Here is a 214,719-nt window from a genome sequence, read left to right as displayed (position 1 = left end):
CTGTGTGAACTATTGAATTATAATTCAATTCAAAATCTTTTTAGTTTGAATTTTTCTCAGCTGAAGAGGTTTAGAATGACAAAAGCTAATTTTTGATGAAACGAGTTGCATATTAACAGGATAACATCATGACCAGTCAGGGTCAGCCTCCCATGCAACAATAAAAAGATTTCATGTACATTTGATTGCTTCTCAAATAGCATATATGTATAAGTAATACCATATGCAAGCAGCACACCGGTTTGACAGACAACAGTTAAATGATCCATGAGACATTAGAATGAAAAGGTGGATACAATTAACAATGAACTGTGTGGTGATGATCACTTTTAACCATGATGCAAAAATCAGATAGACAAAAAGTCTGTCCTGGTGTTAATAAATATCTTATCCTTAGTAACACTTAAAGTAGCTGGTTGTGTGTGGATTTAGCTGATTATTGCAAACTGAATTTTTGATCCATTCAAAAAATATGCTGGACTATTTTTGATGTACTGACTTGGCCTAAGCACACTTTACAGAAACCCCTATAATACCGTATGTACATAAAAATATGTGAACAAAAATATCTAAATTAAAGACAACAAATATGATTAGCAAATCTTATTCAATGTCAATAGAGAACTGGTTTTCACACCTTTTGCTCTAGTTTAGTATTTTATCGTTTCATGGGGCTTAAGAGTTTGCCCTAATTAGCCGGATTTAATGGAGTTGCGTATCTTTCCATTTCGATCAAGTGATGAGTCAATGATTCTGCAGTTGTGCTCACAGATTCAAAATAGCAAAAGTGGATGCAATAATAGAAGCTTGAAGGCAGAAATGCTAACCTCAAACTAGTTGACTGTTTGGGATGTTCATTCCTTTTCCTGATGAGAGTCAGATGACTCTTGAAATGCAAAATCAGCACCAATACAAGTGCAAGAGAAGAGCTGCGTCTTCCTGTTTTTTCTGTCTCCTCCTGAAACATTTACACCCAAGCGCCTCCAGATGGCAGTGTTGAGTTACTTATAGTCCGTCCTCTTGGCCGACTGAATATTGTTTTTGCTGTGTTCATTGGCTACAGCTTGATATTTCCCTTGGAGCAATGACTGCATCCCCACTTCTTTTTTCGAAACTTCCTTACCGTCATTATCAGGAAATTTACGGCTCACTCTGGACCAGATCCGCATCTATGAGGAGCTTCAGCCGAACCCACCCAGCTCACTACTCAGACTGGTTTATGGGTTGTTTGTTTACACATTTGTTTGGCTGGCTCTTTTTTTTTGGTTGCTTAGTTTGCAGGCTTACTGCTACTCTTGCATAACGCAGTGGAACAAGCCATTTGGTGGACACATTTATTTAAGGGCCTCAAGTATCCTGAATACACATACTCTACTTTTACCATGGGTGGGCCCTGAGAAATCCCTAACAGACCCTAATTTTGTCCCTGTAAACATCTATTGCACTATATAAGAACATTGCTGTTATGAAACTTTTTTTGGGTGGAACCTTTAAGTGAGATGAAAGGATAAAATGATAATTGAAACCAGTATTGCTGAATGATGTAAAACACTTAATAGTCATCACTGGAATAGATATAATATCTATAAACCATTCTGCTCCCACTGTTCCTCCTGTCTCTACTCCTTAATACTGCTAGTATTAATCATCAGCATCCTTACCATCACCCACAAGCTGTTTTTGGAATAGCTGACTAGCTGACTGGTCTGCTTGTCTCTGTGGAATAAGGCCCACCGTACCATTATGTTATCTAATGGAGGATAACCTCACCTCCATCTGGCTGGCCTGAGCCACAGTCTGTTCTGCTCAGCAAGCTGGCCCTGCTGACTGACTGAGTAGCAGCTAATGATGAGATCGTCTCCTTCTCTGCTAGAAAGAAATTAACATGGAGCGAGACAAGCTGTAGGGATGGAGGCGACGAGAAGGGGAGGAGGGAAAACAGGCAGGAGCTGTACTGAAGACTAAAAAAAGAGAAAGTACAACCTAAATTCTTAGTTATAAAACAGCATAACATGAGATTTGCACAATAGCTGCATCAGAAAATGTATTCTATAATGAATCATGAGGTAGTACACCTTCACAGCACGAGATATTATCATACCCAATAAATTTGATGTACATGTAATTAGTTATCTTATACTGTGATGGTTATGCATTTACAACTGGAAGCTCTATAATTCATTTTTTGATGTCTTTTTAATGTGAGCTCATACAGTAGTTATGCGCTTATCGTATATCATAAAGTGACTTCAGTCTCTTGTTAAAGTAAAAGTGTTAAAGTGTTTTAAAATGTATTTAATGCATACATATATCATAGTGGTAAGGGCTTGAAAAGGTTAAAGCTGCGCTTATCAGTATTTGTTGTATGAAAACAAATAAAATTACCATGTTTAATGTGAAAGATGTCAATAGTATTAACAAACCCACAGAGAATTATCACCCAACTTTCATGTACGCTATACAACACAGTAAAGATTTGACGTTTCAACTTTTCATTTTTAAGGGAAAAAAACAGCCACAAAGGAAATGATGTGTTTTGTCTTTACTGCCGGCAACAGCAGCACTTTGTTTAGAAGAAACAGAAGAAACAGTTGGTTAGCATAATTAGCGAAAGTCTCTATCCATCACTCAACAATTAAAAACAAAGAAAGACACAGCAGCTTTGCTAAATTATTTCTGAGAATTAAAGAACTGACTGTGTAGCAAGTATAATATTTGTAACTTTGGTAACTCCTAGTGGTAATATAAAGAGATACAAAGTCAAAAGACATTTTCATTGAGATAGTCTAATATTGACACACTTGTGAAATTGGAATAGTTTTAAAGATGCTATGCTAACATAGAAATACTGCACAAAGGGGCTTTAGCATTAAAAACATAATCTTAACAGGAGTAAAGCATACAATCACTTTAAATGAAATTCTTTGGTCCACTTCATGGTCTGACATCATGTACTCTCTACTGTGATGTGTCTTAATTCTTTTGTAAAAAGTGAGAAGGTGTTTCTGTTTTTAACTGGCGGACAGCAGCAGATAGGATAATACATGTGACCTGTGTACGCAATGCGCTCCAAAAAGCCTCACAGCAATGAGGCTGATTAGGATGTTATCTTCACTGAGGGAGCAGACGAGCGACAGGTGGAAATGTAACGATTGGTATTCAGCAACGCAGCGTCGCCTTTTAATGCATCTGCAAAGCCAACAGCACATGAATATTCACTGAGCAACTGTTAGCACAGTGTGATTTGCCCCTGCACTTCATTAGGCTAATTGTCCCCTCTCATTGCGCTGCGGACTCTTCTAACAGTTGATTCAGAACTCAATGAACAGTACAAGTATTACATGTTATGTCTGTGCTTCTGTGTACATACAGTATGTTTGTGTGTTTCTGGGAGCGATGCACACGGGAGATAATAATGCTCAGCTTGACAGATCGTTTAAAAGATGTGGATTTTATTGCAGCGTGCAAAAACAAATACCCACGTAAACTAAACATGTTAGAAGACAAATACACACACGGACACAAAAATGCACATATATGACACATAAGCCCTCCGTGCTTTTTCACATGCATACACAGACAAGTGTACACAAGCATGTGCAGAGACACACGAGAGGGATCTTTAATAAGCGCGGGAATGATGGTAATGTGCAGTTGCCTGAGCTGCATATAGTCTGTCATCATGTTACTCCAACTACAGCTGAACTTTACACTATAGTCACATAACAAGAACAAAAACCTATAAACCTATGTGAAATGTGAAAAGAAGAAATGTTGTCAAGATTATATTTCTGTAGTGACAGCAAAGACATGGTGCAGATGTCTTTCAGATGAAGTCATCACAGTTTAGAACAAATCAGACTGGCTGTGGATGTTGCCTGGAGGCCCTTTTCACAGCAGACAGTGTGACGTGTCACAGCAGGAAAAAGTGAGGTGTACTTCAACTAATAAAATTTATTGATGGCTGTTTTTTTGTGTTCCAGGGCCCTGGCATAATGTAGGCTGACTCAGTGGCATGGCTTACTGGGACATTTAAAAGGATCATCTTCAACGTTATTACTTTGACATGTCTTTTTCCTGCTAAGACAAGGCAAAATGTCTGTTGTTAAGAAAGGCAGACAAGGTTTCACAGAAGCGCAACACTTTAATGATCATTCTGTCAGCATCATGGTGAAGGAAGAGTCAGAAATAGTTCAGTTAAACGTTTGACCAATCAAGGCACAACACCAATAAGACAAAAAATTAAACTTTTATTTGACAACTATATAAGAAGGAATTGTTGTAGGTAGCACAAACATAGAAAAATATTTCTGATAGCATCATTATTATTGATCATTTGCCACTTTATCTAAACAGGGTGAATTTGTGCAGCAATTTTCTCTAAATTAATTCTCAAGAGAAAATCTGAATTATAAGCCTTTTTGCAACTAGGCAAACAAATTAATGGAAAACATCATTGCACAGGTTTGAAGCCATGGATCAATTCACCTGGACAGATTTCCAGGTGCTCATTCACGCTGTCTGAGAGAGCAATATAAATGTATGAGAATTCACTCCTGAGACACCGTCCCGCTTCCTGAAAGAAATAGTACTTTATCTTTCAATTCCTTGCGCTGCTAATTCAGTCTTGTAGAGGAGATACTTCACTCCTTCAGTCGATTCCCTAATCAACATCTCTGCTGCCTACTCGTGTTTCTTCACAAAATGTGTGTTTGCATCTCTGTGCTTGAGTGTGTGTGCAAGTGGTCTCCTCCCCACCAAAAAAGCTTTTCAGTTTCAAAGGAAAGGAAATAATTACGACGGGATCATGAACAGATTGTGAATGGATCATGATAAGATTGCTCCTTAGAAATAAAACCCGAACAGAGGAATAAAGAAAAGATAAACTAGAGCACCTGATGCTGAGTAAGCCAAGCAGCGTCGGGTGGATGACAAAGGAATAATTGCAGCACAGTATTACATAATAATTTGTATAATATTGTTGCATTATTACGTAATGTTTTTACCCATAACAATGTAGCTTTGACATACATAATGCTAAGAATTCAGCATGAATAACACTAATTCCCCCGTCATTACAGACCTTTTGTCAGTATTCTCTATTTAACCTCTCATTAATCTGCCTGAATGCCTCATAAAGTGATTTCACTGTTCACTTTGGCCAGTGAAATTGTGTGCAGCTTCAGATTAGAGCAGCTACAAAGACTGGAAACCCATCTGGTCTTGCTGGGGGTGTTCTTATTCAATATGCATGACATAAGCACAATAATTCAGAACATTAGCTTCCCATAGCAAGTAGCAACTAATATCATTCCATATTTGTGCTTTCACCAGTAGAAACGTGACTCATCATTTATTTCCCCGTTCTTGTGGTTTTCCCCTAACTTTTTTTATGGTACCTACACCAATGTGAGCCGGAATTGGACTAAAGAACTTAATTCTGCTGTGATTAAATATTATGATTTTTTTATTCCCTTTTAATGGTAGTTATGACAATTACTGCTGCACATAAAAATGCACCTGACTCTATACATTTTGTGGATAATAGACCATTAAAATAACCCTAGCATTGCTCATCCATATTTGAAGCTATAAATGTTGGCATTATTGATGCCAGTTTTTGTCTTACAGTACTTGACATAATAAAATATAAATTTACTTAATCATCTTGCCTATTTATTAATTAATGAATGCTACTGCACCCTATTTATAGACAGGGTTGTGTTTCTCTATAAATTATGTAACAACTCCATACCATTACAGCTGAACGATCAAAATCTATGATATCTGCACAAAGAGAAGAATGAACAGGCTAAATATGTTTCCCTGCTGAACTGACTCACCACTGGTGTATAATCACTGGTCCGCTAGGAAGTCTTAGAAGCACTCCTTAAATACTATGAGGTATTTTGAACATGCAATGCATTATAATATAGTGTTCATGATCTTATAGAATAATGCATGTGGCCTACAATGGCATTTCATGTTTCTCTGCAGTAGCTTTTTTATTCTCTGAATGAATGACTTTTATTAACATTTTACTTTAACCTCCTAAGACCCGAGCTCTATCTTAATTTCTCTTTGCTATTTGGGCTTATTGGGACCTGATAAGTATAAAAATTAAGCATCATCTGTTGACATGATGTGGTTCTGCATATGGGGACAATTTTGAATTTCCATATAAGCAGAATTAAGTATTATGGTATAACCCAAAATGTGATGTCCACGCATGTGGATGCCAGGTCTTAGGAGGTTAATTCTTAAATAAAGTTTTCTATCACAGCATGCCCATCATATAGCAGGCAGATTTATTCTATACTGCTCAGTGGGGTAAGGATAACATCATGATTATTTCAGGAGTCACCAGCTCAGTAGTTAAAAGTAACACATGCAATGGCAGCAGCAGTGGTTCACTCCCTCTTCCCTTCAAGAACTAGAAGTAATTGGCAGCATGTCGGAGAGCTGCAGAGGGATCTATGGACCTTATTGCAACTGAAAGGGAGGAGCTCAAGCAGAAGAAAAAATCCTGACAGGGCCTTGTGGCTTTAATTATTCATAAAGTGGCCAATGACAAACATGATGCTGGATTTGGACATGCTGGACCAGGACACTGAGTGAGAAGAAGACAAGCCACACACACAGAAAAGACAGAAGGCAGAAATAGTGAGATTAACGGACAGATGATCAAGTTGATGATCTGCCAAAATCTGATGTTACTGCCAAAAAAATAGGCAAGAAAAAAATGTTAAGATGTGAATAATGTAAAAACTACTGTACGTCACTGCAAGGTCCAGCTTTCGTTAAATAGACATCCCATCACTGCTGTATTTTGTCATCAAGTGCAGCTAGAACAAAAAAAAAAAGAAACATATGTACGTATTCATTCAGGGCATCAACAGGGAGAAGATATTGGGTCTCTTTAGGGGAGGTGGTACAATCTCATCTGCTGCAACTCCATTTTGTCATTTAGCCTGATAATGTACACTACTATTTATAAAGCCTTATCTTATTAGTCATTGCACTGGTGTCCTAAGTCTATAGTCTGGTGAGTCTTATTGGCATATTATGCAAGTGGGACCCCTTTGCCTGCCATTAACTTGTGTCTCATATCCAGATTGCTGTAGATATAATCAGTGCCCTAATTCAGAAGTTGCATGACATGATCATCGCATGTGTCTTGGATATATATGCATATCTTGGTAATATATCCTACTTCAAATTTATTTTTGTATGCATTTCATTATATACAACATACATTTCCAGTTGAAACACAAATATAATATTGCATATATGCTAGAATAAAACCAACTGATAATATATCTGTTGGCCTACAGGTTAAATTGGATAATAAGAAAGAATACCAAAGGCAAGTGCATAATGTACGGGCCAGACTGCACGATGCAGTTACATCAAATGTCCCCTTGAAGTACAGTGTGTCAAATCAGCATAAATTGAGTATAACTGAATTTCCTTTATCTTGTGGTAAATCAACATCTCCCTTGCAATAATGGTATATACCTATCATGACAGAACAAAGAGGGAGGAAAGTGAAAGCATGAGAATAGTATTTAACTTATTTACATTGTTGTATTGGCTCAGGCCTGAAAAAAATGCAGGCCTTCAGTGCTTTGTTGTCATACAATTTTTTGACATTCAAAATTGAATAAAAGCAGATGAATGTCATATAAGAGCTATATTATATCTATAGGTAACGCCGTCAGTTGCTAAACTTTCTTCCCGGTCAAACCAACCAAATCAACGAACACTAGCCAATCAGAGGCAGAGTAGGGCAGGTCGCGTAATGCAGGTGACGAAAAAAAATCAAGCGTTGCATGAGTGTTTAGGGTGCATACCTCGACTCACCTGGAGGTGGGGTACGCAATAAGGAGTAAGGGTACTCATGTGGACAAAAATCAGAAGTGCCGGTACCGTTGAGTACCACACAGGTTGCATATCCCCATCAGAATCTAACAAACCACTGTTTCCAGGAAATCTCATTATGAAATTTTAATAGCTAACAATCATTTGTTTCCAGTATGGAATGGGGCATTAGGCATTCAAATATGACACCCAATCAAAGTGTGAGGCAGCTCTGTGGCTGAGCACATACTGCACAATGAATGGAGAGTTTCCAGACTGTAGGGGAAGCGGCTCACTGTGCCAGGCAGTTCTCATTCGCCAGACTACAGGGAACCTCGTTTCAGATGAAGAGTTTGTGAACGGACTCACTTTATTTAATCAGTTTTCTGATAGGTTGACTTGCACAATTCTTAGCAACCTGTATGTATAGTTGTAGAAGAAATTGAAATTGAAGAATTGAAAAATTTATAATGCGCAGTATATAATATATACACACACAGATTTACTCTCCATTATGTGGAAGTGTTTTTGTTTAGATATAGACTCGTGAACGCTCAACGCTTCGCTCAATGACACAAACAAAAAAGCTCTGTCATTAAGTAAATTGCACTGCTTTCGCCCCACAGTGAGTTATTCTTCTCCCTGCATTCCACTCAACCTGTGAGAGACTGTGCAAGGTCACTAATTAATGGGGGGAGACAGCGCTGAATAAATCCTTCATATTTAGCAAATAATATAATGTACTAAAATACAAACTAATTATGCTTTTTGTGCAGCAGGTTACATGCTTGTCAGGGTCTTGGCAAGTAATGTACTAATAGTATTTTTTTGTGATATGGATATAACCAACACATTTAATGTTTCACCAGCACCTTTCACTAATATGACAGGTTCCTAATCCGTCAAATGGTATAACCGTGAATTTTTTAGGAAATAGCAGTCAAATGCTTTTATAGACAACGCTGTCAAACACTTATCTATTACCAGAAAGTCAAACACATATACTTAAAGTATCCAACCCATAGTTCTGCTACCTCACGTACAGGTACTGCTGCTGCAGCCCAATGTCAAGTGAGTTGAAATAAAAAATGGATTGACGTAAGGTCACAGCCTTCAAAACTTACAAATGTGATTCAACGTTTTTCTACTTCCATCTCCAAGAGGAAATTGGTCTGTCTAGCAATCCACAGCTATAGATTTTAACACGCCTTGAAAATGTTTCCTCCTCGAGACATACTATATAAAGCATGTACATATTATCATGGGGCTATTTTAGTGTTTGTATACATTTTCCAAATTGTAAACCAGCACTATGTACACACTAGTAGGAACAACCATATATAGGGCAATATCTAGGTTATAGGCAGCAGTGAGACAAACTAATCACACAAGGTAATGAGTTGGTACCCTAAAGTTTGATTGCACAAAGTTGAACATTAGCTTCAGAAAACATCTTGATCTTGATGAAAAAGGCATAATAAATGAGGTTACAAGCATGAGATGAAATCTGCAACAGTTTGGTGCTGAAGTTGTTGTCATCATAATGCGTAAATGCAATTACGGCAATCATCAGACTGTCTCACTTCCTCATCATTATCCCTGTCTCTCTCATCGCTCTCTCCTCACAGTACTGTACAGGCAGTGCCTCCCTCTGTCTTCAGCCATGCATGCATGATGCACAGCTTAATAGCTAATTAGATCATTGTGCTCTGCTTGTTAGGGCACTAATCACGCAGAGCAGAGAACTACTGCCTCTCTAAGAGCAAAGAAGGCTACTGTATGTGTGATGGACAGTAGGCCACATGATGTTCTGTCAAGATTACAACTGACTAGTTCAGGGAAACAAGCTCACTACACTTCTGCACTCACACATGCCGCACTCTACTTGTTTTACCCTATATCCAACGCACCTTTTACTATAAGGCGGGCTATTTAAGACGTTAAGGCCCCGCCAAGTCGTTTGCTCTGCCGTGCTGTGCTGCTGCAATGCTAGTTAGCAAATAACTTTCTGTTGCTGCTACAAAATACTTGTTGCATTTCATAAGCAAGCTCGCCTGCCAACAGTCTGATGACGTCGCCTCAGGAAGGCTTTGTGGGGAAAAGTCTTGCTTGTGCACTGCAACTCTGTTGGTCATATCAGCTGTCTGCCTCAGATGCCTCTTCAAACAACGTGAAGCAGAGTTTTCCTGTTCGGCTGTGGGCAGTTTGGGACCGCAATGACAAAGGGCTTATTCTTCACTGAGCTGCTTGGGACCACTGCTCCACTTCAGTGTTGGTGTTTGTCCTGTTATGCATATTGTCAATCAATGGCTTAGCTCTGTGTAGTTTATGTTTGTGTTGGTGTGCTTGGCAATAGTTACAGGGAGTGAGCTACCGTTGCTGCTGGCTGTATTATTGAACCATTTGGATAGTCTTGGTGTCTGCTGGCTGCTACTTTTTCCATTGGTGTTAATTTAATGTATTCATTTCTTTCAGTGGCTGAACTCATTTTTCTCTTGGGTGTTGTGGTGAAATACAAATACTAATGTTCGAGTATTATATGTGGTGGTGGTGGTTTCTATTGACTCATCAGGTCTCTATTAGAGGGTAATTTAAGGACTCTACTGAGATTGAGAATCACATAGGCAACCTTGATGTCCTCTTTTAAGACTCATTTTTATAAATTATTAGTTTTTGATTCGTTTTTATTCTTTATTTTTATTCTATTTTTCAATTGCACTGTACTTACCCTATTTCTATGTCTGTAAAACACTTTGTAAACTTGATTTTTGTATTTGCTGTACAAATAAAGGATATTATTATAATGCTGTGTATTGTCTTACACACAGTCCATTCATACAATGTAATTATTCTGCTGTAATTTTGCCTTCATGGGTAATTAAGATGGCTTTTGTCACACACAGGAGAGATAATCACATTCACTCTCTGTGACAAAACAGTTCATGAGAAGAGATTGTCTGCTACAAGACAGACATGATCTTGTGACATAAATATGAGAGAGTCAATATGTCATTGCCTGTCTACTGTATAGCAGATAGCTCCCTCAATTAACTGGCTGTATATTCCCTATCATTGTTGGAGGTGCTTTGTTGGGGACTGGCCTCACAGCCGCTGTTGTTCAGCCCACACATAATACATTTCACAGCCAGAGTTGATTTGTTTTTCGAGACACAAGTTTATTATTGACATTTGCAAATCTCTCTTGTGTGAATGTTTGCAGGGAGTGACAAGGTCAGAGCCCAGACGCCAAATATCAACTCCATACACGTTATAGTCTGTATTCACATAATACTTTCAAAACCTTCTCTCTGTCAATATTTGGAATAAGCACTACAATATCTTCTGTGTCCACTTAACACTCAGATTAGAAGCACTCATCCTTCTATCTTGGGGCAAATTGTGCAACGCATCTTTCATAATAGCTGTGTCCAACCTGGAGTAGGCATGGGAACATTCTCTCTGGCTGCATCCTAATGACAGATTAAAACACCATGGGTCTAACTGGTGCTAATTGACTATCTAATTACTCCTCCTAGATAAACAAGCTTCTCATTAGTGCAACAATTAGCCAGGTAATGAAACCCTTGTTTTTGGATGACTTCTCAATATCATAAATGATAAAAGGGAAGGGACAGATCAAGATAAAATACTTAGGAAACAGGGACATCTCTGAACAAAGGGCACATGAGGAAAATGTCTTGACTCTGTAAGGGACTTTTGTTTTTAAGAAGAGATTTGTTCGCTTGCATCTAGTCCATCTTCAGGAAGATTTCAAATAAACAGACTTTTCCTACTTGATTTTGCTGGATTGTCAATATTAGGTCTGAGATTTGACATAGTCTGTCCCCACAGACCCACTCTGACACAAATATAGCAAAGTCCACAGTCATATCAGCAAACCTTTGTTTGTTTGTTTGTTTGTTTGTTTTTTGGTGCAAATTTGACCTGACTGCTGGTGATGTGTGCTTAGGCAGGTAGCATGCTATGACTGACTTTCCCTCGTTAGATAAATCCATGTGTTCTTAACACGTGGTATGATTAGTTATCTTGACAGCATACTTTGCTGATGCCGACTTAAATAGATAATGTCATTGCATTAACTGCTCATTATTAATGTTATTTTGTCATTAAGAGTGGCATACATTGCAATACGTCCATGGATATGTAGCAACATTTTGGTCAATTAATAAGTAGAAAAGTAATTTCAGCTTTTTGCTGCAATTTAAAACAAAAACAGTCAAAAGTATACAGTACGGGGAATTGGCTGTTTTAATGTAGTGTGACATTTTTGTGTGAATGCCTTTATTTCTCTGTGTTTTTAACAGAGTTTGATTTCAGTTTGTTCCAGCCCAGACGCCCCTCCTCATTGTTCTTCCACTTTGGAAGACGTTGAGTCCTGTCTCTTCTGTCTTTACACTCACACCTCATTCACTAGTGTGTTAGGAAATGGTGACTCACTATGGAGAGGACACCACAGAGAAATATGTGACAAATCTCTAAGAAACAAGTACAGTCTAGACTGACCTGAACCTATTTCCATCCACTCAGTTTTATAACTGTTGTTTACTGTTTTCATGTCCAAAAAAGTAACATTTTCAAAAAACAATGTAAAATACCTTTTTTCTGAATGCCCAGTTGATAATTAAGATATACTGTAGTATACTGTATTTTGAGTCCATAAAAGGTATGATTACATACCAAATGTTTGATGTTTAAGAAAAATAAGACTTACTCAAAGATAAACTCAAATGTTTATTTTTCATCTATAACCTGAACCTGACGAAAATACCAAAATATCCTCCAGTTTTAAATCATCCATTACTTAGTAGGTTTAGTGTTGGGCCTGATTGCACGGATTTTATATTAGACTTGTGAGTTGGTTTTAGAAAGATTGTCCTTTGGCCTCCTGGACAGTCATTTATTAAACAAGTAGTTTCACAGCAAATTAGTATTCACAGGTGAATGTAGCTTTATGACAGAACCAAAGTGCCTTTTATTTTGAATTTTTGAACTTGAAATTCAATGTTGGCTCTATGGGGGTAAAACAACAACGTAGATTGTGAAAGCACTGTTTGTCATCAGTAGAGAATATAAACACTGGCTCAAAGCTGCAAGGATTTAGCATTTATCCCTCACAATGTGTTTCTCAGAGCTGTGACAGATTTGCCACTGCAGATTTACCCAACACAATCATCTTCATACATGGAGGATATGTTTTTCTGCTCTTCTGGAAATTATGTTTTGTGGTTTTATCAACGTGCCCGATTGTCCAGAGAGCAGCCAGCAATTATTATATCGCTGAATACATTTATTAAATATGCATTCAATCCAATGAAAGGTCGGTACCCCCTTAAGCTAAAGGGTGCAGCAAGTATGAAACACATGCAATATATAAAGCATATGATTGTTTGGTCCCTAGGGATGTGAAAGTGTGCACAGCCTGAACGTTAGCGGCAGCATGATTGTATATAAAGTCAAAGTTGAAAGTGTTTCAACTTGAACAAAACTTTTGTGTTTAACTCAAGGCTTTATTAGTAAAATGCATTCATGTCTGGAGACAAGAAAAAAAAGAGAGGGTCTGAAGGAAAATAATAGACAGACCTCAAGTTTCTGATACGTTTTGAGAGGCTGAGCCATCAACAAGCACAACACACATACTTACATACATTGCTAGCTAGCTCACAGTTAACATCTGTGCAGTTAGTATATTGGCTGTTTGTGGTGAATAAACAAAACAAATGCAATCCAGTGGCCAAATTTGCACAACTAAGATGAACTGACATTTTAAGGACCATGAAACAAGGTCAGGCTGAAAGAGCAGTATGTGGTTATTTCATTAAATCCACAGCATCAGATGAAAAGAATATGTGAATGTGTTGGAACTGGTGGAGTTGAGTAAGAGAAGCAGCTTGATCGATGATGGAAATTGTGGTGTGAAGTTTGGGTTGGGGTGGGTTGGTCGCTGTGTGACTCACCCCATCACATCACCATCATCCCAGAATGTTTTCCCATTTGGGTGCGTGCATGTGTGGGTCTGCCTATTTCTGTGACCACCGCCACCAGCCCCTCCCTCCAGCGTGAATCTCACTCACTCTTTGATGACTAATACATGAAATCTGCACATTTATAATGCAACAGATAGCATGAACAGAGAGGGGAGAAATAGTGTGACATACATAGAACAATACAAATAAATGTAAAGAAATAGAACAAGTAGAGATGTTATTGTCTCATTACATGATTCAAGGTGTTTTCATAATGCTTTTAGAAAGGTTTCCCTCACAACCCCAAAAACTGATAATTAAAAATGTGATTATGATTGATGATGCATTATTTGAGTTCATGAAGGTGCATAAGGATCAATACAAATATTTTTGAAACCCACTCCAATATAAATGTAATTACAGAAATGTAACAAGAGTGGATATTTAATGCACAAAAAGTACTGACGTATCCATCTGTTTCTCAAGGTTTTTGTTCCAGCGTTTGAACGCACTGCTGTGATGAAGGCTGACTAATACACAAATCACAGTCCATTTCAACCTTTTCCCTGAAGCAGTATACTGCATGTGAACTAACACCCACCTCATTTCTTTCAATGGATCCATCAGTTGCACTGAACTCTTTTAACTGCCTCTCATCCTCCTAGCATTAGATGTAGGCAGTGATGTAATGGAGCATACAACATTGCTGAACAGCTGAACAAGCTCTAAACACAACATTGACATATTACCACCTAATAAAGTTGATATAGCAAACATGTTAGCAAACATTTTTACTATTTACACATCCAACAGACAGATGGAGCAACATTAGCAATCATTTGAAGTCGTGTCTCTGGCCACCTGATGAATGGAAGCCCAATATTAATTTTTCTTTTAGCTTTGTTTTGGATTCCACCAAATTCTGAGGGAAATATCTGGCTTTTCAGCTGCTAAATGCTGAACCAAAACAATAAAGTTGCGGGCCATAAAACTAAAACAACAAGCTAAAAGATGCTAAAATGCTCAATAGAGCTGCAGGAAACTGCAGAGGCGGGTCTTAATTCTCTTTGGGCTCATCACTATGAGTGACCCCTTTCATTTCAGCAGTCATTTGATCTATTGTTAATATAAAAAAAAGAGAATTGTAGCTTTAAAGATATTCAATTTATAATTATATAAAACAGAGAAAAGCAGAAAATCTTCACATTTAAAAAGTTGTAACCAGCAAATGTCTGGCATTTCTAATTGACAAATGACTAATTGATTATCAAAATTGTTGTTGAATGTTTTTCTGTATTATGACTTATCAAATCATTGACTAATTATTGCAGTAACATTATTTTAGTGCATCTTACTGTACATCAGTCTGATACCACTTACCATAAGTTAAATGATGAATTTGTCTTATAGAAAATGGTGTCCAAACTGAGTGCAAGTGGGTTTACCTTCAAGTTCATCCATGTTTGACGCTGAGCAGTCCACTCAAACCTCCTCCAGGTATGAGTGTTAAAAATACAATCCTCTCTCTTTCAGTGTTCGCTAACAGCGAATTTTTTCACTTTTTTTGTGTTCCTGTGAAGCCGTAGGCCACAATTGGCATCCAAGGCATTACGATTCAGAGAGCGGAGACAAGCACCTCTGGCAAAATGCAGTCAGCTCAGATACTTTGGTTGGAAATAGCTGTGATGTTCTTTTGCCATTTTTGTTGTGAAATCTGTTAAACCTGAGGTTGGTGCTTCTAAAACATCTGCCGGCCTTTCAGATAACACCCTGTTACTTCCAAACCCATCTAACTAGAAACATTTGAGTACACAATGATGACAGTTTATTTTTATTGCCGGGATGCTGCTGTAGTTTCATGATTTGAATTTGTAAGCACTGCGAAAACATCAGGACGGTTAAAGCCTGGCCTCTCTGTGCATGTGTGTGCAGCACTTTGGGTATGTGAGCAAGTGTGTGCTCATGTCTGTGTGTGTGTGTGTGTGTGTGTGTGTGTGTGTGTGTGTGTGTTCCTTTGTGTGAACACAACTTTACTCTAAGCCGTGTCCTCAGCGCTTAGTGTATACCAACCACTTAGCACATGATAGGACGACCCAGAAAGGTCACAACACGGCATGTATCCATGGTGACAGCTTTGCCAGTAGAAAAATGAGCTGGGATCAGAGCTGCAAACTGATCAAAATCAGCACACAAAATGGGCAACCAAATTAACACACAAAACACATGCACACACTCTGTCAGGAGGGAAAGATGTTGGAAACGAAGGAGAAGAAGGAGGAGAATGAGAAGGAGATGGAGGAAGTAAGAATGAAGGAAAGGTGGTTTAAACTGAACCTGCTGAGATCCCATATTCATTCTCCACTTTTATCCTCACTGAGCTGCACAGAGCAGAAGGACCAGCAGACATGCTTGCTTCATAAGCACATGGTTTTTTATAGACTTTGGTAATTGAAAAGACTTGTCACTTGTTCCCCAAAATGCTCTTATTCAAAAATGATTTCACTGTTCCTCTTTGTGATCTCAGCAACTTGGCGAGTTTAGCCACCAGACTGGATAAATACAGTAGAGAGAGACAAAGATAGAGACTCATTTTTCAAGCTTGCTTTTACAATGACCCTACATTATGTTGTCATGGTTACAATTAACTGTTTGGCTTTTAAGGTCCCAATCCTTCAAAAGCTAGTCCCACTAAAGGAAAAAAAAAAGGTGTGGATCTGTTGTTCATGTTTAGATTTATTTTAAATCCTGGCCATGTACCCTAATTAACACTGTATAGATTGTATAACGATGTCTTCACTTCCCTTTTTTTGTATTTTTTTGTATTTCTCTGCTGATATTTGTTAGCAGTTGAACCGTAGCTCACCATCTACCAACACTTTAACACAAAGCCCTGCTCTCCTCACTGAATCTGGATCACAATCAATCTGCTCATATTCCCTGGAGGAGATTGCCTCTGTGTATGCCGTTTTGGCAAAAAAAAACTGACAGTGTGTTGCATCAATATACAAGCTCACGCATGAAATATTTAATCTCACGCCAACAAAATCATCCTACCACAAGGGCAAAACATTGTGGATTACTGCAAGTGAAGTGAATAGTGCTCAAACCAACACACATTAATCAGCAAGAGTTGCTATGCACTTGATTTATCAGTCAGTAACAGGAGGTCACAAAAGATGTTTTTATCAAAACAATTTATTTTGAACACAAGCTTTTTTCCTCGCCATCAAACCACAACATATGTAAAATGGTTCATCTGCACCCAAAGGGTATGCTTTCTAACAAGTGTGTCCCTTGCTCATAATTTTTTGATGTAGGTGTTTTGAAAGGATCGTCTTTTTTTAGATGCAGTGGCTGTGAAACCTCCATAATCCATTTACATCGAACTGAGGATCTGTTACCTGATCCTGTTTCACTCTCTCTCTTTTGCATAAAAGAACAAGAGAGTGGGATCTCTCTCTCTCTCTGTCTGTCTCTCTGATCGCCAGGTGAATGAGTCACCCTGTTAAATAGAACATCTGTGTGCCACATATCAGCTGTGCAAACAACAGCTGGCTAAACCCTAAAAACAAAATAAGCAAATAACCAAATTAAGGGTTGCACAAATGAGACGGGATCATCAAAGTGATAAAGAGAGATTGTTACCTCCTTAACTTATATTCACATATTTTTACTGACGAAAGCTGCTCTCTTAATAGAAAACCTAACCTCCGTTAAATGTACATGTCCCCTTTCTGTGCTCTTCTGACAGAAAACGAATCATTCATTATTAATATATTTTGTGTTATACAATGTCAGCCTATTTACTAACAAACCAGAGCATCTGATGAGTTAATAAATTGTCCTTATGTAATGACAATACCGCAAATTAACTTGTTCCACTGTTCATTGTTCACTGTGCATTACATCAGACTGAACTCTTCTGAGATGTGAAACAAAGCTTTGTCCTGAACGTAGTGTATTGTCATTAAAAAGTAAGCCCCATTACTTCAGCTGGAAGAACTCAGTATGCATGAAACCAAAACAAAGCTAAAGGTAAAATGAATATTGCGTTCCATTCATCTGGTGGAATTCACCCGATGAGACACGACTTGAAATGACTGCTAATGATGCTCTGTGTCTGTTGGATGTGTCAGTAGGCGCATGTTTGCTAACATGTTCACTTTATCAACTTTATAAGGTGGTAATATGTCAATAGTGTGCATGCTTTTCAAAACAAGTTGGTAAAACCAAGAAAATGTAAATGTATTTGTGTTCCATTTACTGTATGAATAGCTTGCTACTGTACTACTTATATTGTATGTTGTCCAATAAACTTCACTAAAGTTTATTTGTGAGTGAAAGTATATGTATTTGGCTCCGTAATTGTTTATGATCTAATGATATGACAGATCAAGATGGATTGATGGATCTGATATTGGAACCCAAAAACGTTCACATTGTAACATACTCCTACAGTGTTACACAACTATAGCCACAGCTATAGAAGTACTTCCTCCCAGGCTTTGCCTAATGTTTTTTTCCCCAGTAACACCTGTACATTATGTTAATAATCCCTCAATCATAATAAAAGCACTCCATGTTTCACGTTGTAATTTCATGTCATCATTTTAAAATAAATGATGCCATAACTGATTGAATTGCAGTATCAACACTGTTACCTATTTTCCCATTTGTCCTGCCTCCTCCCTAGAGATAATATTACTGTACTTTAGAAAACTACTTACAGCGTAATTTATCCTTCTTACACACAAGGTTGTTAACCCCTTATTCCCTAATCTCTTCTTCCTCGTACTTTCACATTTGTCCTGGCATAGGTACCTAAGTCTTTTATTAATACCCTGTTATATGAAATAATTATACTGTAATTTGTGGGTTGTAATCTAAAAATTACAATTTTCTTGGAATCATTTGTTTGGACAACATAATTAGTAAAATGATAACATGACACGAAAGCCAATGAAACAATAACATTGAATAATCACCCAGCTCAATCTCCTAAATCGCACATTTTGAGAGCTAAAACGTATCTTTTCATAGTGAGGAGGGCACCCAGCATGTTTTGACCATGTGCACAGTCATTTTCAAAATGACTATTGACACATAAAACACATAATGTGTTTTGGGTTAGTGAGCTGGATAGTGTGCCAAAACCCAACAGTTAGTTTTGTTTGTCGTGTTTTAGTGATGCAGGCGCTGTGAAGCCTGATGAGCCTGCAACTGGTATAAAAGACAAAACTGCACTACATTATAAATGGCGGGAAACATACAGATCATTCAGTTTAGCTAGAATTAGTGAATCGGTTGACACCGACTTCACAACGTTTTTTTGAAGTGATGTTTTCTTTTTCTTTGATTTTTGTAGTATGTCTCCACCTAACCTTGATGGTAGCACCTGCTGTGGTTGCTGTGAGATTTGTGACACAACTGCAGAGTCTCTTTAGATTTCCATCTCTCTAGATGACTCAAGGGATTTTTGGCCAGCTAATTTTGTGCCAGCCAAAACATGAACGGAAAAACTAATATAAAAGTACTACTAAGGGAGCAGTTCACATGTTAAGAAGGGTTTCTTCTCAGAAAGGCTGCTCTAAATAGATTATCAGGTCAAGAAAACAACCACAGTACAAAAGTGTAAAGTTACAGACGCTTGACAATAAGGCAGACTTTCAAAGAGGGTTAGGGTGACAGCAGGTTTCATAGCTTCATTCATTGCTGATCACGTGGCGCTTTGAGCTACAACCTAGAAGATCAGATAACCTGTATGAACATTTACACCCCAGTATTCCCACTATACCCAGGCCATTTAAAGTCAGCATACCCATCATCAAGGGCTTTTAAGACCTAATTTATGCTTAAAATGTTATCACTTGTAGCTGTAACAAATTGTCAAAAACACCCGACTGTGTGGAGAACCAGAGGACTGCAAACATGTCTTTAAAACTAGGACCACATCTATTTATTTTATATCATTTCTATTGACCCCTGAATGTAGGTCATATACTTATAATAGCATGCCTGTGGTAATATTAAAATGTCTAAAACCACATTGCCGCAGATTCTCAGAAACATCCTCAGATTAACTTCATGCTCCCTGACCTTTTCAAATGTGTATTTGTATGGCTCTATTAGACAGTTCATAGTGAAAGGAAAAGAAAGAACAAAGAAGACGTAAGGATGTGAAGGAAATGTAACAACGGCTCCTGGATTATTAAAGTGATTACATTATTAAGGGCTGTTAAGGGTCGGCTTGCCCTGATTGTGTTGGAGCAAGTACAGGCAAGTTTTTGAGAGTCTACTAGAGAGATTACAGTGTTAAAGGGGAACTCCACCAAATGTACACATCAAAGTCTGTTTATAGGTCTAGGGAAGTACTACAGCATATGTGAAAACAGAGGGAGCTGTGTAAAGTTTGAAAAAGAAAAACATCTGGGGGTGTGGAGTTAGAAAGAAGTGAGTTTACCAGACCTCTGTAGGCTGCCACTCATGTTTGCCTGTAGCTAGCAGCTTGAGGCTACATTAGCCGCTACTAGCATAACAAATCTCCGACTGAACTGTCGGAGGTCTGGTTGCATTATGGGTAATGTAGGTGCCAAGGAAGACAAGGAGGAAGAATGTATGGGATAAAAAAAGTCGATATCTCTGGTTCTGCTGAATCGATTTGGATCCTTTTTGTTTTAAACTGTCCACCGACAGTGTTTAGCATTATTTTAATGACTGTACTGTACATCAGTAGGCTAAGCTTAATGGTCAGTGTTTCTATATTTTTTTCACTAAGCACATGCAGTAAGTAAAACGTTGACTGATAGAATAATGCCCAAAATCTACCAAAATATCGAAATAACAACACTAGCACTGCAGACCTCTGTGCAGCTATATAGAGTAATATTCTGTGGCAGGTTTTCTTTTCACTTTTCTTGTTTTACAAATTCGTGAGTAACAGGCATAATTTAAGAGTAATTAAATGTAATCAATACATATACATTAATAGAGCCCAAATGCAGGGGAGGATTTAGTCATTTTGGGGCCTAAGGCAAACACAGGCATGGGGCCCTCCACATCCCTTATTCTCCACCTTTTTCAATCCTTATTTATCCAAGAAAGACCTACTTGTAACTTCTTCTCTCCACCAGTCTTCACACAGCAATGATGTCCAGACATCTGGAATTGCATCTGTTAAAAAAAAAAACACAACAAAGCATATTCAGTTTAACAAATACACCCACTGTAAAATCTTGTTTTCATGAACAACTGTACTTTATTACTAAGTACTTTGTACTTTATTGTCCATTCTCATGGACTTGGTTTTCCAGCAGGTTCTCTGATAGAATCTCCTCACTGGACCTGCTTTCTGTTGCCACAATTGTAGAAGTTGTTTGTGTGTCTTCTATCTTGTGTTACTAAAGTGAGAAGACAACCCACAAGACAATAAGAGGTCAATTATGAAGACACGAAAATAATAAACATGATATATTTTCAAAAATGTTAACTTTTTCTCTTTGTCTCTCTTCTTCTCCATTAAAATTATTTTTTAATTTTACTTTGCTTGAGTTTGTCTTGCTTTCTCTCCCTAATCAACTCAGTTTTAGTGAACGAGGAATCTTGTGGTGTTGCTGTATTGTTGCATTAAGCATTCTGATGCCATTTTAGTGTATGGATTTTTAGAAAGACATAATTAATTAGCAAAATGTTAAAACAAAAAAAAACATTCCTAACCGTAAGTTTGTAGGGCATTTTATGGAGATCTTGGTAGCTTGGGGCCTAAGACAATTGCCAGCCTTTGCCTAATCGTAAGTCCACTGCACTGAAGATAGTGACTCTAAATCTGACTTTACCACAACAAGATCCTTTGGGGAAACTACGGCAACAGTCCCTCACTCAACACGACTGTTTTGAATGTGCAGCAGTGGCAGTTGACTGTTTTTCCCCTCCAGATGTTTATAATAGTACATTAAGCATACCAGACTCATTCTTCACATATTTCATGTGTTTACCTGCTCGCACATTTACTATTCTGTCTCATCCCCCAGTGGGTGTTTTCTGCGTAAGCCTTGAGTCACATTTATGTGTGTGTGTGTGTGTGTGTGTCTGTCATCAAGATTGATGTTGATGACTGAGTTTGCAAATGATTGGGTAGATGCAGGCGAGAACTGCTGCTAAGTGCTGGACTAAAGGTGCGGAGGGGTTTCAAGCTACCAGAATTTACTGTTCAGAACGTGAAGAACACACACATACTAACTTCACATGCGATCACATGCAGCATTCCAATTCAAATATCAGATATCCAGAAATCCAAATTGAATTTTCTGGTTTAGGAACAGAATAAGAAGAACAGTCTGTTCTGATCTTGCATTTAATATAACCCATAAAAAGCTGGCTTCTTGTGCTGTGTTGAGGAAACACTCTTTACTTGAGTTCTTACTGGGAATGCCAGCGACAATAGGCTTCCCTTCTCTGGCACTAGCTGTTCACTGGCATCACGCAGACGTGACACGCAGGGCACACTGAGACTTCTGCTCATGTCGCTGCCGCTCTGTCCCTCTTTCAAACTTAAATCAGTCTCTTTCTCGTTTTGGCTGTACAGTATATCTGATTAGAAGTTATACTAGCAGTGAGCTCAGTGGTTTGCACATGGGGAATGTAAACAGCACCTCAGCTAACCTCATTCCCTGGTTGCAGTGAACTCGCCGAATGTCCTGATAAAACACTCGAAGAGCAAGTTTACAGCTCTTTTCTGATCTTTGTGATAAAAGGAGATCTATTATACGTAGCAGCCTACACATTTAATTAACTCAACAGCACAAACACAGTGCCCTCACATATCTGAGACTCAGTAAATAATTTTAGATATTATTGCATCTTTTTAATGCCACTTAGACATAGAACATACAAATGCTGTTGATTTGTACACTCTTAAGAGTCAAATTACCATTCGTGATTTAACAATTTGCAACTCTGTAATTTGTCAGCAAAATGTATTTTTACCTCACTCAACTCCCACAAATCCTCTTTGCATATGCAGAAAGAACTATGTGTCTCGAATACGCTGTGGGTCTCTGCAATAACACAACTTTGGCTCTCACACAGTGAGTGCAAAATTGGTGAGTTAGAACATCTTATGAAGATGATTCCCCTCGCTAAGAATCATGAAAAGCAGATGACAATTTTTTTCAACATTCGAGGTGCGTTTTGGAGCAGCAGAACGCAAAATGCTGGCAAATCAGGCCCACTCTGCAGCCACTTTGTTGTCAGATAATTGGTGCTTGTAAGGCTGATCTCTTCTAAAACCCTCTTTTGCTGATAATAGATCATATTGCCTTGTCAACTATTGAATTCAAAGGTCACTGTGGTCAGTTGACTTGAAGGTTAGCTTCATGCCTTGCTCTCTCTATACAAAGCAGATACTGAAACTGAAGACCTAAATCTTTTACACATGACTAGAACACCTGTATCACAGACATGGTGGCGGTTTGCCACTCTCTCTAAACTCAGGAGACAGCAAGCGTTATCCAGTATTTTTTAGAACAATAGAAACAGAAAATGATGAGGAGCACATATGTAACGTGAAGTGGGCTTATGTACAATAGCAGCATATGATTATAATAATAGTTTTTAATGCTAAATCTGACAGTTTCTCCACCAGTCCATTAGAGTACAGTACATTAACACTTACCACTTAATAATAGTACAGAATCTGCTGCAGTTATTGTGAAATTTGAGAGCTTGTGTGCCTTTAACCACAGTTCATACTAGTTTTTCACATACTGGAGAGGTTGTTGTCATTTCAGTAGTGGTTGCAGAGCTGTAAATTGACATGAAACATAATTGAGTATAGTCCTATATACTATATACCCCTGTGTAATGCTATCTATACAGCTGTGTGCTTTTGGCTCAAACACACACTATGTATAATTGTAATACATTTTTAACAATAACCCGGACATCTTTACACAAAACTTTGGTACCAAGGTGCAGGCAACATAATCTCTAAAAGTGCAATAAAAAAAATACACAAAATTAAACACGTGACATAAAAAAGTCTGAATTCATATAGTTAATGTGAAGTAAAGTTTGAGATGTTTCCAGTCAAATTTAAAAACCTTTTATGGTTTGATTCCTCACACATACACTAGACTTTTAAACACACATTCTTCAGATGTTGCCGAAAAGCTGTTAAATGTTCCATGAGGGGGTCTTGCTCCAACATTATTCTCCCTCTCAGTATCAGGCCAAAAACCTTTTTCAAAATCTTACTTAAGTAAAAGTACATAAGTGTCAATAGAGTGTTACATTTGTCATATACAGTGGGGTCCAAAAGTCTGAGACCACTAGTCAAGATACATCTATTTTGTTGAATGCAAGCTTAATGGAAGTGAGGCACAAGTGCCTCAAAATTATACTTAAGTACAGTACTTAATAAATGTACATACTTACATTCCACCACTGCTTGGAGTAACGTCACCTGACTTGAAGTAGATTTCCTGTGATTGTCCAAAGCATTTAAAACTCTTTGCAACAGTTTAATCCAGATAAAATGGACACTTCCTGTAGGCGTGGAGATGTGGATGCAAGCAATTAAGCATTTACATAAGCCCAAGTACACTTCTTTTGTATGGCAAGACAGAAAGATGGACAGGTGCCAAATGCCATCCAGGAATGGTAAGTTATCATCCAGACTTCCTGTCTGACAGAGGTGGCGTAGCTGTGTTTGACTATATAGGAACTACATGTACAGTCTGTGCTCTGGTGCTGAATACACAAGCAAAGCACAGACATGAGTCCTCCGTGATTTACACATGTAAATCACTCTCCTCAATGTCAAAGTCCTAGAGTAAATGTTTTGGAAGAACATGTGTGTGTGCTTTTTTAAGTGCTGTATGTGTCAAAGCTTTCAATTTCTCTATTCACATTTCAGTTTATTCCTAAATCTGACATGTGGCTGACAAAATCCATCATCCAGTATAAATAAACAGCTCAGTACATGGATCAGTTCTCATAAGGCCTTGATTTAGGTCAGATGAGTTCCAGACATTTTATATCCAGGCGGAACTCTCTTTGTATGATCCCCGGCTGCTTCTGCTTCTGGCTTGTTTGGGCCATTTGCACACACACAAACGCACGCTCACACAGACTCACACGTCACACAGAGCAATAACTTTGTTTGTTTGTAGTCTGTCAAAAAATCCTTTCCTTGTTGTGTCATTTTCATCCTTCCTCCTTTGGATGTTTCCTACTTATTGTCTAACTCACCGTTCCATTTGTTCCAGGACGAAATACCAAAGGTTGTGAATGGCCTGTTCACCTTTAAAAAGAAATCCTTCCTTCCTTTCTGTACTTCCTTCTTAAAAGAAATTCTTCCTTCCTCCTCAACATCTGACATAACTCAGTTGTGTTAGGTAAGTCCTGCTGTGTGAATGTCAACAATCCTTCTGGGGGAGTGTGTGAATGTTCTAAAGTAATACAGAGAAGAAGGAAGACAAAAATGCATATTATTACTAATTTAGTTGCAATTTAGTTCCCTAATTTAGTGCTATCTGAGTTGATACAACTCTAGGAGCAGGTTCAATTATACCAATGTCTTTTGTCAAGTCAATCAATTGATTTAGGTGTGATCTAGTTGCTTTTTTGACCTGACACAAAGAAAAAAAAACACAAAGCTTCATTTCTAACGCTGCTTTAACCTTTGCCAACCACAATTAACAATTAGTCAGAAACAGAAATATTTCAGCCATGCGGTACACTCTAATCCTAACCCTAACCCTAACCCAGCGCTAATTAAGTGACTGATAACCAGTTAAGAACATTTTCAACAAACAGGCAAATTAAAAACAAATGCTAAGAAAATCTACTACTTTATGTAATGATAGAGGGCAACCAAATTAACAACAGTGTTTATTTTTATGCACAAAGAAAAAAAGGGTTTTGAGGGAGAAACAGACAATAGCCAAGCAGACAATAATATTCACATTAATAACTATAATTATAACATCAGCAGTGGCAAAAATAATATTTTACTAGTATATAAAAATATAATAGGACCTATTTATTTGTTCTAGAGTGGCAATTTATGTAAGAAAAATGGACAAAAGCTTGAGCCTCAATACTCTGCACGCCCCTGCTGCACAATTACAAATCAGGGCTTGAACAAAAAGGCCTGTGGACTCACCAGTAGCTTGTTCATTGGACAGAGTTTGGCAAGCGGTCAGCCTGCAAGGTTAGAGATGTTGGCAGCGGGAAGACCACGAACACAATGGACTTGTCTGCACTCTTTTACTCATTACTTCATTGACATTAACACCAGTTGATTCAAAAAGTTTGGAAATGAGCCCCTTTATATTGAGGACAGGATGCCCCGGTTTGAAAACAGTCACTTCTGAAAAACTCGACAACATTGTGCCCCTCCAGAGATAATGTCACACACCTTGATGTTTAGTGTAACGTTTTCACTTCACATTAAATAGTTCATGATCAAAAAATGTCAACAGTTACAGTGAGAATTATTCTGAGTAAATGGGATATTGTTTTCTTAACACATTGCAGTTTAGTTTTTCAAAAGGACATTTGTTTTTAATACTGTGAGCACTGCAAACAAAATTCCTTTCACCTCCATTGTATTTGGGTGGTGGCAGAAATCTGACAGATATCTCAAAACCTCAGCAGATAAAAACCAAAGGGTTGCAACATCCACATGACTAGATACCACTGGGTTAATGAGAAACAGCTCTGCTTGGGATTTGAATGAACTGACCTTTTAACCATGCCTTTTACCTGTAATTTAGTCAGATATTTATGAAAGCAAATGGGCAGCCAACACTGTGTGAGTGTGTGTGTGTGTGTGTGTGTGTGTGTGTGTGTGTGTGTGTGTGTGTGTGTGTACAACATGTACCTCCGCCTGAGTCCAGTGATTCTTGAGGCAAAAGTTAAATCCAGTGGATTCTTTTTCAAAGGTCAAGAACATTTGAAACCCAAACTGCCTCTATTAGTCACCAGCACATATGAGTGTACATGAATCAATGAATATTCACATGGAGCTGTCTCTACAGCAGCACATTCATTGAAACTAGTGTATCCTACTATGCATACAGAGCAAGGTGTATTACACAACCGCAGTAACATACTTACACCATGAATTCCCAGTTGCGCATACATGCACATGCAGCTCCACATGTCCAGTGTTTTTATTATTTATTGGCAAATAGGATCACCCATTGTTACCCAGCATTAAAAACTCACAGTGTTCCCTATGATGTTTTGAGAACAGTGTGGTTTTCTCAGGCCCTGGGGAGCTCCTGCCTCTCTCCAGCCACGCTAGCTCTTAATGAGACATCCGCATGCACAGGACACACTCTGCTCCTTCTAATCGAATGACTTGCATGGAGGGCCACACCTGCCCCCACCCCCTCCCCCTTAACCCCCCCCCCCCCCCCCCCGCCCCTTTCCCTTTTCCTTCTTTCTTCTTCTGGCTGTTGGTTCATGTCTGCCCATCCTTGTTTCTTCCCTTGTAGATGGAACAGCCTGGACTGTCCACTTCCTCCCCACTCCTCTTCTTTAGCCTGAGCTGACTCTGCTGAGCACATAACTCACATTAGTCCTTGTTCTGGTCCACTGAAGTGACATGAGGAAAATGAATTTCTAACTTAAAACCTTGTCTGGTGAAGGTGACTAACTGAATTGTATGATAGTCTTATAGTCACTGAAAGGTCACTCATCAGTCCGTGTAGTACTCAAAGGCCCTTTAAATTCATTAAAAGGATTGGGACTTTTTTAACTATCCTAAAATAAGTGAGCAAGCAAAGTCTATTCATATAAAATATAAAAATGTTGTGCCCGTCATGGCTTCCTGTATTTCTAGTACTGTAATTTGTCTTTGTATTCTATAGTCCTGAAACAATTAGCTGATTTAAATCAGTTGATCAGCAGAAACCTAATTCACAACAATTTTGAAAAAGTCTGCTGCTTGTCTGTGTTTTATGCCATTGTAAATGTGTTATCTTTGGCTTTCAGATTGACAGAGAGGCAGAAATCATATCTCTCTATGGCTTCTCTATGTAGGGGGTTTACCATGTAAACTACTGGAAGTCAAGTTTGGGGCAAGAGTGCTACTGGCTTTCAACCTGCCCTTTGACCCCTCACTTTCTGCTCTAGCTAAAAGCTAGAGCTACCCAATTACAAGTCTGCTGCTTTGTTAAGAGCAGGAAAAAGAGCTGGCTTGAGACATGATTAATGTCCTTGATCTGAAAGTGCTGAAGGCAGTTTTGTTTGGAGGTCGTCCTTGCCTCTAACGTTTGCATAAAGGGACATCGTTTAACAGTGTTTTGCTGCTGACTTTCTTCAACAGCTCCCGCTATGCTTCTTGTCTCTCAATCTCAGTGTGATTCTCAGTTGCTGGAGGTGAATCAGCAGTCATTTATGTCTTATATTTGGCCTAGCAAGAAGGGATGACACTGAAGTTATAACACAAGGTGTCAAAAACAAACCGGTTTCATATTTCTTGCTTGCAATAAATACCATACCTTGTGTGTCTAAGCATCTGCTTTGGTATGAATAAATTTAATAGTGATATATTTTATTTTATCTCTGAGAAGGAGCTTTACATTTTTAAGAGATTTCATAGTTGGAAAGGTCACAATGGCGTACGAAACCTGGGATCCTTATTGCCTGCTTGTGAGTTCATGCTCCTCCTCTTTGCTCAGAACCTTATTTGACCCTTTAAAAGGACCCCCAAATGGGACTTGAACTTTTGGAAAGTCAAAGCTATAAAGGGGTTTGTACTTCCCATCCTTAGTTTGGTGGTTGAAGAGGCTGTAGCAGAACACAAGTTACCACCTATAACTGGCTCCTCAATCCCACCATGCTTGGAGAGAAGCGGTGGCCGACGAAGACACGTTTTGACAGATTCCCCAGCAGAGAGAGTTTCAGTGTGGAAAGGGGCGTTCACCGGCAAGTGTCAAACTAACAGCTGCGTCAAGCTGCCGCTGAGAGACAGACACTGGCAGGAAGCTGAGCTATTCTGCTTAAAAATAAAAGCAAATGCTCGCTGTGAAAATAAACCTTTATAAAAAAAGTTAATTTATACCGTTTTGATTTAGTAAAACGTGCCATTACTGTACATTTATCTGCTTAAAAAGAGCCCCAAATGTTCAATTTGACATATAGGCTAATCGCGTACAAATCAATAGCCTATTACAGTCGCAGCAACACAGCTTTTATTCCGAAAGGACGAGGCGGAAGCGCTCCTCTCGTCCCGTTTACCTTGACACGGTTTCACTAACTGTAGCCATGCCCTGCCTGAGTTTGCAGTAGAGTGCGCCAGGGCAACACGGCTGTATTATATAACTTTAATGCACTCGCTGGTGTAATGGCGCAACAGCGGACTATTGCGCCGCAGATCTGTCTATTCGTTGCGGATGTATCCTGAAATCGCGAGAGACTGACCGATCGATCACTTTTTTTTTTTCCTCCCACCGGCGACATGCGTTAAAAGTTATCGACAGATCGGCGAAACGGCGCACACACACGCGCGCACACACACACACACACACACACACGGTGAATCTCGCCCGCTCCAGCCAGCTAGGTCAGCGACGTTGTTGACTTTAGTTATAAAATAGTTGATATTTCGGACGATGTTTTCCTGCCGTGTGGGGAGAGAGGCGGCAACACATCCAGCTGACATTTCACCACGCAACATTACTGCTCAAGGACTGGGTTTTATTTGAGGGATTGACTTGGACATTGCGTTATTCCTCTAATTCCCCCCCCCCCCCCAACTTGGACAGACGGGAGATGACCTATAGAGCGCATCCTTCTTTCACTACAGGTACGGTCCACTTTTAGACGCAGGCCACTTGTCTTCCCATTACAATGGAAATACTGAGAGAGGTGAAAACTGGCTGATCCCCCCGAGGTAGGCCGACGGTGAGCGTCCGCGGTGCTGCGTTGAAGGCACACTGACAGCCCTGCACCGTGTGACACACTGACAATGTGACCACCAGCGCTCTGGGGAACTGTCTTATTTTTTTTTTTATGTAAGAGAGAGAAAATGTTGCACAAACTTAGAGGTAACGGCTGCTTATCAGCCTCTCCGGGTGTAGGCGTGTGATCAGTGCAATTTCCCATCGCAGCCAACAGGTTGCACTAATGCTGTAATGATGTGTTGTGCTGTTCGGTAGGAAAAGTACAGTATGGCAAGTCAGGAAACCCCAAACTTTTTCAACTTTTAACACACCAAGGTGCGTCATTGTCTTCTCCCAAAAAAAAATTCCTAAATTCAACAACCTCAATCGGAGAAGATTGTGTCCCATTTAATCTGAATGCAATATTGACTGCACTATAGAGCCGTCTATACTGTACTGTGGGCGGGGGAAAGCGGTGAAACCCATGACCAAAACAAAAACCTTTCTAATTCTCCACCAGGGAGTGCAAGGGAAATAAAAAAATACATTCCTCGCTTTGTAGAGAAACCCTTAGAGCCCCACAAGTCCCGTGAACCTCACGTTTAGCAGCACAGTGCAGCAGTAGATGTGCAAAGGAAGTGCTGTAAACCGCTGCCCATATAGCACCATATATGTTATATAGCCTATATGCTGTATGGAGTCTTCTCAAGGAAGAATGTCACGACCACTGCCTGAGGCAAAAAAACAAAACAAAACAGATAAAATAGAGCCGATCCACGACTTGCATTGAGCAGAAAATTACAGGGAAATTATCCAGTCGTCATTAACGGCTCTCAATGCGTTATTTTGATGTAACACTTTGTTTTTTATGTGGCATTTACTGCATACAGTATAAATAGCAGACAGAATGCGCTGAGCGACGTAGGCCTATTTGTGCGTGTGTATTTGTAATATGTGTTCAGCGCGCTCTGACTTTGAAACAGACAAATTGGCGCAAGTGACAGCTTGTAGTTCCTCGCTGCCCCTACAGATAAGGCAGCTGTCATTGTTAATGATCATTGATCAACAGATGAACAAATGAGTGAGCTGCAGAACGCTTTCATGCACGAAGCTTTCCTTTGCAGAGGTTACTGCCACATGATTTAGTTTTATTTTACTTGCATTCATTTCATTATATTTTATTTATATGTTTTGTAAATGGAGTTCTGACTGAATTTGTTTGCTCTCTCTTGCAAATGGAGATTATAGACAGTTCTTGGTGACTGTTGCAAGTGCCCAGAGGCCCATCGTGGGTTAATCTCTTTGGACAGATGTGTGTGGTTGCACACATACTTGGCTGTATGTGGGACTGTCAGTGGCCTGTAACACAAGTTATGCCTGGGCATGTCTTGCACTCCTTGATGCTTGAGTTGAGAGGAGGGCACAGTTCAAAGAAATAACATGAACATTATAGGCATTTATGTTGTGTAATGGCTTTGGTCTCCTTTGCCATTTGTGCCTCTGCCATATCGTTCCAGCGTGGGTGTGAGAGGAGGCGATGGCCTGTTTGATATGGCTGCTGTCATTTCTTGAAAAATAAAACTAAATTAAGAGAATAGCGTAGGCAGAGGCATAATAGTGAGCCTTGCACCGACGGGGCATTTAAACTGCGCCATACCATTTTTTAATGCAGATGTTTCGAGACACTTATCACTGTGAAAGATCAATATTTCAATAAGCTTTCTAATTTTCTCTTCTCTTTTAGCTACTACTCATCTTGTCCAGCATCAACTCTATTTTTATAGCCTAACCTTGTCTTTTCTCTCTCTCACTCTGTGTGTGTTGTGCACTCTTTGACTCCCCCTCACTGTCCTATCAGGATAAAGAAATGGATCAGGGTGGACTGAAGCGCAACGGTAATCGAGACGACAGCCTGACATTTGGGGAGACAGGAGCCAGAGCAGGCAGAGATACAGGTGACACAGCTGGTTCACTGCTCCAGTCTGCAATGCACCTGCCTGGCCCCGGGTCTCTGCCCCAGCCCACAGTGGCCCCAAACGGGCGGGGTGGAACCAAAGACCAGGGGGAGCTTGGAGGCCTCTTTGAGTCCCCTCAGCATCCTGTCCTGTGTGAGGGTTCAGACGTGGAGGAGGATAAAATCAGCAGAATGCAGAAAAAACAACAACAACAACACCAGGATAATGGCATATTCAACATGGAGGACAGCTTGTTGAAACAGAGTATTTCTGGTGTCGACCGGACGTCCACCTCTGTCATCAGCACCTCGGTCTCCTCCGTCCTGGGCAACCTCCCTCTGCCCGACCTTTTTGCCCAGCACATCAAGCAGGAGGGGAATTTTTCTCTGGATAAAGACTTGAGAACTTACAGCGCACACGCAAGCGTTGGTCCGTGTGATTTGGATGGCAGCAGCAGTCGCCTAATCGAGGATACCGAGATTTGGCAAGACCTGGACCTTCCTAGCTCTCTGCCAGATATCAGTGATTTTGAGTTGGATTCAGAAGTGGCACACTTGGATAACATTCTCCACGACAGCAGGGGTGATGGTGGTGGTCCTGTCAGCGGCTTGTTAAAGGAAACAAAGTCTCTTGTGGGTAACGGAGTAAGCTGTACCAGCGTGAATGGTACGAACCAGCAGCAGCACCCCGTACACCATCACCAGCAGCAGCCCCACCACCTTCTACAGCACCAGCAACATCAGCTTCACCGTCAACAGGAGCCTGCGTCACTTCTTTCCAGTGTTATGATCAAGGAAGAGAAAGATCCTGACGACTCTTTCATCCACATCCGTACTCCCGGTGTGGTCAAACAGGAGAAGCAGGACAGCGCTGATTTCTGCCAGTCGCAGTGTCTCCAGAGCAGCATGAGCTCTCTCCATGGAGGAAGCCCCATGTCCTCGCCTATGGGCGTCGGCGCAGGACCTGGCTACCACTACAGAGCCAACCCGTCCTCCACAGTGGGCCTACAAGACCAGAAGCCTTTTGGCATGTACTCAAACCTGCCTCTGGTGGGGGAGAGCTGGGCCGGGGGGAGCAGGTATGGAGAGTCGCCTGGGATACAGAGGGGCGACGATGGGCTCCCCTCCGCCGCTGCCTTGGCAACCTTTTCTGTCAACTTCTCCAGGTAGGTCTAATTGAATTACTTAAACCCTGTTGCCTTCATATTTGTGTGCTCGGAGGGTATTTGCTGTGCTTTTAAGATATAAAATATGTTAACATTTCAGTGCAAGAAAAAGAAGAGTTGACTTTGATTCATACTGTGCTGCAGTCTTTGATACATTTCTCAGAGTACAAACTGTCATCTAGACTGTCTGTCAGATATTCAGAACAGAAGCTATATGACCCGAAAGGCCGAACATGCTGGATGCGACTTTAAATGCCACTTTGTGGTGCAACTTGTTTGTTGATCCCAAGCACATTTTAGCAGGAAATAAGTTCCGTGAACAGGCATAGTGTAGCCTCGCTATTTTATGAAATTCACCAATTGGCTTTTTTGAAGAGGTGACGAATGACACTTACTGTTATATGTGACAGTGAAATATGGGAATCATAAACTAGACCTGACAGTCTAGAGAAAGTACAGATTATTAAAAAAAAAACAACCACCATTTAGTCTTTCTCTTTTGCACTGTGGCTCCTGCCACCACAACAGATATCTGTGCTGGTTTCTGTTGATGCTCCTGAAATCAAATCATGATCAGGACACTTCAGAGTGTACATTTGGGAAATGAAAGCAGTTGGTGCCTTTCACAGCATTTAAGCCCGCGTCTTCCATTGTGATTCTAGCACAACAGAAACATCAGTTCAATAAGTCAAAAAAAAACAACCCAGAGTGCTCAGGTGTTGTGTGTTTGTTTGTGGCATTTTTTTTTGTGAGGGAAGTGCTAGCACCCCTGGGGTGGAGGGCATCTGGCGCTTATCACCCTCACTAGGCAGACACAGGAGGGCACACATTCCTGCAATTCATCCACGTCGCATCACATTTTCAGGAATGCCCCGACAAATGAAATTATTTACAGGATTATTGTCCGAGGAGGCAGATATCAGAAAAGTTGACTAATTAATTGAAGAGTTGCCAGGTTACAAGGAGGCAGGAGGGAAAAGAAATACTGTTGAATAAGGAAGTGAAGATATTTAATTGCACTGAGATGGTGATAATCACCCTTGAAAGATAGTTAGAGGCAGAAAAAAAAAAATTCTAGTCTTGTGTTATTTCAATACCACAGCTTTGGTGTTTCCATAACCTAGAGCAGACCTTTTTTAGATTTTAGAATCAGATATTGAATATCGATATTTGTTGGGCAAAATTGTGAAATTGTTCTCACACACAGTTACTCATTATTGTCTATGCCCTGCCTTCTGGTATTTTTCTAAAATTGCGCTGTAACTTGGCGCTTGTTATAAAGATATCCCAGAGTTACGTAAATGTGTCATCCCACAGGAAGTGATTAATTGAGAAAACAAGGCATGTGCATTGCTGAGGATGCAGTATGGTCATGTTTAACGTGAGAAAGCCGCATACGTGGAGCACAGTGAGAATGCCTGGTGGACATGCCTCGATTCAGCTTGGAAATACTATCTGGTGGCTGAGTAGGCCATGAGTAGATTGTTGAAAGAGAGATGTATTTGTTGCTTTCTTTGTGAACATGGCTTGAATGGGCAGATCACAAGATGGAGTTTGATTAATGCGGGGTAATAATGTGAGCCGGTACTGTCCTTCTGAAAGAGCCATTGAGGTGTTGCTTTGTAAACAAGTCGAAGATGAACATGGGTGTCAGCCACTGTTATCGCCCTGCTGTCACACTGATATGCTCCTGGGTTGTTGTTCTGTTAACCAATTTAAACTGTGGAAAAATGTTTGTCTTTAACACTTTTCTTTACATACTGTATAATAGACTATAATAGACAAACACTGATGACACAGCTACACTGAAGCCTAATTAGCTGCTATTGTAATCACTTCATGACATTTTCTTTTTTTTCTGTGATCAGGCTTATGTGGCAACACGTGTTTTATCACTTTTTAATTAAATCAAACAGCAAACAGTGATGTTCTTAAAAGCTACATGTGGTAATGCCAAGAATCTGTGCCACAGTGCTGTTGTACCCGAGCTACTTCCTGATGTGCTGATGCACGTTGCACCCACATGGTGTTTGTTTTCGTACTGTCTTCCTCTGATGCAGCGCGCTAACGTCTGCAAGGTCTGAGCAGCCAAAAACCCTCACAGTACAAACAACTTAATGTACAAACAAATGACAAAAACAAACCGACTTGCCACTGGGCCAACAAACAAACATACTTGAACTTGACGCAATCATCAGAATTAACATTACCATGCAGCTCAGTTTGATTAGCATCAAGTTGATTCATTTAAATGCAATTTTGCATAAGGAAGGAGATTGATTTCAAAATTAAATCTGATTATTATGATAATAATAATGGTGCAACTAATGTTAGTGCTATCATTTTCATTGTCCATGAATTATTTGATCTGTAAAATTTCAGAAAATAGCGAAACTAATTGCAGATTCATTTTCTCTCAGTTGAATAACTTATTGAAAGACTTAATTGTTTCAGCTCTGCATGAAACTAAATGTGCGTGTATATGTTGCACATGCAGACTGTGAGGTTTACTGTTATCATAGACATTATGTTCTTGTGTCAAGGTGCATAGGTACATTGGACATTATTGTAGTGCATATAATTACATAAGGGAAATCTACAGGAGGTGTACACAATATAACATTATAAGTCATAATGCAGTTCAATACAACATTATAACAACTATAACATCAGAACAGAAGAAAATAGCAATGTAAAGACTCAAGCACCTCTCTGACACAGGACCAGATGCTATACTGTACATTATAAAGGTAATATTTTGTTGCAGCGCTGTTGCATTAGATTGCATTATATTATGTATACGTATGATGCCGGGAATAAAAATAGAAAAATGACTGGCTCCCTGGTTACCACATGAGTTAGCGTAGCAACCGACTCCATGCACGGTACTGTACATCACAGAGCCCACCTAGCTGTTCTATGGGAATTTGCAGCATAGTTGGAACTCAATTTGGCTCAGTCGCATTGCTTGGCTTAAGCCTTCAGTTATGTAACTGATAATCAAATAGACAAATGTTTTTGCTTCATGCCCTGGGTGAAATGAGGCACTTGAAACATTCTTTAAAATTCTTGAAACAGCATGAAACTCCTCTCATAAAGAAGATACTTTTTAATGCCGCATCACTTATTTTTTACATGCAGTAGATAACATTTAACTTCACAGTACATTGCTTTCAAAGAGTCATACACAATAAACAATGACAATAAAAAGGGGTTACAAAGTTGATGTAAACTCTTCTTTGTTGCTGTGCTGCATGCGTTAGTGCCAGAGCAGAGCTGCGGATGGCAAGATAGACTGTGTGTGTGTGTGTGTGTGTGTGTGTGTGTGTGCACACACAAGGATGCTGGAAGGCCACGTGTACAGATCTGCTCTGGTGTGCTGCTGCCTCTCTCTCCTTTAGACTGTCACTCAGTCGCTGTTTTCTTCTCACCTCCTCACCTCTGACGGGCCCCTCCATATTTCACAGAGGCATGCAAAAGCTGTACACACATACTCTTATGTTAGAAGTGTGCTGCAGATCCACACACGTACGCACCTTGATGTTTGGGGTGTGTTAAAATTAGTGTTGAATGCCAAATGAATCATTTTTGCTAATAAAATAGTTGAACGTTGTGTTCTTCTAGACTGGGGTTTGCTGAAACTTCATGGTAAAGTTGTGGTGGTTCAATGGACTTCATGCTCCTTTTCGAAACATGTCTCAGCATATGTCAACTTGGCAGTTATTTATATTGCCTTCAGGCCTGTCTGTTGTGCGATGTCCTTTGGGTGCAATGGACACCTTTCATTCAAAGCCTTGCACGTTTATTGAAGCATCTTAGCACACATATTCATGTGGCATTTTATTTCAAAGTGCAATGTTTACCATATGGGAAAATGACATCAGCTCAGCCCGGATTTCTTTATATGGTCATGAAGTCCAGGGACACACAAATCCACCCGCTCAGTCTGTTATTATTATTTGACGGCTCTGCTCAGGACTACTCTTCAAGTAGGTTGTTCAGTATGTCTCACAGAAAGTGCTTTTTCGGTTGTGAAGGAAAGTTTGTTAGTTTCTTGATGGATACATGAATTTACTTGTTGCTAAATTAACTGTAGCTGCCATTAGCTGAGCAGCTAGCAGTCCTATTAGCTAGGTAACACTAAACATCTGACTCTCGGAGCCCAGGCCTGAAAACCGCCTCCGGGCGGTCTTTTTTCTAAAGCTGATTCCAAACTAATTTTCATTAAAAACTAACATAATTAGTTATTGAAGGTTTTCTTTTATGTTTGTGAAGATAGATTGCATGAGATTGCACTTAACATCAATTTGATTATGTACATGTGATTTTGCATGCATGTATTATATTAATATACGGTATATCAATTAAAAAATGCCTTTCCATATTTTGTAATTCACTCTATTGATTTTAGTGTTGAAATATACTTCTTCACCAAACACTGTCACTTCATCCACGTCAGTCCGTCTTTTCGAGTCAAATATTTTACATAAAGTTTCACAACATGAGATAAATAACACTGCTTTTAATCTTTTTAACATGCCATGCATATACATTATAAAAGCCACATACAGGGAATTTCAAGTCTACTGTAAGTGTTCTCAATTGTCATTACACAACAGGTAGTCAGGTGAAAGGCAGATAGAACAAACTAAAGCCAAACTAGGTCAGACTCATGTCTGTTGACTCAGTTTCCTGGATTTATAATCTCTAAGATTATGCCAACCTCAATCCACATGTTTGTTTGAGTTCCTGTTGCTTAATAGGCTTACTGATAACCTTTGCTGTATGCAAGGCAACATTTCACCACCCTTGGCCTTTCACAGCATCTTACTGCCTAATTAGCCTACCACTTTCTATTTTTTCCCCGTCCTTCATCAGTTGCAAACACTCAATTAGCATTTTGTTCTCAGAATTGGCCAGACAGGTCTTACATATTCATGTGGGACAGAAACGTCCAGGCTATTTGTTGTTGAATGTGTTTAAATGCTCTGTGATGCCTTGTATTACCCTGTGTGGTGTGACACAATAATGCTAATACTGTATATCCTGCAGTGAAGAAATCTTACTCTAAAAAGCTCTGAATTTTTACAAGCTGGAATCTTTCGATGGCCTCTAAAGGCTTGTGTGAAGTCAGATTTTTCAAAGACAGTGTCTCTTACTTGGTTGTCATTGTTGAACTGAAAGATCAAGCCGATTCGATATTGGTACTCTTCCTCAAAGAGGCTTCATACATGAACCCACAGCGGACGTGTCAGCTCTGATCATCAGCGGAGATGTTGTTTCCCAACAAGATGCTCTTTCATTCACCCTATCTTGCAACTGTTCTTCCCTCTGTTTGCCCCCCTCTTTGGAGCCTACTGTACTGAGTCTTTGATGTAGGCTTCGGTTGGGGTCACTGTAGTGTAGTGAGCCAAAGGAGGTCTAGGCCTCTTAGCAGCCAAGCTGTTTCTTTTTTAAGGCTGTTTAGGTGGCTCCTGGTATGTTTACGCTGGTGTTAGGTGTCGTGAAGATATCCAAGCCTATGTAACAGGCCACATGACGGCTTTAACCTCTCAAAGCTAGTCTTTTCTCTAGTAAAACAGACACTTACTGTCCAGTATTATGCCTACAATAGCCCCAGAATAATCACTATTCTATTCTAAAAGCAGAGCTTTTCAGAAAGGTGTTGAACCAACTCTGTTGAATTCTGAAGCTGTGGTTTGTGGTGTTATTAAGAAATTGTCCTGTTACTTAATGTGTCTTTTCTCCATGATGTGTTTCTGTTAATCTACCAACAGCCTCACACCAGGTTGAATATACATTATTATGTCCATTCTGTGTAGGACATTAGTCATGTCTATCTATTAGTCATGGTGAATTGTCATAAATGTTGAATGTGAGAGTTCATTCCTAACCTTTTTTTCTTCTTAACTCAAGGTCCACTTACTAGCTTTTTACTGGAGCTTTCAACAAATTCCCATGGTCTTCCAAAGCAGATGTAGTTTTCTCAGTTGTCAACTATGACCAAAGCATAAAAGTTTGGTCATGTGATAACAGTTGGTCATATAACAGTATAATTCCCCTCTGTAAAGCAGCCAGAGTTGCCACTTAAGGATTGGACACTTTTGCTTAAATTTATTTAAATTCTGTATTGTTTCCACAGACACATTTGCTGTATATATTGTACACACCCACATACTCTGTGCTCTGAACAGACAAATGCCTCATTGCACATCATGTGATGACTGTGTTTGGTTGGTGAAGCTAGCTGGGAGGCGTTTCTTGGTATAAACAACCAATACTCTATACTAGATTATGAGATCTTACTGACTCCAGCAGGATTCTTTCTAAACCCATCCTTGTCTAATGAATTATGTGATGGCCATCGGCACTATGCTATCAAGTTCATGTGCGTGCATATCTGGGCTTATGTCATATGTTTGATGGCTTGCTTACCAGTGTAACCTAGCTTAGCTTACAACAATTGGACCAGAAATTGACCGCATGAAGGTGATTATGGGGACAGCTTGCAATGGCAGCAGCCATATTTTTTCTCGCCGATGCTTTCTCAGCTACGCTCACATGAAGAATTCTGCGAACTGCGGTCGGATATGTCAGGAGGGAGCATAAATATAGCCCCAACTGAACCGACTCACTGTACTTCATAAACAGAGGATTGTGCTTGTTATGTTTGGCAACAACTAAATCAGGAAACAGAAAGTGCAGAGTCTAGTGGCTGTAATGGCTCAGACTGCTGCCCCTTTAGCCATCTTCAACCACAGTGCCATTCTGGATAAAAAAAAAAGAAAAAATATATATCTACATATAATTTGCATAAACTACATACAATACAACACATCAGGGTTTTCCCCAGGAAATTGGTTAGTGGAGGTGGTAAGCTATATCTCCAACCACAAAAAAACCCCAAAAGGCTTTATTCTCCACCTTTGTCTCCTGCATGCACAAAATGTACCCTGCACATACTTTCGGGTGATAAATTAAAGGAAAAACCAACAGAGTATCTAGGCAGCTTCCATGCTGGTAATAGTGATGATGATGATGATGATGGTGGAGAGGGCTGTTGTCTCACCAAGTCTCCCATAGGTGTTCATCTGGGTTGAGATCTGGTGACTACAAACACAATAGCATATGATTCACATCATTTTCATACTCATAAAACTATTCAGTGACATACAGTGACCTACATCATTGAGCTTAATCTACAGTAGTAAATATTAAATACTCTAAATATTATGGATCTAATCAGGTTAGAGTAGATCGTGATGCATCTCTAAGGATCACTTTACTCACTACATCATGACATAAACAACTGCCTCACTCACTCATCAAACATGTGGCCTGGCGATGTGATACAGAAACAAGAAGAAAAACATCTATGTTTTTTTTGTCTTTATAACGTTGGTGCAGAGAGAAATAGAGGCCTCCTCCAGGAACACAAAAACACAAACTCTGGTTCTCTGCAAGTTCTCTGATGTGTCACGACTTGTTTTCAGATCGATGAATCAAGTTGGTGGAATTTCCTGCCTTAGCTGCTTTCCAGCGATAGCCTGTCACTGTTAAAACCCTTCAGTGTTTTTCTGTACTCTGTCTGTTTTTCTGTGTCTGCATGCTTGCTAAACTGTAAGATATTTTGTTGCGCTGTTGGTGTCGTGCAGCCTGTCTGCCTAAATGTGGGTCGTCATCGCTTCTTCTTCTTCTCTCATCTAACACAGATGCGATCATCTTTAATCCCTCCTCTCCGAGTCAGCAAGGAGGGGAATGCCCTTAATCTGTAAGAGGAATACGCACGTCTTTATGTCCACACGTCTTTCTGGATGTTGCTGATTGGACTAAAGGAAAAGTAGTCTGGGTGCGCCTGGGTTTGATTGCCAAGGTTCAGAGATCACTGTTGATCTGTTTATCTTCCCCACAAATAGGAGCAGGATCACTTTAAAGGGAGTTTGGACTCTCACATGGTCAGCATGTCATTTTTGTCAGCTATTTACTAATTTACTAATATAATAATATTAATCCTGCTCAAATTATCAGTCTGTATTTGCATAATAAAAATCCATTGGAAATTACAAACTTTATTTTTGTGATGTTTTAGGATGTCTGATAATGGTATCAATCTCTAAATTTCTACATAAAATCTAAAGTGAATACTAGTCTGTACAAATAGGGCTGTAACATGAAGTGATTCCTTTACGGGGTTACTTTTTTCCCTCCACCTGATCACAGTCAGCAGGGTGGCAGAGTAACCACGGAGACTGTCAGCAGGAGGCCACAGGTTCAGACCCCTCTGGCAGCAAGCATCCAACCTGTTGAAGTGTGAGCAATTTGATGAATCCCTCCAGTCCCCGGACCGCTGTCATTTTGATTTGCTGGGGGTCATTTAGTTACAGCCAATGCACAATATCGCTGACGTGCCAGCTTTTGAAGCCTGGGGATCATATATTTGAGTTGTTTCTGTTTGGAATTGCAGATTAGCCTGCCATATTTAATATATAACATAATACTTCCTCAATGCCACTTTTTTCAAAGACGGGTTGAAAAAGGTGGAGTTATTAGAAGTTTTATGTCTCTACAGAGTGAAAAAACTGAAAGTGATCTTTGGTGCTTCAAAGGGGGAAGAGTTGATGACACTTTGGAACCATGTTAAGTTTGATGTTTTTAGACTTCTATTACTTACAGTATTTATGGCTCTAAAACACCCGATGGAGCCCTGAAGCACACATTTCGTATGTGGCAAAGCCCCAACAAGTTGTTACTTAATGATTACTAGGAGCTATTTATTTATGATGTGTTTATTCAATATTTTACATTGAGCTGCTTTTAAGATCTTGGTCAGCTGGTGTAAAATGACACTTGTCCTTGAAGACTCAGACAGCAAAGGTTGTCTTTTTCAGTTGTGAATGCTAATGATGTGAAAGTAGGTGGATTGTTATGCTGCCAAATTAAGCTGAATAAAATATTGCTTGGGGAAATGTACTAGTGTAATGTGTTTCATTTGTATAATGTTACACAGAAATGTGTTTTTTAATGCAACAAGCCTACTTATGAACCTTTTTTTTTTGCCTGAGCATGTGTAGATATGCACCTACATACACACACAGAAAAAAATCCCCTCAGTATGTATTTGCAGCCTTCATAGCTGCATGTGTACACCGGGCTATATCATAGGTTGTCACCAGACAACGCAGAGGACCTTGTGCCATAGGCCCGTCAATGATTTACTTGAGCAAGGTTACTGTACATGTGGAGGCAAACATTCACCCCCCGATGCTGTCGCTCAGTTTTACACCTTACATAATCTTAAAATCTTTGCCAGTTGTTTCTAGGGAAAACTTGATAATGGCCTTGGTCAAAACACCATTCATGAGAATCAGTACAGATCCAACCGTTATAGTCCTTGGTGACCCACTTCTTGTTGTATTTGCTGAGCTACTGCTGCGCACTTAAATCGAGCTCCATCCAGAAATTGAAATACACTGCTATTAAAAGCTGACGGCCGGGTCTGTTCAGCCTTTCAGCTCAGTCGACCAGATAGTAAACTGCCTACACATTTTAGGAAACCAGCCATAGAAATAACGTCAAGTCATAAATGAAGTTTACATTCACGTTTTCCCCTATCTTACTAGGATATAGGCTGTATGTGTACTACACAAGTATTTGGGATAGGAACAATTATTTTCTTGGTTTTATATACATTATTAGATTCCTTGTGATGCGGACTCGTCCCACTGAATAACCTGGTCACCTGGTCATGGGTCATATCTCTTGCTTGCGTCCAGACGCCGTCTCACTCCCTCTTCCCCTCCTTGCAATTCTCTTGCATTAGTTAAGTGTTGTTGCCTGTGTAGTTGCTGTGGCTGCTTTGACATACAGTATGTTGGTGTTCCGGTCTGCTGTATTGTAAAACAATCTAAAACAGTTGTTAATAACTATTAGATATACATTATCCCTGCCATTCAAAATGAAAGAAAAACCATGAATGTCACCCAGCATTTAGTATGATGTCATTACGTCATGACGTCAACTCTGACTGACTTCCAGCGTCCCTGAATATTCATATTTTTGCCCAGTGTTTAGCTCAACAATACTTGAAAATTCTAATCATGCTTCTGGTGTTAGGACAGCTTGAATTCGTCATCCCTAAGGACCAACAAAATGGCCCATGCCACTGCTGTACACTTAGTGAGCAGTTTGTAAAAAAAAAACACTGGTTGTGGCGGACATCTAAGCTGCATTTTGGTTTTCCAAAGTCAATACTGGGAAGCACTTGAGATGTTGTGGTTTGCAGTGAAAGCACTTTTCAACTTCCCCAGCTGTTAATGTATCGTGTGACGCCCCTCCCACTGTCTTGGAGGCTGTCCTGGCCAACCTCAGCATTCAATTGGCTGATGTGGGAGGGTCATCAGATGCTCTAGTTCACCTGGGCCCTCCAGGCTTGCCTACTCTGTTGCTCCCCTCCTACAGCTGACATCCACTCTGCATCACCTTCAACACCTCCACAGCACACATGCCAAACATCCATGCATTGCGGATCCTGCTGATTTACACACCTCGTTGTTCATTTTGTGTTAACTTTAGTTTTAATAAATATTTGTTTCAAGTAAATTGATTGGACTCCCTTCTTGTCACATTCCCTGAGCCAATTTGTGACACATGCTACTCCCGTGACATCCAGTACATTACAATGTCCACTTGATGCTGCAGCTATATATCGTAAATAGCAACAAAAGAAACAACATAAAATAGAAAAAACATACTACAAAATCTTAAGATCACAAAATGAATAAGTCATATAACTTAAGCAGAACTAGGCTGATTCCATTCCAATTTGAGTAAATCGGATTGCTGCCCTTCAAAGACGATGAAGCACAGAATCAAACAACAGATTTTCCTCTGTAAAAGCAGGAATTTTAAGAGAACACATGCGTGCAGTGTTCTCTTAAGCATTCTGTTACCGCAGAATTTGCGATGGGAGAAATGCTTCATTTGTCTGGATGGGTGGTGTCATGCTGGTCCAGCATGCATCTGTATCAACACTGCCCTAAGGTAGAACTGGCGTAGACTGTGTTTATCATCCTGACTAAGCAAGCAGCTGGTTGACAGGCTGGTTGGTGACTGTGTTTATCACTGACTGGTGTCTGTGCAGGACGCATGGGATCAGCTGCAGGGAGGATACGGTGGTAGATCACTGTCTTGACCCTTTCCTCTTTCTCTGTTTATTTTTCTCTTGTTCTCTCTTCTCTTACCACCAAAGTTTGGATCGGCTCAGTTTCAGCTGAATCACATAAAAAAAAGAAACATCACATCTCATGATAGCAATAGTAGAGCTCTTATTCTGGGAAATATCATATATTGATATAATAACTTCCTTGAAGAGGTGAATAGAGTGAAGAAGTCTCAGCATCGAAGAAGTCCCAGCATCGACTGAAGTGAAACTAAATTGACCCTATTCATTTGCCGGGGAATATTGACCCACCTCTCAGCCACCATGCTGTCATTCTTTAAAATAGAAGCCCCTCTGTGTCTGGAGCTTGTCTATTTTCAGCACAGCTAGTCCTAAGGCCAACCTACTATTTTTAAAGGCGTTTTAGCTTGTGATGATAACGCGTTGCTGTGAGTTACAGTGTGCCAATTTTTGTCTTGCCAAAGCAATGTTGGAAATAGACCTGTATGGTGGAAGAAGCAATGTGTCAGCCAGCATATATTTATTGCTTATTTATTGACATAAGTTTGCCATAGTTCAAATTTGGGGATAATGATAGTGGCTTTTAAAGCTTGTTCCTATTTTAAGTTGTTGTTAGGGTTAGGGTTGCCCCTGATACTGCTGAGGTCAGAGCTGTTTTGTTGCCGCCGTTAATTAATGAACAACAATAGGGAGATAAACCATCATTATGAAGCTTTGAAATGCTTCTGTTTTATTGTAATTTTGCTCCAGATGGGCTTCATTTAAATCACTCAGGACAAAGTGGAAATGTCCATGTCGGGCGCCACAGACCTGTGCTGTCTTGAGCATTGTTGACATTGCAAAGTTTACATTTTAAAAGTCATGAATTAGTCACTAGTCATTAATAGTAATGCTCAAAACAATTTGATGGATTAGATAAATTGATCCACAGTAAATTGATATATTACAATTTAACAACGTATTCATTTTAACAAATTATTAAAGCAAAGTACAAGGTGATAATTTGAGCAATTTAGTAAATATAATGTTATTTTACATTATTTTAATTTGAATTACTTAAGTTGAGATCTAGGAATGGAAATGTCTGCCTGTCTGACGGTCAGTTGTTTGGTCTTTTGGCCCCCCACTTTGGTCCACGCTTAAATATGTAAGCACTTGGATTGATTGATTGATTATGCCTGGTCTCCAGATGATGAATCCTGACTTTGGTGAGCCCCAGACTTTTCATGTAGCGCCACCAACACGTCATAGTTTTCACTTAATAAAATATCAGCATCTGCTGGATGGATTTGCTTTTAAATCTTGTACAGACATTCATGTTTCCCAGACGATTAATCTTGGTGATGGTTGACATTTGTGGTTTTGAGTGAAATATCTTGACAACTACCAGATAGATTAGTATTAAATTTGGTACAAACATTCATTTCACCGTCTGAATGCATTATAATAACCAATAGTTTGGTTAATGACCAAGTACCTGCAACACTAACTGACTTTCTGAACAGCCTCAGCTGTGCTTAGTGCTAATTAGCAAATGTTAGCATGCTTACTCGCTAAACTAAGATGGTCAACATGGTATGGTAAGTACAGCCTCACTGACCCTGAGGCTCAGAGGCTGTAGACTCTTAGTCTTGTTGAAAGCTGGAGTGCCGGACTTTTACATATAAATGAACGTCCATTACATTCCCGCGCTGGTGTGCCAGTAGTAAAGCATTTTTCGTCAGCCAGCAATGACTGGTTTGCCAGAGAGGGGGAGACAAAAGTTCTCCACTTCAGCTGTAATGGTTGTCAGACAAAATGCACAATTTTAAGATATGGCTCTATCAATGTGTGGTGTGCTTTTGTCATTATTTTTGACATTTTACAAGCCGAACATTTAATCTATTAATTGAAAAAGAATTACTGTTTAATTAATGATGATTGTTTGATCCAGCCCTCGTTCATAGACTGCAGCTCTAAATGTCATTCAGCTCCAAGTTGTAGGCAAATTATTTTGAGTTACATACCTGCCACATCCTCCGCTACTATCCTCGACTGAATAACATTTATTTAGTTTTGTGCCTGTTAGAAACAGCGTGATTAACAGAAATGTGTAGGGCTGTGAAACCAACACCCACCCACACACCGTACCCTTCCTTTTCCTCCACAATCTCTCTCTTCGTTCTTTGATGTCTCCTGCTTAGACTGTCTTCCTTTCTGAATGTCTCTTCTGCCTCTTCAAGCATCTCTCTGCTTCATTGCCCTCATTCTCTCCGTCTCTCGCTGCTCAGCCCAGACTGTGCACTATAAATCCTCCACTGCTCGCAGTCAACAGTAGAGAATAGTAACCATGTCCTTGTTCATATCGGTCTACTCGTCTTCAGTAATGTAGTCTTAAATTGAAAGGTGGGCAAAAAGTTGCAGGAGGCAGTGAGAGCAGTAGGGACTATTTATTCACCGCTCATACTTTGTCTGTCAAACATGCTGAACAGGTTCCCTGATTGCCAGCAATAAATCAGCCACTTGACATGTACTGCTACAGTAAGGTATGAACAATTTACCCTCCCTGCCCTCTTTGTTTTCTTCCATTAATTTCTTGTGATAAGAAGAAGACAGCAGCCCTAACCCTAACCCATGTGAGAGAAAGTTGTACTGTAGAGGACTTTTAAGTAGGACACAACTAAAAATGGGATTTTTGGGTCAGATACCGACAGTGAATTGGGCTGCAAAATAGCCTAATTTCTTTGTCGATACGTTTTCAATTATTTTGGATATAATACGAACATGTTACATTTCCTGCTATTTATTGGTACAGTTGTGCTCGGACAAACAAACTGTAATGGTGAAGTAGAGGCTGCTGTGTGAATGGTTTCAATGAAAGTAAATATATCCCAAGCTGCTTTGAAGTGGTGCTATAGGCCACTGCAATAGGAAGAACCATGCATCACCGCGGTCATCACTCTCTCTCGCTAGATCTGTCACCAGTTCTAAACTTAGACTCCACCTTATAGTGGAGAATAGTGGCCTTGGTTTCTCAGGCACAGTGATTCAAATTATTCAATTACAGCACAGCAGCAGTGCATCAACTCTCTCTCTTTCTTTTTCTCTTTCTGTCATCCTATATCTTTCTTTTCTTTGCTCTCTTGCTCTCTGTCCTTTGAGAAGGGTGTCCTGGTTTGGACTGCAGCCCAGCACTGCCTTGTATTGTGAAACCCTGGCACATTTCAGGCATTCACCAGCTAGACTGGCACTGGTTAGATAGCCCATAGCTGGTGACGCAAAAGGACCTCATTCTCCCCAAGCTACATTCGGAATAATCTAGAATGATGGTTATTCCCTTAATAATTTAGAGTCAAAGCTACGTGTTTTGTTGGATGTAATGTTATTTGACTGGCTGTTAGTTGGTTCGCATTACTTCCACTCAGGATCTTGATCAAATGTCTCACTTTTTCATCCTCGTCCTGCAACTGAGCAGAAACTTGATGTAGAACCAGGTTATTTTATTATTATTATTTTATACACTTGTATGTCATGGCAGTCTTGAGTTTCCAATAATTACTACAATCTTATTTTTCTGTGCTGGAATGATTGGAGCACATACTTCTTTATCACAAAAAATATTCATGAACTTTGGTTCTTTTTATGTCTTCTGAAAATGTGACTGCAAATCTGCTGGGTCAAATATATACATACAGCAATTCTAATATTTGATTAAATGTCACTTGGCCATTTTCACCTCAATTAGACACTTTTGGTGCTTCTGGTTGAATCTTTGACTACTCCTTTTTGACAGAATGGGTGCAGGTCAACTAAATTCGTTGTTTCTTCAGCACAGTCCACATGTTGTTGGTGGGGTTTAAGTCAGGACTTTGGGAAGGCCATTCTGAAACCTTAATTCTCACCTGATTTAGCCATTACTGCTTTTGATGTACGTTTGGGGTCATTGTCCTGTTGGAATACCGAACTGCGTCCAAGACCCAACCTTCTGGCTGATGATTTTAGGTTTTCCTGATGAATTCATTATTCCATTTACTTTCTGTAAAGCACCATTTCCACTGGCAGCAAAACAGGCCCCGAGCATAATACTACCACTGCCATGCTTGACGGCAGGTATGGTGTTGTTGGGGTTAAAGGCATCACCTTTTCTCCTCCGTACATATTTCTGGCCAAATAGTATACATTTTTGCTTTCATCTGACCACAGAACTTTCCTCCAGAAGGTCTTATCTTTGTCCATGTGATCAGCAGCAATCCTCAGTCGAGCCTTAAGGCGCCGCTTCAGGAGCTTTCCTTCTTGCTCCACAGCCTCTCATCCCATGGCGATGTAAAACACGGTGACTTTGCTGACTTGTTCAAGTCAATGATCTGCTTTTTCAGATACAACTTTCCCATCTTTCACAAGAAGTTAAGAGGCCATGTCACAAAGCAAATGTGATTGACACTACTTTCGAAATTCGTATATTTTTGACCCAGCAGGTCTTGTCATATTTCCTATGAGACCTATAATGAATTCATAAAAGAACCAAAATGCATGAATGTTTTTTTTGTGACAAAAAAGTATGTGCTCCAATCACAGAAAAATAAGAGTTGAACAAATCATTGTAACTCAAGACAGCCATGACATACATGTTCTTCATAGGTGTATGTAAACTTTTCACCACAACTTGAACAGTTTCAGTAGCTTCCTGAACTTACAGGAACTTCGGTCTGATCTCCCCTCATCTTACTGTCGTCATTATCCATGTGGACAGTTGTAACAGAAAGCAACACTTGGGGCAAATACGTTTGGAAATGGAGTGCACATTTCTACATAAAAATCTGTATTTATTCATCTGTCATGACTGAGACACATTTACAGAAAGCTCTTGTCACAATTGGCTCTTTGATTCAGGCCTTACTTACTGATTGGTGGGATGTGTTTGCTAAGAATTTGGTCCCGGGCAATTTACAGCTCCTCCATATCTTGTTTTTCTTGTCCTTTTGCTCAGGCTTGGAAGCTAGCCAGCAGTGTTATGTAACAACTTCCACAGCTGTATTCAAGCAGACTGTAGCAGCAAATGGTTGGAGGTCTGGCGTCTGGCCTGTCAAGAATACCTTGAATATACAACACAAGGCCGTGATTTAGCTGCTTGGAGTCATGGGTGGCCCCCTTAAGCCCAAAAGGTTACACAGATCACAAATAAACATGTCGTTGGATTATTCTTTTAAGCATCCATCATTTTCTGTGAATCATTCCAAATGTACATTGACTATGAGGCTTGTAATGAGTTATGGGCCGTAAACACAGTAACTGCTGTATGCATGTCAGTGATTGGCAGTTAAGAGTTTGCCTCTTAATGAGTACTTAGCTTGTTTAATAGAGAAGTTATTTGCAGAGGTTTCTCCAAGAGCAGGGTGCCAGCTAAATAACTGCTCACCTCTGTCTGAATGTAAAGTCACATTTTATAGGACAACAGGGGAGTGTAGATAAGGCTAGGTTATTTGATGAATTAAGTTGATTAATCTGATAAAAGTTTAATTAAACAATTCTGACAAGTTCGCTCTTTCTGAAGAAATATCCATAATAAAAATATATTGTTTTCCTATTAGATATAATTGTATGTAGCTAATTATTTGTGTTAATTTTTGTCTAATTAAATTTATTATTATATTTTATATTATAATTTCTATTCAACTATTCATTGAAAGTTAAGGAAACTACTATCTAAGTGATCCATTTCTCATTCAAAGCATGCAGTTTCCATTTACTCTCTCATGGGTTAAGTACAGTCAGCTGCCTAAAGCCCTTCTATGGTCAATAAAACAACGTTAGGCTACTTTGCTGTTCATCACATGCAAACTGAAGCTTTAAAGCCTAGTATATAATACCATAGTATGTATCATCACATTAGAAATAAACAGTTTAGCTGTGCATGTTTTTATCTGTATATGTCACTTTATCACGGTTTATGAAAACTAATCAATAACACACAAGAAAGTACATGAAAGTACAGAAAGTGTTGTCCCATTGTATAGATCATGTGATCTGAGCTTTATTTGAGAGGTGGATCATGGGACTTGTGCAGGAAATCGCAGCTCTTGAGATTGATGATCACACATTTTCACAGTGATGCTGATATCAAGTATGTGCTGCTAAATGCAGACTAGAAATAATTTGTTGAAAACAACAGTGATGGTTTCTGCTTGCAGTGAGGCAGCGGCTTTATTTCACAGTCTTTTAAAGGGCAGCAGGAGGAAGTAGCATCAGGTCTGCCATCAACCTTGTCTGTTCAGCCTCTATAAAAACGAGGACAGAATATTAAGATGTAACAGGGATCTGCTGGTTTAAATGATTTAGATCTATTTCTAATCTACCACAGAATAAGTCTTCTTTCCACTTGTCTATATACAGTATAATCATATATAATCGTGAGTGTGTGTGTGTGTGTGTGTGTGTGTATATATATATATATATATGTATATATATATATATATATATATATATATACCCAGCCAGTGGTCAGAATTAACTGACTAACTTTTCTGGCTCCAACGAAGACAAATTCTTGCTTGTTCCTTCTGTGACCATCGTCAGTCTGGGAGAGGAGGAGGAGGAGGAGGAGGAGGAGGAGCTCTACTGTAAATGGGCCATAATCCAGCTGAGCCAAAGTCTCTCTCTATATCTGTCTCTTCTTTCTCACTCTTTGCCCAGTTTATTCTTTCTGTTTTTGTCTCACTCTCCTGCCCTCTTTAACTCGTCTTTTCGGTTTGTTTGCAGCTAGCGCCATTTTCTCTTAAACTACAGTATCCTCTTTTATCAGACCTGGTTTTCTTTGTACCCCCAGTAGCTGAAAGTTGGCCAAAACTGCCTTTGCAAGGCTCAGCCTTGTTTGTGTACTGTGCTTTCATGTTGTTTGAGAGCCCGCTCTAACTTTGTTATTGTTCTAGAGCTGTGGACCACGGCCGCTCACGCTGAAATTCCTGACAACCTCCTATTTGCCACAGTTAGGTCACCGCTTTCTTCTCACATGTTGAAAACACAGAGGAAAGATGGTGTACTTTCTTACATGATCAATCCCAAACAGTTAAAAACAAAAACAATTTAAAAAACAAATTTAAAAGAAGAGCCAAGAAAGAGCACTATTGAACTTGCAGCAAATAATGTGGGAGGCAGTGAGTGTTTTGGAAGAGGACTGCAGACCTACACAAAAATCAATTGTATTCTCTGGGGCTGCAACAAACAATTATTATTATATAAAATATATATAAAAATAGTGAAAAATATCACAAATTTACTGAGCCCACGGTTGACGTCTTCAAATTGCTTTTTTGGTCCGATGAACAGTCCATGACACAAAGATATTCAATTTTCAATGATATGAAACAAAAAAGCAGCAAATCTTCACAATTAGGAAGTTGTTTCATAAAGTCTGTACAATCTTTAAATACTCACTGTATACTCTAAATCTTTACACGGAGTATACAGTGATGTCGATTAGTTTTCTCTGTTTCTTGCTGAAACTCTGCCACAGTGGGGCCTAAATGCCACAAACATGCATATACAGTACATCATGTTAACTCTCTACATCCTGACTTGATCATACCTTGTCTGTGTTGACTTGATTATAAAAAAGATATAAAAGTAATAAATGTTTGTTGCCTTTCATAAGATAACATAAGATAATCCTTTATTAATCCCTCAGCGGGGAAATTTGCATTGTTCCAGCAGCATACAGGACAGTGCAATAGAGACATAAGGAGAAGATCAAGATATAATAAGTAAAAACAATAAAGACTGTTTTAAACAAATTACAAATTTACAGATTTACAAATTTACAAGTTCACTAAAGAAAGAAAGAAAGGTAAAGGGATTGTACTGTATTGCACATAGAGAGGTGTGGGTATTGCACCATTGTTACATTCAGAGTATGTGGATTGTCCATTTCGGTGTGTGTGGTCTACTGGGAGCAGTGCTGATTGTAAAGCCTGGCAGCAGCTGGGAGGAAAGACCTGCGGTATCTCTCCTTCGCGGGTGACGCAGCCTGTCACTGAAGGAGCTGCCCAGTGCTGCTAGAGTGTCCTGCATGGGGTGGGACATGTTCTCCCGCAGGGATGATAGCTTAGCCATCATCCACCTTTCTCCCACCACCTCCACTGAGTCTAGGGGCCATCCCACAACAGAACTGGCCTTCTTAATCAGTCTGTCCATAAAAGATGGCTGATGCCACCACAGAGTCAAAAGGGTCTTCAGGAGTGCCCCCTGCACTCCAAAAGACCTGAGTCTCCTGAGCAGATAGAGTCTGTTCAGTCAGTTGTGTTGTCAGTCCAGTCCAGTTTATTGTTCAGGTGAACACCCAGGTACTTGTAAGATTTCACCATCTCAATGTCCATTCCCTGGATGTTCACTGGTGTGGGAGGGGTGTGTTTGCACCAGCGGAAGTCCTCCACCATCTCTTTGGTTTTCCCTGCATACATAAGATGCTGCTCAAAGTGCTTTACTGCACCAAGAAAACGCCCATTGATCAGACCTCCTCAGCTGTTATAAGTTTGGACTTTGCTGTTTTGTGTCTTACATGATTAATGTTTTGCGCTGGTTCGTCTGCTGCGTGTTCACCTTTGTCTTTGCACATTAAATGAGTTTAACTCCTTCTGTGACAGTCAAAAGCCTTGTTTCAGAAGCCTTGTTCCAATGTCTGCTGTTCCCTTTCCTCCACATTTCCCTCCTCACTGGCATATCAGCCTTTCTATCCATTAATTACAGCTGACACTCTCTCCCTTTTTCCTCAATCTGCTCTCCGCTATGCTCTCTCCTCCCTTTCTCTTGTCATCTGTGCTCTCTCACCGCTGTTTTGTCACTCTTTCTTCTAAATGGTGCTTGTCAGAATACATTAGCCTCTGCAGTCAGCTCTATTCTGCGTCATTTTAGCCAATAATATGTCATTACTAAGTAAAAAGTTTGTTAAACTTTTTGGAAAATCAAAAACAAGTGGTCAATGAAAGCCATTTATTTTGAAGGGGTTTAGGTTTTTATAGTAGTGGATGTTAAAGTTGAATGGATATTTCTCCTTTATTTGATAAGAATAAAGTTGGATTTATCAAGTCCCAGGTACATAAATAAATACACTTTTACATACAGTAGTGATATTCTACACAGTCTAATCCCTCAATATTTGTAGTCAACAGTCTCGTATCACGTCAGAGTGTCTTTGAGCAAGGCACTAAAAATATCTTGAAACCTAACCTGAGTGACACGGTCAACAGCCGGTGGTCAGGAGTCAGAAATCCTTAGGAAGGCTTGTTTTGCTTACAGGCTGCTGGATGTCTGCAGGCTGATGCTGGTGAAAAACATAACACTTCGAGTGAGACAACTTCACTGCACTTAGTCACGCTGTTCTCTCAGTGCTGTTGCTATGGAGCTGAACTCCAGGGTCAAGTTTTTCACTACTATTCTAAAATCTAATGCATTTTGAACTGAAGTGAGTATTGAACCGCCCAAAAATGGAAGATTTATTAAAGAATTTTTCTTAACTATGAGGCAAAATTTGGGGCTACTGGTGCACGGTGGCAACCGAAATCAGTCAACCAACTACATTATGAATGTGAACCTGTTAAGGCCCAACTTTTTACCTTTATATGTCCTTCAGTGCTTGGGTGGCTTGATCATATCCAGACTGCTGTAGGCTAACAGGTGTTTGTACACAAAATGCACAAAATGTTGAACAATAGTGTAACAAAGTGGAAGGAGCCGAAATATTTACTGATATCCTCAATGTTCCTCAACACAGAAACACAGGAGTCTCCTGGATAACGATGTACCCATACTATAACTTTTTTCCATCAGTATCCATGGTTGATGGCTCTAATAATTGGCTAATAATTCTAAACATTTGTAGAATTGACATTGTTTTGTTCATTCAGTATAGTTATTATAGTAAATTGACCTTTGAATTGACATTATGTTTGTCACACATTGTGTTAATTTAACCTGGCAGGATCCAGAACACACTAGAGGAAGGTGCATCCGGTCTGTATTACATCAATACAATTGAAGTGCAGTATGATGTTTGTATATCATGAAACTGTTTCACTAACTTGGAATTTAGAATTTGGAAAGCTACCAAGTTTACAGGGCATGCAGGCTCTGTGCGTGCGTTAAACAAATCAACCTGGCCTTCCAAAGGTGATAACCTTTGATTTCCTTTTTGAGTAAAAACATGACTTGTCTTCCAAGTCATATAAGAAGAGAGGTCTCTTATCTGTAGCCAGTCAGATGTTAGGAGAAGGATGTGGTGGCTGCATTTGTGGAAACATCTGAATACCACAAGAAATAACAGACAATAATTTGACATTGATAAAGATGATATCTGATGACCTTTACACGTGGGGTGAAACAGTCAAGTGGCAGTAAGCAGTACAATAAATTCCTTTTCATCTGCAAATTTCATTACCAGAAATAAAAGAACAGAATATTATATCGTTACAACATTATTCTATTAAAAGGTCAAATATAATAGTTTTCTTTTATAATTATGTAATTTATGTTGTAAAGCACTTGCAGCATGAACTGCGTTGACTCTTCCCTAAACAGGAAAACTGGTGGCCGTGTAAAGATGGCCGATGATTGATAGACATGGTGTCATATTTGGCCACATACCATTACTTCTTTTACTGTACTTTACAATCCCTGTGCCAAATTGTTGTCAGTTTTGAGCTCTATACAGCTGTGGTGGATGTTTCTCTGTTTTCAGTGCACTGTAAGGATCTTGTCTGGTCCCTTTTTAAGGCTTCAGCATGTGGTTTACGCTAGTCATTTACTGCTGTGTGGCTGTTTTAATGGTACAGTACAGTATTATCCCAGAAAACACTGCAAAAGCAATCTGACACAACACCCACGGGGGCTCATTCAGGTCGTAGAAGTAGAACGTAGAAGAAGGATCTTAACTTTCATCCCACCTGTTGTCCATTAAAGTCAAATGGGAAAAAAAATGAATTAAAAAATGATAACCTAGGGCTTGTCAGTGCTCCAAATATTTCTCACATAGGATGTGGTAGTGGAGTGGGAGGTCCGTCCTTATTTAGAGATCTTTGCTTGGCTGTTGACATAGTGTTGACTGTGCACTGAAATGAAAAGAGCACAGGACGGTTAAGGTCAGACGAACAGTGAGCACCTGGGGAGATCAGCATGGAGAGTTATGAGGAGTAAGTGTGTGTGTGCATGTGTTTGTGGGAATGTATTTAGAGTGAATTAGTACACACAGCCTCTCTCTCTCTCGAGCTCACCTCTGATACACTGCTTTGTGGAGCTTTCTTGTGGTTGCTCCATTAACGTTGACCCATGGTGAAAAATGCTACTTTTACCACTAATGGTTTTGTTTACCTCCATTAAATCAACACTGCGGATACCATTTTCACTGCTGCTGGTCCGGACATTTGTCGAGATTCTCATATCAAATCAACACTGTTTTGATTCTGTTCCAACAAACATGCACGATTGTCAGCGCTGTTGACAGAGGCAGAGGTAATTTCCCCCCTGACATGCTGTGAGCTTGTTGTTGGTGCTGTATCTGTGGTTGTTTGGATTACAATAATAGGAGCAACACCTCTCCAGAGCTCTTATCAAGCTCTTTATCCCTCCCTGCTCTTTTTTTATATCAGTCGATGACTTCACCTGAGGGAAAGCTAACATCTGGAGGATCCCTCCCTCGGGCAGAGCCAGACATCAGTGCTGAGGCTCATATTCCACTAGCCTTCTCAAAAGAAACTGAAATGTTCCTGCCTTCAATGGTACGATCTCTGTTGAGATCTGCACTTTGATTAACGTCATTCCCACTCCTTTTTCTTCATCTCCTCTTCCTGTCACGTTTTCCTCACTTCCTGTCTTTGAATAAGGCTTGACTTAGCGGGAGCTGTTTATGAAATCTTGATTTGCAAAATCTTTGCAAAAAAAAAAATTGTGCCATCTAATCCTCCACCCAAATTTATTTATTCAATCTTATCTTAGTAGGTGTGCTTTCTTTTCACTCTCTCTACTCCTTCCTCTCATCTCCCCTCCGCTTTTCAACTCATAAAAAGCATAAATTCCCTTTTTCTTTCTTTCCTCTTCTTTCGTTAAAGTGCTCGGATCACACCACACCTCTTTTCCCTGGTATGATTTCACCTGAAGGAGGGCTGGATAAGAGGCTTCATGAGGAGATATTTAGCGTACTTCTCTGCGTTAATGATTCTCTGATGCCTCTTTCACCGTATGTGTGTGTGTGTGTGTGTGTGTGTGTGTGTGTGTGTGTGTGTGTGTGTGTGTGTGTGCATGCGTGGGTGTTTGATAGAGGGAGAGAGGCCAACCTTATGTGCATTAAAACCAGGATAGCCAAATAAAAGAAGTGTTGTGCCCTTATGGACTCAGGGTGAAAGTTTGCTTTGCCTCTTTGATACTGCAGGAGAGTAAAGTTGTAGTAGCAGGGGCTGCAGGCAGCTGGGATCAAACTCAAAACCCATAAAAATGTAATCATTTTGAAAAATATGATGAGATAATCTTTTTTATTAGGGTATTGGATTTGTGTGTGCGTATACTTTTTCTTAGTTTTTTTTTCTTTTCTACATGTTTGTATGTCATGCCTTAGAGCAGTACGAGACTATTGCCTTTCACTGAATTTAGTTCACTTTGGCCTCGCTTCATCTTCACAGCCGTTAAAAACAAACATTGCCTCAGTTTTGTAATAACTGATAAATATTTAACTGAGCTTGGTTGTAATGTACCAGACTGCACTGTTTAGGCCTTTCTGTCCAGAACAGGTCGTATTTTAAGAGATGAGAAGAGAACTTTTTTTGGGCCTGACTTTATCTGTTTTTCTGCCACATTTCTCTGTTTCATTAATGGTTATTTGTGTCTCCAGATTGGCTGCACTGTGCAGCTCTGTTTTGTTTTGTTCCTGTTATGGTTCGACTGCTTAGCCTACATCACTATCAGCTATAAATAAGTCTGTTACAGATGAGACAACAGAAAATTCATCATTAGTCATGAAGACGCAGAGTTGCCTGAAGGAAGGGGAATTTCGTCAATGATTGTGTCAGTGTCACTGTTTTTATGATTAAAATTAAATTAAAACTGTATGCCTTTAATCTCTGTATCATCAAAAGACAATCATGATTTTTTTCAGATGACTGCTAACATATCCATATAACATAACCAAGTCTCCCCAGAATTTCTGTGTATGATAAAAAAAAAAAAGGTTTATTACCGATAAAGGTAAAGTGATGACAATTTATTTTGACAATCGATGTCTTATCATTAACATCCATCCAACATTTTCAACTATGCTGTGAGGGTATAATTGCATGTACATAATGATGGTTGTGGACTTTGAGGCGTTGACACCATCTGTCTGGTTGAACAAGTTAACAAAACAAATTACGCTAGAAAGGTTACGGACGACAAAACTAGTCACTTCCTCTTTAGTCACACTTCATTGGAAACACTGTGTCAGCAGGCAGCTCCATAGATAATTAGTGTTCCTGCAGTACTACAGTGCAGATTTAAAAAGTTAACACCCTGCAGCAGTGCAGAAGTTGTTTTTCTTTGGAAAGCCAAAATGCTGCCATAGTTAGGATTTTAAGGTTAATTGGTGCTCCTCTCTTTTGTCTGCCATGTTTTCTCACAAATAGCAGTGCCTGTATCATAAGAATCATAACTAATATCCAGAAGAAATAACTGGAGAGTTAATGTTTTGCATTTCTGGAAAATGTCAGTCTCCTGAGCCTGAGCTACAGTAGAGTTTCATAGTGCACCATCGTTGGATAAAGAGTAATTTTATTATTGTGCAGTTTTATCATGAAGCAAAATGTTTCAAAAGCAGTGCTTCATGTACAGTTTGTAATCTGGTATGACCTACATTTGCAACAGCACAGCTGCTTGCATTAGCTAATAAGCCAGCTATGTACTGTATACTGTATGTGAATATAATGTTTATAAATACAGTAAGCCAGCCAGAGAGTTGGCTGCAAACACAGAATTGCATTTTCATGCAAACATCTGATAACCAATTAAGAAGGAAATACAGTTGGAAGGAAATCATTTTCCAATCTACAGTTGCACATCAATCACTCTGCACCTTCAACAACATTTCCCTGCCGACTTTGGAGAGAAGCTCTGCCATTGATTAAGGGATTGAGTGCTGGCTTGTGTATCACAACAGTACAGGGATTCAGAAATGTTTATAATTTGGATATGGTCCGACGTATTACACGTGCACTGATGCACCTGCGATTGAATAAAGAAAGTTCTTATGAATTAAAATCTGTTTCTTGATTACCCAACTCAGTTTGCATGCAGCTTGCATCTTCAACTTCATTAATCTTTTTGCAGACAGAGATGGTGGGCGTATGTAAATTTAACCCTCCATTAGTCAGCTGAAGCCGTCACTGCTCTCCTCTGTTAATGTTGCGGCTGCTGCTGCCGCTGTGGACATTTTCTCTGCATTCTTGCCTGCTAGCTCTGCTTTCCTGCCTTCCTGTATGCATGACCTGTTTTCCACCATCACTCAGCCTGTTGGCAGCGGAGTCCACAGACCACATTACTGACTACAGTGAGGTTGGGCTCAGCGGACTCATCTCTGACAGCTTTCAGGTCTGCCGATTGCCTCACTGTAAAATTGCTCAGTCAGTGTTTTAATGAAAATGATCGTAAAAATAATCACCAAACGGCTGAGGGCTGTAGGCCTGTCCACACACTGACCCCAATGGAAATCCCTGGGATGTAACAGCATTAACGTACATAATCTCAGCAGAGAACAGTACAGGGGAAAAAGATCAATTTTAAAGCTACCACACTTTGGTTGAGGTCAGTGCCAATTCTAGTCATTGGTTGCTAGCGGGCAGCGATATAATCCCAATTCAATGATGGGAGTCAATGGCGTCCGCTCACTCGATGCTAGCAGCCAGTAATGGTAGCTAGGTGTCATCTTTTTCTTATTTTCATAAGCTGTGTCAGCTCAGACCTCGGGGTGACACAGGGTACACATATCGACTTTCAGCTTCTACTGTATTTTGTGCATAGCAGGCTGACATTCAACACTTGGCCCAGCCCCAGCCCTCATTCTCTGTTGTGTTGTATGTTTAAACCTTCAATGTGTTTCAGTGCAGTAGATGTAGACCAAACATTGGAACGGGTAGTGGAATTTTCTCACCACAGCACACCACTCCTTTCCACTCCCTTTTCCTTTATTTAGCCTCGTTGGCAGATATCCAAGTACTTTTAAATTGCTATCTTTTTCACTGATGCACTTCCGTATTTGTTTGTGGGGGTGCGCATTTGAAATTTCCAATGTTTTTTTCCAGTGCATCACATCCTTGCATTTAGCACAATATAAATTCTGAAATAAAATGTGTTTGGGCTTTTTGCTTCAACATTATTATTATTTCTGCTTTTGGAAAGAGACTTTGAGTATTATCCCAAACTGTCCGACTTGAATTTTAACTGGAGGTGGAAATATTTCCTCTCCAACAGTAGGATGTTGACATCATTATGATTTAGATGTTTATGGCCTTGATAAATATTTATAGCTGTGGTAAGCTTTCTGTTATGTAAATGCTGTTGGCTTACGTACTGCATGTCACAGCTGCTTGTTCACAGCAACAAAAAAGAAAGTGACAATATAAGCCTATAGTTATGTTGGCACAGTTGCCCTTTTGAATACCATTATGACAGCTTCACGGTGTTGATTGTCACATCAGTGATGTCTGTAAATAAATTGTAAGTTGTTGAGAGACGAAAGTGGTCTTTTCTGTCAACTTGCTGTGAGCGAGAAAGAGGGAGGAAGAGACAGAGAAAGAGTGGGTGAACGGGGGAGGAAAGACTTTCTTGTGGGTCATTTGTGGCGGGGGAGGAGGGGGGGCATTAAGGTGCTAAATGAAAGCTAATTACATAAGGGCACCAGGGGAAAATGGGTGCCCTCAGGCCCTGGCCATCTATCTGATTTAAGATACACAATGTGTCAGCAGCAAATCGAATCTGCAGGGAGCAATTGAAGGTTCCTTGCAAACACACACAAACACACACTTTTTTACAGCAGTGTTAGAATCATCCTCCCAGGTGGTGGATAAGGGTCCCCACCCACACTGGGTCAGTAGAGTCCGTCCTCATTCTATTAATCAAACATTGTTCAAAGATGGGCTGCAAATAATGCTGAACATTTGTTTTGACCTCAATGCTGCACCAGACAGGTGAGGTTTATGGCCTTGGTGCGAACCAGAGACCTTTCATTAATTGAAAGTACAAGTTAAATTATTGCTAAAATGATTAGTCAGTTAATTGATTAGACCACTGTAGTTCTGTCCCATAGTCCCTAATAATCAAGTCAAAATGATGGTTTATTAATTTAAGAAATAAAAATGTTCAATTTTAGCTGCTGTTCTCTAGTTCTTATCATTATAAGACTGAATTTAGCTTTTAGTGAGACTAAGTGATGGGTATTCACCACTATTTGATGAAATAATTACTTGATTAATAAAAGATAATTAATATCTTAATAATTTCAAAATAGTGGCAGGTAGCAGTCTAAAAAATGGCCTTTTGGCCAATTACCAATTGTGGTAATTTCTTGTTATGTCAGTCCACCAACGTAAAATCCAGTTTAATATCTAAAAAAACAAGCAAATATTCTCAGAAAATTTGATTAAACTAATGGTTTCAGCTCCAGTTGCAGTCTACGTTTTGTAGCATTTATTTTCTTTAAATTCTGTTCAGTGTGAAAATCAACCTGCTCACAACTATGCTCTTTTCAGTGTAGCTTTTATTGCATCAAAAAAGCACCTTGCCATATCTAGAACAACAATTTTGTGATATTTTGGTGAAAGAAAGCTTGAAATAGCTACAGGACCTGTATACACTTAAAAAGTCCTTGCTGTAATTTTGACAGAGCAGATCATCTATCTTTTGCTAAACTTCATGATGAACATGCTGTTAAGGTGTCATAGAACAGATCTCATATTGAGTTAAACAGGGATAAACTTGAGAGATTGTGCCATTGCCCTTCATTCTGCTCCCTGTGGTCTTCACCATGTGGCCCAATTTCCTGTAAAGCTCCACATTCCAATACAGCATAGCTACGCTCCGGGGATTTAACATGTGACTTCATCTAGCCTAAACCGTACCCTTCTCAGAGAGGAACAGTAGAAGTTGTGTCTCCCGCTCAGCTGCTTTCCACTGCTCTCTTCTGTTCTGGACATTATCTTGTACTTTAAAGTTATAGAAAAAGGCCTGACTGTCTGTTGATTGTCCCTTTACTGTGATTTCTCTTTCTGCTCTGCCTACACACACTCTTGTCTTGGGATCTCTATAAATAACTGAAGCCGCGTAAAGAGACAAGCCTCTCGCTGGACTGGGCCGGATGATGCTGTATGTCTGAAATCAATATCATGGTAATGCCTTTTCTATCATAAACGTAAGCAAATAATAACATTAAATAATCACATTGACGTCCATCATATTAAATGGCAAGATAACGTAAGGCGTGATGTCAAACAATCCTCAAATATTCCTTATCATGTTTCATGACCTTGTTTTATCAGTTTTTAAATACAATACACTTGTTATCATCCGTTTGGCAACATAATCATGTATCACGATATCCTCAATATCCCCTGATCAACACAACATCATTCCACAGAGAGAACATTTTGAATTATTGTGGGGGCCCTGAGGCCACTCACAGCTTTGAAGCTTCATTTTGTCTTGTTCTCGTCTGCTTCCAGAAAATAGGCACATATTGGATCCCTGGAGCAGTTGGTATATTTCAATATTGTTTATTTATAAATTGAGTCGCCCTTCTACTCAGCATGACAGCAAATTTAGCCGGCGATCACACTGAAAAGCATCACTACTCGGCCGTGCATTTTTGACTTGATTTGTAATGACTTTGACTGTGTTTGTCATTTGTATGTTGTAGCAGTCCACTGTGAGCACACAGTGCATCTACACATTATTCAAAAGAGGAAAATTGTGTTGAGGCCTGATGAAAAGAAGTTAGAAGAGCAGACGACGGTAACTGATTTATCTCAGAATCTGAATGAAAAATTCCCCAGTTCAGTGGAAATTACTGTCACCGTGGCTGCTTTGCTAATGATTCTTTATGAGCTGTATTTTTATAAGACAGAGAGAGAGAGAGAGAGAGAGAGTAGTGAATGTGAAAAACACAACAAAAGGAAGTCAGAGTGCTTGACTAAATTATGAACTTGTTTTTCCCTATTTGAGCTTTCACTTCTCCAACGCTCTGACTCACCTCACTCACTCTGGCCTTCGCTTATCACACAACTCACTGCTCAAAAAGGTTGCTTTTCATGTCTTTTCACGCCGATACTTTGGATTGTGAGACTCAATTTACATCTGATTTCTAAATTAATGTAAGAGACTATTCTTCTAGAGAGAGAATATTGCAGGTAGTTTGTAATTGGCTTTCAAATATATAAATACCCATATGAGTGTATTATGAGCCGGTGCTCCTATTTGCAAGACAGCATTGTTTGTCAGCTGTTTTCAAATCTGCCACCGCTATGGTTACATGTGTTTAGGTACAAAAACTACGTGGTAAAGGTGAAGGAGAGATTACAGTTAAAAGAAACCAATGTTGGCTCTTGATAGGAGATGGATGTAATTTGTTGACTCATCCATCCACCGCGACCTCCTCAACAGTTTTTGCAGCTCTATAACAACGTAACACCGCCTTTGCTTCCGAAAGGCAATATTCATACGATCCTAGTCGGGTAAATGTAAATGTAGAATTTGGACAAACTGCATATGCTGTAATTTTTACTTAATTTTTACTTACTTTTTTACTTGTGAGTCTCGCCTCAACGTCTACTTCACAACAACTTACAAACAACTGAAACTGCTCAAGTTACGCGGGGGGGAGAATAGGCTGATCCTATGAAATGATTATTGAAGTGACAGTACTGTGTAGGAGATGTAGACACTCAGATGTGGAGGGGGGGTGGGGGGGGGTGAGTGGAGTTTAGCGGGAGAAAAAGAGAGGAAAAAAGAGGGAGCCATCACACAATCACATGATGATTTCTGAAACAAGGGTAGCTTTATAACTGTGCCTCTCTCTAGCAACCAAAGGCTGCACTCAGTATTTCAAAGACCAAATAAACACACACGCATATGCACACATGCAGGCTTCCTATTAGTGACACACACAGAAAACACACACATACGCTGTGTACGCTTGTCTCCGGGTAGGTGAGTTGGATAATCCCATGACTCGCCTGACCTCCTCCATACTTCTGCCAGTAGTGGCACTCGATTGGCTGAGAGGCTGAGCGCGGGGGGTGGGGTTGGAGGGGGTGGGTGGGAGGCGTCTGCCCCAGCAGCAGTAATAACGAATATTATATAACCTTGGCAGATGAGGCGGTGTGAGGGGAAAAGGAAGGAGGAAGAGGAGGAATGAGCAACGAGAGAGGACGAGAGAGAGAGAGAGAGAGAGAGAGAGAGAGAGAGAGGCGGATGTGATGGAGAGAGAGGAAGTGAGAGTAGGGAAAGGCAGGAAGGGAAAAGTACAGTAAAACAGTGAAATTACACAATAGAGATTAAGTCAAGAGAACACGTTTTATTTTTTTTGTTTTTTACATAATGGGTTGATGATGCATGCAATAGGGCTGCACAGTATTACCAAATAATTAGATTACTTTTATTTTGTCACATTTTTATAAAAAAAGAAATAAGTGCTGACGTTTTTTGCCATATGTGAATCCAGACCTACAGCACGCCCACATTGTTTACACAGTGTTTGTATAACATCAGAACATCACACCATATAAAGCATGTGTCTTTATTTTTATAATCTAAATTTCCATTGTGTTACATGTGCAACAGGAACCTCTTGGATTTTTGAATTCGGCTTTTAAATCTAAGAGATGGTCTGTTGCACATGCCAGTTAGCACAGAATATAAGGATTATTATTAATAATAATAATAATAATAATAATAATACAATATTGTCCTTTACCACAATGACTAATGTCTACTTAATGTCCTGGGACCACACAAGTTCATTTGCATAGAAAAAGACTATCAGAATTTTTTACATACACCTGAAACTGTATCATAACTGCCTCAATGTTTAGTCAATTGATCATTTTTTCAATCAGCCGAAAACTAATCAGCAACTATTTTGAGAATTGATATTGATCGTTTAAGGTTTTTCAAGCTAAAATACCAAATATGAGCTTGTTCTTGTTTTTCTGTTTTCTATCATTGTAAACTGAATATCTGTGGGTCTTGGACAAAACAATATATTTGAAGACATCGCCATGGACTCTGGGATCCTGTGATGGGCAATATAATTGTTAGTTGCAGCCCTACATTTTAGCCCTTCTGCTTTTAGAGGTGATGCCATCAAGATATGTGGCTACTGATGATGATAACGTGTCACAATACCAGCAATTCTGCAATGCATAACGTATTGCAGAACATTCAATAATGATATAGAAAGGCACCTGTGTAAGTGAAGACTGAATATTACCACTGAAATGAACAGTAGTAACTTGTAACCTGTTGAATCAAATAAGCACACAGTCGGATAAATATCATCCCAATCTACAAACTGAGTGTGTGTAAGATGAGCTGGCAGACCTGGTGAACACAAGTAATATCAGGTTTTGCCTTTTGAATGTAGATTACTCCCCATTCTCTATGGGTCTCCAATAATGGTTGGCCTTTCAGAGAACCCACTCACTATCTGAGAGTAGGCAGAGCATGGAGGATGTTCATTGTGTGTCGAGGTTGCCATAAAAAAAGATGGAAACAAATATTTTGCAGAAACTTGAACTTGAATGCACAGCTGTTCAGCTAAGATGAATGTGCTTGGGTTATAAAATGAAATAAAAATGTGTCATTTTTACCCACTCAGGCTTTCTCAGTGCTTTCTGAAATGTAAAAGAACTGCAAATTATAACCAGAAACAATAGATTGCCATCCAAACAACAGCTGTGTTTGCTATCAAAAGTGTTGCGAAACTAAATTAGGAAAGGCAATGTATTTTAATATTATCCAATGGTTTTAGACATAGTTCCCATAGAAATGTAGAAGTTTATTTTATCAAAGGGATCAGCTACGAGACTGTAGTATATGGGCCAAAGCAAGTTAGAAACCACACTAATGCATACATTAATTTCCCCCATAATGTCTCTCATAATGTGTTTGACCAAGTCAACCAGTTTCCATGTTTGTGTCACGCCTCTTTGAGCACTGTGAATGTTCTCATAGTCTACATTTCTCTGCTGACAGAAACCACTTCGCTCTCCCACCACTCATCTTGTACTATCTGCTCCCACACATTAGCCTAAAAAAGCTTTGATCTGAATGGAAAAAACTGTCCTCTCATCGGTTCCCACTGCAGTCACTGGTATACGATTCCCCAGTGACACAGCAGGTCAGCCCAGTTCAGTTTTCCCTCCAGAGTTGCTAGAGGCTTTTTTATTTGTTGTGGACTGTCATTAGTGCTGATCGGCCATTTCCATGGCCTCATCATGTAATGTTATGTCATTAAGAATATGTATAACACATTTGTCATGGATCAATTGTATTCTGATGTCAATTAAATTAACAGTTGGCATGTTTATTTGATTAATTAAAAATCAACATCCTGGTTATTGGGTTATCTTTATCAACAATGGAATAAAATGCACAATGGAGGCTCTGTTAAATTCCAAACTGAGTCATTGGGGAAAGAAGTCAAAATTGATTTCCAGGTGTACATTGTGCTCTCTCTATAAATATACTGTTTGTGTAGAGATAGAGAGGATTGTGCATTCTTAGCAAAACGCTGCAGACACATTCTGTCACTTGCAGCAGGGTTTCATTTAATTTATTGTTTTTCTTTTTGAGTCTTGTTGCCAAGGCCCTCCAATATTTCTGCACAGCCTCTCAGTATTGACACATATTGTTAGCATGTGTTCACACACAGAAAGAGATGTTTGTAGGTAGAAGTAAAGTTGTGAGGGAAGCGATTGGCAGCATGCCTCAGATTGTAAACACTGTCCAGCCTGCTCACACTTTTTGCCTTTTTAAGACCCAGTGCTTCACTGGTACAACCAATTCTATGCAACACGCATAAATGTGTGCACAGGCGATAAGAGCAGTGTGGGTTGAGAAAGAACAGCAAAGGGCAGTGAACTGCTTTTTTGTGTTTATTCGTATCTTCTGTCCCTCCTGAAAGTGATTGTGTGTGCAGGTGTGTTTGTTGGATTAATATGCTTCCATTTTCTGCATATGTGTACCAGACTTGGAGATGTGTTTGTGTGTTAATCACTATGTGCTTGTGATGTGCTCTTGTTTAGCAGCACACACAAGTCATTTTTGCTGTGTGTGTGTGTGTGTGTGTGAGTGCACATCTTTATTGCGCTCTGGTCCTGTATGGAGGCGTTCCTAATGAGGCTTGAGTCTGCGTTGCATGGCTCAGAGCCACACTTGTTGGCTCAGCCAGGGGAGGAGCATGTGAGTTGGGAGGAGCAGGAGTAGGGGGGTTATAAATGTTTAATTCAAACACCACCCTGTGGCCATTTTACATTCCCACCATTTTAAGTCATGTTTGAATAGAATAGAACAGTTGTGTAACATGTAATGTTTTTTTTAGCTCTCTAATGCACTTTAAAATACTAAAAATGGAATAAAAAAAAAAGAAGAAAAGATAATTACAAAGACAAAACATTTAACATAAAATATTGTAGATCAAGTCTTGCAGGGCAGTTGTAACTAATAAACCCTTTAATGATCTGATGAATCTCAAATTGTTGAAGCAAACAGGGTGTAAGTGCCTACACTTGCTTCCCTCGGTTGGTTGGTGTCATGTGATCTCCCGCTTCACTGGCAGTCTGTCTTTTTTCCGGTGGCTGAGCAATCCACAAGAGAGCCATCAGAGGTCAAGCACTGCCTGATAATTAGTGTTCACAGCATCTTCCCTTGAATCCAGCCATAGCTGCTTTAAGTTGACAAGTAATGAGAGAGCCAGAAAGATGAGCACATAGCAGCACATCATGCTCCTCATAACGGAGGTTCAAAGAGGGCGGTTTCTATAAATACCCTACTACTGCAAGACTGATGATCCAAACTTAAGACTGGTACATATTAGAAAGCGTCTGCCAAAATTTTCAGAATGTCAGTGTTGCAGATAAAGTCTAACTGTAGTGTGCAAAGGTGGGCTTGGGTGAGTTTCAGAGTCACGCAATGTAATTACTTTGGGAAGTCCTGCAAATATTACAGGAAACCTTCTTAAGAACACAATCGATCTTACATCACATAGTCTTTGATGTATCATACAGTTTGCAGGATGTACAGGATCAATTGCACAACAAGGTGAAAATGACTGTTGGATACATATTTTGGTTTGTATGTAGGATTTTGGTGTCAAATGTAGGTCAGGGTTTTGTTTAGGTCGATTACGGTACCTCTGTCGGAGAGTAAAAGACAGTTATAAGTTGTGGGTTTGATAAGTTTCAGAATGAGCCATACATAGTCATTTAGGTGTTAGTCATGCAACCTTCTAGGTCTGTGGTTGAGTTATGTATTTTATGTTGTTATGTTAAACCTTTTGTCTCTGTGTATCTTTGCATCTTTTTAATTGTCATTATAGCATTTTTCCCCCTCAAAATTGTTAAACAATAAATCATAAAACAGAGGATTTGATTTTTGACTGCAAAAGGGACGATATCTCTAGTTTCAGTTAGACAAAAATGTACATCTTGTAGAGGCACTGTCATCACTGTGAGGGTCACGCTCCCTCTTACAGACTCTGGGAAAAAGCTCCCCGCTCTCCCTTCCCCCTCTGTTTATGCCATCTGCAAAACAGTGTGATTGTATACTTTTCAGATGACTGCCAAGAGCAGAGCTGGCATCGCTTTCTGAATCTCGCTACTATTTGAAACTGTCAGCATGCGTTGGGAATGATCTTGGCTTGTTCAGTGTTAAGCTATGGCTAAACTTCTTAGCTGGACGTCTTCCAAGAGCCTCCACCTCTACTCCCACTTGGTCGCCGTCCAGTTTGCATAAGCAAGTGTCGTCTTTCCAATGACCATGAGGCACCGGCCGCTGCGAATTTAGGTCATAGGCTTGTTTGGGGAGACGGGTGGGGGCGGCTCCTGCTCTCTGAGACGGACACTAACAAGTTTCATTTATGTACTCTCTCCACTCTCTCCTCCTGTGACGAGAAACAACACTTGGAGCATTAGTTGAATAATGATACAGCACAAGAATCAGGGCTAAGATATCTATAGGCCAGAATGTAAAGTCATTATCAAGCTTAGCGAGCCAGCTCTGTTACATAATGCCCATATACATTCCAACTAGTGTGCTGCCAAAACAAACAAGGGAGAGAAGATTTAAGCTCTTCTAATGCTGTCAAATTCCTGTTGTGGATTACACAGGAGTGTCAGTCTAACGGTAGTCTAGAGTCTGTTTGGCCCCTTAGACCTGACATACTCTCAGTGTACATGCTGGCGCTTTGCCTGTAATACATCTGACAAATTGGTGTTATTGAGCTTCACACCTCTGTTCAGGTGCCTCGGTTGCTTTAAGCCTAATTATAGACAGTTGGGGATAACGACAACTCTGTGTGTGCATGTGAGTTTTCTTAATGTGCATTGTAACAAAATTGGAGGCTCTGAGTAAGATTTAGAGCTTAGTTACTGCACAGAAGAGCTGTCGCCGGTGATAGGCTTCATTGGGTTTGGCTTATTTGCGTACACATTAAGCATTAATGAGGAAACGATCAGAGGGCTCATCAAAATTAACAAACCATCAACTATATCAAGTCAGAGAGCTTCATCTGAGGGCAACCTCCCAGTCAGTTGCATCATTGTGCTGTATTACAGAAAAGACTGACTGCTGTGTTGTTCCAGTAGTTTTCCTCTTTTCCTTTGTTTGAAGTTTTTGGAACCAGTGATTTTTCTTTTTGCAGGAACCTACAGTATTTAATTTAATTCTTTAAGCAATGCCATTATTGTTTTGAACATTCAAGGCCTTGTCCACGTCTCATTTTTAGCCATTACCATGGGAAAAGACTCGATCAGAGAAACAATAGCACAATTGAAATGTTTACCTGCTTTCACTTCAGATATTTTCCTTGGCCAACCGGATTTGGCCACAGGGTTTTCATGTCTCCTAGCAACAGTACAACCTACCATTGAGGCTGTCCATACCCATAAACCAGCCCTCCGCAGCCTGCCTTGAATTTATCACAAACATCTTTATATTTTACATGCAGCTCACTTGTCTTTACATGTCTCTCTCTGTCACCCAGAACAGGAGAAACCAGCAGCTCTGTGGTGCCGGGCCAAAGCAAGCCCAGTGGGCAGACCCATAAGATCTGTTTGGTGTGTTCAGACGAGGCCTCGGGATGCCACTACGGGGTTGTAACCTGCGGCAGCTGCAAGGTGTTCTTCAAAAGGGCTGTCGAAGGTTGGTCTCACACACCTACCTACCTGCATCCACTCATTCAGTCACGCAGACATGACACACTACATGTAAACACCAAAACCTCATTTTTATATTTTAAGGACAAGGATGAAAATTAAAATAAAATATAAATAAAAAATAAACGTGTTTTCATTTAAAGCTTTTTCGTTTTGAACCGATGAATTGTGGCCACATTTACACCAGGTTATAATCAGATTTGCATATTCATGTCCGTGTATTCTGTATTATGCAGCCACAACCTTGTACATATGCACCTAATAGCAATGGTTAGCGTCCATTAACTTTGTACATTTTGTCCTTTCTCATTCATTTGAGTTACATAAGATCAACTCTTGAAGCTGTTGCATGGCAGTGAAACATCTCTGCCATTTCTCTTTTCTTGGGCAGCAGAAGATTAAATCATTTCATAATCAAAATCAAAGGTCAGAGTGGAATAGTGGGATTCTTCTCGAGCTTTCATAGACACACGTCATGTACTTTACTTTGCATTTTTGTGGATTAGAGTCTTAGTCCTGACCTTGCATGTCAACGCCTCCTCTTCTCTTACATTTCCTGTTTGTCCTGTATCATGGCAGAGATGACTTGCAAGTGATCTAAAGATATTGCAGAGGAAAAAAGCCTTCTCCAAAATTAATACTAATATTACTGCCACGATGTCCGTCCGATGAACATAGTACTGCCTTATAGAGGACTAGTATTATAATGAGCTTGTAAGACAGTCATTCTGCTGCTTTGCTTCATGAACATTTGATATCTTCTCATACAGTTCTTGTCTCAGACAAAGAGTTTGTGCACTAATTGCCTAGACAAAAGATGGGAGGGGCAGGAATACACTTGACAAGCAGAAAGTAATTTGTGTTAAAGGCTTTGCCACCTCCCTCTGCCTCTCTCTGTTTCTGTTTCATTTCCTGTCTGTCAAAAGCTGTCTCTACAGTATGTTACTGTTAATGGATTATTGCATTCATTCAACAACGGACAGGTAATGCCTAGGTATATAAAGCACTCTGTGTTTATTATTAACCCAACACTGGTACTAAATGCACAGAAATGACCCACACTAATCTCTCATGCTCAAGTCCCAGTTAGCAAGACCGGCAGCCTTGTCCTTTTCCTTCTGTCTGCTCCTACGTTCACTATCACTATCTGTCAGTTTCCTCTGTATCTGTAACTAACGTTGCTTGTGAAATAATGCAGTTAGGGACCAAACTTGCTGTATGGGAATCGTTAATCTGAATGTAAGGCGATGCAGCGAACTGTTCATGCAACATGTGCTGGTGGTTGATAATGGAAACTTTGCAGACATTTTTAGTCTCCTGCATACAATCTAACATTTATTTTGAGGATGCTATTCCTTCAGAAAATATGTGTAAAAACAGTAAGACAGATAAAATTAATCAATCTGCCACAGTTGATTTGTTGAGTTGTATGACTGTTGACTGTTACCTAGCTTATCAGCTTTTTATTATGTGGTGCTGGTGTAAATGCCAAGCACTGAAAACTGAAGTGTGAGTTTGATTTTGAAAAGAGCTGCCTACAGTAGTAAGTTATATCTGTTATTTTTTTGTTTTTCTCCCCCCTCTCCATTCTCCGGTCGTTGTCTCTATGGTGAAGGATGGAGAGCACGACAAAACACAGATGGTAAATAAATCCACTTTTAATAATAACAACAATAATTATAATTATGATGATAATGATGATGATGGTAATACTATCACCTCTGATTTGCCCATGTCCCTGTATTCCTCCAGCACTGAAATATGACCAATCTGCCTAGTCACATGCATGGCCTCCTCCTGCCAACTATCTGTTAATGCATGCAAATGCTCTGATTTGGTAATTCAGCGTAAATTGCCTGTGAGTGATTTTGTGCTCTTCAATTTCTGCTGCTTGGAATGCTCCACCTCCTCATCCTCACAGGTGGTAGATCCAATAATTGCAATCACACCCTGTTCACTTATTATGTTCATTCTTTTGCACTTGACCCACATTAATTAGCGGAGATCTGGTGTCAAAAATCACCCCTTGTGCTGTTCATGTGTTTTATTCACTCTGTATGTTTCACATTACTACTGATAACTGTATTTAGGCCATCCTGCCGGACTGATTGCCAACTGACATCAATATATTTTGACTCCAAATGCCAATTGCAGTCTACAGTAACATGAAATCGTTGTCCTGTGAAAACACTGTATCTCCAAAACATCAAATTTTTATGAGCTAAGAACAGAAGCCCTGCTTTCAGCTTTGTGGCTATGCATTATTCAGATAATCCAATCGGTTTTTAAATGGTTTATTTATCTTATAAAGTAGGAGGATTTTATTACTTAATCCTTAACCCTTTCTGAAAAATCACTACATTTTGGTTCAGAAGGTTTTCACTGGACTGCGACAATAAGCAAGTTTATTGTTTACGCAATATGAGAGGCCCACATTATACATTAGGGGGAAAAAACTAAACTCAGAATAAGTTCATGACTTTAGTTGCTGATGAACTTCAGGAAATGGAGTAACTAGAACAAAACAAAAGTAACACAAAAGGATGAGGCGCTATTGATGTGGAATAATTCACTTGTCAGAAATGAGGAATTTCTCATTCATTTGGCACTAAAAGCCTTCAACACATCTTGAATAAATAAGGGAGCACACTGGAGTATAAGACCATCAATATGGTTGGTTGGTTTAGCCAGTAGGTAAATATAATATTGTCAATATAATCACTTCCTCCATCTTTGCACAATTGACGTTTTTTAACTGCACACTAACAGGTAACTTTTACAGGCACTATTTGTTTTGTTTATTTCTAAGGTTTTTTCCAAAGGAACAGTATTTACTTAAATCAGCTGTTAATTTTAATTTGTGGACTAATTAACATATCTGTCCACAGTGTTTTCCATAGCTCACTGTGCCACAATCCTCCCCAAATCTTCATCATCTTCTGCAGTGCAGTGATTTTCCTCCATGTCATCATGTGATCTAACATTATTTTTGGCTTGGGTGTATCAAAGACAGTAGCACGAATTGGTTCCTCTTCTAGACTTTAGTAAGGAGTTGAAACTGTGGTTTTATGGTCGCTTTAGGCCAAAATAAATTTCTAAAATTGCAAAGCAGTTACAGCAGTTATTTCTTGTGATTGCTGAATGGCAGAAAAAAATGTAGATGGGGAAAAGTGCTTTTTTCTTTCATCCTAGAATTATCCAGGAACACATAAACAGACTGGGCAGTGTGAGTTTATGAGTTTATAATCACTTATAAATAAAAAATGTGATTTTCAAGTTATCATTGTAATTTCATTGTTTTGGTTAACTAGTAATCAAAAATAACAATTGCTGGTTATACCGTCACACATACAAGGTGTTGCTGCCTTTTTGATTTGCAGACGGTCGGATTAAGTAATGAGTAATTGTTGCTGAATTGAAAGGAACTGGCCAGGTTCAATCTCTGGAGTTCCTTGCTGTGAGTTGACAGTGCTAACCACTGGCCAACTGAGCGAACACTCATTAGTTGCAGCCCGACATCCTAGTGTTAGCGTCAAACCCAGCCAGAGGCTTCACCAACCACTGCTGACGGGTGCTGCCAGGCCCTTGTTAGCAGATCAGGGCAGGATAAGGGAGAGAGGATATCAGTGGGATTCAGCTGGCACTTTTGACACCACAGATGGCTGTTTACACCATTGTTTGCAATGACTTCCTGTGATATCAGCAATGGCTGCAACTGGCAGCCCCCAGGCTGCTATCTTGTCATCACACCAGCAACGCTGCAGATTCATTTCCAGTCTATGAAGAATGCAATTATTTGTAAGTTTGAATTGGTGATTTTGACAGATATCTAGAGAAACCTCTGCCTCTGCTACTAATATATATTTATATAAACATAAGTATTATACATAGGAATTGGGCATTATGTAACTAACAACACAGCTTTGTTACAGTTACATTAGTCCATACTATGAACTTTAGTCTAACTTACTTTACACTGCTTGATCGCAGAAGTTATTTAGCTTCAGCCACTATTAACGTAGAGCGCTGCTGTTCTGCAACATCATTAAACTCAGCTAATCAGTTTTCAGCAGTATTCACTCGCTTGTGAGCATACAGGAGGTGGGCAAGATAATGTAAAGCACTGCATGATAGAGGAAATTGAAAATGAAGTGACTTAATAATATTGTACAGGTAGTAAATGTGTTACGGTTCCTACAGTCCTTCCTATCAATAGCAGACACGAAAGATTTAGTCAGCTAAAAGTAATGTTACATCCACAGCCCGTGCTAATGTTGTGTTAGCTTCCCTTCTTATAGATCTCTGTGATTTCATTTTCAGTGTCTGTTTGTGGTTTGACCCAGCTGTTGCAGTTTCTTGCTTCATTTTCAGTGGAATTGTAGATGAATGTGTTAGCTGACATTACTGGCATTAACAGCAGGTCAAGCCAGTTCAAGTATGTATCCAGCTTTTTTTTTTGTTGTTTTTTCTTTAACCAGTCAGTATAAGAAAGATGCATTAGACAGTGTTGATATAAACTGTAATACCTTTTGTGTTAGTTTCAGTTTTCAAAGATTGCTTTGAAATGAAGCTCTTGTCTCATTTTCATCATGGAAAAGATGCTGGTCAGCAAATGAACACTAATGTCTGCCAACTGTTAGTAATGGTGGTCAATCTAGACTGCATGACTGGGCAACGTGTGATTTGTTGGTTCGATTATAGCCCAGCTTGGCCATAAAATAGCTGAGGATCACAAGATCCTTTTTTTTTTTTTTTTTGGAACTGGTAGACACATAGCTGAACACAGCGTTCAAAATTGGTTTGACATCATTACAAGGAGGTTTAAGGCTTTTCTGAATACAAAGGCAGTTCTTGTTTTTTTTATTAGGAGTATCATTTTAATATATAGCACAGAATACTTTGTCCATGCATGGAAAACTAATGACACACTGTACAGTATTATTTTGATGTTCTATTATATGCTGCCGGCAGTGTTATTGAATGCCCTTTAGTTCAAAAAGCTGCATCAAACACATGATATTTCAAAGATCAGTAACAATGTTTATGGTCCCAAAGGGCATTTTGTCAAGGCACTGTTGATTTTGAATGAGGTATATCATCCAGTGTGATGATCGCTGCATCCATTTAGAATAAAGTTTCAAGCATATGAACACTGCACATTACAGGGTTTCCATGCAGTTATTTATTGTATCTGCCACTCCTCGCAGTGTAATAGCTGTGCAGATCTGCTCTATAATGAGTAATGCCATTATTACCAGAAGTGACTAATGAACAGGCCTTCCACCTTACCTCTCAAAGTCTACAGTAATTGGTGATGGGGGGGGGGTGTTACCCTTTAATTTAGTCATCCAGTCATCCAGTATGTGCTCTGTAATAAGACGTGCCTTTGAACGCAATATTTGTCAATGGAAGAATGCTATACCGAGGGGAGTGATGCAATCTGGCTGCGTTATTCCATCGCAGAGCTTGAGCTGAAAAAGTTGAAAATAGCATTACATAAACATTTTAGATGTAGCACAGATCATCTATCAATTGGGTAACTAGAGAGTGACTAGAAGTGATGAAAAAGTATTTTCAGCGCATCCTGCGTTTCTCTGTCAGACCAGGATCTAAGCTTTTTAGGAATCCAATAGTTATAAATATTAAGTTAATACAGGCCATGACAAGAATATAAAGCTATCTGTAAGACCTGTGGATGGTTTCACGTAAGAGGCAGCTTTGATTGAGTTTGCTGCCTCCACTGAATGATTTTTTTCCAATCCTGCCGACTTCCTGTTAGCAGTGACCAGTAACTGAAGGATGTGGCAAAACCAACAAGAATCGTTTTCACTGGCAGATAGCGTTCACTGACGAGTCTTTCCAAATCACTGCCTAAGGTCTGTTTTCCACAGTGTTATATGATCTCAGCAGCAGATGTGAAGCACTTTGTTGGGTTAGTGACTCATCTAGCACATCAGAGGGGATTCTAGTTAATCATGACAGTTGGATTTCATAGAAAGACTGTCATAGTGAAGCTTAAAAAGATGACCATGGTATGCTTGACATAGTGTTAAGGAACATCCCCTCATTAATTTTGTCTATTATATTGATTATGTCTCAGCCTGAACTCATGAATGTGTTGATGGTGGAAAGATAGGATTCATGTGACACTCCTCAGGCTCTGCCACACAAGTACAGTATGTGCTAAAAGCAAGACACTGTTGCACTGTGGCCCAGGCTACTTCTATTGAAGTGACATGGAAACGTCACGTAAAACAGATCTTCCAGGCTTGAGATGGAGACAGCACCACAGTTGCCCAGAAATGGCACATTGAACAATACGCAGAATTTATTGCCAGGCTTCTGAAAATGACATTGGTGGCTGGAACGGCCTTGAAGATCATAAAGGAACTACTCATAGTTTTGAACCGTTATCACAGTTGCGCATTAGTCTAGATTACTCATTTTTTTTGTTTACTTTAGCGTTGTTACTCACCAGCACACCAACTACACAACTAAATACACTCTTTACTCCTGTTTGAGTAAAGTTTGCTAAAAACTACAGTGCTTAACTGTTCAAGGAAATTACAGTGCTTTTTTAAAGAATGAAATCACATATTTGTGACCCATTTTTGTACGTGTTCAGTAGGAACCGTAGGAACCGATGCACTTGGTGCTGTGAATCGTAGACACGATGGGGGGGACGTCGGAAAGTATTGAGAGAGCATTGTTGGTTTTGGTCTTTTCATCAGATTTGTTTCCAACAACAGAAATGGAGATTATCGCCAGCTTTATCCTTTAACATCCCAAACTATTAAATGATAGTCTAGTCTGTCATAGTCTGTTTCCCATGAATAGTGTTGTTTGTACATCACTGACAAACATTTCTCCTAAAAGTGTTTGATGGAGCCGACACATAATTTCTTCCCTCTGGTCAAATATCTATTACATCTGGTTTATTTTCCTGCATCCTAATTATGTACGGCATTTGTACTCGGGTAGCAGAAGAGTTATTGTGAGAAAGGGAAAGGTTTCATCGTCTGCAAACAAATGTGGACCAATAGACTCTTGTACAAAGGCCTCTCTATGAATGTGGACCCATGTGGACTGTGTCTAATTGTTGGGCTGAAAAAGCTCCGTATCAATCATGGCCATGTGTTCCAATGGGAGGCTTGAGGAAGTGAAGTTGTCAACACCAGAGGGATGCCATAGGCTTGTCAAGCTTACTGTAGAATCAGCAGGTGGTTAGTGTTGTCATAATACATACTGCTCAGGTTAATCCTTCTCAAACCGTATTAGCTAGCTAATATGTTTCCCTTTTCCCCCTCTTCTTCTTCTTCTTCTTCTTCATCTTCCTCTCCTCTGTACAGGCCAGCACAACTACCTGTGTGCAGGGAGAAATGACTGCATCATCGATAAGATCCGGAGGAAGAACTGCCCAGCCTGCCGCTTCAGGAAATGTCTTCAAGCTGGAATGAACTTGGAAGGTAAACAGTTGCATCTTTAAATCAAACAAGGACTCATTAAAACTGACTTTAAAGTCCCAGTGAAACAGCAGTTTCAGCAGCCAACAGTGGCCTTAGCTTTCGAGATGAGAGGTATATAATATGTGGGCGGGGTACAGTTACGACAGGGATTTGATCAAATCCTGCAGATTTGATTGGATTGCTCCAAAAAAAGCGTGGCTTAGCAAACGCAGAGCAATGTGGAGCTGTAGAGGACTGTTAGCTCCACCCACATCTTCATCACCCATGTTGTTAGATCAGTACGTGGAGGATGAGGGAGGGTTGAAAAATGAGACGAATCAAAGTTATTTAAATTCACACCTCCTACTATGATACTAACCTACAAGCTGCAGCTTTGTATGATTCACTCAAGCCCACAGAAAATAAGCTGGGCTGTGAAGATTTTTATGGACTAGTGGCCGCTCGAGGTATTGCACCTTCCTCATTCATCACATGATGCACACTGGGCCAAAAAAGCATTTTACCCGCTCTCCATTATTGGAAAAGGAGCAGCTGTATAATGTTGAATACATTTTTTTGAGTGTCACAAACCCACCGTAATGATTTTATATTATCAGAATTTAGAGTTGTATGATTAAATTATTCTATCCCATTCATTTGTGGCTGCAGATCACATTTGATTGGATACATTTATGTATACACCCCCAAGTGCAGTCTTCAAAAGCATGTTGACATTTTACAATTTTAGCTTCCTTTTTCGTTGGCATACACCAAGAGAAAATAAAACAATTAACAGGATTAGATCTCTTTTTTTTTTTACTGTGTCTTTAAATAGTGGCTTGTTGAACTTTCCCTGTCATGTGTCATGTCACTGGCGCTGTGACACTGCCACCCACTCTTTCCACTATGACTATTTAAACCACCATCACCCAAGTTCATGGAAAGTGGGCAAGTTAAAATCTCCTGTCACCGCAGCTCTTGCTCAAATGACTGTCTGAGAAAATTCTCATAAGAAATACAATAACTGGGATAATGAAACTCTGCGATGTTTAAAACCATGCTGGTAGCTTATTACTTGTAAAGTGTAGTGAATTATACTTAATTATAAAATGTGTACCAAGTATATTTCCCTAACTACAATGCTGATTACTTTATTTTTATTATTTGTTATTGTAGCTCTCCAACTGTTATGAAACTATCAGTCTATGACGGGGATTAATCAAGGCCATAGCTCTCTTTCAGAAGACACAATAGCACTTGCCAGTATATCATATCATATTTATTTCACTTTCATAATATTCACTTTATCCTCCCTGTCTGTTCCAAGAATTCTTTAGCGCGTTGAGATTTGTTTAATCATAAATCAAATATGCTCTGTGATTTTAATTTCTTTATTTGCTTTTTCGCTGAAAGTTGTTTTTTATTTTTATTTATTCACTATTCCAACAGCAAGATGGAGTAGTAGGTCAGTATGGAAACATGACAAAATGTGTCATCTCAACATGAAATAAATGAACCAGTCGACCAACTGACGAATAGATTTATACATAGAAAGAAAAACAAACTTACATGCAAACATTAAATACAGACTAATTACCATTCCTTTGAACATACAGCCTCAAATTAACATTGATGATTACAGCAGTCCTGTGTGACATATTTTCACACTACGCACATCACTGAAACATACTGCCTCTTATATCTTCCTTTTTTACTTACTGTATTGTCATTTTGTTTTGTCTTATCTAAAACGGTCTCTGCCTTTCGTCTTTTAAGCTTTTAACTTTCTTCTGTTCCTATCTCTTACCTCTCTTGAAAGGATTGTTGTTAGGGTGTTATTACACTGAAATCTATGATTGTCACTTTTGGTTAAAAGACAATGCTTTGTTTTTCAATATAGTGACAGAGGTGAAAACAGATGACCTGCAGACTTTGAAATTCCTTTTTGATCTTGTGGATTTGATGGTTCAGAGGTCTGTCTCTCACCATAAGACCTTACAAGATATTGAAAGTGACCAAATTACCTATAGTCTAGTACAGTGCCAAAACTCAGCAAGGTGCCACAGCTCTGTGGAAAATGTGTCTTCTTGAGGAAAGCCTTGAATGTGAGTACAGATAATCCACAAAGATGCAGCCACGTTTTTGAAATGAGCAATTTCCTTGGGAGGACCTTTTGATATCACTGAAAAGTCTGGGATTTTATGTACAAGTCCTCCTGAACATTTTGTTCCAAACAAGCATTGGAAAGGCTGCAGTTTGGATCGGCTGGTCTTAGTCACTCTTCTGTGAACATGTGCGTGTTTGTGCCATTGTCTATGAATGCGCTGCTCTGTCCACGTGTGCTGCTATGCAGGCCAGGCAGAGTGAGAGGGTGCCCCACCCCCTCACACACATTGATCAATGCATAATCCACTGTCGAGTCCCAAGTCCACAACCTTGGATCACCTGGTGATCTTTCACCTGTGTCTGCTTCAAGGGATACATGTTAAGGACACAGAGCAAGAGTTCGCTGTGTTGAGGTTTAGGAAGATGGACATGGGGAAGCAACAGGTGAAGCACAACAACTGCTAAAGTGCTTCTTTGGGGCATGATAATAGCTGTCAGTGGTTTGTACAAATCAGTGCTGAGTGAGATTACATGTACACTGTCCAGTGTTTGTCAGACAGTGGTGAAAGTAGTTTCAGATAGACAGAAAGACGGAGAGAGGGATTTGATGAACGGCAGCGCATCAGCAAACAGACTCCCACCAGAAAGGCTCTTAGTTGCCATAGAAACGCCAGGAGAGGAAATTAAAAAAGGTAGAGAGTAGGAAAAAACATGTTTTTTCATGGTAACCTCTCAACCCCTGACATGTTTTGCACATTTAGTGGGAGAAAATGTCAAAAATGATGCCCAGATAATCTACATTTTGTGTGAAAAAAACACAGCAATTTGCCATTGCAAATTTAAATGTAACAAACATGTTCCTCTGAAAAACAGGTTTTTGCCTCAGTAAAGTGAAGGTTTATCACTGAGCACAAACCAGCATGTTGCAGTCTCCTGACCTTTCTCTGGTTTATTAGAGCTCAACGGGTTCAAAGTGATTGCACAACACGTAACAGCCAGTTCATTTTATTGTTGTTTTTGACGTCTCTCATCTTGTTTAATTTTAGTTAATTCATTCAACTGTTTATTAATTAACCCAACTGAATCACTGGTTTGCCGCCTCTTCATCCAGGTACAAATGTAAGTTGCAGTAGGGGCTAACAGGGACAGGGCCTTATCCAAGCACTGAGGTGAAGAGACCAGGTGAGGGTAGGCTGAAGTGAGGTGGTCGTGTTGAGATCAGGGAATGTTTCTTCCCCCCTTTAATATTGGGATTTATTTGTGGATGCATCTTAAGATGCCTTTGCTTCTAGAATAGTTTCATTCTGTAAGAAAATATTAAAACCAAGTAACCAAGTTGACTTAAGGTCCCTGTGGTAAATGGAAATGGGCATGAAAATAATATTTGTGGTGCTGTATAGGGGGCCTGAAATCCCAAAGAACCGCAGCACCACTCCTGTTATAATGCAACACATTACAAATACATAAATGTAATTATTAAATGTGATAAAATCCAAAGTTGTTTGCAATGACTAACAGTTGTGGTGAGGTGTAACATGGGGTGGATAGTTCACCACTCGTCATGTCAAAATGAGTCTGCTGACCAAAATGAAAATCAGAAAAGGGAAAATGTGTTAATTGTGTGCACCAGCCTTGGTTGGCACATTGGCTGAGGTTTGCTTATATTTATTTATTTATTTCATGTGGAAGGCTATTGAGCTATTTATTTCTTATTTAGTGATGTTTAGAGCTGAAAGGATTGGTCTATTAATCAATACGTTGATCGACAGAAAATGAATAGCAACTGCAACAATTCTCTGTTTTATAAAACAGAGAATTAAATATCTTTGGGTTTTAGACTGTTGGTCTGACAAAACCGGACATTTGAAGACATCACATTCTGGGGAACTGTGATGGACTTTCTTAAACTACATTTTATAAACCAAAAAAAACAAAGAAAAGACATGTCAGATTAATTAATAATGAAAATAATAATTTGTTGCAGTCCTAGTGATGTTAGTTTTGGTTGGGTCTCACATTCTGGCAGCAAACATGTGACTCCCCATCAAATTCATCAAAGTATCATCTGTTGATCTCCAACAAACAGCTTTGATCTTTAACCTATTCTACTGTCTTGACTCTGTTGTTTCTCAAATCATACATACGAGATGTTGAGAACAGGAACCTCTGCTTAATGCCTAAAAAGTAAAATATCGACTGCTCACTGGTTCCCTGTTTCATTTCTCCTTCCCTCCCTTTCTATTCCACTGCCCCTCCCGTCCCCCAGCGAGGAAAAACAAGAAGCTGATCAAGATGAAAGTGCAGCGGCCCCCCGGATCATCAGAGCCTATCAGCAACATGCCTGTTCCAGTCATCCCCAGGTGCATGCCCCAACTCGTGCCCACCATGCTGTCTGTGCTCAAGGCCATCGAGCCAGAGATCATCTACTCAGGCTATGACAGCACGCTGCCTGACACCTCCTCGCGACTCATGACCACTCTCAACAGGCTTGGGGGACAGCAGGTCATCTCTGCAGTCAAGTGGGCCAAGTCGCTGCCAGGTAACAAAAAGCTTCTTACCATGTGTTGCGTTAGGTTTGGTTTAGATGCGTACCACTGCTCAAGCAAAGTGTGTCACTGGCAGTATTTCCAGCTTGTAATTGAGACTAATGTGTGGTGAAGTGGGCCAAGTCACTGATGGAAAATGAAGTCACTTGTTACTTTTAATACATGGAGCTGGTCAGCTTTTAGATGGAAAATGAAAATGAAGGTTTCCTCGGCTGTGCACCGCAACATTTGTATTTTGACTAGATTTAGTACTCAATGACTAAGCTTTCACTTTTGCCCTCCAGTAAACCGAGCATCTGTTTGTCAGCATTGTCAGCATTCCCCAGTAAAACTAAAGAACAAAAGTAGCCGCCAGTTAACTTGTGAAATAATGCAAAACATGTGAGGTTTCTGTTGAAGAAACAGAACTTACCATAATTCAAAATGTCTCAGTGGATAGAACAGGTGTTGTGACATTACTCTAGTCAGATTAATAACTTTGACAGGGCTCTTCAGATTGGTCGATCAGGTGGAAGCTGGCAGCGTAACAGCAAAGACGAGTGAGGGTCGAGTGAGTGAGAAAGAAGCAGAGGGAACTGTAAACAAAAAGACTTTTTGTTTTGCTTCAGTGAGTTTTTTTTTCTCAAATTCCTATTTTGTTTGGGATTTAAGGATTTTTTTTGATCATATTGAAACAAATCGGATTTAATAGAATCATACAGTGAATCATACAGTCAACGAGAAGCAAAGAAGGAGCCGTTGTGTCGCGGAGGTTCATAATTTAGCTGATTTAATCATGGTTAGGCTGGTAGCCGGTTATTTATCTTAATTGGTGCAGTGGTGGCCGTGGTGGTAGTCTCTGGGTCTCTTATTTAAAACTGTACTATAAGTATGTACTTTTTCCCTCCCAAATGATTCCTCTTGGCAGTGGAGCCAAAGAACAACAGATGTTCAGCAACCATGTAATAAAAAGTGTGACCTCTGTAATGGCTGAACCCGTAATTACAGACAGAAGAGAGTAATGGCGGCTTGTGAAAGAACAATTCTCTTTAGAGACCCAGCCTCTCCAAAGCAGTTTGATTTTGATCAGGTCATGAACAAGGTTAATATCTTTGTGAACTTGCATAAAGTACCACCCTCATTTTCTCTGTAAAGTGGACATTTCCCCTTTTCATCTCAAAGCAATTCAATTGTCAGTGTCATCTTGACTTATTTGAGTGCAGTACCTATATATAGTTTTGCAAAAAAAAGAAAAAATCCTTGTTTCAGTTCCCAGATTATTTCTGATTATGTAACAGTGTGTGTGCATTAAAGATGTGATGTTTTAGGTGAAGGTGTCAAAAGAGGAGAAAGTTGACCTCAGCATAGAGTATAGCTGCAGTTTTAGGCCACTGCTATGGCATGACTCCAAAACAAAATGCTTTGGAATTCAATTCATAAAAGGGATATACTTATATTTTACTGTTGTCCTAAATAACTTGAATTCATGTTATAAACATCAAGAGAAAAGTTAATTGCTGGGTTTGAATGCTGCTCAGTTTCATTTCCACAAAAACAAAAATGGAAACACAAAGAGTTTGGAATTGCTAGTTTCTAATCATGAGAAAGGAGCCACATGACTTGATAATCGCTCCAAGTATTTGCTTGGAGATTTTCTCTCCTCACTCTAATTGTTGCTGTTGGTCCCACCAAAGATTTAAGATCAGATTTCCCAGAGAAAACCTCTCAGCAAAACTGTAACGCAGAAGCTTTTCTTAATATGTGAATTCTGTGTGTGTGACAGTATGATGAAGGACAAATCTGGCTACAATCTTGATGTGTGTGCATTGTCCAGAGCTGGCTGCCTGCCAAGGTGATAGTGAGGAAAAGCTCCTAGGGGTGGGGGACAGGGGGGCTTTTACATAACAAAGCTGTGGTTTTAAACAAATGTAATGTGAAAGGACTTTTCATGTGTCCACTTTTATAGTTTTGACAGCGTGGAAATGACTGAACTGCAATTTGAGTCCAATTTGAACATTGACTTAACTAGACCGTCCTATTTTGCTTTGTGTAAGCTGCCGTTGTAATTGTGTTTTAATTAAAATATTGAGCAATTGGTTTTCATTGTTTCTGTATCTCTTTGATATTAAGATATTATGCTGTGCTTTTTAATAATACAGACAGAACAGTAATATAGTATCACATAGGGAGCAACATACAGCATCACATTAATACAGTAAATCATTATTTTCTAATCTGCAAAAACCATCAATCTTGCACTGTTCTGAAAAATATGCAGACATCATATAATTATTACTACTTTGTTGACCAACAATGTTAAAGAACATTTAAATGCTTAAATGAAATGGTGCCATATCATTCATTTTTGTGTCTGCGTGTGTGTCTTTCTAACTCACTTTATCTGACTTTCCTAGGCTTCCGCAACCTGCACCTGGATGACCAGATGACATTGCTGCAGTGCTCCTGGCTCTTCCTCATGTCCTTCAGTCTTGGTTGGAGGTCTTATGAGCAGTGCAACGGTAGCATGCTCTGCTTCGCTCCTGATCTTGTCATCAACAAGTGCGTACCACAGCCAGCTGTTTAATAATAATGCAGTCCTTTCACCTGCACAACACTTTGTCGGCCAATATTGTTTTTTGCATTTGCTCTTTTTCAGGGTGTCAGTCTCACTTGGCTTACTTATCACTTGGCTTACACACTCACACATCTATCTACAGTTTACTGGAACTGTAGCATTTTTAGCATGTTAAGATGCTAAATCAGGTGAAAAGGAGCAGCCAGTGACACCGCGTTTATCAGAGGAAGCACATGGCTGTCTGCACCCTCCACAATGAAATTTCAGATGTAGCCCCCTTCAAGCTACACACAGAAAATGTATAAGCAGATATTCAATATATTTTAATTAGAATAGAATATAAACAATAGTGATATAGGTGGAGTTGAGGAGTCTCACAGCCTGAGGTAAGAAGCTGCTCTGTAGTCTGGTGGTATGGCAGCAGATACTTCTGTACTGCTTGCCAGACTTTTTTGATATTATCAATTTAACACCCCAACTCTAAAGATAGCAACTATACACAGTCAAGGAATCCCCAACGCTAAGGAAACTGCTGGTTTGTGTTTCAGGAGCAAACTTAAACAACATGTTTTAATAATTATAAGCGTATTAGTAGTGATGTATTGAGATGAATATGTATAGGAAAGAACCCCTCATGCTTTGTAATATGCACAATCAGGAAAGCACATTCCCCCCACAGAATCAATTATATACTGAACCGTACAGTAAATAACCTTCTGTGCTACCTCGGCTCAGGTGCGACTGCAGCATGTTAATTACAAAGCCACATTATTTAAAGAATCACTGGCTGAAGAAATTGATTGTGCTTAGAAGTCTCTGTGCTTACCACAGTCTTTGTAGTCTCTGGAGGAGACAGGATAAGGCAGAGGCTCTTCATCTCCCCATAGCTTGTCTGTTCCTATAGCATTGTTTCTAGCTTTTAAATACTCAAGGAGTTCAAACATTGTCCCATTTCATCCATTATCTATGATATTAACCCGTCCAACCTCCTCAGCCTCTGTTCCGCTGGCTATTTCTGAAAAGCTAGCATGTTGTAGTTTTCCGTCTATATTTTAAGATTAATCTGCTGGATCGTTATATTTGATCACCAAATCATTTTAACCAAGCATAGAATATTATTTCGGTAGCATTCAACAACTGCAGCTTCCATGTAGGGGTGGGTACTATTTCAAAATTTTCCATACCAATATGACAGTTTCTGAGTTTCTGACTCTCAGTACCAATTGTATATTCACCTCACTTTCTGGAACGTTTTCTACAACAGCCTGAATAAAACATAGTATAAAATTAGCCATATTTGATTAAAGAACAAGTACACAAGACTAGGAGTCTGGCCAAGCACATTTCAAATATCCACTGACCCTGATGTGACCATTTGGAACTTCCTTGAAGTGAAGTGTTATTATTAAGTGTTTTTCACTCTGTAGTAAACGGCAAGAGTGCAACAAACACTGAGCTCTTGCCACAGACAAACAGCTCATCCTCTTCAGTGGAAATGCGTAGACAGAGCTGTGACGAGTCGCTCCCAATGGACACGTAAACTTAGAGAGGGGTAAAAATAGATGTGAAAGGTGAAGAAGTCAATGCCAGTGGCACTGCAGTTGGTCAGGATGAATAGAAAGCTCTAAACCCTAGGCTACATACTGTATCAGGAGAATGTGCTATATTGATTTTAGTGGTAGAAAGTAATGTGGGCTGTGTGTTCGTCGAAGTGAGGTGGGAAAATCCATCAGGACTGATTTCACAGTCCGGTTTTCTCCTGCACGGTTGTAGTGGTTACCTGCTGTTTATTGAGAACTGAATAACAGGGTGAGTGAAAGAGCTTCGAGTCTAATCTGTATATCTCTTGTCTCCACCTGTTCTATCTCCAACCTCTTTCCCCTCATCTCTACTTTCTCCCTCCCCGTCAGTGAGCGTATGAAGCTGCCCTTCATGACCGACCAGTGCGAGCAGATGCTGAAGATCTGTAATGAGTTTGTCAGACTGCAGGTGTCCTATGACGAGTACCTGTGCATGAAGGTCCTGTTACTGCTCAGTACAGGTAATGAAACACGTCTCTCTTTGGGGAAAAAAATCACAGCTTTGTTTTTTTGAAATTCAGGAACTGCAATTATTCTGGAATTAAAACAGATCTCAGAATCACTTTTCCATTGCATCTACTATGTTCCACTGCCGCAGCCTTTTCATTGCAACGTGAGGAAGGCTCAGTTTGTCACAGTAGAGTAGTATGTTGAGTGGAATGGGGACAAACTGCATCGTAAATACAAATTGCTACTCGCAGTTCAGCAGTATTGATGAGAATGGATGAGTGAATAACGTCTGGCTCAGTGTGCCATCTGCAGACATTTCCGTATTTCATAATGGCTACTGCAGGCAGAAAGGTTAGCTGTACGTGGATGAATTAATGAACGAATGAATGAGTATGTGACTGAGCCGCTTCTCTGGATCCTTGAGCATCTGAAAACCAGGGAATATTTGGAGTCAAAGTCCGTTTTTTCTTCAAAACCATTTTACTATGTGACACGACAGTAACTACATTTCTTGTTGTACCACTTTACTGCTAATGAGGTTCAAACATACACTCAATGTATCATCATTAGAAATGTTTCTGTACTTTGGTTGAGTAAACGACAAAGCAATCAATAGCTTGTTTCCTCTTGAATAATCAGGATTGTGATCTACGGTGCACAAGGTCACACTTTTGAACTTGTGTCATGTGGCTGTTTTAGCTTTGTGAGTCATGCAGTAAAACAATACAAACTTGAAGCAGTTCCAAGTACAGCCTTTTAAAAAAAAGAAAAAAGTGCAGCAAACAATAAACATGCCGTGAGTGCAGAAATACAGCAGATTAAGAGCAAGTCTGGTCTGGTTACAGCACCTTAATGACGTGTTAGAAGTGCACTGATTTTCACAAACTACAGTACAAACCTTTGGCCTGCGGATCTTCATCTGACAGCTCACTGTGGCTGTTTCTGCTCGTCTCATTCCTCCCAACATTTAAAAACGATCTGCTGACGAAAAGCACAGTGAATGAGCGTTGGCTTGTTTTGTAGACACATTTCTAGTCATCGGAGTCAGTCAGTGCTCACCTCAGTGGGGCTTTCCCTTTGTTTACATTGAAATGATGGAACGCGCCTTTAAACGTTTCAAACACTTGTCTTGCATTAAGTCATTGTTTGGTTTGATGGTCTCTTTTTATCCCCATATTTAAGTTGCCAAAGTGAAGAGTTCTTTTAAGGCTCTCCTTGTTGCACTACAATTCAACACACAAGGATCACATTTCCTTTCATAAGAGGCTGAGACATCAATACTAAAATAAAACTCCATATAAACAGATTGCAGCTCAAATTCTCACTCTTCTCTCTGTTACTGTCAAATTATGTAACAAGACCAAGACCAGTTTTCTGGCAGTCATTTAAAGGCACTTCGTGAAAAGGTGGACAACAGCACTTCATTACATCACAGATTGATGATCTGTTCGACTGCAAGAATGTCAAAAGGTGAAATTTTCCTTCAGGGGCCTTTCGTAACAACATTATCACTCTAGTTTTCTAAGCTTCCTGAAAACTGTTTTCCTGTGAAAGTACAGTCGGTTTGTCCTCTGTAGTCACTGTCTCAGTGTCCAACAGGTACTTAATCTCTGTAGACAGCTCAATTTTTTTCTCCCCATTTATAGGAACAGTTGCTGCTTTGACTTGTAACCACAGACTTGCTTCCAAAGTTTGTTTGAAAATTATTAAACGCACAGAGACGTCAACCAAGAGTTAAAAGAATACAACTCTGTTTCTCATCTCAGAGGATAAAAGACGCCTTGCTATGTACTCATCATGATCGCAGATTGCCTAAATAAGAGCACATAATGAAAAACCTCATTACAACAAAACCATTTCCCCAGTTTTGATCAGTTTTGCTGAGTTTTGGATTCAGCAGAGATTTCTTCTCATTCTAAATGTATTCTGAATGCATTTTGATTTGCTGGCAGTGATTTGCTTGAGTTATTTTAAAATGAACAAATTAGTGAAGGTCATTAGAGGATGGACTCTAACAACAAAAATGTATGTAATCTATGTAATTGTCACCATTAAAATCTCCAGATAAATACTACACAGCATGAAAAAAAATATTATTAAATCAACCTTTTTCCCAATTATGTAAATGTCCCTTTGCTGAGGAGGAGAGCTTTCTTCCTTCCACCTCACTCTCGGTGAATGGCAGGAGAAAGGATGCACTTTAGAGGCGTATTGCTCGTTATGCAGAGGAAATGACATTTCCATACTGAGCCCTGGTTGCATTTTCGTACCTGAGAGCTATTTCCATCTGTTCCCCTCAGGGATGGAAATACTATCAGGTCAGGACAACTGCTGTGAGCTGTTTTAATCATTCCTCATGCACACTAGTGAAAATTAAAGTCGCCTATGGGACAGTTTGATTTATTGTGTTACGCAGTTCAAAAGGCTTCACTTTTAGCAGAGTTAACCTCTTCACCACCACATTTTTAATAATTGTAAAAAAACAACACACAAATGGGTCATAGTAGCTTTTCTCTTTTCTATAACAACAAAGCTCTGTAAAATGAAAATAACACATTCAGTTATTTATTACTAAATAATCCACAGTAGAGAGCAGGAAAAGCCATCTGCTTTTACTCTTTTAAAAACTGTCTCTCAGCCAAACCTGAACATGCATAATGCAGAGGCCAGATAGCACTAGCTCTGCGGTATCTCCCATTTATCTGATTATGTAAATCGGACACTATTTCACCCCGACCCTGCCCTCTGTGGCTTTGCATAATCTGGAGGCCAGTTACTGTGGCTTTTCCTGGGCCCAATGCCAGCCAACAGACTGACAGGGAGTCTGTGATGAGATGAGATGTTTCTTTCATCAATTTGTGTTGTTTTTTTTGTTTTAGCTTTTTAGCAGTGACCAGCACAGTCAAAATCCTCAGTGTGTGTTCTTTAAATAATAATTTACAGTGTAAATGCAGAGTTTATGATATTTATGAGGTATGTGTCCAAACGTTTACTGCCCTTTAGATTCTCACCCAGACCACATCAGTTAGGGAACACACTGCACAGTAGCTATTGATGTTACCTTTAGTTTTGCATATTTTCCACGGCCTAGAGCAATCTGGTTGGGAGGTGCGTGCATGCATCTGTGTGTGTTTAGCCAGCGTCTCCTAAGGGTCCTTGTTGGGGTCCAACACAGCAAGTTTTAATGAAGTTTTAATGCCCTGTGCTGTTTTTCACAGCAGAGAACAGGATAAAGAACAGACTAAGACATAAAGCAACATTGCTGATTGACTTTCAGTTTCAGGCAGATGTTTAAATGTGCATAATCGGCTGTTCACATCAACAGCTGTCCAGAAGAGCAGATATTTATATAAATCTGTCTACATCAAAGTTGGGTTCTTGGTCTAATGTGGATTTATTTGGAGTTCTTAACATGAAATCCTTTGGTTATCAACTGCCAGCCTAATATAACAACAATGTCCTGTTAGGATTTTAAATTAGTTCATTTGATGTTACCACTGAGGTTGTGAGTGGCACCAGCTACAAATGAACTCTGTGTCACTCATTAACAATGGTTTTGTTTTGTTTTCATTTTTGTATTTTATTTTACGAGTCACAGTCCTGCCATTGCCGGCTAACTTGCGCACTACTGATGTGTCTGTCGATGTCTGTTATGTTTGTGTGTGTGTGTGTGTAGTCCCAAAAGATGGCCTGAAGAGCCAGGCGGTGTTTGACGAGATCAGGATGACATACATCAAGGAGCTGGGAAAAGCCATCGTCAAGAGAGAGGAGAACACTAGTCAGAACTGGCAGCGCTTCTACCAGCTAACTAAGCTACTTGACTCCATGCAGGAGGTTAGAAAAACACAGACACACACTGACATGTACTGCATGCTTAATGTTTTTCCTCATCTTTGTTCCATATAGGATATGCTACATAGAGGGCAAACATGTCTGTAGCATTTTACAAGTGCACTATGGTTTCCTTTTTTTCATACCAGCCAGGCTTTTTCTTTCATATCTTGCGGTTCAAGTGCATCAGTAACTTGGGGTTCTGCTGAGTTCCCTGCACCATGCTGATGAGTGTAAAACCCAGAGGAATACTCACAGATCCCACTGAGTGCATTATGTTTCTGGTACAGGCACTCTCTGTAGCTCGCTCTCTGTAAAGCCTCTTTCTTGCAGAAGACCTACTGTATATAGACCCGAGGATAATTTAAAGATAATCCTACAAATTGAAAAAAAAAAATGTATTAGACTCTCACTAATCTGTCTGTGTCTCTGCCCCCTGGATGTCTCCTCCAGATGGTTGAGGGTCTTCTCCAGATCTGTTTCTACACCTTTGTGAATAAAACCCTCAGTGTGGAATTCCCGGAGATGCTGGCGGAGATCATCACCAACCAGATACCAAAATTCAAAGACGGGAGCGTCAAGCCTCTGCTGTTTCATCAGAAATGACTGCCTTAAACTGTGAAGCGATGCCTTAAATCCTGCCCTGCCCGTGTACCTCTCTGGGGCCCCAAGCTTTCCCCCCGAAGCCCTAAGCCTTTGCTTGTCCTGCCTCCCCTATCACTCTGATTCGAACTCCTCGGTTTTACCCCGGCCCCCTCTAGGAGTTCTGCCACGCCCCTCCAGGCCTCAGCCATTCAGCCTAATCTCGGAGCACAATGCCTGTGGTCTCACGCCTCCTAATTTGGTCCCAGGTTTGGCCGAACTACGGTAGGACACCCTGCTGCCGACCTGTAAGCCCGTCCTCTTGGCTAACCAAGAAGAATTTGTCCTCTAGGGGAAATATGTTGGCTCTGAATGTCTTGTGGGTAGGATGCATTTTGGGCAATCAATTAATTTTTTTCCAGCCCCCTGATCCCCTCCTCCGTCCATGGCCCCGTCCTCAGGTCTTTAACGCTATTTCTTTTAGTGGCCGCCTGCCTACTCTCTCCTGCCTCAAGTGTTTCATTGCTGTTTTCACTGACAGGCCAACACCTAGAAACACCTTTTTTTCTGTCGTCCAACTCTCTGGATTAGCAGACTTTTGAAGCTCGAGCCCACCGTTCCTCTGCTCACCTGCCCAGCTTGTCTCCGTTCGCCCTTCCCGGCTCCACTGCGCAGAGAATGTAGTGACTGTTCGCTTGTTGTGGTTTCCAGAGGACTGTCGGCGATGAAGGGGATAAACGAAAAGACCGAAAAATTTGAAACATACTCTGACATGAGAGAATTGTGTTTTTTCTTCTGGACCCGAGGACATTGAGGGTGAACTATTTTCAGCTGTGAATCAGTTATCTTTTCTGAAAATGACATGAATCAGATTTATATACCTGACCAATGGAAGAAAAGACAAAAAAAAAACAGCTAGAGGTATATTCTTCATTTATTTTATGCAGACAAGCATTTCTGACCACGCTTACACACACAAACATACAAAGTACACGCCGACACACATTCACTCAGCAAAATGTTTACACAGGATGTATCTGAGAAGGGAAAAACAGTGCCTTTTAGCTTTTAAAGCTCTTCATAGCCATCCTCTTTAAACTGTTGTTTTTCTTTTTTTGCAAAAGTATCTAACCTTAACATCCTTCCACATATTTTTTCTGTTTTAGTTTTTTCCACGCTGGCAATTCCTTTTTTATTTTCTTTCCAAGCTGCCATTTTGCTGTTTTTAATGTGAGCAGCTCTCTCTGTTCTGATCCCCAGACGTGCATGAAGGGAAGACTGCCAGTGGTACAGATTAGAAATGTGTAGAGCAGTGTGAAACAGTAAGATCTTCATCTTTAGGTCTTAAGCAAATTGAGAATCACATGAAAAAAAAAAAGACAAGATCAAAAAATGTTAAAGTCCCAAAACACATTTCATCTATTTGTCTTTTTGATGAATATACTGCTTCTCCCAATCAGTATCACACTGTGTTGAAAAGTTACAGTACACAGATTATATCAACAAATATAATGGTGAATACAAATCCACACACTTTCTCTCTAACAAGCTTGAGGAGCTTTGTGCTAAATGGACACCACTGGAATTTTAATAAGGCATATCTATTTTTTTTTGCATCAAATATTTAGTGGTATTTAAATATTAGGGTTTAGATCTTGGAATAATCAATGAGTTGTTTATTGGAATAAAATTTTCTTACAAACCTTTTATTCAGATAAAATTAGGGTTTTAGAACTAAATTGCCTTTGAAAAAAAAGCATCTAAGGTGTATATGTGTTAGTAAACAGCCATAATGATTCAAGCAAACCTGGCTTGAAGTAAAAAAAATGTAATTTCATTGCCAGCTACATTCATGCTGAGGTTCTACTTTAGTAAATGGTTTCATACAACTTTTATTTTAAAATGTGGTTTCATGGAGCTCCACTTACCTGGCTAGACTGCCTGTTCCCACCTCAGAAATCACAGCAAGGTCAAAAAGGAGTGGAAATAGTTCCTGGTGTGTGTTGTAACCTAACAGGAGTACTAGACTGGTTGGATTTTCTAAGATAAGCTACCATGAACACAGTAAGCGCTAGACAAACCTTCAAATACTCATCAAAATACTCTGAATCAGACTTGTCCAGACATAATTAACGTCATCATCAGTACCCTTGATAGATAAACAGAAAGCAGATTGTGACAAAAGTGTTGGCTCAAAACACCATTTTAGATGAAATGTACCCTTCAATCAGCTTCATCTCAGAAACCTAGGAACTGGGGTTATTATTAAGGTAAGTCTATATATATATATATATATATATATATATATATACATACTGTATATATTTGTTTTGTATATGAGATGTGAAAATAGAGACGCCCATAAATGATGGAACCTCTGTTCTCAGCACAGGATAACACCTCTAAAGTTGAAATATTTTTGGAAGAAGATGCAGTTTGGTCCAAATAATTTGCGAATCAAAAGCTCAGGCTATGAGTGACTATATCACTTGGATGTGTTCCACTAGTGCCAAATGTAATAACAGGTTTTTTTTTCCCTGTATATGTCTTTTCCTGGAGATGTGAACGAGTGATTATTCAGTTGGCATTATGTGGTTTTTGTAACTTTGCTTGAGGGTGCTAATTTATGAGAAAGAAAATCATAGTTTTGTGTCACACCTACACCAGCTGAAAAGTAGTGATTGTTATCAGCCGAGTAAGGGTATGATAGACTTCTCTTTCTTGGAGATGCACAAAATATTGTATTTTTGAAATTGCAAAGGAAGCAGTGGGGGTCAGCGTTTGGTACATTTGTAATGTGAAACATATTTGTACCAGCTTATGTGACGGCCAAAGCAAAACACATTAACAGCGCAGTTGTACATTGGCTTCTGCTGGAAACACAGTGCCCCCCCCCTCCCCCTCATAGAAGGCACAGCTCTATTTTCCTTAGCGTTTCTGCCTAAAACGTCGACCGTACGGATTTTCAGCGGTTTACCCTGAATGGTACTCGCTCCCCTCCGCAGCGCATAACTCTGAATGGCAGTTAGCAGACCAGGTAGCAGGTTGCCATAGAGACCGGCCATTTTGTGTGTTACTTATAGCTAACAGCACAGCAGGCACTGGACGCATACGAGCCACTCTTCAATAAGAAGCATTGTGCTTTTAATAAGCCATTCTGCCAAAGGATGGTCACTCACAACAGGGTTGTTTCATGTACAGTGCAGGCTTTCAGCTTCGCCCGCTAACTCGTCAGTCTCGTGGCCTTGTGCTGTAAAGATCATGGGCTTGATGCCGCTCCTTGTTGATTACTCTGGGGAGGATTTGACTAAACTGTCTATTTGTTTGACTTTTGCATACAGTATTACATTCGTTTCCAGGTGGTGGTGCTTCAGAAAACCAGCTTTAACGCGTAGATGTAACCATAATCCTGCTCATTTCTAAATGGCCATAGGTGTGTATATAGCAGCGCCGACATATCCAGTGCAATGTAAACAGTCTCTATTATTACAAAATATTTTTACATGGACATAACCTCTATACTCCTATACATTTTACCTTTCAACTACATGTTCGACTAAAGGCCTTGCGAAAGGGAGACAGACAGCCATAGAAATAAGATTTCAAATCAGGAAATAGATAATACCCTTAACAAATATCAATGCTTTTGGAGATTGATCTATTGTAAAGAAAAGAAAAAAAAAACCCAATATTTTCTGCGATTTTGAATACATCCGCTTGATCCTCTTTGATATGAATAATTTTACCCAATCCTTTTTGTACATTTGAACGAGTAAAGAAAGTAAATATTTTTCCGTTTATTGGTTTGTGTTTGATAAAGGTTAGACGTGTTGAATACATTAGGAAGTGTTAAACATGTTTGTCTTGTGAAGTAAATGTAAATTCTACGAGTCAATGGGAAAGTCAACATGAATGCTCACTGTGTTTTAAAGTTATAAGGAAACGATGGGGAGGGAGGGAGGGAAGAGGAGACGGACTGGAGGAGGTTTTTTGCGTTATATAAGAGTGACCAAAGCAGAGGAGAAAAAAAAAACAGAAGTATTCAAGCAGTTACATTTTAAGTAGCACTTATTATCCAACTTCTAGTACTTCTTATTTTATTTGAAAGGTATCTTTTGTAAAGGTCCAGGCTTTGGACCCCATGTATATTGCTTTGAGGATTTACTGGTCACTTTAAAATAGAAAACGAAACAAAAAAAAAAAAGTTGAATCTCCGCGTGAAAGTAAATCTACCAGAGCCTGACGGAATTGCACTACCCTCATACTGGTTGATAAAGTCTATTTTGTATAAAATACATGCAAATATTATCTGTAAAGATAAAGGGCAGATCATGTTTCACTGGTACATATGGCTATGGCTTTCATTGAAGTCTGTTTTGTTTGCATTTCAGTTATGTAAATGTAATCCAATGTAAAAACAAACAAAAAATATAAAATGTTTGTTTAAAAAAAACAGTTTGTTTTACTTCTGTATTACACCTCTTCTGTAGTCAGTGTCGATATTTTCACCTATTTGATTAAATGTTGAATTAAGTTATCTGTGTTGTTCTTTGACATTGGATTTGGCATCGTGTTGATAACAACTTGGATGATGTTTTTGTCATCACTGGTTGAAAGTGGAAATTCGGAAAAGAACTGATTTTAGTTCAAACATCTTACACAATAAAGTTCCTGTTTTTCAACGCTCAGCTCCAGTGGTTTTATTTTTTCAGGCTAACTGTTTCCCCCTGCTTCCAAACTTTATGCTAAGCTAACCGCCTCCTGACTCAACGCACAGAGTCTGGTATCGACCTCCTCATCTAAAGTGAATAAGTGTATTTTGCAAAATGTCTGGACTATTCCTTTAAAAGCAGACACAGATTTACTATATACGTATATAAGTTTACGTTAGCAGATTATGGCACAGTTCTACTTACAGTGGAACCACAACTGTAATGAATACTAACGTGATCCAAACAAGCGCCGGCCCATTCCAAAGATGGCGCAGCAAATTTGATTCGCGCAAAATAGCTTGTGCCGGAAGCTTGGTGATGTAGTGATTATTTGCAGGTCGTGGGACAGAGCTCATATGATAGCTGAACCACACTGCACAAATTAACTTTGTAACCGCGGGCAAATCCATTTATTGATGCGATTACATTGATACGACTTGATTTTGGTCCAAAATGTCACTGTTGTAGATGCCGGTTTGAATTGAACACTGCAGTCACAAAACAAAGGAAGCACTGCTGCATGTGTGAATACAGCCACAGTATAAATATTCAGGCATTAACTCCGACAGAAGAATCAAAGACCCCAGCTGCAGCTGCTGAACATTTATCTTTAATTCTGCACAATCTTTTCACCAACACATCTGAAAGAATATTTAAGGCTGTAGATAGACTTAAATGATACAAAAAATCTGGGCAACAAAAATGGAATTAAGGAATTAAGTTAGTATGCTAAAAATACAAAATATAAAATTTCATACTTAAAAAAATTATACCTTATCAAATGCTGTGTATTTATTTACAAAGTCGATAAAACACTTCAAAACGAATACAATTCAGGATTGCGCCTTTAAGAAACTCTCATAAATAAGAAGTTCATATATGAACAAAGTAGTCTCATTTCACATTTAAGTTGTTTTTTTTAATTCTCCCATTTGATTTTCCTGTTATAAATGCTAAAAATGTTCTTTCAATGTTCTCCTGAAAGAAAAACTAAAGTTCAACAAAAAACTTTTTTTCCCCAGAAAACTTTATACAGATGTTCACCAAGTGGTTTGAGGAAAACGTTCAGCTTTGACTCATGAAATGAGAACATTCATCGGAGCCCCAGAGCAGACCAGCTTTCATAGACGTATCAACAATTAACAATTCTGAAAAATGAATGATTTCTCTTTTCTCCAAATGTCTGAGCTTCTCTGAAAACCATCTGTATTTCATTTAATTTGCTCATGAATGACAGGCTGTGAGCTCCGGATCCAAATGTAAATGTCCGTCCTCTTCAGATAATTACTTTGGTAGGTCATGACATACATGACGCAGGCGACTATGTCATATTTTCACTTTGAAATTACTTCAGCTCCATGCTGTCGAAGATTAAAGCATCAGTAAAGCAAATGATTGAATCTGAGTGATGGTTTAAACTAGGAGAAAAAGATCCAGGTTTAAAATAATGATCCATCATCTATATTTCTGTAGTAAAAACATTGATGGTTTGGAACACTGGTGCTCTGTGATGTGAAAAATACAACAACCTGGTTGATGATTATTCCCTACCATTATTTCCAAATAACAAAATATACCAAGGAAGCAGAGCAAGGCCTCACAGCTGGGCTTGTTTTAGCCAGCAGGAATCGGTTGTCACTCCTACGCTGCACTGTAAACCGCTGATCTGCTTTGGAGCTTGTTTGAAATTTTTCACATTTTTTGCGAGGGCTCTGCAGGGAGAGGCATTATAAATAAGGATAAACCCAACGCTGACCTTTCGGCGAACTGTTTTGAAGGCGACCTCATCCTGTGCTGATCTGCCCCGGGGCTGCTGCTGTTGATCTGGAGCTCGGAAACATTAGCCAGGTTGAGTCTTGTCCTGGGGAATTACCGGATCGCCACAGCGAGTGCTTACAAACACATTTACAGCTGTACAACAAAACCCAATCATTTAAATCCGCTTAAAAAGCTCCAGTCCCCCAATGGGATTAGCAATAATTCAAACAGCGCACAGTGAGGAGGTGAACTAGCAAGTCCAAAGTTAAAGGCCACTTGCTTTGTATTATGTTCCCTGTCATCATCTCCATCATTTCCGCAGGAAGATTTTTCTGTTTCTGGCTGATAAAAAAGAGGAGACGCTGAAGCAGTGGCAGTGCAGTTCAAATTCATAAAGCAAGGGCTGAAAAATCACAAACCTCACAGCTCAGAAATATCAACTAATTTTTACAAGTGATTCTCTCTTCTACCCCCCCACCCCCAAACCACTTCTGTCTCTCACACACACATTCCAGGTTCATTACCACATCATCTTCACCAAGACTTGGGAAGTCATCGACACTAATCCAATAACAGCCGGAAACCACAGTGGGACTCTTTTTCTTTTTTTTTTTCCAGTGCAATTCATGGGTCTCTCCACAGTCTGCTTCGGTCCTGCATCATATCCATTTGCTATGGTTCCTCTGGTCCAGTTTCATTTCCCAGTCTAGAGCGGCCTAATCAACAATAGTCCAGTCCAGTATAGTATACGATCTAAGAGAGTCTGTTCAGTATTGTGCAGTCAAATCTAGCCTAGTCCTCTTTTTCTTGGCCCTGGACTATAAAAACTCCACATAGTTTTCTGGGATCAGTCCTGTTCGGCCATCCAGAGTCCCTTCCAGCCAACCGGGCTCCCTGGAGCCATGAACTGGAGAGAGAGAGAGAGAGAGAGAGTGAAACATTGATTTTGTTTAAATATCTCAAGATAGAGGGGTACAATACCCATAAATATGTGTCACTTAAACATGTGGACTGAACACGTGCAGAGTGAGAGAGAGCGTGGAGGAATGGGGGTTAAGACACAGATGCAAATAACTGAGAACAGGGCAGTTAATAATTTCACATGTTTCTCATTTTCTAAATGTTCCATATCTAAATATTTTGAGCGGATATCTCTGGCACACAAATAGGGAGCATGAAATATGCGCCTGGGTGAGAAATGTCAACTCCAGACAGCAGTGTTTCCTACATTATCAGCTATTTTCATCAAATGCAGTTGAAGGTGAGAACTAGCTAACTACTGAAATTATATTTTGGTAAAAGGTGTAAAACCAAACAACTAACAGCTTATGGTTATATATTGTTGGAACCAGCTGTGGTTTGCTATTGAGGAGTCTACTGAATTAATTCCATCATGCTAAAATTGTTATGCAATCGCATTCACTTCATCTGTCCTTGTCCCTTTAACTCTTTATATACAGTTGTGTTGTTACATTGGATGTTCTTTCAGCAAAGCTGTTCAGCTTTGACTGTTTGTCAGAAAAGTGAATATGCAGCCTAACATTAATGCAGGGCCAAATAAACAGTGAAAGTTGTCAGGCAATGGACAGTTTAATCTAAGTGAGCTGCTCGGGTTTAATGCACTTTTGTTTTGATTTTGGAAGGAGATATGCGGACATACTTCCTATTATAAGTTAAACAATGTAATATTATCTTTGACATTCCTTAAACCAGTATTAATTGATTTTATTGGCCACTTGGGGGAAGAGGAAGAAGATGTAAACACAACATTGAAACACTGATATATTATGGACTTACAAAGTTGACATGGCCAACATATTAACAAGCAATTTCCTATTCACACATCCTGCACACGTAGAGCAAGATTAGCATTTATTTGGAGTCGAGTTTCTGGCCACTTGTAAGTCCAATATTCACTCTTCTTTTAGCTGTTTTGGTCTCCACCAACTCCTGAGAGAATATCTGGCTCTTTAGCTGCTGAATGCTCTGCTATGTTCACCAGCTAGTTGCTAACTTTGTCTGTCAGCTGTTTGGTGCTGAGAAGGAACCAAAACAGTACAGTTGTGGGCCATAAAACCAAACTAATGAGCTGAAAGACGCTATAAACTGCAGAACAACCTCTTTCATATTACCACAGTCATTTGACCCATTGTTAATATATAAAAAAGTAGTGATTAGTGCAGCTTTAATGTTAAAATGTTAACAATTAATGTGAAGCAGGCTCACTAATTACTAATTTGAGAGCATAAATTATTTATTTTAGAGGAAGAATCAAGTAATTTGTGCACAGGAATTATTAATCATTATTGATAACAAGTTGGCTGCAGTGAAAACAATTTCTATTTCTGTGCATTGTTTCATGCTCATAATATTGGAACATATTACCCTGCTTGTGCCCCCCAAAAAATTAAACTAAATCCAATTATTTCTCTGTTGTTGTATACGGCTGCCATATTCCTCAATTTTCTGTTGAGCGACTGTGAGGCAGGAAGATGGGATGTAAACATGTGGTAGATGCAAACTGTAAATATAAGCAAGTTGACGATGAAGTTTAGCTTATAAAAGGAAATCCAACTGAGAAGCTGATTTAGATTTGAGGGTGTACATGTCCCAACAGCTCTCTTGACTAATGCTGCAGAGCTTGACATGTATGAACTTTCAACAATACTTCAACTTGGAGGAAGCAATGTAATTGAATTAATTGCGTGTTGCTGTGGCGTGCAGTATATTATAATGTTCTGGTTAAAGACTCAACAAGAGAACCTCCGGCAAGATATGGCTAAAATACAGGAAATTAAAAGGAACATTGCTGCAGAAGTAAATTGTGTGTTCACCACATTTTGTCCTCACAGGGAATCTAACTCTAAAATGCTGCAGACCATGTTACCACAGAGTTACATCAAAGACAGAAACCAAATGTGAACTGAACACGACAGTGCACAAGGTTTCCGTCTGTCTTTGATCTTCATGGATCTGATTTCAACAAACGTAAAAAAAAACCCCTCTTCTTCTGAATTCAGTTTGTGCAACAAGTATGAATTAAAACTGTGGCAATATTCTGTATAACAGCTAAGATTAACTGTAACAGTATTTTAATGACTGCTAAACTGGCCTTTTGAAGCTGCGTTATGAGCTCTGTGGGGACAGCTGGGATGCTCCGTCCTTGGCTAGCCATGAGCAGACTGGGGTGTTGAGATACCACTGTAGGGATTACATGTCCCCAAGGTCACATTTTGACCCAAAGGGCTCCGGTGACACTGCTCTGCCTTACATAACCTGCAATAGTCTTAACGCAGCTAACTCTATTTAGGGTCTGGGGGGGTCAGAGAAACCATGTGTCAACTGACATGACCAAAAGAGTGAATCCCTATCAATCTTGAGTGTGTGTGTCCCTGCATGGATTTACAGCGTGCCATGATAATGATTCAGTTCATATATATATATGTATATTTGCATAAGTAGTTTTATTATCCTTATCCTTATTTGTGCAAATCTGGTCTTCATTAGGAAAGTTGAGCCAAATAAAACTGTGGGGATATAAATGTGATTTACAGTTTCGGGAGCGGAGGCTGAAATTAGGCTGGCGGGGACTTGGACACTGTCTGTATCGAGATTCCAATGCAGAGGGGAGGCGGAAAGGCAGTTGAAAAACAATAATACGATTTTCAATACTTTCCTGTGTCATCCTTTGTGTCCATGTGTTGGGTTACTTTTATATTTATACTTGTTTTTTCCCAAAACAAAGCAAATGACTCCTCAGATCTGAAAGATATTAAGTGCTTGGCTGCGTGCAAAAGCAATGCATTGCACTTGACTGCATCTGTTGCAGTCTAGTCAGTCTCTAATATTCCCTGGATAAGTGTGCAATAAGAGCTTATTTTAAAGCCAGGTGCTGGATAAAAACACGCTTAACAAAAGGAATAATATATCACACCCTATGGATTTAGACTCCCAGTAATTTACTGCAATGTGCCAGCAGAAAAGCTTCTTCAACTCAAGTGCACCTTCCTCTTTTCTCCAACATGACCACCACACTTTACTAAAGGGAAAAGTCTGGGAAGAAATGATAGGGAACCATTTAATTTTATTATAAAAAATATGATGGTAGTCAAAATATATGGTAGTCAAGGGAAAATGGTGTAAAAAGCCTTCCGCTTATACATTTTTGGGCAGAATCCCTTGACTACTTGGATGAATTTAAACATATTTTCAACCCCTACGATGAATCCAACACCAAGGCTAAATGAAGCCCAGCAAACTCCCAAGGCTGACTTTTTCGTTTTGACAGTAATTGTTTGTTTCTATACAAACATCAACCCACATTCTTTCCTTTTTCCTTTCTGCTGGCAAGTCCAGTTCCTGACTCACCGTTCTCAAAGATGGTCCCAGCGATGAAGGACAGCTCGGAGTCATGCTCTGCCTTGCAGGCATACAGCGCTCGAGCCTTCCTGCCCGCAATGCTGGAGACATTAAGAGAGTCAGAGTGAGACAGGAGGTTCTAGGTTGATTCACAAAGCTTTCAGTTCGAAACAATGCTTCATTTAGACACCTTAAACTAGACCTGAAGTAATACCTTAAGTTACACAAACCACAAACAGGTCATTACTTTATACGAACTGTTTTATAAGTACCATGTGGCTGTATTCACAAATGAAAGGATGTCTTCCAGCACTAGTCAAACTTTAAGGAAGTGATCTTTGTGGACTGTTATGGATTTCCAGCCTTTTTATTGGGACACATAATGGCCATATATTTCAAATTTAAAAGTACCATTTTTCTTCTGTTACAAGCCATTTTTTTTTTATTCCTGCAGCTTATACAGGATCAGGGTCTGCCACAGAATCTGCTAGCTGCCATGGAGAGGGTAGCGGTTGAAGGAAAGGCTGGCGTTTTTAGGGGGTAGCTTCGGCAGCAGTACCAGGACACTTCAAGCTTGAAACGTGAAGCACTGTAAAGTAGTGACAGGCACTGTATGTCTGCCAATTAAATTAAGAATGACTGCTGCCTGACTTGTGTAAAAATAGTTGAGAGTACCTTGAGCCAAGATGCTAGATCCACTGAGGAGCAATTTAGCTTTTAAAATTCCCTACTTTTACTGGAAAGGTCTGAGGTCATGGTCAAGTGTCTTGCTCAAGGACACTGTAGTAGGGAAGACACTTGCAGCAATAAGCCTTTGGGTTAATGAGCTTTTTCTTGAATTACCTTCATAAATTCAAAGTAAACTGACAACGGTCGCGACATCTGGCTTGATGAGCTACTTAAGCAAATAATAGCATATTGGCATATTGCTAACAGCAATCAAATAATTTACTGAATAGTACTTGGTGAGTGCTTGAATCAAATTTCACCAAGTAGAACTTCTCATACGTAAGATATACAAATATATATATTTCTTTGGATTTCCTCTCTTTGTGCGTCACATGCACAGTCTTCTAATGATTCACTGTGATTAGCGACGAGGTGTGATTAAATCATTACACAAACAACGGGTACCAACCTGACAGGGGAGGAGTCGCTGGAGGCGGAGGAAGTTGGCTGTGGACTTGATGGGGCTGAGAACATCGGCCAGGAGGGAGAGCGTGGTGAGGTGGGGCTGGGAGACTTTGCACTGCTGGACACATACCCACAAAATGTGCAATTTATAGCATTGACAGTATTATATCGATTAATAGAAATTATAATTTACATATGTATACAGTTCTGGACATTATCAGCTGTGACCAGTGAAGCATTCTTAAATTACATGACGCATTTTTCTTACCTGGTTGGTATACTTCCACGACTCTTTGGGTTCAGCCTGGAAACACAAGATGAAATAAAAACCAAAATGAAGTCATCCATCATAATCAATGAGCCATAAGGTTAAGTACTAAAATGTTTCTGGACTTGTGAAAACAAAGGAAAGCTATTTTGACTAACCTGATATTAATTTAGACATTACAGTATCCCTCAAGAGAGTTTGTGTTACTGACGAGGTTTTCCCTTCTCTCTGTCCTCTCACATGAGGTCTACTTGCATTAGCTTTCCAACACACAAGGAATAAATGACAAGTCCGCAGAGTAGACCTCCCAGCTTGCTTGGCGTAAAAAAAATAAATTAAAAAAAAAGCTAAAACAAAACCCAAATCATTTAGCTGCAAGGGGAAACTAACTCCTTAATAGGTCTCAATGGGTGTCGCTTAATGTGATCCAGCCCTGACTAAAATAACAACCTTAGATGGAGGCTAATGGCCATGATGAAGATAATGGGACATTCTGGTGAGCCTCCAAAGTCAAAACAAATGTAGGATTTTAGCTGACTTCACTGTGGATACACTGGGCCCCAATGTGATTCTGGTACCTGGTCAATATATTTTTATTAATTGCTACATTTTACAGTCTGTAGACAGCGGGGACTGATATGTAACATCAAATCGTTACAGACAAAATGTATTTATTTAGATTTGGTTGTCGTGGGACTCTTTCCAAGCGTAGGGAAGAGTGTGTATCAGTAATCTAATCTAATTTCAAAATGGTCAGTTGACGTGATGCTGTATAATATAATTCATCCTTCTATCTAACCAAGCTGTGTGCCTTCATCAATCTGTTTGTCATTCCATCCATCTAATCTCAGGCTGCAAGATGCTGGTGAACTGACACTGCAGTCACACACACTCATCGACCAGGTTGATCATTAAAGTCTCAGTTTCTCTCTCAGAAATGACACGTAGGCTGCTATCCATCACAGGCTGCCCTGAAGGATGAATGATGGTCAAGAATGAGAGAAGGCGAGACTGAGAGGCATGTTGAAGATTGGAGTGAGAAAACAGCCAGGCGTAACGAAGGGAGAAAGCCAAGAAAATGTATTCATGGTCAATCAAATTACGTAAAAGCTTTGAGATCATTTTCCTTAACAAGTGTATTTTACATTATTTTTAGTGATGAACATATACGCATCCATCGCAGAAAAATCTGTCATAAACAAGGCCAGAAGAGACATGAGGAAACCGAACGCCCACCACTTTGCATTCACGCAGCAGCACTGATAAAACGCAGCCAGGCTGCTGTGCATCATGACTGATGACATGTGTGACTTGCCTGATACTAATAACCTCTAATTGGGTTCTATAAGAAATCTTGTCTGCAGACCTCCCTGTTCATATACCGAACAGCAATTTGTCTCCATTATCTAAAGGCTTCAAAACTGCTTCTTGAGCCTTTTTCTCCTGATTCGTTCACCAAGTAGATTTAAGATGTGAAATCAACAGGGTTCCTACCTTTGAACAGATTTAACTGATCTGATTTAAAACATACACTCAGAGACACTCGGACTGCCATTATAATCAATGACATTTTGTTGCAAGAATTTAGCTAAATGGTACTATTGAAGCTAATAGTGCTACCGTTCAGTTGTATTCACAGAAGAGTTCATTCACGTGAAGGTGTGGAACAAAAGCGCTGTCCAAGAGCAGAGTGCAGCTACGTGACCGGATAGACTTTGAAGATGGTCGATGACTTTGTTTGAAGTATACAGCAGCCATGAGAGTAGCAAGAAAGTACTGGAACTTTGACTGCTACTTCAAATTATGAAGTATCTGGAGCCACATTGGTGGAGTTTCAAACCTTTTCAATCTTTATGTTAAATTCTAGTGAGTTCCCAAAGATACCAAACATGTCAAATTGAGTTTTGAGTACATACTGTAATGATGGAGACTACATCTATATTTCTGTTTGATGTGATGGTGTTTTGGTTTGTATATTTCAGCATACAGTTTCAATGAAGTGTTTGACCAAACAGATACAGGATGTGATGATGTGATATTGTGATAATGTGGAATGTTTTTCTTTCTGAATTTCAAAAAACATATTGTAAAATTTGGGGAGACTGAAGAGTTAAGCCTTGGTCAACCAAGTTTAACACAACACTGATATATCATCATGTGCAAGCAAACAGTTGCTTTTTTATATATCTAGGAGACACAGGGCAACACAGGGCAATGCATTTATTTGAAGTCATGTTTCTCTCCTTTACGCTCTAGTTTCATCTCTACCAACTCCTGAGAAAAACGTCTGGCTCTCTAGCAGCTTAATGCTCCACTATGTTCCCCAGCCAGTCGCTAAATTTGTCTGTCTGCTGTTTGGTGCCGTACCAAAACAGTGAAAAACTGAGGTACTGTGCATACACATGATTAGGGCAGGATATTACTCTATTTTTCTGTGTCAGACAGTTCTTCCCTTTTCACTGTTGGTTATTCTACAGCACATAGGTGAATCAGGGCATAGTGCATTTTTCTCTTATCTACCACTCTGCACATAATATCAACTCATTCATAGCAGGGCCCTTTTTTATAGCTTTTTTGAGGATACGAAATGTGGTTTCCATAGTGACACTGCCATATCCTAAGGCGAGATTTGGGATAATCACGGCCTGTCCCTCTTTATGAACAAACTTATGATCCACTTCAATAACCAGCGTCAACACTGTCACTCATTCAATAACACAAAGAGGAGAAGTGATAAATGTATATTCTTTGCTGTAAGGAGTCCATCTGCTGAATGCACTCTAGCAGATAATAGTGGCTTTAGCTCTGCAGTGGAATCACACATTGCCAAGTGACAAATATAGACAGCGTGATGGATTTGAGGTGGAAAGTTCATTCTTGATCTTGAAAACAGCAGTTGTCAAAACAATTTCACCACACGGTCCACTCTGGCTGTTGCGGAGCTTTTCATCGTATCACACTGATGACGGATGTTTAAGTTGACAGCACTTTGTGAACTTCAACTTCATAAATCGACTTTGCAAAATGAATCTTTTGGTTGATTCCGAATAATTCTAATGTTTTGAACTGAGTGTTGAGCAGATGGAGCTCTGACTGACATCCAACATGGATTGGAAGCAGAACAGGAAGTGAGATCCTTTTAATTCAGTGATACACTGTGAAACTGACCTGTTTATTTTTTTGCCCTTGACAGATCGCAATCTTGGGACATGAGCTGCAATACAAATGACTAACAGGATGATACATACTGTTTGGTATAAATAAGACTGAATAAACAAGCTCAATCAAGCATGTTTAAGACATTTTACCAATGTAGCTTTAACATTGTAGATATTATCTGTCTTTCACCATACAGTACTGGATTAACTTTCTTTCTATATTTCATTTCAGTGGAGTTTTGACCACCAACTTAAAGAAAAAACAGCGAAATCTTGTGGTTATGTTCCTTATTTACATATTAAACTGTCAGTTTGAGTGATTGTCTAAACGATCCATATTCTCTCTCTATTTGTCACTCACTGCTTGTCAATGCGCTCTCTCTCATCTTCCTCTGTTTCAATTTCTTTCCGTCCTACCCAAGCTCCCTCCAACCCATTCTTCTTCTCTCCCTCCAACTACAAAGCTGTAGGAAGAGACGAGGAGAGATGATTTCCAGCTGACAATCAAGATATTGTGATTGAATTCATAAATCAATAGTGTTTTCTTTCCTCTGCTTTGGAAAGACTGAATTTTCCTCATTTTTTTTCTCAGTTAAGACTTCACATTTGCCAGCAAACAGCACAAGAAATGATACATATTACAGGTTACAAAGTGAGGCATCTTGTTTCAGGTGAATGTAGTCTCCCCATGGAACTCGCGCCACATGTGACTGATGCCCCCCCCCCCACCCTTGTTGTATCCTTTTACATCTGTGTGAAATGTTGTCATGATAACCACATCAATTTTTGGGTTTTGTGAGGTCACAGTGACCATGACCTTGACCTTTGTCCACCAAATCCTCATCAGGTCATCCTTGAGTCTAAGTGGACGTTTGAGCCAAATTTGAAGAAATTCCCTCAAGGCGTTCCTAAGAATGTAACGGACGAACAGACAACCTGGAAACATGATGCTATTGCTGGCGCGGAGGCATAAAAAGTATTAAAAGCTGCTGTACTGCAACGACAGCATGCAATTCTTGTGCTCAACTTGGCCAGTGTGACGGTTCTCCTGTTGATCACACCTCTTTCTGCAGTGATGGATGTCATGTCTTTTGAAAGGTGACAAATATAGTTCGGGTTTACAACCTTGGGAAGGTCCCTTGAGTAGGAATGTGTCGTCTACTGTCTAAAGGCCAAAATAAATCTGACCTGCAAATATCAAGTTTGGACTACAAAAAAACACAAGGGTGCAAAAAGCTCTTCAATAATGAGCATCATAAATTTGAGTTACTGTTGTCACAGAGGTGTCACTGGGCCCAGCAACATCTCTGTGTTTTCACAATGAGAGCAAGATGCTGTGAATTACAGTGCTACAGGCTTAGAAAAGTTAAGTTGGTAAATAAACTGTGCTGCTTCTTTCCTCAGTGGACAGTTCTATCTATATAAATGATGACGGCACTATCTCATCTTTTTACCGTGCAGCCGAACACTAAATTCTCACAATTATTTATCTCACTGGCAGAGAGAAGCTGGCCTTTTATTTACTTTCCCCTGCAAACCCAAACTGCCTCCATGTTTACCTGTTGTCTTGATAAATTCAATATAATGTCCATTTCAACACTATTTTCATCAGTACAGTCATGTCATACTCACCCTGCTGCTCTGAGTTTCTCGTTTCTAACAGAAATATTGTTTTCATTTACGAATTGATTCCAGTCCTTTCACTTTTACATTTTTCCCGTTAAGTTACTGTGAATGCAACTCAACACTTTAAGCAGACTTTTCACTTTAAAAGTCTTCCACTCTTCCCAATACTGGTAGGCTTTTAATGTGGAAAATCTCCAAAAAGCGTTGAGTTTCACTGACGGCAACTTAATGTTAACTGGGAAAAGGAAAGAAACATTTTAATTGACAGATGGATGAAACTGGTATTTCTGTTGAAAATAGAAACTCAGAGCTGCAAAGTGGTGAGTATAATATGACTCTGTTGTTGTCGTGAAAATGTGCATTGTGCTGAATTTACCATGTCAGAGCCCTTGTAGTAGGTTGCAGGTAATTTCACCCCCTCAATGTATTTTTTATTATGTTCACTGTTGATGTTGCGTTTTCATTATCATCATCCAAACAGATCAAGTTGTAACACACAGCCCCACTCATGACTGTGCAGCTTGAGGTGGTGGTCAGCGTTACAGGAACTCATAAATAAATAAATAACATCAGGGTTGCAGCTTTAAAACCCATTTCAAAACGTAAGTCGAATCCCTCTGGAGCGACTGCCTGCGCTCACTGAAGATCTGAAGATCTAAGAGCGTGAGAAAGAGACGTATTGTGTCTGTACTGTGCTAAAGGCAAAAATAAATAAATGAGTGAAGAAAATATCAGAAGGCAGCTCATCAGTAAAAGCAGCAGAAGCAGACACATGTAACCTGGTGACTGGCACTGCATGCGAGTGTGTAAATGGGTGTTATACTGGGAGGAAGAAATATTTCTATGACAGGTTTCTTAGAAAATGTCTTTATCACAATGGAAATTTTTCTTCTCACCCGTGTGTGGGTTTATGGGCTTTCTGGGGGGTGATTAAATTTTACAGTTCTCTTTCTCTCTTCATCTAATACTTGCTCTTCACCTCTCTTTTGCTTTTTTTGCTTTTTGCTTTTCTCTCAAATGCCAAACAGACAGAAGGAATACATAAAACTTCACTGACTTTCCCCGAGGGACACAAGGGAGACAGAAAGAGACGTTTTGCCATTTATACTTTCACTTTAGTACATCAGGTTAGGGGTCAGCATTACTATTAGGATTATTGGAAAGAGTAATAGGGATGCAATTTGTTTGTGAGAGAACGTGTGTGTGAAGAGACCTCCTGGCATTTTCCACCTGAAAACAAACCATAAACGGAAAAAGTCCTGAACAGTAGTCAAGGTGCCAAAACTGAAAATAACATCCGCCTCAGGGGAATGCGGGGCTTCTGAAGGCCCAGTTGTTAACTTCTGACCTTTGTACCTTTCTCTTGTCAGTGATAAGGGTGCAGGCTGGCTTTTCTAGGAAATTCATGATGTCTGGCTCAGGGAGATTGGGAAAACACGGTCTGGGCTGGGATCTGAGTCAATTACCCCAGACCCTGTTTGCTGGGAGGCATTTTATGCCGTAATGGGCTTTAAATAAATCAGATTTTGGGCATCCATTAGCTATTGGAGAAGGCTACTTGTTCAAAGGAGAAATATTGATCCTTAACTTTGCATATAAAACAGGTTTTATTGCTTGGATTTAAAGGGCGACTCCAGCAATTCAGTATTTGCACTTCCATTACAGTACATTAGGGGACTTTCAAGATACAGAACTAAAAGGGAAAGGTCAAAATCGAAGCAACGGAGGCCGAGATATCCTCACTTTTAGTATAAGTGAAGCTCCAAAAATACTGGATACTACACTACACACACTACTCCTTGTTAAGCCCTCCCTCCCTGGTAACACCCATGTCAACTTCCCACACACAGCTCAGACTGGACAAATTCTTCCTCCACAGTCTCGGATTACAAACTGTCAGTGGAGTGGCCCTTTAACTGGTCCAACTTTATCTGGAGAGACTAAAGCATTACTATAACAACGTAAGAAGTAGTTTCCATTGTATTCATGGTCAGGGTGACACTTAATGTGTGGATTAACTTGAAATAACATTCAAAATGACTATCCCCATCAAGTGTTACTTCAGCTAATTATAAACTTTCAAAGTCACTATCACAAAGTGTTGCTGCTTAAGCTGATGTGAGTTCCCACTGTATAATTTCATTATAGTTAATTTTACATTTTCTTCAACTCCATAAGAGCCTTAATGAGAACTGAAATCTTTGGCTCTTGACCTCAGTTAAACTTGTGCTCGAACTTCACTGCTGAACTGGAGAATTGTGTTTTTTGTCAAACAAAACCTTATCTGTTGTGGCAGAGTGTTTGCGTGTGCGAGCATGTCTTCAAAGCACTTGCAAAACATGAGGTGAAATGTGTTTCCAATAAATCTGTGACCTGCAGGTCTCGATCGCCTTCCTGACCTATGAGTAAATTTAATCAGATAAAGCTTCCAGAAGCCACAAATGTATTAACTTTTATCCCCCTTAACCCATCTTCTTCAGGCTACATTAGAGGGAGTAACAAGATGTGCAGCAATTCAAAGAGCCACATATTATCTAATTCAATAAATACTATCCTGCATTTTTAGTTACAGATTTCAATGACAACACAGCCATTGCTCACAAACAAACAAATCTGTTGGAATGATTCTCTTCTTATTTTCTATGTTTGTGCTCTAACAGAGGCAAACTATTATCTCAAGCTCTCAGGAAGATTGCCACTCTTGTCATGAACATTTTGCTGAGCATCCTGGCAACAAAATTTGTCCAAGGACATTATTTTAGTTTAATGCCATCATGCATTCTTCCTCCATAAATGTACTTAAGGTAAAGTGGCAGTTCTCAATTTATTGATTTACAACAAAGACCTATCATCTGCTACTTTGATGCAAATGTCAAACCTTCCCTCATTGTGTGCATTGTGTCATCATTACCTATAGTAACGAATGAGAAATGCATATTTATTTATATGAGAGTCTGGCTTATTACCATCAACCAACATTGGAACAACTATATTTAATTCCAGGGTGAGGGCAATTTGCCTGAGATGAGATTGATTTAATTTCTTTGGTTTCATCTCTCTTTCAGTTTTTGTGTCAAGACAAGCAAGACTTATCTTAACAACCAGGTATCAAATTGATTACTATGGACAACACACAATGTGTGGACTGTTTTAAAAAGAGACAAATCTCACCATATCTATCTTGGCCTTGGCAACTCCTTTGAGATTCACACTTCACTGACTACTCCAGCCAGAAAGCTTTGGAAATACGCTTTCTTTTCCCCTCGATGTGTAGTGTTTTCATTGTGGTTGGTTGTTGAGTAGCTGCAAAATCCACCCAGAAGCTCTTTAAATCTAATATAAAATCCTCTGCTGTGAGTCTGTTCACACTGAGCTGGTTCGGGTTTGACCAGACGCTACTCTTTTTTCACACGTGGAGATAAAATGTAGCCATTATCCAAGTGCAGAGGACAAGGCTTTCCATCTTCCATCCAAAATTGGCAAGGGCAGAGTTAATGAAGGGAAATATATTTCACCTTGATCACACATGCACACATACAATACATACAGAGAACACTTGACAGCAATGTGTTCCACACAAGAACATAATTTTTCACGCACCATTAGGTGCTCTATCATGACCAAAAGGTTGTTCACCTCAGTCATTAAATGCCTCTTTAATGCGACTCATAATAGGAAGACTATCTGTAGCATTTTTCATTTCATTTCCTTATTTCTAAGATGTCTGATACAGCAGCAACTGACTAGTTCTCCTCTCTACAGTTATTGTATGTGGTTGTACATCCTTCATATATATGACCACCTTGTCAGTCTCAAGCCTTCAGACACAAAATATATGATAACAGGATTTTTTGGTGTTTCCAAATCCCAGTATTTAAGGACTAAAGTCATAGTGTTCCAAAATATTCTTCATACAGTACTGTATAACTTGTTTTCTCTGTATATTTACTCGTGGCTGTTGTAATTAGGGCTGATCTACAGCGCAATGAAGCCAATGACAACTTTCCACAAGGAAACAATAACATACAGCAGAATCAAGAGTATGTATGAGTATTATTTAAACATATTCCATTATGTTTTTTTCAATGTAATGTTGAAGAGCACTAAGACAGATTTAGAATAAAGGTATGACGCTGGATTTCCACAGTTGCTACCACAGCAAAGACTTAGAATTGATTGCTACAAGTGCGGAGGATGTTCAAAACATGTTGCTTTGATTGATCACATCAGTCAGATTACGACCCGATGTCCTCACCAGCGACAGAGCATGAACAGATGTACAGGGCAATGTATGAAAAGAAGAAATAATAATTCACATCTAGGTGAGTAAATGAACACAAGGTGAATGTCACAAGGAGAAGGAGACAGAAGGAGAAAAGTAATTGGTGGCGACGTGCAATCGTCTCGGTGACAGGCTGTACTTGAAGGTCTGTCACTGTTGTGTCAGTAAATGAGATGATTGGTAGTGTGTATCTTCTCTTGGTGTAACAAGGTGTACGTCAACATGCAGAAACAACATGATGGAATAGACGATCCCATGATGGCGGGCAGATGAAGACACTGTTTGAGTTTGTGTGTTCGTGCTCAGCTCATGTCGTTGTGAATTCCATATGCCTGCGTGTGTGTTTACACCTGTTAATAACCTTAGGATGGGTGTGTCCAGTGTTTATATGAAGATATATGGTACTTCTCACAGGGAGAGTGGCTTGTTCAGACCTGTTAAAACATTTTTGTTTAAGTTGGTCTTTGGTTTCAGTTGTGCAGGTCAGACACTGACACAGCCTGAAAAGTGTAAGATAAATCCAAGATATACATGCCAGGTACTTTTTATAGTTAATTTGATTAGATTATGTAACTGCTACGTGATATATTTATGTGTGCATGCATGTGAGACAGATATTGTGTACTTGTTTTTACTTTAAATGTTCCTCATTCAGGGGAAGTAGACATAGTCTTCTGTTGTTGGTGCAGTGGAGTTCAGTTCCTTTCTGAAAATGTTTCCCAGATGCTTTTGGGATTAAACCGACAACCTGCCAGTCACAAGACTACTTCTCTAAGCTGTTAGCTGCCACATATGCACACGTGTGTGCTGACATGTGTATGTAATGTGCTCATGCATTCCTGAACCTGCAAATTTCTGTGTGCATTAAAAAAGTGGGCGTGTCGAATCCATGTGTTTGTGAGTACATTTGAAGTTTGCACACGTATGCATGTATGTGACTAACCCTCAGTCACAAACATCTGTTGAGCTGTAAAGATTTTTGCTTTTCTTGACATTTCTCTGAATATTGTTTCTGTTCTCATTTTCATCATTTACTGTTTATTGAAGATCAGGATAAACTCACAGTGAGCTGGGCCGGATCTGCCGGGTGTCCTGCTCTCCGTCGTTGCTGGTCAGGCTGTGTCTCGGGGTTCGACCTTGGCTGCTGCTGTTACTACTGCTGCTGCTGTTACAGTTGGCAGAGGAGGAAACCGGCGGCTGCAGCTCGGCAACTGTGGTGTTGACAACACTGTTTCTCTTTTCGCCTACAAGGGTAAAGAAATATTTACAAACTTTTTAGCCAGATAACCAACTCTAAGCAAAACTGACCACTGACAACATGTTCCTGTTGTTTATGCTTTTCAATGAAAAGTGGGTGTTATAGAGTTTTTTTTCTCTAAGCCTACTACGGCAACACATAGCAGGTGTGAGCCATTTAAAAAGAAAAAAATTTTACTGGGCAAATTAGGTGGTTCAGCTCACCTTTCTGGGAATGTGTTGGTGTGTGAAAGAGTGTGAGAGGCCTCTCGCTGCAGGACGGGGCTTTGCTCTCGGTGCTTCTCCTCCTGGACAGGTTGAGCTGCATGTTGGTTGGACCGCCTGCAGAACTTGGCACGTCACTAAATATCTGCACAGAAAAGACAGACAGTAAGTAAGACAGAAAGTGTGATTACACCCATAGAAACAATGTATGAATTTACAAAAAGAAAATGCCACTGAAAAGTTGTTCTTACTGCTGCTGTCAACCAGCAGCATTTATGGTCTCATATGTAACTGCAGGTCAATGTAGCACACCGGCATGGACAATCCACTCTCATGCAATATGTCTGATTATATAATAAATGGTGCAATATCTACATCTCTGCTTCTGAACTGCAACCTTTGCAGTTTAGACTCTGCTAAACACAGCTACAAAGCTACTTGCTGCTGTGTCTAAAACTTATCTTCACTGGTCTATCTTCAATAATTACATATGCAGAAACTTAACAACAGGGGAAATTGTGGGCTTCAGGCCATGATTTGTGGATCATTGTGACATAGCTGAAATGTATTTCTACTCCTTGAGGCACAATTAGGCAAGATGCAGAAAAGTCCATGTTGTGATAAAAATATACACACAAGTATTTTTCCCCTCACCAATTACATATTTCTATATTTTTCAAAGTTGATGTTTTTTCCACTCCTAATGCAGCTCTGCTTATTTCAGCCAAAGTCAAACGTCATCATCCACACATCCATTCATCTGTCATCGCCTGAATGAAGTCTTTTTCGAATCATTTCACTAGATTGTTATATTGTCAAGGACAGATTTCTGAAAAACTGACCTAATTATCCTTTTATTGGAGGAGAATGGGCAGATATGTGAAGTGCAGACTGTCATTATTCTGCAGCTGCACAGCAGAAGACACAAGGACTTTGATGAGATCTTTTTAGGGGTTTAGAGCCGCTCTATCACAGCATTTATACTCCATTTGTTTTGTTTTTGCACATTGTACTAGATACAGCTGTTGTCTGGAAAGTGTGGAAGATGGAAACATCTCTCTGTATGTGTGTGTGTGTGTGTGTGTGTGTGCGTCATTCTTTCAACACACGCACTTATCCTTAATTCATGCATGCACACAGGCGTGGCATATGTGTTATTTGTCTGTGTGTCTGGCTGAACACACTGTGCATGCACAATGCTAAGGGTCTCAAACAGTTATGCTGATTTGTCTGTTGCCATGGTGACATCGGTAAGCAGCTTGGCCTGCCAATAAGCTGCTTGGATCGTGGATCAAGGGGAAAGTGGCTTTGAAGTGTATTTAGAGTATATACAGTTATTGTGTGTGGCAGGTGTTCATTCATATATAAATGGTTAGGTGTGTTAATTGTTGTTTTAATGCACAATTACACAAAAGTTAATCCTCAAACTCTGACTGTTTGTTTTATTCATTTGTTTACATACACACTCAAACCCCCTCACCTTCTCGTGGTGCTCTATGAGGATCTCCACTACAATGTTCTGGAACTTGATGTCCATGATGGCTGCCACCGTCTCCTCCTGTGGGCGGAGCAGAGTTGGCCCGAAGACCACACCTAGATTGGCGATGGTCATCAGGTTGTGCTGGTGGTGATTGGCCACACTGTTGGGGGTGGGGGTGGGTGGGGGATAGACAGAGAGAGAGAGTGGCTCCACATTCAATCCAAATCAAAAACCTCCACCCTGACCATTTTTAAAGCTGCACGACTCAATATTTTCATATCAACAATGGATCAAATGACTATGTGTAATATGAAAAGAGTCACTTGTAGTGATGAACCAGACTCTGCAGTTGCCCTCAGCGCTACAAAGAATTTCAGCGTCTTTCAGCTCATTGTTTTGGTTTTTACGGCCCTCGACTGGTTCAGAGTCACCCCTCTCATGCACCCCGTTTCCAGCAGCAGCAGGCAGCTGTTTTTGGTGAAACAACTCACTGTACGCTACCGCCTGTCCAAAACCATGGCCACTAGCAGAACCAGATATTAAGAAGTTAGTGGAGACCAAACAGAGCTGAAAGGAGCGTGAATATTGGACTTAAATTAATAATGTCGCCTGAAATACAAATTAGTAAATAGACATCTGTTAACAAATTCAGCATAACAACTTAAAGATATGTGAATGTCGTGTTTACCGCATTACTGAGTTAATACTGCTTTAACTACAAACAGACTTCCATTCAAACAGGTTGCCATGGAAAACAGTAATAGAAAAATAATAATAGATATCTGTGAAACAAAAAATTGGAGACGGGAGTAAATTTTCCCAAAATATAAAAATAATAATACATTCTTCTCCAAATTTGCCCAGTGTCTGTCTTTCCCTTCAAGGAGGAAAAAGCTCTGTGGAATGAATTGGCAGGATAACAAGATTGTAAAGCAAGAAAGCTTGAGGGTTCTTTATTGATCTTGGAAATAGCGGTTACACCCTAACTGAGAGTAAGAAAGACACTGCCAACTCAACAGTTACCACCAGAGGAATCCCAGTAGGGACTCCCTTAAATGGCTGATCTGTCAGAACAGCTCAGCCCGGGTTTTCAACAAACAAAGAGTCAGCACACACCATACAACACCTTGAGATCTCTGCTGGTACACCCCAAAGAGTGCCAGTTTAGAAAGGTACACCAAGCTCAAATTAATGCAGTCTACTACTACAACAGTCCTGCAATAAATCCTACCTTCATGAAGGTTATAATGTTACGTGTTTCTATCATTTTGCCCACTGCATTTATATCAAGGAGGGAAGGCTAAATAACAGCAGCGCCTCATTATATTATAACCTACATGAAGGCTGGGTTTATTGCAGGACTGTTGTATTAGACTGCATTAGTTTTAGCCAAGTCTACCTGACACAGTGGCAGCTGAGTGCATTTTCTCTATTGATAGAAGAACCTTTTAGACCCTTTGGCAGTATTGTTTTTACAGTGCGCTGATGCCAATAAAGCATCTGATCTGAAGTGAAAGAGACAGAGAGCGGATCTGTGTTAACTGTGATCCAGCCATTCAGCCTATAAGGCAGGTGTAATCCACTAAGCCCAGGTAAAGATGTGCATGTGCTCAAAATACCTTAATTCCCGCCAGCCTACATGTTGTAGAAACATGGCTGATGTCCCATTTGTCACAAATGATATCATGCCGCTGCTGTTGAAGAAAAGCCTGATAAAGCCAGAGGGCTTAGATGCGGGTTTAGAGTGAAAACACAATGCCAGTCGGCTGCATTAGAGGAATAATTTCACATAAGCCAACAGTGTCATGCCCTGCTTTTTTTTGCTTATGGGCTGCAGCAGCTTGTGGTTATGTAATCCACAGACGGTCAACCTGTTTGATTCACAGATGCTCTTGTCTATACAGTCTATTGTTGCCTACGTACAGTATAAAAACATCCAAAATGTGGAGGCAAAGTTGGGATTTGAAGTCGAGTGGGAGAAAATAATGATGAGGCAATTGTCAGGGGACGGTCTTCATAAGAAAAAAAATTATCTTTGCAGGAGTCTTACAAGAGATTTGTTGAACTTAATCATTTAGAGAGCTCATCAGCATCTGCTGAAATGTCCTTGAGCAAAACATTGAGTTCCAATCAGCCCAAAGGGTGAGTAGCATCCTTTTATCTCCCAGCACTGATTTGGGGATTTGCAGGTCAAAAGACATCTAGGCTAAAACTGGGATACGTTTATTTGAATTTCGTTTTTGGTTTTTTTACAATTATGTTACACATAACATTGTTTTAACAGCTTCAGTGACTTTATTTCAGTGTGAAGTTAGGAGCTGCTTCAGATCATTCAGTCAGTCATTTAAATTATGTTAAAACAAAAGTTATAAGTAAATCAGATGTATGAAAAACTATTTTAGTCCAGTATGAACCTAAACATTGTGAAAACTTTTGACCTGCAAATCACCAAATTAGTCCTTACTGGGCTTAACTCCTTCACCTAATAGATTTGGCCTGCTGGATGGGTTTCTATTTTCAGTACACACTGCCTTAATGCATGTAGTCAAGAGATTACACAGAGCCCTAATCCTCCTTGAGGATGGACAACAACAACAATCAAGTGAAGGAGTATTACAGCAATGTGGATATAGACGAGAGAGTTCACTATTGGTGTTAACTGCTAAAATGAATATACTGCGCTGTTTCTCAGGTGCACAGCATCTGAATAATAAATGGCTGCAGTTGTCCTTGTGTGTGATATCTCCACCTACTTGGCCAGGTGTTTCATCAGCAGCTCCAGCATCTGTCGGTTCTTCTCAGGCAGCCGGTGCACCAGAGAATGGATCTCCGTCACCCTGGACTCTGGGTTGTCCAACTCTGGACAGAGACAGATGAGAAGACAGAGAGAGACTGTTGAAGAAATAAAGATTTCAGCTTGAAGTTCACAGTGACTTATTTATTGACACACACATATACGAAGCACAAACAAACACTGAACGGGTAAAATAAAGTGTCTACTCCTTGAATGCAACCAGTTTATTCTGGTTGTTACAAATATGATACATACTGCAAAAAGGGGTCATTACGCAAACATACATACGCAAGACCTTGGCGTGGAGACATACAGTATGTCATACGTAAAATTTACAAAGACTTCAAGTAAAATATCAGCTTAGGTCTGCTTTTTTCACAAGGTAAATATCACTCATGAAGAGGTCGCCTTAGCTACAGTATAGTATATATATTTATGTCATCACTCAAGGTGTGAAGGACAAGGCTTTTCTTATTGTCAACAAACCCAATGAAAAGCAATGAATTGATCGTAGTAGTAGTAGTAGTAGTAGTAGTAATAGTAGTAGCTTGTGTAGCTGAAGCCTGATCCTCAGTGCCATAGACCTCCAAACTATTAAAAACACAACAGTGAGCCACGGCGTTGCATGTTCCTTCAACAACATGAACAAGGACACTGTATTTTATTTAGAGTCAGCCCCACATACACCATCCTGCAGCCCTAAATAAATACTCACTAGAGCGCTAAATGTGTATTAATTTGTGACTGAAAATAGTCCCAATAGTATTAGTTACTCCTGTTTGTTTTTACAATGAAAGCATTTTTTTGTTTGGATTTGTTGGCAATAAGAAAAATATAGAATAATAATGCTCAAGGTTTCAATTAGACTTTATGTCCCCAAGACAGAGAGACACAGAGAGATGATGGAGTCAGAGACAAATGAAGAGATAGTTTTAGTCACTGAGTGCTAAACTCTGCTGCAAAGTGGGGAAGCTCTGAGTCCTGATGATTTACAGGTAGACAGGCAGGGAGGAAAGACAGGCAGGTAGAGAGACCCTGTTGTTGAAGAATGACTATAATAAGTCACGGCTTCAGAGCCAGTCGATAGAGAGATGACAGCAGACTCGCACTAGATCACCCCTCAGGCCCCAGCTGTCAGCACCAGGCAATACAATCGCAAATGGCAGAGCATCTCACACACACACACACACACACATTCTCTTACCAATTAATAGAGCTGACAAGCTAAAACATACATCCACCAAAACATTTAAATATACAGTGAATGCAGACCTAACATTTACAAGCACTTACACACACATACAGAGAGAACAGCAGCTGCAAATATACTAATTGGAAATCCAGTCAGTCACAAGAACAAACTTAAATATCTACAACATACAATGCATGTGCACGTCCACTACACCTGCACATACCTCCAAACAGAAGCATGCACATGAAAACAGTAACACCCATCGCTCCCTATTATGCATTCTCTGGTGGTCACCACTGCACACACATTATGCTGAAGAACACACTCTTCTCTTCCTTCAAACTTTCAGGAATACAAGTTTAAAACTATTGATAATGTGTTAATTCAACCCAAGAGTGAATTTAAAGCAGCATTCAACTGGCTTTTATCATTTACTTATTTTTGCAATCATACTAGGCTCTGGAATTAACTCCCACTAACGCCTACCAAATGCCAGGAGAGAGATAAACAGGTACATTTAATATGATTCACCCATGAGGTGCATTCTAGGTTACATAAATAAATACTCATTTTTGTACCAACTGGTCTCATTACCAAGGAAGCCAAAAATATGACGAAAGATTTGTTTTGGGTGCTTTGAGGAGTGTATTAACTGCAGGCAAGCAGTGTTGCAATTGTTACAATTTGGTGTGATGGACAAAGATCGATATGTAGATGCTAGGTCAAACACAAAACAAATCAAACAAATTAAACAAATTTAAAAAATAATAATAATAAATAAAATTAAACTGCACAGACATTCATTCTGTAACGGTATTCTTCGTTAAAGGAACATTTTAGGAAGTACGATTAACTAAGTAAGATTCTGCTTTTCCCTGACTCAGTTCAAAGTTAAAAAAAAATATGCCTACCAGCACCTGTAAAGGTCACTAATAAACAGTTAATATCTCATTAGTTTCATTTAGATGCGGTAAACATTTCTTCTGCCCTCACTGTGCTATGCAGCAAGCTAACTAAACACACTTCCAATAAAGGCTGTAACAGCAGATTGCCTTTGAGGTTTCAACTGAAAGCAATTGTGAAACTGTGAAAACAGAACTGGACAACAAATTCAATGATAGTGATTACAAATCAGAGAAGAGTTTAATCAAAGGTATTGTAAAAATTAGTTAGTTTAGTAACAAGGAAATTTGAGTCACAAAAGTGGAGAATAGCTGTCAAATTAGTTAGTGCTTCATGTCAGGAAGAAATAAAGCATCACCAGTGAAGGATCAATATTAAGGTATCATAAGAAGTGCAACACTAGAAATACAGACAGTTGTGTAAATGAAGGGAAAATAATTTCACCCAGTCACACATTTTGGCTCAATACTTTTTCACAATTTAGAATTCACAATAAAATAAATAAGACCATTAGTTGTATTTTTTAACTACACACATTCACAAACACATACTGTAAACACACACACACACACACACACACACATACAGCCACTGTGATGAGTCAAAAAACAAAATACACAATTAGACTGTAGTCAATAGCTATGGTGCTAAGTAATAAGTGATAACACCAAGTAGAAGTCGTTTATCATCCCAGCCTCCACCGCATCCATCACTTAACAGACAACGACCTTTTAAAGTCACATTTTCTCTCTCAAGGAATTTCAGCCCTTCAGACAAAAGGACAAATAAACTGTTCCCAGTATTCATGTTTTGCTTGTTAACATACCGTAGGGAAGCATGCATCTGAATACAGTTACACCTGCATACATACGTAGCCACACACACATTCAATATCCCATCAGAATTCATGCATATCCTCTGTCTTTGTCCTACGTTGTCTGTATCCACACACACACACACACACACACACACACACACACACACACAAATTTAGCTGTAACACACCATACAGGCTTGAGAGAATTTTCTGGCAGCCTCCAAATCACATAACAATTTAGCAATTAAAAAGAAACAGTCAAGTTTCGAACAGCAGAAGGTAATGTGACTCATCATGCTACTTCAGATAGCAAAACCTGCTTTTTTTTTCCTGCAACTGAATTATGCTGCCTGGATGTTAGTGTGAATGTACTTGGAACAGAGAATACCTTATGTTTAATGTGGGGAATAATAGCCAGCATGGTTCCACAGACACTGTATTTTAGATGTACATGAAAAAGCATGGTTGTCCTGTCATATTCACACTAGCATTTGAAATTTTAGCCTGTGCTATTTGAGAAAATCAGAACATAACCAGAATTCATATTTTCATATTTTTTGGTTATGATTATTGACTTTGGCCAACTCTCTTGTGGTTAACAGGCTTAATTGGGCTGCCAGCGTTGCCAGTTTTTTGTTTGTTTTTTTACTTGAAATCAGATATGAAAGTATAAATTCCTTCCTTACAGCTCCTGGCTCTGAAAAAGCTAAGAAAAACCCTGAAAACAAGTCTGGGTCTCACTTCATCAAAACTTCATCTGTCCATCTTCTTAAGCAAGAGGGGATTTAGAATATGTATGGAGTACATACTTTTACAATTAAAGCCAGAAAAGCAAACATATACACACCCACATACAGTAAGTGAAGCGTGCATTACTTCAAGAAGCTTGCCACATCTGCTGACCATCGGCTGATCCTTAACAAACTCCAGCACCACCACCTGTTCTACTTTCTACTATCTGGAGCGTGAACGTAAGGTCGAACACCTCTTCTTTCATGAATATAATTGAATGATGGCTCATAATTTGAAAAGCTGCATCTTTCTGAGTAGTTACAGAGATCTTCAGAAACTATTATACTGCAAATGCATCTTTAAAGCTGCACTCACTCATCAACGACAGGTCATGTAATGCTAAAGGGGTCGCTCGTAGTGATGAGCCCACAAACAATTATCACCAGGCTCTCCCCTCTAGCACTTTATACGCTGATAATATGTCAATGTTGTGTTTACGGCTTCCCCCAAGAGGCCAATTAAAATCAATCAACACTGCTTTAAGTCCACATGGAAAAGACATTCTCATACCTATCGACCAACAACCACCTGTCACTTGATGACGAATGTTCATAGAAGCATCATAGCGCAGGGAGAAAAAAAGATTTAGTTTCATTCTAAACTAGCAAGTAAAGGCTACTTCATAGTTCTGGACACAGTTCCCACCAATAAAAGAAACAATCGCTCTGAACAGCTGCAGGGAAACTGTTTTATGATAAGTGTATATTAAAACCAAGATACACTGCATTCGTTTCAATAACAGGCATCAAACTTCATGGATTAAGTATATGAGGGGGAGGTATCTGAAGTAGGAGTAAACAACAGGTGTTTGTCTTTGTCTCAGTAAATCTCCAGTTTTCAGTTTCCTGTTTTATGTAATCTGTCTCTTGTCAAGCTGAAAGACATGCGGGGAGCTGCCTGCTCATCACTGGCAGGAATGATCAGAATTATCATGCAGATAGAAGAGATTAGAAAACATAATGTTTGGCCACTGTTTTAGATGCAGGCTGATATCACATCACCTGGCTAGGAGCAACATTACACTGGATACATCTATTCATGCACACAAAAGTGTCTAAATTACTGGAAAGTGTTTCCCCATTGTTGGGAGTTATGCCAGCAGGTTTGATGTTAAGTGGGAAGATATGACTGCATTCTCCTTTTTGTCACCAAAGCCATGTCAGTCTGTACAGCAAAAGACGAGAATGCCCAGAGCAGGTTAAGCAGGATAATGTTGTGACACAGAAAGGGAATGTCAAGGGCATGAAAAGGGTGAGGAGTTCACACATCTGAAAGCTGTTGAACCGCTGCTTCCTTGCTTTAGAACAGAGCCAGCTGGGGTGGTTCAGGCTTCTGATTAAGATGACGTTGTTTAAGCAGATAATGTAAAAAAAGATTTTTTTTTTAAATGATTGATACTTCTTAAACAAGGAGAGTGACTGGTTTTGAGACATGATACTGTTTTTTCAAAAGAACCACTGTCAGCGTGGCTGCTTGAAAAGAAGGATAAGATCTTTTTAAAGTCTGTGAAATATGTGCCATGCAGGTTAGACTCTCAATGTCAAACCGTACATTAACTTTATATTGCAACCCATGGTCATCATCTTTCACCCCTGTATCATCTATCATCCTTTCATCTCTCTTTTATGTACTTGGTAATAAAGTGGAAACTACAGTGATGTTAAAAGTGACTGTTTGGTCCAGCTTTTCAGAACCTTAACAAAAAATCTTCACCTTGCAGTATGAAAAATGAAGCCCATTGAAAAGCTAATTGAAGGAATTCAGGCAATTTATACAAGTGAAAATGTCAGATAGGACATAGAGTAAGAAAATACTGCAAACAAAACCTAATGAATGGAGACAGGGTGATCACTGATAATGTGTGTTTTCTTGCTGGTACATGCCTAAGGCAGGTATCTGAAATCCAGGTGGGACTCCACCCTCCGTCCTCCTCGTCTTTCTCTCAAAGTCTCTGTTTCATGGTCTAAATCAGTTAGTGCTTGAAAAACTTTTTAGCCTAGGAGCCACATGTGAAGAATCTAATACACTGAAATGATTGGAGTGACTGTTGGAGAGTTTAGGTAATCTGTCTTCAAGACAGCTGAGGGTTTTTTGAAAATGAAATTAATCATACTGACCCAATAAACCGCACCCATCAGGTGCTGGTAAAAAAAAAAAAAAGAAAGAAAAAAGGAACATTTTGCAGCTGTTGTTTGATCCAACAAACCTCAAAACACTAAGCTCTCCGTTTAAACCAGATATTTAAAACCAGAGTAGTTCGGGATGGGAGAGAGTAAGGCGAGATGAAACTAGAGGAGGAGGAGGAGGAAGATGAGGTTCGCGGGCAGGGTGGTGGGAGGAGTTGGAGACACTACGTGAAAGAGAGGAGGAGAAAGAGGGAGTTCAAACGAGGACGCTGTCTTCAAAACACCCCGCTGCAAAATTATTACCTTGGAAAAAATGCAAAAAGCGCACTCACACAAGCAGACACACATTCATACACATATGCATCCACATACAAAGTCATGACATGAAAATGCAGACACCCACATAAACAGAAGGAAAGAACCGGGGCGAGATGAGAGATATAAATCTGTAAACTTATACAAATAGTTGGCAAGTACATGTTATATATTTTATGATTATTACAAAACCATGAATACATGCGCGATAGCAAAGGTGGTCCAAGTTGATATCAAACCAGCTACCTTGGCATTCTTAACTGCCACGCTCAACTCCTTTTCTCCTAATACACACTTTTCACATTTTCTTTCCAGTTGGCCTCACTATGGAGCCATTTCCTGGTAGCATTGCCAGAGACACACAGTCATTTCCTGAAGTTCCTTCCCCTGTCAGTTCAGCTTTCTAGAGGCTTAGCTACCGACAAACAAAGAAAACAGGTCACTGACACATCCTTTAACACAGCAGAGCAGACTGGACCGGACTAGACTAAACTGCACCTGGGCCTGCTAGACCAAGCCCAATCTTTAAAAAAGTCAGTAAAAGTAGCAACACGGACATGGTCCAGACCATACAAAGCCAGGCTAAACAGGCCTAAACTAGATCAAACAAGATAAAACCATGTTTGGTGTCCAAGGAGCCACATGAGAAGAATCTAATACACTGACATGATTGCAGTAACTGTTGAGTTTAGGCAGTCTGTCTTCAAGACAGCTGAGTGTTTTTGAAAATGAAATTATTTATCCTGACTCAATACACAGCGCCCATCAGGTGCTGGTAAAAAAAAAAATGGTGGAACACTTTGCAGCAAAACACTGAGCTTTTACTAAGTTGTCACTTTTAGATCAGCTCCCCAGGCCTTTCCTCTTCATGTGGAATTTGAATCTCATGTATCCTACATAAAAACTACACACAGCAGGTCAGTAACATACTGTGTGCCACACACAGCGTAAAGCGGCACAGTCGGTGGGCTCAGCTACCAGAGCAAATAGACAGACGCAAGCGTCCTGGTGTCACAGTGAGAGCGCTGCTATCTCAGCAGGTGTACCGTCTATTTGTAACTGCCAACTGGTTTAATAGCAAGTCATGACCTCATTCACATGATGATTCATATGATGTTCTCATTCTCCAAATTAAACTGAGGAGGAATACTTCAGAAACCTCTTCAAAAGGACATTCAAGGGGAGAGGAAAGTAGACAAAGAATCCCTGCTGTATTACACAAATTAAAAAATCTCTAAATAATCTTTAATTCATTCATAAACTGTACATATCAACATGACATGACTCAAGAGGATTTCAGCTTAAATCAATGACAAACCAAAGGTTACTTAACGATTCTCCTGCTTAGCAGTTTTCTGTTGTTGAATCTGTGCACTCCATGTAAACCTCATGGTATATTTAGTGCAGCATGTATTTTTTTAATCCAAGGTGGTTTTAGAATAGCTGTCCACATGTTTTTATATGTGTAACCTCAGTGCGAATCAAACAATCTCAAAATGCAGGAGAGTCTGTCTTACAATTTGTTCTGCCGACAGAACTCACACTTGAGAGGCAAATAAGACACATAAAAGAGAAACACTCACTGGCAGCTTTGATGAAGCTCCTTTGGTACTGGTATGTCATGAGAGGAGCAGGCAGCATTCTGAAAACACAAGAAACAGAGACGTCAGGTGCAGAATGTCAGCTTGGAAAATGGAAGAGTTCAGGTTTGGCTGCTTTGGAAAATACAATAAATGTGAATGTAATACGTTCTCCTTCTTATCTTTTTTCTCCACCATGACAGCTGGGCATCAGTTTAATCGGCACTGCCTGAGGAGTGTAATGGCTCCCGCTGGTTCTCAATGAGGCCTGATCTGAGGTCCTGTAAATGTGTGTATGTGGTCGTGTGTGTGAGTGCGGATTGTAGGTATTTCTGTGAAGCTGTCCATTTATGTGCCAACGGAGTGCATGTGTGTGCATGTGCATGAATGTGTCTATATGTGAACCTGTGTGTTGTGTACAGTGTAGATTCATTCAGGTGCAGTAGATTGAGCACAGCTTGGACACCACTACTCCTCTCTGTCCCTTCCACTTAGCCGCCTTTTCCCGGCCTCCCACAGTCCTGATCCTTCCAACTGTTGTGGTGCTCTTGAGGAAGTCATTTAACCATCAACGACTATATAGTGGCCAGCAGGTAAGACTAGGGTTGTACTGGGAACGTAAGGCATGATTGTCTGCAACTGTGTGAATATGAGATATGAGAACAACCCTTCTATGGGTAAATAAATGGTTATAAAATAAATAAAACAGGCTTAACAAGCAAATACAGCAAATACTGCATGAATAAATTAACAATTAACAAAGTTGGATCCAGGCCAGAGAGGCAGAGACCAAAGCCGCAATATGCATTTATTGAAGTACTACGTGTGAAAAGAGCAGAAAAGTGCTGTAATTTCAGAATGAGAGGAACAATTCAGAGTCGAGAGAAGAGCAATCAAACTACTCACCATGGGTCTTTGAAGCTAGAACACACTCTTAATTGTGGGATTTTGATAATAAAACTACAGAACTTTGTACAGCTGTTTCACATGATTTTGTGTTTTTATACCTTGTATGTGCGCTTATGCAAGTCTTTTCCCACAAACCTGAGATAGTGCTTGATAGCACTCGTGATAGTCTTAATCTCCCACTCTGGGTTTTCCAGCTCCACGTCAGCACATGTCTTAGGATCTGGAATGAAGATTACCAAAATAAAGGCCAATTAAATTTAAATTAAATTAAATTAAAAATATATTTCATTTTCAGTTTTGACTAAAATATATGTGTTTCTGTGTTTACCCATAGCAAGGCTCAGAAGCTTTTGAACTCTGGAGCTGACGCCAACGATTCTGTACAAGCCCTGCTCATCGATACCTGGAGAGGAGGGGAGAGGAGGGAGAGGAGAGGAGAGGTTACTGCCTGTTCTTACACCATGGAAAATGTGAACCAACAAAAACATAACATTTATCTCTGTGCTTACTCATCTGCTGAATATTTTGTACTTGCTGCAATAGACATTACCAAAGATAAAGGTAACGTCAGCATCAGCCATTCAAAGAGAAGTCAAATGTTAAGTCTTCCACTAAAATAAATCCTATCATTGATGGTGTGGGGACAACAGACAGACAGCTTCCTGGTACCCTTCAAGCTTTCGTAGGTTTTTTGAAAACCTGACGCCACTCAAAGACTGCCAGTCAATTAAACTGTCACAGAGAATATAGCCACTGAATCGGAAAAAGGTGTATGAACACTATCAATAAGCATGCCATGTACAGTTCAAGTAATTTACATCTGCCTTAACATGTGATTCATTTTTGTCTTTCATACATGTCATGTAAAGAATAATCCGGACAGCTCGGAAACACAAGGCTGTCTTTATATACCATCTACATGTAAATGTGTCAACCGAGCAATGAAAAGCCAAAGAGTGTGCCGTAATGGATGCTTTGGATGCAGCAGATGAAAGGAAAAGGTAGTGATGTTGCACATGTGGACCTTTACTCCTCCAGATGCATCAGAAGACAATATACTCTGAAGGGAGGGTTTAAATCCTGCTGATGATCTTTAACCCTGTCATTTCAAAACCCTCTCAACCCACAGCTTCTGTGCTACATGATGCTGAAGTTGGTGTATATAATTATATAATACGCACACACCTTACAAGTACATGTATTTATCCTTTAGTTTACCAGGAAGTAATAATAATAATTAATTAATAATACTACATTCTACCAGCAGCAGTTGGTTTCAGTTGGGCGATCTGTTGCTAATAGCAACCACTACTGGAACACATCTATAGCAGATAACTGACATTGTTACATCCACCATTTTGTCAGATCTGTGTCTCAGCAAATATTGACTGGCATCTTTTATCTAGTTACTCCTTAACTGCCATTGTTGGAGCATTATCTGTAAGTACTCTTTCTATGATATCAGTTTTGTGATTGTTGATTTGACTTTGATCAGCTTACTGGTAACTAAGCTAGCCCCCCATACAAGCTGTATAGAACTAGCTATGCTAATGCCACATTCCAAGTAGCTAACTGTTGAATTAAGCTCCTGTTGGGATAACTGTTGTGTGTTTTACTCTTTTTCACCTCTTCAAATAACTTGTTTTGTCCGACCAACAATCCAAAATTCAAGTAGTTGGTCTATTCATGAACATAAACATAAACATTATAAGAAAATAAAGTGAGATATCAATATGTAGCACTGTAGTGGGAACTGAATCTAACTGAAACGTACAGTGTATCATACTAAAGAAGCAGGAAAACAACAGCACAAAAAGAATAAAATAAGAATATGAGTAAACATTGTACCTCGAGTCTCCAGTGCATAGATTAATTTTTTCATCACGTTGAACCCAATCACATCCAGCTGGGCCACTGAGGGAGAGGGAGACAAAGAGAATAAGTGTGAGCCATCACAGTAAAGTTATTTTGGATTTACATTTGCTTTGATTTTTAAGCATCTATTTGAAAATGGAAAGAGTGTGCAAATGTTTTAGAAATAACACATATTATTGGGCCAAAACAAAACACAAATACATTTAATCTAACCCTATCCCTGCCAATACAGAAAGTCAGATGATAATGCTAAATGAATAAACTGCTAATTGAAACCAATTAAATGTACTTACTGCCTTCAGCCTGGTTGTCTTTGTTCAGATTGTATACCTGCAAAATAAAAAAACATACTAACTCCTTCAGCAAGACAGTTATTTAAAACTAAGAAGGCAGGAGATATTTGCACATTACATTTGTAGTCAACATTTTACAAAAAAAAAAAACACTCATCCATTACATGCTGTTGTGATGTTTTCTACATGTGCCTATTAAGCTTTGAATGCTTTTTAGCAAATGCTGCTTATTCTAATTATGACAAGTACATTGTCTGGGACACAGCAGGATATGGAAAAACATAAACAAGTGTCACTGTCACATTTATTGGTAGCTTTTTCAATCTGCATAACATCAGTTTCCATGGTAATGGTGAGAATATTTTGTTTAGGCTAGGGCTCTGTGTACACCTTTGAGCTTAATTTAAAAAACACACAAACAGCATATCCATAAGAGGTTAAAGTTATAATTTATACGTTTTTCACATCAAAATAACAATACACTGATTATAACATAGAAAATGCAGTAAAACTAAATCTGTCTGTGACTGTGTTTAGGCTCCATTTGTCTGGGCTTGTTCGGGATGAACTGGACTTGGTGTTGTTGCATCATGTAGCTGCGGTCAGTAGTGAGTTTGTATTAACTATCAAGGTGAAAGTACAGCAGCAGCCACAGAAGAGGGTCGTAACGACAACAACAAAGGCAGGGTGAGCTGAAGTGAAACTCGAACATGAACATTTCTTGTTTTCTTACGGATTGCCTGAGCTCAGCGACTGCTTGTCGAAGCTTGCGGTGGCTTTATGGATGCTCATTACCTTTGCACAGTTGAATGTAGACATGAGGATGAGGGAGGTGTTGGGACATGAACGTGACTAAATAAGACTGTTGAAAGCAGCACTAACACACTTCCAGCCTGAGGGCGAAAAAGCTGTATATTAAGAAGGCTTAAACCAAGTGGTGGGGAGTCTGGCTGTCAGTCAACTTTCCTATTAGGAACATATACACCAAACTTGTCTATGGGAAAATGGCGCTGTGCCAGTGGTTCCCTAACCTTTTTGGCTTGTGACCCTTTACATGAAGTAATACCTACTTGCAACCCCTTTGAACTGTTTATCTCTTCCAACATCAGATTGTTTCATTGTTTGAGAACTAAACTAAAGAACTAATCACCCAGCATTTCACTAGTAAAAGATCAGAGAAAAGTGTTGTGTTTCTCCTCCTTTCCTATCCCCTTAATCATCTTGTGTCCTCTCAGATTTATCTTGGGATGCCTTAGAGTGTACTGAGCCCCTAGTTGGGAACCGTCGCTCTGTGGGGCTTTATTGGCATGAAAGTTTCAAAAACAATGTTGTCAAAGCACCAAAACACAATGTTCCTTATTTCATTGAATGTTTTACATTGTGTGTGTGTGTGTGTGTCTCTCTCTCTCTCTCTCTCTCTCTCTCTCTCTCTCTCTCTCTCTGTGTCACATAAGAACCGGTAACCCTGGTAACCTACCGGTTCTCTTCCATCCATGGCCTCCATCCACAACCTGCGGTCTTCTTCTGACAGAGCCTGCATGGTGATCACTCCCGGCCTTCACACACACACACAAAAGGCATATTTGCTTATCAAATATCAGGATCAGTGGCAAACATGTCGGTTAAATACCAACGACAAACCTCACAAGTACTGGCCAAACACACATGAAGATAAACATGCACGCAGCAACGTGCGCCTTTAAAACAAACAACAGCTGTAATCATAACATCACACAAACAAAGGGCTTCTCGCTGACTGAAAATACTTTATCTAAAAGGCTTGTTATTTCTCCTCAGGTGAACATAGTTGTGTAAGACAGACCTCTGCATGCAAATCACACTCACACTCACACAAGAGCACAGCTTATTCATTTGTTGGTGCCAGAGGAATGACGACTGTATCACTTTCCAGTAAAAACAGATGATCAGCTTTTTTATTTTTTACCATAAAAGGATCAAAAAAGGACGAAGAATTTAGAAAATTCACCAACTAACGAGGATTGATTCGACAAGGCAACTAAGATATGTCACCCTGTTATAGGCAACCTTCAGTGTGCACACACACATATCACAGACACACACAGCATCATTAGTCATGTCCATCCCAGTCTTCTATAGCTTTCCAATCCGCCCTATACAGTTTGTCACCCTGTCCCTGGCAGTACACTCACCTTCAACTGTCACCACCGCAGCACTACAAACCCCTCCACACACACACATCTACACACTGTCCTTCAATCATAGCACACCACCCAGCATGCAATCACACTCTCTCTAACACACTCAGATGCATGTACAGCCACATACTGCACATGGGTGCACACACACACAAATATATGCAATGCAACACAAACGTTTACAAAACTGACTTAATCAAATGTATTTATGCCAGTCTGTGTATGTGCAACACAAAATGTATGTGTAAACCAACCATTATGGGAAATGTCTTTGCTTCAGCATTATCTTGTATCACTTTAGAGACAAACACACACACACACACACACATACACACACACACTGACAGATGCACACCACACACACAAGGAATATAAATAAAGGCACAATGAGGGAACAGGAAACAAGAGTATGTGATGATGACAAGGTGAGTTGATTTGATGGGGGAAGGTTGAAGTTGAGGAAGAGTAGGCAGGGAGGGGAGAGGGAGACAGAGGAGGAGGAGGAAGAAGAGGAGGAGTGTAGGAAGCATAGCACTGCAGGGGGCAGAGCCTATGAGAACAAATATGATGGCTCCATGACATCCCGTCTTCAGGTCCAAATCAAATGAGCACCCCCATGTGTCTGTTATCTGTAATTACACCACGTAAAAAAAAAAAAAAAACTCAGGCCAATCACTGAACTGATGGCTGATCAGAGTTATGCAGCTGTCATTTATTACATGACAGCTTGTTACATGGCTTGGCTTTCTACAACAAAGTCAGACACACAAAATATTTCATTACTTCCTGGCTTGTGTCTGAGTTTTTTTCCCACTACATTTGTTGTGTGTTGTGCTAGGGACAAAATCAAATTTAATGTACTGTATGTGTGAAACGAGTTGTGATTAGAGATTCTGATTAGAGATTCTGAGATGTGACAACAGATGGAAAAGTTGTAAATAAAAACATTGATTGGGGCTAATAAAGACACAGTTTGTACCCTGAATAAGAGATGAAGAAAGATTGTGTGGCAAGTCCATCATTGGAACAGGAGGCACAGGCAGACACACAGTCACTGACCTGTCCACAGCCTCCACATCAAAACAAAACCTCTTTTCTATCGAGTCGGTCTTCCTCCTGGTGCACGACTTGAGCATGAAGCTATCCTCATCTCCCTGACGAAGAGAGAGTACAAGACAAAAAAGAATAATAACATATCAGTGTAATTTTGATACGTGCACAACAGCTTGTAGGGCATCAAAATGGGATGTAAACCGTCACTTTAACGCTCTGCAAATAACAAGAAGAGAAGAATCCTGAACCAACAAACTGGATGTTTTCTTGGACAAGTCTGACAACACTGACAGATTAAGCAAAACAGTTTTTAGAGTTAAGTGCCTTTTTTGGTTTGGAAGCACATTGGGATGATTTTGGCCAAACACCTGCAGTGTGAGGTAGGCAACGACACAAATCTCTGAAGGAGCTGGCTAACAAGAAATGAACTTGAAATTGAAAAACATGTATAAATAGGAACAAAGAACTGTGGTGTTATAGTATCTAGACTGAGCCCCATCCCACACTGTCCATGATAGACTCATTTATTTAGCCTCAGGTACAACAACATCTGCTTAAATCTGTTCTTTATGTGAAAAAGTTTTTTTATTTTACATCATCAACAGAAAAAGTCCGAAGTTTTGCCTCAGTATCGAGATGAGGAGCGTTTTTGACGCATGGTACCATTTTACACCCGCATACAGTCATACAGGGAGAGAGAGAGAGAGATAACAATTTCTCCCACCAAAGCAGCCTCAGTAGATAAATATATATCATATATATAATGGTCATATATGGCTTAAGTGGCATATACTGTATAATGTAATGTTAGACTACATCTACATGGACAATTTGGGTAGTGCCACACATTGTCATATAAAACATATATATTAACATATATGAAACATTCATTTTGAGGTAATTATCTTACATTTCTGGCCCTCATAACACTTTGCTGAGGAAATACATGAATACCCAGTAAATATTTAACAACATCCAGAGAGAATTAAAAAGAGAAAGTCACCATATTTGAACTAATGTTGATTGTTATTCATCATGTGCATGTTAAAGACCCAGAAGACCAAAACATGTTGGCAACTGAACTTAACTTCCCTATTTAACTTTACACTTTAACATAAAAAAAACTCACACCATATTTGTGTGTCAACTTCTGGAACTGCTCAGCCTCACCGCCTTTCATAGGATGTGGCTTACTTTATTCATGTGGATTTATTATCAGTTTCATTTCGTTTTGTTTTTGTACAGATACTGTGTGATAAAGCACCATGTTTACATTCTCGCTTCATGGCTACTATAAAACACTAATGTGCCCTGGTCTGATGTCATCATCTTGACTCTATGATCCTCTATGATATGTTCTTACTGTGTTGGAGCTGAAAGGCTTTCCGTGATGTTCAGTGTTTCTACTTTTACTTCAGCTAACCACTCAAAATGCTCTGGGACAAACCTTCAGCAAAACAGGCCTGGGCTTGCATCAGCGTTGGGTTATTCGGTATGTAGGTGGAGAGAGTTATAAAAGACAGTCATGCTGCTTACTCACAACATCTTTGGCAACCCTGTTCTCTCTATCTACTGAGGCTGCTTTGGTGGGAGAAATTGTTATCTCTCTCTCTCTCTCTCTCTCTCTGTATGACTGTATGCGGGTGTAAAATGGTACCATGCGTCAAAAACACTCCTCGTCTCGATACTGACGAAAAAAATTTGACTTTTTCTGTTGACGATGTAAAATAGTTCTACAGTTTTCTGCTCTCAAAACTTCATTGCAGCTTCCCTGAAAATATCTCTTGCCATCATGTTGTGTATTGGGAATAATAAAAACCCCCAAACCCCCAAACACACAGTGAGAGCTGCTTGTGCTCAGCAGTGAAGAGAGTGTGTTAATGAGTGTTAGAGAGCAGCCCAGTTTGATGAACTGGGTGAGAACCAACTGAAAATCAGATAATATGATGACTAGGTGTGTGTGTTTGTGTCTGTATATGAGGGTGTGTGTGTGTTTAAGCGTGTGGAACATTTCTGTGCCCGGCGTTTGTTTCTACTGCTATAAAATATATCTTTTGTTTCTTACTAACATATAAATATAGGTAGCTAGACAGATGGACAGCAGGGATGTTTAGTGACATTTTAACCATATCTGTGTACTTAAATGACCAAAGCTACTCACCATTTTCCCTCCAGATTTAGGGTCAAACAGGACCATGGTGACCCTCTTGGGCTCACGATGGTACCTACAGTAGTACTTCACCCAGGTAGATACAAATGAGCCTGAGGGAGAGAGAGAAAGAAATGGAGACAGATGAAGATGAAGAGAGATAAGGTTGAAAATGAAAAGCACAGGAGAAGAGAGGAGGGAAGAGAAAATGGTGACGTCAAATGGTCAGAGAAAAACAGAGACAGAGGCAGGAGGGGGGCGACAGGGTTAAAGCAAAAAATAAAAAAAAAGGATCTTAGTCATGCCTGCTTTAGTGCTACATGTTACCATGGTAACCGCACGAGGTCAGAGCTGCTGTCACGTCTCCAACAGATGAGACTTGACTTCGTCAATCGTAGGTTCATTAAGGTTTGTTTGTTCTGCTGCTCTGACAGTGTGTGTGTGTGTGTATGTGTGTGTGTGTGTGTGTGTATGTATGTGTGTGTGTGTGTGTGTATGTGTGTGTGTGTGAGCCAAACAACATGCCCCTAACATGCACGTACTGTGCCCACGCCCACACACACACACACACACACACGCACACACACACATACATATTCATGTTTCTATGGTACTGCAACATTGTAAACTGTTGCTAAATGGCACCCTCATTGTGAAATTTAACATGTAAACACACACAGAAGTAGGCTGATACGTACGCTTCTCCTGTACAAACAAGTATCCCTCCATGGTGTGCTGGCTGACACTCTTGTGTTCATGTGGATTCTCTTTCATCTTCCTCATCAGACTCTCCACCTCCGACCGCGTGCTCTCAAAACGGTTCCTCGTCTGTCAACACAGAGGAGCACATGCTTTAGGCCTTTCAGTCTGATCCTGAGTAAGCTTAACTTCCGACAAAAGCATAACTTCTACGAACCTGTTTTTCAGCAGAATAACATATACATAAAAAAAAAACATTCATTACAGAAAAAAACACAAAAATGCTACGATATATATATATATATATATAATACAATCTCAGATGACTCTTTGAGTAACTGTTAGACCTTTGAATTCCTTTCATTTGGAGGATTATTTTCTCTTAGACATCTTCTACCTTCTAAAATGTTCCCTCTGTGCTAATGAGGCTGACCTGAATGACCCTGGATTTAGATGCCCTTTGAACTTTCAACACTATTGCTTCAACGTAGCATTTGGGTGAAGTAGCCTTTTCAGTTGAAGATTACAACTAAGAAAGTTGTAAGTAAGAAAAACAAACCAAATCTGGAGGAGACGGATGTACACTCTACAAAAACTGCCACTTGTGACGAATAAAAACAAGCATTGATGGAGAAACACAACACGTCATTGGCTACTGCATGTTTTCTATTTTGACTCTGTTCTTCTTAGTTTTTAATTACAGAATTTTTTTTCGAGTGCATAAATGTATACTTATGTGCAGTGCTCAGGGTTACGGTGTGACCTTTTGCTGTGTGTGTGTGTGTGTGTGTGTGTGTGTGACCTTACATTCTGTATGCTGATGGTGAGATCAGTCTTAAAGTGGTTAAAGTCCTTTGCCAGCTCGTAGCCGTGGTGATAGTAGGTGAACAGGCCTTGGAGAAACGCCAACAACTGAGGGAAACAAAAACAGCAAGAGGGTGAAGCAGATGAAGGAAGAAGAGGAAGGGTTAAAGATGAAGAAAAGGAGAAAGAGAGGAAAGGACAAGATGAGGAAGATGGGGAATAAATGCAGATGAAAGAGTTAGAGGACAAGTGGAAAGACGGAAATATATACAACAAGAATGTGGAGGAGGAGGGCAAGGTGGAGAAAAAACATGTGGGTTTAGTGAAGAAGGTGAAGATCGAGAGGAGGAGGTGGAAGAGGACCAGGAGGAAGAGAAGAAAAAGATATATTTTATTTAGCAGATTCATAGAGGAGGAAGTTGAGCAATTTCCAACTATGTACGCACCAAAAACACAAGACAAACTGCCATGCCACAAAGAGAAAATTAAATATTTTAAAAGATAAATGTCAGGTTTGTGTGGTATGTGTCTATTGCCTTTATTCCCTCAGCAACTACCACTGAGGTGCCCTCGAGAAAGGCACCAAAACCTCCAAACCACTGTTGTCCATTAACAACAGATTGCTGTGATTGTAGCAAGCAGCTGCTGGGTGTGGATATGTCAAAGTGAGTAAATGTAACACAGAAAACTGCTGGAAAAGAGCATGTATGCACAGAAACTCTGGGGAAAAGAAGAGTTTTAATATAACATAAAAGAAAAAAAACAAGTGTCATCTTACAGGCTCCACGAAGTCAAACATCTTCCTCTCTTGGACCTCCTGCACCTTGAAGACGTACTCCAGAGAAACCTCGTAGAAATGCTGCCGTACATTATCTACCTGGTTGTCCGCCTACAACGGGGAAAGAAATTAAAAATGACAAGACTGATATTCACTGGAAAGAATATGGGAAGTATCACCAATCAGGAGGGAGAAAGAAGAGAGATGAAAACTCAGACACGACATGTTACCTCATGTAGATGTGACTCTTTCTTCCTCGCTGAAAGGCTGAGGTGCTTCTCCAGCACTGCACAATACTTCTCTGTCTCTTTGTCATATTTTTTCTTGGCTTCCTGCATCAGATAAAACAAAAATAAAACAGAAAACTTTTATTTGGGTGACAGACGGGGCAATCAAGCTTCATGTCAGCTAACTCAACTCATGTGGAACTGAACTCTCATCATATTAACATGGTCTCTACAGGTAATCTAATCAGCGACTACCATCTGCAATCAACCATAGCCCTTGTGTAGTTGAAAAAAAAAGATTGAGCTGCTAGTTTGGAGAACACAGAGCAAGGCAAACCTAATTTAATGTTTAGCTTTCACAAAATATTTTCCATTTTTCTGGGAGTCCAGTAAGAAATTGTTCCTCCAGGGAGCACAGCTGCCTATTAAACAACAGACTGTTTCATCAGAGCTGAGATCACTGACATAAGAGACAGAGAGATAGATAATAATGATAAACCAGGGACACATAGAGCAGGGTGTGTGTTTCTTACGATTGTTGGACTGAAAAATACTGAGAAAAACTAGAGTCGAAGAAGATCAAGAGATCAAGAAAGAAAAACATACCAGCTTCTTTTTCTGACCATGCTCTAATGGCTGTACAGTCACATTAGGATCATTAAACTTTAATTCAATTCGAGCCAGCCGATGGGGGAGATATTGTAAAGAGAGACAGAGAGATTTCTTTATCTCAAACTCATGACATGACTGAGCTGGAGCTTCACAATGAAGCTCAAAAACACGGGACCTACTATCAGATTCAGAATATGTGCGTTTTACTATGAAAAACAATCAACTTTATTAGTTAATTGACAGAAATCGAACTTATGTCATTAAGCAATTAAGCATTTAAGTTAATTAAGTGATTCATCAAGTAAAAATGCCAAACATTCACTGGTTCCAGCTTTTCAAATGTGTTGTACATTTTTGACTATTTTCTGACACTTTACACTTTATTCAGTTCATTAGTTAATAGTTAATTAATAATAACAAAAATAATAGTTGTAATGCCAGTTAACGCAGTATCCACAATGTTGACAAACTTCCACAAACTTGAATTCCCGGAAGGATTGCAGATCACCAAAATGATCCATTCTACAATCTGTCCTGTGGGAACCAATGAGCTCCAAGCATGCACACCTGAAACCAGTGAGCCAAACTTCTGTTTACCCATTATATTTTATATTCATCTTAATTTTACTGATGCCAGACCACTGGCCTTTTCAAAGTAAGACATTTTGACATGTCACAGTAGGAAAAACACAGGTATAAATAATAAACTTAATGATGGCTGAATTCCATTAAGCTGCTTCAGTTTCAGAGTCCTGGTATTGTGCATGCTGGCTCACTGTCACACCGTCATGACTTACTGGGACACTTGAACAGAACGGAGCCATTGCTATGTTATTAGTAACAACTGTGCTTCTCCTACTATGACTAGTCACAATGTCTGCTGTGAAAAAGGCCAGTTGGGGGTAATGTAGTCAGTCACTGAGCAGCACTGTTTTTTATGGTCTTCCTGTCTGGTTATTTGTATTCATGTGAATTCATTTTTCCAACTCCTCTTGGAAAGACATTTGCAAAGGAAATAAAACTTCCAGATCCAGTGAAAGATGCGAACGAAATGATGCCCCGTCAGTCTGAACTCTGACAAGCCGATGATGTCAATCCCTGCTGCAGTCACATGACACAGGTGTTTCATTGCCAAGCCAGTTTCAACAGCGAGAAGAGTCCTCAGGGCCAGAGGAGGAATAGACAGCAGCTGCAGAACGCATCAGAGATGAAGAACATTCCCCTAAACAACAAGGCCTCTGTTTAAAGTCTGCCTCTTTGACTTTCTCACATTAACTGCTGCTGTAACGCTCTCCTGTGTGTCTCTCATTAAGGGGTTCATGACATAATTCCGATTAAATATACATTTGAAAAATCAACTGAAACAAGCTTGATTGTCTGACAAATTACACAGCCAGTATAAATGTAGTGTTTTCTATCACTCACTGTTTTTTTTACCAAATCTTTTGGTGAGGCATTTAAATTGGCTTAATTTAAGTTACTTCCATCCTCAGCCAGCAGGTGGCAATCTCCCCCCAGAATGATTGCTAATGATTTTCTTCTATTTCCAGAAGAGTAAAGTAAATGAAATGGTTTGATACAGGATCATGCCCTGCCACCAGATTGACTCATCACAGCTACACTCCACTTGCTCCGTCATGTCAACAATTACTAGGAGGTCCCACTGAAATATGAAGCCAACCAATGCATCATCACTCCCTGCATGTTTCTGCAAACAGCACATGGCATCAGACTTTTTGTAAACAGTCACTTTATTTGTGCTTTTTTTTAGTTCACCACCGTACCAAAGTTCACTAACAGTGTATCATGAAACAAACAGCAGCAGCATCTGCTGTGCCTTGCACGGGAGTTATTCAAACTTAAATTCACATAAGGACTGCGGATACATACATTTATCACCAAAATCACTCTGTTCTCTAACTCTGCTTAATCAGTTGGAAGCAAGAAATGACACATGAATTTTAATAATATAAATCATTAATTTTGCTCATACAAGTGTGTTTATTTAGGCACGATTGGACCCAGTTCATGACACTTAACAACATCTCTCCAAAATCATTGCAGCAGTCGATCTTTTCAGAGAGTTTGTGCTGAATGTGTTTATTCAGAAAGGTTTTTATTGTTGCTGCATGTATTAGTTTTTAGACAAACATGGGCCTCACATTAGCAGCTCTATGTCCTTTAGAGTGCCAGCCTCATGATAGTCTGAAAAGCAGTATTATTTAAGCTTGCAGTGCATGCTGATGAATTTAATTGCATTACTTGGTTTCTGCCACAACTTTATTTGCGTGATTTCCATAGTGAATAAGATTAGAACCTGGGCCTGAGTTTTCTTGAAACAAACATATTTCGACTGTTCTTCATCCACTCACTGTAATTTTCCTAAAACTCCTCTTTTGTCAGAGCACTGCCAGCTCTGGAGGCTTTAGAACAAGGTGAAGATGTTGAGGGTTCTTTTAGGGCTAAACTGGGATTAGTACATCGCTCACGGTGGCCTAACCGCACAGATTATGCGTTCACTTCTTAATCTGGTCACCGTGTCGCAATCAAACAATGACCTGCTGTAAAGGGTGGATTAACAGGGTATACACTGATGATAATAATACTGCATGTATCAGGGGACCCCCGTGGCTACTCATCTAGGTCCTATGGCTAATGACCGCACAGGGTAAGTGCAGCACGACCTGCTGTAAGAAGATTTTGACAGAACATTGACACATGGCATATTTATTACATGGGGCGAGGGATTACCCTAAAATGTAAAGTATAGTATTTATCTATTAATGTGGGTGTTGTAGAATTTCCTGTTAAAAGTCTACAGATCAAAAAATGGAGATTAAAAAATCTAATTAACACAATATGTATATAGTAAACCTTGAGTCTTCCTGTTTACCTACTTGCTTACTTTTTTATGTTAATTCTGTACATTAAGTTAGGGTACAAAAAGATTTATACAGACTGAAACACTAAAACAACACCAGCCATGCCATGAGGGAGGCCTGCTGTCCTGAGACCCCCCCAGTGGGAATCAGTGATTTATGGCAGGATTATGTATTCCTCTAATCTCCTATCCAGGTCATGTAGCAATGGTTCAGACCTTGATATGAATTCATGGACAAGAGGACACAGAGACATGCAGTAAATATTCTGTATATCTATTTATACTATAGCTTTTTATTACTGTCTTAGAAAGACTTTCCCAAATTCTCTCGGCGCAAAGTCAGTGTGTGGCAGCTGCCTGAGATGGTGAACTTCATATTAAAGACTGAGCTTTTTAAGGTGTCATTAACATTAACATTAACACACACAGGTCTGTGGTACAGGCAAAATGTCGTATAAATCTCCAAGATATACTGTATTTGTATCTGATGGTATTTGGCTTGTTCTATTATCTTATTCTCAAGTCTTTGAGAATTGAGGAATTGAAGAACTACTGTATATCATTATGAACTGTATGAGTGGTGTTGTGTCTAACAGTGCCCTTCTAACAGCTGCAGAAGCACTGAATTTGGATTTTATTGATTAACTGATTTATGTTTCACTGAGATATATCCATACTAGTGCACAGTGCATGTGCGTCACCAGCCATACACTAGTCGCCAGCTTACCTTGGCTGCACTGATCTGTTCTTTTCTGAACCGCTCCAGAGGCATAATCAGCACATCATTGGCATTCTCGATCTAGGGGCACACACACACAAACACATAACATCACAGACCAGCACGTATACATTACTGTATAACAGACATCTTATTCATATGATTTTCTGTTAAATTATAATGATCACTCATATAAGCAAACTGAAACCATCGTAGACCTCTGAATTTAGAGGTTCGACACAGTTCCCCGGGTTACAGGAGCACGCAAACTAAACCTAAAGCCTACATGACTATCATATGATGCCAGACATGACATCATTTTGTAGGAATGACAAAAGACTAAATAAAAAAATGACCTGTCCACTGAGACCATTTGACTAATTGACTTAGAGTGACCTATCACAGTGATAATAAGCTCTATGTGTAAAACACATCTTCCACTTCCCTCCCATCAACCACCCATAATATTCCTTACAATTTGTTAGGTCACTCACCATACGTGTCCTCTCATCCTCCAGGTTCTGTAGGACTGCAGCAAACTCCTGAAGAGACTTGGCTAAGTTGGTAGAGAGAGAGAGAGAGAGACATAAAAGACAGAGACAATTAGACAGAAAGACAGAGGGAGAGAGAGAAAGTGGGTATTTCCAATAGCGATGGTGAAACAAACAGAAACAGAGAGAAAGTGTTTGAAGAAAGTTGGCACGAGGTGGCGGGGATGAAGCTTTGTTTCTGCTCTTGGACGTCTCACAAATGTTTCTAAACTCATGACACAGCAGAGTAATTATCTGGAAATGAAACCGCAATTTATATGGTTTGTTTCTATGGTGCTTTCACAGTGAGCACAGCTCGGTGCTTGTTTCCCCGCTCGCTGGCAGGCGAGGCATGGCTACATTGTTTCGGGTCAGAGTTTCCACTTCAATTGCCTCCATCCCTGTCCAGCACACACACACACACACACACACACACACACACACACACTTAGTTGTGTGAGCATATATACATATCGAGCACGTGCAGCTTGAGCACTGGCATGTAAAAATCACACATGAATGCATATGGACAGCGGAGCCCACGTTTAGTCCTTAATCATCACATGATAACATACACACTTCCACTCACTCTGCTTTTTAACATCAGACTTTACAGGATTTGGTTCTCGGTAGTCAGATCCAACTATAAGGGAGCAGAACCTCAGGACTATGCAAGGAATGCATTGAAAAACAGCGCAGTCCTTTAATAAAGCTCATAAAAAGCAGTCAAACCTTGCAGTAAGCTCAATCACACTTTCTTAATCAATTACGTAGAATAATAAAAATGTGATACTGAGAGAATATTCTATTTTTACATTGCTGTGTAAGGAAACTTAATTAATAAAAGTAATTTCTTTAAATTATCCATCAGGAGTGGAATCATCACTGTATCAGAGAAAAGAAATGAGTTTTGACATGACTATGAATATCCTTAAAACAACAGTGCCGTGGTGCAGCCCAGTTGAGCAGCAAGCTGTTCAGGAAAGATAGCCAGGGTTAGTTAAACAACAGTAGTGGGTGGGTCGGGCCAGTGAGAAGTTGCAGCCTGCACAGACAGAGCCAGGCAGCAGGAGAGGGTGTGGTGACTGCTGCATGTTTCACAGCGAGCTGTTTGGACAGCGACAGAAAGAGCACTGCATGACCTGGATGAGTTCATGGAATTAAGAATTATATTTTCATGTACTGCACACCAATTAAACATGTAATATTACACAATATTCTCATGTAGGTTTGGGTCAGCATGAAGTTATTACATTGATTGGAGAGGGGAGAGTAGGTAACATCAGACAAGAGCAACATAAAAAAAAACAACAGGCTTAAGCAAGAGCTATGAAACAGGTCACACAAAGTAGGATACTTTATTGTGTTTTTATTATAGAGGATAAGGACATACATATGTAATTATGACTGTATATCTTATGCAAATGAAGCTGTTATTATGTTTGGAGAATGGGCAGAAATCTACACTGTAAACTGGACTGTAGATCGTATCTTATCTGCACCACAGATGCTCCTGATGCCACTGGAAAAACTACCTATTGATTATATGCACAATCAATGTTTTTGACACTGATTGTTATAATGACAAACGTTGGTGAAGAGTAAGGGTTAGCCTTGTGCACAATTTGACTGGCTTCTCTCACTGTATTTCATTTCCAGATAATGATATGTATATAATATTATCATAATCATATCATATCATATTATAGTATATTATATTATATTATGCTTTAAAGACTCCAACGTGGAAATTAAATAATATTAGTTAGTTTAAAGAAAGACGAATATAATGTGAGGTTTTCCTAATTTTTTTTACTGTTTTTAGGCACTAAAGGCAGAGATTTGCCTGGCAATTAAACAGACATGACTCTTCATATGATTTTTAGAATTTGCCAATGAATTCCACTTGATGGCATTCATCAAAGAATAAGCTTTGTACTAAAAAAATTAATGAACAGATTCAGGACAGAGGCATAATTTGAGACTGGTTGCTATGTCTTCCTATATAATAGCACTGAAAACCAAGCTGGCCTTTGAAGCAGTGCTGATATGACAGTCTTTTTTCTTTTGCCAGTACAGTGAATATATTGGATTTCATATCAGCAAAGCTCACCTATGCATATTTCATCATCCGTCTCTGCGTCACCAATACACTGGAATTTAAACTCGTTGAGAGAGTCAGCAAACTTCCTCTTGGCCGTTGACAGACCTGAGAGAATGGAGAGAAAAGAAAGAGAGGCCGTTAGGTTTACTAAAGGATGCTTTAGAGACAGCCTGCTTTCTTAGCAAAAGCCATATTTCATGTTTAGTGCGCCTTATTCTGTGGGAGTCCAAAATGATTCAACTACCAACTGTAAAGACTCATATAAAGCATCACATTCTGACTTTTAATGTTAGTTACATAAAAACGTGTAACACACCCATGTAAGAGAATATCACTCTTGGTCCAGATTACACTTCTTTTCATGCGGTTACTGAAAGTGAGAGTGAGTGGAAAGAGGCTAAATGCAGACAGGCGGATACTGTGAGTGGATCCCCAGTGGCGTTAGTGATGAAGGTTGACAGCTTCTACATTTGAGTGGAGGTTTGTGTGTGGTGCTGAAAAGTGCAAAAAGTTCCATTAAACTTAACTCACATTAGCCAAGCGAGGCAGTGAAAAGCCTCGGACAGATGGATGCCTTTCAAATAATACATGAGGCGCTAAGAGCTCCGGGGAGACAGACACTCACAGCCAGTTTGGCTTCCCCTCCATTTAAACTCGAGGCAGAGCCACCTTCACTACAATATTTCCTGTTGTCGGACTGGCAGAGGTCAGCCAGATATGCAGGATAACTCTCTTCGAAACTGCATATATTGAGGAGCAACACCAGGAGCATGTTACCCTGACACTGAGACAGAAAGAATCAAGGAGTTACAGGAAATTTCAAATCATGACCATCTCTATTGATGCTTTGGATAATTATTCCTTTACTTCCATGGGCAAAGAAGAAAGAAAGAAAATAAGAGTAACAGTATGATGTGGTTAACCCCAGCAGAGAGAGGACAAAAAGCGTTCACCAGCAAATATGTATTTCAGTGGCGTTTTGTATACTATTGATAGAACTTAAAATGAAATCCAGACAAGGATGCAGAGAAACAAAGAGGGGGGAGAAAAGAGAGGATAGATCAAGAGTCTCACGGAAAGACAGATGGGAGTCAGGGAAAGGACAGTGAGTGTAGAGAGAGAAGACAGACAGAGCGTAATTGGCCATGTTCATGTAAATACCACAGGTCCTCCATGCAGATATGTGTGTGTATGTGTGTGTGTGTGTGTGTGTGTGTGTGTGTGTGTGTGTGTGTGTGTGTGTGTGTGTGTGTGTGTGTGTGTGTGTGTGTGTGTGCGCGTTTGGAAAGATCTGCTGCAGCTTGCCAGTCGGGAGAAATAAAACACAGGCGTAGCAGCTCCTGCATGTGCTGCCAGAAACACACACATGCTGGCAAACACACACTCTCACACACACACACACACACACACACACACACACACACCACTGTCTCTCTTGGGACTGAGTCAGAAAAATGTCGCAGGATGTCAGTCAGCAGTGAGTCACAGTGGCTCCGTAGCGTCAAAAAAACTAAAGTATGACCAAACTGAGACCACACTCCAACCTTGAAGGATAAACTGCGGTTTTACAGTACCAGTGTCCAGTAAAGAATACTTTACTTCTTCCAGTAGTCCCCTAACACACAGTATTCTGTCACAATTCATTCAACAATAGTAGTCCTAGGTTGCAAACATTTTTTAGTGAAATACAAACAATCTGGAAAATAAAATTCCACTTGGATTTCCTTTGGATTGAACATTTATGCCTTCTAAGCTGTTCAGTTACAAATCATTGTAAGTAAATGTCATATAATTAATAATATAAATAATTTATTTGCAACAATCACCTGTTCATTTGTCAAACAAATACAATCAATGGTTTTTCAGTTTTGGCCTGTAGTGGACATGAATGTTGAAGAATTATAGAAATTAGCCAAATAGCAAATAGGCACAGTTGAGCAGAAAGGTTTGAGACAGCAGGCCGTTTCTGTTTTAAAAGCTATGGCCCTCTCTTTGAAGCTGCTGTGTGTGTGTGTGTGTGTGTGTGTGTGTGTGTGTGTGTGTGTGTGTGGGCCTCCACGGCTTTAAAAGCCAGAAATGTCAGCACCTGGCAAAGTCATCTGTGTAGAACCTAGTAGTGACTCAACAACCAAGTGAAAGCCCTGCAGACATATCAGAGAGTAGTTGCACTGTAACACTGTAACAATTCATTGTAACTGATTATTTTGTTATAGGAAAGAAATGTGAAGGAGAAGGTAGAGAATCATTATTTTGCATGTGTGCTGCAGCATTAGTGAGAATCCACCCATAATCCTTTGAGTGTTAAACACAAGCCTTTTACGTTGTTATATTATATATATAACAGCACTAACAGCATCAAAATTTTCTGATGTGATACCATTGAAGTGCCTGTTTTCTATCACACATTTTTCACTAACTAGTAGCAGGAGTGCATTATTTTCAGCACGGGTGGCCTCAGTGTGACTGATGTCATGCTCCGTGTCCACTGAGCTACACAATATCTCTATCTACACTGTCTTCCTCACTCTTGCCTCTCCGCTCTCTTATTTTTGGCCTGCACCTCCCTTCCCTCTCCTTTCGGCCACTGACAGCTCCTCTCAGCACCTTCTTGTGAGTGAAACGTACCCATCGTCGTTCATTTCTTCCCTCCGGCTGCTGCCACACTCTGCATGCTCTCCTTCATGAACATCAAAACCAACCACAGGCCAACGAGTAGGAAAACAGAAGGGCATTTAAAAATGTGTGTATTCTAATAGTTACTGTGCAACAGTAAAACAGTCATCCACTTATACTTAATTTTATCGTTTCATACGTTCTGTTCTGCCAACCGCAGTCCGTTTCAGTTGGTTTCAGCTGAACATTCCGTTGCTAGTAGCAACCCCAACTGGCTCAGTTCTGTAGAAGCTTAACTGACATCCACCATTTTTAAAGATCTGTGACCAAGCAAACACTCAAAGGCATCTTTTTCTACTCCTTAAATGTCTTAGTTGAAGCATCATCTGTAGCTATTATTTAATTACAGCTGTTTTATGATTGTTGATTAGTGGTTTAGTATAATATAGTTTTTCTATGATCTGCTTACTGCTAACCAAGCTAGCCACTATGCTAGCTGTCTGGAGCTAATGTTGCTAATACCACATTATAAGTGACAGTTGAATGAAGCTACTGTTGGGATACCTGTTGCGTATCTTATTCTTTTTACATTTACTTTACTGTGTTTTACATCCTATTAGACCACTGACTTCTGATTTTAAACTTTCCCCACTTCTGCAAATACGTTACTCAAGTTACTGATACACATATTTGGAAATCACTAGAATCACTTCTAGAAATCTTACATACACTTAGAGAGGAACATTTTACATCGTGTTTTTAAACTTTTACTTTAAGAATTCAGAGCAACAAACTGTCCTCATTAAGACCAGCACGCATGAACCCCCATAAAAAGGCAGACCTGGATATTGTCAGTTTATAGTTGAAGTTTATAGAGTCATAGCTGACCACTTTTTTTAACTCAATTAAAGAAAAATATTTAATTTAGCATGAAGCTCAAATTTATGTGGTCGTAAATTTAAATACACCTTAAGTAGAGCATTAAAACATTTTCAATAGATTTTGCCAGGTGAAGTGTCCCCTAACCTCTAATACTAAATGCTGGCGGAGGCATTATATTTTACATGGGCATTAAAAAGTACAGCGCTCACCGCAGCTTATTCATCAGTAAAATAAGCATCCGAAGGTTGACACTGATTCTGAAAGGAAAGTGTTTACCACCTTTAAGAGTGAACTTGTTACAGTAGATTTTTATTTAGGTGAAGAGTCGTAAAATAAGACTGTGTGATGTGGGAGAAGTTACAAGTGAGTTGCCTTCTGTACAGTGCAGACTATGATGACTTTAAACAAAACCCTGAAATAGTCTGGTGGACAGATGAGTTTAATTGTGATGTCTTAATGTAAACTAACATTGTCTCAAAAGCTTAACACAAAATAGTCTAGTCTTGTTCACAAGATGGACAATTTAGTCTTCAGTTTGACTTTGATTATTTGTAACCTAAGAAAAAAATCAAAAATACACCTTTTAATGAATATATTATTGCAGTGGACATTGAAGGCTGAAAATCTGATTATGTAAATTGTGCAAGTTGCTTTTTGTAGTATCATTTTAAAACGTATGCACTTCATTCTTGTGATGTTTATATAATATTACCCATAGTGCAGAATATGTTGCCTTATGATGCAACATATTCTGCACTATGGGTAATATTATATAAAAAGGCTGATTTGTCCTTCCTTCCCTTTGTTCACATCAATTATTCAGCAACAGTAACCATAATCTGTTGCAGTGTGTGCAGAAACTATTATGATTGTGTTATTGTTTGTTAGTTACTTGACAGTGTTGCTAACGAAATAATAAGACGTTTTCAAATTTTACAAGGTCTAAGTTGTATTTACATGACACAAGTACTTTTACTGTTTATCTCTATTAGTGTTGGCGCACTGAGTAAATACCATGATCACTGTGAAGTATGACTTTATCCTACTTTGGAAACAATGAGTTCAAAACTGTGATGAAAAACCTGCGAGCATGCATTTGTGTTTAGCTTACTTGCTCTTGGATGTCTCACTGTACATTTTGGCAAACGATGTGATGAGGTAACATTTTTTTTCTGGCTCATATGTGCAGATACATCATGCATGTCATATAGCTCCCCGTAGCCACTTTCTTGATATATGCTGGCAACAGCGGCACACTAGGACACACACAAACACAAATATATGTCGATACATCTGTGCACACACACACACACATCAGCCCAAAGCAAGGCTCTCAGCTCAAACCGTGTTTCTAAATCAAAAACACATTGTTGGCCTATATGATTCTGCAAGATCTTGCCAACACAAATGAATTACTACAAAACAAAGAAAGAATTACATGCCACAACAAGTACATTGCCCAGAGAAGCTTTTGTGTAACAGAAAGTCTTATTACAGATGTAGCGAGCACCGATGCCTTACCATTTATGGTAGCTGTTTCAATGTAGTGACTCACAAGTTCAAGCCCCAGGTTAAAAGATAGTCTGCCAACGTGTCGATAGAAGTAACATCAAAAGTATAACGAGGACTGGGTAGTCATAGCATCACATCATTTCCAAGGTGTGCACTTGATTGCCTCTAATTGCAGCAGCCATGTGTGTTGAAGTGGTAACGGGTCAGTGCGTCCAAAGTACTAAAAAGAAAAAGATCCCTTATACCTAATGATATTTATGGCTAGACACCAAGAGGGAAAAGTCAAACAAGCTTTAGAGTGAATTTTTGGTGAAGAGACCCATTAATACAGTACCAAACCATGGACTACCAATGTCTTCTGTACATTTTGGGGGCATTTTTAGCCTTTATTGCAGACAATAGTAGAGAGATGACAGGAAATGAGGGAGAGAGAGATGTAACATAGGTTTCTGATCTGACTCTAACCAGCTGACACAGCAGTTCATGGTTGGTGTCTTAACCCCTAGGCTATAGGGTCACCCTGACATTAGCTATTTTTGACTAACTCTGGCCCATTTAGACGTACAGTACATTAATTAGTGTGCACAGTCCGTGTAAATAATCCACCAAACAGAAGTGAATTACATTTTATGTTGCCCCTGCTGCTACAGAGGCATTCCATCATTGGTATTGCTGCGTAGGTCTGTTGTTAAAGTGATAAAAATCAACCACGGGATGAAAACATTTGAAATATTTTGAATATGCAATATCAGATTTGCAGCTGAAGGGGGGAAAAAGCCACATTGTTGGGAATTCCCAGATGCAAGATGCAAGGATGATGCTATCCTGTCACTGCTATTTAGTATTTGTGTGTGTGTGTGTGTGTGTGTGTGTGTGTGTGTATTTGTGTTTCTCCATGTCAGTGTCCAAGCAGGAAGGACAGCTAAGGACAGTGACAGCTAAAAATAAGTGGCCTTGTTGACACTCGCCTCTCTGTCCTCTACCCCTCTTCTCTCACACTTGAATGACAGAATTCCCCCCATTCTTCTCTCATTCACTTCCTCCTGAGCTCATGACAAAATCCAGTGGAGACACATACAAACAAACAGTATCAAGTAATTACAAAACATGTACTTGGGACTTGTTTATGAATAAATATCTTTATCCTTTATCTACCTACAGAGAGATGATAGGCACTTTGAACAAGATAATGCTCCCAGTCATAGAGCAAGAAGAGTCCAGAAGTGGTTTGAAGAAAATTCAATCAGGCAACACAATGACCACAATCCCCTGAACCCAGTGAACAGTGATGTCTGCATGGTCAGCTGTAACATAGAGATACTACAGGTGCTTTGTAACGACCATGACATCTGGCAATTTAGGGCAAAAGGGCCAAAGGTGGTCAGCATGAGGCAAAACAGCGGTTTCTACATCTGGTCAGTCCTTTCTGGAGTGTCACAGATATTTTCTTATATGTCAGTCACATGCTCCATCTGCAGTTTAATAATGACATGTGAGGGACAGTGGCTTGGATACTGCTGGAATGAGGCATTCTGCTCACAAAGGCACAGGGGAAAAAACACACACACACACAGCACTGTAAGCTACACAAAAGGAATCTGTAATTAACCACAACCATGCAGCAGCGCTGTACAACGGCTGCTATATGTATTAACTCACAAACACACACATACATAGTCGAAAGAATGGGCCTGTGTGATATCAACAGGATATCCAGCAGTAGCTTGAACTCTGCAGTAGCTTTGTTCCAAAAGCATGTGAATAGAAACCCTATTCATCAAGTGGGACAAACACAGACACACACCACACCACACCACACCACACACACATACACACCATTCATCTGTGGAGACAAAGACAGATTTCAGTCTCCTCATCTAATTCTTTACATGACCCAGCAGCCAAGCAAGGAGAGGAATCTGTGAATTCAATTATTCATTACAGTAAAAGACTCAAATCATTACATTGGTACAATTTATTTTGTAAAAAATGTTCTTTTCATAAAATCTTATCATTTAACAAGATGTTCTTTCCTAGACTGGCTATATCTAAGTAACAATGGACTGACACATTCAAGTGTCCAGGCAAGATAAAATAATCTAGTAATGAGTTTTACATGAGACACTTTTGTTTTGATTTTAAAGAAATGTATGGCACAGTGTAAATATTGCTTTGTGGTTGCCATTGTTCCCGAACTAACAGAAAAAAATGTGGCATTTTAATTTAATTTACTTCCACATGTGGCTTCAGACTAGTACAGTATTTCTCTGTTCTCATACTATATATAATATATTTGGGTCTTAGTGTAGTATGACTGATACTGGGTTTTTGAGGGCAGGATAATTAAGAACTTTAAAAATCTGGTAAAAATATTTTGACCAACTGTCTTTTTTAACCAAGAACAAATAATTTAGAGCCACTAAGCCAAGTGTCATCATTTTCATCCACAGATTCAATCTAATTGGCTTCTCCATGTTGACATCACGGTACTGCTGCCACATCCCATCACCTCTCTTAGTAAAAGCCTGTAAAACTGACCCCGATATGTGACAGCCAACAACCTCCCCCTTGGCCAAATACTCTTATTTTCTTGCACAGCAAGTTCCGTGTGTATATGTGTGTGTGTGTGTGTGTGTGAGCTAAACCCCTGTACATGGCCCGGGCTTTCCTGTTGGACAGAGAACACAAGGTCAGTTTGACATTTAGCCGGGAGGAAACACTACTTTCATGACAACAATAAGCCCCAGAAGCAGGGAAAGTGTGTGAGAGAGAAGGAGAAAAGGCGAGGAAGTGGAGATGGCTTCTTTCAGGCGTTGTCATGGTGAGTGCAGGTTGGGGGGGGAGGTCAGAGGTCACCCCTGGTCTGTCCGTTCTGCTCAGTCAGCTTTATGGGACGCAGACTGGGTTGGAGCACATTGACGTGTAACATATACCGTCTCATCGCTCTTCTTGTGCACACAGTGGAGCATATATATATATATATGGGTGATTAAGGTCAAATCTGGTCATGAATGTAGATCCTGTTACAGACCCACATTTCATGTCCATCATCGGCCTGTAATACGACCCACCAACTCAGCTGGAGAACAGTAGAAAAAAAGCTCACTGCTGTCCAGTAACATTAAGTCCTTACCATCTAATACCTTGTCAGTCGGTCCCTGTGGGCTGTGTAAAGTGGGTTAATGTTTAGAGGTTAAAGGTGGATTACTAATCGCAGTGGATTCAAATTCAGCCTCTCATTAGAATTATGCATGAATGGTGTTAATTTTATGGTTGACTTGGAAAATGGTATGCAAGTGTGTATTCCAACTGCGTACAAACAAGAAAGTCAATTTCAATCTTTTGTTTCGGCACAAGAGAAATCATATCCAAGACCGTTTCAACACTGTGTAAGTTTGAGTTGGATGCAACAGCGATAACGTCACTTCAGAGATCGAAGGAAAGAGTGAGAGATTGGCAGAGAAATGGGGAGAAAGAGAGGAAAAACAGCTCAGAGTTATATTTTATCTCATCACCATCCAAGGGCTAAGCTGGCTGCCTGTAAAGTAAATATGTCATCAGGACAAGCTGCTGCCAAGATGCTCGAGACAACCTCCAGACTGTGGCTAACTCTTCACACAAACATCTCTGTACATATGCAGGAGACACACGCACACATATGAATGTGAGCACACACACATACATAATCTACGTGTATTCTGTTGAGGGGTATCATATACCAACTTTTTTCAAGAACAATGTAGGACCATTGAACCTTTGCCACCTCAAATGGTACCGACATGTGAAATTTCCAGGTCTGGCCCATGGACTAAGATAGGCATTGCATGTAACAATGTTGTAAAATTAGCTAGCTAGTGTTACATTAGCTGTCTGTCACTCTGGGTGAGTATGTGGTCCATTATGTAGTTTAAGCTAACATTAGCCAACAACGCTATTAGGTTATCTAGATATCTATCTCCGTTTCGGCTTTTTCCCCACACAGCAGGTCACAGCCCATGCACAGAGCGATGCAATCCATCCAATAGTTGTTGAGACATTTCTCTCAAAATCAAAACCTCATGGTGGCTGATTGGTTTTCCTCTGGAGACCACGAATGTCTGTACAAAATTTCACGGCTATCCATTTATTTCTGAGATATTTCAGTCTGGACCAATGTGGTAGAACGACCAATCAATCGATCCATGGCTAAAAATGTCAGTTGCTACTGGATGCAGTCCGAAAGAGATGCACTAAATGGCAGAACTGCCTGAAACGTGATGAAGACATTTTCCCCAATAACACTGTTAGAAGTACTGCTGAAACAATTAGTCAAGTCAGTGATTATTCAATCGACCATAATCTGTTCCAATTCTGATAACGGATTAAATGTTATCCATTATTTATTAAGAGAAAAGCTGGTGGCCACCTGCACACTGTCAGCGCAAAATGTGTTAAAGAAGCACAGACCCTCCTGGGAAGTCAAGGCATTTGAGATCTATGGCCAAAACATAGTCATATAACTTACAGATATGCAATAGATTATATACACATGAATTTAAAAATATGGTGACCACGAGTTTGTGCTCCGGGGCAATCTAAAACGTTCTCTACCACATCAACTGTAGCGGTTTAAACAGACAAAATGTTAAAAAACACACACACACACATCTGTGTGCGCACACACACAGTTTCTACATACCTCTCAATCATACACTAATTGCCGCCACTTGTATAAATATTCCTGCTGGTGGTTAAACTACAGGCTGACACACAGACCTGACGTCCGATACTTCAGTCATACCCCACACCAACCCCCAAGGCCAGCCATTCACTGTCAATTTTATTTTTAACACACGTTTAACCACAGAAGGCAATGAAGAAGGAAATGAGGTAATATTAAAGCCACAATTTAGTACTTAGTACTTTGACACTGGTTCAAAATATTTGTCTACACATTAAACCAGTGAATGAAACTACACAGCTGCTAGTTTTCCAGTAATGTATATGTCATTTGTTTTACTAAACTGGATTAAACCAAAATGCCTGATTTAGGTTCTTCAGCTTAGAACTTTAATTTGTATAAGACTTAAAAGACTCCAAACCTTAAATGCCAGGAATGCCAAAACGTGTATATACAGTATGTCCAAGGCAGGGCCGTCAACATGAACAGATTACGAACATTTGCTTTTATATTTACTACGATAATGTTGTGAAAACCTTTGTGTGTTTGCCAGCAGCAGCTCTGTGGACCATAAACACCACTAAGCTGTGATGGAACTCCCTTGCATGTGGGAGTCATGACAGTAAACACACACACACACACACACACTCACAGGAGGAACTAACAGGGGCACTCACTGGCCCGCATTTGGAACCACTTATAAAAGCAAACATGGGCCAACACATGACACAGAACCGGGGTTGACAAAGCAGACCCAGCATACACACACACACACACACACACACACACACACACACACACGCACACTGGAAACACTCCCTTTGTCTATCTCAGCAGATGGCTTTCATCGCATCTGAATGTGTCAGTGCAGCGACTGAGGGGACAAGTGTTTGTGTATGTGTGTGAGAGAATGTGTGTGTGCGTGTGTGTGTGTGTTGTAAAAGTTCACTGTAATTAGCTGAGAACCTTTTCATTATCCAGGTCCAGCCTTTCATGGAGCTGAACAATCTAAAAACAACACACACACACACACAGTATGCACACACCCCACTTGCATCTTCATTCCTGTTTAATGAGTGTCAAACTGCCCATCCCAAGGATGAACCCCATGGAAGGAATTTAGAGAAGAAGCAAGAGAAAGAGAAAGAAAAAGGACAGAACGAACAAGATTAAATCATCTTTACAAAATCCTCCAAATCTCACACAGATTATAAAGTCAATGAAGCTCTGTGCTAGTTTATGATGGCTTTTCTTTGCCCTGTGATAGTACTTTGCTCATCAGAAACTGGCTGAATGGTGGTCAGAGGCCAACAAAGTGATTAACAATAGCTAAATAAAGCCCGGGAACAAAAAGAGTCAAACAATGACACACAAAGTCCCGACTAGAATGAACTGAGTTAGATGGTGGAGAGGGCGCAGGAAGAGTTGGGGGAAACAGGGGAGAAGCAAGAGGAAGAAAGTCATATCATTTTAGTGAGGAACGGAGGGAACTGAGCTGAGAAACAGCTGTAGGAGAAGGAGATGTGAAGTGTTTCTGGCTGGATTTAACACTTCAGAGAGGCAGAGGAATAAAAAGATACTTTGGGGGCGAGGGCATATTAAGGAAAGAGAAGCCTGGAGGGAAATAATTTACAAATCAGACACACATTTTTACCCTGTCTGATGTACCCTTACTGGCTTTTGAATACATTTTACCTTCAGATATTGATCATTGGTTGTACATTGCTACTGTGGGCTACTTTCAAGACATCCCCTCAAATGTTGCGATGAATAAAACAGTCATATCCTAAAAATGTTTGTTTGTGTCTTATGTTAAATATAGACTACTCTTTATAATTATTAATGATTATTTCCAGTATCAATTCATTTCTTGATTATTTTTTTAAGTTTCCAGAGACAATGTCTTCAAATTGGTTGTTTTGTCCAAAAAACAGTAAAAAATTAATATATATTACATTTTTACATAATTTACATTAATATACAAACTGAGAAAAAGCAGCAAACATTTTTGCTTGACAAATGACTTAAACGATTGATTGTTTATCAAAATTGTATCAAGCGTCTAAGCATTTTATTATTTAATTGTTTTAGCACTACTCCCAAATATTGATATCATATCTGCCTCAAAATCCAGTATTAGTGCTCTAACAAAACATACAAAATGTCAGGAGGTATAAATGTTAAAATATCTGGCCATTCACTTTATATCTTCGCCAAGATGAAGTATTGAACTTCCAGGCACGTTCCAGTGTCTGTGAGTTAAATTAGATTACTGACTGTGTAATCGGCTATAATAGTTGGAAATGATCTGCGTAGCTTTGAGAATGAAAGAGAAAAACACTGTACATCGTTGAGGCTTTCACGGTCTCCCTCCTCTTGTCCCAGGCCACATAGCTATCGTATCCTAGCAACAGGCACAAAGAAGCCCGGCCACCACAAGGACCAGGAAGTTCAGTTTCTCTGTCTCTCAAACAGTATTTCTTCTACTGTCTATCTTTCATCTTTAGTTATTTCTTTCTCAGTATTTTCCTCTCACTATTTGGTCTTTTTTTTTGCTGTCATTTCTGTTTAGTCCCCATAAGCTTCTCTTACTTTTATGCTCTGCCACCCCCCCCCCCACCCTTCTCCCTCCCTTACTCTCTGTAACCCTCTTTCAACCTCGCTCTCTCTCTCTCCCGCTCTCATTTTGGCACTGCCACGCCTGTTGCTGACACAGCGAATAGAGACAAACGGGGAGGTTTTCCTCTCTCTCTTTTTTTTTTTTTTTTAAAGAGCGTCTGTGGGGTGAAATCATCCTGCGGACCGCCGGCTGCCGCTAGAAAAATCCACAGCAGGAATGTGGGACAATCTGACTTTGGAATCCGAGCAGAGGACACGGGGCCAGAAATGCCCTGCTCTGGCTAAAACTGACCTCGTAATTTCAAGGAAAACACCAAGTTTTCAGCCAGTTTTATAACATTCCTGTGAAGTGAGGAGAACACAGACGCCACAAGTATCCGAGTGTCCCCAGTGCCATTTGCTCTAGAGATATATTTATGATGTTGAGACCAGCATTAGAAAAAAGAAAAGTGAAGATCAAATGAGCAGAGTAAATTCTGGAAGCTGAAATTCAAGAAAGTAGTTCCTTGTGGTTTGAAGCTTATTTTTGTATCATATAAAATTTTAAAATCTATTCTCATCATTAGTCACCAACAGTCCCTCAGTGTATTGAATGATAAAGTGCTCTTGTCACGACACAGATAAGCTGAAGCAATTAGTCTATTAATAGATTCTTCAATGACAGAAAATGAATCATGTATTTTGACAACTGCTGATGCCAAACATTAGTTTTAGCCTCTCATTTTAAGTGTTTGTCTTGTGATAATAAACTGAATATCTTTGGGTTTTGGACTGTTGGTTGGCCAAACCAAGCAAACTGGAGATGTCACGTTGGGCTTTAGGAAATTGTGATGGGAATTTTATAGACCAAATCACTATGGAATAATCATGAAAATGAACAGTAGATTAATCGCTAATGAGTATTTATAGCAGCCCTAAAGCTGACCAATGGTCCAATGCTCCCCTAAACAACTCATCTAAAAGCATTCCCTGATAGGACAACCATGACTTCACACTGAGCCCAGGCGTCCTCTTCAAAACAGGAAATGTAAGAGAAAATATGACCTTGTCTTTACACAGAGCTGGCAGCGAGTGTGGAGAACACAGGATGATAGAAACATATGAAGGCACACACATACATACACTTTCATTGACAAGGTGAGAGACACTGAAGGAAACAACAGCCAGAGGATGACAGAGTAGTTTTCCTTCTGTTGTGGCTTGTTGTAGTTGTTCTGAGCTGCCTGGGGAGACTCTGTTGTCCCACTTGAGGTCATCGCTGGTACAGGACAAACTAAATGCCAGTCCAACACAAACAGTGGAAAAAGAACACAGAGTCTTTATCATGATGTCAAGAGGTTGTGAATAAATCATATTAAAGCAACAACGCTGAGGCGACTTTGTTCACACATTTTTCCATCGGCTTCGCCCAAAAACACTTCATAACGCAGAGATCTCAAATAACGAACCAAAACAATTCAACTACTTGAGTCTGACTTGTAGTTTAGCTTCTCATGCAAACTGTTACTACACAAAAAGAAAAACATTATGAGACGAGAAAGCTATTTTCCCTTGAACTATGCAAGCAGCAGTCGACAGTATGAAGGACTGTTGGGCACATGATAGATCCAACCAGTACGGTGGGAGTGGTGATAGGAGAAAGAGAAAGGAGAGAGGGTGGAAACCACACTAACCAGATTAGTGTTAGTCTCCAAATAGCCTTCGTCCACTTCCTCCCCTACGCCTGACAAAAGCCTGACCTCTGTTCCAGAAAACAACACAAACATACAGCAAAACACTGCCTGCAACGTTCTCTGAGAGCTAAACTGTGACCTTGTGAACTCACTTATACTAAAGGCATCGTCTGGTTAATTTAAACTCCTGAAACTTACCCTGCCTCTCTGTTGTATACTGTTAACGAAGTCTAACCAAATTTTGAGTATATAGTTCACATCAGGAACAATTGCACAATAAATTGGACTTAAAAATGCCAGCATACAATCTAAAATTGTTTGATTTTCGAGTATGGTGTTGATAAAATATATAAATGAAGAAGCTACCCAAAGCTGAAAAAAGTGGATAGTGGCACCTGTAACAGCTCAGGAAAAAAATGAATAATTTGTATGTAATAATGTAATTTGTAATTAATTAATTAATTAAATGAATATCGCTGTAATGTTGCAAAGTCACAGTTTGATTTAATGCCATCTTTATGTTAGGGATAGGGCGTTTTTCTCATGAACATCTTAAAATGTCTGTATATTAACAATTTACCATCTCTTTCAGTTCAACAATGGGGTATGAGGGGATGTTCAATCTACGCTCGGATGGTGGACAACCACACAATCTGACCTTTGCGGCTTGTTCCTCCACTGTTCAATAAAAAGTACAGAACACATCTTAATAAAGGCTTCCAAATTTATATATTTGATTCAGAATTTACACGCCAGACATGAGTGGAATTTATTACGAGTATAATAGCTATTATGTCTGCCATGCCAGTCTTAAACACATTACATGGTTAATGGAGTAGGCTGTCCTTTAGATGCCAGCTCTACAGCGTGGCAACTTGCCTTCTGTGGATGCCAACCTCACTTTCATCTGAATCCTTGGATAAAATGCCAGTGAATTAGCTGCCAACATGCTGCCCGAGTGTGCCAGTGCTGACTGTATTGAAGATGTTTGTACAAATGCCAATAAGACAACACAGGACAGCAACTCCAAGCACGGATTCAGTGCGACATTAACCAGGAAATAAATCAGTAGTCTCTAACAGGATTGGCTGAAATCCTCCCTGACCTCATTCCTTCAACTCTTCAGAGACAGACGGAGGGAAGGATTAAGAGAGAAGCCAAAAAAAGAGTGAAAGTCATAAATGAAGGAAAAATGGGGAAAATGTGTGTGTATAATACTGATAATATTTGTATTTTGGTTATTACCAAGTTTGTCTAATCTAGTCACTGTGGCAGGTAAAACACTGGAAGTCCTGTCCTACTTTATTGTCTTTTTGGCAGTGAACTGAGGAATTTACAAGGTTTTACTATCTGCTTTTAACCTTATCTCACAGTCTTCATCAGCGGATGGAGTGACCGAAGTTTCGTACCTACAGTAGGTCATTGATGACAACTGAGCCACTTTCATTCACTGAAGAAGAAGCTAGAAAGTGAAGATCATATTTTAGAGCTGAAACAATTAGTCAATTAATCATCTACTTGGTCGACAGAAAATCAAACGGCAACTATTTTGATAATCAATTTATTGTTTCAGTCTTTTTTCAGGTCAAAATGTTTAACATTAACTGGTGTTAGCTGCTCAGATAAAAGGATTCCTTGCTGTTCTTTTGGTATATATGACAATTTTATGAATATTTGAGGTGTTTTAGAGTAATACAACATTTGAAGATGTCAGTTCTGGGAAATTATAATGGGCATTTTTCCCTATTTTCTTTTATAGACATTTTATAGATTTTATAGTGAAAGTTAAATTGGTTGCAGCCCAAAATATTTTGTCAAAATATTCATATTCATCATACACACAGTATGAACAAGTTTTCCCAGGCTTACAGTGGCCGCCCTCCCTAGTTTCTTTGTCGTAGCTCTGGGAAGTCTGAAACAGGAAGTGCCAAACAAGAACAGGAAGAGGAAGTAGGTTCTCCATCCAGAATGTTTTCCAGCCAGAAAAACTGAAACGCTGACATGGGAACATTTTGTTACATTATAGCACAGGAAATATATCTCATGTACTGTGGTGTCAAAACATTTATTTAGAATTGATCATATGGGATCATTAAACAGTCAATACTGAATGGACTGCGGCATTCTCAGCTCCACAACACTGACCGCTTTTCATTCCTACAGTAGTAGTGTTTCAGATATCACCAAAAGACAAAACTGATGGATGACTGCAGTCAGCTCTAACAAAATCAAAAGACAAATCCTCGATCTGCTGAAATATACCTTTAACTGTTTGCTTAAAACAAAAACAAAAGTCAGTGTGATCCCATTTTATTTTTCTGAGTCAGTGAACATATACACACCGTCTGAATGGCCACCACATGGTAACCAGTTATCTACTGAACAGAAAGAGAAGTCATTTCGTTGTGTATGCCATCTGACATTTGCCAGCTAGCCTAGCAACCCTGCCCTGCCCCCCCCCCACATCTCGCTGCCTTTTATGTGCTGTGGCAGCAGAGAATTCGCTGGAGGTATTCGGTGAAATCCAGCTTCAAACAGAATCCGGAAGGACTAAGAAAGTGCACTTTGATCTTTTTCTAGACGTGGAGTCTAGCCTACTCGCGTGCCTCTGAACATCTCTTTATAAACCTCTCTCACACTCCCTCCCTCTTTCTCCCTCTCCCTTGAGGCAGAGAAATATGCATTTAAATTAATATTCTTTGGGCTCCATGAATGAGCCTCGAAGTCATTCCCACTGACACCCAACCCCCAACATCACCAGCATTAAAACCTCAACCTTTAGCAAGCCAAACCCCACACAGACCAAGCACCTCCAAGCTATAATCTCCCTTTCCTCTCCTCTCTGCTTCCCTCTTCTTCCCTCATTAATCCCTCCTTCTCCTGTTCGCTCCTTTCCTGTCAAGATGTTACCAGGTTATCAGGGCAATCCCATTAATTCCCCAAACTGTGTTAGCAAGTGTTACATTTGACCCTGTGAGCGCCCATTTCCTAACATGCATCTGTGCCTGAGCAAGAAGAAAACTCTGGGTGTCATTTGCAAATTTGTAGATGTGCTGAATTTTGTGTGACCATAGCTACAAGGCAAACTAATAGGGGCAAGTGTGTGTCTCAGCGTGCATGTGTTCATGCTGCTGTGCGTACGCATGCATGTGTGAGCAAGCTGTCGCTGACACCTGCTGCAGCCTCGGGCAAGCTGCTGTGAGGTTAAGAAAGGCCGAGAGCCAAGTGACAACATAATGGTCGAGTAATGTTGCATTAACATTATGATTTTAATAATGTTAATAATATGGTAAAATGGGCCAATAATGGGAATGTTTTTGTAATAGTAGAAAATTCAGTGTGTCAGTAGACATTATATACAGAAGGATGAAGAGAAGAGTTGTAAATGCATACTGAATCGGCCTACCTGCATAATAAAAACTGTGGTTTATTACCGCCAAAGACAGCATTTACTACCATGCATCAAAAAGGGTTTAACATTTAAATATGGGGATAACGGCGCATATTTTTCAGACAATCTCTCCTGGAAGGCATTCATAGTTTTGCACTCGGTTGTTTACATGAAAAGTGAAGTAGTTTTGTCAAGAATGGAAAAAGAGTGCTAGAGAGGGAAGTTTTAACCCTGGCTCCTTTCTCACAGCTCCACACAGCTGGCCAATCACAGCGTTTTCCAAAACTTACAGAAATGGTCCGACATCCCCCAAATCCAACATTTGAAAGGTGAAGAAAGGAGGGCAGAAGGTTTGGGGGATAAGGGGACAGTGTGCAGAGAGATAGAATGCGGAGTTGGGCTGTACACACAGCACCTGACATACCACTGTTGCCCCTCATAACGAATGACTCCCTCATAATGACAATTTCAAACAACAAAATGACTCTCATATGGGTGCATCAGTCTCTGTGAACCTTGAGCTGATGCTACTGTGAGGTATGAACTCAAATATATATTCAGCAAATGAAAACAGAGCTGTATTTCCTTTGTTCTTCACACTTTTACACTTCTTAAATGCATGCAAGAATACCCTCCTGTGCTTTTATACCTTTCACCATGTTCTTTCACTTTGTTAATCTATTTCTGTCTCTCTGTCTGTCAGTCTATCTCACCATCTCTCTCCCAGGAAGGAGGCCAATGGCTGCAAAATCCTACACTGAATACAGCTCAACAGTTCAGACAAGTGCTACATTAATTACTATTTTTAGACATGAATACTGCAACTCTTCATTTACAACACTCAAAGTCTTGTAAATGAACCCAAACCCACCGTGAGTGATTCGAAGACCTTTTAGTCACATTTTGGCATTTCAAAATAATAAATGCCTTGTTCAAGGGCACTACAAGAGAGGTGCAGAATCATTGTTTACTATATCTTGACTGTACATAACTTTTCAACTCTGCCAGTGACAATTATTTTCTTCAAATTCAACACTGGTTCACTTACACCACATTTCATGATGCAGTCGAGAGCACTCCAACATTTTGAAGGTGCTTTCAAAGCACCAAAAATGGTCCATTTGAGTCTATAATCCTCAGGCATATTTAGCAACCAGACAGGTCTGTGGAAAAACAACCTTTCATCATGAGAAATAACCCACTGGCCAATTTTAAAAGATTCCAGTCAATTTATATTCAATAAAACAAAGACAAAAGAAAGACAAACTGGGAAAAAACTGAGAGAAACAAGACAAAACACTAAACAACTATCTGAAAGATGAGTTTGACTGATTGATCAGAGAAAATGAAGACTTTACATTAATGGCACATGCTGATCAGTTTGTCTTTTATATATACGTCTGATTTATTACAGAAAACACAGAAGCCAACATATCACCCCCCTTCCCCTCAGTCTCTCCCCCAGTAGGAGACTAAAAGCTGCCCTGAAGGCACCATCATACGCTCTATTAGCGTCCAACCACACACACACATATGAGACACACGTCTCATTTTCTGTTCACTGGCTAGTAGAGTGTGCACAGATAAAGAGAGAGTACATGTTTTGTCCTCCGAGTCTGTTACAGTCTTTTGTTAGTGTAGCCATTACTCCCTCTCTCTCTGCCCAGCTTCTTCACCCTGTGTCTCTCACTTTCTCTCTGGGTCTCTCTGTCAGGATGGATCACAGCAGCCTGGGGGATATGCGGCCGAATGGCTGCGGCTCGGTGGCCTGTCAGTTTCAGTCTTTCCTCTGAGGCCAACGTGACACAGAGAGAGACAGAGATGAGAGAAACACAAAAGAAAATAGGTTTGGAGGTTCAATAAAACCAAATGAAATGCCACCCTGCTAATGCACTCACACAGAATTTGGGAGCAAACTAGAATTCAAACTTCAAAGACATGATATACGCTTTTTTCCTTGAGCCAGAAAAGTTTTAGGTATTCCACCCTCATTTCTGCCATTTGGGCAGGTTCACGCCCCGAGAATGTCTATCCGGCTGGTATTTGAACCACTACTGCCTCATTCTGATTGCCACAAAACATGCTATATTACTAAATACGGTCTACTGTAAGCCAATACACTGTATATAACTTCCAATGATACTTCCAATAGCCACTGGTGCTAGAGGCAGAATTAGCATAAACACAAAGGTAGCTGGAAGGCTACTGAAAGCACAATATTGTAAGTATGTACGGTATACAGCGTATGTCTGTCAGGCACTTCCTTTTTGCAAGAAGCCAAGCAGACCTTTGTCATCATGGTCTGTGCAAGGAAGTACATGTGTACATAATGTGACAGGACATTACGTGTTTGTCCTGCGGCAGCCATGAACAAATAGTGTTAATTGTTTAGTGGAACTGAATTTCTGAGTTAATGCTCCTGCAGACCACAAACCACTGTGAGAAACAACAACTTCATACAGTGGAGCTGATATAGTATATTTCAGGCAAACAGGTATGCTTAGGCATGAGCACAGCCTCCAAAATGAATATTAAATAATCTACAAGCTGTTCATGCGTATGCATAAATACGGTACATACAGAAGTCATAGCCTGTAATAATGACATCACAAAGAATTACCCCAAAATTAATTTAGCAGAAAATGAATTCAGAGTGTTTTTAAATGGAAGTTGAAAAGGGGGATACATCTCAGTTAAAGACTTCAATGTCATTCTGTGAAATCACACTGGACAACCTACAAATAAGACAGAGGACTGGTTTACAGAGAAGCTGAAAGGGGAATTCCACTCAATTTACCATTTTAACATGTTATTCGTTGGGTTTAGGAAAGTCTAATCAATAGCCACTTAAAGAAACTCGAATAACTCCAATTAGCTGGGAATCAGATAAAGCGTCCAACATGTGATGGTCTGTTGACAGTGGATGGGAAACTGACTTTGTGGGACCTACAGCGAACAGCGAGACAAATGAGCTTTGCATTATTGTGGTTTTGGTGTTTCAGTTCTGGGCCAGAAATTTTGCTTTTATCACCATTTGATCCTCTGCAGCGTTCCTGCGGTCAGCTTTTGATTTCCATTGGACGTTCTCTCGATGTGACATCTTCAATTTGAAAGATGAATTTATATTTTATTGCCAGCTGTGTGAAGCAGGAGTGATGGTAATGGTGATGGTTTACTGTATTATTACATTACATTCCCCTGTACAGATGAAAATGAGCCCCAATGTCATGATATAACAATCTGCAGCATGTTAAAATCATTTAATCAGAATGTTTAAATTATGTATTTGTTTAGTGTACGCTGGTACAAAAACAACACAACTTTAAATGCCTTTTGCTGTTTATTTACATTTTGTCAGAGCCTTGCTTGGCTTGAGCCCTCATTTTCCTCTTCAAAAAGAAGCCACAACAAAACTAATCTGGAAATTTGGAAAGATTGTGTCACTTATATAATGAGACAGTGTTGACAATGAAAAATCAATCTGGCTTTCTGTGTCAGCACAAGAGATGCTGACACCACAAAGTGTTACAATTAAAAGGAAACTTCCACCCTAAAACATTTGAACACACAAAAAATAAATAAATATTCATTATAATCATCAAATACAGCTGCATGATACTATACTTTTCTTCCCAAACTGGAAATATTGTCAATAAAATTCACTCACAATTTTCTGGAGGGTGTCATGCTGCGAATAGTAACAACATACAAATATCAATATTTGGTTTCAGCATTAACTTCCACCACTGGAGTAAAATGCAAATATATTTTTGAGTATTTAAAATATCACCATATGTTGGTAAAGTAGTGAAGACCCATGTCCCTGTGTTTCTGCTGCCCTACATCACAGCAGAATATACTCCAACTTCTTAGTGCCTCCAAAAACTATTGTTGCTCAGGCAAAACAAAAACCTGGGGGGGACTAAGCCAGCTCGGCAGACAGACCAAACTCAGCTATCTATCCAGACTAGTGAATCTTCTTTGACCTCAATTTCAACTTGCAAGTCAGGAATAAGCTTGACTGCTGCTCAAAGAGTAGTAATGGCTGAGCTAGAAAGACCTGACTGTAGACAATAATTTCCAAATAGACAGCAAGTTTCTATCATCCATCAACCAGGAGAAGAAATGCAGTCATTTCTCCTTTGAAAGAGCGACACTTCTCAGTTCCAGAGCTAATGGTGAAATCTGAGAGAGACAGAGAGATATTCAGCCACTTTGCCTTAATGCATAATGAACCAACAACTTTGAGCTTCAGCTGTTCATGACTGAGCACATAATTATTTACTACAAAATAACATTTATTTTGATTATTCACATTCATTTATTATGTAATAATCCATTACTGTGGGGTAAATAAATAATACAAACATACATCCTTAAATGCACACTTTTTCTGTTCCAGATTGATATTAAGTGTCAAATGTGTCAATTGAGTCAAATTAAACTGTCCAGATGCTCACTGATCGCAGCTTCAACTTTCAGGTCAGAGATGCCCTTGAACCCTGCAGAAACCTTGAATATGGTCTTGAATGGAGCTTGTACTCAGCATCATTACACCTCACCAACTCACCACCTCAACTGACTCTTTCTCTGCAGAATTGCAGCCAACCCAAACTAATCCTAGATCTCTTACTAGCCCGTGAACTGGCCTTCCATAAATCTCCTCTTACACAGAGATGGAAAAATATTAAAACTGAAAGCCTTTGGAAGAACACATGGTTCAATGTGACCTGAAAATGAGGCTCCCTTCATCACTGTGACATTTCTGTATTTAACAAATGACATCCAGAAATGGTTATGTATAACCTGGCAGTCAAAATCTCTAAACACGTGAGGAAAATGATTCAACTATAAAACAATGTTGGTCCTCCAAAGAAGAGGCCCCACCCTCTGCCACCAGCATCAACCACAAGCTACCCCATAAACGGTGTTATTTCCCGCAGAGATGGACATAAATCCCTGCTCCCCAAACTCAATCCTCTCCCACCTACACCACCCCTAACCCCCAGCTCTCTAGCAGTAATCTTGGCTTGCCCTTCTGACCCCAAGTCCCAACCCGCCACAAACTGCAGGATGTGATCAGGACCAAAGGGCTGAGTAGGATGATCTAAAATGTCCATACAAATAAAAATATAGTTCTTAAATTCTGAGAAAGACAAAAAAAAACAGAGATTGCCTCATCCTGCAGTAATCTCTAGGCCAGAGCCAGACACCACTTTACCCCCGACAATGACACCAGACACATGAAAACAGATTGAATAAAGCAAACCCGCACCTACCAGATTACCACCACTAAGCCTGAGTTTTGGCTGGCTTTACACCAGGAGACCAACCCCCCATACCACCCCTGCATGTGCGTGTGTGTGTGTGTGTACAATATACACATCAAATGTGTGAGGGTGTGATAAAGAGCAAGAAATGAAGGGAAGAGAGGGCGCTAACCTGGGGATTAAATATTCTTAGCAGGGGGTTATTTTTGGAGCAGGATGGGAGCTAAACGTAGACACGCACACTGTTAAATACACACACACACACAGACACACACTCCCCCGCTCTCCATGCCAGTGGACTGTGGTTTGTTTGGGTTGGCTCTGAGCAGCAGTGGAGACGAGTCTTCCCCTCAGCCCACCCTTGCACGTGCTTCGTCTCTTACACTCATTCACACAGATACAGAGTGAGTTAAAAATTCCAGACTTAAACATCAACATGGGGTGAACATCGCTATGGGGTACAGTGGGGCAGTGAGACAATGTATTAAATTATTTTATTACACATAAAAAGGTTGTAACTGGAGGGCTGCCAGTTCAAATCCCTCAACCAGCTGGGGAAATGTAGGTGGTGGAAGTTGAGCAGCAGCATGCTTCCTTTCCCCAACAAACACTGCTGAAGTGCCCCAGCACTGGAGCTAGAAAGAGTATGGGTTTAACCTAGTAGAAGTAGAACTGTGACTTTAGTATTTACTAAACCAGAACATTGTTGGAAGTCATGTTCTCAGTTGTCATGTTGCTTCCTACATAACAAGTTGTTAACCCTAACTGTAATAATTGATTTTTGGGGGGGTTCAGCGTGGGTGGAGTTCGGGTGGAAGAACTGCAAACATACAGATACACTGCCCTAACCTATTATTGCCTTACAATGTATCTATGGCAAACATGTTAGAGAAGTATTACCTATTTACACATCCAGTAGACATGGAGCAACATTAACATTCATTTGTAGCTGTCCACCAAACAAATTACAATTGAAACGTCCAATATTTACTCTCCTTTCTCTGGTTTGGATCCCACTAACTCCTGTAAAAAAAATCTGGCTCTTGTGTTGCTAAATTGCAAAGCAGGAGGAGCTTTTGGGGCTTCTCTCGTAAAAGTCCCATTCATTTTCCCCATAGACAATGCTACATGACGCACAGATGGAGCACTACAGCTTGCAGAGACATGGAAATCTCCTGGTTGATTCATTTGTAACTGCACTAGAGAATGTCTGATTTGTTGATAAAACACTGAGGGTACAAGCCTGCGTACATAAAAATGTAAGATGAGAGGTTTACGACGACTCAAGGCTTAATGTTGCTTAGAAATTTCCACTTAAAACTTAAAATTCTATTAAGCGCTTAAGATCACACTGTTGAGACAACAGATTTTACAATCGGCAGCTTAAATGTATTCTTTCTTTCAGATTCTCTGTCAAGCAACTATGGTCCAATGTTTTGAATTCATAGACACTCTTTCCCTGCATCTTTTAACTCGAGCAAGCACATCTGTACCTTAGTTTGAACTACCACAGGTTAACTTGTCTTGAAACCTGAAACATGACATGTGAAACTTTGCCTTCTTTGACTTTGCATGTATTTGCACCACCTCTAGCCCTGTATTCATTGTCAACATACAGTAGGGATAAGACTGCTGCCTCTAAACTGGTAAACCATACTGTCTCTCACTGTAAAATAGTCCTTTTATAGGTCTGTATTTACTTGCTCTATATTTTCCCTTTGTTGTTGCAGTTTCCATCTCTCTGCCTTCATGTGTCGGACTGCTGACTCTCCACTAGAGAGAACAGCAATAGTTACAGAGAGGGCACGCCTCAGCTCAGGTCACTGCATTGTGTTCAATGATTCAGTGCATCCGTTCCTTTTTGAGAACATTTTGCATTAATTTTGCATTTCCCAAAGTGATTTGAATGTATTACCGTAACATTCATAGAAAATGTCTGGCTGGATGTGATCACACATCAGCTTGTACCATTTACTAGTTTGGAAATACACTTTCCAATATGTGCGTCTCAGAATCAGAAATGGTGTCAACAACTAACAATCTACCAACTGCTAGTAGTTTTCTGAGTCACAACGTTACACTAGCCTACTGTGTTTGGTTCGGACTGATGCCCGGTATGATTACTTCACCACAGTGGGGGTTTGCTCATGTCCCCTTGTTATAAAAATAACACAACCTCTGGCAAAACGCATCATAAGGCCTGGCCAGCAAGCGGTCATGTCTGCTGTGGGACAAAATGAAACAATGGGAGTGATGGAGAGAGTTAGAGGCTCCTGCACTTCATTTAATACGCACTCCTTCGCTCATCCGCCATGCCATTTCCAATAATTCAGTTAAGTCAGGTTTCTCTGCAAGCACTTATCCTATTTTAATACCACGAAGCAGAGTTACATCAGGGAGGGAGACAGGATGAGAGACACTGGAGGAAAGAAGAAGGGTAACAGGCATTTCCATGTCAGATTGACAAAAGGAAATGAGGAGGGACAGGAGAATAAAAAAAAGAAGGTGAAGGAGGATGAGGTTAACATGTTTATTCTACAATGTGCACCAACCACAGCTTTGAGGAAAGAGGAAGGGGGAAGCAAGAGGAAGAGGAGGAGAAGGGGAAAGTAGAATCATTGTTCTGGAAGGTCAACTGTCTTCTTCAATGCCAGTCCGAGCGAACACAATGACGGCCTTAAAGACTTTCATTCACGGCTTGTTTAACGTATCCTGATAGCAGATTGTGATAAAGAGCCTTTTCAAGGTGAACAGTGAGATGTTAATCATTACCTGCTTTAACACCATGCTTCAATTCCTTTATCCAAAACATGCATGTGTAATAAGGGAGGGCTCATGAAGGAAGTTACAGTCAGACTTTTTATAACACAATAACAAGATCTCATGACAGTAAAGAAGGTAACAAAGAGAAATATATCATATACTGTATCAAGTTTCTAAAACCCCATGAAATGTGACAATTCTTACAGTATTTTCACACGGATCAGTTCTCATCTAAAAACAAACTCTTGAATGTCTTCGAAATGTCTTGGAAAGTAACAGGCCGCAAAAAGTGACCATGTTGAAATGAAGTGTTGTTATTCGTTTTCTGAAACACAATAATGAATCAGTTTACTGTATAGATGGTACATTTTTTTAAATCAATCTTCCTTCGTGGACACAAAAACTGTCTTTTTCATGCTTGACACAAGAAAGAAAGAAAGCTTTTAGACTCATAAAGAATTTAAAATGAAAAAAACCCTAAGGAGAAATCCAACAAAGAAGGATTGTGTTAAAGGGTGTCCTGGTAGCTCGGTAGGCTGTAGGAGCAAACCACAATCTCACAACTCATCAAGATCAAATTTAGCATGAACTCTGTCCCATCGGTCTCTTTCTCTCATTCATGTGTTTGAATCTTTATGCATCTATTTACTTTATGAATATCTTAGGAGTTATCTATGTTGGAGTTTGGCAGCCCATCTTTTTGGTGTAGCCTTCAAGCTGCTTTGTAAACTTCTACATCACTCAGTGACGTCCTACATTTCCCAGAATGCCTCTTTACAACCTCAGGAGAACATGTCTGAACTTGATTTATTCCGCTCTATGGGAATGCAGCAATTAAGACATAGCAACAGAAAGGGAACGGCAGGTTTTGTTCGTCAAGAAAACAATACTTTCTCTGGCTGCATTGCATTCTGGTATATAGTCTTTTGTCTGTGGAAAATTGAAAATATTGGTTATAAGAAATATTGCTGAACACTTGTATAACACATGACTATGAAAGGGAGATCCTGCTCTTTGATTCCAGGGCCTGACATGACCTTTACTATAGTTTTTCACGTAAACCTTTTTTCTTGCTACCAAACTAATGCAGCTCCAGCAGTTATACTGTACCTTAAGCAGTGATGGAAGAAGTATCAGATCATTTACTCAAGTAAAAGTAGCAATACTACACTGACACATTATACTGACTAAAACTATGTATTATTAGCAAATAAAAAGTACAATTCCTTCTGAATTGTAGTGGGGCAGACATATAAAGTAGCATGAAAGTAAAGTGGGCTACATCATATTGGTACTTAAATACAGTACTTAAACTGAAACCCTGGAGCTTAACATAAAGTCTGAGTTGCATCTTAAACACAAGAGGGATTGTTCTCCTGTATCAAAGACAGTATCGTCCCTCCTGGACACATCCTGCTTTCACCTTACAGACCTCCAGACTCAGATCCCAGAAAAGAGGCTGGATACTAACACCAGGCCTCCTCCCTTTGCTCTGACTCACTTTAACAGCTTTGATGTGGGAGGAAAATAGCAATTTTATCAACAACATGTGTCAGCATGTGTGTGTGTGTATATACGTGTGAGAGTACACATGTGGGGGTGTATTTTGTGTATTTCTGCTAGATTTGAGCCACACCTGTCCGGCTAAATCACCTACTTCTCTAAGTGTTCTTGGTAACATTTCAAGATACTGGAGTAAAAATCTGAATACGACACCTGTTGCATGTCTGGGCAGCAAGTTCTACAGTCGCCTAGGGTTTCTTGTTAGAGGGTAGCGAGTCAGAGGCACACCTTTTCTCCACCGCAGGCTCAGAGTTTTTAGTTCATTATCACACACATCTTGAATTTGGGACTGACAGCTCAACACTGCAGACTAAGGAGGAAATGACAACCTCGAGCTGGAGAGTCATTTTTAAGAGGTTTTGAGGGTTGTCTCCTTGTGACATTTATTTTTCCCGTAGGATAACAAAAACCTGCATTACATTCACATGGTATTCAATAATTAACCTCAGTAGCTTCTTGTCATTCAGGTCTTGTGACACTTTATGGACAGTAACGACACCAGCTGTCAGGTGTGGCACTGAAAATAAGGCTCATCCCCACTAAACCGATCAGATCTACAGGGACAACACACGCTCAAACACATGGATGTCCTCAGATGCCCACACACACAGTATGTACGTAACCTTTTGCTCTTCCTGGGGGCCTACTGGCAGTTAAATTAAAAAACATTCAAAACAGAAGGAGGGCAGCGAGGGAAGGTAAGAGGTGGGGGCTCACCGGTGGAATAGAAGAGCATTTACTACATAATCATTTAAACATTTCCCGAAGTCCGTTCAAATCCTCAGTAAAATCTGTTCAGACAGCAACATGTACACAAATACATACATAGAATATGCATGTTTATTGGGGTGCTGTTCAACTGTAAAATCCTGCATCTTGAACAAGATGACTTCTCTTTGTCTAAGTTTGCAGTAAATCTTCAAGTGCAACGCACAAACTTGACATTAAAGCTCAATCCATCAGGCTGCCGTCCGTCTCTTAGGTGTCAGGGACAATAATTCTCCGCCCTCCATAAGCTGTTAAAACAGCTCCAATTAAACAATTGTGTCCATAACCACCTGCAGTAAACGCAGGTTTTTAAACAGCTGTGAAAAGCGCAGCTGTCTCTTTTATGACCAACCAGCAGAGATCAGGTAGCCGTGTGCAGAAAGTTAAAGAGCATTCCTCGGAGTTCACTTTCCCTCCTCCCTTTCTGCTTCATTCCTGGGGCTTTATGATCTTAAGAGTACAGTAATGTGATCAAATTAATGTGTAGCCAGCAAAACTGGGCTTGTCCCTAAGCATCAAATGTACTTTTGGAGGAATATGTTTCTAAAATCAATCACATCACATTTTGCCAAGTTTCCTGGTTTTAAAAGAACCATTTCTATTTTCAAGGGAGAACACGGCAGACAGCTGCAGCAGTAAGAAGAAACTGAAGCTCACTTTAAGAACATTCTTGAATCAAGTTGGTTTTCATTGGATTACAAGGGACATTATCTCACTTTAATGGCAGACTGCTTCATTTCTTTTAAGAAAAGTAACCTGTTAGGACTGAGCTGCCTTCATGAATACATCCCTGTAACTTGTTAAGATTTCGTCTGTGCGGCTGCAAAAGCACAAAGTGCACACAGTCAGGTTGAACAAGGTGTTGTCAGGATAAAGACCACACACATATTTCATTCCCCCGAAATTACTCTTTCATGGAAGTTTTTCCCCCCTTTCTTTCTTTAAACTTAATGCATAAGAGAAGTTACCGTTTTATTAAAATGTACAAGTTGTTAATATGTTTAACCATTCATTTGGCAAACCAGGCACTCATCCATGGCCTCTCCTTAAAGTCCCCCTCCACTCAAAATGTGTTTTAGTGATTGTTGACTTCTCTGTGCAGAATGATGTATGTGCAGAGTTTGACACTGGGAGGCTGTTTTCACATTCATCTGCTGAAGGGGGAAAGTTTTCCTGTGCTCACCTTAAATCTCAGTTTAAGACGTGTGCGTACGACATGAAGTTTGGAAGCCAATCAGGATCCAATATGCAACTTACACAAGCACGTCTGGAGGGGATCTTTAAAGAATGACTTGATTGTGAGGCCTCGGTGGCATTACATCAACTATCACATTTGGCCAAGTAAAGCTACTTGATTGAGACCAGCGCAACAAAAAACTGCAGATGGGTATCTCCTCGACAGCAGGCTACATTTTAAACATGAGTTCAGTATTCAGTTTATTTCGGCAGAGACACAGAGCAACTTGTAGCTTTGTTATACTGAAAGTGCATTTTGGTCAAAGTAGTTCTGTTCTGTAGAAATTTCACTGTACAAGAAACACCAAATTGTCTATTTCAATAATGAAATTAAAACTGGCTCAGCGTTCTCTGTACAGAACTGTACACCACAGATGCAGTTAACAGTTCTGCAAATAGTATTTCCATCACTCTGGGTGATATTGCTGAACACTTGTATAACACATGAGTATGAAAGGGAGATCCTGCTCTTTGATTCCAGGGCCTGACACAGTGGCTGTGCTGAAGTGTAAGAGATTCAAATTTAAACATACTGGTGTGTATGTGTGAATCCCACTTCCCTCTTTCCAGTTTCAGGTGCTCTTAAAGGTTGACATTTTGAATTACATTTCATTTTTTGCTCGAGTGTATTTATAACTACACCATGAGAAAACAAACCTGTCTCTTTTCCTCTTTTTCAGTTCCTCTTTCAGTTCCACTGACACATTTATAACCCAGTAAATCTCTAAAATGTTACCTTCCTAAATCTTTTTGTATATCTACATTCCTCTCTCTTGCCTCTGTCAAAAAATACACACTGTAAATTTAATATGCATTTTAAAGTATTTGAAGACTGCCTGAGGACAAATAACCACCTATAGGCAAGTAATCCCTCCTAAGGGGTTGCTTGCTACGTCCGCATGTGAATGCATTCTTGGGGCCTATAGTGGAGGTGGCATACCAGCAAAATAAGTCTCATATTGTCATTAGAGACACACAAGTAAGTAATACCACAGTGCATCGAGGGGCTGAGTCACTGTGTCATTGCCGGGCAGTGTAACTGAATAAGTCCCGGAGCTAAAATATTTACCAGCTTCAGTCCAGCTGTAGTCCAGGGCCAATACTCCACATCAAAGATCCAAATAATGAGATGAAGCGGCACTCTGGCTGGAGATCTATTTCTGTGGTGATTGTTATGAGCTATGCAAGTTTTGAATCTATATGTATACATGCCATTTCTGCAAATCTGTTGGCTTAGAAGTGCATTATAAATACACTTGATGATCTGATTTATGACCCTAATAGACTTTTAATGAGGTTATTAATTATAGATATACTAGACAACATAGATGTTCTTAATGAATGCAACCTCTTGAGTTTTCCCATGTTCCCACTGTTACTCTGCAGATTGAGAGTTAAGTTCATATGTGCTCGTGTATAATGCAACATGCTAACGTGCAAGAACAAAAGACCTTGATCACAACGTATTGACATTTTCCAGCCACAGAGTGAAAATCCCATTTTGCCCACATGGGGTGATGCCCATGCAGGCACGGGGAGAACATGCAGACTCCACACCAAAAGGCCTCAGCCAGTCAGCTATCAAACCAAAATAAGAATAACTGACTATTATAAAATTCGTTAATTATAATCTGGAGCACCATCCCCATACATAAGGAGTTAAAGTGTGCGGCTGCAAATGTCAAAATGTGTTGAGGCCAATTAAGTTGTATAGTCTGTTTTGCAACAAATAATCAGTTACACAAGAAAGAAAAATATGTTAAACTGTTCTGTTGCAAAATTCTGAGTGTGGGTGTTGGTGCTGCTTCCATTTTTTTTTAAGGTCAAATATACATAATTTTGATCCAGTATAATGTTAAAAGTCAGTAACTGCATGTCTGTGTGTGTGTGTGCGTGTGTGTGTGTGTGCGTGCGTGTGTGTGTGTGTGTGAGTGAGTCAGACAGTCTGCCCTGACAAAAGCGAGGCAACAATAGCACCAGAGCTGAGCTGAGTCGTGCCCTAATTTCCTTCTCCTCCACACTACGTCACAGCTAGAGGAAGACCCCCAACCCCCACTGTGCTGTACTGCAGTGGCAACATGCGCACACACACACACAAACGCACATGTTCACGGAGAACACACAAGCATCTTCTCACGAGCAGAAATGTACTGGTGTAATGGGAAACATGCATGTTGTATGACCTCTGCAAATCCAGAATATCCATAACTGCAGACAATATGCTGCATGCATAAAAACACACATACACACCCTTCTCTCCTCTTTGTTCGTGTGTGACGTATGCAGAGGAATGCCTTCAAACAGTGACACCCCACCTCGATTTTCTCTCCCCCCCACGATTCTTGCTTCTTTCCTCCACCATCCTCTACCCCTTCCCCTCCTCTTCTTCTCTCCACAACCTAGATTGCTCTGCTCCAAGCTCCTCTGTAGACGGGTAGAAAATAAGGCCATGTCTGCTTTTAAACACTATTGTGAAAGACAGCAACGCCCCCACCTCCTCTTTCTCTCTCTCACACACACACACACACACACACACACACACACACACACACACACACACACACACACACACACACACACACACACACACACACACACACACACACACACACACACACACACACACACACACTCTTTTTCTCTTTCCTTTTGCCCCTTGGCACATACTCTTCCTTTGCTCTGGACCTTTTAAAAAGAGGGTTCACTCTCTGCATCAGCCATAATTGAGAATTAGTTATGGTGCGGTGTGCATTTGTGTGTGTGACCCTCATCTATCAGCACAGCTGACAGTTGAGCTGCTGAATGACTGCTATTACCCCTCTTATTACTCACTAACAGCGCAGTGGGTGGTGGCAGAAAAACAAAGACAGAAGGTGAAGAGAGAAGAAATTTGAGAGAAGGCATGGATAGCAACAGTGCGTGGTCCGTCGCAGGGAATTCCCACTTCTCCTTCCCTGGGACATTTACACACAAGTGCTCGTAGCCTGCAGCTTGTTTGTGAGGTTGCTAGGGGCAGTTAAAAGGTTCAATTTGAAGTCAAGAGTAAACGCCTGAAAACGCAGCCATTATCAAGACAGCGCTAATGGGCGGAGGGCTGTTTTTAACCAGTAACAGGCCGCACACAACAGAGCACACATGCCTCAACAATGTGTGTGCTTTTAGGGTCAAGCCTTTGATATATATGCTGTACTTTTTAGTACAGGACAACCACTCTTTCAGATTTACTATATAGCAGTGAGTCATTTTAGTTTTTGGGCTATGTTTATAAAAGTTAAGGCATCAACTATTTCTCCAAAGGGCCAACGACTAAAATGCATTGTTTTATTGGCTAAATCTGGACAATTATACAGGACTAAAATAGTCGCTGAAAGTTTTATGGTTCAGCCTGCCCATTTTTGTCCAAATTAAACCAGAGACAGACATCCTCCTCAGGCCATAGCTATTGATAAATTGAGACAATTTTAAAACAATTTCAAGTTCATGTTGTGATTTTCTGATTAAATACAACCGTATATAATCCTTAAACTCCTACATTTTACTTTTTAAACTAACTTCGAAGATACTTTCTCAAGTTTAATCAAATCTAAGCCTAATATACAAGTAGTTTTCAACATCTTTACAACATGATGTTCTGGTTTTAGTGCAAAGATGGTACCAATACTGATTGTTTTCTTGGGTCATCCGTCATTCATTTGCTTCTGTGTCTTTCTTTGTCTTTGTACGTCTCTATATCACTGTACAGTTTATCTGTATCTGTCCTTCTGACATGTTAAGCGTCCATTAGCATCATCTCATCAGCTCGATGAAGGTCAAGACACACACACTCTCAGACTGCACAATGTAGGCCACAGTATGCCGTGCACACAGGAGGTCACAAGGCCACATGACTACTTGCTAAGTATATATATTCATATCATATGTATGCATAGAATCACACATAGACACACACGCATCACTAACAGGGGACTCTAACTAACCAGCTGCACCCTGAGCTGCGTTCTCTCATGTTGCAGGCTTCCAGGCCCTAAAAGCTTTATTTAACAGTGAAGAAAAATGATCTATATGACAGAATTATACGTCATGCTTTTACTGTGACACGTGTGTGTGTGTGTGTGCGTGTGTGTGTGTGTGTGTGTGTGTGTGTGTGTGTGTGTGTGCGCACAACTGTGCATGACAATGGGATTATTACATGCCTTAAGGGTAAGATGACTCTCAGACTAAATCATTCCTAACTCCAGGAAGCAGCACTGTCAATGCAGCGGACGATGACCTCATTGTTAAAAACTAGTCCATGACAGCTGAGCCCTGGGACTCCAAGCTAGTAATAGGTATTGGATATGTATAGTAACAGGTTATAGCATTGTTTTATTAGTGCAATCATGGGTTTTGAAAGCTGATTCTGGTATTTTTTAAATGTAAAAGTTCCATAAATTAAAAGAAATCTGCATTTTACCCAGAATTTATTTTTTGGAAGGGTCAAAAAGCAGCTGAAACACAATTAAGACCATTGACACGTAGGATAATGCAGATAAAAATAATAACACAAAACATTTGATAGTGATATTATATAGTATCTCCAATAATAAAACCTATATATCCATACTTGTGTGGAATCCAATCAAAATGTTATGTTAATGAATTTAATCTCTGGAAAGTTATGGGGGTGTTGACTGCAACACAAAACAGATGTGGTTGGTAATTTTACACACTGCTTTATGACATTTCTGCAGCATTTCATAGTGAGGATGGTGATGATGATGATATATCATAAAGAAAAAGAACAAATGCGTCAAAACAAACGAGCTGTCAAAAAGATGACAGGAAACGTACACTACTGAGCCAAGTGACCCGAAGTTAAAAACTAACTCCATTGCTCTTTACACTTTCAGCTGAAAACATGGCAACATCATGTGTCGGTGTCACATAAACACGGTGTCTCGTTTCGCTCACAGCTCCAGTGAATGCCCAGCTGGTAATTAGGGTTTGTTTGGCTGATTGAGCAGTGCCATGTTAGAAGTGGAGCAGAGAACCAAACAGTTCTACAGGCCCCGTAATAACAAGCTAGATCTGCCCTTAAATGACATCTGGCTAACACACACTTAAACTCACACACATTTGTGTATGTGTGTCCATGCATGTGTATCTGTGTGCGTGCACATGCGTCTGCCATCTTCGTTTCTGTATGTCTCAAAAGTAAAAGGGAGACTTTATGGTTTTCAAAGTCTATACTGAAACAGAGTTTGTGTGTGTGTGTGTGTGTGTGTGTGTGTGGGTGTGGGTGTATATACAGGCATTTGTCTGACTGTGTCTACATGTCTAATTGCAACATACAGCAGTTTGAAACCCACAAAAAGGATGGAGCTGCCGTAAATTTGCAATAGTGGTGATGGCACCTCTGTGTGTCTTCCTCTATTTGAAAAATGACACTAACGACCAGTGTCAAAACGTCTGGCTCGCATGAGAGGAGAAGAAGAAAAGAAGATGACAATAATGTCTGGGAAGCTTTGAGCAAAAACATAAATGACAGTCTTTTGTCACCAAAAGTATTTGCATTTTTACTGGGCCTAACCAATAAAGTGGAAGGCCAATATTATCATTAGCGGGCCGCATGGTGGCACAGTGGTTAGCACTGTCGCACGGGAGGTAAAGCTGGTTAGAGGCAGCACGATCACCATCGGTGTGTGAATGGGTGAATAAGACTTAGCTGTAAAGCGCTTTGGTAACCGAGAAGGTTGAAAAGCACTATATAAGTGAGATCATTTACCATTTATTGTTTTTACACTTTTTACCTGTATTTTATTTTTAGTAACATTTCCTGTTATATTTCCTGTAAGTGTCACCTGATTATTATACATTATACACAGCGCAGTAGGTGCAGTTTATGCATTTTACTACCATGCTCTCTGCACTTGGCAACATTAATCATTAATGTGCCGTAAAGTCTACAGTTGCCCGTTTGTTAGGTACACCTGGCTAAAACTAATGCAGTCTAATGCAACAGTCCTGTATTAAATTCAACCAACATGAAGGTTATAATGTTCAGCTTTTGTTGAAACTGTTTTACAGAGTTGATACAGTGTTGATTTAACTGTATGGTCATTTGGGAGGCTGCAGTTTGTGGTGCTGTTGAATTAGATTGTGTTATGCTGACAGGTGTTCCTATTATTTTGTCCACACCATTTATATCAACGATATAGGCTAAATAAGAGGAACACATCTCTGTTTCTGTCTCTGTCCAGTCTATATCATCATATCACCTAACCCTACACAGGTCGTTACACTGTACTGTAGAAGACAGAGACACACCAACAGGCTTCAATAAGTCCACAGTAGCACTGTAAACGTTCTGAGCAGCATGACACATGGTGTTGTAAATGTTTCACTTTCTCCTTCTGTGGTAACATGCATGTACTCATTACAACAAAAACACATGTGAGAGCTGTCAGGAGACTCAGGGAGACCTCCTCCAGCAGCAATTAGTAACTAACAAAACATTTAGGGGCTTTCCAGGACAGTCACACATCCTCTCAATCATCAGAATCAGAATCAGAATTACTTTATTGAGTAATTCTGAAAGTCACACATCCTCTCAATGCCTCCAGAAAAGCAGAGGAGGTCGAGGTGCGACGAAGACGCAGCAGAGAAGATTCACAGTCTTCAGCGCTGTTAGAAAAGACCTGTTGCAACTGATTCATCTCATGCACGAGCAAAAGCAAAGAATACAGTGTAGTTCTGGTATAAAAAGATTAACTAGGAACATTTGCTGACCTCCTCTTTGTTCGGCTACAATGGCACAGAACAAGCAAATGACTCTCACCACAACCTCAGTGAATCAGGCCATGCGGTTTGATTTCTAGATCTCACCAATGGACAAAAGCGGAATTGTCTTTATAGCAACACATCAGCTGACAGAGCTTTGTGGTGACAGAGGACCGAGCTGGTTTGTTTCTTTTACAAAAGGTACAGGCGATAACGCATGAGTGGAAAGTTCAGGTTAACTGGCACGATTTGTCTATCTGGATATGAGCAGCGTGACTAATGCACTATACACCAAAACACAATAGTATCTGCAGTATCAGGAGTGTGTATGAACAGTGTTTGCACCATGCAAACTAAACACACACAGCTGAAACAGCTGCCAATTTTGTTACTGCAAAAGTGATCTATTCATCTGTCCATTTTCATGCCAAAACAGATTCCATAAAAAGATGTTATGCTTGACAAGATGGAGACATTTGAACCAGCATTTAGACAATATTACAGTAAAATCTTTCTTTTTGCAACTCCATTTGTGTGATACAATCTCCAAGAACAGAACAGCTACTTAATGGGCCTTGTGGTGAGACTATTTCCACAATGAAGAATGAACTTTTAATCATAATATCATTTCTGATACTTGGAGACCTGACCACTGTAGGAAGAGTCATCAGAATCTCAGAAGTTTGTACAATATCCTGTATTTGATATTTCATTCATTAGATAACTATTCGTTTTGTCTTTTTAAATTTAGTTTAAATAATCTTTGGTTGACGTGAGGTTAAATTATTTAGCTTAGAGTTTGCCTTAATAGTTGTGTTTAAGGTTTTCGTTATGGTTCACTAAGTGTAATGTAAAAAGAGCATTCCTGATGTGTGGACATGATCACGATGTGAATATTGGACATTTTCATACAAATACATATTTTCCTTGAGAGTAGCTTGTAAAGAATGAACGTTAAGGTGAGTAAGCAGCAAACTCTGCCATGAAATGTGTATTTCATGTACAGTTTTTCCACCTACTTGCTTGCACATATTAAGTTTGTTCTTGGAACTGTGTGTACATTGACGGACACTAGAAACAGGAGTCAAATCCCTTGTATGCGTAAACATACTGAAAGCTGATTCTGAAATTGAAGTTTCATACATTATGTAAAATATCTTGCAATACCAGTCGTGCGTTCTTATAGATCCAGGCAGAGACGCAAGTCCATCTCAGATTCTTCCCTACCCCTACCCACTAAAGTACCTAAAAATATCTATTCTATATATCTATCTAGTCTTGCTATACCTGAATATAATCATTTAGTGGCTCACTCACTGCATTTCCCCTACATTTGCCATAACCCTAGTACACACATGTCCAGGTCTTTCATTCACATCATCAAACAACTAAAAGAAGCAAACCTGCAGCGTAAAACAAGCTGGTTTTCACTTTCTGACTCACCTCATTAGCAATCAGGAGGGCAAAACTTAAACCCCTTATCAACATTACACACCATCACACACATTAACTCACAAACCAGCACTCATCCGTGTGAGTGAAACATACCCCCCCCCCACCACCACCACCACCACCCCTCTAAATGCATTATAATGTAAGCTGATGAGGACAAATGTGCTGACAGCTTAAGAGGACACTATGCACTGCTCACTCAAATTCACCCGCCTCGCCTCTTAACTTCTGTTATGTGCCTTATCAGTAACACACACACACACACACACACACACACACACACACACACACACACACACACACACAACACTTCCAGTTGAGATCTCTCTTTTCTTTTGCAGAGACACACACACCTGGAGGTATCTCGACTGCATCAATCCTGATTATTGTCAATATGGACAGCATGGATGGATGTCAATCAATCGACTTCATTAAGCACCAACAGACCTTTCTCCTTGACTCACACACACTCTCACACACACACACACACACTTTTCCACCTCCACTTACATTTCAGAGCCTGGATCAGCGCCTTGCCGTCTTTAATCAGCTCTTTGATGAACTTGTTGGTCTTGTCCAGCTCCAGTTCGTGGGACTTGAGTCTCTCCCTGAACTGTGGGCTGTCCAGGTAGCAGTCACTGAACTCCAGAGCAGGTAGTCCCATCTTCTTCACACAGCCTGCTGGACGACCCGGCAAAAATCTCCGAACAGGAGAAGGAGGAACAAGAGGAGGAGGGAGGGAGGAAAGCCTGAGAGCTACTGCTTCTGCTGCTTGTGCTGCTGGAAATGATGGAAAATCCAATTACAGCATGTAAACAACGGGGTGGAGATGTATCCGAGAGAAATGCCTACCTACATAACCTTGCTTTTTCTTTATTTAAGGCTAACACTCAAGTTGACACAAGCACGAGTCCTCCTGCTTCTCTCAGAATGGCAGCAGCTGCAGCAGCCCGACACGGCATCCAATTAAATGATTTTTTTTTTTTTTTTGAAAAGTCACAGCAGAGTAAGTGTTTGGTGGTTGGTTAAAAAACAAAAACAAGTGTCCAGTTGCTCAGATAGACCGGTGCTGCATTCCTCTCGACCAAGTCATTGTGGACCGGACAGAGTCAACCGGGGACGAGGAGGGAGGGAGGGAGGCAGCGAAAAAAAACAAAACTAGCCTCGTAAGTGCGGTGTCTTCCCTGGGCGGTTTTAAATGCGCTGCTTTCTCCTCAGCCCCGCTCAGCTCAGCGCTGCGGACCGTAATCAACCTACCCCGACACGGATAATCTGCTGATTGACGTCTCGCTCGGCCAATGAGGTGGCCGGGCCGGAGAGCTGACCGTGCGGGGGCGGGCGTGCGGTGAGCTACTCTACAACAGAGACAGTGAATAAAAGAGAAGAGGGCTCACTCTGATCTTTTTTCTGTTACCAGAAAGAGTTTGAGCTCTACTGCTGCATCAGGTGCAGCCAGTGGTGGGATGTATCTAAGTACATGTACTCAAGTACTGCAATTAAGTACAATTTGGGTTACTTTCCATGTGTATTTCCATTGTATGCTATTTTATTCTTCTACCCTACATTTAAGAGGGAAATATTGTACTTTCTACTCCACTACGTTCATTTTTACAGCCTTACTAATTACTTTGCAGATTTAGATGAATGATACAAAGTATAAATCAACTAAATGATTATATATTAAACTAGCTTAAGCTACCAACGTATTTCAAATTAGCCCCATCTTTACCAGCTGCAACATTCAAGCGATGTACATGTTAATGCATCACTAATTATAATCCAGTAATAAAATATATATGATTCTGAAATTGTCCACTGTGCATGATGAGTTCTTTTACTTTTGGTACTTTTTGAATGCGGCAGAGTATTTTTACACTGTGGTCTTGCTACTTTTACTCAAGTAAAGTATCTGAATACTCAAGGACCACTGGGTGCTGCATCATTCAAAGTTTGCACTGAATTGGTCCAAAACAGGTCAACTAGGCCTGACTCGTTCCAAAGGTTCCTCCAAATGAGAAATGCAGCTTAACCTTCTTTTGCCCAACATTTATTGATATTTTCGGTGCTAACATCAGAATGCTAACATGTTGATTTTTAGCAAGGTAACATTAGCCTGTTAGCATACCAACATTTCACCACTTAGCTCTAAACTCAAAGCACAACTGTGTCTGACAGTAATGTCGCTAGTTTTGGGTATTCAGCATCCAGTTGTTGTTAAGATATTCAGTTTGGACAGAAGTGGTGGGCTGAATGACAGACTGACATTGCCATCCTTAGAGCCACAATGCTAGCTTGGCTAAAAAAAAATATTTAAAAAAGTTCCCAATCACATTTGAACAAGAGTCATGGCTCAAACGTGACTGGGGACCATTATGTGGTATGTTGTAAATATGTATTATGCATAATAGACCATAGCCTACCAGTGGGCCCATTTTGTGTAAATTTATTAGAGGACACATTGGACAATTCATCCTTTGCAGCTCTCAGTATCTCAGACTGTATGGTGCACAAGTTGGGTAACGTACAATTAAAGCATTAATGTCATCATGATCAAAGTTCCTATAAAATGTTGGGGGAAAACGGATTTACATTTTAAGTAGCTGCACAGTTAAGAGGTACATAAGTACAGTGCATGCATGTCAGCGAGCGGGGCCAAATATCTGTTGAGTATTACATCTTCCCTAGCACAGACAATCTTTGCATGCAGCCTGTTTTGGTGGGAGGAGACGCTGATGTCATTTCAGCCAGAGCGGGGAATTTCTGTGGAGGGGTATCTGCCTCGGATTAAAGCCTCCACTACTCTCTGGCGCCCTCTGTTGGCACGATGCTGCACCACAACAGATTTGTATTTCTTATGTCAACTTTTAGTGACTTCTTTCACTGTAAAATTATTGTGGTTGATCATTTAATTAAGAAAAAACATTATTTTGACTTGTCATGGGAGTGGAAAGCCATAAACCTGTTATTAGGACTGAATCTGCTTCACACTAACTTAAATCGTATTGACTGAATACTGTAGTCACTGCCACTGCCGTTGAAATGATGACATGCATGTCACTGACACATATACACAGTTTGTGTTTGTGGTTATTGTGTGAAAACAGCTCAGATTTAGGCGTGCTGCTACTTCCTCAGCCAAAGCACAGCACAGCGTCTGGTCGCCTGCTCATTTCTCCATCTGTCACTGTCTCTGTGGTGTACAGAGATAACCGTTTACAGGAAGTCATAGCCTGTGCCTGCTTGTGCATGAAGTCTAAGATGCAGGAGGCTAGTACAAGAACCAGAATTAACCAGTTTATAGTCAGGTACATGAGGGAAACACAGACAGTTGCAAAAAGTGACAGTTGGTCTTCTAAAATCACTGATAGCATCAAAACATAACAATACGACGCCCTTTAAAGAACAGTGGCCTAAATCGAATGGTTTCATCATGTTATCATTTCGTGAAAACGTGCTTTTTTCCCCCTTTTTTCAGAAGCCATCTTTTCTCAAAATGCAAATCGGTTTTTACTTTAAAATACATGTTAAGGTCATGTCCAGTAGTTGATCTATTTTAGAAAGAAAAAGAATTTCCCCTCATCAATCCATTCAAAGATGGTGGCTTTAATCAGTATCAGTGCTAAGTTGCTTTATGGCCATCAAGATGCTGTTAATTAGATTTGACTTGTCCCTCTCTAATTTCATCCTCTGCATCAGCCTCTGAAAGCTTCCTGTAGAGAAAACAGAAACGTAATTATCGCCTTGACAGCTAAAAATATCTGTGAATATTTCCATTTCCTCTTCATAAACACGCAGAGTTCTTCAGCCCGTGACAACTCCGATATATCCTCCTCGAGTTTCACCTTAATTTGAAAATTCAGTTAAAATGAATGTAAACTATAATCTATGTCTGTTCCAGTGCACTATCAAAAGATATTTATGAAACCAACATTATCTCAAATATATTCCATCATTTTTTTTTTTTTTTTACACATTTGCTTGGATTTCATACCGGCTTTTAGGAAACCTCGGGAGCCTTGAGACCTTCAGCGTAAAAGCTCAGATAAACCAACTGTATACTACCTGCCCAGCACCAAAATGTCACACAGACAACTAGCTGAACATAGTGGAGGATTTAGCACTTAAAGAGACAGATATTTCCCTCAGAAGTTGTGGAGAGCTGGGTGTTTGAATTGTTTCACGCTTTCATCATATCATTTATGAAAACACCACTGGAACTGAAAGAAAAATCATTGTTAGTATGCAGTATATTCTAAATGTGTTTTTCACCAGATTAGTGAGGGGATGTCTCACAGCTCTCCAACAATGGTAAAAATAAAAAAATAAAAACCAGATCCTTTTCACATATTGTGCAAAGGGAACTTTAGCCAACTAAAGTGTTGTTTTTTGTGATAGTTTGTGGTAAGCGTTAATGTTGATATGAATGAATAGGCAGCCAAACTGTTTCTTTTACTGTGATAGTTGACGTATTCTGCCATCTCCTGGTATACAGAGGTAAAGCAGCTACTTCCAGCAAACCTAAGAATCTCAGAGCTGAACAGGTGAGAGAGAAAAGTAGGTCAGGCTCTCCACTTTTTGGCAGTGTGGCTACTCTGCTGCGCATTCGCTATATAGTCGTATGTCTCGTGATTTTACACCTTAGAAAGGCAAAGTGATCTTAAAATGCAAATGTGCTGTTGGAGATGAATTATAGAGAGAAGAGCTTGAAGTATCCATTAGAAGACGAGGGAGGCGAGGCAACCACAGTGAATAAGTCACCCGGCCTGCACACTGCTGCTGTTTATTGTCGTGCAAGTGCGAGACAGACAGTGAGAGATTGCTTCTTAAAAGCCATTTCCACCATTTTGACCAAATGTCAAGTGTCGAAATACATATAGATTTCAAGTGAGTGCATTCAGTTGTCATGATGTAGATGGCAGGGCTTGGGGAAATGCTTTTGGTGTGTGCTGCAAAATGATGCATTATAAACCACTACCGTCGTTTATCCTTATTACATATTTAAGAGTTAAAGTGATTCCCTGATCACAACAATAGGTTTGTGCTATCTTTCTTCTTACATTAAAAATGTTATATCTCTGGCTTTTTTGTTGTCAGGAGCTGTGACTGTGACTATGTGACTGACTGAATGTGTCAGCATGGCTATTTGCTCACTCCTATTTGGGGGCCCATCTGAGAGGCAGAGTGACACTTTACTGATGATCAGTTACCTAAACAACTTCTGCCTTTCGTTTATGAAGTATTGTATCTGAAATCAAACACCATCCTCCCCTGACCTCATGCCTCTTATGACTGCACTTGCATGTATGCATTGAGGACATTTACTGTATGTGGGATTATTTATCATCAAATGTATTTCTATTTTTGATGAGTACATATTTTAACTTTGCAGGAATGTGAAGCAAGTCCCGCAGTCCTGTAATGTGACCCAGCTGCCCTCCACACTGCCACCACTGGGCTAAGGTACTGGCATTATGTAAGATTAATTCTGGGAACTGAAGTCATCCTCTTTGTGTCTTTTATAAATGTTTATATTGTGTTGCTCGCCAGTGTCTCCAGGAGGACACGGCTGTAAGAATGTATCAGCGCTCAGTCAGACAGGCAGCCCTGCTTCTTTCCAGGCTCTGGCTGGATCCCATGGCCTGGACACTTGCGTCACTCTGTCTCAGTCTCTCTCTCTATTCTAGTGCAGTAATTTTAGTCCTGACGTTGGCCTGTTAAAATGAGTCCTCTGACGTTGTTAGAAGGGCGGTGAGGTGAGGGGGGGGTGTAGATAGGGTACAAATACAGACATACACAGCCACTTCTCTGGTGGAGAAAAGAGGGAGAAAGTTTGACACAACGAGCCGGTTTTGCCCAACTTCAGTAAAAAAAACTGGAAAAGAGGAGGACATGCTGGCTCACCAGGGGCACTGTCATATGACTTTCTCACAGGTAGGTGACTGACTCACTACATTAGAGGAGCTTTGTTGTTTGTGTGGGAATCAAGTTGGCTAGTAATCACCTCTGCTGATTCACTAATGACAGATCTTTGATGACAGGAAAGCAAGTTGATACTGATCTTACTTTTTTTTAGGAATTAATTTAGTTGATCTGGTGTGTGTGTGTGTGTGTGTGTGTGTGTGTGTGTGTGTGTTTGTGCATGTTAAGGATCCAATATTTTATTCCCAGCAGAACTCAACTTTAGTCCAAACATCAACCTTCAACTATCCTCCCCCCGATCCAAACATACACATGTGTATGTTCAGTCTCTCCTCCCACGCATTCTGCACATTGACTCGGTCAACAGTTGGACTTTTGACGTCATTCCCACCAGCAGCTCTGTCCGAAGGTCCCTGTGGACCAGTCTGGCTCTAACTGACCTCTCATATCCTGTAATACAACATTCTTCTCCCGGTCCTGTTCTTAGGAGAAGTCGGCTGTGAGTGGGTAGGCCTTACATTCCTCTTGTGGCTTTGCACTGGTCTGTCTTTCGCTTTCCTCTCCCTCTCTCGTTCCCCTCTTCCTCCCTCTGTTGTTTCTTATGCCTCTCCAAGACATTCCAGATGTGGGCTAGCCTGGCTCTGTTGCAGTTATACTCTACCTTCTGGCTACAAATGATAACAAAGACCAGAGTTGTACAGCACCACTGCTGGCTGGGTCCTTCACTGCTTCCCTGCTCCTTTTCCATTTTGACAGGACAGAGTTAATGACAGCCACTGCTCTGGGATCTCTACCCTCCAGGATATTGAGATTACACTGACATTGTGGCTTTAAAGTGGGCTTGATTTGTTTTTGTGGATAAGCTTTTGAGGAAGCAGACAGTCCAAGGGTAAGACAGGACTGGATGGATTCTAGTTCCACAAGCGGAAAGATTTCAAGTGTTTGACTGCTGGAGATTTGTTTGACTGTAAAACGTTGTCGGCTAAAGCCAACTGAATGCAGTGTGTTAATACAAAACACTTTTGCCTCAAACAATGTGAGGAAAATGGGTCTTGTGTTTCACTTGTGGATTACAAAGTCATGTATTAAACTGTTGCATATACTTATTAGACTACTGCTGGCACTTGCGACATTTCCAGCAGGGAGTAAATTAGAGCACATTTTCTCTGTCCTTTGTTGTGTCCAAGTGTTTATTTTGTTGTCTGGCCATCCACTGATTCTAGTTGAACCTTATCACGGCCATCTGGAAATTATTTCCACAAAGAAAGAATCTAAGTGATGTTCAGAAGGAAAACAAGTTCGGTCATGTGGCGGCTCGGCTTGGCCTCCATCCAGATCTGATTCCCTGTCTGGTTTCATCAAAAATAGAGTACCTTAAAAGGTTGACAGAGAGAGACAGAGTAGACAAACAGAGGGAGAAAGTGATTGCGGGAGGTTGGGGAGGAAAGCATTTCCCGTAATCATATCATGAAGGCGGCGCTGTCCTCCCCTTCCTGTTTTCTCTCGTGTCTCAGACACAGTCCAGGTGACATGAACAGTGAACGCGGTGGATCCTCTCTGTCGTTGCAGACACAGGGACATCCCTCTGCTTCGTCCAAGCCTCAAACTCTCTGTAGGATGTCTGAGGGAGATGTCACAGTGCTGCCATTCGGACCTGCAGCAGCTCTGGACCTGTCCAGGCAGGAGCACCGGACACTGACCAGACTGTACAGTCAGAACGGAGGATATCACCTGAGGATTTTACCAGATGGAACTGTGAGTGGAGGCAGGCAGGACAATGACCCTTATGGTGAGGAAGGAACCGGTTTTCTTTCTTTCTTTTTGATGTATGATTGGTTGCTGTAAAAGAATGGAGGAGAGTCTTTTGGCTATAACTAACTATATTCTGTACACGTAACTCACATCTACTGTCTACTATTTTGACTTTTAACACTTTAAGTGAACGTTTTAACTAAAAATGAAGTCCTCTTGGTTGTTCAAATAATGCTAAACAGAAGAGAAGAGGTAAACCTAAGATGTTTTGGTTAGAAGTTATCTGGGAAACTGATAACCGGACTTGTAAAAATGGAAGAATATTAGGGCTCAGGAGTGTGGTCTGTTAAAGTCCTCTTGAGCAAGGTATTTAGTTCTTAGTGAGTTGGGTGTGTAATCATAAGCACTTACATGTGTACACATTCAGATGACAGGGCCTATATTCCCTGAAAAATGCTGCGCAAATATTTATTTCAGAAGAAAAATGATGGTTACATTGTGTTTAAGTAAGTTTATCTTCCACAAATAAAAGTCATGCAGCGGTGTTATGTTGAATATGTTTGTGTTGCAGACATCCTGAGGCTGAAGGCTGTGAGCGTAGGAGTGGTGGTCATCAAGGGTGAGATGACGGGAAGGTACCTGGCTATGAACAAAAAGGGACGCCTCTTCGGATCAGTGAGTCTTGAGCATTTTTAGAGTTTGTCGCAAAATTACTGCGGCCATGACGTAAACCTATTTGGGATGGAAACATTAAACTGTGACATTATCAAACCATAGTATGAATGTTGCCAGACGTATCATGACGAAATGAGATCCTATTTCTATTGGGGACTGTTGCCTAATAGTTTTAGGAGCTGTTTATATTGGGGCTACTTTCGTCAAATCACATGATACTTATTAACTTGTCAGCAGAACTTTAAACTCACTAATTCCTACAGTTTTGCAATAGCATAGGTTATTTCCACAACTGCAAAATACTGGAAAATCACATTGCCAAAATCTGACAAAAGGGGTTTTTGCACAATATAAATCACTACGAGCAATAACATCAATTATTTCTTTTTTCAGCACTTTTCTTTACTCTGCATGTTCTGTTGCTGTGTACATATATATACACAACAATTCAATCTGAATTTGAATTTACACGAAGAACTAGAAGACTTGCAATGAAGCAAACTGTCTTCCGCTCCTCTCTTGTCTCCCCCCTTTTATTCTCTTGTCTCAGCAAGCACTGAACGATGAGTGTTACTTCCTGGAGAAGTATGAGGAAAACCACTACAACACATATTGCTCTCAGAAGTACAACTGGTATGTTGGGCTGAAGAGGAACGGCCAACCCAAAGCAGGACCAGACACCCACCAGGGTCAGAAGGCCATCTTTTTCCTGCCAAGGCCTGCAGGCAACATGTAATGCCAGACGGCACCAGGAAGCATGGACACGCTCACTGAAGTCTTTAAATGCACATTAAAAGTTTATGCACATTAAAAATTTTACGCTGGGCAAAGTATCCCGCTTAAAGTTCACTTAAGATCTGTACAATAGGCTGTATGCTGTTTTTACAGTTACTTCAAGGTCTATTTCGATGTTAATAACCTAAATGTTTCTTTATTCCTTTTGTTCATGCAGGAAATATACAATCGGGCTAAGCAGCATATAATGTGTATGATAACTACAGAGGTATGAGCTAATATACAGAATACTTTACTGCTTATAAGCACATATACACCCTCTCACTGCAGGCAGAAAATGTGTGCGGTATCAGTGCATGTCAGCCTTGATAAATGGGTGTTCACTTTGAACCCAAGTATGAAATACCACTGCTGGAAGACAGCAACGGACCACTTTTACACAGAAATAGTTCTGCAATTGATCACGTCTGGCACAGAGGAAACCAACAAGGCAGTAAAAATAAAAAAAGTCACCATCTGGTGTTGAATTCAAACTCCTACAGTGCAGGGGAATAATAGAGGTAGTGTAATTATTTCAGTTTCTTGCTCAGCAATACTTCAGCAGGGTGGATGTTTGCTGACTTCTGAATGACTGACAATCTTGCTAGTGACTACTTTTAATCTTCTCAAGCCTGTTTGATGCCCACTTCTGTCAAAACTTATAGTATAGCGTACAGTTTCAATTTTAGGTCAACGGACAGAGCTGATATGACATAATCTTAGTGCTAAAAGGCCTTGTCTATGATAGGGTTAGCCATGACAGTGAAACATTTGTATATTGTTTCATTATATTGTTATTATGTGCCCAAGTCAGCTGACAGTTTTCAAGGCAGATGTGAAAACACTAGTAATCAGCGAAGTTATAATTGAGTTGTATGTTTAGGGAAAGGAGGAACCAAAGAAGAATTAACATCTTGGTGACAACAAATGCTCAAGTGTGGATTATTTGCTTTTGATTATAAGGAGGCAGAGACGGACCAAACACTGAGCAGTCTGTCCTGGACCACAGACGTCACAAAAAGTTTCCTTTCACTGGGCAAAATGGCTTCGCTTCACAGCCCAGCACATCTTTCTTTTTGTTAAAACACGTTACTGTAACATTACGCTGGGTTCAATTACTATTGTGAATATTTATTTATAAAGTTTTATTGCTAATACAATTTTAATGTACTGAAAATAGTAAATTATACATACATAGTGAAAGAGCAAAAAGGTAATGTGATCACCTTTTCACAAAGTAATACATATTGTATTGAGTGTATTTAAATGTATGAAATAAAGTCTATTTTACTATCTATTATTATTCATAAAAAAAATTGTATGCTTGATTTACTGTACCTATGATTATTGTTCTTCCTAAAACATAGACGTGTGAATAAAGGTTTATAACTGTACATACCTGTCTTTAAAGGAACATGTTTGATCCAGTGTCCAGCACATCTGTTGCTAATCAGCTTTCTGTATATGTGTCTGTTTGTGGCATTGCACGTGAACATCTGTGTTTTCAGTAATTAATTACGCTCTTACAGGTGTTTACCAGAGACACGTTCCTCCTCATGAAGCAAGCGTTAGAAATAATAATGTTTGGCCACAAGATGGCAGCATTGCTTTAGGTTTTAGGGTTTTTCTCATGCTGACACTGAGGGCTTCAAAAGCTCCAGTGTTTTAGACTCGGTTTATTATCATTACACGTAAGGGTCTCGACAAATCCCAGTAAAAATAAATCATGTAAATCCAAGAAACCACAGTTGCTATCAATAAATGTTTGGCCAGCTGTAGGTACAGTGTATGGGTTATGACAGTTAACGGAGCGTACGTATAAGCAAATCCTCCGTTATCAAATAAAGAAAATGTCATGTAAATGAAATATATCTGAAAAATGAATGAGCAAGATTATTTTATTTTGTATTATTTTAGAGGGGGGGAATCACCATGTGAAGTGAATCTTTCACTATTTTAAAAAACAATTAATTAGCTCTAAATTCTGATCCCACAACTTTTTTTCATACCTTACTTTGCTGCTTTGTGCTTTGGAGCGCACACGTTTTCTACATTAAACGTTTCTTTAATTGACCTAGGCAGCCATACACAATCTTTGCCTGAATAAAATACAGTATACCATTAATAAAATTGTGATTCACATCAGAAAATATCTTTTCAAAGAATCTGGACCAAGAATCTGACCAAACATTCAGTGCCAACGTCCTGTATTTGACAGATTTGTATTTTTTTTTTGTTATTATTATTTGTTCAGCACTTTTTTCAGCAAGTTTTTTATAGTTTGCTGCAGCCTTAAGGACTCTTTGTGTGAGGATGTTAGCCAGGATAGCCAGGTATCTAATGTTCTTTAAGAAAAAGCGATTTGCACTAGTTTTAGTGAAGACTTGCTGCTTTACAGTTGAAACTACTGTATCCGTAAAGTTGTGACAGATGACAGCAGCTCAACGCAGAGACAGACCTCCACTCACCCCGATCAAGTATTTTCACCACATTTTTGGAAGCAATGGCATTATTCATCTAATCCACACTTAATGTGTAACGGCTGAAACAGAACATGGCCTGAAATGCTGTTTCAGAGGCCGCCGTGCCAGGAAAAAGATTCTGGAGGAAACACTGGAACGTGGTTTGAGATGTTTGGGAGGACTGGAGCTGATTCATGGCTCCAACAAGTTCCATATTATTGTGGGATTTAAACAGAGTTGGCAGGGAGCATTACCGTAGGATTATTACTTTTCCAAGAGTGTGACAAATTACTATTTCAAATTGAGCAATAGTTCTACTTTTTCCAATTTAAGAAATTACTTTCTGATGACCCTTTGTAAATGTCAGATCAGAGCTGAATTATATTTATAATCCTACTTTCCATCCCCTGATTTATTTTCCTGATAATATTTCATTGACTTCTCTGTTGAAGTGATCAGTGTTACTACTACTTAACCTGTATTACAGTATGTATACTTTGTTACTTGTTGTGTTATGTAACTTTGTAATATACTACATATAATATACATACAACACTCTGTAAGGGGTTGTTCTGCATAACGAGTACTTTTGCTTTTATACTTTTTGTATATTTTACATACTCTTCATGTATCCAGGTAATGTATTCTTGAAATGAAGTATTTTTACAGTGCAGTATTGATACTTATACTTGAATAAAAGGTCTGAATACTTCTCCCACCACTGGTCTACTGTAAGACTATATTTGCTTTTCTATTTTCTCTCTTCAGTTGTTGCAAACCAACAATGTTTAACCCATTGGAAGAAAAAGAAGTTTGAGAAGCAACCAATGAGTTATTAAATGAAAATAAGAACTTTTACTTTGTCTTCTTCCCCAAAAGCATTTGGTATCCAAAAAACCCCAAACAACACAGGTAGGTGTGCCTTACTTGACGACACTGACCGGACACATGGCTGTTGGTGTACAAACACTGACAATTACGCAACCTGTGACCTCTCATTTACAGGACAGTCTCTCTCCTTCTTTCCACCCGGCCACTCTATGAAGCAGCACAGCACACACACACACACACACACACACACACACACACACACACAAACCTGGTTGGCCATTGGCCTGCAGGGCTGTGCAGGGCAGGAAGGGAATCATTCACTGTAAACTGAACAAGGACTGGCTTCCTCTGGGAGTCCCCTAGCCTGACAGCAGCCAAGATCCCTGCAACACAAACCACTCTAGCACACACACACACACACACACACACACACACGCACGCACACATACGCACACACACACACACACACACACACACACACACACACACACACACACACACACACACAGATCAACGCGTACACACCCTGGAACTGGGACACATTCTCTCATCTGTTACTCGTCTCTCTTTCCTTAATTCCGTCTTTCTTTACTCCCTTCCTGCCCGTCTCTCAACTTCCAGCCTCCTTTAACCTCCGTCTCTGTCTTATTGCTTTCTCCTCATCACTTTCTTTCTTTGTTCCTCTCTGCTGGTATTCTTCCTATTTTTTTTACCACCTTATGTATTCATATAGATATATATATCCCTTCCCATTTCTCTTTTACATATCCACGTCTCATCAGATCTTTCCTACCTTTTTCTTTCTTTTTCTCTATTTCTTAATCCTTTCATCAGAGTTCCCTAATTTGAGGTCTTCAAAAGATACTGGACACTTGTTGGGGAACAGAAGCAGATTATTAACATTTTAATGGTAGCCTCCGTTGTCTAACAAAACAACGCAGTAAGATATACAGTGCAATGTTTCTTTAAAGCGTACCATGGTGTTAAAAAACATCTCCACTGGGCAAAATCTTACCAAATAATGATCCATTTCTTTGGATTGACAAAGTCACTGAAGCCCTGTGGTTGCTCCACTCTGCCCCTCTGCGCTCCTCCTTTGCTCTCATCCTGTTCTGGTGGCCTCATCATGCAAACAGAGATGCTTTGTCAACGTTACTGTACGCATGCTATTCCCTTCACCTTTCTCCTCCACACACACACACACACACACCAACAGGAACGGAAACAGGGGATGCATATCCGTCAGCTGATCCAACTGGAAATGCTGACACTGGTCTCCCCATCTGCTACTGCTGTCTGAGACAAGAGGGGAGGAAGGCAGAAAGGGGGGATAGAGGGAAAGAAAATAGGGGGACAGAGAAAGCGAGATGGAGCATTTTGACAACCCAGAGAATTGCCCGGATGCTTGTGGTTGGCCCTGCAGCAACTGTTTTCCTAATAGATGATTTGTGCTGGATAGACACATTCTGCAGGGGCTCCAAACATGCAGCTTTCCCTCAGAGTGGGAGCGAATGCTATTTGTCAACCAACAGACCCTTTAGGATTTAGCCACAGAATACAGCAAGCTGACACAGTTGTTCCAAGGCTGATAAAAGACAAAGCGGAGCTATTACTGTATTTCAAAAAAAAAAAAGGAGTCCTGAGAGATTTATGCGTGTCTCTTTAGAGTGCTTCACGTTTGACCCGCCTTCACATGGCACTCATTTAGGTCGTCTCTCTGCTATTTCACGGTGGCGTATGACTGGCTTGCAAGTATGTAAGCTGAGAGTTGCTGCACTGTTTTGGCGGAACAAAGCAAAACAAAACAATGAGCCAAAAGCGACTGAACGCTTGTTCAGTGCAGCTTTAAGTCTCCGTTGTGCTTAGGGGCTTAGAGTTCATCAAAGCTGCCACATTAGATATTTTATCCACTTACTGACAGGCAGCGGTGTGCCTGTAACTGAAGTAGTGGATGTGCCAGCGGTGTGGTTAGGGTCATTTCTTTTCAGTATTTTAGGCCTGAATGTTTTGATTAGAGTATGTGCAGGCAGGGGCTGCAGAAGATGGAGGGTGAATATAAAGGAGCCAACACACTGAAAGGTTCAGTGATCAGCACCAACAACTATCTTCACTACTACTACTAGTACTAAAAAACTGCATATGTAGGCCTTAAAGGAAAAGTGCGATATTAAAAGAAAAAGATATACTGTGTTAATTAGTGAGCTTTAGAGGAGCTGGTAGGTGGATGCTAAGCTAGCTATTTCCACCTGCTTAGTCTTTATGCTTAACATCCAATTATAAGAGTGGTATCAATCTTCTCATCTAACGCTCGGCAAGAAAGAGAATAACTGGTTTTTCCAAATTGTCAAACTATTCCTTTAAACTTGAAAAGTGTTTTCTGGTGTGTTAAGAAGTGGTCAGTCCACACAAATGATGAATACGATACAGTATATTGTGGCATCTGTGTGAGTAGCTTTTACCCATGAAAACTATTGTACAAGTTCTCACCCAGATGGTAAAACTGTGATAAAATACTCTAAACTCATGGTTCACTTACCAGCTATTTCTCAGAGCTTTTGACTGCATCACATGGACTTTCTCAATGAATGGAACTTGCTCAGTTGTTGTCACATGACCAAAGTACAAAACTTCAGTCACATGATAACAAGTAGTTGAATATAGAAACGTACTGGAATCTTTAAGTGCTTCAATACATCAAATGTTAAGGTAAGGTGTAACCTAATCTGTGATCAATCACAAACACACTTATTGATCACTTTAGCTTCTAGCTAACAGGGATGGCTACCATGTAATTACTAGCAATATAGCATACTCATTGTGTACAAAATATATTGGTTCATGAGCAGCTTAAAGCTCATAAGAAGCTAATGTTAATTATTCTATTGTTGTTATGTTATGTTTCTCTCTAATGTGACAACCTCCATTGACTGAGTATTGACCTGAAGAAGGCCACAAGCTGAAAGGCGTTGCTGTGATGAGTTGTTTGCAATATTACAAGTGTTGCTGGAGCTTAATACTTGGCCACCTACTCCCTTGCTAACATGAATTGAACCTAGTGTATTTGTGACACATTCCTTCTATTAAGCTTACTTATTTCTCACAGTGGACACTATATGGAGTTCATTAGGCAGGTAATTCTTGTGGAGCAGACCAGTATTACTTCCATATCGTCTCAGGATTTATGCCCAGTGCCAACCCAGGAGGTAATGTGCCCTAAATGTAGGAAGGTGGAAAGTAACCATTAACCATACCCTAGTTGCCACGTGCAGATATTGTAAAAAGCAAGAATTTAAAGAAACATTGGCCATAGAAACTGTGAGAGATGGAGGATAATAGATGCAGCGATTGTTTTCGCTGTCACACATGCACTCAGTACAATTTGTACACACACACACACACACACACACACACACACACAGTCTTCACCCCAGAGTCTCACACGTTTTGAGTGTGACTCTCTAAATCACTGCTTGTGCTTCTGCAAATATGGGAGAACTGTCATCCATTGTTTTAGATGAGTAGGCACACACATACACACACACACACGCACACACACATTGTGGAGACCGGAAGCTGGCCTGTCTTCTCAGCTGTGATGTCTCACATACACAAATACACTCTCACACAGAGACCAACTGCAGAGATGACGTCTGTGATGGTCAAAAATATCCTGAATGGAATAGTTAGCAGTGAAGTCAAACCTCTTTCTGCTGCTTTTGACTTCCTGGGAATTTACACTACTGACACTGCAGCCCAGAGATTGTTTTAACACACACTCATATACGCATGTACAGACACACTAGATTAAAGTCATGGTATTAGTTTCTATGACCCCTTGTGGACACCGTGGCAGCTGACGTCTTGGCGTGTTCCATATTACTCAGCATCCTATGGGAAACTGAGCTCTGGTTCCTTTTGCCGAAAACACCTTTTATTAGTGCGTCTTTCAAAGTATCTGTGACGTTTTAGACTTCCTGATGACGTTCAGAAGGCAGGAAAGGGCCTACTGTTCAACTGTAGTGCATTGTTCAAAAGTATTATTCACTTCTATCCCATTATAACTTTAAAATAGAAACCAAAACTTCAGGCAGAACATCATGAGGTCCTCTGCAAGGATGCTGATTTTCCAGGCAATGAAGTAAATGATGAAGACGATACTGAAATGATGGTGTTTACTACATGCCATTAAAAGTGGGTAACATCTCAGTGGCATGGGATCTGGATTTCAGCAAAAAATGGGAAAATATAATTTATCAATTTTTTTGGAAGGTGGACTTTATATTCCTGTATGCTGTCAGAATAAATTTAACCACCAATATAGAAACTTATTTGCTGGCTTTCATCCTTGTTAACTTTGATATTTGAGTGTTCAACGTATTCATATGTCTTCATGATCTGAACTGGAATTTTGTTGTTGATGGCAATGACAATAAATCAATTCAGTTTTACACTCCTACTTCTTTGAATAAATTAATCTTAAAACAAGTGTTGTGAAACAGAAAACATCTAAATGTGTCATTTGATTTATGTACAAACAGCAGAAAGCCCACTCCTCTTGAAAAAAAAAATGACAGGCATGGCTGCACTTGTGTCAAGGACATGATGCAAAAGGCATTACAGTATCCTCCTTTCATTTCCTTGGAAGTCGTCATGGAATAATTCTTATTCTGGCAGTGAATGCGTAAGCAAAGCCATTACACCCACTCTTCTCTGCGTCGCTGCCCAGTCTCCTTTCTGGGAAAGAAACGTCCAAGTTTAACCTCTTATCTCTTCCTCTTCCCTTTCCCCTTCCTGTCATTCAGTACATGAAAATAAAAAAAGAAGGGAAAAAAACTTGACCAAGTGAAGGGAAAATAGATCTTTAAACAAACGTTGAGGTCTATTTATGGAAAATGCTTCACATTCCACACATCCCAGATATATCATAGTGTTTGGTTGTGGCCATGTCATTGCAGGATACTGTGGCTTCCTCTCTCTTTCTTTCTGTCTTATTCACTCCCCCATTTAATTCTGTCCCCACTTCCTTTCCTTTCTGTTTTTAGGCGACATCCTTTTTTTGTGTGTGCCCAGACCAGAGGAGTAGCTATAATTGTTCTCTCGTTCTGCTGAAAGAATGTCTAAAGCAAAGAGGCCTTTTGAAGTGGCCCATTGTCTGCTGACCTCAGAAGGTGAGGAGGTGTGTGTGGGGGGGGGGGGGGGGGTGGAAAAGCAGGGACTAATGGAAAGGTGAGCAAACAGGACAGAAGAGGAAGGGAAGGAGAAATGACGATATGCTGGAGAAAGTTACGTGAGTGAAGAAAATAAATCCTACTGCCACATTGCCAATGAAGACCGGGGACATGTCTTCACTGTGATCAATTCTAAAGTGTTGTGTACAAGTCAGAAGTTGTCTTTCTAGACCAGCATTTTCAGATTAACCTCCAGTTCAGTGCCCACATTGTGATGCCAAAACAATAGGAAAACACAAATTGCTTTAGTTGGTCCAAACCTGTCTCCTAAAAATTCATCTCATATGCTACTAAATTGGTTAGCCTATATTTTGAAGAGGAAACGTAATTTCTGCATGGATTACGTTCACTGGTGACTGTTTTAGCAGTCCAGGAAGTGCTACGTACCGTGGAAAACTCATAGGGTGGTGGTCGGAATGGATGGTGGGCGTATAAAGCCCAGCATTTTGACAAGAGGCCGAGGTTCACGTCCTGCAGCCCTGTATGTCATTAGAGTTAGGCTACAAGAACAATTTGGTTTGGGAAAGATTGCGGTGTTAAAGGCTTAAAAACCTTAAAAGTTAAACAAATAAGCAAGTGCGTTGAGTTGCCTTAACAAAAAATGGCAACTAATTATGGTTTATGATTTGGAAATAATGTTCATTCATAACAATCAGCAAAATTAAATTAAAAATACATATATTTGATCTGCATTAATGTGGACTACATCTTGTTTTTACCATTTTGTCATGTGATTCACAGGGTGATTGCTGATAGATTTTTGTTTACATTTTACATTTTGTGTCTGATACCTTACTCAATCAATCAAAAACCTTGATATAGTTGAATGTACACACTGGCATGAAAACACTTACAAGTAGTGGCAATTAAAACTGCTGAATAAACACACAATCACTCATGGAAAATAGGAGGAACCCAAAAAAAGTTAAATGATCTGTTTTGGGCAATTTTCAAATTAGAGGAAGCTGATATAATAAACGGCAGTGAATAGCTTCCTCAAATCTGCTGGACATGTTAGACCGCACCATCAGTATAGAAGATTGGTGCAAGCGTAAAATAAAATGGTGTTATCCTTTTAAGTGCACCATTGAAGCTGAACACAACTGTGCTCTCATTTGAGGCGAAAAGCTCCACGTGATCACGGTTCAAAGTGCTGCTCCTGGGCCCGGCTACTGCAGCTCCAGCATGGTTTTATGTTTGATTTATAAGGGAACTGCTTCAAGCACACCCTCAACATTGTTTTACAGCTTCATGCTGCCGTCCGGCGTACCTGCCCCGGGCTCAGGGCACAGGCAGGTCTTAAAGGGGCAACGGGAGGGGGGAATCTCTCTTTTTCCAGTCCTTTAGTTATTTTCAGACTCCCTCTGTTCCGGCCTGCTCTCTCCGTTCCCCTCCCAGAGATTTTCTCTGTATAATTTTACGAAAACTGAATGCCTTTGAGCTTCTCGCTCAAAATAGCACGTCTGCTACTGTAACATAACAGTGGGAGGGTTAGTCAGCTGTCCAACAACTGAGGACTGAGCTGTATTTTGTTTGAAGCAATATATCATTTATATAATTTTAATATCCGTGTTTGTCTTCTAGGCTGACATTTAATGTGAAATAGTACAAATACACTTGAACCCTTCCTGTTTGAATGTTCCCATTTTTCCCAGTTCCAACTTCAGTAAAGCTCACAGTAGATTTCAGTGTAATGTTGACATGAGGAAGTGTTTAGCATTTACTCACTTCTGCGATCAATAGGTAACCTGCGTTTACTCTGATGGACTGAACTCACCTTCCACAAATGAGAGTACTCAGAGCACACAAATAAAAACACAAGGCCACAGATAAGAGACAGCCTTTAAATGTTCAATCTAGTTCACACAGGTTTCCGTTTAAAGGGAAACGTCACTCAGTTCAGGAGTTTATACAACTGTTTTTCGCAGTGGTCTCCAAATGTCCAGGCAGTATTATGAAATTGAAAATGTCCAATCCAAGACTTTTTTAAGCTGATTATTGGTGTTGAGGGGGTCAACAATACAAGTCTGTGAAACTAAAGGCTACTAAAACTTAGTTAAACCTGCAATAACTAGGTTTTTGTCCACTTTGGGGCAGCGGCAGCAACTCATCATTGACACGTTTTAAGTTGATATGGTGAACATGATCGCAAACAGTCTAGCAGACACAGAGCCAAGTTAGTAATCATTTGGAGTCGTGTCTCTGGCCACCTGATAAATGTAAGTCCAATTCAAACTCCTTTTAGCTCCCCCTACAAACTCCGGAGGGAAATATCTGGCTCTTTATCTGCTAAATGCTCCATATGTTCACCAGCTAGTTGCCAAATTTGAGTCATTTTTTTGTGTGTGTCATTGCAGTACAGAAGGTTTTTAGAGATTTTTTGTTGAAAACAGAAACCCGTTTCACATATTCAAAGTCACTTGATCCATTGTTAATATCAAAATATTGATTAAAGCAGCTTTAAGATCAGGAAAAGAGTTTTTGATCCCATCTTTTGCTTCAAGTAAACATTGACCACGATCCTTCTCTAACCATAATCAAGTGCTATGACACTTGCCGTGGCATAACCACAAAAAATGTTAATCATGCATTCTGAGCAAATGTTGGAAACAAATGAACATTTTGCGTTGGCAGTGAACAGTTTGCAGATACTGTCACCATAAGTTTCATTGTTATGTTGTATGGAACATGTTCGAAGGCGAGAGGCATTACATTTCATGTATTTGCTACTGAAACTTAGTTGTATATTAACACAGTTTTTAGGATGACACAGTGATGTACACATGCTGAACGTGCATGTTGTCACAAACACGCAATCAAAATTGTGATTATGTACTTTTGTTTAATATGTATTGCGTGTGTGTGTGTGTGTGTGTGTGTGTGTGTGTCACAGACATAGGAAAGAAGGCCTTCAATCATTTCAAAGCAATCATTTATAAACATTTTGTCCAAGCAGCTTTTGCCATCATTCCACCACCGACTCTCTCCTCCTTCTCTTCTTCTCTCCATTTGTCCCTCTCTCATTCAACAACACAAGCTACTTGCTACTCACACTCACACAAACACACACCCTGCCATGGCCCAAGGCACACAGTGTACAGTTACTCACATCCCCAGGAAGCGGAGGTATGACATCACCTTATCATCTCCTGTGGGCCCATGGGAAGACCGGAGGGGAGAGAGACTGAGAGGGAGGGAGGGAGAGAAAAAGACAACAGAACAGAGTCCAAGAAAAAAAGAAAAAATACAGAGCGAAAAAGATAAGAGGAAATCAGGAGAGAAAAATGTAGTAGGGGAGGGCAAAAAGAGATGAGGTGTTTGAGAATGTGATGAAAGTGATTCTGACATCGCTGCAAAATATGATGAATGGACTGTTTTCCTCTTACACAATTTCTGCATTAAAGCTGTTACCTTCAATCACACACACACACACACACATACACACGACTTACTTTATATGGCATGCGTTAAAAACAGAGACCTCTGAAAACAATCACTGCGGTCGGTGTAATAATCCTAGTTATGCGTGCTCTGAAAAGAGGTCAGGTTGAGGAAATAAACAGTGTGCTGGGTTTTATTACTCACACATGACCAAGAATCACTCATTATCCAGACTGACAGTACGCTGGCATCCAGTGCTTGCCTCTTGGTTAAGAAATGTTGCTCCTATGGGCATACACAATCTTGAGTATTTTGCTATTTATCCTGCAGAAAATGCTGTTTATCCATCAGTCCTTTACTATTGCATTGGACCACAAAGTCTTTCTTTCTTTCCACTCATAGACAAAACATAAAGAAATGTATTAGTATAATGTTACTTAACAACATACAGTACATACACTTTGTTTATTTTGCACCCTTTTCTCTCCCTAGTTTGGAATGGCCAGTTCACTTAAGCTGCACTCCACTGTGTTGTCCTGGGGACGGTACAGGCAGCTACCCCCTGGGTTGTTCTTATTGCATTAATTATATGAAAAACAATAAAGTTTAAGTATTAACCAAAAGAGAAGTAATTGGAGTTTAAACGGCTCCTCATCCCTGCTCTAACTGCTGAAGCTATTTCAAGACTTTTCCCACGATGTGACAAAGTATTAGGTTACGATCCAAAATGCAACCAAAATGAAAATGATGAAGCAATCCTGAGCGCTCTGAGTGAGGTTGGGATAAAGCACCATATATCACAGGACTGGTCCATTAGATGTGTATGAGTATCCAATGCCTCAACGTGGTATGACATGTCGTTACATTGCTTGACATCAACAAACACTACCTTAAATTTCCAAGTGTTGCACTACGCCAAGAACTGCCTTGACTCTCAGTCTTATGACTTTAACATTTTTGTAAAGTCCTGAAAAGACAGATTGCTAGCACTTCCCTTTGCCTTGAACCTGAAAATGACTTCTTTCATACGGGTTAAATTTTCTCAAAGCTGAGAAATTGCACATTTTTAGTTGAAAAGGACTTTCTTTAAGCATTTTCTCATTGCTGTGAACCTCCAAGTAGATATTTTAAAAAATGCTCCTTTGAGACAGAGATGAGGAAAAACAAAGAGTTGAAAATGGGGGAAATGGAAACACAGTATGTCAACAGTCTCACAGAGATACATAATCAACTTGCTGACAGATTAGATGATATGAATATAAAAGGCTCAACAACTGTTGTATAACAAATATCTATATTTATCCCTCAGCTGACACCACATTAACAGTATAAAAATATCTTTGATTAACGTCACTTGGGTGGAAATAGACATAAAAACACAAGTTCACTGGAAAATTCATCACCTACAGTCAATTGTGTGTGTTTGAATCAGACACAATGACAGGAAATAACTGTTCAGGCCAGCTCTCTTATCAAACTGGGTGGGAAAGAGCTGAAGAGCCAGGTCCACACCATAATGAAGTCCAATCGCCACAGACGATACCAGTGATGAAATGTAATAAAGTACATTTACTCAGTACAGCACAGTACAAATTTGAGATACTTGTACTTTACTAGTATTATCTCTTTTTATACCACTACAATTCTTTGACAGCTTTAGTGACTTTCCAAGTTAAGATTTGACTTACAAAACATATGAAGGCTTTTACTTTTGATCATTCAAGTACATTTTCCTGATTATACGTACACAATTTTCAATGCAGGACTTACAGAGTAACTAACAGTGTATTTTTTACAGTGTGGTATTAGTACATTTACTTAAGTAAAGGATCTGAATATCCACCATTGTAATTCAATTGTCATTGCAAGATTGTTTGTTTCCCCTCCACCACTGTGATTTATCTTTATCTGTCTGCTTTTCATGTGGGTGCAAAAGTAATTCAGTAGAGGGGAAAGTACACACCCTGAAGTTGTAGATGCCACCCAGGTTTGTGATTTTGATTAAAAAAATGTACGTAACTGTGGAGTAAATGAGTGAATAAACTGCAACAACCTGCATCAGCATAGATAACACCTCTGATGTTTCTGTTCAGATTAAAGTTGTGCAGCTTGAGCATCGTCATACAAACTAAGCATGTGGATCATCGGGTACGCAAACTTATTTTCACACAGTAGGAGGAACGCCTACTGCTTGTCAATAACATGCGCACAACTCAGTTCACTTCTTCCTATTAGGAAACTGTCCACACAGGATGTGACATGACACAAACTCCATTTTAACCTTGTATGATATGATTTTTTCCCCTTACACCACATGATTGTTGATTTGGAGAAAAAGGTTTAGGTGATAAGTCAGTGTTGGATGACTAACATTTGCAACTGACCTGTGTGACAGTAAATAGTTTTATGCTGGTGAATATCAACATGAAGTAAACAAGGCTAACAGTAATAGAGTGAGCTCAGTCTCCAGTACAGAGTGAAGCTTGATTGTCCACTTGAATCACAACTTTCTTTTACATGTGTTGCCTTTGTTTGGCTTTGACAGTGGCCACAGGCAGACGTCTCTCCAGCGATGGCGCAAGTTAGAACATGAAATGAAAAACTGACTCCTCTTTGAAAATGCACCCTGGGATCAGGGTGACCTATGGCATACAGAGGCAGACCTATTAAAAGGTCCTGTTAGTGCCACTAAAAGGTCACAGGTTTGATTCTGCGAGAGCCAAAGCGGACAGCCATGTGGCCTTTCAGAGTGACAAGATGTGGTTGAGCAGCAGCAAAAAATATATAACTGTAGATAAGCAAAAAAAAATGCAACATGAAGTAATTGTATTCTATGTATTCTCAAATACATAACTATTCTAATTAAAATTTTAAAGTACTGTAACAGGTTTATGTGGATTTAAAAGAACAAAAACTGCTATCTTATTTAGACACTATTTAGAGGCATAATCCTATTATCCACTTCTCATATTGACTGAGACATGTCATCCACTCAGTAAACAGTAACGTCACAGGCGTCACAATGTGGCATTGGTCTATAAATGGCTCCAGGTCTATTTATAGATTAATGGATGGATGGATGGATGGATGGATGGCTGTAACTCCCCTCAATGTCACGAAGTCCAATGACATAACAAGAGCCAATGTGCCACTGTCACTGTGCTGTGTTAGCAATCCAGGACAACATCTTCCATAATAGTAGCTCTTTGTAAAAGGACAAAGTACAATATTTTGAGGATTTGCCCATGAATCACACAATCTTACATTTCTCTGACCCTCTTCCTAGTGATAATAAAACCTTTTTTTCAGCCATCACGGATCTTCACTCACTGCTGACCACATTATCACAATTTAACTTAAGCGAGCACGGCAGTACAGCGTCTCGTTCAGTAGGATTCAGTAGTGGCTCTTTTTTCATGTTTGTGTGGGAGTCTGTGTCCACACTCAAGCATGCGTGCATTTATGTGTGTGTGTGTGTGTGTTTTACTAAATATAGCTTTGTTTCCCTGGTAACACATGAGGATCATACTAATGCCTTTAACACGTCAACTCCCATGAACATTTTTGTCAATGAAAATGTAATATTTCTGAACTCATTCAGCAAATACTCACCCGCATTTGCAAAATGACATTCCCCCTTTCTCTTCTCTTTCACACCCTCCAACATGCATAAATATAGGCACAAGCTCTCATAAACACACAGAAACACACACACACACACAAACTCCCCTCCGCCTCCCAACATGCATTTGCGATCACATAAAGTCAGATACGCTCTGGAGGGGGTGTGTGGAAAAGAGATCCATTATTTTAGCTTCTGCCTGCTGCTTTTGTGTGCAGCTCAGCAGCTGAAAGGGAGCGATCAGCCAACCATAACAGTCCATAATGGCTTTTCTGCCTCATCCACAAGTCTAGAAGCGTGCCTCCGGTCGGGGCTATCCCCATGTGCCCCCCATCCCTGTCCCACCCCCCCAGGCTCCAGCCTCTACCACCCCTGATGTCTGTGAGTGTGTGTGTGCACGTGTGGCTGGATGGGTAGGGACTGTGTATGTGTGTGTAAGTGTGTGTGTGTGTGTGTGTGTGGGGGAATTCAGGGCCATGGCTGTGACTGTGACAGCGGAAGACCCCATTGAAAAGGAGTGGAGTCAGCCAGTGCGACCGGGGGCCCCTGAGCCTGTCTGATCACGCAACAACAGGGGCACCAGGCTCAGGATTGGTGCAGAGCTGGCTGGTTGGATGTTCAGAGGATCAGCCCGGAGTTTGGGGCAGAAAGTCTCCTTGTAGTGTCATAACCTGGCTCAAGGGCCATGACAAATTTGGAAACGGACACAGATGACAATGAAATAAACTTTCATTTATTTTAACACAAATGACAACTAAAGGAACAACTATAAATGTGACGTGTGTGAGTCAGTAGCATCAGTGGTGTAGGTGTGGATGTGTGAGCATGATGAGGTGTGTGGTGTTGTAGACTGAAAACAGGGCGGTGCCTTTATAGCAATTGGCCCACCTGCTCCAGACCAGGCTAACTGCTGCGCTCCCCTGCTACCTTCAGGGACAGACAGGAAAAAAAAGTAACCATTAGACAGGTTAGGCTGGGGTCGTCACACCCACCCCCCCTTAAGTCGGTGTCCCAAAGGGATCGCCGATACATCAACACCCCAGCACTGGCAAATACATTTTACTCAAAAATACTCAAACCTACTCACAACAGAAAATGGAAACACATGACCTGTGTGCTGAATTGTACTCCAACCGTAACCTCCCCCACCCACCATCAGCAACCCCCGTACCTGAGAAGCAGATTAAGAAGACAGGCAGAGCATCAACATTAAAGTCAGAATCAAGGGGCAAGAGCTTCATTCTTGAATCATCATGTTGTACTGACTGGCACAACATTTGTTCAACAACAGTGAATATAATGCAACCACAAGACATGTTGTACTTTGAGTAATAGGTCATTGGCTGTCTCAGGTGGAAAACGTAAGGGAATGCATGGGATCACTAAGACTACAACAATGCCAATGCCGGCTGAATCTGAAAACTCTGGGTCCACCAGCATTTCCAGGCCATTTCTGATACAAATTACTAAACAATAGGAGAATGGCTGCCTTCTTTCTCTTTTTTTCAGTAAAACTGGTCACTAAAGCTATCATCTCTGCAGGTTAAACCTCCACTTTGTTGCATCCTTCTCTCCATCATCACCTTTATTGTGTTTGAATGTAGCCAAACTAATATTTTATTTTTTAAGTTTAAGCTGAAATTATAATTTACGTGCAGCTGCGAGAGTCCATGTGACGTAAATCTCATCATCTGCCCATCTCAGCCTGAGACCACATGCAGCCTAATATCTATCTGTGGACACATCTAGGTATGCAGACACCCAATGTAGTATAAAGGGCCGGATATACTCCATAATAGCATGCAGTTCTTTTTATACTACTTTGGGTGTCTGCTGCACAGACATGTTCACTCATATTTATCATTAGTTGCAGAAGGGCATAAACAGAGCTGTGTGTGCATCCACTGTCCAAGTCCATGTCCGCTTTGGAGTGTACTAAGCCCTTTAGTGTAGACATGGTCCACCTGAAGTAGATGAGACATGTTGTTGGCAAGCTGGTACACACACACACAAAACTTACAACATTACATTAGTGAATATTTTATGACAGATTGAGGATACACAGTGGTGTACAATTAACAGGAAGTGGATTTCAACTTTAAATCAAAAAGCTCACAAGTGTGAGTACTGGAAACAAACTTTTATAGTTCATTTGGAACATAAATTATGGAAGGTGCACTTCCTTCCATAAACCTCTGCCTGAGTGCTGGCAAAAACCACAAACCGGCTTCCATAAAAGATTTACCTGATGAGAGCAAATGCCAAAATTCCTGCACTATTTACAACTTGGCCAATCACAGACACAGGCCTGCGGCTTTTTTAGGTATCACTTGGTTGTTTTATTAGGCATTTAGGCATGCTGGGATATATTCCAGCCCCCATGACCCTGCACAAGATAAGCAGGTGCAGATAATGGATGAATGGATGGATGGATGGATGATTGGGTTGCTGGTTTTATGACATTTATAGATTTCACCTGCGACAAACACTGACATTGGACTGTAAGTGGCCATCTTGGTTTTATTTATTATTATTACCATCTGGTAACATCTGGTAACAACCCTCCCTACATTGAAGAATATTTGTTGCAGTGCAAAACAGATCTAGGGTTTAGGTACATGCAGGTACGGGTTTCAAGGGTACTATTCCGAAAGTGTTTGGTGGAAGTGCGGCCAAAGTGCCTCCTCCTTCCCCTGCTCTCTGCTGACCACTCCCAGGGGAACAGCATCCATTTTAGGGAGGAAAAAAGCAGCGGAAGAAAGGCAAAATGATGGAGAGGGAGGACCGAGAGAATTAAGGTTATATGTCGGGGTGGGAAGGGGAGGGTGAGCTGGAGGATACGAGAACGTGAAAATAAGAGGAGATGAGAGGAAGGGAGGAAAGGAGAGTAGACAGAGAAAAAGAGAGGGAAATCAAGTAGCCATCCGGTGATCATTTTACAGGCTGAGGGGAAGTGTTCCTGGAGAGGGGATGGAGCCAGACAAATGACTGAATGAGAGCTAAGTGGGTGGCAACACTGGCCTGTTATAGAGCTGCTGGCCTTCATCAGTCCTACAGGTAGACAGCAGGAATCACAGAGGAGAACTGTGACTTACAGGCAAAGATACAAACAGAAATATCAGTCAGACACAGAATAGCTTTACTTTACATTTACATTTCAGGTTGAAGAGAGGAGTTCAACATTCAGAGCTTCAGAGCAGCTATGTACCCTGGACTTCTCAACTGAGCTTATATTTTGGAGCAATAGAGGTGGCATTCTGAATTATATCTGCATATAAGAAATATTAATATATTAAGTACATATATTATAAGATACAGGACCATATGGAAAAATATCTAGAGACACTGTGGAAAAGATCATGTCAGAGCAATGAAAATGAATTGCATTTAAGCTTCTATCGCTGTATTTGAACATCAGTCTGCAACCTACTGAAATTACAGAATATGAAGCACTTTCTTTGCATGTTAGTACATTAAACTAATTTCCTAAAATTATGTGAGACCAGGTGTTGATTCTACAGTCATGCTAGCAGCTCTAACCCTAACCCTAATCTAAAGTCCTGTTGCCTGTTGTTACAATGATCCTTCACATTGATTGACGCGGCTCCTGCTTTTAGTTTTTGATCTTTAAGTTATTTGTCTGAAGAAACGAAACCCTGCTTGTATCTTCCACTGTCATCCTCTTTCCCTTTAGTCTCTGTTTCTCCATTATTACAGAGAAACTTCCCCCTTCAGTCTCTGTAATAACCAGGCCACTCTGCGTTACACATTATGAATGAATAGCCCCATGTGTTGACATGAAACATCGAGCGTGTGGTGCACTTTGAGCACAAGAGAAATCTCCAGATTTGTTGGAGAATTGGATGTTGTAAAACAAAACGGCCCACATTACTGTAAGCAAAAAGGCAGATGGCAAGACTAAGGGGGTGAGTTTACATATGCAGAGCAAGAAGAATATGAGACAGATGGTCATTTGTGGACTAATCTCTCACCGAATACCTTTTGCACATTTACACTCTGGCCAGACATGGCTGACTAAAGACCAAACTAACTTTTCCTCCTTTTTTTGCACAAATGTGGTTCCCCACATCCCTCCTAAAAGTTTTTTTGTAATTCCATGTCACCACATATGACCATATTTCTTTACGCCATCAACAGGTTTCGTGCCCCCAAGTGCATTATAAATGTCAGAATCTCCTGAATGTAGTCGATATCTTATACAGCTCTCCCCAAAGTTCAAAAACGGATGAAACCAAATGAGGTGTGATGATGATGAGAAAACTGAGCACCAGGTGTCCCTGTCTCTCCTCTGTCTGCCCCCACTTAAAAACAGACACACTCACCTCTCTCTCCCCTCTCTCTTTGTCCCCCACCTGGTCTGCTTGGCGGCCTCACAGTCCTGGGAAGTGAGTGAGAGATGCTGGAGAGCATTTGGTTTCAATGCTAACAGATACCATAAACTTCTGGTGAGAATCTAATAAGGAAAGTGCACTCTTCCTCGAGTTCAGGAAGGCGGTCTTATGCTGGAACATGTGAGAAGTTATTATTGCCTGTCGACCTGTCTGTGTTTGTGGAAACTTTTGGGTTACGATTGAAGTTATGAGGGTTGTTAGTGCAAAAATACGGTCATGAAACTCTTCAACCGTTGAATGAAAACAAGAAAAAGTCCAAAATCTGATTTACAAGCTGAACGAGTGTATCCATTTGTGTCTCTGCCTGTCAGTGTGCCAATTCTTGTTTGTATCTGTAGCTTTGCTTGTGCATGCATGTGTGTGCATGTGTGTATGTGTGTGTCTTCTGGAGTCCTGTAAGGCCCCTGGTATCCAGCAGAGGAATGCAGCAGTCTCTTGAAAAGTAGTTATCAGCTAATGAGAATTCCACTCGGAGCAGGAAGGAAGGGCTTAGAATGCGTGTCCCTCAGCGAATTGGGGCGAATGTTAATCACGATGCCTTTAAGTGCGCGCACTCACACACACACACACACACACAAGCTTGCATGCTTGCACACACAGGAGTCTAGACCGAGCAGAGAGCTGCAGAGCCTGACACATGAATGGACGCGAGGGAGAGAGAGAAAGAGAGGATGTTTTTAAAAACTAGGCTTGGTGTTGGTGTCTTCGCGGTTTGGAACTAATTGGTTTCAGATGAAAATCAGCGCGCACAAACTTTGAGAAGGCCTTAATGTTCTTTGCCTTGCACTCCATCTCCCTTTCACAAAACGTCCTCCACCTCTCTGTCTTCCCTTCACTTTCTCTCCCTCCTGGCTTGCCATCTTCCTGCCGTCCTGACCAGTCAATTCATCAAAGGTTCAGTGCAACGATTGCAGTGTCACGGAAGGTCGTAGCTCAGAACAGTTGCATTAAAGTAAAAACCATAAGAATTTAAAATGCTTGGATATAACATGAAAAGTGGAGCTCACTCTGGTTTTTATGCTGCCAAGTTCTCCAGACGACACACTGGCCACTTCACTTGCGAGCAGTCTGTATTTCCTCCCTCTCTCTCCCCTTCAATCTCCCCTTCAATCCATCTCTCCCTTTCTCTCTCCCTCCGTCTCACTTTCTCCCTGTTTTGCCGTGAAGGACACCAGGCCTCTGGAGATCCCGTCCCTCATGAAGAAAGCAAGCGTCCCCCTCCCTCCTACTGTTTTTTCATAACCTATTATTTATGTCTGACAGACCTCCTCCAGACAAATGGCTGCCATATGGAGAAAGAAAGGCAGAGGAGAAGGAAGAAAACTCTCTCTGCGCCCTCTTTCTCTCTGGCCTTGTGAGTTCCTCTTAGGGGGTTTTGAAATTTCGATCCGTTTTTGACGAGGCCTCGTGAGATGTGTTAATATTTCCTGTTGGATGGCTTCGTGTCCCGTGCCACACGGATGGCAGTACGTACGTCTGAGCTGCCTGCTGTCTCATCGAGCTGATGGAGATATCAATCCTGTCTCATTGTAAAGAGATGTACAGCTTCTGTGGGCTGTAAACCACGACCACACTCACACCGTCTCTGTGGTCCACAGGGACACATTTCTCTGCCATATACATGTGAAGCCTTCAGCACGATTGAACAGTTTTGTGCAAACACAGTTTAAAGGCATTGTTTGAAATAAGGGGGTATTATAGTTACTCATCAGTCGTGGCATTGGTGCATTGATATTTATTCAGGCTAAGCAGCCCGGTGTCCCTAGGAATGATGTCCATATTGGACCGCTCCTCACGATTCAGTCCATCATGAAACCAAAACATATAAAATCTGAATTCCTCCCTTTTGGTTTCTGTTTTTCCTCAAAGGAGAACACAGGACAAGTGATTTACAGGGCAGATATTTATGCTGCATTTAAGCACTTTATTTACTGTTGGACTTTAATTGCTTTGCTATGCTTAACTATGATATTTGCTTACCTTTAACCAAGTGTTTTAGTTGTCTATCCCTAACCCTCCTTTGCCATAGTTTATTTGCCATTGCCACAATATTCCCCTACCATAGTTGTCATGCACAGATATTGTTTTAAAAATGTTGCCATTGGACGTTAAAAGTCCTGCATATCTCCATCCAGCAGGTAGTTTGCCAGACAAAAATGAACAGCAGCCAACAGGGATGAGCTCACAACAATATCTTAAGCCACAGGACCTCTGAGAAACATGGAAACTGATCTGACAGTTACATAAAACTGAAATCTTTAATTAAATGTTACGCAAATAAAATATCACACTTGGATAAGATGGCATATTGAAAAAGAAAGGATGCAGTATACATTGATGGAAACACCTTGACATAGCAGTGCTTGCTTCTTCACAAAAAACTAAGAATAAGAAGAGCAAGGGTGTCTGGGGTGTAAGTAAACCTGCATCCTGAGCGTCCTGTTCAAGTCCAGATGGGGGCCCTTGTTACACGTCACCCCCCCTCTGTCTCCATAGTGGCTGATAAAAGCATCACAGGATACACATGGATCACAAAAGAGAAATTAACCAGTTAAGAAAACACAAATGCAGCACTGAAATGCTATTATGTATGCTTTATTAATTTGTCACATCCTGTAGAATACAAGGGCATAGCGGTCGTGGTGGTGGTTCACTGTGCCTGCTAATAGACACCTTAAATGACATCTCATCCCTTCCTTTTTACTGTAGTTCCTTTATTCGTCTGCTTCTTCGTCTTTGGCATTTGTCCTCCTCTGCCTTTTTAATGTTTCTTCAGTTATTCTTCCTGTCTCTTATTCACTGCTCTCTGGAGTCACTCTTCCTGTCAGAATAAAAGTGTGTCTCATGTCTGGTCCCTGAGGGAGCAGCTGGCCGGCTAATCCCCGATGGGGCCTTATCCTCCTCCTCCTCCTCCTCTTCCACCCACCCCCCTCCACCTCCCTGAATCTCCCTTCCTTCCTTCCTTCCTCCCTCCCTCCCTCCCTCCCTCCATCCCTCCATCTCTCGTGTAATAGCTCCCTTGTTCCTGTCGGACAAAACAGCACCTTTGTGGCCTCTCTCGCCATCTCTCTAACCCCCCCTTCTTTTTTCTCTCTTGGAGCGAAGCAACATTTAAAGCAGGAATAGGGAAATTGTAAACAGCAGGTTTTTGGGCCTGGAGGCCGAGGCAGAGTCCGGCAGGGCTCAGAGTCCAGCAGAGCAGAGAAGCAGGCCTTTGTTATTGGGGGATTAGTTAGGGAGGTGAGGGTAGGGTTGCCACCTCCAACACCATACCCCCACACCTCCAACTCTAATCACCACCACCAGTGCAACACACCCCGTTACACACACACACACACATATAAAATTAAGAAAATGTCCACTGTCTGCCTGCATAGATGTGAGCTGGGCTTCATTCTGAAGTTTAAGAAGCTTTCCAGGTCTTAAACTGAAATATGATCTAAGTAAGGACCACTTTCACAGATGTTTACGTGGTTGTGTATAATCTAATATGTGCAAATCAGCATTAGTTGTTCATTATGGCACTGTAGTCACTGTTACTGTTACAGTCATCTGGGGAGAGTGACCATCTGTGTTTAACTTTGTGATTCAATAAGGAAGGCAACATTTTTCTCCAAAATGAATAATGAATGAGCCATTACCTGCCGTCTGTCTCCAATCTCCCCCTGTCTTTGTTTCATTGTGTTGATTAGTTTCGCTCCTTACAGTTTCTTCTGGATGGATTTTATAATTACGACTGTGCTGCTCTACATATCTTTCACCACCACATGAGTGAGTACATGTTAAATGGCAGCTTGCTGAAACAAACTTAGTTCAGGGTACAAAAAGTTTTACAGAGAAGAGGATAAAGGCAAACTCATGAAAAAATGATTAAAATACAAAAAGATCTCAAATCGAAACACACGTCAACTACTCAAGATGTGCAAATAAGTATATATAAAGGCTGATGATGATGTGTGACCTCTGTGGCCCTCTGACCCTCTGCACTCTTGAAAAGTCCAATAAATGTAAACCAGTCCATATGCAAAGCTAAAGTCATTATTTCTCCCATAGAAAAAAATAAAGACAAGACAATTGTGTGATGTTGTTGTATCGCTGCTTGGATCGATGAGGATCATGATGGAGGCCAAGTCTGCTTCGGAAGTACTGCACATGAAATGGGACTCCCTATTGTCATAGGGTCATTGGCACAGTGCTAATGGCCCTTTATGCAGTGAGGCTCATGTAATGTGACCATGTGAACAAACAGATACCATCACAGTTGCCATCACAGGACACTTCCATAAAAGTATCCATTCATACTACATATTGTCTGAGCTAGGTTCAAAGTAAATTATTTAATGATGGTAATACAATAGGAAGTGTAGGCTGCCTATACTTTATAGCACAGTGTTGACTCTGGACTTTGTCTAACATTAAAGTCAATGGACTGCTGCCAGATCTGGAGCCATTTAAAGTGTTGAATCTCAAATATCAAACTTATCCTGTATATTACAGTTAACAACAACAATGTATAAACCCACGACTTTGCAGCACATTTAGAGCGCGTTACAGGAAGTATCATTACTGCAAAATCGACCCAAATTATTGAAACGTGGCTTCACAAACACACACAGCGTGGGATTCAAACTACAGACAGCCTGCAGGCACAAAAAAACAAAATGAGATAATGCAGCAACAAGCTCCTGCACAACGGGTGCAGGACTGAAAATAAAACTCAACACTGAAGATAAATGAAGACATTTTTGATTTCTTGAGGCTTACAAAAGAATCACATTGTCATTTTTGTGTATCTAATAAGCATGTGCTGTATTGGGGATTTTTGGTGGATTGAAAGCCTTTTTGGAAATAAAATGCAGCTTGACAGCTTTGATTTACAGCCATTAATTAAAAACACAGTAGGTGTCTGCCTTCGTGCCAGACCATTCAGCTGAGGCTTTAAATCTTTTCACTATAGCGAATAGGTGTACAAAAGGGCAGTCCATCAGCATTGACCATTGTTCCTTTTTTTAGCCATCCATCAATACCTCACTGTAAATCACAAAATGACACTTCCTGTCTTCTGAAGAAATCCCTGGCATGTGGCTGGAAGGTGTGTGCCCTAAAAACACACGTGCGAACGGGTGAGATCGATCAAACACCACGGCTGGGCTTGATGTTCGTCGGCCGTGAAGAGAATGACAACCTCATGTTGAAGATTTAGCGTCGAGCTGGAAATGCAAAGTGAGGCAGGTTAGCATCGCTCTTTGATGAGAGATATCAAATGGCTTTTGAGGGTTTTCCTCTCCTCGCCTTTTATGTTTCCCTCTCTCTTCCATCCCCTGTCTCGCTCTTGGTTTTGCGCTGAACTTTCCATCCACGGCCTGCCTCTCCCTGTGTGTGTGCTTTGAACTC

General features: G+C 40.0%; 3 protein-coding genes across 3 annotated transcripts; 2 read left to right on the top strand and 1 right to left on the bottom strand.

The window, feature by feature from the left end:
- Window positions 1-30,573: 30,573 nt before the first annotated feature.
- Window positions 30,574-94,483, top strand: LOC139295286 (glucocorticoid receptor-like). The gene is made up of 10 exons (XM_070917451.1): window positions 30,574-30,588; window positions 31,596-32,857; window positions 69,277-69,434; window positions 71,064-71,090; window positions 76,798-76,914; window positions 81,266-81,538; window positions 83,939-84,083; window positions 86,010-86,140; window positions 89,806-89,963; window positions 90,414-94,483. Exons 1-10 carry the CDS (start codon window positions 30,574-30,576, stop codon window positions 90,564-90,566), a joined length of 2,439 nt encoding a protein of 812 aa, XP_070773552.1. The 3' UTR covers window positions 90,567-94,483.
- Window positions 94,484-97,802: 3,319 nt separating this feature from the next.
- LOC139295053 (rho GTPase-activating protein 26-like) lies at window positions 97,803-180,937 on the bottom strand. Its single transcript, XM_070917129.1, has 23 exons — window positions 180,780-180,937; window positions 143,118-143,213; window positions 140,969-141,030; window positions 140,484-140,555; window positions 136,267-136,368; window positions 136,037-136,147; window positions 135,262-135,366; window positions 134,454-134,583; window positions 133,768-133,868; window positions 131,613-131,707; window positions 129,854-129,932; window positions 128,377-128,413; window positions 128,057-128,122; window positions 126,537-126,611; window positions 126,344-126,428; window positions 125,303-125,361; window positions 117,534-117,639; window positions 114,781-114,940; window positions 113,301-113,445; window positions 112,903-113,083; window positions 102,510-102,620; window positions 101,381-101,472; window positions 97,803-97,919 (listed from the first exon to the last, which is right to left on the bottom strand). Exons 1-23 carry the CDS (start codon window positions 180,931-180,933, stop codon window positions 97,831-97,833), a joined length of 2,313 nt encoding a protein of 770 aa, XP_070773230.1. The 5' UTR covers window positions 180,934-180,937; the 3' UTR covers window positions 97,803-97,830.
- A 6,718-nt stretch (window positions 180,938-187,655) lies between these two features.
- LOC139295114 (putative fibroblast growth factor 1) lies at window positions 187,656-190,783 on the top strand. Its single transcript, XM_070917211.1, has 3 exons — window positions 187,656-187,977; window positions 188,512-188,615; window positions 189,166-190,783. Exons 1-3 carry the CDS (start codon window positions 187,656-187,658, stop codon window positions 189,349-189,351), a joined length of 612 nt encoding a protein of 203 aa, XP_070773312.1. The 3' UTR covers window positions 189,352-190,783.
- The last annotated feature ends 23,936 nt before the right edge of the window (window positions 190,784-214,719 follow it).

Source organism: Enoplosus armatus, chromosome 13, assembly GCF_043641665.1.
Source record: "Enoplosus armatus isolate fEnoArm2 chromosome 13, fEnoArm2.hap1, whole genome shotgun sequence".
NCBI lineage: Eukaryota > Metazoa > Chordata > Actinopteri > Centrarchiformes > Enoplosidae > Enoplosus > Enoplosus armatus.
Note: the sequence above shows the minus strand (reverse complement) of the source record. Positions and strands in the feature narration are given on the sequence as shown.

Coding starts and splice junctions, on each gene's coding strand:
- LOC139295053 (XM_070917129.1), bottom strand. CDS start 180,933: ATGGGACTACCTGCTCTGGAGTTCAGTGACTGCTACCTGGACAGCCCA. Junction 136,148..136,266: donor AAGAGTCACATCTACATGAG/GTAACATGTCGT, acceptor TCCCCGTTGTAG/GCGGACAACCAGGTAGATAA. Junction 117,640..125,302: donor GAGCTTCATCAAAGCTGCCA/GTGAGTGTTTCT, acceptor GTCTCTGTCCAG/AGTTGGACAACCCAGAGTCC.
- LOC139295286 (XM_070917451.1), top strand. Junction 69,435..71,063: donor CTTCAAAAGGGCTGTCGAAG/GTTGGTCTCACA, acceptor TCTATGGTGAAG/GATGGAGAGCACGACAAAAC. Junction 89,964..90,413: donor TACTTGACTCCATGCAGGAG/GTTAGAAAAACA, acceptor TGTCTCCTCCAG/ATGGTTGAGGGTCTTCTCCA.
- LOC139295114 (XM_070917211.1), top strand. CDS start 187,656: ATGAAGGCGGCGCTGTCCTCCCCTTCCTGTTTTCTCTCGTGTCTCAGA. Junction 187,978..188,511: donor GCAGGACAATGACCCTTATG/GTGAGGAAGGAA, acceptor TTTGTGTTGCAG/ACATCCTGAGGCTGAAGGCT. Junction 188,616..189,165: donor AGGGACGCCTCTTCGGATCA/GTGAGTCTTGAG, acceptor CTCTTGTCTCAG/CAAGCACTGAACGATGAGTG.